Raw genomic sequence first — 279,942 nt, 5'->3', positions numbered from 1 at the left:
CTTAGCTTCCTGAAACCTCTGGGGGAACCTGACTCCCACAGACAGAGGTGCCTCCTGGTGCCTGGCTATTTCACTCATGGAGGGGCTCACACCCTCCGGGGCAGGGCTGGCCAGCTAAGACCTCCTAAAGGACACAGTCCCCCTCCCACTCGCCTGCAGAGCCCAGCACTCAATGGGGCTTCTTGAGAAGGTCTTCCCAGCACGCTGGCTCTGCCCCGTCCACCCGCCCCCTCCCCAAAGGCAACGCCCAACACAGCAGCTCTGTACCATCCAGGGCTGGGACTGCCGTTCAGGCCTTGGGCTTTCCAGGGGAGACTGAGGTTTAGGGCTTTGCTTACAACGCTTGCATTAAACATCAACCATTTCGTATGTGGCTATGCACCGCCTTTCCCGAGCTCCTCTGTGATCTTTGTTCAAAACCACCCCCTGGCTCCCTGGGGCCTGTGCCATTTCCAAGTTCCTTCGCTCTAAGCAACAGCTCACCTGGCTCCAGCTTCATCCCCGGCCACCCCTAGCCTTGTCTGGCCATCCCAGGTTGTTCATGGGCCCCTAGACACAGCCTCTTACCTCTGTCTTCACTGGCTGGGCTGCCCCAGTGGGAACCCTCCCTCCCTCTCTTCCCTTTGCAAACTCAAGCATTTTTTACAAGCCTGCTCTTTCTTCCCATCCCCCTCAGTGCCCGGAGCAGATCCAGCCTTTCCTAGGCTGTGGCCTTTATATGCATCACTCTGTACGTGATGACATGGGACACACTGATTGTGTGGCTAGACTGTGAGCTCTCAGGGGACCACAGTTTAGTCCTAACAGTGGCTGGCACAGAGTAGGTGGCCAATAAATATCCACAGAAAACAACACTGGCCTTATAAAGAGCCCTATCGGGATCCTCACTTTGCAGCTAAGAACACCCCTTCTGAAAGTGAAGTCCCGGGGGTCCTGCACTAGCAGTGACTCAGCCCCTCCCACTGCACCAGGAAGTTTATATAACCCACCTCTCATGTCCTGTTGTCTCTGGAGTTCTGTGATCTACGGGAAAGAGAAGTTTCCTGGATGCTTCTGTGCATCTAAACATTCCCTTCTTTTCACAATGGACACCCAAAGGGCAGTCCTATCACTCGCTATTATCAGCGCATCAAGTGGAACCCGAGCGGGCAGCCAAGCGCTAAATTAGCATTGCTCTTCCCTGAGAGGTGCCGGGCTCTGAGCGGGCACGAGATGCCTGCGTAACTTTGAAGAAGAGATTTACACGCCCCTTTGTCTCCCACATAAATGGACTCGAGAGCGGCAGCCGTGCATAAATGATCCTTTCTTTCCACTGTTTATAGTTGAAAGCGGCCGTTTTCAGCTTCTCGCCGGTGATCACTCCACTAAAAATAGCTTTGATGCTGTCACATGCAAACTTGAGCAGAACCTGAAAGCGGTTCCCCTTTCAGTGCCGAGCCTGTTCAACTTTAAGAGAGAGGCAGCTGTTAACACACTCCAGCGTGTTTACATGATGCCGAAGGAGCTCGGCTCGTCGTTTTAAAGAAAGGCGCTGAAAGGGACAGAAACGGGTTTGCTGCCTCTGGTGACAATGCTTGCTGCTGAGCGGGAGCCCAGGGAAGAACAGTGAGCCTGGCAGGGAAAACCCAAAGGGGAAAGTGACAGTGAGCACAACTGTAGGGAAGGGGAGAGAGAGAGAGAGAGAGAGAGAGAGAGAGAGAGAGGAGGGGGAGGGGGGCCTCTCTTGTGGTGTAAGACTTCCCACTCTGCGAGTTAGGGGCAAGGGAGGTGGCAAACAACATGGTAATATAGAAAAGGGGATTTAGCAACATGGAGTACTGTTTTTTAACTTGTTCAAAACTATCTAGAGCTGTTTTTAGAAATCAAGGAAATGAAGAATGAAATATATTCAGCATCTTGGCCACTCCCTTGGTGCCTTCTATCGGTTCACTGGGCAGATGGAACCCTCGGGGTGTCTTCTGAAACCCAGACCTAATCCACTAAAATTGCAGAGCATGGGGCTTGGAAGACACAGGAAACTGCGACTTTCATCCCAGCTCCTTCTGGCCCAAGGGACCCGCCGTGTCTGTCTTGTGCACAAGGGATGAGGTTTCAGTGACAAAATGTATGCCCCAGTGCCTGATGGAGTGTTTGACCCCTTCCCGATCAACAACGCCCTTCAGAAACATGCAACCAGGAGGGAGAGAGCTGACAACGGTCTGGGCTCCGGTCTGGGATACAGTGTAGTTTCATTAAAAAAAAAAAAGTCAACCAAATAAACAGTGTTTTTTCTTCTTTCTTAACTCTGTGTGTCCAAAGGATGACTCACACCACGTTTGCTGACGAGGTGAGAATGAGTTTTATGAGGTTCTGTCCTAGAAAACTTGCATGGAGCCTGGCTGAGCAGGAGGTGGAGAGAGCCAGGAGGTGCTGTGGCCGCATGGGGACGCGTCACATGGCCTGGGAGCCCTCGGCCTCAGAGAGACGGACACTGAGGTCAGGATGGTGCTTCGGTGGCCCCAGCTCCGGACAGTTCTGAGAAAGGTCCGCAACCTGCAACTCAAAACCCTCTGTTTCTTTTTTGCAGACCTTGAGAAAAACAGTGCCTCAATGACATCACCGTCCCGTTCCATGGGCTGCGCTGCCGCGAACAGACGGCATGTGACTCACGCACAGGAACGCACGGGCTCTCTACAGCCCCTGTAAGTCCTAGCGGCACAGCGAGGTCATATTAGTGCAGGAATGTACCGCCTAAGTTATATCTATTTGAACAACAGAACAGATTTTATATACTGCGACATCTTTAACACTCATTTTTTTGTTAACAAGACAAAAGAATTTACAGTTACTGCCAAGGGCTTGCTGGCAGCTAATGCCGTGATTAGCCGTTGCCTGGCAACAGTCAAGCATGCTTCCTCCCAAATCAGGAAGAGCCACCGCTAAATCTAGACCAATTACAAAACGGGACAAATACTTAAAGCTTCATATTTATTAAGGATTTGGGGAGGGCATCCTAATAAGAATGACTCCTATTCAACCAATTTAGCTGAATACATAGCGTTACCTGCTGTCGTTTCATCGTCACACATTATGCAGATCATTTGAGGAATACTGGATGTTTGTGCAACTTTTGTCATTCCCTAAATCGTGTACCAAACAAAACCATGCACTTACATTTTGTAGAAGTATGTCTTTTGCCTACTTCTCTGGACTAAGGATGAAAAGGAGCACCAGAGATGCCTGAGCCTTTTAAAAGTTAGATATTTGCAAAGAAATCCTGAGACCATTGCAACCATTTTCACAACTCTTACAGAAAAGCTCAACTGCTAGCCGTGGGCAAACTACGACCCACGGGCCGGATTCGGCCCGTTTGAAATGACTAAAACTGAAAAAAAAAAAAAAAAGACCGTACCCTTTTATGTAATGATGTTTACTTTGAATTTATATTAGTTCACACAAACACTCCATCCATGCTTTTGTTCCGGCCCTCCGGTCCAGTTTAAGAACCCATTGTGGCCCTCGAGTCAAAAAGTTTGCCCACCCCTGTGCTAGACTCTCAAGCTTCTACCTTGTCTGCATTCCCTGTTGCCTCTATTTCAAGAGTCACTCAGAATCCACTGGGTGGAGAATGAGTCCAGAATTTTTCCAGCACCCATGAGCCTGACCTCCCTGCTACCAGGTGCTGGTGGTGACAGTCCTGAGCACTCGAAGTTCTAAAAGTCTGAGGCTCAGATGGGAGGCTGAAGGAGCAGGGGACAACAGGAACACACACACACACACACACACACACACACACACACAAACCCCTCCCACACACAGTTTGGCCCCTTTTCATATGCAAAGGTAGGAATATGCTCTCCCAAAAGACACTAACTATAAAGGTAGAGTAAGAACCTGGCCAAACTATACTAACCCAGTCAGAGATAAGAACTTTTACATTTTTAAATGGTTGAAATAAAAAAAAAAGTCAAAAGAAAGAGAATATTTCATGACATGTGAAAATTATAGAAAATCCAATCCCAGGGTACATAAATACAATCTTATTAGGATCCAAAAATGCTCCTTTGTTTATGGATATGTCTATTTCATGCTAAATATTTAGTACTAGTGGCCCGGTGCACAGATTCGTGCACATTGAAAGGAAACTAATTAGAAGAAATATTTTAATATCACTATTCCCCATTTCTCTATAATAGAAGTGTCAGAGATGAAAGAAAATCAGTAAAAGGTATATGAAAATAATATATAAATTGATTAATAAGTAACATGATATAACAATAAAGACATATGAAAAACGATATAAAAACAAAAGCATGATATAAAAACAAAAACATGATATAAAAACAATACTGATAAAAACAATAACTGATAAATTGATTAAACTTATTCTAATATCTCCCTGTATACCACATTAAGAGTAAAAACACATTCAGAGTGCTTGACTAATTTCCCTTGTGATGAAGTATTAACAACTTTAACTTTAATGTCACACACTCTTAGAACTCAAAAGCAACATATAACTGACCATGTCCGAAAATGGGTTCAGGTAGTATTGGCCAGCTGGACAGTTGGTCACTTAGCTTTATATATATATATATAGGTGTTGGCCCTTTACAACAAAAGTCTACAGATCTCTGGAGTGGAATAATGACCAGTGATGTTTTGGTTCTTGAAAAAGCAATCGATTTGGGATTAACTTTAAACATGGCCAAAACAAAAGGAGCCATTTCCCACCAAATGGCCTTGAGTCTGGGCTGTTTGGCGAACGCACTAGCAAAATTTCCAGAAAACAGTCCCCATGGGATGCTAATTTAATTGGTATTCAATTTAATAATCAGTACTTGGAATCTTCCGGATTTCAGCTAAACAATCCCCCCCCACCCCCACCCCCGCACACTCTCGTTCTCTCTCTCTCTCTCTCCTGGAAATGTTTCTCTTAGATTGTTTCTCCTCTATCCTGTCATTAGCAGAACAATCTGAGAAACCTATCTGACAACTCCGAAATCTGCACCATTTTCTAAGCGGAAGTAACTTTATTATTAAAAGCAAACATGAGTTTTGTTTTTAGGTCCGATAGCAACATGGAATCAATGACATTGTGTGTGTAAATAAGCCCACCCACCAGACATGCTGCCCATCCAGGAACTTTCTTACGAAAGGGCAGATCCAGAGGAACATCTGGACGTGCTCTCACTGAAGGCTGCACCAGCCTAGCGTCTCTGTCTTTGCTCCCCTTTCCCCAGGGTTGGTTCTCCATTTACCAAGCCTGGGTACTTCCTTGAAGCTCCCTGGCAGCCTGCCCGTCTGCTTATGCCTTGGAGACACGTTTGCACTGTTTCACAGCCCACCTTTTTGGCATAACCATGGTCCTCACCACCCTTCCCGGCTCCACTGACAAGTGCCATTTTTCAAGCCTTCCAGGACCACTTACAATGAGCCCTAACGCCATCTCCATTCATCAGACCTCAAGTGTGGCAGCTACAAGTACTAGTAACTTTTAGACACTCTGCACCTGCCACAAGACAGAGAACAGATCTTCGAGTTTCTTCAGTATTTAGGACTGTGGCAATTTTGGAAGAAGAGCAGTAAGAGTAATTGACATTACAATTTTTAATAAATGTATTTATCGCCTGGAACATGCTGGCTAGAATTACCTCTCCGAAAAGGACCTGAAATCTTCTGGAACTACCTCCTGTTGTCCTATATCGTTCTCCCCCGTAGGCCCACAGTCTTCTCTGGAAATGACCCGAGCATTTCAGGCTGAAGTGGGAAAAGCAGTACCTGGTGATCCAGGACACCTGATGAACTCAATACCTGATGACCGGCTGGTCTGCTGGTCCACAGGCTCCTCAGAAAAGTGCCCCCACAGCACGCTGAGGCGCAGTGGTCACGCTTCACACCACACGAGCCCACACCAGTGGCCACCACTGAATGGGCCAGAGCAGAACAGTGAACAAGGGTGGACCACAAGTCACTGGGCGCAGGGACTACTTGGTCTTGCTAAAGTGAGGAGCGGAGCCCTTCAGAGTCCTCAAGACGAATTATACAAACAAACAGCAAGGAAGTGGTCATGGAAGCAGGTGGTCACTGGGGCCTAAGCGGACTTCAAGGGCAGCTGGGTGGTGGTGGTGGGGGGGGCAGCGGAGCCTGGCTTGCAGAGAGGGATTCAGAGGCACCAACAGTAGAGGACTGAGGAGCCGGTACCTGAAACCCCTGAGAGCTCATCAGAGCCTGGGGTACTCTCTGTTCCAGGCACCAGTACCCTTAAAGCCTGCCACACTGGGGTCCCACGCATGAGGATGGGGTTTCCCTGATTGCTACAGAAACTTCGTATTTCTTATGATAGTCTAGGTGTGTGTGTGTGTGTGTGTACGTACACATACACTGTTTTCCTTAAGCCTGTTGATGAGATGTACCACATTGATTTTCAAATGTTGAAACAGCCTTGCATACCTGGGATAATTTCCACTTGGTCACCGTGTATTATTGTTTTTTATACATTTGTTAGATTCGGTGTGCTAATCTTTTGTTGAGGATTTTTGCATCTATGCTGATAAGTAATACTGGTCTGTAATTTTCTTGTAATGTCTAGCCCCCAAAAAGAATAGGCAAAAACTTTTTAATTAGCAGCTAATAGTGGTGAATATGATGTTCAAGTGAGTGAAGTCACCACTTCTCTTTCCAGCCCTGTCTGTAATACTTAAAGGTAGTAGGAGAGGTAACCTTGAGCTTATTAGTCTTTATATGAATTATCAGTCTATCAGTTAGCACTACATCTGCAATCTCAAGAAAATTAGACTCAGAATGGCTAAGATACGAACAAAATTTGTTTCGCTTTATCTACCTAGAACACCCAAGATTAGGTCTAACACAAGCAAAACTTGTTCCATGACTCAAACAAAGTCATTAGTTTCTACCTCCCCATCTATCGGGCATCTCTTTTCTTGGTTGGCTCCGTTCTTAGGCAAGCTTTCGCCTCATGGAGGCACAATGGCAGCCCATTCCAGCATGTGAGTCATTGAAGGTCAAGTCTAGTGGTAAAGAGAGGATCTCTTACCCCCAAATGTGAGCCTGACTTCCATTGGCATAAATGTGTCAAGTAACTCTGTGACTGTGGGCCTTTTGGACGTTGAGGCCGCCAGTGACCGACCTTTGGCAGAGGTTAGTGGGCTTCTCATCTATTTAATGAGTGAGGCGAGGTTTCAGCTGCCCTTTCAGTATTAAACCAAATGATTCCTCAGCATCACTATAGGACTCACTCTCCAGAGGGTGGAAAATGCCAAAATATGTGGAGATTAAACAGCACACACAAGGGGTGAGAAGAGACACTTGGATCTATATGTATATTTAAAATGTCTACCTCTTTGGCCCAGCTGTTTTGCTTCTAGGAGTTCATCATTAGGTTCTAAGTCTCCTGATAAAGAGTCTGGGATCCAGCACAGGGCCGGCCTGAGTCTGCCTTCCAGCTTCACCCACTGCATACGAGCTGTGAAACACCAGGAAAGCTACTTACCTTCTTTCAACGCCAGTTCTTCGCCTGTTAACTGGAGATGTACGAGCACCTAGACTGTTAACTGCATTAAGGTACTAAGCTTCATTACAGGCAGAGAGAAGGCACCACAGATGTTAGTATCACTAGTGATGATGTCCCACCCACAGCCTCAGTACCAGAGGCTGCACCGCCAGCTCACACCCAGCACATTCTCCAAAACTGCCCTTGACTGAGGTCCCTGGGAGGCTGACAGGCCCCCTTGACCCAAGGGGACCACCCTGCCAGTGTGATTTGCTCCAATAAGGCCAAGGCTAGACTTCAGAACCTCTCTGCTCAGCCTCTTCCCCATCCTGCCTCTCTCACACCTCTTCTCCTGAGAACACCCCCTCAACAAATCACTCACACCCAAATCCCTAGCTCAGGCTCAGCTTCTGCAGAATCCAACCTAAGACCCAAATATTATGGTTTTTATTACCAGGCAAGGGGACAAAGGTATGAGCCTCAGCATGTTGATTGTGGCCCAGTTACAAAACCCAGAAATGAAAAACAACCTAAATGTCCAACCACAAACAGATAAATCCATTCAAGGGCACATACATTAGGAACATAATAAGAAAGAGTGCTGATGTCAATATTAATTGACAAGAGGAGGTGTACCTGGCAGAGTGTTAAGTGAAAATGCACATTACAAAGCAGGACAGAGTATGATGCCATCTACACCAATAAAAGAGAAAGATGCAAATTGACCATACCTTTGCTACACTCACCAGCCAATCAGACATGAGTATGCACATTAACCCAACAAAGATGGCAGGTTAATTTGCATACCCAGGCACAGAGCGGCCAGGGCAGGACGCTTGTGTCATCACCATGGCGACAACATAGGCTGTCCGCACCGCCCCAGACTCTCTGGGCCTCTGGCAGCATGGGAAGGTGGAAAGGCAGCTGTGGGCTGGAACAAAGGCAGAAAGGCAGCTCCGGGCTGGAGTGAAGGCGGTGCCAGCAGCCAGGGGAAGGAAGGCCCATTCTTGCACGAATCTTCATGCGTCGGGCCTCTAGTTTATAAATAATGATGGTGTGAGTAAAAGGACGTGTTCAAAGATGTTCAACACCCACATCTACAGCAGCATTATTCACAAGAGCCAAGAAGTGGAAGCAACGTTGGTGGTTCACAGAAGAATAATCCTAATATATAAAAGGCCAGGGTTATAACGACCTATCACAACCAAAGGCTGACCAATCCGGAAGTCCTTCAGTCAGCGCTGGGTTGCCGTGCTGACCCAGCACTGACTGCCCAGGGGGCTGAGACCCAGGGAGAGAGACAGGGTCTGATCCGCAGCCTCAGTGGCAGCTGTTGATCAGTACTTGCCTCTCTCTTTCTCTTCCTCTTCCTTTCTGAGCTTTGCCAGCAGCCAGGCTTTTCCTTCTCTCCCAGCCTCCATGGGGGCTGCTGTTCAGCCCCACCTCTCTGATCAGGCCCAGAGATGCTAACTGGCATAGGAACCAACCAATCAGAACCAAATGTGGGTACTGTAGGAAGCCAATGGCTGCCTGGTGGGCGGAGCTTACGACACTGACTGGCATAGAAACCAACCAATCAGAACCAAATCTGGGTGCAGTGGGGAGCCAATGGCTTCCCAGGAGGTGGAGCTTTTGATGCTGACTGGCATAGAAACCGACCAATCAGAACCAAATTGGCCAGCAGGGGAGAGCAGTTGGGGCAACCAGGCCAGCAGGAGAGGGCAGTTAGGGGTGATCAGGCTGGCAGGCAGAGGCAGTTAGGGGCGATCAGACAGACAGGCAGGTGAGCAATTAGGAGCCAGTGGTCCCAGATTGTAAGAGGGATGTCCGACTGTAGGATCGGGCCTAAACAGGCAGTTGGACATCCCCCAACGGGTCCCCAATTGGAGAGGGTGCAGGCTGGGCGGAGGGAACCCCCCACCCCGCATGAATTTCGTGCACCGGGCCTCTAGTCTTATATAATAAAAGGGTAATAAGCAAATTGACTGCATGGCAGAACAACCAGTTGCTATGACATGCACTGACCACCAGGGGTGAGATGCTCAATGCAGCAGCTGCCCCCTGGTGGTCAGTGCACTTCCACAGGGGGAGTGCCGCTCAGCCACAAGCCGGGCTGACTGCTGGCGAGCATAGAGGTGGTGGCAGGAGCCTCTCCCACCTCCGTGGCAGCACTAAGGATGTCCAACTGCGGCTTAGGCATGGGGAGAGGGCCTAAGCCATCAGTCAGACATCCCCTGAGGGCTCCCAGACTGCTAAAGGGCACAGGCCGGGCTGAGGGAGACCCCCCCTCGCCCTCCAGTGCACGAATGTTGTGAATCAGGCCTCTAGTAGATACATAATAGGTATATATAATGGTGTATCATTTAGAAGAAAACTCTGACACATGCTACAACATGGGCAAAACTCGAAGGCATTCTCTCTCTCTCTCTCTCTCACACACACACACACACACACACACACACACACAATATGATTCTACTTATATGAGGCACCTAGAGGAGTCCAATTCATACAAACAGAAAGTAGAGGGAGGTTGTCAGGATCCGAGGGAGGATGAAACAGGTGCTGTTGAATGTGTCTACAGTGTCAATTTTGCAAGATGAAAAAGTTCTGAGGACTGATTGTACAACAATGTGAATGACTTACTGGCACTGAACTCTATACCTTAAAAACTGCTAAGACAGTAAATTCTACATTATAGGTATTTTACCACAATATAAAATATTTTTCATAAATGTTAACAGCCTGGAAATAAGGGTATTTTTATGGAATTCTTTATATTGACTTGTTCTTTGCCCATTCTATATACGTTATGTATTTACTCAATAATCAGGAAATACAATAAAGCTATTTTAATCCTAGAAACACAGAAATACACAGCAAAAAAAAATAGTGTGCTTCCTCCTACATTAAGCTGGTAATCTAAATAAGGTTTTGGGGTTTTCAGCAGCTCGTGTGTTTGTTTTTAATGGTGTCTGAATTTAACACTGGGCACTTGTTTTGTCAGCTTCCTTTCATTTCTTATCTCACTGCTACCAAAAGCACTGAAAAGACATCAACAGGCATTGTTCTGGGACTGATTAAAACATCCAGGGTTAATTCTGTAAAAATTACCAGGGAAAGATGCTTTTAAAAAAATCCCCTTCCAGCTTTTCTTGATTCGTTTATTCAAAAAATGTTGCTTAAGTGCTTAATAGGTGCCTGGCAACACGCAAAGCCTTGGAGACACAATGCTGGCCAGGGTGAGCTCAGTTCCTGGCTCCCCAGCTGAGACCATAAGTGGGAAGACAGATGTGAGGACACAGGTTGGTATGGTGCTCCACTTGTGTTTCCATACTAGGCTACGTGTGCACATGTGCGTGCGTGTGCACACACAGTCACTCAAGACATATCTCACATTCCAAGATAAAATTAGCCAACCTAGAACCTTCACAGTTCCCACCAGTGAGGGCAATGTCAATACAGTTGAATTTGTTCCGCCTGAGATACCATCACAATCTCAGACTAAAAGAACAGAAAATTCACTCTTGCTCCAATGAATTCTTTTTCCCTGTTTGCAGCAGAAGCCATCTACCCAGTAGTCATGCGTTAGAAGCCTCCTCATGTCCTTGGTAGATGTTCTTTGATACCTGACCAGCCCTATGCAGGCCTCAGCTGGCTCAGCCAAACCAGGAGAGAGGTGACTATGTTTTTCGTCCCAGGACCCAGTCTCATTCTAGAACCTGAAGAACATCCATCCTTCGTATCCCTCCCCGCCTCATTCCAGCTCTACATGAAAACACTGATCTCAAAATCCTTCCCTTGATTCTTGCCTCTGGGTGCATCACGAAGCAGTATTTTAATTATATTTACTTAATACAACCCCTAACACATCAGCATAACCCTAAAAAGATACACATCTTAAAATCAGGGTCGCCGGGCCAGCGTCGCTCAGTGACTGAATGTCAAACTATGAACCAGGACGTCATGGTTTGATTCCCAGTCAGGGCATATGTCCAGGCTGTGAGATCGATCCCCAGTGTGGGGCATGCAGGTGGCAGCCGATCAATGATTCCCATCATTGATGTTTCTATCTCTCCCTTCCTCTCGGAAATCAATAAAAATTTATTTTAAAAAAATCAGATTAGAACTGAGATGAAAGCAGATGCCATCTAGTCCCTCAAGCGCACCCTCCATGCACCCAAGAGCAGTCACCTAGCAGCAAACGCAGCTGAAGAATCCGTGCGTCCAGTGTCCCAGCCAAGTCTCTCCTTCTCCTGGCCCCAGGCTCTCCCCCATAGCTCTGCTGTCCTCAGTGCTGTCCGTGCACTGCCAGGCGCACAGACCGCGGCTGGTATTTCCCCAGAGATGCTCAAGAATGGAGGGAGGGCACAGCCCAGGTCAGGGCAGGCTGCGAACACTGCAGGGGATTTCAGATGTCATTTTGTCAGAACTATCGGCATGGGCTGTATCTGCTATCAGCTTGGAGTTCCTTTTGTAGCATTAACACCAGATTTGTGCTGATCCAGCCACACGCTCCTGGTGGGTCCTCTGGGATGGGGAGTGCCCATCAGTCTGTGAGCCAGATGGTGTAAGCCTTTGTAGAGTTGCTGGTCACAGAGAGAAGCAGAGCGAAGGAGGCCCACGTGGACTGGGGAGCAGAGGGTCTAATCCACGTGACTGTACCCGTCCCAGGCGACTGTCTGAAGGAGAAAGGCAGAGAGAGCCAGCAACACCGCTGCTTTCATTTCTGGCAAGATCAACTCCTTGACGAAGACGACTGTAGTTTACAGCCTCCAACAGTCCTGCACCCCTGTATCCACACCCTCAGTGGGGCCCTGCCAACAATGACTCTGGCTTGGCCTCCTCGTTTGCTGGGGCCAACGGGACATTAGGAAATATGACACAAGCAGAAACTGGAAAAGGGCTTGCACAATGAGGCTTGTTTTCTCTTGCTGCTGGAAACCTTCTGCCACCATGTGAATCAGCTTGGATTAGTTTCCTAGAGGATGTAAGACCCTCAAAGAAAGAGCTGCCCCAGCCCTCCCAGCTGAGACCCCCAGATACAGTGAACGCAGACACCACCACAAGCAACACAGGTGGCCACCACGCTGAGCCCAACCCAAACTGCCAACACACAGAATGTTGAGCAAAGAAATGATTATTCTTTTAGGCCACTGAGTTTGGGGCATCTGTTATGCAGCAGAAGCTAAATGATATGAAGCGCTACACAACAGAACCAGCTCAGCAAACAGTGATTCCAAGACTGCGACGTAGCTTCAAGACGTAGCTTCCTATGGTGACATTAGTGGTGCCTCCTGCACAAAACGTAAAGCAGGAACAGCAATTTTTTTTAAAATTTTTACCCGAGGATATTTTCCCCATTGATTTTTTAGAGAGAGTGGAAGGGAGGGGGAGAGGAGTGATTGAGAAAGAAACATCGATGTGAAAGAGACACATGGATTGGTTGCCTCCCGCTCATGCCCAGAAAGGGGCCGGGGCCCAGAAATTGAACCCGTGACCTTTCAGTCCTCGGTTCAACATCCCAACCACTGAGCCTAACTGGCCAGGGCAGGAACAGCAAATGTCAGTATCACTTTCTGCGGTCTGGCCGCCAGCAGTTCCTGAGCCAGCTCTCGGGACATTGGCTCCACATGGCACAGCTGTGGGACACTGCACAGCAACTGATGCACACCCCTCTTCCTCCCAGCTCAGGGATGCAGGGCCCGTGGCAGCCAGCCACGTCCTCAGACAGGCTCTGGGGGCCGGGGGCCAGGGGCCTGGGGCAGCGCTGGCAGGGACATACTTCCCTGTCTCCGCCACCTCAGAGAGCCCGGAGGAAACCAGACACCCTGGAGAGAAGTGCTCGGGGATATGATGCAGTGATTGCGCTCTTGGAAGTGAGCACACCCTGTAAGTAGCTCAAAATGTCACCCCAGAGAAAGACCAGCTTCAGCAGGGGTAGCGTCTAAGGGTCCCGCAGGAAGGTTGCGCTTTTATGAGTGTTTCTTCGAAGCACACCAAATCCGGCATTTATTTCTCTCTCTCTCTCTCTCTCTCTCTCTCTCTGTGGGACCCGAAATGGTGCCAAAGCATGAGTTTGGTAACTTGGCTTAAACAATTTGGTTTGCCTCCTTTCCCACCCCAGACAGACCCTTCCCTTCTCTGAATCCTTTATAAGGAGCAACACAAATTGACCCTATTCCTCTAGTACCATTAGCTCAATCTTTGATGCACCTTATATCCCCCAGCTAACTAATCAGCTTTTTGAGAGCACAGACCATGTCTTGGTTGTTGTTGTTAATCCTCACCTGAGGATATATATTTTTTCCATTTAAAGAGAGTGCAAGGGAGGGGGAGAGACACAGAGAGAAAAACATCAATGTGAGAGAGACACATCGATTGGTTGCCTCTTGCACCCGCCCCAACAGGGGCCAGGGATCTATTGCAACCGAGGTACATGCCCTAGACCAGAATCAAACCTGGGACCCTTCAGTCCATGGGCCGACGCTCTAAAACTGCTGAGCCAAACGGTTAGGACACAAACCATGTCTTAACCAACTTTTCCTTCCGCCTCCCTTTCTCATTCATTCATTCATCCACTCAGCAACTGATTATTAAAGAGCCATATTCATTCATTCATTCATTCATTCTTCATTCATCAATTGATTATTAAAGAGCCACAGCCAGGCACAATGTCAGTGGGCAGCTCACAGCCCGGAGGGGAGAATAAAATACCAAGAGATAATTATACAAAATAAGCACAGCTAATAGTTATTGAACAAACACCTTTTTTTGTGTCCAGCACTGTCCTAAGGATTTTAACCATGAACTCGTTTACCCCTTGACCCAATCCTATGAGACAGGATTGTTTTTATCCTCATGAACAGATAAGGATACTGCTGCACACAGAGGCTACACCCACCTGTGCAGAGCAGGTGAGTGTGGAGCTGACCACTCTGGCAGCCACAGCCATGAAGGGACCCAGGGCCCTGAAGGCCGACCTGAGGTATTTGTGTTTCATTTCCTGGGTAACAGCAGCTCAGCCTAGGTTTTGGAGTAAAGTGACTTAAAGACAGGCTAGTGTGGAGAATGAGGCAGAAAAGCAGGACGGGGAAGCTGCTGCGGGAAGGCCAGGCCAGGTGGTGAGCCCCAGGACCAGGACTGTGGCAAGAGCCAGAGGAAGGCTGGGATTAAGGTGCTTCCGTGGCAAAAACAGGATCTGATGGCGGAATCGGGGGGAAGAATCAAGATGATTCTGAGGTTTCTGACTATGGATAGATACAGTGTTAAAAGACCTGCCAAGAGAGAAAAGTCCAAGAGGCACAACAGGTTGGAAGGTGTTCCGAGGTCTGTGAGACAAGCCCCCGATGGGGTGATTCTCTCGAACTCACAGGCCTGAGCACAGAGCACAGATGTGCTCACGGCTACAATCGATTTCTGCAAGGACACGGTGCCCTCAGCAAACATGGGGCGAACCCAGGAGGAAAGCAGGCCCGGGCTTCCAGGAGTCCTCCCTGGGGGACGCACAGGACATGCCTCATTCCTCCAGCAGTGAGTCCTGATGCTACTCGAAGTGTTGTCGACAAGACTGCCACATAGCACCCTCCGCCTGGCGCATTCCCAAATTCCTGATTTCTCCCACAGATTGCCTCGTTTCTACAAGCGGTTCAGGCCCAGTGAGCCATTCTTGTCATCTGCTCTGAGAGTGGTGGGAACCCTCTCGAAACCCAAGTCTCCAGATCAGACTAGCCAGGGGCCATGCTTGCAAACAGGACTCTCTAAGGCGGCGGTCGCCAACCGTTGGTCCGTGAGGTTCCAAAGGTTGGCGACCGCTGCTCTAAGGAGAACAGTCTCACACCTGCTCTGCTGACTCTTCTCTGCACAGAAGGACAAGGACAGCGATGTTTTGTTTTGTTTTGTTTTTAAATCCTCACCTGAGTATATCTGAAAGGGAGGGAGGAGGAGAAAGAGAGGGGGAGAAAGAGAGAAACACATCAATTGGTTGCCTCCTGCACATGCCCTGACCGGGGCCTGGGCTCGAACCTGCAACCCAGGTCCGTGCCCTGGAAAATGAACCTGAGACCCTTGGGTGTGCGGGCCGGTACTCTAACCATTGTACCACACTGGCCAAGACGATGCAGTATTTTATATCTAACACACAAGGGTTCAAATGTTAGCCAGCAGCACCGTGCGTAAGTAAAGTTCAGATGACAACGTCTAAATTGGCACTTTTCTCAGCTATGAATATAACACCCAAAACAGACAGCAAATGCCAACTACCAGGCGAGGCTAGTGGGTTTTTGAGCCGCTTCTGCTCTGCCTGCTGCCCGGGAAGGCAGTGAGCTCCAGAGGGTGACACTTGCATTTCATCATTTAGGTAAATAAACATTAGGTCTGCTGTAGATTCAAACACAATTAAAACTTTAATTAACTGAAACCCAACTAGCCCTCATCTTCTAATAAAATACATTGGCAGGCGTCGGGGGGACCGGGGATGGAGGTGATTTCCCCGGTAAGGGGGCGAGTCAGCAGCTCCTACCCGGGATTTATGCAAAACCATCCCATCCTGCGGCCTCTCCGAGTAGATGCACATTTCACGTCAACACAATTACAGACGGAACACGCAAGGGCAAGACACCGTGTCCTCCTACACATCGCGTATTCGCTCAGAATGTCCTAACGGAAACAGGGCAGAAAGTGGTCTCGCAGATTCAGAATACATCCTTAACCAACTCAAACACAAGGTCTGGCAGTACATTCTGTAACCGGGGTACCAGGGCTCCCAAATGATGAAATGCACCCAGGTTCCGAAGAACCCCGCCAATGTTTTCTCCGGAATCACCCACCCATGGCTCCCCTAGGCCTCCGGGGTGCGTTTCAGACAACCTGGCATTCTTTCACATACCTCACACCTCAGTGAGTTAGCTAATCCCCTACCGCCACGCCAGGGTCGGACTCGGGTATCGGCAGCAGCCAGAAAGATCCCCCGTAGGCCTCCCTCATGGTACTCAGAGGACTAGGCAAGCTCACTCTCCTATTGGCAGAAAGCCACGTCCCATCCATAAAAACCTCAGATAAGGCAGGGAGGCCACCCGTGCCAGGAAGAGGACAAGAGGACGCTAACGAAGATTTAGGGTTCTAAGAGGCACCTGGGCCAGGAGCCAAACAAAACACACCTCCAGGAAGCATCAGATGCGAACAGGACTTGAAAGCATTAGGAGACGGATGACGGCTATAACCCTGCCTCCAGTGGCTGAGAGGACACCGGCTGGATCCTACTCAGCCCAAGCAAGCCTGCAGGGTGCTGATGAAGGGTTTCACGTGGAGGCAGCCGGGGTCCACGGGAAAAGGGGCTCTTCTGCTCTGGGGTCAAAATAAAGGAACTGCATTCTGATCACACTACCCATTCACTTTCGAGACGTGGGCTGGAAGGTGCACTGACTAAGGGAGGCCGTGTTTATACGCTCTTAATAGATCAGATCAAGGGTTCAATTTTATGTGTAAGAGAGCTTTCATGAGCTCTTCTTGTTTCTTTCCATTCCTGTCTGTCCTCTTCCATTTTTTTAAGCCCAATAAGTACAACTACAGATCAACTTATTTTTATTTTTTTTAAGTATTTTTACTGATTTCAAAGAAGGGAGAGATAGAAACATCAATGATGAGAGAGAAACATTGATCAGCTGCCTTCTGCACATCCCCCACTGGCGATGGAGCCCCAACAGGGAATTGAACCAGGACCTCCTGGTTCATAGGTTTATGCTCAACCACTGAGCCACACCGGCTGGGCTTAACTTAACTTTTTAAGTGTCTGAAGAGCCTCAGGACACTGATCCACCCACCACTCCCAGCTCGAAATTGGATTGTCGCTTTGAAGAAAAGTGGCACATTATTTCCTGGAAAAAAAGCAAGGAGCTTGTAGGTCCTATAATCTCATTTCAAAGCCTTTTATCTACTCCCTACTCTTTTGGCCCCAAGACTGCAATCCTCTTTGGGTAATCTGAGGGCTACTGGGTGCCAGGGCCGCGGCTGCCTCTGCGGTCGCTCCCTGCTCCAAGGCACTGCTCTCGGCTGGACTAGGGGCAGCCTGCCAGGGTCCAGGGCCCCATAGTGGCTCTGTTCTTACAGGGCAATGGCTAATAATTAGCAGGAAGCATTTTGTCTTTAAATCTCACAGTTTGAACAGTAAGACCTCACGGTGCCAAAGAAACACTTAATTCTGGAGAAGTGAGACTTTCTTCCAACTAATTCAGGGTAGATCTACCCACGTAATTCCGTAGCCTCATGCACCCTCCAACACATAGCTCTTAAGTACCTACTCTGTTTTGCCTGAAGGGGGAGGGAGAAGGGGAGTGAAGGGAGCAAGATAGAGACGGTTCGTGCCCTCACTAAACTCACAGTCGACTGAGGAAGAGATGGCTATGAAGTGTGAAAGCCAGGCAGACGAGGCTAGGGCCACATGAGGGGTCACGGAGCCTGGAAGGACAGAGAGAAGAGGTGTGGTGCGGCTGAGTCAGAAAGTGGAGGAGATTCTGGAAGGCTGAGGAGAAGGGGACTAAGAGGCAGTCAGGAGCCATAAAAACAAGAAGCTTCTGGAAGGAATGTCAGGGGCAGGAAGGAGGTGCAGAGGGATCCCTCAGGCCTCCGTGGGGAGCACCCCAGGCAAGAGGCAAGAAAGAGACCAAGTGGGAGGTGACAGCAGCTATCCAGGTTAGACTCATTCATTCATTCACTCATTCATTCATTGGTTCAGTCAAAAACATGTATCTAGTGCTTTTATGAGCTGGGCAGTGCTCTGGACCTGGCGGAGAGAGCAGTGAACAATACAGTCCCTCCTCTCAAGGGACATACAGACAGATACACATGTAAGATGCAGGTGATAATAAGGGCTAAAGAGAAAGCGAAAGAAGGGCAATGGGAACAGACAATGACACCAGTGTGTGTGTGTGTGAGTGTGTGAGTGTGTGTGTGTGTGTGCTCGCGCTATTCTCGATGGAGCAGCTGGGGAAGGCGACATCTGTGAAAAGTCCTGAAGGACAAGAGGGCCTGAAGCAATGGCAGTGACAGCCGGAAGGAGCGAGCACAGTGACTATCGAGCCTGCTCCTGGCGGAGAGCAGAGGCAGGTGGTGGTGCCAAATCACGCAGACTTGTGCACACCTGGAACTGAACTGCCAGGGGTCAGACCTCGGCTCCACCAGGCACTGGCCCTGTGACCTTGGGTTTGTTTGAGGGACGCACCAGAGGGCCCAGAACCTCAGTGCAGTGTCCCTTTTAGCATGCTGCCCCCGCACCCCCCGTTTCCTCACGGTGCCCTAGGCAGATCCCCGGATGTAGACCAAGAAGGTCTGCAACCCACTATAGCAACATCTGGTACAGAGACATCATCACAGGATGTCTGTGAGCCATGCAAGACTTAAAAGAGGACAAGATGAAAAGTCTCCATGAAAATAAACAGAGTCAAACCCCAGCTCTGGCTAACTAACCTCAGCAAGAACCACTCTGCATGAGCCAAGCGATCGGGCCAACGAGGTCAGAGAGATCGGTGAAGGTCTGTTGTTTCAACTGGTTAGAGATTTCTCATCACAGAGGAGAAATTATGAATATGTTCAGAGTGGTGGGAGAGATTTCTCTAATTTCACTTGCAGAGCAAATGCTATCTACCCTGTTGAAATATTTATCATTGGCCAGAGTGAGAGCATTAAGATAACCACAACCCGAACTACCGACGTGGTTAGAGACCTCTAAAAAGTGTGTGTGTGTGTGTGTGTGTGTGTGTGTGTGTGTGTGTGTGTTCGCGCATGCGCACATACCCACATCTTTACCAGTTTCAGGCAAAGGAGTAGGAAAGGAAAAACAAAGCTATAGTGGAAGGAATGGGACGAGAAAAGGAGAGCAACCTTTTGGGGAGAAAAACCTGGGAATAAAGACATGAAATTTCTGAGGAGGAATAAGCAAAATAGCATTTAATCCTGAGCCCAAAGCTACATAACTTGTTCTTTTTTTATTCCTTTTGTCTGTTTTTTATTTTCTTTTTTTACATAATTTGTTCTTTGCTGTCTTGTCCACAGGGATGCACAGAGACCCACACACGTGGTCCCTGGAAACCACAGCAGGAAGTGCGAGCAGCTGGACACCAGAGGCCTGCGCTCCCAGGTCCACGCCGCCAGCACCCCCTCTACACAAGGTCCACGGAGAGAACGGACTTGCACGGACGCCCACGCAGCGTTTCTCAATCCCCGTGTGCACACCAACCACCTGGGGGTCTTATTAAAAGGCAGGTCCAAGGCAGCAGGTTGGGGTGATGTCCGGGATCCTGCACATCTCACAGACCCCGGGGAATGTAGGCCACTACCGCCCTGGAGCCAGCCACGCTGTCCACAGCGCTAGTCGCTTACATTCAAAGGAAAAGTAAATGGAATTCAAATTCGGCTCCTCAGTCACACTGGCCACATCGCAAGTGCTCCATAGCCACAGGTGGGGAGTGGCCCTGGCTGGACAGCACAGATAGGGAGCATGATCCACTGTCACAGACAGTCCCACTGAACAGCACTGTCCCTGGAGCTCCGGTTCCCTATTCACCCTAGCACACATGCGCGCGCACGCGCGCACACACACACCCCAACACACACACACCAGCACACACAAGGAGTCCTTCCTGCACTCATGCTTTAGCCGCCAACTCAGCACCATGTCAAAGATTCCTAAAAGCTTAAAGCACCAAGGAACCAAAGCCACCGGGCCCTTTCTCCCAACTTCCCCATCTCACCCAAGAGTAAGAGGCAAACCATCCTGTACAGATGAGAGTGCAGAACCCCCACAGCCACAAAAGCGACACCACTAGAGGTAAAGGGACTGTAGGATACACTTACTGTACCTCAGCACACAGGACACTACCTGCCACTACGTCTAATTCATCCCACCCACTCTGGACAGCAGGTGTGACCTGCCCAGATTGATCTGATTGGTGACCCAGTGTCCCAGAGCCGGTGGCAGGTGGCTCTGCGCTGGGTGTGTGACACCCCCCCACACACACACACTGTCCTTGGGGGCTGCATGAACAGCACTGGCATCACCTGTGCTGTGCCTCTTGGGAACCTGGCCCAGCCCCGGCCCTGCCAAGTTGATATCGTGGCCGCAGCTCTTGAGGAAAAAATGCAGCAACGAGGAATGAGTAAGACAGGTGTACATTTCTAATCTCCAGAGTTGTACAGAACTGTATCTTTGCTGCCTATGCTGCTCTGAGGAAGACAAGGAGCAAATCAAACCTCCTCCTGCTTCAGCAGGATCCTCTCTCTATGCAAACACTCGCCCGTTTCACAACCCACCATCCTCCGACTGCCCAGACGTCACCAGGAGCGGTACGCACACTCACCGATGCACTGGGCTTTAGTCAAAAGTAATGAATTCTGTGATAAAAAATTGATCTCTCTTGTTCTCATAATGTAGGCTCTGTCGAGAGAGCAAACAAACAGGGCTGTAGTAATTAATTAAAAAGAAAGAGTCTAATTAAATTTTTATGTTAGTGTACATAATGGGCAGAAATAGTAAACACTGCTTTAAAAACACAGGCTCAGAGCCATCACACAGCTAAGAGCTCCATGGCACTCGAGTAACCAGCAAGCCCTTACGTTCCTTAGGGCACGCACACAATTCCATCTCATTTTCTAACTTGCAGTAAATGGCACTGAGTAGGAAGAGCAGAGGATTGTGAAATATTAAACACAATGTGGTCCGATTCTACAACTATTTATGGAGTGCTTCTCAGTGTCTGACACTGCGACCCAGCCATTCATTGCACCAGAATTTACTGGGTGCCTAACACGCAAGCACAGCCGGACCTGGGTCCCGGGGTCCTTCCAGGTGATTACATGCAATCACGGCTCCTGGGTGATTACAAAAAGCACGTGCTCACACAGGACCCACCCACTGTCAGGCAACAGCTGCCAAGTTTCATCCAGGTGATTCAGGAAATTCATTCTAAGGCACAGGGAGAGATCACGTGATGTTTTCCCGGAGAAGGTGAGATTTACCTGCAAGACTACAGCTGAAATGTTAACAAACAGGCTAAGTTTCTTGCAGAAAGAGAGAGGGATGCTCTGAATATTTCTCGCCCGTTACTATATGGCATCCGTATGACCGTAGATGGCATGCCAGACTGGGCACCCCTCGCCATGGGTGTGGCCACAGCCGTATCTGAGGGTTACCAGCCCCGGAACACTGCGGCGGAGCGCACAGGATCCAGAAGGGACAGGTGTCGCAAAGTTTAAACTGGACAGCAAACTTACCTTCAGCTTCAGGGGGAAGTTAATGGGTAACCCTGACCTAATGACTTTATATGATTCTGTAAATGGATGGAGAGACGCTGGTAAAAGACCTGTGGAAAGAAGCCCCCTGAGTTTGATGGGCCTGTTTAGAGGTGGTGACTTTCTTATGGAGATTCCGGGCAAGACATCTGGTTCAATCTTTCAGACTCCTGGTTTACCCCTAAAATGGGAACTCGAGGTCCTCTGACCTTACCAAAGCCAGCGAAGTCTCCCCACCAGGCACGAGTGAGCAGGGAACCCATTTAAAAACATACAATAAACCCATCCACTGTGGCTCACTGGTTGAATGTCGGCCTATGCACCAGGAGGTCACAGTTTGATTCCTGGTCAGGACACATGCCTGGTATGTGTCCCCAGTAGGGGGCGTGCAGGAGACAGTCAATCTATGATTCTCATCACTGATATTTCTATCTCTCCCTTCTCTGAAATCAATAAAATTATGTTTTTAAAAAGATGTATAATAAATCCTGTGTACAAAAGCTGGCTAGCCCTGGGGTTTCTAGCTCTACCCATATTTTGACAGTCTTAGATAATTAGAATATAATCTATACTAATAAAAGGGTAATATGCTAATTAGACCAGGTGGACTGGACATCTTCTGGATGTCCAACTTCCTTTCGGACAGTTAGGGAGTAACCAGGCCAGCGGGGGCGGGCGGGGGGGCGGGATTTAGGGGGCGATCAGGCCGGCAGGAGACCAGTTAGCGGGCAATCAGGTTGGCAAGCAGAGGCAGTTAGGGGCAATCAGGCAGGCAGGCAGGGGAGCATTTAGGGGGCAGCCAGGCTGGCAGGGGGCCAGTTAGGGGGCGACCAGGCCAGCAATTAGGGTGCAGCCAGGCCGGTAGGGGGGCAGTTAAGGGGCAACCAGGCCAGCAGGGGACCAGTTAGCAGGCGATCAAGCTGGCAAGCAGAGGCAGTTAGGGGCGATCAGGCAGGCAGGTAGAGTGATTAGGGGCTATCAGGCAGGCAAGCAGGCGAGAGGTTAGAAGCCAGCGGTCCTGGATTGTGAGAGGGATGTCCGGCTGCGAGCTTAGGCCCCATCCCCATGCCGCAGTCGGACATCCCCCGAAGGGTCCCAGATTGGAGAGGGTGCAGGCCGGGCTGAGAGACCCCCCTCCCCCGGTGCATGAATTTCATTCACCAGGCCTCTAGTTATTATAAAAAGACTGCAGGAGTCAGAGGGATTCAGAGATGATCTAGCCCACACAAACCTTTTTACAAACCTAGGAATGAGACCCAGGACGATGCAGTGACTTAGGCACACAGCTCATCAGGGCCAACGTCAACCTACGAGCCCAGGCTTGCAGACTCCCAGGACAGCATGCTAATATGCCTTCCAAACAGGCCACTGCCATCTCCTAGTGCTTCCGCATTTAAGGAGAGCTTCTAAACAGGGAGGAAGGTTAGACCGCAGCACTTTGTGAAGGTGACAGAAAACAATTCTGAGAGTATAACGTATAAAGCCATCTTTCCAACTAGAGTGTGGCAGGAAGCCGGCGTGGTCATCTAAATGTCCCAGGTGGCCTACATGAGGCCTGGCTCACACGAGTTCCAGCAACAGAGGAGGAATGAGGAAAGATACCTTCTGGTTAACCCAGGCCAGGGGAAGAAAATAGGTATTTTGCTTTTTAGAAACTGGAACTTGGGAATCCATCAGGAGCTCTAGAACAGGCAATCAAACCACAAGAATTCAATAGTCTCAAACCTCTGGCACCATTCCACGAGGTAAGCTCACCAGATAAACTGGCCACATCGTGGCCATCACCTCCTTCCTGCCCCCCACCCCCGCCCCCCCGCCCAGTGCCCATGAGTTCTTTCTTTTTTCCCCCCCTTTGTTGTACAGTTGCTCCATGCCCCTGCACCCCATCCTCCCAACACCGAGCTGTCAGCCTGCTCTCTGTCTATGAGTTTGTCTCCGTTTTGCTTGGTGGTTCAGTTTGTTCATTAGATTCCACACATGAGTGAAATCATACGGTACTTGTCTCTCCCTGACTGGCTTATTTCACTTAGGATAATGCTCTCCAGGTCCATCCATGTTGTCGCAAAGGGTAAAATTTTCTTCTTTTTTATGGCCGAGTAGTATTCCATTGTGTAAATGTACCACAGTTGTTTTATCCATTTATGTACTGACAGATAATAAAGATGAAGAACAGATCTCATCTTCCACTTATTTTATTTTTAAAATCTATTTGTATTGACTTCAGAGAGAGGAAGGGAGAGGGAATGGAGCCTGCAACCTGGACAGGTGCCCTGACGCGGAACTGAACCCTGGCCTCCTGGTTCATAGGTTGACGCTCAACCACTGAGCCGCACTGGCTGGGCCCATCCTCCATTTAGATGTGGATGAGAAAGATACAAGGAGAGGAATTAAATAACTTGCTCCCACCATTCTGCCATGTGACTGGCATCGACTGTGCGCAGGTGCTGCTGATGCAGGCTCCAAACGTTCAGCTTGCTGGCTCCTGTTCTCTCAAGAACCACACAGAACCCCAAGGTGGCATCTGGGAGAAGCAGCAGGGCAGAAGAAATGAAGAGGCCCCAGACCTTCACCATAACGCAGACCTCCAGCAGACACACTGCACCCAAATCCTACCCCAACACCCATCACAGAACCAGCCTATTACATTTGTAACAAAGTCATCGGACACCAGCTTGGGCATTCATCTTTCCCAGCCGATGACACTTGACACACACTTTAAAGATTTGAGTTTGTGCTAATAAAGCAGGACTCAACTCAAACAAACCAACTAAAAGTAAAACCCAAGCCTCTTCCCATTATTTCTGGAATAACTACTGACAAAGTCTTCAATGCCTAAAATTCAGAACACAACAGAAGGTATTTGGAGCTCGCCATTGTTCTCAGCCAGGGGTGATTTTGCCCCTTCATGAAACATCTGACAATATCTGTTGACATTTTTGGTCATCACTGGTTTGGGGGTGCTGTTGGCATGTGGTGGGTAGAGGCCAGGGATGTTGCTAAGCATCTTATAGGACAGAGCCCCCCCCCCCCCCCCCCCCCCCCCGCCAACATCGAAGAATTATCTGGTCTCAAATGTCAACAGTGCCTGACAAATTCACAAGGTTACACTAAAAATGTTGAGGTCCATGTTATGAGACGTTGCCCCAGTTCAGGAAGATTCTACCAGCTAACCTATCTCCCCTCATTCATGGCAAATTTCAATGTAACCTAAAAATAAACTATTTCTGAAGCACTCCCTTAGCTCCCAGTAGAAACCAAGTTAAATGTCTTTCCTGGTTGAGCTAGAGGCATTTTCTCCTAGTTTCCTTTCTTGCCAACTTGGAGCCCACAGAGATGCCAACAGGGAAGCTGCAGGCACAGACCTGCTGGGTGGCGGTACTTGTGGAGAGATGGGAAGCAAAAGGGTGCCCGCCTGCCAGCGAGAAACCTCCAGTCCTCAAACAGGGCCCATGGGCCACTCCCAGCGGCTGCAACCTTTATGGGCAGAAACTGCCTTGCACTGGGAGTTTAAAAAACTTCTGTCAGCTCCAAACACACCCCCATTTTCTGCCACCCAGCCACCCCTGCCCTCATTTCTGGTCACCAGATTCCTGACTCTCAGACTCAAACATGTGAAGCTAGGGCAGAGAATGGAGACAGAGGGAGCCACGCTAACCACCTTGTGGGTGGTAGCATTTCACTTAAATTGCTATTTACATCCAGCCGGCTGCCTGGTGAAGAAAGAGGGAGAGTCGAGCGAGAAAAGGCTATTTGTCTTCAGGTCAGGGCTAAGGACCAACTGATGAAAGGGCGAAACCAAGAGAAAAACCATGAAATATGTTTCTGCTTGGCCTTTCAAAAAAGCAAGTTGTTAGTTTATCCAAATGCTGCAAATGTTGGAAAATCGGAGCTATTAGCACAGAAAAGGTCATATGCTGAGTGTGACTCGCGGCGGTAAAACGCATCACCTGTGGCAATGCCAGCAGTCAGCGCCTGCCAGGGAGTCTGGAATTAAGGCCACACCATGGCTACGCTCTGCTCCAGGGATCCCTAACAGCAATGTTAGCCTCCGAATTCTCAGTGCCTGGGCCCAGCCCTCACAGGGGTAGGTCCAAAGAAATGAATGATGGTAGAATGTAAAACAAGGTCTAAAAGAAACAGTGTTATAAACACACACACACACATTTACATAAATACATATGAAGAAAACAATGTTATAAATAAATAGAAAAGAAACACTGTTGCTTTTATTAAAAATTATTTCTATTCTTCTGTGGCTGGATTTTTAAAAAATTATGTGATAAAATACACATAACCTAAATTTGCCATTTTGGCCTTTTGATGATGTTGTTAATCCTCACCTGAGGCTGTTTTTTCCATTGGTTTTTAGAGAGGGTGGGGGGGGGGGGGGGGGAGAGAGAGAAACATCAATGAAGAGAGACACATTGACTGGTTGCCTAGACCAGGGCTAGAAATGGAGCCTGCAACTGAAGTATGTGCCCTTGACCAGAATTAAACCTGGGACCCTTCAGTCCACAGGCTGATGCTCTATCCACTGAGCTAAACTGGTTAGGGCTTGGCCATTTTTTAAAGTGCACAGTTCAGTGGCATTGAGTGCATTCATATGTTGAACAACCCATCACCACTATCTATTTCCAGAACTTTTTCATCACTCCAAACAGAAACTCTGTACCCATTAAATAAACATGAACTTCCAGTTCTCTCTTCTCAGCCCCTGGTAACCTTTAGCCTACTTTCCTTCACTATGGGTTTGCCTATTCAAGGAACCTCATCTTATGTGGACTCATAGAATACCTGTCCCTTTTGGATCTGGCTTATGTCACTTGACATAATGTCTTCAAGGCTTATCCACATTGCAACCTGTATCAAAATTTATTATTCCACTAGAGGCCCAGTGCACAAATTCGTGCACCAGTGGGGTCCCTCGGCCTGGCCTGTGGGAATCGGGCCGAAACCGGCTCTCTGACATCACCCAAGGGGTCCCGGATTACAAGAGGGCACAGGCCAGGGGAGGCACGATCAGGGCCAGGGAGGGACACAGGAGGTTGGCCAGCCAGGGAGGGACAGAGCGAGGGCTCCAGGGCATGTTCGGCCTGTCTAGCACAGTCCCGATCGGCCAGAACCCAGCAGCAAGCTAACCTACCTGTCTGAGCGTCAGTCCCCTGGTGGTCAGTGCACGTCATAGCAAGCAGTTGACCAGCTTTAGCATATCATTATCATACTAGAAGCCCGTTGCACAAAGATTCGAGCAATAGGCCTTCCTTCCCCTGGCTGCCGGCACCAGGTTTCCTCCGGCACCAGGGACCTAGGCCTTTGGTCCAGCCGCAGCGGAGAAGCCAAGCCTCTTCAGTCTTCAGTCTTCACTCTGGCCAGAGCCTTCCGTCTTTGCTCTGTGCCTGTGTATGCAAAATTAACCATTGTCTTTGTTGGGTTAATTTGCATACTCATCCTGATTGGCTGGTGGGCGTAGCAGAGTGACACCAATTTGCATGTTTCTCTTTTATCAGTGTAGGTTACATTTTGATGGGTTGAATGGATGGCCGGACACTTAGCATATTAGGCTTTTATTATATAGGATTGCACACATAAACCAGATTGTGTTTATCCAATCATTGGTTTATTCATTGATTTTGTTTATTCATTGTTTCCACCGGTGCTGCTTTTTAACTACTAGGAAGATTTATGAATTGGGCTGAGCAATTGCAGAGGTGAAAACCAGTGTAGACTCAGATTCTAAAACTAACTCCCCATGTGATCCTGAGAACCATTTCAGTGTTCTTACTTATAAAACTGAGGGATGGAATTAGACAGACCAGAGTTCTCTAACATTTGGGGGGCCATCATCTAGAGTAAGAAATAGATTTTTCATTAGGACAGAGTTCATACAAGAGAAAAAAAAATGGCTGCAACCCCTAAGTTGATTTTACATCCTATTAGTGAGTGCAACTGAAGCTTTGAAATACCCTTATTTTAGATTACTTTCTCCCAAATTGGTCTTACTTTGAATACGTTAAGTGCCCCCCCCCCACATCACCCTCCCCCCAAAAAAAAGGTGTCTTTCATAAAGTGTGGGAAACATCTGATTTAGCTCACTACAAAGAAGTTAATGAGCTGCATATCCCAAAAGTTACTGACCATGGAAAACTTCACACATACTCACAAGCAATCTTAACATCTCTGGAAACTGCTCACTGTAGCACCCGTTTGGGGAACACTACACAGGGTGATTGTAGGCTCTTTTCGGCTCCAACATTCTATGTTATAAGACAGTAATTCTCAACACTACAGAGAGGAGCAAATACCCCCGCCACCCCCACCGCATGGCTGTGGCTCAACTGAGGCAGTGATTTAAACACTGTATCTGACTATATCTATGATAAATACATATATATGATTATATATTAAAAATTTAAAACTAATAAAAATTTAAAAGAAAAACGAGAGACTATTTTTAAGAACTGTTAAGTTCATAGCAACATGAATGGGAAGTATCCCCAATAGACACAGCCTCTTCCCCCATCAACATCCTTTATAATTGTTAAAAGCTCCTCAAAGTGATTCTGATACCCCACTCATTGTCCCCTTAATGCTGATCTAGAGACTGTTAAAAGCAAATTTTCCAAGACTAATTGCAAAATAGTTCAATGGTCTAGCATACCAATTTCAGCTGATTCTCTCAAAGTTAGTAATCATTCCTACACCTTTTTAGATGACAGCAAACATCCTCACGAGTTGCATTTTGCCACCCAAGTAGTCCATCCAACCAGGCACATACAGACCATTTCCTCTGACCTAAGTGTCACCAGAGCAAACATGCAATGTCAGAGCACCATTTTGCTAGTGATTAAGAGCTGAATTTATACACTCAGGTCAACCAGAATTAGGCATTTTCTGGACTCTTCGCGGCTTATTCCTCAACAAACATTTGTGTCTTTAATCCATTTTGTGACTTCAATGTCAAATAAAGGATGCTGATTACATTTATTCATTTCTAAGTCACAAATACTTACTGAGTGTGTGCATGTTGGAGGTTTCAGCCCATGGTTAGAAGGTTTTTTTTTAAAGAATATAAACAAAATATGTTACTTTAACAATGACCACAAAGCACACTCAAGCTTCAAAAGTTGGTAAAGCCCTTGTCAGTTTTCCCTGAAGACATATTAACAAATAAATAAAAACTACACATAGAAATGATTAGAAAGTATGTTGAAATATGACCACAGATTACCAAGAATGACAGAGTGTTCAAGCAGGCTGAGAAAAAACACCACCACCAACAAAACCACCAAAATCCTAATTAACTTTAAGAGTGAAATTCATGGACAAGGCAAGCTCTTTAATACTACAAAATTGGAATTTGTTTTTCTTATTAAACCGTCAGTATAAATAATCTCCAAAAGCATAAAACTCAAATTGAAAATTTGAGAAAATATGATATGATTCTCCTCACTCCATATTTGCTTTTCTATTTTGTCTAAAATAGAAGTGGGCCTTCTTTGTGCGTACACACACACACACACACACACACACACACACACGGCGTGCTCTGCAGTCATTTCCCTCACAGTGCCTTCCTCTATCCACACAAGTCAGACTCTCTCAGCTTCCTCTGCACCACGCCCCACCAAGTCCCAAGCCCGCCCTCCAATTGTCTTGGTTCCCTCAGCTCCATCGCTCCATCCCGTTTCATCTCCACCGGCTTGTCTATTGTGGAGCCCTCCTAAATGGTCTCACCTCCATGAGTCCCATCCTCATTACGCTACAAAACCTGCCTTTTAAAAAGTGATATGCCATTCTTCCTTTTCCACGCTCACCTCTTCAGCTATTAGATACCCGAGAATAAATATTTCCATAGAAGACAATGACCACAAGGTGCCAAATTACGGTGGGAAGAGCTCAGTTTCTGGAGTCAGAATAGTGAGACCACCTGGCTCAGGTCCCAGCTTAGCCATTTTCGAGCGACATGACCTGCCATTGCAGGCACGTGACGACCTCTCTTAGCCTCAGTTCTCTCAGATGTAAAACAGCGCTAAAATCAGTCTCATCAGACTCTTAATAAGAATTAAATCACTGCCTATACAATGTCTGTTAAACCAAGCCTAGCACAAAGTAGGTGTTCAATAAATGCGTGGCTTTCTGCCTCCCACCCCATAGCCAGCAGGGTTTAGGGTCCAAAGCAGGGGAAACTAAATTTAAAATTCTTTACAATCCTACAGTGCTAAAGAGCTTACACTCGTAGTTTATTTCTTAGAAGTCTAGAATATTGGGTAAAAAATGGATTTTTGTTTGACTCTGCATCAAAGAGTTATTTCACAGAAATACAGGTTGGTTTTCCTGTAAGCATGACTTCAACAATCCTGATGACAGAATATGCCACATCTAAGAGGTGAGGGTAGGAGGGGGTGGTGTCAGAAAGAGGGAACTTCAAAGGGCTTTAATCAGAATAAAATTCCACAGGAGTCACCCTATGTCCAATCCTTCCTTTCTCAACACAGCCCCTTAAAGAGCTGGGAGGAGGAGCTGCTGAGCTAGGGGTCCTCAGCTGGCCGGGCCTAGGCATTACCGCCGGAATACTTTTTGCAGAGCCCGGGGCCTGGGCACCGCCTGCTTGTGAGCTCTGCACACAGATTTTAATGTACAAAGAATCGAGATCTTCTTCTTTTAGCAGGTAGGGAAGGGTAACATTGGGTGACTTCCTTCTTCAGGGATGAAAGTGAGATGGTGGGATTTGGAACAGGGAGAGAGAGAAAGCAGCAAGCTGTAGAGCAGGGAGGAGATGGGCTTTGTTCTCCTCAAAGGAAAGAATGGGGGGGGGGGGGGGGCTAATGAGTGACTGCCAAGAGATTTAAACACGGATTATGTATCTGCTGGAGAAGGGGCACAATGGGCTGTGTGGCCAGCCCGCGGTGAAAACTTTTCCCATTCCCATCAGGGCAGGGAGAGCGAGCCTTACCTTTCAAGTGCCCTGCGGTGCAGGGAGTGTATAGAGGAGGCTTCTTTTCAAAGGAAGAGCAGTGAGACAAAGCGGAGCGGTCGGGCCAGCACCACCTTAAGCACATTAGCATTTCCTATGGCAGCTGCAAAATGTTTAGTCCTCTGACAATATCTGGTGCCTTGGAATCAACAGCCTGGAATTTATAACTTTTCCATCCAGAGTAGCGTGATGGGTCTCTGGGGCTTCAGGGATGACCCGGTCCAAATGTGTGGTGCCCAGAGGTACCGCAGGGCCTTGGCGGGCAGATGGGGAAGGAGCCGCAAGGCCAGAAGCACCAACACTGCAAAATCACTCAGGTACCTTCAGAGAGCAGAGCGTCTCCCTCCCCTCCCCCGCCCCTTGTCTTGGGACAGTGAAGGGAGGAGGGTGGCCAATTACTCTGGCATTCCTGAGCAAGTAGAAGGAAAAGTTTTTGCACTATTTTCATAACCTGTGCTCTAAGAGGAATCATTGATAAATATCACTTGTATGCAGGTTCTGTTTAAAGCAGCAGTCACCAACCTTTTGGACCTCACGGACAACCGGTTGGGGACCGCTGTCTTAAAGCACAGGGGCCGAGACCTCAGTCCTGGCTGTCACCGATCTTAAATCTCATAGAAACTATACAATATAAAGTATAAAAAGATACCTTATAATGCAAACCCATATACACAAAGGTCAACCAAGTCCCTCGGAGACAGTACAGGATAGAGCCCCTGTGCGACTGCAGGTCCACAGAAGGGCAAGACCTGACAGACAGGGAGGCTGGGGAGAGCTGGGGAAGCCAGGGCCACACTCTGAGTGCTTGGAGCTTCAGATCTTGTTTATTTTTCTGCATCCTTACCCCTTCCTCCTGAGGACTTCACAGCTGCTGTATGAACGTATCCATCTGCCCAGCTGGGTCCACTCCACAGCGAGTGCAGGTGGACATAAGGCTGGACAGGGGCCGGGGGCCTGAGGAACTCACCACAGGGCCAGAACACCCACCTCCAGCGGGCGCCTGTGCAGGAAAGTTTAAAGGGGGAAGGGCGATAACTCTATGTGCCTCCATTTCTCTATAAGCAAAAAAGGGTGTGTTCATTTTTAACTCAGAAGAATCCTAAGAAACTCTGCTCTCCTTATTGTTTTAAAATAAATTATTTCACTCAGAAGCCCCAGTTGCAGAGGGAAGAGGGAGAGAAGAGAAGGAGGTAGTGGAAGAGGAGGAGGAGGAGGAGGAGGGGGAGAGGGAAAAGGAAGGGGATAGAGAAAGCTGTAAAGTTCTTTCTTCAGTCTTTTCCTTTGAATGTGTTTTTTTTTTTCCCCCCATTCACTTTTATTTCTGTCAAACCAGATGGGGAGTGTGTGTGTGTGTGTGTGTGTGTGTGTGTCGGGTGAGGGGTACCAAGTCTCTTAGAGATATGGGTGGATTAAGCAAGCTGGTGAACAGACTTTGACCGAAACTTTCCATTGAAAAGTAGATAAACACACAGTGAACATGTCTCAACTTGGACTCTATTGTGATTAAGCAACTCAAACTAAAAAAATAAAGATTAAAAAAATGTGTCTCAATGGCTTATGGATGTTTTCCCCAGATGACTGAAGAATCAGAAGTTCGCAATTAATGTGGAATTTGAAGATTCTCACATGCTTTCTGCAAGTTTCACATACAGGGCAGGATCTCAAAGACGGTTTAAACAAATAATGCGACACGGACCTCATGCGAAAAACAACAAAAGGTTAAGAATGTGATCAAAGACTCTGGCCAGAAACGCGTGATTCCATAGAGCAAGGACACCAGTTTGGCTCTCCCACGGAGATTTACACAAAGGAGGGGGTGTTGCTCTCGCTAATTCAGTGGGTAAACAATAGGGGGAAGGTCTATGGTTTGATGGGCAGCTTTTGGAAATGATCTTCTGCTTGGCAAACCACTGCAGTGATAATTTTACTCACTCGGAGGAAATGCAAAGAAGTGTCACTAAAACAAGGGAGGTAATTACAGGCCATGAATCAAAAAGCTGGATGACACAGAGCGGGGAGTAACTAAATCAGTCCCATCTCGGTCTTGAAATCTGGACATAGCAATTCCAAGAGAAGAACCTGACCTTCCATTTCTGAGTAACGGAGCCATGCCTATTTCCCTTAATGTTCGTCTCCAGACTACACAGTGTGTGCTGAGAGAATGACAAACACCGTGTGCAGAGCGATACCCCATCATTCTACTGTCCTTGCAACTCAACAGACTTAAAACACTCAAGAGTTCGGAAGGCGTTAACTTGAAATTCTCCCTGCAAAAATGAAATCTCTTTGAAGGATCTTGGCAGCTGGTTGTCCTGCTTTGACCGGCATCCCCATGGGTACCCAGCTCCTGTTAGGTGCCTGGGACAGTTCTTGATGCTATTCCCTTAGATCTTTCTTGAAGATCCAACCTTTCGCCCAGCCGGTGCGGCTCAGTGGTTGAGCATCAGCCCATGAACCAAGAGGTCAAGGGTTCGATTCCTGGTCAGGGCACATACCTGGTTTTGGGCTCCATCACAAGTAGGGGGCCTGAAGGAGGCAGCCGATTGATGTTTCTCTCTCATCAATGTTTTTATCTCTCTATCCCTCTCCCTTCCTCTCTCTCTAAAATCAATTTTAAAAAACAAAGACCCAATCTTTCTTTCAATAATGTCTACCCATTAGACCTAAACCCCTCGTAGCTGATGGCACCAACCCCCTAGCCCGCTTCCTTCATTATCTCAAAGTGCTCCTCCCATCTGGATGGCAGCTCCCTGGTGAGGTCTGATCCTCACTGAAGTGGGAACTACTGGCCACCATATCAGCTTGTTCAAATACATATCATTTATTAATATCACCTAAGGCTGCCTTTGACCAATCGTATTCACTGCTGAGTAAACTAATCCTTCCCCCATTCTATCTCCCTCAAATCTTTTATGAAGGATGGATTCCACTGTCCAATCTTATTATATTACACCTCGATTTCTTACACCCCTCCCCCAAGCTATAAATCCAGACCCATTTAGTGTAATGAGAAGCTTACACACAGCAGTGATAGGTTTTTATGTTCTGTTGAGATGAAAAATTTGCCTCTTTTACACCACTGCCAAACAACACACTGCCCGGCTGTGTTCACACTGCACATCGTTGGTTTCGTGCATTTTTGACAGTTCTTCCACATTTCTAACATGGAGATCAATCCCCCTCCCACCTCCTACCCCCCACCTCTGGGAAGAATGCACATCAGCCCCACCTAGCAGACATTTCCTGCCTCTAACAATATCTAAGAGGTTCTGATCAGGAATCTGCCAGGTCCTTTGCTGGCTATTTGGAGAACCAACTAAACAGGAAACAAACTGGCAAAGACCCCAGACTCCTCCTGATCCTGATCGACACTTTAACTTTCTAACCAGGAAAATCAGGGACACAGAACCTCTATGTTATCCATCATCTCAGTAGCCAGCAACAGAAACTCACAGGTAGAAAATCTGAAGAGAACCTAATATTTCTGCTATTAGAGTTTGTACCAGGAGCCCTTAGAGTTCAGAGGATGAGGTCACTGCACGTGGCTCTCTCAGCCATGAGTTTTACTCAGCACCTGAGCAAAATACAGTAGGGCCTTGACTTACGAGTTTAATTTGTTCCGTGACGGAGCTCATAACTCAAATGTAGATAAAATCAGCCCAGCTGTTTACACATTCAACTTCCAAAGTGAGTATGAAAACAGAATAAACTTGGATGACTGGGCACAATATTCCTATGATATGCCTACTACATAACTGCTCAAAGATAGCAGGGACAGTTTTCCATTTAAATAAAATAGGATTAAATGAGAATGAAATATACAATGGACAGCACATTGAAGGCAAAACGCTGAGATCAAAACTACTCTGAAATCAAATCAGAAAATATAATGGAAGTCAATAGATAATCTATCATTTAAAAAAAAGGTAATATGCTAATTAGACCGGATGTCATTCAGGAAGTCCTTCCTGATAAAGCTGGGGCAGGAGGGAAGCCAGCCTGGGTCCCGGGTGCCTGTGGGCGGCCCTGGAGAAGCCAGCCTGAGTCCTGGGTGCTGGAGGGAAGCCGGGTGCCAGCAGCTAGGGGAAGAAAGGCCTACTCTTGCACAAATTTTCTTGCATTGGGCCTCTAGTATAATTTAAAATGCAAATAAAATTATAGCCAACAAATGGGTTTTTTAAGTTCACACTGTAAATGAGCATGGTTTGTTATATGAGTGACACCCCTCTAACAATTTTAAGCCTTTTCTATTATTTGTCTCCTCCAATTTTTTAACAAAATTAAATTTATATTTCCAAGTACTTATTAGAAAATCTTGGCATTCAATCCCACATCCATTTTACCACATTAATTTAGCACCTCCCTCTCCATATTGAGTGTAAAGCAGCTTCTTATGTTTTTTAAAAGTTAACATTCTTTTTAAAAAAATATATTTTATTGATTTTTTACAGAGAGGAAGGGAGAGGGATAGAGAGTTAGAAACATCCATCAGCTGCCTCCTGCACACCCACTACTAGGGATGTGCCCGCAACCAAGGTACATGCCCTTGACTGGCACCAAACCCAGGACCTTTCAGTCTGCAGGCTGACGCTCTATCCACTGAGCCAAACCAATTAGGGCAAAAAGTTAACATTCTTTAAAAAATTATTTGAAGCAAAATTATTCTAGCAGCTTAAGCATACTCATTCAAAATATCTAATACTTCACCATTTTAATAAATTAATTTATTTATTTTAAATACCGGAGGATATGTTTTATTGATTTTTGAGAAAGAGGAAGGGGAAGAGAAACATTGATCGGTTGCCTCCCCAGACCTTCCCTGACAGAGGATAGAGCCCCTCAACCTAGGCATGTGCTCTGACTGGGAATCGAACCTGCAACTTTTTGGTGTACAGGATGACACTCCAACCACTGAGCATCCTGCCAGGGCTGCCTCACCCTTTTTAATTAAACTTACACAAGTAAGTGTACTGAACACAAGACTCATTTAAAAAACTATTTATAGTTTCCATCACATCTGTTGCTTACAAGTAAATATACTAGTAAGTGGTGTGATAATGATGCAACTAGCCTAAATCCTCACAGTCCTTTATGCTTGACTGAATGAAAACTTGCAATGACAACAATCTAACAAACTCCTTCAATGCATGTGAACACCGACTTTCTTGCGGCTTTGCAGTTTTTCTGGCAACTATGAAATGCACGACACTTTGAATAACTGAAATGACAGATGTCTTAAAAGGTAAAAAAAAAAATTACTGGATGTTACCCAAGCAACGGATTACTTGCTGTGTGCAAATTCAGCATTTTAGTGGGGGGATTAACAAGCTTAACATTCTGAGGACTTTCTAATCGTCTAATTGTCTAAAAGGATGAGCTCCCCACACATCTCACCTTCCCTACCCCCTCCCATTCCCCGCCCCCCATCAGTTCACTCCTCAGGCCAAAGCTTAGTTACCTGCTGAGGAATCTGAAGATGTCATTAACTCAACTGTATACTGACCACTCTACAATTTCTACCTTCTTAGTGGTATTACTCTGCTACACAGGCATTGAAAGAGTTTTAAAGAATAAACTCACAGCACATGAACAGAAAGGCAAGCAGGATGAACTAGAATCTTTTGCTGAATCAGCACTAAAATCAGCCCTTTTCACAAAGGCCCTCAATATCTGAAAGGCTAAATCTTTGGAGAGGTGGTATTTACTTACTTACTTACTTACTTACTTCTTTCTTTATTTTTGCGGCCCATTAAATTGCTCAGAAGAAGTAAAGAGAGGCATAAAGAGCTAAATGATAAGTTTAAATGTCCAAAATTTCTTTGCCAAAAAATAAATAAATAAAAGTGAGAGCAACAGAAACTTTCTTGAAATGTTTTGATTCGGCAAACCTTGAAGTCATCCAAGAAATAAATTTTTAGATCTAGATGATCAAATAACAGTCTTATGGATTTCTCTAACTTCGTACATGTTAGGCCACTATACTTAACACAAACTATAAAATTGTCTGTCATTATTAGGGGGAAGATATTGAAACAACAAATGGAAGGTTCAATGGGGTGGGGGGGGGGGGGAGTCTCCTCAATCAGGGCTTATGTTCATCTACAGCCCAATCGTGGCCGACCCATCACACAGACCCACAGATCAGAGGCTTCTGAGATGCTGAGCTGTCTCCCAAATTAGATGGATTTCATTAAATTTCCCTTCTCTGAAAACTGACCATCCAGGAAACTACAAACCATGCTGTTTGATTAATTTGTAAAACCTGTTACCACCTGTGCTGAGAGATGATTAAAATGCTTTTTCAATAAACTGATTTTGGATCGGTGCCTATACCAGTGAAGGTATCACATACGATGCACATACATTCGTGCCTTTTTAAAGCAATCTGTTGTCATGAAAATTGGTATGAGGTATCTGCTAAGGGAGTTGATCTAATACTGTAAAGGTTAAGCTCTAACTCCTGGAATCGAGGAGTGCCTACCTAACTCGTCTGAATTTTTCTGTAGGGGAAATTTGTCTCTACAGCCAATCATTCAGTCATTTGTTTATAGTAGTGTGGACGCAGAGAGAGATATTTATTTCATACTAGTGGCCCAGTGCATGGATTCATGCACATTGAAAGGAAATTAATTAGAAGAAATATTTTTAAATTGCCAATGCACATCGGACATACAACCAGTCACTTAGCCTATTATATATATAGACTAGAGGCCCGGTACACGAAATTCATGCACGGGTAGGGTCCCTAGGGCCTGGCTGGCGATCAGGGCCGATTGGGGCCTATCTTGGTTCTGTGCCGCCTCCTGTGATCAGCGCACGTCATAGAGAGCGATCAAACTCCCAGTCTCCCGGTCAAACTCCCGAGTGGACACTTTGCATATTAGCCTTTTATTATAGAGGAGGATTTTGGGTTACAACCCAATGCTATGTTATTTGTTTTCTTGTCCCAGTTTTGGCCATTGGGAGCAATTTCAGGTTGGCTCTGGTATCCCTCCGACATGCCCCATCCTTTTGTTTTTGAACATTTCATTACTTTCTTCTCCTCCATGTTTTTTTATCAGCAAAAAATGCCTTACTTTAAAAAAGGGCTTTTATGGGTTGAATTGTGTCCCATCTCCCCCAGTTCACGTTCAAGTTCTGGCTACCAGCACCTGAGAATATGACCTGATTTGAAATGGAGTCACTGGAGATGTAATTACTAAAATGCGGTCATACTGGGGCAGGGGTGGGCCCCTCGTTCAATATGAACAGTGTCCTTACAAAAGGTGGGGATTTGGGCACCGACAGCACACCAGCAGAGCACCATGTGAATATCCGGGCGATGCTTCTTCGGGCCAACGAATGTCAAAAAGTGCCAGCAAAACAGCAGATGTGCCCTCAGAAGGCGTCAACCTTGCTGACATGTTGATCTTGACCTTCTAGCCTCCAGAAGGGAAAGAAAATGAATGCCTGTTGTTACTCAGCTGTTGCTTTGCCATGGCAGCCTTTGCAACCTAATAAGGAGCTAATGTCATTGAACTCTGCATTCCCATGAAAAACAATGCGTAAATGTGGTATCAAAAGCAGCAGGAACGTCCTAACAACCATCTAAGAGTACACTGGCAATGAGAGCACACACTTCGGACATGAACAGAGTGTGGGGGCAGCGTTTTCAGATCCCTCCTTTCCCCTGCAGAATGTTTGGCCACCTGCAGCTCGGCTCAGAGCGCTCCCTGCCAAGCACACCTGCGAGTACAAGCAATAACCACCCATCTAGCGTAATCACCATCTTCAACATGCTAAGTACCAGCTCCGTGAAAGCTGAGCATTTCCCAGGTGCCCCGCACAGCAAGCCTGCACGGAGCTGACACGGGAGACCCAGCCATGTCATGTCAGGTTGGCATTTCTGGTCGCTGTTTAATGACTCACGTTGCCCCATTTCCATCTTCCCTAAGTCATGTCAACAAGTGGCCAGAGGCTTAGAACGGAGCTGAATACCACCTCATTAGAAGTCATACAAATATCGTACAGTCATCCAGTACTTAGTACCCTAAGCTCTCCCACGAACGGCTTTCAGTCCCCAGGAAAGAGAAGTGACTTGCTCTTACAGAGTTAAGACCTGGAAGAGGCCGGCTAGAATCTGATCTGTCACCTCACACCACATCCAGTGACCTTCATGGAGGTGAAATTCAAGCCTCGGGGTGGGTAAATATGGGAACTTTTTTCTTTCTTCAGTCAACTGGGGGACAAGGTGCTGGCGGTGACAGTACAGGATCTGGAGTAATTGTTTGGAAATCATTTTCATTAACAAAGCTCTGGTTCGTCTGCATTTTCATGCCTACGTTAAAAATCTAATGAAGTCATTAGGCTCGGGCCAGCTCGGGAAGCCTCGCCTGAGTGTGCATCCCTCCTGCAACCCCCAGAGCTCTGCTATAATCCTTCAAATTATTAAATAATTACCATGTTTCCCTTGGGTCACGCTTGGCAACAAAACACTGGTCTAAATGAACCAACGATATGACCCAGTGAATAACACTTAATGTTCTTAACTTCCCCCAGCAGCCGAAGGATATGAAATACTTCCGAGGTCCAAGGTGGGGAATAGAGGAAGGAGTATTCTGTGAGGTCTGGAGGGTAGGGAGAGTAGAATGACAAAGGAACAAGAGAATCTGGGAAATATTCCAATAACTGGTGTCATCTCCTCCCCCACCAACCCTGTATGCCGGCAATTCACCACTCTGATCCTAGTTCCCTTCCAGATTTCAGGAGTGGCTACAGCCACCAGAAGAGAACCAGGCATATGGCTCTGTCCTTCTGGACGTTTCTACAACGTTGGCTGGGTTGCTCTGGAAAATCCCATTCTATCTCCGACAGCTCTGTGACCTCAAGTTGTCATTTCCAATCAAGTATGCTTCCACTGATTTTTATGAACATAGACAAAAGCTGCTACAACCATTTCTTCCCCTCCCAAATCTTTCAAACCTACTGTAGTTGCTATGTTAGGTTATTTGTTTCTAAGGCAACAGCGTATATCTAAGTACTAATGGCCTGTCCTTTTGCCAGGCAACAAACAGCCTTGTGATGCAACTGCACCTGTCTCGGCTACGCGTTACTATGGAGACGCTCTGGTTGCTATGGATACCATCACGCTAATCGCCTAGCAAAGGCAGACATACAGCAGTCTTCTCAGAGAGCCCAGCTGTTCCTCCCGTCTCTTGCTGAAGACTGATTGTCTACCCCTGTGATGGAATGCTCTCAACTGAGATGCGCAGGAACTTCATTAACGCCGTTTCCGAGCATCCCTCTGCTCCTTTCTGCAGAGCACAAGGCTAGAGAAAGCATCTGCAGAGCCGCGGACCACAAAACTGCTGAAATCTATGAAGTCACGCCATTTCTCATTGACATAAAATAAACCTGCAGTCCAAGGATAATTTCTCTCCGCTGGGTGGTCACAACAGAAACATTACTAGACATTAAAAATTATTCTTTTACCCTAGCTGGTTTGGCTCAGTGGATAGAGCATCAGCCTGTGGATTGAAGGGTCCCAGGTTCGATTCCAGTCAAGGGCACATACCTCAGTTGCAGGCTCCTCCCCGGCCCGGGCCCTGGTCGAGGCTCATGCGGAAGGCAACCAATCAGTGTGTTTCTCTCACATCAATGTTTCTCTGTCTTTCCCTCTCTCTTCCACTCTCTCTAAGTCAATCGAAAAATGTCCTCGGGTGAGGACAAAAATAAAAAAATTATTCTTTCTGTAGGATTGAGGGCTTTATTTCAAAGCCAAGCACTATGTAAGATAAAATCAATTTTAAAAGTTGGTTCTATGTGGCTTTAAAAAAACACACACTCTAATACTAATCACACTTCTTCGAAAAGGAACAAGCTACACATCCTCCCCTCCACTTATATCTTTATAAAAATGGCACCAGAGACCTCCTTGCCGCAACACAAATGGGCATGTGATGGGGAACAGACGTCTCGATGGTTCTCTGCGCTTGGCTTTGAAGAGGCAAACACCAAGTAACCACAACAAAACAGTCACTCGGGAGCCCGTCCACATGGCGACCAGAACGACAATAGTGGGGTGAGTCCTGCAGTGGACACTGTAGGCACTCCGGTCAGAGGACAGGAAGACAGACTCCCTTACGCGGCTCATTCTGTACTTTTATTCCAACAAACTGTGGCACGCTGAGAAGTCAGAGCTGTCAACTTTGCCTGGTACGTGTTTCTACCCTGGAAGGCAGTCTCTCACCCGCCCTGAAGCCTTCGGAAAACCCATTCCTCCAAAGCAGCAAAAGCGGTAAGGTTTGCAAGAAACACCACAGCAGAGGTACCTCCGATAAGACTTTCTCTCTTTCTCATTTGCCTATTTTTAAAAGCATGCAGTCTATTAAATTAGTTTCAGCGCCGGTCTCTGCCAATATAAGGCAACTTCAGTAGACAAAAAAACAAAAAAGTAAATCTGAATTGCTTACCTTTGATATGCCTGAGGAGAGGCGGGAGGTGTATTGAACACATGAGGGTGTGGGTGATAAGGTGTCTTTTTCAAAGCCTGAATTAGATTTTGTCTATACTCCGGGTCTATGCACCACAATGACCCTTTCCCAATACTCTGCAAAGAAAATGAAAATACAACAGTGATTAGTACAGAAAGTATTATTTTGCATGAAGTAGATGTGTAGCGATTATCATAGTTACTTAAGAAAATTAAAATACAAAAGTGAGTAGTACAGAAAATATTATTTTGCATGAAGTAGATTTATAGCTACTATTCACTTATTTTTTGAAAGCCTCTCTCACTTATTTGTCAACTGTTTGCCAGCCGTAAATACCATAAAATTATAATTATACTCGGACAACAGAAACCGGAACCTGCGCTTCAGTTTAACTCGTGTGAAGTCTGACAGACAAAATGAACATATTACCAGGTGAGGCTGAGACAATAATATTGTCGTGTTCATATCTTAACGGCCAAAAACACTTAGATTCCTTTACTATTTTCCAGTGTCAACTTTGAAGAACACGTATTCTCTTCTAAAAATGAATTTTAAATGTCAGATTTGAAACAGTGAAAGAAACCGTGGGCTAAGGACGCCTCTCCATCTCCGCTTTAGAAAAACAAGAATTGTTGTTGTTTTTAAACCCTGTTACATGGTACTGCTTTGCAAGCCAGAAAAGTAATCTGCTCCTTTTTTCCTACTAACTCGCAAAAGTATGACATTTAAGCTTGAAGTGGAATTCTGTAATTCTCCCCCGAGAAACAGAAGAACTGGGGCTGCGGTAAACCTAAGCCAGCCTGCATTTATCTTCCGATTCCTCTGTTCCCAGCGCTCTGCTCCAGGCCTAACGGGGTTGTCTTTAGAAGTCCAACTTTAAAATGCAAATTTTATAAAACTGGTTACATAGAATGAGAAAGACTTGCTGAGGCCCACTTTCTGTGGGAGGCTTTTGGTCTGTGGACGGCGTTTTATTTAAAAAAAGTCTCTCCCGCGAGGCCCATGGGACTGGCAGCTGGCCGATGGGCAGTCCCTGCTCCGACTGCTTTCAAGTGACCGAATGTACCCGGGCTGTTTGATAAGGTCATTTGTAAATATTTACTGATTTGGAGAGAAAAGAAGTCAAATTACATAAGCCCATGCCCACCCCATGTTTCCAGCCAACGGACTCTCTTATTTTCAGAACTATTGTACTCCAGGAAGATTTAGAGAGCAAACAAGAAAATTGCTTAACTATTACTAGGGAGTGGGTGGGGGAGCCCAAGAAAATCTCTGAGGAAAATAAGTGAGTCTGAAAATCTTTAAAGAAGCTTAAAAATATGTGTATTTCAGTCAGTTCACCAAGTCATTTACTTACAAACTTATTCACAGAATGCATTAGAATTCTTTACTAGCAGCACCATCAGCAAGCAGGGGAGCCACAATTAACTCTTGCCGGTGGGCTGAGGGCAGGGAACTGCTCAAGGCCAAGGTCCGAAGCGGGAGCCCGTCACCCCAGTCATCCGCTCCCAGGCGCAGCCCTGACCCCAAACACAGGTCTGTCAGACCCAAGTTCCCAGTTTAATCACTCTGCTGTGTAAAGATGCCAAAGATTTCAACTTGGGAAAATCCAGCATCCCTTTGTGGCCTTTTCTTTCATGTGTCCATTTCCAAGCCCAGAGCATGCATGTCAAACTCACGGCTGGCGGGCCACAAACTAGGTATGTGGCCCGTCGGCCACGGGTCTGACATGCTTGAGTGCAGGGAACTGAGGAGACTTTATGGTTAAAGCAGTTAGGCCACCAAATGATCTACTGTGGACCTTCTGTTCTTTTCTTTGGAAAAGACGCACTCAACTCGCTTTTTAGAAGAAAGCGAAAAGCTAAGGGATGTGGAGGAAGAGAGGGGGCAGGGTAGACCATAACTACCAAATGTGGATAATGTCAAGCAAAGCACAAAAGCCCCCAAGAGCCAGCAACTCCTGAGCAGTGGGGTCCTGCCCTGACCACATCCAAGACCCATGGGGGGCCCAGTGGGACCTGCCTTTCTGATCCACTTGAACACAAGGCCCCAAACCAGCTACCTGGAGGGCCCGGGCTCACATGCAGCCCAACCATTTCTGCAGAGAGGTGATCTGAGCCCTGGGAACCCAGTGGCTTTTGTTTTCATCAAGGCGGCTTTCAGGGTTAGGCCGTTAATCTTACAGGGAAAAAACATGACCAAGCAAGGAAGGACAATGGACCCTCCCAGGGAAATAACAATAGGCCAAGAATGTGGTTTCTCCTAATCCTGACCTAAGTCGCTTGTTGATTATACTACCACACTATTTACAAACCAAATGGGAAGACCACAGGATGGGGGTGGGCTGGGGTGGGGGTAACATTTCCCAAGGTAACTGACCTAGGTGCAAGAAGCGGGCGGAGTTACAATAAAAACAGAAATTCTGGAGCCCGACATTTCCTGTGTGGCCCTGAGCAAGCCATGGTCCCACAGAAAGTCTTGGCTTCCTCGTTGGCAAAATAAAGGCCCGAGAGACTGGTGGAGGCCAGCGATGGCTTGTAAAACACCTAGAACAGGGGCAGCACCTGCAGGTCCCAATAAATGGTGACGACGTCATGAACATCTCCTTTCTGACAGAAGGAAGAGAGCAGAGCTGGCTGTGCAATGCCTTTCAGTAAATCACATCCGATTCTCCCAAACCCATCCATCAGCAAGCTGGTGGCAGGAGAAGGTAAGAGTCTACTCATGGGTGCAGTTTAACAAATTCACTTGGAGGAGCTTTCCTACTCTCTCAGATCCTCGCCCCCCCACCAATTATTCCATCAGCCTTCTATGCACCCCTCACTCCATGTTTCCTCTACTGCACCTCTCCCTTGCTCAGGAAGCCAATTCTGGCTCACAGTAACCTAGCTGCTGGAAGTTTTCTTTGGCCCAATCTCTGTTCAGTGATCATCAAGCTGAGGTTAATTGCAGACTTGGTCAGCGCACAGTCACAGTTCATTCATTCACTGCAGCCATCTGCCTGGGCTTTGGATCATAACGGTGTCTACCTTGGTCAAGCCCTGCATTTTATAGTGAGAGGGGCCAGGAAACCTGATAGGTGTTTACAGACCGGTCACTAATGTCAGGATCTCAGAATTTCCAAAGAGCCAAAAATAAACAAAAGCAGCACCTCTTCAGGACACACCCAGGGCAACGTTAATCCTGCCAATGACCTGACAGCGGAGAGCAGAGAGCAGGAATGACTGGGTCTTATTTGCAAGCCTTCTCCTTGGTTTCATGCTAGGGTTCAAAATTGTAGGAAGGTTGACTTGGAAACATTTCAGATGGAAACATGCAGGAGAGAATGCTCATTTCTTAGGTCAGGAAAAATTACATTTAAAGGAGGGGAGAAGGCTATAATTTTATTACAGTTGTGCAGTATGTTTGAGAGTAAGAGCTTTCAGAGGTATCTGCATCTTATCTAAATAATATGGGTGGTTGTGGTGTTTGTTTGTTTTTACCATAACTGTGTGGGTTATGTTTCATTGAATGTTAAGGAATTCAAAATTATAAGGGAAGAAAGATCTTCATTCATAGATACACTTTCACATTATATACATATATAAATATAATTATATAAACATATATTATATAATATATAAACATATAAACATCAATATATATTTTACACACACATAGTTTGAAAAAAACTAATGTAAAAAGTAAAGGGGGGGAATGAGTAAAAAGATATGAAGGAGCCAACCTTTTTTGTTTTTGAATTAAAAAACACCTGGGGAACAGCAGACAACTTCCTGTTAGCAATAAAAACATCAGTACATAAGAGGGAAAACACACACACACATACAAGAGAAGCCTATATTGTGGAACTGATTAGTGAGAAATGGTTTAAAAAAGAGAGAGATAAGAACAACAACTAAATCAAACCCTCAATCTAACCTCTATAGCGACTTTTCATTTTTCCTGAGAGCGCTAGACCCAGGGCCGTCTCTGGCAGCTCATGGACCTGCACGGCAGCACCTGGCGGTTTGCCTGGCATCGTCTTCGTTCGGGGTCTGCCCCAGGTGGTGAGTTCTGACCGTGACTTAAACACTGTTCACAAACTGAGAACTATGACACATGAATGGGTCATGAAATCCATGTAATGGGTTAACAGCCAGCACTGTTTTAATGGAACAGAACAGAACAGAACCAAATAGACTAGACTAGAAAATGCCTGGAGCAAGTAGTATTTTGTGAAACGTATAAGTGTGCACACATGTACACTGGTGCACAGAGATCACAAGGTAACATACACTTCTAGGAATCTGGGTTCCAAAAGTGTGGTAAACACTGGCCGAGGACAATGGTTCCCATGTTTTTTCTTCTAGTCACTTGTGGGGGGATAAGGCCCACGTCCAGCAATAATGAAGGGCTCTCTCAAACGTGACACCCCATGCAGGGTGGGGCTGTGCTTGGGGAAGGGGGGAAGGGGACAGGACCCACATCAAAATGGAGCAGGGAGCTGGATACATGTTCTTGGTGAATTTGAAACCATCCTTTTTGATGTTTCTGATATGTCATACCTGAGGGTGTTTCCCACACCAACCACCTCATCCATCCCCTCATCCATAAGGTACCCAGGGTGTGCCAGGCAACGTGGGGACACATTAGTGAATGCAGAACAGGGCAAACAGGGTCCACTCTCCTGAAGCCTGGATTCTAGAGGGGGGAGAGGAGAGTAAAGAGAAAAAAAACTATGCAAGACCATGACAGACCGTAATGGCTTCTGTGAAGAAAATAAAGAGGGTGACCAGTTGAAAGACAGGAGCTGCTAGGAGCCGAGGCCTCCATCCAGCCATGGTGGCCGGGTCAGAGCAGTGGAGATGGAGAAGAGAGGACAGCTTCAGGGTGGGCTCTGGAGAACCAGCGGGAGCTGGTGATGGATTAGAAGTTAAAGAAAAAGTGGCAGGTAAAGAAAAAGAAAAGAGTAAGTCTTTGGTTTGAGCAACGCAGTGGATCAAAGATTGGGAAAGGGGAAAATTCAGGGCTCATTGGAACATACAAGCTTTGAGACGCTGATGTATTAAGAATGACTGATGGCCCTGGCCAGTTTGGCTCAGTGGATAGAGTGTCAGCCCACAGACTGAAGGATCTCAAGTTCAATTCTGGTCAAGGGCACGTACCTCCATTGCAGGTTAGATCCCCCTGCCCCATCGGGGCATGTGGTGGAGGCAACCAATCGATGTGTCTCTCTCACATCAATGTTTCTCTCTGTCTCTCCCTCTCCCTTCCACTCTCTCTTAAAAAAAAAAAAAAATCAATGGAGAAATATCAAGGGAGGATTAACAACAACAAAAAAGAATGATCCAGGAAATTGAAAGAACTTGCTGGACATCCGCCACCTCTTCCCCCTCTGCTGTGCCCTTGGCGATCCCAACCTTTACAGGAAAAGCTCCTGAACCTACAGAGGGAGGTCTGAGGCGGTCTGGCTTTAGAGGTTCAACATCAGCTGGTTGCTCTACAGTGGGAGTTGGTAAACTTTTTCTTAAAGGGTCAGAGTAAATACTTTAGATTTTGTGGTCCATATGGTCTCTGTCGCAACTACTCAGCTCTGCCCTGGAGCACAAAAGCAGCCACAAACGTAAACGAATAGACAAGGCTGTGCTTCCAGACACTGTATTTTCAAAACCACAGTCCAGCCTTCACTGCCCCTGTCCTCAGCTTCCACACGCGAACCCAGAGTTCAGACTCAGAGCTCCTGCAGTGCTGGGGCCCTAAAACCAGGTAAGGGGTCTGCAGGGGCTGGGAGAGCTGGGCTGGGTCCTGTGGGATTCGCAAGAGGATGCCAATGAGGATCTAAGTCAAGAGCTTGAAGGCAGGAAAGGGGGACCGCTGGGGGGTTGGGGGTACACAGGAGGTATAGACACAGAATGGAATGAGGGAGCCCACCGGTAATAAGAGTGGATCATGGGTTGAGCTACACCTCATGTCACTGCCTCCTGAAATCACGGTGTATGTGCAGTTCATCGACCTCTCTGGGTCGGTTTCCTCATCTATAAATTAGGTGATTAGACTAAATCATCCCATAGGCTCTTAACTCTATGCGCTGAGCATGTTCCAATAGGTTAATTGGTATTCATGAGCCTGCATTTCTCCAGCGCCCTCCGAGCTGCCTCACACTGCTGTTTTCCTGTTCTTGGCCAGTTCCACGCATCTGTAAGGGCAGTGAAGCAAATTACTGAGCTCTCCAGGGATAGCCCTTACTTGGTTGGCATGGACACTGGAGTCAGGGAGACCTGGGCCCAAACCTTGTTTCAATTTCCCAGCTGTGTGACCTTGGGCGAGTTACTTACCTGCTCTGAGCCCGTTTCCTCATCTGTACAAGGGCAGGGATATAACGATACCTGCCTCATAGGACTGTTGTGAGGATTAAATCAGATGATACTGTCTTCGGCACACACACGCCAGAAGCTCAACAAATACTGCTCTCTTTATGGTGAGGATAAAAATATGGAACAGCCAGCTTTCCTTGACACTGAGGTCCAGCCAGGCCGCCCTGCCCTGTAGCAGCAGTACTTGTCAAACTGTGAAATGATGCAGATTTCATCGGCGGGGGGGGGGGGGGAGAGAACCACGCACAACTTTTGTTTTCCATTGTCTGACGCTACTTTCCTTGGTCCAAAGGAAGCGTTCTGTTATGGGATACACTAAGATGGAGGTGAAAATGGAAGGATGAAAATAAAACAAAGCCACACCTGGTCCCTTGAGAGAAGCCAGGAGGGATGAGACTTTGAGGAAGCCATGCCTGGAGTCACTGCTGGCATCAAGGCCTCCTGGGTGCCCAGGGCCCTGTGGTCCCTGCCACCACCTCCCTAAGTGGAGAGGCTCGGCCTCCACAGCCCTGGGGCAGGGCGGGAGAAGAGCAAATTTAGAGCGTAGATGGCAGAGCTGGGTCAGGCAGAAGGAGCAGCCTTACAGAAGAAAGGGTCCTGGAGCGGGGAGGGCCGCCCTCTGAGGCCACTCTTCTGTTCCCTCTGGGATCCGTGGGCTCACGGGGAAACCGGAATATCGTCCAGTCACTCGCACCAGGACACTTGTAGCTGTGTAGGCAGGAGGCCCCGAGCTGCTGATTCTGCCGTTGCCTTTCTAGCCAAGACGCAGGTTTCCCAGGATCTGGAAGGCAGGCTAGGTCTCCTGGAAACAGCTGAGGTTTGTTCCGCTGTGGATACCTAGCTAGTCCCCAAGAGGCGCCCTGCTTCACCCCCACACCCGGTCCTGCCTAGTTCCTGCTCCCAAGACTGCCCCACCCCCTGCAGCTGGCTCCTCCTCTGCTGGGAACTGGCTCCTCAGGCCCAAGGTGGCAAACAGGAGAAAGAGAGGAAGAGAAGGAGGAATGGGGGAATGGAGGAGGGGTGGTCCAGGGCTGAGAGCTCAGGGCCCCAGGTTCTGCCATTCCCACAAAACTCAGAGTCAGCCCCCAGACAAGGCAAGAATCCAGACTTCAATGGGTCAAAAACCCATTCACACTTCCTTGGGCCCCACTCTGAAGCCAGTCATTTAACAATGCTTGTAGTAACACTTGTAGGGAGCTAAGGGAGTATGGGGCGCTGGGCAGGCCATCAGGACACAAAGGATGGGAGGGGGCAGAACCTCCAGAGGAAGACAAGCAATAAACAACTGCAGTGACTGCATGAGCTGGCCAAAAGGCCACAGGGAAACAGGAGGGAAGAGACGAGCCTGCGGGACAGACAGCAAGGTGTTAAGGCTATGCACGCATGCGCTCCCACACGCACCTCCTGTGGGTGCAAGCAATGCCCACACTCCCGTTCAGGGCACCCGCCAGCTCCCACCTGGGCATGCCCCACTGGAATACACAGTCTGCCAGAGATGTCCCCACTGCAGCTCCTCTTACCTTCCTACCAAACCCCATCTAGAGAGTCTCGTTCCTTTAGGCTCCTGTTCCCCGGGCCTCTCTAGATGGTGAGAGGCAAAGGTGCCCACGACAGAGGCCAGAAGCAGTGCCAGGGCTTTCCCAAGAATTCCAGAATGCGTCCCCGAATTCCAGTTTGCATCCCCACATGTGGCTCCCAAGAAACAAGGGGGCCAACCTGAATGGCCCTTGTCAACACAGCTGCCCGGCAGTTCCTTCACCTGTATGCTAGAGATCACACTACCATGTCCATGTCATGTTGGGCTTAAGTGTGATCATGTACAGAATGCATCTAGCACCATACCCAGCATCTGAAAGGTAGGTCAACAATTTAATTCTCCTCTCTGTCAAAAGAAGTCACATGAGAAGTTGGGTGACACTGAGGAGCGGGGGATATGAGGGAGGAGGAACCAACATAGAACAATAAAAATTTATTCTAATGGATGACCATGCATCATATAACTACAAAACACTTGGCAGGTGAGTGATTCCTAAAGGCCCTTTTTGTCCTAACATCCTGAAATTTATCGTCTATAAAGATATCAGGGGGAATTTTTAAATTTTAAAAATATTAAGAAAATGAGCTGAAGAATAGCCAAGTACGTGAAAGAGAAGAAAAAAATAAACTGATCACAAAGAATTTTTTTCTAGATACATCAATGTTCTTTTTCCAGAACAAAATAGACAGTTACTCCAAAAGGAAAGATTTCAAAAGAAGTCACTCCATACGGTTGGAAGTTCCTAACAACCATTTGCAGTGTTTTAAATAAATGTCCCACTCTGCTCTTATAGACACCCCCCACACACACACCACCCAAAAGTAGCAAGAGGGATGGAAAAGAGAAATCCTACCCCTGGTCCAGACAGGAATGTCTCTCGGACCCTGGCCCAGTGTCCTCAATCTACCACCAGCTATGTGTGTGTGTGTGTGTGGGGTGGGGGGGGGGGGGGGAGGGAGGTGGGAGATTTGGGGTGGGGGGTGGAGGGCTGTAAGCAGGAGGACAAGCCGCAGCTCGCTGGGTACGGAGCCCCTGATAACCAGCCGCTGAGGGTTTCCAGCTCACTCCCAATGGGTCCTCTGCACATCAGATACAGAAATCGCCTTCTCCTGAAACGGCCTTGCTATTCTTCTACGGCTGTGTTCTAACAGCGATAAAGATGGAAATCATGATGAGCGTGTCACTGGTACAATATTCAGGCACGTGAGCTCCGTGAAGACGTTACAGCACCATAGCGCTTTCAGAAGCGCACCCCGGCCGTCTCTGAACAGCTCTCCCTCCACTGAGGTCTGTGAATACGGGGCAAGGGAACGCAGGTGGGACAGTGGGGAAGGCACAGGAGTGTGGTAGCTGGACAGCTGTGTGTGTGTGGGGGGGAGGGGGGTTAATCAACGTGCAAAGAATCAATAATTTCCTTACATTAATACCTAAATAAAACCAAAGTAGCCCCAAGAGTTGCCTAAAACCAACTTGACCTCTGGGAGGAACCTGGCCTGGTGAGGTTGGAGGAGGGGAATGCGAGGGAAAACCAGTTCATTAGTGACTATCCTTCCCCCACTATTTGCCACAGCCTTGTTCTGTCTCTGCCCTCGGGTACCCAGGGATGTGATTTCCACGGGATTGGGGGTAAGGCCCCAAGTCTGAAGCATGTCAACTGGGGAGCTAGTAGGTGTTTTGTTTGGGTTGAAACGAGTTCTCTTATGTACTCTCTAGACCAGTCAGTGGTCGCCAACCTTTTGGACCTCACGGACCGGACCACCAGTGTCCGCGGACCACCACTTGGCCACCGCTGCTCTAGACTACTGTTCTCCAACTGCCAGAGGCGGTCAAGGGCTAGTGCGCTACCAACGATCAGTAATAAAATAATCAAACAACTAAAACATATTTACTTATGAATCTTGTCAAGCTCTACCCTCGTAAGTGCTAATAAAGCAACGGAACTCACACAGAGACGCACACGTGCCCTCATACACCAAGTCTGAAGGCCACAGAGTTGGCACTTCTAAAATCACTGCACTTGTCCAACCTGGATTCTCCCAATTTAGGTTCGCAAACCTGTCCTTTGGGGGGGCCTTTGGCAAGGAAAGGTCACTATTCTCCTCCGTCTGAAACCTCACCAGGATTACTGGGCAGGCCGAGAAAGAGTATAGATACAAAGACGTTTAAATTTTTCCCACTCAGAGCACACAGGAAGTGTGAGAAACTGGGCGCTTTTATGCACCTCTCCTACCAGCCATGGTCTGAGACTTGCATTTCTCAGATGAATTCAAGCTATGGCATGGCACGCACCCCACACACACACTCCCACAGGGCATATGGATAGAAAAATAAATCCTCCGTGACCATTTAAACTGCCAATAACTTTATTACAGAAACAAAGATATGCAAATTGAGGGTTTTATTTATCATCCATGAAAGAGGAATGTACATGATGTGATAAAGTTGTCTGAAATGTGGATATAATCCTTTTTTGAAATGTTTTAGTAACAGTCTTAAAGTTAAAATTGCATTAAGCAAATTTCAAGGACACACGGTAGAATTAAAGACATTATTAAATCGCCTCTTACGTGCTTTTTCTTTTTTTTTCTTCAAAAAGCAAACTGACTTAAACCTCCTAGACATGAGAGGAGATAAAATTCAACATTCATTACACTGTCAGAAACAAAAACTCAGTTATTTTAGAAGTTCAAGGCCCAGGAAAGGACTTTTATAAACACAGTAAAGGAAGCGAAGAGGGCAAGGGGACAGGCAGCTCAGGCTCTGGACTGAACCTGCCCTCTCCCAGCCCCTCCGCTTCCTTTAGGTTCAGATGCCTCCGTGATAATTAGCGCAATAACGTTTTATGGAGGGGTAATAAGCGCATGTGGTCTGAAGGCAGAGGCGGCCTTGGTAGGATTACCACTGGCCCACCGACTGCCACTTTATCTGCTGGTTGTCCGTAGTTACTCATCTATTTTTAAATGTCCCAATAGGATCTTATCTAAGTGGCACATATACTGTGATCACCTTATTTCCACAACTCAAAGTGGTTGGCCAGGCAAAAGTTACAGTTACAGGGTGTGAGCATACTGAGCCGGAGTTATGGCCATTTACTTATAAAAAAAAAAAAAAAATCACAAAGACCCTCTCTCCCAGTACAACATGCACACTGGATTGTCAACTTGCTTGCTCTGTAAGGAGGGATGACTGGCCATGGGACCAACCGTCACCCACTCCCCCTGCAGGCCCTGCCTGGTGTGGGACTCCCCCAGCCTCTGGCTGTAACCAGCGGGAGCCCCCTCGCAGGGAGAAATTGCCTTTATAGCACCCCCAAAGTCAGCACAAGTGTTCCAGCAGCAAAGGAGACCTTTCTACAAATGGGGTTTGAGCACCACCTGGACCCCGAAGCTGTGGCTTCTGTTACAAAGACAACCCTGAAACCATCCCTGATCCGAGCGGCGGAGGCGACATGCCCACACGGCATTGTAAGTGGGAAGGATTCCTCTTCAGTGCTGGCAGATGCTGGCCAAACTATGGACCGAGCCCATGGGAGCAGAGGGCGGGGCCGAATTTGTTGGGGGAGGGAGATGAGGGAAGAAAAAAATCCAGAACTCACCACAGGCTTCATCATGCTCCAGGCAAACAAAGAGAGAGAGAAGGGTGAGAGGAAAGGGAGGTGGAGTCCGAGGATGAACTAATCCTGTGACTAATGCTCAGGGGACCGAGGGAAAGTTCAAATGAACAGTCTACCCCAAAAGACTAGCTGACCCGAACCCGAGGACACGTGAGAGCAACCTCGGTGGAAGCCTGAGGACTCCAGCAGCTGCCTGCAGCCTTGGCACCATGGCGACTAAGCCCTCCCCTCCTGGCCCCACACTGACTCTCTTGGAGGCCCTTAAACACTCCTTTCAGAGTATTTAAGAGGCAATTCAGCCCTGGCCAGTGTGGGTCAGTGGTTGAGCACTGTCCCATGCCCGGGTTGTGGGCCTGATCCCTGGTAGGGGGCAAGCAGGAGGCAGCCAATTGATATTTCACTCTCACATCAATGTTTCTCTCCCTCTTCCTTCCTCTCTCTCTCTAAAAAAATTTTTTTTAAAAAATCAATAACAATTTTTAAAAAAGCAATTTAGATGAGTCCTCAATCTCATCATCACAAATGGTTTCTGTGTGGTCCTGCAAAAGGGGGGAGCTGCCAACCTCAGTAATTGCCCATCCATCCAGCAGATTGCTGAATGTGAGTGACAAGGTGATGTGTGTCACCTGGGAAGGCCAGTGCCACAACAGAGCACTGGTCACTATGGGGATTCGCCAGGGCCACAAGCCCAGTGACCTAGAAGATTGTTACTGGGCCACGGGGCACCTGAGACAACACATCTGTGACCGGACACTTCTCAGCTCACCTGAGAACTCCCTGCAACCTGAGGCGCAGAACACAAAGAACACTCCTCCAGGGAGTCAACCAGAAACTCATCAGGTTGATTAATAACTGACAATTACACACGGCGACACGACAGCAAACAAGAGGACTGCCAGAGCGAGAGTCCGCCAGGGGTTACGAGTTACCTGATTACACGGCATAGGGGGAAATCTCCAGCTTAACAACACTTTACACTGCACGTTTCGGCAAACGTGTAAAAGCACCCTGATCAGCATTTCATTAGCTCTGAACCAGATCTCGGTAAGAACTGCTGTAGCCGGTATTCCGATCTCCCCGGGGGAGGGACAGACAGGAAATTCGGGTGCATTGTCCAGGAACACACGGGGATACCTACCAACCACACCCGCAGAGACCCTGCCCCCATGATTAATTCAGGTTTCCAAACACAGCCAGCCCTTAATTACCCATGGAAATCTTACACACAAGACATCTCAACGCAGTATAGTGCTGAGTCACCTGGCCTAAAAGTCAGTCCAACTTGGAACTCAAGGTGCACACAGACATAGTAGCAGAGACGGTACAGAAGCAACAGCAATAACCATTAACATTAACTGAGGCCTGAGCCTGTGCCAGACACTAGCCTAGCCATCCTTTGTGCACTAATTCGTTTCATTCTCCCAACAAACCCACCAGGTAGGTAGTATTCTGACCCTACAGATAAGGCAGTTAACGTTCGGACAGGTTAAGGGACTTGCCTAAGATCAAATGCAACCAGTCTTGGCTCAGGAACCTCTAATCCTCACCATCAAAACAAGAGTCTGTGACAAACAACATTACCAGGTAGGCAGCCAACTGCACAAAACTGCACCACGCGGCTCTCCAAGTCAAATCACCACTGATTCCTGGATCACCTATACCAGTGGTCGGCAAACTCATTACTCAACAGAGCCAAATATCAACAGTACAACAATTGAAATTTCTTTTTTATTTATTTATTTATTTTTTGCTAAAAGTTGAAATTTCTTTTGAGAGCCAAATTTTTTAAACTTAAACTATATAGGTAGGTACATTGTTATTAACTTAATTAGGGTACTCCGAAGGCTTAGGAAGAGCCACACTCAAGGGGCCAAAGAGCTGCATGTGGCTCACGAGCCACAGTTTGCCGACCACGGACCTATACTAAGTAACGTACATCCTTACATGGGAGCATGCATACAAAGGCTTTCTTACACACACACACACACACACGAGCACGCATACAAATGTTTTCTCACTCACACACACACACACTGGAGCATGCATACAAATGCTTTCTTACACACACACACACACACACTTTCTTCAACCATTCATGTCCAATAAAAAACAAAGTCAAAAGTTACTATGATTATTATGAGTCTGTATTTGCGTTGCTGGCACGTGACCAACTGCAGACAAAACGTCACTTTTCCGTTTGCATAGCAAATTTCGAAGGGCGATCAAATACCTCAGGTGGCCCTGAACAACTCAGTGAAGGAATCTGAGAAGATTAAGTCCATTTATAGCCAAGAAAACAAGCTCCAAAATGATAGGGGCTTGCCCTAGATCATTATCAGCCAGAAGCCGAGTCAAGATTCGAACCTCAGTCTTCTGAGCTGCCTCCACCTTCCCACCAAACCACGCTGCTTCCAGCCTGCTGGAAATGTTTTTCACCCAAGTACATAATAAGGATTGAAAGTGCATATAAGATGCCAAAACCGGTTTGGCTCAGTGGATAGAGCGTCGGCCTGCGGACTGAAGGGTCCCGGGTTCGATTCCGGTCAAGGGCATGTGCCTGGGTTGCGGGCACATCCCCAGTAGGAGATGTGCAGGAGGCAGCTGATCGATGTTTCTCTCTCACCGATGTTTCTGGCTCTTTATCTCTCACCCTTCCTCTCTGTGAAAAATCAATAAAATATATTTAAAAAAAAAAAAAAAAGAAAGTGCATATAAGACAAGGTTATCCACCATTTAAAACAACAGAAAGAAGTGTTGGACTTTGGGGTGTTTCGACTGTGCGGCTGTTCCTCAAAACAACACAACAGTGCACGCATCGCAGTGGCGCGTACTTGTGGCGCGTACTTCCCCCGTGTGGCAGCCCCAAGGACAGCGTCCAGCCGGCGGGGCACTCAGGAATGGTAGCTCACCCTGCCCACTGAAGCCGAGGTGAATCTATGTGGAAACCCAGGTCACCTACACGTGCAGAAGAGCCTGCGGAGCGGCGTACTCCGTGCCCCCGGAGGCCGGCCCACCTTCCTCACTCCCGTTCTGCGGGGGAAGGAAGGCCCTTCTTTGGGAGAAATCCCCCCAGACTCTGTGCCATCGCCCAGGGGCGGGAATGTAACTGTCAAGTGCTTGAAAATGAAGACCATTAGAACCTAACTGAAGAGTGTGGGGTTAGGGTTAGGCCTTTTAAATTAAGGAAAGATCCTTAGATATTAAAAACCAAAACACCTCCCATCATGACCCACCTGCCCACCAGGAGCCCCACCCTCTCCCACTTGTACATGTGAGATGTTGGGGGGGGGGGGGGGTGCGCACCATTCTTGCTGGTTTCTTGTGTCCCTGCTCACTGCTGGGAGCCAACCCTTTATGAAGTGTTCCTCGGGTTTGAGTGTGCCATCTATCCTGCCACGACAGTGACTGGCAAAATAAACACCAAACTGATCACCCTAGAATTTCACTGTTGGACTCCACACGCCACAATATGTACATCGTAATTCCCTTGCAATTTCTCCAAGTCACAGAGGACAGCCAACAGATAGATGGGAGGTGGAGGGATATACCAGCGATACTCCCAAAACAATGTGCACTGCTGTATACTTTGTAAGAGAACTTGTCTTCTTAAAAGGAGAAGCAAGCTTTCAAAGGTGAATACTCAATTACAGTATTAGAAAGGTATAGTTACTAAAAATGTTCTCTGTAGAAGTCCTTTATAAGTGAACAATGATTACTATTATGTTTCAGACTCACAGTAACTGCATAAAAATCACAAACAGGACAAGTGTCAGTGAAGTTTCCAGTTTTAGAAGAGCTGACTCAAACAACCTCTTATTTCAAACACTTTATAGAGCAGATAATAGCAACGTGGCATGAATGCAATTACTCTAATAACACTGAATCAAATAAAGTTTCTAAGCATTTAAGATGTTAACAGTCAACCTCCTCATGAAGACAGGCCATTGGTGTTTTGTACCCAGTCACACTGACCTCCAGGAAATGAAAACATACACCAGTTTCAAATCTAAATAAAAACGATGAGCTGTCTCATGGGTGGAAGGGCGGTGGGAAATCTCCCAACAAATTCACTAGATGTAATTTTTAAAAAACTAAACACTGGTAACACAACATGCATCGACATTCTTTAATCACTGAGGAATGATTCAAATCTAGTGCATCCACAATGTTAAAAACAAAGTTTTAAAAAGGCAGTTAACACCATTACGTGCAAACCACATGTTGCCGATATAGTTTTAAAGACACTGAAAGCATGTTTCAACCAGGGCTGTGTGAGGAACAAGTCGATATCCAACTTCCTCTGAAGCCACATGGTCATGGGAAGGCTGATCATGGCATTTCCACAGACGGGGTTCCAACTGCAGGCTGCTGGTTACTCTCCCAGGCTCGAACCTGTCACTACAGGCCCCAGAGTAACAGCATTTTAGGAATTTTGCAATAAGTATTAAGAAAGGGAGCACGTAAGACGATTTACTTTTCTGGAGAACCCATGATGGAATACAGATACAACAGCCTTTGCACGCTCTTTACACAGCACATGGCGGAGTCATGATTTTACATTTACGTATGAGGTTGCTGGATTAATGTCTGTCTCCTCTCTCTCTAATATGTAAGCTCCATGAAGGTAGGAACTATTTCCATTTTGGTTCATGACCCAGTGACAACACGGAGCTCAACAGACTGGGCAGTCCTTGAAACCACACCTTTGATAGTGGGACTGAGAAAAATATGTTTAAAACCTCACTGACTATCCTTTTCCAAAGAATGTTGATTTGGGAACTAAGAAATCGTGCAATCAAAAGGAGAACAACACAATTAAAATCATGAGATGTGACCACACACCCACTGTAATGGCTAACGCTGAAACCACCGACAATACTAAATGCTGGTCAGGACAGGAAGCTACTGAAACACTCGCCCACAAATCCTTGGGAGGGATGGGAGCTACCACGACCGATTTGGAAAACAGCTTGGCATTTTCTTATAAGATGAAACATACATTTATCATGGGGCCCAGCAATCCCACTCCTAGAAGTCTACCTGAGAGAAATGAACTCAGCTCTGCACAAAGACTTGTGAGAGACTATTCAGAGCAGCTGTATTCATCCCTAAAAACAGCAAACAACCCACACTCTATCAGCTGGTGACAGGATAAACAAATTATGATTTCTCCACAAAATGGAATATTGCTCTGCAATAAAAGGGAATGCATTATTGATACACACAATATTTATGATTCTCAAAAACATTAAGTTGAGTAAAAGAAGCCAGAAATAAAAGTATGCTATTCTATGATTTCAGTCACATGAAATTTTAGGAAAGGTAAAATGACTCTACTGAGAGAGAAAATATATCAGTAGCTGCCTGAGGGTTTGGGTGGAGAGAGAGCGGAGACCCACTCAAAGGATCACAGAGCAACTTGTGGTGCTGAAATCATTCTGTTCTCCACTGTAGCTGTCGGTTACATAGGAATAGGCACATTAATCAAAACACTTTCAATGGTGCATCTATATATATAAAACCGTAAGCGACCGGTCGACCATTTGACCAGTCACTATGATGCACACTGACCACCGGGGGGCAGACACTCAACGCAGGGGCTGCCCCCTGGTGGTCAGTGCGCTTCCACAGGGGGAGCGCCGCTCAGATGACCGAAGGGTGCCAGACTCCGGGCTCAGGGATGGTGAGCGCAGCTGTGGCTGCTAGAGCCTCTCCTGCCTCCCCGGCAGTGCTACTCAGCAGCGGCGGCAGCAGCAAGAACAGCAGGGCCAGGATGAGCAGGAGCGGCACGGTGCCCAGCCGGGGCTCCTCCCTGGCCGCCTGACACTTCGCTCACTACTACATCCCTTGGGGGATGTCGGACTGCTGGTTTCGGCCCGATCCCCGCAGTACAATATCCCCCGAGGGGTCCCAGATTGCAAGAGGATGCAGGCCAGGTTGAGGGACCCCACCAGTGCTCGAATCCGTGCACTGGGCCTCTAGTTCATTATAAATGTATTAAACTATATCTCAATAAGGTTGTGTGTTTTGTTGTGTTTTTTTTTTAAAAAAAGAGCAAGCCATATAATTTAAAATTTAAAAAAAATGTAAGGCAAACAAAATAACCTAGCTAGAGGGTCACGTTGGCAGCCTAACCTCACAGAGAAAAGAATCCTTTCACATAGCTTTTGAACTCAATACTGACTCAACCTAGCGGGATGTCCATACAAAGGACAAAATGAACTACAAAAGAACGCTATGTTTTAATCAGAATTATTGTTAACAGTAACAGACAACAGAATTTTGAAACAATTTTACGTATCTTGCAGAGTAAAAGCGAACAGGGAATGTGTTGAGAGCATCCACAGAATCAGGAGCCAAGCAAAGAAGCTCTGAGAACGAAATCAAAGATGTAAAGGAATGCCCAGAGACGTTAAATGTGACGTGGAGAGATCAATAAACTCCCGAGTCTCCTTGTCCTCAGTTTTGTCGACTGCAAGCTCTGGAAAACGTTAGCACCCCGGCCACAACGAACACTCCACTCCGCGCACCCAGATTTGGTCTCTACATACCATTTTCCACTAAAAGGATTCGGGGATTTAAGGAGAAACAGATGCCTCCCACTCTGCAAATGGGAAGGCTAAGAGGAGCCTAGGAGATTTCTGTGCAAAAAAAAAAGCAAGAAAGTTCTCAGAGACTAAAAGGGGCATGTTCCAAGAACATGAAAAAACAGCTGAAAAGGGACATCCAAACAATGGCTACAACTGATTACGAAACACTGACTAAATAAAATCCTAGGCGTCCACAGAGATACTCACAGAAACTCAGTTGCCACCATTAGAGATGATGATTAATTACACCAATCATTTTCTCTACAATACAGCCATTACAGCTGCAACTGTAACCCAGAACTAATGATAAAATTTGAAGAAGAAAAAAATCACCATTTTGGAACCCCCCAGTGAAACAATTCAGGCAAGAATCATCAATGAATACGCAGGCAGTGCCAAAAGATCCCCCATAGATTATGGGCTAGTGGCAACAGGGAAAAAACGTATCCATTGGAGAGAAGTGGCAGCGCCACCTGAGGCCAGTGCCCGAACTTAGCATCACTGGCGGCGAGACACCCTGGTCAGTATCACCCAGCATCACCTGGCAACTGCTGAAACAAGCTTGAATCTGGGGTGACTTCCAGGGGACACAGAGACAAGTCGAACAACATCACTAGGAAATATTCAGCCAAACCCAGGATGTGAGGCATCCATCCCTAAACAACTGGCCTTGATTGTCTCAAAAAAATAAAAAGGATGGATGGGGGTTGGTATGATCATTCCAGACTGAAGAAACGAAAGATAAAAATCCAGTTGCAATGCCTGTACCTTCATTAGGTCCTAGTTTTAACAAAACACAAAATAGTTATAAAAGACTTGGAGGGACAACTGGAGAAATCTGAATAGAAACTACATATCTGATGCTGTAGGAATTATTTTAAATTTTCTTGGTGCGATAATGGTGTTGAGGTTACACAGGAGAATGTCTTCATTCCTAAGGGACTCGTGCTGACATTTTAAAGGGTGAAAGCCTACAACTTTCTTTTAATTGGTTCATATCTCTACATAAAGATGAAGCACATATAACATGTTAACAATTACTGACTCTGGGGAGTAGGGTAGATAGGTGGTTACTATACTCTTCTGGCACTTTTTGTATAGGTTTGAATGTTTTAATAACAAGAATATAAAAAGGAGGGAAAAGGAAGCAGCAGTGACCTTATCACCATGGGTAAAGTCTTATCCCAGAGAGAATCAGTACTCCACACATCCCTGTGGTGTATGGAGCTGAAGTGTGCCCCCACCCCAAAAATTCACATACCGACGCCCTAACCCCTGGCAGAAGGTGACTGTTATCTGGAGATGGGATCTTTACTGAAGTAATTAAGCTAAATGATGTCGTCGCTGTGGGCTCTGGTCTAATCTATGGTGGGTGTCCTTGTGAGAAAAGGAAATCTGGACAGGCACACACACAGGGAGAAGATGGCCGTCTACAAGCCAAGGACAGAGGCCTCAGAAGAAACCAACCCTGCCAACACCTCCATCTCAGACCTCCAGCCTCCAGCCTCCAGCGCTGTGAGACAGCACCTGTCTGTTGTGTAAGCCCCCAGGCTGTGCTCCTTGTTCCGGCAGCCCCAGCTGACTAACACAACAGGGAAGGTTTCCGGAGGACAAAGCTCTTGCTACTTGTGCATATTATCCAGTCACTGATACAGAAAATCAAGTGCTCCCAGGATACTGCGTGCATGTGCGTGTGTGTGTGTCTGCGTGCATGCGTGTGTAGAGAGGTGGGAGCTGCGAGAGCTCTTCAGGATGACTTCATGTCTGCCGCGTCGGCTGGGGAATACCCAGACACCCTGGAATGGCGGTGCCTGCACATTCCCAGGACACCTTCTCGCAGAGCCAGAGACGTCTGGGGAGATCCCTGCCGCCTGGGTGTATCCCGGGAGAGACTCTTAAACTGCACATGTCTGTCTGTTATCGAATGTTCATCACTGAGCAGAGGTGTGTCACACAGAGTCAAGCCCCATCTTTTTTAAATAAAAGGAACATTCTCGCCCTGGCTGATGTGGCTCAGGTGGTTGGAGTGTCATCCCATATACCCAAAGGTGGCTGGTTCGATTCCCCGTCAGGGCACATACCCAGGTTGCAGGGTCAATCCCTGGTCAGGGTACGTTTGGGAGACAACCAACTGATGTTTCTCTCTCACATCAATATCTCCCTCTCTCTGTCTACCTTCTTCCCTCTACAAAATCAATTTAAAAAAAATGTTTAAAAAGAAACATTCTCATGTTTAAAATGGTTCTTAAGTATTAAAATAAGAGGACATTTAAAATATGTATTTAATATTATGCAACTTTTACCTTTTTGGAAACAAAGGAATGCAAATAAAAACTATTAAGAAAGGCAAATTGAATCTCTTTTCCCACGTTATGGGAATCACGCCTGGGTTTTGAGGACAGAGGATCAGTTCTGGAATCTGGCCACAACATCAGGGGGCATGATCCCAACAGCCCTCCCTAACTAACTCCACACCCGAATCCCGGCCCTGCAGAGCGTCTGCCAAGTCCAGTGCCCCGCCAACATTTGCATAAATGAACGTAAAGCTGACCCCAGGCCTTTTGCTTGATCCTCTCAACTATCTCCAGAGCTTGGCATGGCCCGTGCACGGTCCACACATCTGGCTGAAGGCAGCCAATCCATGTGTTGCTCTCTCTCCCTCTAAAAGTCAATAAAAATATTTTTTTAAAAGAAAAAAAGGGTAGTATCTGAGGCAGGGAAAACAGGGGACAAAAGCTTACAGTGAAACATCTCCCCCTCCCAGAGGGAAGGGTCCAGCTGGGTAGAAGTGGGGGGCAGGCCCAGCCCAACACCATTCCCTCGACACCCTACTGCTCAGAGCACTCGAGCAGTTCTGTGTTTTGAACACGAGGGCTTGTTTTCCGCCCGTCTTTTTCTTTTTTGGCTACAGCCAGTACCATCTGTGAATTACACTGCAGAGGCCAGGTTTTCGGTAATCTGAATAAGACCTCAGGGAGTCTGAACTGAGCATATGTCCCACAAAAATATAAAGCAATTCATATGCTTTCACCTATTAACTGGGAAATGGGACTTTTATCAATGTCTACATCGTTATGAATAGTCAGAGAATGTCTGGTTCTTCCCACCACACACAACGTAACAAAAGACATCTCCCGACACACCGGCCTTCTCCAGACAGAGGTGAGGAGGGACATCCGAGTGTTAAAGGGAGCAAACACAGGGGATGGTCCTTACACAGAGCCACACACCTACCACAATCCCAGGAATGAGTCCTGGGAACACCTGGTCTAGCTGTAAGAGACAACATAAAAGCAGTAGGGAGGCAGAGAGATAAAGATATACGGACAGTATAATGGTTCCACTGAGGAGAGGGACTCAGCCGGCCTGGACAGAGAGCAGCATGGAAGACTTCTTGGAGGAGGTGACCCCTTTCAAAGTCTGAAGGATTTACAGGAAGTATCCAGGGGCAAAGAAGAGTAGGGTCATAACTAACAGCATGAGCAAAAAAAAAAGCCCTGATCACTTCTTACACTACAGTGAGGGTTCCTGTACCTGTTGTAAATTATGTGGTTTTATATCCCCCGGAGAAAGAGCCCCACAATGTATTCTTTTTAGAAACTAACACCTGAGAATTAGGACTCCCTCTGGAATTGGCATTTTACCAGAGAAACAGAATTATGTAATCTGCTCAGTTTCCATTTTCACCTTGGCTATCAGGTCACTCAACCACAGCAAATATATCAGCCTAAGAATTTGAAATATTGGCTTTCTCTCTCTCTACAGCAGGGATGGGGAACATCTGGCCCTGCCAAGGCATTAGGGGTGAGCCAATTAAATGTCTGACCAGATATAGGAGGCTAATTTTTAAGTTGATAATTTTGTATGGCCCGCAAATGATGTCATAAATATTCCAAATGGCCTGACAGAAAAAAGGTTCCCACCCCTGCTCTAAGGGGTTTGTTTATATTCGAATTTTACTTTAACAGCCTTCTTGTAACATGTCATATGTCTATGTAATCCTTACTAAAGGGAAGTGGGGTATAAATTAGAAATGTGCTGATAAGGAATATATGTCATTGTCTGTGCACAGGGTCCTGGTACAGCTATAACCCCAAGACTCTGAACCTGTTAGAGTTCATGTGGCTCATCTTTTCAGAAGCCCAAACTCATCAACTTTGGAGAAGAGAGGGATTCATTAATTACTAGCAAAGCCATCTGGATCCTGAGGAATGAAGCACATTTATTTCTGAATAATAAAGACTAAGGCAAAAAAAAGAAGAGAGAGAGAGTTGGTTGACCTTCCTTCCGATCTCTTAAGCTCATACAAGAGGGAGAAGAAAACAAAGGAGAAAGAAAACAAGACAAGAACCACTTATAGAACCAATGTGCAAAGTCGCATCCATGAGGGCCATTCTCACAGAAAGAATAAAGGAACAGAAGGTTCCAACTTAGCAAAGGTTTACTAGCAGCCACTGCAGACTTGACCCTCCCTTCCTCCTTGGCTCAGAAGTTCATGGTGGGCTCTCCACCTCAGTACTCGAATGCCCGAGCTGACAGCACACTGCTCAGGGCACGCACGGGGGACCTGGGGTAGGAGGAAAATCTTTCTTTTAAAAAAAATAATATATATATTTTTTATTGATTTTACAAAGAGGAAGGGAGAGGGATAGAGTTAGAAATATCAATGAGAGAGAAACATCGATCAGCTGTCTCCTGCAGGCCCTCTACTGGGGATCAAGACGCAACCAAGATACATGCCCTTGACTAGAATCAAACCTGGGACCCACCCTTCAGTCCGAGGGCCGATGCTCTAGGCACTGAGCCAAACTGGTTAAGGTAAAAATCTCACTCTTTTTCCCAGAAGTAGGAGATCTGTTGGGGGAAAATTAGCCTACTGAAAATTATTTTTTAATTGCTTCCTGTGCACGTAGCATTTCCTAAGTGCCCCTGGAGATATAATATAAGGCACTGCTCGACATCAAGGTACTCATCATCTGGAGTCGGAGACATGGCCTCCTGTCAGGGTCACCATGAAGGGTCACAGGGCACACACTGCACACCTCCAGGAGGCACCACCTCACAAAGGCCACACATGCAGTAGCTGGTCTAATCCTGGTGCTGGTAGGCCATGGGACCCTCAGCAAGCTACTTAACCAATCTGCCTAGGTGGTGATGAGCACTGAGAGATGAGACAGGTAAGGTTAAATGAGAAACTGCCTGATGCATAATAAGCGCTCAATTAACATCAGCTCAACAAATCGTTATCTCATTAGAGGGAAAGCCAACTGTATTAGTCAGCTCAAGCTGTTTTCTCAAAATACCATAGCCTGGGTGGCTTAAATAGCAGACGTTTATTTCTCACGGGTCCAGATTAAAATGCTGCCCGGTCCGGTCTGTTCCTGGTGAGGCCTCTCTTCCTGGCTTCGAGATGGCCACCATCGCGCTGCATCCTCGCAGGGCCTGTCCACAATGGGCCAGTGTGAAGAGAGAGAGAGATCTTGGTCTCTTCCTCCTCTTATAAAGCAACCAATCCTACTGGTTAGAACTACACACTTATGACCTCATTTAACCTGAATTACCTCCTAAAAACTGTATCTCCAGATACAGTTAGATATCACACTGGAGTTAGAACTTCAACATACAGGTTTTAGGGGGACACAACTCAGACCACAGCACCAACAGAGGGAAAATGACCATCAGTATAGTATTTACTGAGTGTTCTCGATATCCCAGGAGTTGTACCATCATCCTATCACTTGGTCTTTAAAAATCCATGAGAGGAACACATTCTTCTTCTCACATCACAGATGAGAACATGAAGCTTAGTAACAGCAATGATCTTGCTGAAGGACACACAGCTAGCCAATGGTGGGACAAGAATTCAGACCTAGGTCTCTGCGATTCCAGCCTCTTTGCTCCAGAAATCACCTGTGCTGCTCTGCATTTCACGAGATGGCAGACTGTTATCAACTTCACAGACAGACTACCCATGCCGAAGGCCTGAGAAGAATAGATTCCACTAAGGAGATGGGCTTTCAAAACTGAGCCCTTAGGAAAAAACTGGGTTGGGGTAGACGGAAGAGAGAAGGAAGAGGGGTCAAAGTGAAGATAGCACGAGCAGAGGCCCACGCCTGTGGGTTTTTGTAAAACAGTCAAGAACCTGCCTGTCTCCGGAGGTGGGCATGTGGGAGAACAATATAAAATTAAGAGTTAAATGGGTGAAGACTCTGAAGGGTCCAGAAAGTCAGGGAGAAGATGGGCACTTACTTCCATGGGTGGCAGGAAGGAACCAGGAAGGACACCTGAGCCAAGGATGCGGTGGTGACAACACTTGGGCCACAGGGGACAGAACCTGGAGACAGGAAAAGCTGCACCATCAACTCACCGATGGAGGGGTGGGGCCTCAGGCAAGGTGTGGAACCTGCTGGGCAAGGTCCAGAGGGCCAGGCGCTGGGCTCTGCTCTTTCTGGGTTCTCAGCAGACTGATGACCAAGGACAGAAAGAATCAAAGACAAGTGCCAGGTTCGGCACCAAGGGAACCGGAGGATGGGGGTGCCACTCACCCATTCAGCCGAACTTTAGGAGCTTCCTGTGCAAGGGACGGTCCTCCGTTTGGAGGATGCAGATGGTAAACAAGGAACAAATGAATGTCTAGATGCACCCGGCTAAGTGCTGGAGCGGGAAGCCCCCCCCTGCCCTCCCCCCCACGTGGAGCCCAGCAGGAGGGCTTAAGGAAGCCCTCTTGGAAGAGGCATCATTGAAGAGGGAAGGTGGCAGGTCAGGTGAGAAGCAGCATAACCAACACTGAGATGCCTAAGAGGCTACGGCAAAGCCTTGGAGCAGGAAGACAGGATGAAGCAGGGTGGGTTTCAGTCAGAAACAGGGCTCTCAGGGTGGCTCCGGGGCCACAGCGTGCTGGCCTGGGACTGCCCTGCGATGCCAGGGGGCACCCACAAAGGAGAGTCCAAAGTCAGGTGATCCACAACAAGAAAATCCAGGGAAGCTGGACATCAGAGGCACTGGGATGGGGATCAGGGTGCCTTGGGGCTGACCTCAAGCATGCTGAGAAACTTTATCAGGGAAGTTCCAGTGGGCAGGACAGCAGCAGAGGGGAGACCTACAGATCTGCTGGGTTCCCATCACAACCCTTTTCCCCATCTGTGGTGCTTTCCTCAAAATGGGTTTGCAAGTAAAATGGAGAAAAGTAAAAAACGTGTATGTTACAACATACACCTCACAAGCATAAAGGCGTGTTCCTTTGCAGAAGGCTTACAATAAAAATAAAGATTAAAAAAACAAGGTCAGGATGATTATGAAATCCCTAGAGACCTCCCCTTTCTGATTCCACAGCTCCTCCGAGGCATCTGACACACTCCCTTTAATATTCCTCTTTCCCTCCAGGACCCTGGACTCCCCAGTTACCCAATCAAGGCCCATGAGATACGCCCAAACATTCCCAGCTCTTTCTCAATGGGTGCGTTTAGGAGATTATGCTCTTCCTAACTCTTACTGTTAATCTTTTCAATTTTAGATTTTTATAAAACAAAGGCAAAGTACACAAACAATCCAAATGATTACACACACACACACACACACACACACAAACGTGCTACAGAGACAAAGATGACAAGCTGTTGAAACTGATATGTTGGCTGGCAGGCTGGGTGGGATGGCTGGGAGCATTCACTTGATGCACAGGAAGGGAAATTCGCATTCTGCCTTAACCGGTTTGGCTCAGTGGATAGAGCGTTCGCCTGCGGACTGAGGGGTCCCAGGTTTGATTCCGGTCAAGGGCATGGACCTGGGTTGCGGGCACATCCTCAGTAGGGGGTGTGCAGGAGGCAGCTGATCAATGTTTCTCTCTCGAGGGTTACAACTCTCTCTTTCTCTCCCTTCCTCTCTGTAAGAAAAAAAAAAAAAAAAATTAATAAAATATATATTTTTTAAAAATTCGCATTCAGAGGGTGGTCCGCAGGTGTCAGCACGTGATGTCAGCAAGCCCATCATGCCGGTCTCACAGAAATGACGGGGCTGGTCGTGGCGACACGGGGGACCCCTGCCCTTTGGCCCTTGGCACAGGGTGAGACCTAAGAAATAAAAGGTTCTTTCCAACTAGACAATTTTATGAAACACTTCTTTCAGTTTTGTAAACCATAACCAATTTTGCACTGGGAATGTTTCCAGACATATGTTTCAACAGCAAATATATATACACACGCAATGTTTTAAAAGTATTAAAAACAACAACAACAACAAAACCCCTGTTACTTTAAGAAAATGATAAAGCCGTGAAATCCACTAATATATTTTTCAATCAGGAGACTATGTCCAGGGATTTTCTCTAAGCTGCTTTTTTTTTTTTTTTTAAGAGGAAATCCCAACCCACACAGCAGACAATTTGCTTTTTCTTCAAACTGACAACACTATCATTTTGTATTGGATACTGGAGAATTCTTATTATTGAATGTGCCTTTATTCTAGGGGGGAAAAGCCTAGCAAAATAATATACACGGTATTACAGAAAATAAAAATGGCGCAAGGAAGTTCCAAAGTAACTGAATCCACGCGAATGACCCCAATCTCCGGAAACGCCCTGAAGTCCCCGCCATTCCCAGAGGTGCCCTGAGCATCACCGTCCCCAAAGTCCCCCGAAGTCCTTGCAGACGGAGGGATGACCGGCTCAAAGGCACAGCCCAGACTTACATTTAGTCCAGTTCCTCGCCAGAGTCCCTGCCCTGAGCAGTGTTTAGGACAGGGGGTCCCTGACAAAAGAAAAGCTCAAAGCTTCAGAATGGGCGAGATGACAGTGCCCCTAGGCAGTACCTGCAGGAAGTTCTCTCTGTGGCTGCTAAGCTTAACAGCAATCCATCCCTCCACAATCCAGAGGACTGGCGTGCAGGGAACTGCATTTACTTATTTATGTTTGGTCTCCTGGGGCCAATTAAGGAGGGTGAGGACTCTGGGGGCGAGAATCACCTTGAACCCGGGGAGCAGCCTGGCCGCCCACGGCCAGCCCAGACTGACCTTGGCTTTCAAGGGCGGCCGGCGAGTCCTCCTCCTGGAACAGCAGCCCAGCGAAAGGGCACGGCCGCTGCTCAGACATAAAATGCTGTCATAACAGACAAATGGAAGACACTCGACAAAAGTGCCCTCAGATGCTTAGAAAAACTGAGGTCATACAAACACCGAGTCCCTGGGAACGGAATAGCCGACGCATTAATAATTCTAAAGGGATCCAGCCAGCCCGTCCGCTTCTATACCAAGAACACATCTGACGTGAGCACTCGCAGTTGTACAGACTGAATCTCAGGATTTCAGGTTTCCATCAAAAGCTTAAGCACACATTATTCCAAACAAGAGTTCCTCCAGGGCCAAGGTTTAGATCAGCTCAGAGCAGCAATGTTGGGCAGGTAGGGACATAGCTGTGCCAATTCAAGCTGATCTCTAGGCGGTAAGAACCACCTTCAGGTTCAGTGCATCTAAGACCCTGCTGTGGGTACGAATGGCAAGTGAGTGGGCCCCTGAGACAGAGGCCTGGGGGACGACGCAGCCCCGGATGGTGAAGGACTAGGGAGATGACTGAGACAGGCGCGTAAACACCTCACACTCTAAGCAGGGAGCGTGAGCCAAGAAAGGCAATTCTGTCAGGAAGGGTTTTGAGAAGGTGAGATAAATGTCCTGAGTTTAAAACAGGATTTTCAAATAAACCTAAGAAGCTACACCTTCCTCCTGCTCCATCACCTATACACCTTCTCGAGATGCAATGAGAAGATCCTTTTATAAAATGCCTTCATTTAGAGAAAACAGGGGAGGTGAGAGAAAGGAAGAAAAAGAGCACCCTGGGACTTATTACACATCATTTCCAATAAGGAAAAGAAAGTTCAAGTGCATGACAAGTTAGCTACGGTCCCAGAATAACGACCCCCATGGGTTTGTGCCACTGTGCTCCCCGCCTGCAATTTGTATAGCAAATACACAACCAAAACCCTATAAAATCTCCCCATTTTGTCATCAAGATCCATGGTCTCATTCACCATCAACAATTGAAGAGGAGCCTGGACAGTGTGGCTCAGTGGTTGAGCATCAACCTATGAGCCAGGAGGTCACAGTTCGATTCCCGGTCAGGGCACATGCCCGGGTTGTGGGCTCGATCGTCAGTAGGGGGTGTGCAAGAGGCAGCCGATCAATGATTCTCTCTCATCATTGATGTTTCTATCTCCCTCTCCCTTCCTCTCTAAAATCAATATCAAAATATATATATTATTTATTTATATATATATATATATATATATGGATTTTTATTTTTATTTTTTAGAAAACTGAAGGGGAAAACCAGCTATTTGCCCCCTAACTTGATCAGGCTTCTCATGGACTGAAACAGGGGTGTTAGGAGTGGGGAAGGTCTAACCTCGGGAGGCGAGGGTGCTGGATCCTTATCCATCACCAGCCCCCCGTGCGGCCACAGTGCCTGTCCAGGCAGAGCTCAGGCCCCTCCTCGGCAGAAGGACACAGTCCCCCTGCACATCCCAAGTCCTTTTGGTCGGACTTGATCCTAAAGTCTTTTGTGGAGGCAGAAACTCATTGCTACTCCTTTCTGTGGCTATAACAGGGTCCTAGGGTTCTGGTAAAACAGTGCCAAAAACTGGACGGCTTCAAACAACAGACATTGATTCTCTCACAGTTCTGGCTGCAAGTCCAAATTCCAGATGTGCGCAGGGTCGGTTCCCTCTGGAAGTTCTGAAAGAGCAGGTGTTCCACGCCCTCTCCCAGCTCCGTGCTGCCAGCAGTCCTGGAGCTTCTTGGCTTGTCGACCATCCCAGGAACCTCTGCCTCCACCTTCCCATAGCGTTCTTCCTGTGTGTTTGTGTCTCTTTGGTGAGGACACCGCCTATGCCGGATCTAAGTGCCCAATCCAGTATACCTTCATCACAGCTTGATCACATCTACAAAGACCCTAACATCCACGGGACTTCCACATCTTTTGGGGAGACACAATTCAACCCGTAGCACGCACTTAGACAGGCGAACACAGGGCGCCATGAGGAATCCAACACTGACTCCGCGTGAATAAACTGCCATCGCTGAACAGATTTATCTGAAAACCTCCCTGGCTGTCTCTGACTCGCCGAGGTAACCGTGATACCTCAAGCAGCCATGGCCAGGTGACACGCGTGAACACCCACCTAAGCTGCACACCTCCGCACCGAGGTAAACAGACGGTGCCAAGTGTGCCAAGAACAGGAAAAAAAAAACCAGACCAACTAAGATTACATGTCATAAAACTCAACCACTGCTAAGAAAATAACCACCTGGCAATAAATCAAGTCTGCACAGACGGCAGGCTTGTCTAGAATGGTGGGGACAGAGGAGCAAAAGTGAAGAGAAAGCCCAGGTGTGGCCTGTCTGTGGGAGGAGCTCGGGGAGGAAATATGAGGAATATTGCACATGCCCTTGGTAGCCCCCACTTTGCTGGAAATGTTTTAAGTGCTTTCTGGTAAAGGAACAACATTGTTAAGAGAAATGTACAGAGAGAAAGAAACCAATAGCCTAATGTGGACAGGCCTTGCCTAAGCAATCCGGCCAGGTACACCTGTGTGCCAACAATGCCCGCACGGCCACGCACACACCTACAAACCCATTTCCACAGGGATAGGCTACTTGGCGCTGCTGTTCTCTAAACCCGGGGTCCCGTGAGCACTGAGAGAGTGCTCAGAAGAGCTGGGTCCCAACTGCTGACTACAGGACACAGGTGAGAACGAGAGACCCAAGATCCAATGTAGGCACAGCTAGTGAGTCCCTACCTATGCGACTTCATAGTTTCTTTTTTTAAAAAAATACGTTTTCATGGATTTTTTTCTCTTTTTTTGTTGTTTTCATTGGTTTTTAAAGAGAGAAGGAGGGAGGGGGATAGAGAGATAGAAACATCCATGAGAGAGAAACATAATTGATAAGCTGCCTCCTCCTACTGGGGATTAAGCCCACAACCTGGGCATGTGCCCTGACTGGGAATCAAACCTGTGACCTGTTGGTTCCTAGGTTGCTGCTCAACCACGGAGCCACACCAGCCTGGTTCATAGTTTTAATCACAGAGCAGGTCATTCCCAACACAGTCCCGTGGTTCCCAGATAGAAAGGGTCTTCTGTAGAGTTAGCGTTAGAGGATGGGGCTTCCTTCCCACTCCTGCCCAAAGCGTTTCACGAACCACACATTTATGCACAACACTGCTGTGTAAGCTGCCACATCCAGTCCTGTGCTTCGGGAAGAAATGTTCTCGGCACACCGGTGTCTGATGCCGATCTGGACCTAGACCTGTGATCATCCTATGTGTCTGACAAAAGCACAGAGTGAGGAGGATAATATCTCTGTGGTCAGGAGTTTGGGGACCGTGAATCTAGGCTAACTCTAGGCTAACTCAGCGTACAGATTAACGACTGAATAAACTCAGTGAATAGACACAATGGGCCCACACAGAAAGTTTACTGAACTGAGTGAAGAAATCTAAGGCTCAGAGAGATCCAGGAACTTGCCCAAGGTCACAGAGTTGGTTGGTGACCAGGTTAGCTCTAGAACCCAAATTCCCTAACATCAACTTCAGCCCGCTGTGCACCACCCCAGCTCTATTAACCTCTATGCAACAGATACCCTGTCAATCAACTCATACGAAAAACAAGAGTCAGTCACTTCTCCCCTCCCACAGCACCTTGCATAGATATTCTAAGTCATGTTGTATGTGTATTTAAGCCTCTCTCGCCTACTAGACTGGAATCATCCTTGTTTTCCTGTTGCCTAGCACAAAGTCTGCTTATAAGCATGAGATTAACCTGCTGGGTGAATGAATGAGTTATGAGAAAGCTTCAGGCACTGCACAGGAGTGGTATCGTTCCTTTATTACCTACTAATACTATGTCAGAGAAACAACCCCCCGCAATATAAACTGATCTCAAAGGATGGGGAAAAAGCTTTCAAACAAGTCAAAGAACCAGAAGTAATGAATGTAGGCTTACTCAAGACAGATACGTAAGCAAGGAATCTCACAACGGTCCTCCGATTATATTTGTCACCACTTCTGGGCAATCTGCATTCGCTACACATAATATCCATATCAACAAACAGAATCAGGGCCTTTGCTCGCCAGGAAGGAGCTGTGTGGAGGAGCATCAATGGTTACAGTCCTAATTAGCAGGTAACTCAAAATAGCATCCACAGACTCATTCAATGACTAAAATTCAAGAACATTGTGAGTACTTAATAAAACAAATATTTGATAGAGTTGAGCATATTTTCAAAGGTCACAAACAGAAATGATACATCGCTTATAAAAAAATGTACTACATTCAGTGGCTCACAATAAGACACATGAAGGAAAATAGATCCCATGTCAATGGCCACAGTCCACGTCTGTCTCCGATCAATCAGAGTCCTTAAGGAGTACGTGAAGCAGTGAGATGATACAGGGAAAAAGCAGCAGACAAGAGGCAGCAGGGTGGGCTCTCAGACTGGGTATATGGGATTTTATCAAGTCACGTGCACTATTTGGACCTCAGATGCCTCATCTATAAAGCCACAACATCTCCTAGGACCCCAGCGAAGAGATTTCTATACCCTGTCCACAAATGAACATCTGCTGAGTTCAAATTCCCGTTAACAAAGTGACAGAACTTTGGGTATTATCTACAATGAAGTATATTCCACAGGGCAGGGGTCAACTCTCCTGTTTCGCTTGAGACACCTTTTTCTCCAGCAACAGTAAGACATTCTTTGGTCAGCACACTGGGTACTAAGACTTGGATTTCCTCTCTTCCTTTTGTACTTCTTGACAAGAGGGTGGTAGTAATGGCAACATGGGAAGGAAAGAGGCAGCTGTTGGCCAGGCAAGGTCAGCAGAGGCAGGTATCTTGGCAAACCCAGAGTATTACTAGTATAGTGGAGTGAAAACAATTAGAGACCCGTGTCATCCTAACAAGAGAAAGCTCCTCGCCAAGACCGGTTTGGCTCAGTGGATAGAGCGTCGGCCTGCGGACTGAAAGGTCCCGGGTTCGATTCCGGTCAAGGGCATGTACCTGGGTTGCGGGCACACCCCCTGTGGGAGATGTGCAGGAGGCAGCTGGTCGATGTTTCTCTCCCATCGATGTTTCTAACTCTCTATCTCTCTCCCTTCCTCTCTGTAAAAAATCAATAAAATATATTTAAAAAAAAAAAAAAAAGAGAAAGCTCCTCAAAGAGGATAGGCAAACCTTATTAACAGTAAACACTCAAGTGTTCCCAAAAAGCTGGCCAAAGTTTACTATAAGATACTTGAATTGCTGGCTTATGGCCTATCCATTCTCTCATAAGGTATTTCAAGGGTACCTACTAAATGCCGAGCAACATGTTCATGCAAAAATTGACAAGATGTGCCCTGGCCAGTGTGGCTCAGTTTGTTGGAGCATCGTCCCATGCATCGAAGGATGGTGGGTTCGATTCCCAGTCAGAGCACATACTCAGGTTACAGGTTCGATCCCTAGTCAGGCAGGGTGTGGGAGGCAACCGATTGATATTTTTCTCTCACATCAATTTCTCTCTCTCCCTTATACATACTCTCTGTCTCTCTCTCTCTCTCTTTCTCTCTTCCTCCCTCCCTTTCAGTCTCTCTGAAGACCAATGGAAAAAAATATCCTCAGGTGAGGATTAACCAAAAAAAAAAGGGGGGTGGGGAGGGGGGGAGAGAGAGATACATTAATCGAATATGGACCTTCTGTGGATTCTCATTTGAACAAACCACTGCTAGATTTCTTTTTACCAGACAATCAGATAAAACAGACTAGATTTGGGGTGATAGTAAAGAATCACGGGGAATTTGATTTTAGAAGTGATAACGGATCTATAGTTGTGTGTGTATGCGTTCTTATGCAGCGGGGGTACATTAGGAAATATTTGTAGTTACAACCATAAAATCCCTGGGATTTGCTTGAAAATAATCCAGCAGAGGGGGCGACGAGGGGCATGAAGAGACGGCATGAAACAAGAGGGCCAGTGCTGATGTGGACGCCTAGGATGGCTGCCTTGTCCATGATGGCCCATGATGCCGCCGCAGAACTGAAATCTCCCACAATCAAACGTCTAAGAACGGCAAGCGTCATAAGTCCAGCGGAAGGGTTTGGACTTGATCCCTCTAAGCCTCGCATCTCAAATTTCACTGTTAAGAAGAATCATTTGGGGAACTTGCTTAAATGCAGATCCCCAGGCGGCACTACCAGAAATTCTCTTTCGGTAAGGCTGGGGTGAGGCCCAGAAGCCTGCATTTCTAACAAAGACTCAGAGCCACTCTTCGAAGCAAACCACTCCAGGTGAAAGGAATGACTGTTGGCTGTGACCAAACAGGCAGCACTGCGTTCGAAAGCATGGAGGGGAGGCGGCCAGTGGAGGGAGGAAAGGGCAGAGGAGGCCCCTGCAGCAGTGGACAAACAATGGAGACCAGTGCAGGGGGGTTAGGGAGGAAGGGACAGCCAGAGACATTCAGGAGGCAGAATCAGGGGCCTTGGCACCTGACTGGTTACGGGGTTAAAGAAGAAGGAAGCATCAGGGATGACACAAAGTGCTCCCCAAGGACCAGGTCTTACACCTCTTTGTGCCCACAAAGCACCTAGCCCAACGCCCTCCACACCCAAGAACTCAATGTGGCTGAATGAACAAAGGAATGAAATCACCTACCTGACCCTGTTTCCTACACAACTACAGGGTAATTATTACTGTGCTTAACTGTGATACCAAAGGGGGAGAGATGGCACCATCTGAAACAAGAAGAAGGAAAATTCTCCCCAACGCCAAAAAAAATGAGCAAAATCCAAAGGGCAGAGCCGAGGGGGCGAGTCACTCATTCCATTCCTATGAATTCCAGAACGGTCGAGACATTAACAGGAAGTAGTGATATCAACAAATAAAAGCAATGGTCTGTGGAAACAGGATCATTTAAATAAAAACAACTAACTTTCCAAATTTCTCTCTTTCTCCCTCAGGAACACTCTACTTCAACCAACAGGGTAAAGGTAAAACAAAGACGTCTCAGATCTTGATTCAACATCTGGCTGTGTCACCCTAGCAAGCCACGGAGTTTCTCTGAGCCTCAGTTTCCCCACCTGCAAAAAGAACACACTACCTGCTTTACCGTGGTTGGGAAGCGGTAAGATCACAGGTATAAACGCCTCACACAATTTCAAACGGTTCCCATTTTCACACTCAGTCTTCCCCCATATGCATCCCCACCCCCATGTCCAACCTAACCCCGATGACTCCGGTGACCTCCTCTCTCCTGTCACCAGCCCCCTCCTGGCCACAGCTAATGAAATTCTGTCTCCTCTCCAGGGTTCCCAATTTCTGCTAACCTTTAGGGGTCTTCTCCTTTGGAGTCCCAAACCATTAACAGAGCCAGGGGTCAATCCCCTGACAATTGACAAATGCCACTTTTAACCTGCCTGGTCTCTTTTTATCTTTGCCCCAACTACTCCAACCAGAGTTCTGTAATCTCTTTATATCTCCAGTTCCCAGCATAGAGTAACTACATTTTCCCCATGTTGACAATCACAATGCAGTGACCCGGGCTGGCACACCGTGGTTAACAAGAACCATTACCCAAATTCCTTGATCTTGAAAACCAGGACAGCTTGTATTGGATAGCTGGCATCTATGCCTGTCTACAACAGGGGGCTAGAGTTCATAATTTTTGGTAATCACTCAACCCTATGATTACAGGCAATTTGAGGGCAGCTTGCAGGAAGAAGTAGCCACCGAAGAAAAACTTTGCTAGTTTGGGAACCACCAGCCCCAAATTTATGGATACGGAATGCAAGGAAGAGGAAGTCATCACAGAGACGATAAAGAAGCAGGAAAGGGGGCTCAGGACAGTCCCAGAGTCCTCGGGTATATCATCTCTCCACCTGTGAGAGATTTCCTTCGGGGGGACACACAGAGAAACACTCAGAAGTTCCTTCTCATTTTTATTTTCATCATGAAAAAATGTGTTTGAAAGACCAAAGGCTTTCCAGGAAACACTTCAGTGCAGGCATGTTTCAAGTCCAAGCCCCATCCCAGACGAAGAGACAGTCCTAGGAGCTGTCTTGATCCCGGGGACCCTGGCCCCAGGGTGACCAGGGCTGAACACCCAACCCAGAAGTCGGCGTGTCTGTAACTATGACAAATGGTGAGGTCAACGTCGCTGGGCACTGGAGTCATCACATTGCAGGGGGTGGCACCAACACTCCATCACAGCCAGCCAAGGGCGTGAGGCAGCAGAAATGAAGAGCCACGCAGGGGAAGCCAGGCTGCAAAGAGGAGACTGGACCAGGTCCCCAGAGAAGGGCAGGGATGAGCATGCAGGTGGCCGCAGAGGGTGGAGGGAGCAGCTGCAATCACCGTGGACCCGTGATGCGCTTTGCTCCTCCTCACCACTGGCCCTGGGACTGTTTATGATGTGCTTGGGACAAGCACTCTTTTCCTTAAGCCCACGTGGGGGGGGGGGGGGGGGGGGGGGGGGGGGCTTTCTTTTCCTCGCAACCAAATATGTCCTGAAACTAAATAAATTCCACCAGGAGATCCGTCTTCTAATCTATTTCAACTGACAGCAGCTGCTTTTGTCTGATTTATTACCTCTGTAAGCCCTGCCTCCGGGAAAAGGGAGGGACTGCGATCTCCTTGAAAGCAGGGCTGATTTTACACAGGCAGGGCCAGGGTGTGCAGCCCTACATCACGGCGCCCTACGTGATGCATCTAAACTAGTTTGGTCAGCTTATCCATTCCCTGAAAGCAGGGAAGCCACCACATCAGCAACTCCGTTGCTAAGGCAACTGCTTACTTTCCATATCAACTGCAAGCTCGTTGCCATGGAGACACATATACAAGAAAAATTCCTCTCTCCAGCCAGGGACCAGATGGCAGGGAACTCGCAGAAGTCGTGGGTTAGGTAGGGGACTTTGCTAAACGGGATGTTTCCTGGAGTGCATTTCTCTCATCATTTCGGAGATGCTGCTGGCCCTGAGCACCTTTAGAAGTTACACCCTCATTACCAAAAGCAAAGGTTTGTTCTCTTCTGTTTGCAAAACACTACGGGCAGTAACTGCCATAACTACAGGTAAGTTATTTTTTCAATGATTCTGAATTTCTTCCTCTAAACATAAACCTCTTTTGTTTTTGTTTGCCATGTTAAACATACCCCAAAATAATTCTCTAGTCAAACACTAATGGAGATACAAAAGAACTGAAATAGAAGTTGGTTTTCACCTCTTTTCTAATGGAGGCTTAATCCAGAAATACTTTTTAGTTTTCACCCACTGAGCACCAATGTATTCCAGATTTAAACCTCTACTCTGACTTGTCTATTGAGCTTGAAACTCACATATCAAACTTCCAACTTGAACATTTAAGATGTTCAAAAGCCATCTCAGATTTAACATGGTCAAAAGGGAACGTTTGCCCTAACCTCTATCCCACTTCCCAATCCACTTCTACCCATACACCTTCATCTGCGAACCCCAATCCTGGTCAAAGCCAATGTCATTTCCATCACCTCTAGCCTACCACTGAAACTAGCCCCCAAACAGATGTTTTCCCCTTTCAGTGGTTCTCAACCTTCTGGCCCTTTAAATACAGTTCCTCATGTTGTGACCCAACCATAAAATTATTTTTGTTGCTACTTCATAACTGTAATGTTGCTACTGTTATGAATCGTAATGTAAGTATCTGATATGCAGGATGGTCTTAGGTGACCCCTGTGAAAGGGTCGTTCGACCGCCAAAGGGGTCGCGACCCACAGGTTGAGAACCGCTGCCTTATGTCCCTTTAAATGTCTCATTCTCCTGTCTGTAATTCACTTCCTATAGGCCTCCTTTCTGGTTCTTGGCCATTTCAAGCTATTGCCACCTCAGGGCCTTTGCATGTTTTCTCTGCCCAAGGTCTTTGCATGGCTTCATCCCTTTCATTAAAGACACAGCCAGTCACCTCCTCTGGGAAACCTCCCCCCACCCCAGCCCCACTCCTCTCTAGTACACTACCTTGTTTTACTTTCTTCATTCGTGTATCACTATCTGATACATATATGAACCTGCTGTTCTATATGTGCCTCCCCTCACCCACCCTGTGCCCCCAAGGATAGGAAAACAGCCAGGGAACTGTCACAGGTCAAAACTGCATCCCCAGCCCAGCATTCCGCAAACATGTGTGGCGAGAATGAACCACTGCTGAAAACGACAGCAGCGGCTTCGTACTGTACATGCAGAGTCTAGTTTTTACTTTGCAAAACTAAGCTTCTGCAGGGTCTCTCAGAATCATGGCTATGAACAGAGGTTCTTAGTTTACATAACTGCATCTATGGAAGATTCTGGAAGGAACTCAGCATTCCGTGATGTATTCCAGGAGCACTGAGTGTGACTCTGCACCCTAGCTCTGCCACACTGCCTGTGCTGGGTGTTCCTCCCCTCCACAACAGCCATGACCGCAGTCAGCGCGCACGTGACCTGGCCTACCCTATCCTTCTAAAAACAAAGCACGTGCGTGCTGCTAGCCGACGTTCTGTCTAATGACATTAGTTTTCTGTCTAATGACATTAGTTAAATCACCTGTTCGCCCTGCCCCTAGAGGAGGGCCTTCCGTCACAGCCTTCTGGGAGGCACTTCACAGAGCTCCAATAAACGGAAGGCAACACTGAACTCAACTCGACCCCACCAGGCCCAGAGGGGAACCCTACACACCACGCTGGGAGAAAAAAAATACAGAAGGTGGGTAACTGGAGAGCCCCTCCCCCTGAGAACAGCACAGTCACTCTGCCCTATTTACTGGTCTCCTGCTGGGTTCACAAGCAAAGGTACTCAAACAAGCGTGCCAGATCCACTCCCCCCCACCCCACCCCCGCAACCACCCCAGACTTCATTTTGTTCTTGGAACTGGGTAATCTCATACAGCAAACCACCAAGTTCTTATTAAAAGAACAACTTTACACCACTCTCTATCTTCAACCATATATTTCCTTGCTTTTCTTCTTATCATACTTGGCACAGAATACATCATCACCTCTATCAAGCTATTGCTTTTGGAGATTTTTAAATGCAATTTAACCAAAATATCTTGAAGCAAACCTTAACTGAAATGTGTTTGTTTTTTTTTTAAATGGGTCTGCTTTAGTTAAGTTACTAGAGCAATTTAAAGTTCTCCCCTTCCTATCTTAGTTCCCCTACCAACTCTGCATACTCACTATTTACATAACATCCCAGGCCACATATTTCTCACCTTCCCTTTTCTCTGATACTGTTCCAGCACATCCCTTGGGTCCAGAAACATTCATCTCCGAAGTACCTAATCCTCTGTGGCAGAAAATCCCATGCTTGCTTAGTAACAGAACCAACATTGTATATCTGGGATTGTTATGGGCCCAGTTAGAAGACTACCTTTCCCAGACTTCCTTGCAGCTAAGAGTCATGTGACCAAACTCTAGGCCAGTGACAGCAAACCTATGACACGCGTGTCAGAAGTGACGCGCGAACTCATTTTTTTGGTTGATTTTTCTTTGTTAAATGGCATTTAAATATATAAAATAAATATCAAAAATATAAATCTTTGTTTTACTATGGTTGCAAATATCAAAAAATTTCTATATGTGACACGGCACCAGAGTTAAGTTAGGGTTTTCAAAATGCTGACACACCGAGCTCAAAAGGTTCGCCATCACTGCTCTAGGCCAATGAGATAAGAGCAGATTGTGGGGTTTCTGGAAAAACTTACAACTGCAAAAATAAATAAATAAATAAATAAATAAATAAATAAATAAATAAATAAATAAATAAGACTTTTTTGTGTGTGTCTTTCCCTGCATTCTCTTTCTTGCTTCCTATAATGGGAACAAACTAGCTGATGCCATGTTGGACCATGAGAAGGCCTGAGAATGGAAACCAGCAATGAACGAAGAACAGCTGGGCAGAATGACAGATGGTGGGTCTCTGTTGACCAAGACCTCCTTTATGTGACGGAGCAATGCACTTCTATGTTTACTCACTACTATGTAGATTTTTCTACAACAGTCAAATTTCATCCTAGCTAATCCATTCTTGATCTCGAGCTCTTTCCCACAGCAGAAGAAATCTTTGTTAGCAATTTACTCACGTGCTCCCCCAAAAGGAATATTCAAAACCTGCTTCTTGCTGTCTTTCATCTCAGCTGCAGATGGCCCTCTTTGGGGAAGGGAAGCTTCCCTGACTAACCTCAAATGACACCCATCACTTACTGATCTGCTTCCTGTACTTGCGGTGGTTTGTGCTTTTTATTTTGTATCATGTCTCATTTCCCTGGAATGTAAGTTCCTAAAAGGTAAGAACCAGATCTCATGTTTTATTTTAACCTTGGACATCACCAACTAATTCTATTGAATAATAAGCAGAGGGTGCTCGCAGTCCCGGAAACTGTAAGTAATGAGATCCTGAAGGCCTACTAACATGGAAGCATTCCACAGGAACAACCTAAGTAGACCCCTACATCAGGAAACTTCGGGAAACTTCAAGCTGGTGCGGAAACAGATGTAGGTAAGGGATAAACTGTTACAGGGACAGTGAGGTGTACTCATTGGGAAGCAGCAAGTTAAGTGAAAAATGACAAGGGTGGGAATAAGAATAAAACACTTTAAGGGTGCCTGCAGCCAAAATCTGTAAAAACAAAAGGCCTGCCTGCCTAATAAGCACAGTACCATCAAAACAAATATCGTATTAGGCTTTAAAATATACATATCCATCGTCTGTGTCAAGTACCAAAAAATGTCCACTGGGAAGGCCGTGGAATTTTCTATAAAATCTAAAACCTGCCATCACCTTGCCAAGGTTTAAGAAGAGCATTAAGATGACGAAGGGCTCCGTGAGAGAGTATGGAATAATCCAAATAACCCATCACTATTTGTGAAAGCAGCAAAACTCATGACTTTCAAATAGGAGGTCAGTGTGCCAACTTCCTATGTTATTTACTGCAGAGAATTATCCTGCAGCTAAAGTGATTTCAAAGGGAAATCCCAAAGCCTCTTCAGTTCAACAGGGAGGTGCTGAGAACAGTTTCTTGTTGGTCAGATATGCAGGCAGTACATCCACGAAGAAGAACCTCATAGACTCACCCAGGTACCACAAAGCCCTGCCCAAGAGAATGCAACGTTTTCTGAACCGTTAATGTGGGGAGAGACTGGGTAGATACATCCATGAGGCCTGTGGACCCAGAAGAACCAGCCCAGGGAGGAAACAGGATCATCACCTGCCCCAGAGACCACTCTTACACACCTCATCCTGTTTTTGCATGTCCCACCATCCAACAGTACCCTGAGTTTTAGGAACCTGCTCATCAACATCAGACTAGTCTTTCTCTTTTAAAAGAAAAAATATTTTTATTGATTTCAGGAAGAAAGGGAGAGAGAGATAGAAATATCAATGATGAGAGAGAATCATTGATCGGCTGCCTCCTGCATGCCCCACACTGGGGATGGAGCCTGCAACCTGGGGATGTGCCTTGACCGGGAATTGAACCGTGATTTCCTGGTTCAAACATGTCAAACTTGCAGCCGGCAGACCGCAAGTTTGACATGCTTGTCCTCGTTCATAGGTCAACGCTGAACCACAGAGCCACACTGGCCGGGCAGATTGCACAGTCTTTCAAAGAGCAATGTGTGTGTATGTTTGTTAAAGTGTCAAGAGGGAAGTTGAGAAAAAGCACAGATAAAAACACACATACCTGAACCATTTATTATTCAGGTGATAAAAATAAATAACTGCCCTTTACTCTCATTTATAAGTAGTCAGAGAGTGTAGTACTTGCTAATCTTATAGTCCTAACTAAGGTCTTTTTTTAGGAGGTATAAGACTTAATCTCCAACTCTGAAACTCTACCTTGATTGATTCGGGCAAAGCTCCTCAATTCCATGGTTAAAAAATAAAAATAAAACTCTCAAGTTCCTTCAAGAGGTAAAACCAAAAAAAGGGAGAGACCGAGATAAAACGGAAGCAAAACCATTTATTCTCCCTGACTTGCTCATTCATGAGAGTATGTTCTTGATGAAATCTCAGCACTGGAAAGAACCCAAAAGCTTCTCGTTGAGGGATTCTCAAATCTGGCTACACGTCAGAAACACCCATGAAAACAGCTTACTAGGACCCCGAATTTCCCCAACCCACCTCACCCCCACTGAATGGGAATCTCCAGGGAGGGGCCGAGAGACGGCCCTGGATTTTAAGAGCCACAGGTGATTCCGATGCAGTCGTACGTTCCTGCCTGCCAACGCCCCAGCGACACACTTGTCCAGAAGGGTACATGTCCCAACCCTCGGGGCAAGGATCATACGGCATTCTGTGTTCTCACAGTTATGGCAAGTTTAAAACCGTGTTCTGCACTTTTAAATCTTTGAAAAAGCGCAATGCCTAAGTCTGTGAATACAATGTGCAAGGCCTCCAGGCTCCCCTATTTCCCACCAATATTCGGGTGCACTTAGTCACTGTCAGGTGCCGCAGCTGAACCTCAGTGTGGGAGCTGCCGCCAAGTAAAATCCCCTGGGGAAAACACAAGCTTACCTGGAAAGGTGAAGGAGGTTTTACTGGGCAAAGTGTCAGGGGGAATGCCTCCCGCTTTGCTCAGCTCGCCAGGGGACAGGAAGTCCCTGGCAGGCTAGGCGTCCCAGAGTGGCCCCCAGCTACCCCCAGGGCAACCCCAGGAAAGAGGAAAAAAAGGGAGAGAAAACCCATACTCCTTGTTTTGTTCTCAGAGCACCACAAACCCTGGGAACAAACTCTCAAGGCAAAACTGATGGCATCTGATCAGAAACATGTCAGTGCAGGTCAGCAGCGTGGCTAGGAAGCCAGAACTCAACATTTCGTAAGATTCACAATCTTAGGTCCTTCAAACCATTCCCTCTTAACAGGTGATATCTGCATTTATTCAGAACTGTCACCCCTGGAGGGTGCATCGGGGAGAGGGTTCTCCAGGACAGACCACCCTACACCCACGTGCCACCCTCACGGCCAGAGAGGGACCCAAGCAGGCTCTGCACGCTCTGGAGCAGCTCACTGAACATTTCAGTGTGTTTGCTGAATTGCGCGCACCAGCAGGACTGCAAACAGCGAGACCGGGGCACGTGGCGACTTGCACAATCATTTCTCACCAAACTAAAAGCCCTGTGCCCGACCTAAACAGTGACATGCGGCTTTGGGGGACCTGAATACCACTCTCTCCTCCACATTCTACCCTGAAATTGCTTTCTAGGACTTTCCCTTTCTCATCACCAGGACCCACCTACTTGGGAGCTTTTAATACCAGACATGGCCCTTTACATGAAAGCAGCGAATTTTCTCTAAGTTCAAAGAATGGTCTCAAAACACTCAACAGAGTGCCCGAGCTGGTTTGGGTCAGTGGATAGAGTGTCGGCCTGTGGCCTGAAGGGTCTCGGATTAGATTCTGGGCATATGCCCAGGTTGCAGGCTCAATCCCCAGTAGGGGGAGTGCAGAGGCAGCCAATCAATGATCTTCTCTCAATCACTGATGTTTCTCTCTCCCTCTCCCTTGATCTCTGAAATTAATAAAAAACCAAAAACACAAACAAAAAACCACTCAACAGAGCCAAGTTTAGAGGTTGGTCTCCAAATGCCCACTCTGAGATGGGGAGGGGAGGGAGGAGGAAGAAAAGTGGACACCTGGGGACAACGGCAGCACCCTACAATTGTTACAGGTAGTTACAGGTGTTCTGGCAAAGGACGGGCCCAGAACACAGGAATGCTCACATAAGAACACCGCACTGAGGCATCACCTGTACCAGGGACCAAAGGCAAGCTCCCAGGGTCCACATCTGCCCCTCCCAGGCATCGCCCCTCCTCACACCCTGCACGCTGCCCACTCCCCACCTTGAACATAAACTCTAGGTGAACAGCATTTGCAGACAAACGTGTCCAGCAGCAGCAAGGAGAAAAATGGCTCCACCACCTCCTTATTCGTAATCATCCATGCCATTGACAAATAGAATTTTCTCAGGCTCAAGATTCTAATGGAAACAGTAACATGTTTCTGGAGAGAAAGAGACGGTCCCAGCCCTGCACAGCAGCGGCTGACCCCATACAATAGCGGTCCTGTGTCTGAACCTGAACTTCAAAAAGAGGGAATGCAGACCATCAGCACTATTAATGAAAAACAAAGCTGGAAAACACAGCCGCATGGTCACTGTGGAGAGAGCGCTTTCTGGCCGCTTATTGTAACTGTGGCAGCATTACCTTTCAGAACGCCAAGGTAGATCACCATTTTCTGTTCCAACTCTCACAGTTGGCCTGCTTTCTATTGTACCTGCTATATCGTTATGAGAAAGGCAAAGCAGATTATTAAAGCTGTTTCCTTCTAGTGGACCATGGAGCTCAAAAGCTTTAAAACCAAACTTCAACCTTTCTTTAAGTCAGTCTCTGGTGGGAACTTTACCCTACGCTAATTTTTCCTATTCAGGGAGTTCCAAAGTTGCCAAACACTTAGGTAAACACCGGATTTCAAAAGTCACCTGGGCCCTAGCTGGTTTGGCTCAGTGGATAGAGCATCAGTCCTTGGTGCTCGGGTTCAATTCCGGTCAAGGACACACACCTTGATTGCAGGCTCGATCCCCGGCTCCACGTGCAGGAGGCAGCCAATCGATTTGAGAGACACATAGATGTTTCTCTCTGTGTGTCTCCTCCTCCCTTCCACTCTCTCTAAAAATATCCTCTGTTGAGAATTAACAAAACAAAACAAAAAGTCACCTGGGCAATTCATGCCTGCCTTTGTTTAGTGCATAATATGCTCAAGTATGACGCCTCCCAATGTCCATTGCTGTCCATGTGCTCCAGGGTCCCAGAGAGACTGCCCTTCTCCAAGTTCAAATTCAGAAAGAAAACTGATGCCATTTTCCCCTATCCCTTTCTGGCAATTTTCCTCAAAAATATATTCATACATCTCATGGTTAAAGGCTGCCCCTTTGTGCTGTAAACCCAAACTGACCCATCCACACTGAGGGAAGAAGCAGGCAGTGTGCACACCACTGTTTTGTGATTACGTTCAGATGCCACAGTGGGAAAACCTCAAGTCAGCACAAACACGAAAAACAGTATTTAATTAATATGCTTAAGGAAGAGGACGTTTACAAGTAAATGAATGAAATCAAAGTACCCATTTATAAATGCCCCTTCAGTGTGGGGACTTTACAGTCCTTAACAATTTGTTAATGGAGAGAAACTGAAAATTTTAGAAAGAAAAAGGAAACACTCGAGTTCCAGACACGGAGACTTACCTGACTCCTCTCTTTGTCCACCTTCTTAAAACACTTATTCAACGACAAATTGTGTCTCACTGAGTTTTTCCACCCAGTAGGTGCATTTGCAAAATACGGGAAATGTTCCAAGATCCAGTTGTAGATATCCTTTACTGGCAGGCGCTTGGTCGGAGAGTCCTCGATGGCCATAAATATGAGGCAGCTAAAGGAGTAGGGGGGCTTGCAGTTGGGGTTCTGCCTGGCATCGTAGGGCATGTCAGAGTGGGCGGGCGACGGGGGCGTGTCATCGTCCAGGTCCTGGACTGGGCTGACGCTCCGGAGCACCGACTCCCCGAAGCTCTTCAGCAAGTTCTTGCTCTCGTGCAGCCAGTTCAGGTTGGTCAGCTCCTCATCTTCCATGGCCCCCTCTTCTAATCGGATGTCGGGCAGAGAAAAGTCGAGGTCATCGTCTTCCTGAAGGGCCTTGGAGAAGCCGCTGCCCCGGTAACACTGACTCAGCCCACGGGAGACGCTAATTCCTGAGCTTTCTGGCTTCTTACTGGGAGGCATGACTGGACCCATTTAGGTGAAGGCTCCTGGGAAACACATTCCACAGAGAAGAAGAGTCAGTGAAACCCAAACCGGAAAGGCAGCCGAGTCCTCCTAGTGCTTTGGTCCCCACCCCCACCGCTGCCCCCTCTACGAACCCCCTTCCACACAGGAACACACCTCATGGCTCCTACCCCAAGGAATGCAAACCCACAATTCTACCACACAGAGATGCACAGGAAGTAAAATCGGTCTATCGTGCACACAGCGCAGTGACTGTCACCCCTCAACACATCAATACTGGAAATATCTCCAGCACCTTTAATGTGCAAACGCACCATAAAAAGAATGGGAAAGTCCACAATGCCTTCTCCCTGGATCTACGAACACTCTCACTAGGACTCTGGGAAAATCAGTTATTTCTTGCTGCCTCAGTTCATCTATTACACACGAACACATATACACAAGTAAAAATATTTCAAGCCTCGTGATTAAACTCTACCTAATAAGCTCAATGCGCAACCCCTCTCTGTGGTTTGGGGTCACAGGGCTCACTGTTAACCATTCTCAAAAAAAGAAAATGCCTCTAAGTTTAAGGCCAGTGTTTTCAGAGTTTCCATACAAGGCCCATCCATCACAACGACCCCCGAATTAAAACTGTGGCCGCAGTATGCATCAGTTTAATAAGTTTTATTTGATTTCCCCCCTCCCCTCCACAAGTCGTGATCAAACACTTAATTACATTTAACTTTAATTACATTTGAATTCTGGATTCGAACTAGAGCAATAAATGCATTTAATTTTATTGGGACACTACATTCTGAATGAAAAAGTGAGGAGTGCAGGCACCACACACACAAATGGGAATATGAAAGACAAGCCATTAACTGAAATTAGGATTGGTGAAAAAAGTAGGAGAGCAAAAGGGAAGTTCCAAGAAAGAAAGGCAAATTCAACAAAAATTGCTACAGAATTCTCTTCTGCTGCCGCCCCCATTTTTGTCAATGACCTAGAACAGGGAGTAAAATATCTGATGAGAAAAGAAACTGAAGAGGTGGCGAGTCCACAAATAGAATGACCCCGGCAGATACAAAGCTGCCCGACCCCCTGGCACTCAATGTAAGATGTAAAGAACAGCAAAGATAATGAAGACAGGTCTCCCACTCTCCGTCTGGAGCACTCAAACAATGTGTCTGTTCTATGTTTTCCCCCCACAAGTGAGAAGATCAAGCAATCTATCCAGAAAAAAAAAAAAAAAGAATGAATACATCAAAAGCAAAGAATATGATTACTCTACGGCTTGAAAAGTCCACTGACACTACGCCTAAAACAACTGCCAGTTCAGCTGGGGAAAATGGGATTCTAGAAAGCACAGTGTGGGAGCACTACCCAGCCAACCCCAGGTGCCCCAGAACCAACCCCGGGTGCACCCTCCCTCTTCCAAAAGGTGGACAAACAGAACCTGCTGACTGAAGGCCTTGGGGGAACTCTAGAACTGCTGTGAGATGACCAATTCCAAAGAAACTTCTATGGGCATCGAAGTCCCATGGAACAGGGCAGTTTGCATACCTCAGGTTCATCCGTGTTATTATTTCTGTCATGTACTAGTACTAACCTGAGTAGCACATGACACATTTTAAAGAATAAGCTAGTATCTTGAGGCTTGGGGGTTTACAGGGACCAGACTGATAACGCTTTTACCTTCTTTATAAAACAATCAAAACTAGGTTTGTCTCTCTCAAAGTTTCCTCAGATCCCAATAAAAAAACGAATTTTTGGATAACCAGGATTATCCACACAGTAGAGTACGTAAGAGAACTACTACCCAGCCACTGAAGTCAACTTTAGCTCTCGACGAAAGTTTTTCGCCTCCTGAGCTTCCAAACAGGAAAATTATATCATGGCTGACAGTAATTTAATTGCATTGTTGCTATGACAACATGCTGCTCTCTTTCTTTTTAGTTTGTCAGTAGCTTCCCAAAGGAACTAACATGCTATTCTCCATGTTTCCTTTTGTTTTAAACAAACATTGCCAGCAATATGGTTTTCTTAGAAAAACGGTTAAGAAAACAGGGTTACGGGGTTCAGTTCCCTTGGATCGTTTGCCTGTTTTTGTCCCTCCCCCGCCCATGCCCTCCAACTGTTAAGGCATCCCTATAAACCCGTATTCTATAGCCACAATATCAAGAGCTGCTGATCACTCCAGTTCCATTTTTAAAAAGTTTCCAGAAACCACAGCTGAGTTTTCCATTATTATACTCAAACTACATAATTCGCCAAATCTTTTTTCCCCCAATTTGGGGGGGTGGGGTGGGGTGGGGAGGGAATCTGGGATCATGTGAATCTGCAGTTAGACAAACATTTTGACTCTGCTGCCAAAAAGGTTGCTACATCATATACTCTAATAGTTATTCACTAGTGACCTCCTTACAACTTCTCAGTTTGCTATTGGTTGCAGTCCCACAACATTCTCTCTCATTCTCTCTCTCTCTCTCTCTCTCTCTCTCTCTCTCTGTTTTTTTAATGACTTGTGTTTCGTTATCTTTTTTGCTTTTCAACGGAGAAAAGGTAGCAGGAAAGCTAGTTTCTTGCCCGCTCTCAGAATGTCTCCAAATAACTGACAAAGCCATTACTGGCCCAGCTCTGAACAGATGTTCGAAGTGAACTTTAAAAAGTTGAGAAATCCTCCCCAAGCCTAACAGGGCAGCGAGTTGGGAGGGGGCTAAACAACACTCCCCCCCCCCCCCCCCGCCCCTTCTCCGACGCGCACGCGCGCACACGCACGCGCTCCACTAGCATCTACTGTACTTGTCAAAAACATTTCAAGGGGACCTGCGGGAGCGGCGATTGGCTGCGTCCTGTGTCAATCAGCGGCGTTGCCAAGCAACGGGGAAACTGCTCTTCTCCCTGCATACAGGGCAATTGGGAGCTCGCATACCTTCACTGCTGGTCAGATGTCATAAACCTTTTATTGGCTGCACCGCTGCGAACCTTAAGAGCACATCAATAAAAGCCCGCCGTCCCCCAACTTCTCCAGGACCCAAGGAGGGTTTCAAAGGGGGCCGGGGTGAGGAGGAGTCGGGCCTCGCGGGGGTCTCGGGAGACGCTCACTGCCAGTGCCAAGCCTGCACAGTTTGTGGGGGAGGGTATCTTTGTTAGGAGCCTGTTTCTCATCTTGGGGTGTCCCCTGGATCAGCACCCTCTCCCCCCCGCCCGGAACGGCGGGGATCCTGTCCTCCGTGGACAATACCAACTCTGTTCCTTTTGGGCGTCTTTTTGGAAACCGAGGCAGCGGGAAAGAGCCCACACGTCGGGGCAGGAAACTCTTCGGACCGGCAACTTCCCCGCTCGGGGGCTCCCGTCTCCCCACCCGGCCTGGCTCCCGCCCCGCGCTCTCCCCCAGGAACTGCGGAGTCCCTCGCCCGCCGAGAGCGGTACGGGCGCCTCCAGGACCGCCTTGGACGAGCGTCTCCACCCCGAGTCACCCAATGCCGCTTTGGCGCCGGCCCGAGCGCGGAGCTAACTCACCTGGCCGGAGCGGGGCGCGGGGGCTCGGGGGCGCCGCTGCCCTTTAGCGGGAGCCGACAAACTTTCGCGGGCGCCCAGTGGGCATCGCTTGGTGGCCCGGCTAAGGAAGCGCGGGCGCGGCGCGGCGAGCCCGGGGCAGCGGGCGGCGGGGGGCGGCCGCGGGTGCGGGCGGCAGGGGCGCGGGGGTCGCGGCGCGGCATGGGACCTGCGGCGTCCAGCCGGCGCGCAGCGCGTCCTCCCGCCGGCCCCGCCGCTCTCTCCGCCCCGTCCCGCCTCCCGCTCGCCTCCGCCGCGGCGCGTCGGGCCGGGGCGCGTCGAGCGGCGAGAAATTGTTTCCACTGCAAACAAAAAAAGGCGACACATGACCAGGCAGGAGGAGGGGAAGCGCGGGGAGGGAGGGGAGCGAAGGGGAGGGACGGAGCGCAGGGGGCGGAGGGAGCGGGAGAGAGGGAAAACGTGGGCCGGGCCGCGGGCGGCCTGGGGCGCAGGGTGCGGACCCGCCGGGACCAGCCCTGCCTGCTCCCCCCGCACAACGATCGGCCCCTCGGCTAGGCGCTCCCAGGTCGCAGCCGGGAACGAGGCCGGGCTGGGCCGCATGGATTCGTCTCCCGCGGCACCGCGGGGCATGGGTGGCCGGCTCAGGGTTCCACGACCTGGGGCAGCCCCGACCGTGGGCGGCGTGGCTGGTGGGGCCAGAGGCGCACGGCCTGTCTCTACCCCGGGCTCAGGCCACGCGGGCGGGCCGGCTTTGCGCCGCTGGCTACGTGTCTCCGGAACGCTACTACCCCATCCGCATACCTTACATGGCTCGAAAGTAAAAATAAAAAGAATTACGATTCGGGCGAGGCTGGCAAGGGGGAGAAGAGATTCCACTTCTCCCCAACTAAGGCGTCCTGGCAGGACTCCCAGGGCCTTCCCCAGAGCTCCCCCAGCGCCCACCTCGTGCCCCGAGAGAAAAGGCACAAAGGCACCGCAGTCTCAGGCCCAGGTGGCCGCTCCCCTGGTCGAGTGCAGACGCCTGTCTGCCAAGGGAGGGAGGGTGGCCATTACGGATTACAGCGCAAGAGCCCCATCCTAAAGGTCGCGCCAGTAGAGCCTCTCCAGTGGGTTGTGCCCAACGCCCGACCCACTTCTAAACCTCCAGCAAAAAGCTTCCTCTCCTTCATATTTTGAGTTCTCAAGAGCCCAACAATTCACAGGGGCCCCCAGCAAATAGCTCAGCAACCACTCCAAGTCTTTAGGTCCCTCCCTAAAGCATGGCCACCAGCTGCTAAAGTCACACCTAGTAGCAGCCGTGGAGAGGAGAGTCCTACAGGACACCCTGGTGGTGACATAAATAAAAATATGTTTGCACAACTCTCCCACGCAGCCAAATCAGCAGGTTGCAACACATAAGAGAAGTCCAGGTCACTCCTGACACCCCGACCTGAACCCGACCGGAGGGAGCGATCTGGAAACTGCAGAACCACCAGTAAGAAGGCCCCAGTGACCTCCCTCAGAAACCTCTCCAGCTTGCAGTACTTTATAACCTAGCTAAAGGGGGAGATAAGTCCCACAGGGTGTCGGAAGGTTTTTATTGTCGTTTTCTTATTTCAAAAAAGAAAGAACCCCCAGTTAATCTAAGAGTCATTCCCCTTAAGATGGTGGGTGGCAAGTCTTCAGCAAGGACTCTCACCACAGGCCTCCTTACTTACCAAGTACCATGGCAAATCTCAACCACAAGATGATTCAGAGGTGGAGGCCGAAGGGCAGCCGGAGTTCATCAGCCCCACCCCGTTCCTTACTGAGCACTGGATGTGACCTACCCTGAGCCAGGAAGCAAAGGTATGAGGTCAGAGAAACAAACTAGATCATCTCTGAAGTCAGAACTGGTAACAAAGCCAGGACAGGAGCTCAGCCTAGTGCAGGTCCCACCCCTCATCAGCATATCAGTGGAGAGCTGAATCTCCCATCAAAGGAGCCAAGGGGAGAGACCTTTGTCCTCACACCTTACCAGCCAGGACAGGCCCCCCAACGCCCAACCACACTCACACCATAGCTAGAAATCTCTTACATTAAGTAGAGGTGGCATGTTATTTCCACCCCAGCACGTTCCTTCTTTCTCAGAGTTCAGACTGAGAGGATGTGATCTGAAGGTTACTGCACGTGTCATTCTTTCCGTGCAAGCTGTTAGCCTCCAGTGACTGAACAAGCCATCCCAGGTGAACAAAAACTTAAAAGATGAGCAAGCCTTGGGCCAGGGGAAGCCATAAGCAGAGGGTGGAGTGTGGTGACGTAAGCTGCCTTTTATTAGCTCGCCTTCTTCTTCTGGGTGGTGTTTGTTTTTTGTTTTTGGTTTGTTTCTCCCATTCTCAAGCATATTTCTTAAGTTCTCTCTCTGCTATTACAAATGTGGCCTGAAGTGTGGACCAGCCAGGCCTGATTTGGAGGGCAGAGTACACATGTCTGTCTGCCTGCCTGCCTGCCAGTCTGTCTGTCTTAAATGGGGGATCGAGCCCTTTACTGAAAGCCAAAGGCAGGCGTAGTGTGACTTTTTTACCTTGTAATTCCATAGAATCCTGGCTCGGGGACATGCTCAATGACAAAAGGGTGCAGGGGCCAAATTCATTTAGGAACAACCTCCTTAACTCCCCTCTTGAACTTTCAAAAAGTACCCTTGTGCCTTAGATCCTTCGAAACCTCAAAGAAACAAGTGGAACTGTTTAAAAACACCTTTGACAGTAGAATTATATGTGTGCCCCAGAACTCGCTGTGGGCAACCCTTATTTCCTGACTGAGGACTGGATGGGACCATTCTGCAGCCCCATCTGGGGATGGGATGAAGAGTGAGCACCCAGACTCCAGCCGGGAGAGGAATTCCTCTCCCCCTCATGTTTTGTGCCTTCTTCTCCAACATGCTTCTCTGCCCTGGAACATTAAAGCCCCTCCCCCATCGCTGATTATGTGGCCAATATGATTATTTATGGAATGGTTCAGTGTAAAGCCCGGTGATCCTGCTCCAGGCAGTAACAACTGAATAGATGAGCAGTGAGAGCATTTGCTGCTGGTGGGAAGGCCTGAGGGACTTTCAAATATGAGGAGGAATCTGAGGCAGGCCTGGGAAGACGGGTAAGTAAGAGGAGACTTGGGTCAGCCCAGGGCAAGCAGCACAGCTGGGCTGTGCAGAACTGAAAAGTCATCATCAGGTAATTTTTGTCTCCATCTCTCTCTTTCCATATTATCTTTACTGCTTCCCTCTACAGAGCTGCTCCACACTCCTCCCTGCAGGCTGGCTTCCTCTGCTTGCTTACCAGAGGACCTTCTGACTTTAGAATCCACCACCTTCAGACTGCCTCAGTCTTCCACAAGAGCTCAAATTCTCAGAGAAATCATCTGATTGGCTTAGCCTGAGTCAGGTGACTAATCCCTTCTGTCCACCCCCTCCAAATAGCTGAGGCAGGGGGCATGGTGGAACTAGGGAGGGGAGGGAGATGACTTTGGAAAGAGGATATCTAGCTCTTTATTGTTCCGAACACTAGAAAAAATTATGTGACATGATAAAGGAGTTAGCTAAGCTATGATGGCAATCATATTGCAATATAAACATACCAAATCAATAGGCTATGCACCTTAAACTTACACACAGTGTCCTGTGTCAAGTATATGTCAATTTGAAGGAGGGGGATGGGAAAGAAAGTGGAAGGGACCATGGGCCCGGGACAAATTCTGGAGGAGGAAAGGAGAAAACAAAGACCCAAAACAGGCAGAACCACTCAGAAAGCACTGCAGAACCCATACAAAAGGGAATAAAGATTATTTATTTTTAACATATTTTTTTTAATTCGAGAAAATGCTAAAATATTAAAACAGTGGTTCCCTCTAAGTGGTAGAATTATGGGGTAAGATGTTTGCCTGCTTCGTTCATCCTTGTCTTGTTTCCAACTTTTCTACCATGAGCACCCATTACATTTATAATGTTTTCATAAAGAAAGGAGGGTGCATTCGAGAGCAGGGATTCTCAAACTTGAGTGTGCATCAGAATTACCTGTAGGGCAATTAAAATACAGCTTGCTGGTCCCCAACCCCAGCGTTTCTGATTCAGTAGGTCTGGGCTGGGCCCTGAGAATTCACATCCCTAACAAGCTCCCAGATGATGGCTGCCTCTGCTGGTCCAGGGACTATACCAGTGATGGCGAACCTATGACACACTTGTCAGAGGTGACGCGTGAACTCATTTTTTTGGTTGATTTTTCTTTGTTAAATGGCATTTAAATATATAAAATAAATATCAAAAATATAAGTCTTTGTTTTACTATGGTTGCAAATATCAAAAAATTTCTATATGTGACACAGCACCAGAGTTAAGTTAGGGTTTTTCAAAATGCTGACACACCGAGCTCAAAAGGTTCGCCATCACTGGACTATACTCTGAGACCCAATGAATTAGAGACTAGCCAGGGAGACTGGAAAAAATGAATGCACAAGAACATTCAAAGGAAGAACCAAGAGAATCTGTCCAATGCTTGAACATGAGAAGAAAGGGAGGGAGAGATGATGGTCAAAGATAACTCCATCGTGGGTTGACGAAGAGTCTCTGAGCTAACATGAGAATGCACTTTGTAATGATTAAAAAAGCTCCTGACTTCCTTCTCTTCAGTGCAGGAGAGACCCAGCACCACAGCTGGAAGCCCCTCCGCCTCCTGGCGAGTTCCAAGACTCGGCCAAGCATCACTTGGAGTTTCTGGTCCTCCTCTCTCGGGGTTTTCCTCTCGTGCATTCTTGGTGTTTGCGTGACAGGTCCTGAAGGGTGGCGCCTGGGAAAAGGCTTATTAGATTTCTCCAGCAGGGAATAGAGCCAGGAAGTTTATTTGAAGAGGGAAGGAGGGGTGTGTGGGAAGGGAAAGTACAGCTGAACCAGTGGAGTGAAGTGCATGAGCTCAGGTGCCCAGCCAAACCTGCGCTTATCAAGTCGCCTGCCGGAGGCAAAAGGGAAATATAGAACCTGTCAACTCCTCTTTGAGCATAAACACAAGTGCGAGCCGATGATCCAGAATCCAGATGAAGTCAATTCATTCCATCAACAAGTATTTATGAAATATCTAGGTACTCCCTGCCCAGTTAGTGCGTGGAGGGGACTCGGAAGGAACCAGGAGAAATAAAAGCCGTGGCACTTGCCCTGAAGGATTGGGGAGACTCAGTGAGCATTTACGAAGCAACTACAAACATACACACAGAGCCTAATGCCAACGGCCAGAGACGGCGTAGCATAGTGGCTAGCGTCAGGACCTGGACTAGGTTCACATTCTCTGCCACTGACTAGCTGGGTAACATTAGTCAAGGTACTTAACTTCTTTCTAACTAGTTTCTTCATCTTAAAAAAGGGGCAGGGGAGGGAGATTAAGAGCCATACCCATTTCATAGGGTTGTGATGAAGTTTAAATAATATTGGTAAAATACATACCACAATGCCCTGGCACTTAGCACTATTTTTGTTAAATAAGTAAATCGAAGGAAAAATTATTGACATATTTGGCTGCACAACAATTTAGAATGTGTCTGTAGTACCAGCAGTCCTAAGCCAGGTTAACCAAAAGTGAGGAAACAGTTGCCATGCCTATGAAAAGGGTGAATATTTTAAATTTATAACCTTTACAGCTCAACCGAGGGGAAAAAAATGATCCCCCTAACGATAAAAAGGCAAATCCACAAAAGGAGGAACAAAAATGGCAATACACCCATGAAAAGATGCTCAATTTAAGTCAAAACAAAAAGATGCAAATTGCAATTATGATCGCTCATTTCATCTATCAGATTGGCACAGACTTAAAAAGAAGAACCAAACACTGGTGTGGGTTGTCGGGAGCTCTGGGACTCGGTACAACCCTTCAACGGGGTCCTCTGACAAAATGAATCAAAACGTAAAAGCATAGCCATTGACACTACACTCCCAACTTCTAGGAATTCATTCCAGTTAACTTCCCCACCAGACTGCCTACCCCCACGAGGCAGCAAGCTCCACAAAAGCAGGACACACGCCTGTTCTATTCAGCAATGCATACAGCGCTTACCCCAGAGCCTGTGCTCAACATGTGCTGAATGAATGCCCTGAAAGGCGCAACAATGTATTTAGGAGGCTGTTGGCTGGGACATTGTTTAAGAGGGTGAAAACCTGGAAATCGCAGAAATAAGAGGCTAGAGGCATATTATTACATGGCCACCGTGCCCTAGCGTCCGTGTCCCCTTCTGTCGCATTTTCCAGCCGTTTAAGTGACGCTCTCCCTTTCCTGAATCACTTTCATATTCTCAAAGACTGTGCGTGTGACACAATTTGCAAACATTTCACAAAGTAAGCGTTTGGGGGGAAATAAATATGTTATCAAAGCCTTTTCACCAAATGGAAGCATTTGGTGATCTTTTCAATCTGAAGGGACAAAATGACCCCTTTCTGAAAAGGCTGGTGCTCCGAGCATACGGGAATTGCTAAGTATGGCCAATATTATACCCTGCGCGTGGGGTCTGTTGTCTGGTTGCAGGAAGGCTTTCGATTTATAGGTTCTGAGTATCAAACGTTCTCTACAAACTCGTCTATAGGTACAAGGGTGAGAGGAGATGCTCCTGAATTAAGAATTTGGGGGGAGGGGAGGGGGACATTTACTCTCTATTTCCAGATTGCTCTTCTGTAACAACGTATGCTTATAAGAGGTCAAGTATGGTTCCATTTTACCTTTTTTCAAATCTGATAGGAAAGTCTGTGCCCAGCTTGAGGCACTGCACGTGGCCAGAATGATTTCTTTTTTGTTGTTGTTAATCCTCACCCGAGGCTATTTTTCCATTGATTTTTAGGGAGAGTGGAAGAGAGAGGAAAAGACAGAGAAAATTCGATGTGAGAGAAACACATCGATTGGTTGTCTCCTGCACAGACCCTGGGCCCGGGCCAGGGAAGAGCATGCAACCAAGGTAAGTGCCCTTGACCGGAATTGAACCTGGGACCCTTTGGTCCACAGGCTGACGTTCTATCCATTAAGCCAAACCAGCTAGGGCTGGCCAGAACTATTTCTGCTCCTCCTGCCCTCCCTACCCCGCAAGAGGCTCCCACTCTGAGCTCTTGGACCCCATCATCTCCAGCCAAGTCTTGTTATTCGTGGTAGCTGTGTTCTAGGGCCTCTGTATACAATGAATTAGCCAGGACTGAGCCATGGCTCCTAGAGGAAATACAGGGTTAGGTTCCCGAGCAGCAGTCACATTTCCGTGAACTGATCAATACACAACTGTATTTTCTCTGTTTCCATTTAAAGACACCTTATTTAACACAAAATGTGGAGGCTTTAACACTGAACTTGCAGCCAGCAGCACTATTAACTCACACCCAAACAAAGCTCACCTAACTCATGTATTTCCCCACAAGGCCGTCCACCTGGGCATGCTTAGAACTCTGAACAACACTTTAGTGCTACGAGGGGGGGCAGGGAGGGGCCATTGTAAACAGTAACACCACCAACAAAACACGGACTAAACAGGCCACAGAAAGGACACCTGTTCCTGAAGCGGGGAGAGCTGGGTGGAGGGAGGGGTCACGGGGGGGAAAAGGGGGACATCTGTAATACTTTTAACAATAAAGATAAATAAAATAAAAAAAGGACACCAATTTACAGTGTGAGAGCTGAAACAAGAAGCCAGGTCATCGCTTTGCTCAACTTCAGCCGGGAATGTGTATGAATTGGGCAACTCAGATTTTTGTCACTCTACACATGTCCACATGACCATGAAAGCACCGCGAGCATTGATTTGGGGGTTGAAATAAATTTCAGCAAGTTTGCAAATTTGCGAACAGGGGATCTGTGACGAATGAGATCAACGGTTTTTAACGACACTTAAAGAGCAGTGCCAGTCAGTAGGCTAAGGCTTCACTCGTTTCAGCCTTGTGTTAACCGTGTGATGTATTATTACGCCCATGTTTTACGTGAGGAACCTGAGGGATTTAGCCCCCTGTCCACGGGCACACAGTTGGTAAGTGATGGGGCTGGGACTTGAATGCACACTGTCTGGGTTTGGAGCCGCATTCCAGGCAGTAACCAAGGGAAGTTCAGGTCAATCCAGAGCATCTGGCCTCTCAGAGAACTTCCTGGGGGCTCAAGGACATGAAGGACAGGAGCAGTGGAGCTCCAGGGAGGAAAAACCGTGACCAGGAAATAAAGAAGGAGGATGGAAAAGAGGACTTTTAAACTGAATGAAAGGGTCCTACTTGCAAAAACAAACCAAAACACAAAATTCAGCTTCTATGTCATAATCAATATGGTATAGTGTATCTTTCTAATAAAAAATAAATCATCCAGAGACTGAGTGTCAAACAGACTGTAAGTGCCTCGAGAGGCAAGGACCCTGTCTTGTATTTCTCTCTTGCTCATGGCATATGACACAGTAGTAATAAAAAATATGGATTTTGCCCTGGCTGGTGTGGCTCAGTCGATTGGGCATCGTCCTGCGCACCAAAAGGTTGCCAGTTCAATTCCCGGTCAGGGCATAGGCCCAGATTGTGAGCTCAATCCCTAGCACCGGGCTTGTAGGAGGCAGCCTATGGATGTTTCCTTATCACATTGATGTTTCTCTCTCTCTCTCCTTCTCCCTTCCTCTCTCTAAAAATCAATTTTAAGAAATATGGATCACTTAATGGGAAAATAAAATGCTTCTCTTCATCCCTCTCCCAATCTGGTCTCTAATAACTGTTCAGATTCAAAGAAAAGTGGCATGGTCAACCTTTCCCTCCTCTGGAGTTTGTCAGAGCTTTTACTGTTGTCCTCCCTTCAGTGAGTACACCAAGTACCACGGTCACATGGGTCTCAGCGGCCAGAGTCTTAGCCAGGCCACGGAATGACTTCCCTGCTCGTTCTTTTTCAGAGGGATCTGAAAGAAAACAATCAGTTCGCCTCTTTAAAAGAAAGTGAAAGCCCCCAATTTGATGAACTCTAGGAAACAGTACATAGATTAAAATATCACCCACCTATTTCCCTGCCGTACCAAATTCTTTTGGAGACATTAGCCACTTATTCAACTTCTTACAACAGCCAAACCTGAAGGGTTTTTCCTCTGTTGGGTAGTGACGTTCACCAACACTTGGTCTTGAAACCCCACTCCTCCCAAAACCAGCATCTCTTGTGCCTAAATTTAATGCTGTGACTCAGGTGCAGGCATGAGTGCATGTGAGCCCCCTGTCTCAGAGTGTGGGGGCTGGAAAGGAAGTAGCCAGGTGGATTGCTGTCTTTCTGTAGGTGCAAGCCACCACCTCATTTCTCTGTACCCAGACATGTGACTCTGACTGGCTTCAACGTTTTGGCCCCCAAACAACCAGGCGTCCTTTTTAAGTTGGCATGTTTTCCACGGAGGAATATTGAGCATCTTTTCTACATGCCTCACACAGTGCTAGGCCAGCTGTCTAACAATATGGATCCCGGAAGGGGGTGCTGCCCACGTTGGGGACAGCAGGCAGCCGCTAGTGCCTGTTGCTCACAGCAAACGTGAAAGAGCCCTCAGAACAGGGGGTCCAGGCGGTTGGCTGAGATGCCCCCGGCAAGCATCCATGCACCGGGAGTGCCAGCAGAGGCTGCCCAAGGGCCAAGGTGGGCATGCCTGCATCCTGCAGAGCGGATGTGAGAGCTCTCGGAGCTGCCCAGGCCCCGTTAAAAGGGAAGGATGAACCTCATGACATCAGTTCCAAAGATATGCCACCTGCTAGTGTCATGCCCAGGCTCGTCTTCCCACCTACCAGCCTCCCAGGCAAGTCTCCAAGGGCCTGGTGAGCAGGCAGCTGCAACATTTTGTTGCCTCTGATTGATTTGGACTGGGAAGACCTAGAGGGGGGAAAGAATGGCCATTCTCAATGATCTGGACCCCTGAGTCGGCTGGGGTCCTGAAAAATCATCTTGTCAACCCCTCTGTAGGTTTTCTTTGGCCAGGAAATCTATCCGGGCAGATTGGCTGGAGTAAATTTCTTCATCCACACACACTCACATTACATGGATGTCCAGGACAGTAACAATGCAAGTCCACTCCGACACAGACTTCTCCCTCCAAACCCCAATGCCATCCCCTTGTCTGAAATGCCTGCCACCATGTGAGAGCCTGGTTCAGCCCGCTCAGCCACACTCCCCAGCTCGCTGCTTTTGAGTAAGTTGAATATCAAACAAAGGGCATAATACCCAGCAGTTGCTGAAAAAGCTCACTCCGTCCACTTTATTCTCTCCGGCAGACGCAACTGAAAGATTTTTTTTTAATGCCCGAAAAACTTCTCATTTAAACATGGGGTGCAAAAGGCTTGTGCAATGTGAGCATCCCTGGACCCGCAGGGGGACAGAAAAGGGGGGGGGGGGACCTTCAATGAAATACAAAAGCCACGCAGACCTGGAGCGGAGCAGGCTGCCCACAACAAGGCAGCCAACTGCCAAACTGTCATTTTGCTCGGCGGCTGAACAGAAGGCTCGAGTAATGACAACCACAAAACTCATTTAAAGTCTGAAAAGGTGACTAATGAGCTCATTCATGCTGGCTATAAATTATTCACTACAACACTGATCCCACTCAAGACAAACAGTAAAGTAAACTTTAAACACAGACAACGGCGGCCTCCTCCAAAGAGGGACGAGTTATGTCTGTAAAACTTCTCACAATGAGAGGGATCCTTGTCTCTCCCCGGTCTATTGTCACACTCACTCTTCTGTTTACTTTTTTTTTACTGCCTTTAATCAAGTTTAAGCAGACACAGCTGTTACACATTTATTTCTCTGTGGAGGGTTTTTTTTTTTTTCCTTTTCCATTAGTTATTACGAGCAATCATGATGCTCTAAAAATAGCAGCAAATGATATTCTCTAGAAATTGAAGGCTGACCTTAACACGAAGCCCAGGTCTTCGGAAAGAATATTCAGACACACGTGTCGGCTGAGTGGCGGCGCCGGACAAAGGCGAAACAAAAGTGCAAGGCATTTTCCTCTCTCGGAGAGGTTTGCAATTTGCTTCCAAATTTCCTTTCGGTTCCAGTGGAAAACGTGTTGCTTCCAAACCTTGCAATACAGAACCTGCTTCCCCTGCTCATGTTTTCATTAAGATTTTCGTGAACACGCACGAGCGTTAACGGAATAAAAAGAGAAGTGTCTCCGTTGGGCTTGTCGGCACAGACGAGCCCAGCAGCAGGTTTGTTGAAAACCCACCACCATTTGCTGCCGACACTTGCCGTTTCCTGTTTAATATTAAATAAAGAAGCTTAGCTCTTCTGTTTCTATACACTGTGCTATTTGCTACGACTGCCACTCCTAAAAGCACTGGGACTGTAGGGAACAAGTCCCCTGTTTTTCAAACCTTTATTTTATCTGTTTCCAAGATACAGTGAGAATTAAGACTTTCAAATCTGATAGATTTTTTTTCTTCTTCTTAAAAATAGTTCCCGAATAAGTACTTACATTCGCTCTTGGTCAGATCGCTGAACATTGTGTCTTTTAAAACTGCTTTGAATGTTTTGAAAAGGAGCCACAGAAAAGCCGCAGAAAACACTCATGTTCAGAAACCGCCAGATGGAGGTTCTGAGTAACCAAAAGTGAAAGCAGAAAGGTCTCAGGCTGAGTTGTGCCCAGTACACACCTCGAGATTAGGGGGGTGGGGGTGGGGGTGGGAGGAGTTGGGGGGGGTGAGTGGTCTTGAGCCTGGGATTCTTGCCTAACATGAGAAATAAAGCATGGAGGGCTTTAACTTCAACATGAGACGGGCCAAGCGCTGGCTCCATTTAAGGAAAACCTTCCACGTTGCTCTCAGCGTCTCGCACACGAGGGAAAGACTTGTCCAGCTCTCTCTGTGTCTGAAATGCAAAGCAATTTTTCCTCTGAGCGGAGAAAGAGGAGTCCTGCAATATTTATAGCACAGTGCTTTGCCACCTACCAACAGCAATCTGGTTGGTCTTCACCTGTTTAGCATGGTTTTTTGTATTTTTTTAATATATTTTTGTTGATTTCAGAGAGAGGAAGGGATGGGGAGAGATAGAAACATCAATGATGAGAATCATTGAGCGGCTGCCTCCTGCACGCCCCCTAGTGGAGACTGAGCCTGCAACCTGGGCATGTGCCCCTGACCGGAATCGAACCCCGGATCCTTCATTCGCAGGCTGATGCTCTATCCACTGAGCAAACTAGCGAGGGCTAGCATGTTTTTTTAATACACATTTCTGTACCTAGTAAATAGCCATTCTTTCGGTTATCTGTGCAAGAGTGCTTATAGAGGTGTGTGTGTGTGTGTGTGTGTGTGTGGGAGATCAATCAACATGTAAAAACCAACACCAACCAAACGAAGGGTCAAGTCTAAAATGACATCCCATGTAAGTCTCAGCTGCTCGGCACTCCCACCAACCAGATCCCTGTCCCCTCTCTGTGGAGGGTGTGGACAAAATACTGCTTTGAGACCGAGCCACAAGGGGGTCCTTCCTGGTAACGTGCCTGACGGACAGAGTCCGCCTCTCCCTTCCTGGGAGGGGCACCCGGCTTGTCTTGAGATGGTCCTAATCCCATCCTTCTCCTCATTTTCTTGAGGAGATGATCAAAGGTAATGTCAGTTTGGCCTGAAGAGGTTCAGCCCAAGCAGTGATCACGGAGTACCCCATTTACTTCAATCCGAAGAATCACAAGGCATTCATAACAAAAGCTCTCCAAGGCTTCCTCCGTGCCGGGCACCATGCCAAGGGCTTTCCCTGCATTATTCATGTTATCCTCCAGGACACAGGTGCTGTCATCCTCTTTTACAGATGAGGACACTAAGGCTTAAGGAGATGAAGTCATTGCCAGTGGGTTGACAATTGGTGCTCGCCATGGTGAAATGAAAAGTTAAGACCCCACATCTTTCAGCCTGCAGAGCCCACCCTCTTAATCACTACACTCTCCTATTTACTAGAGGCTCGGTGCATGAATTCGTGCTCAGGTGGGGTCCCTCAGCCTGGCCAGTGATCAGGGCGATCAGGGCCGTCTTGCCCAGTCCTGATTGGAACTATGGGGGCCGGCTGGCCAGGAAGGGCTCCAGTGCATGTCCAGCCCTCTGGCCCAGTCCTGGTCAGCCAGACCCCAGCAGCAAGCTAACCTACCAGTCGGAGCATCTGCCCCCTGATGATCAGTGCATATCATAGCAACTGGTCGAGCGGTCACTGAACAGTCGACCGATGGGTCAAACACTTAGCATATTACGCTTTTATATATAGGATGCCCCCCAAGACTCATTTCCAAAATTGCAGATGAAATTTGCTGCTTACAATCTACCTCTTGGGCATCTTTGTCAGTTTTTTGGGTTTATTTGTGTATTGTTGTTTTTTACTTGATTTGAGAGAAAAGAGAGAGAGGGAGAAATTTGTTGTTCCACTTATATATGCATTCATTAGTTTATTCCTGCATGTGCCCTGGCTGGGAATCAAACCTGCAACCATGGTGTATCAGGACAACACTCTAACCAACTGAGCTACCCAGCCAGGACTATGTTCGGTTTTTACTTAGCATGTTTCAAATGGGCCAATAACTGTAGACACCCTCTCTACTCCCCCAGGCTCAGCTCCAAATGCTCACACAGAAATGGACACTATTCACTGAAGGGACAAACATATCTACAAAATACCCAAATACCCAGGGCAATGGGCACACACCAGCACTCTGTTTCTGTCTGAAATGTAAAACACAAAGATTTGGGGGGGTGAGGGGAACGCGTGACAGTTGGCAACTCCAGAGGCCAGGCCTGAACTCCAAGCCTGTCCCCACCACCTCCCATCTGGACAGACCCTCTGGAGGAACAGGCAGCTATGAAGGTGCCCACAGAACAATCTACTCTGTCTCCAATCCTCACCCCACTGTCCCCCAACCCAACAAAGAAACCCTTTCTCAATCCTACAGCCACAGGGACAAAGATCTATGGTTTCATTTCAAGTTAATGCCTTCAAAGCGCAAACATCGGACTAGAAAACAATTTCAAACTATTTCTTTCACACTTTGCCCACAGAGTTAGCTGGTTGTCTGCCAGTTCGGAAACACCACTGACCACCACACTAGAACTATTTTCCAAAAACTTTATTATAGAGAATTAGGTCAGGGCCCAGATCAACCTTGGTCAACTCGATAAATATGTTAAAAAATTTGCCACAGTGAAATATACCGACTACACTACTAGTGTGATTAACTTTTTCCCTAAATATAGTGGACAGGAGGAGAAAACTCCCCTATGAAGGCAGCCCAGTGCCCCAGGGGTGCTCCCGAGTCTTCCCACAGCCCGTGCGCTGGCCATGGAGAGGAGACAGGCCCCCCCAGCTCACCGCCACCTCCAATACCCATGTCATCTTCACGCCCATGGCACAACGAAACCCATGTGGGTACCAAGGCCAAGGAGTCCGTTCCCTCGTGACCCACCCTCCAAATGCTTCCTTGAAAGATTTCTTCGTCTCAAGACTAGCCAAAGGCTCCGTAAAAAGTGGACGAAGCAGAAAGCTGAGGTCTGTGGTTTCATTCCCGAGAAACCCTCAGCTGTCCACAGGGATCAGATTCCGCTGCCTTTCTGAGTCCCGCTCTGGCTTCTGCCCACACCAGCTCCCTGAGACACCACATCAAACCTCTCTTGGTGTCTTGGCGACACCAGCAGCATAGCAGAACCTCTAATGGTTATGATAAGAAAAATAAGCCCAGCTCAGACCTTCCGGCCACGTGCGCTGTCCGAGCGGGTTTTATTCGCCTGTCCGTGGCTCCTCCCTCACATCCTCCATTGCTCATTTTTCTAGATCAAAATCTACAACTCACGGGCAGGCAGAAAGGCACGCAGGCTGACTGCCCTGACATCATCTGATCTCAACAGAGCTATCTGTTCACCAATTCCATTCTTAGCTTGACAACACTGGCCAGCAAAGGTTTGTTTCTTCACTACAAAAACCAAATACTATAAAAAGGAAAAGAAAATCTGAAAGGTTACCCGTAGGAAGGACTTTACTGATGGTGTCGGACAAAGGCCTAATTTAATGAGGCGGGTGAGGCCCAGGGAAGTGACTTAGGACCCCATATCAGAATGTGTTGGTAGTTTCCTCTCCAGTGTCTACTCTTCTCCTCTCCCTTCCCAACACCCCCTCCACACACACACACACACACTCAGCATTTCTCAGCCTTGTGGTGTGGGTGGAAGTGACCCCATCGCCAGCTCCAGAGGCCCTGGACTGGTGTTGGTCCAGCTAGGATTTGGTGCACCCGCCGACACATTTCCTCTGTTGTTTAGACACTGGATTGGCTTTTCTGTCACTTGCAACCCGAAGCATCCCAACAGATGCCCACACAGAGTTACTGGCAGATCCAACTTCTTAACTGCCTACCCAGGGGAGTCTGCCAGAGCAGTCTTTAACAGTCCAAAACAGAGAAAACCATGTTTCAACAAATTTAATGGCTGGACTTGATAAGAATAAAAATATTTGGGTGAAAAATATGAAATTAAATATTATCATTGTGCACTTTAAAAGTGTGGCTTAATGTGTCAAGGTGGCTAGAGTAGCAGAATATTCTTGCCCTGGCAGGTGTGGCTCAGTTGGTTGGAGCACCATCCTGTACACCAAAAGGTGGCAGGTTCAATTCCCTGTCAGGGCACATTCCCAGGTTGCCGGTTTGATCCCTGTTTGGGGTGCATGTGGGAGGCAATTGATCAGTGTTTCTCTCTCACATTGATGTATCTATCTCTCTCTCCCTCAAGTCAATAAAAAAAAAAGAGAGTATTATTGATGAATGGGATTTAACTATAGAATCCAATGCTAATGGGTCTGTTTAGAACATGACTCACATGTAGGTCTCAGAGCTTGACCAGCAACTGGAGGAACAATGTCCCAGCTTTATGTCCCCAGGTGCTTCAGCCCCAGACAGGGTGGTGATAGGGGGTGAAGATGGTCATAATGGCCACGGTTACTGCCTGCACTGCCCGAGATAAAGATAAAGAAACAGGGCCCAGGAGGAGGTGCGTTGCCCCCAGGACAGCCCACCGAGACTGAATGAGAATCCAGCCCCTCCCAGGAATGTGACTAAACCAACCTGGACTTTCCTTATCACCACAAGTGAGGGAATCTGCCTGATAAGACCCCTGCCTGCTCCCAAAGGTGCCCTTGCCTAAAACAATCCTTCCTTTTCTTTTGCTAGTAACTTTCTGCCTATAAAAAATCTTCCACTTTGTACAGCTTCTGGGAGCTCCCTTCTGTTGCTAGATGGGGTGCTGCCCGATTCATGAATCGTTTAATAAAGCCAATGAGCCCTTCAAATGTACTCCACTGAGTTTTGTGTTTGTTTAGCAGTAGTTATTTCATGAAGACGCGGAGCTGTGTTTTATCTGCTTTATGTCCCCAAGTGCTTCCAAAGAGCCATGCGGGCTAGGTTTGACCAAAGTAGTTAACAAAGGATATTGAATGACCGACTTGCACAAATTTAACTAATTTAAGATGATATCTAGTGTCAATGAGAATACATTCTTTAGCAATTCTAAAAGTATAAAATTAAAAAGACGAGTGTCAATACATACAATAAAATATAGCCCAGTTAATGTTTATTGAGTACTCACGGGAAAACTTGCCATGCAATACTGAAGCGTAAACCTCAGCCCCCTCCCTCACACAGGCCCTTTCCACGGCCCTGGGAAGGACCCCAGAAATGTGTTGAATGAGCACCTTCAATACTTAGATTAGACACTGAACACACACAAAAAACACCTTAACATGCCCTGACCCTTATATGAAAGAAACTTGAGAAAGGCTTCCCCAAATTTGACAGTTCTAAAAATGCACATGACATTATCAATAACCAGTTATGAAGCTAAAGAATTTTTTCCTAAACTATCAGAAATAAAAAACAAATCCCAACCAATCATACTAGAAGAATAAGTGCATTATCTTGCTATTCTCTAGAGAGAAAATGGCATTCCACAATCACTGTCACATGAAGAAATGAGCAAAGAGTACACAGCCCAAAAAATGTAGGGGAATAGTAATGCAGACATACATGAAACAGCTGATTAATAATAATATTCGGTTATTTTGGGGGGGGATTTTGTGATGCTTGGGATGCCGGCTTTTTAATGACACACTGTTTTCTTTCATCATTTGAAACAAATGCTTACTGCTACACTTCATTTTCTATTTGCAATTTCTTTTCTTAAAAACTCCCTCCCCCAAACTAAATCAGCTTCAGGCCACACAAAGCTGGCACCCACCGCTGGTGTGCCAGACTCCTCGCTCTTCGTGGACTATCTGTCTGCCAACAGCAGTGTGAGGTGGGTACTACTGTCCCCATTGTACAGGTGAGGGATCTGGGCCTCAAGTGTTCTGAGACAACCTGCCAGAGGTGACCCTCCCAGCCAGGGTCCCATCCTGCCTTACCAGCCCTGCTTCTGGGCCTGCCCACAGCAGTAAAGGAAGGGCCACCCGCTCCCTGAGTGTGCCTTCCTGGTCTCCGGCTGCTACATCAGCTTCGGGGAAGGGCTGGGAGAAGGGGCATCTCAAACCCACCCACAGGGGAGGGGAGGGGGGCGAGCCCTGTCTCAGTTCCTGCAGAGCTGAGGGTTCCACCGAGGCTCACCTTTCAGGTTCACATGTCCAAGCCTCGGTGAGGAATGAACACTGGCTGCTTTAGGGAGGAACTCGGAGAGAGAGAGGACTGGGCACCAGTCTGACAGCAGAACAGGACTCCTTGAATTCAATGTGAGAGCACAGCTCTCTTCCCTCCGCAATCCAGTCCCACCCCAGGCTCAGCCATCCCTCCCCTCAATTCAGAACTACTGTGTCGTCCACTTGACGGCAGAAGGCTCCGTGTGAGGGAACTCTGTGGACTCAATTTTGTGTCTGATGAAGTGGGCCCCTCCTCCGGGGGCCCTCCTGAACCCTCTTCCATCCGTCCTCCCGGCACACAGGACTGGACCTGCTCTATTCTGGTGCCACACATTTTAGGTTGTAAACAACGAAATTGCAAGGTGATAGGTGACTTACCTTCCTGGAGCAGTGAGCAGCCCAGCCAAGAGGAGCCTAGGGAACCAGTGGGACCAAAGGCCTTTGACTTCACCGTGAACACAGTCCCGGGTGATTACCAGTGCTGCACGCTCTGAATCAACCCGCAGCCTCCGCTCTGCCCTAGGCGTCCCTCAGCCAAAGCAGAAAAGGCCTCCCATCCAGATGGGAGTATAGATATGCAAAGTTCCAGAGAGAGGCCGCCCAGTTCCCACTGAGTTGTGGACGGCGTTAACATATGTAAAGAACTAAAGCTTCCCCTTGAAGCAGGGGTGGGGGGGGTGGAGGTGGGCAGGGGCCAGGATGCTGGAGGCTCCTACAAATTCCACAAAGGTGAAACCTCTTCCAAGTGCTCTGGCAGCACTGACCTTGGCCTTGAGGCTGGGGTCTCAGCAACAATGGCATGTGTAACACAAAGGGTATGACCGGTTGACTTTTCCAATGGCACTCAACAGTCAAACCATCCAACCTTCCCTCCCCCACTCCAAGCTCACCAAACCACTTCCAGGCAGTAATATTCCTCATTGTAAATTAATGCCTGTACTTTCTGATTTGCTACACCTGTCCTGTGAGATTAGTTAACAAACAGGTGGACCCTAGGGAAACAGGTCTGCTCCTCTGAGCAGAAAGTGATGTCCCCCTGGGAGTTCTTCATCTCAATAATGCTGTTGGCTATCAAGACCCACTGGGACACCCCTATCTTCTGAGCAAACTAAACAGCAGAGTCCTGCCCAGCAGATGGTTAAGTGCTAGAAATCTTTGCCAAATAAGTAGATGAATGAGGGACCCATCGGTCTGCTATAAAAAACAATAAATGCATTAGAAAGAATACACTCACACTTTTGACTGCCACACCATCCATTGAAAAGATGAGAGGCTGGACGTCAGCATTGTTAGGCTCACAGGCTGTGTGCAGCCCTGGTCAAGCTGTGGGGGAAGGGCAAGTCATGTGACCTGTTGGTGCCTTGCTGTCCTCACCTGTAAAATGGGGGTGTAATCTACTTATTTCATAGGGCTGCTAGGAGGATTAATAACAAATTGGCCCATGTAGAGTACTACAGATTAAATGTTTACTATCCTATATAATGAAGAGGTAATATGCAAGTTAACCCTCACACTGTCACAAGATGGCTGCACCCAGAGCAGAGATGGGGTTCCTGTAACACAAGATGGCTGCACCCACAGCGGAGGCGGGGTTCCCGTAATAAGCCGTGACAAGTGATCAGCAGGGACCTGAGGCTGCGTGGCACCAGGCTGGAGGACCCGCCCGGCGGGGCTTGATGGTGGACCTCAGGCCGCACCCCCTGCCTGGCAGGGCTTGACAGGGGACCTCAGGCTGTGCCGCTGCCCCCCACCCCCCAGGGGACCTGAGGCCCCACCCTCCCCAACGGCACCCGGCCAGGGGACCTGAGGCTGCAACCCCTGCCCAGTGGGGCTTGACAGAGGTGTGGCCGGCTGGGTCTGGGTCTGGGTCTCATCCAATTTCAAGGCATGCGCGGATGGGGGGGAACTTGACTCTGGGCCCCGCGGTGTGCCCCAGACTCTGACAGGAGGAAGATTTTCATATACATTTTACTAATTTTCTTTCAGCCCTGACATTTCTATTATAGAGAAAGGGCAAATACTAATATTAAAATATTTCCTCTAATTAATTCCCTTTTGATGTGCATGAATTTTGTGCACTGGGCGACTAGTCATTATATAAAATCTAAAGAGATTTATAATAGAACAAGAGTTGAGAGCCAAATGAAAGAATTATGTACTCATTATTTACATTAATTTTGCCTATAACTGGTCTAATTTCTCCTAAGCAGAACAATTAAAGCTTTCCTTCTTTCTTTCTTTATTTAGCAGTTTAAACTATAATAAAACAAACAAACAAAAAACACTGAAATTCTTTCCTGGAATTAATTAGGATTTCTTGATAGTTTCCACAACTCCTTGAAGACCCTGAAAAATTTTTCTGGTCTTGATCCAGATCCCTACCCTGAGCTGTCTCTGTTGAAAGAGCAAACAGCTCTGGCTCTGGGAACGGGGAACTGGAATAAACTTGCCCGACCTTAATGACAAGACACTCAGATTCCAGCCCCGTTCTAGGAAACAGCCCTGAAAGAATGTGAACATTCCTGGCAGGAGTGGGGGTTGGAGGTCAAACACATGGATAATTTGTTTTTTGAGACATTTTGGTTTTCAAACCTACCTGTTCCCTGGGGGACAGGTATCGCCTCTCTTGTAACACGTCCCTAGGAAGCACCTCCATGCAGAGGAACCCCATCACTCCCAGCCCTCTGCATCCATGGAAATGCTCAGTGCTGCGGACAAGGACACCACCAGGGAGCTCGATGTAACGCATTTGTCACAATTCTGACTTTTCTGGAGGTCCACATTCAGATCTGAGAAATGGGACAGCCTGCGGATTGCAGGCAGACTTTGGCCGTGATGGAACATTCCAGCTGTGCGGGGGTGATGTTGCAACTCTGCCTCTCACCGGTAGAGGAGACACCAGGCTGGTTACTGCCTGAGTGCTCTGCAGCCTCCTTGGAGACCAATGCCCACATCCATGGGACGACGGCTGTCTACTGCAGATTCCGTACACAATTGCTTAAACATCCACAACCTCCCACATTCATCTTGAATAGCCACTCTTCCCAGACATGGATGTAATTGATGCATTAGCCTATATCCAACGGCAGGGTCTGCTCAAACTGAAAATTCCCATGGCTAACATGACTTTCCAACCCAACATCAGGAACAGAGAGAAAGAAACCTTCTAACATAGGGGATCAGCAAATTACAACCTGCAGGCCAAGTCCAGCCTGCTGCCTGCCTGTTTTATAAATAAAGTTTTATTGGAACATAGCCACACCCATTAGTTTATGAACTGCTCCTGGCTGCTTTCCCACTATAAAGGTAGAGATGAGCAGTTGCAAAGAAACCATCAAAGCCCGAAAAGTTTAAAATATCTACTATCTGGCTCTTCAGAGAAAAGAAGAGGATGAGAAAAGGCACCAGAATATTTACGGAAGTTCCTGATGGCCTCTGACTCCTCGTTTAATAGCAGAAGGAAATGGGTTCAAGGGCTGTTTCTACCAGTGGCTCGGCTCTGCAAAGTCAGGCCAGTATTGTCACCTCTCCGCTTCCATTTCCTTCATAAAACAGGATTAGTCATGGCTGGCGAATGCATGACAAATAATTAGCTAATACCCCATATGCATTTTGAACACAGGACAGGAAGAACTGGCTGTTTGTTTTCTGAGGGTAAGAGGTCCTCTCTCTGGTAGAGCAGTATTTCATGGCTGGAAAGAAGAAGCACTCCTCCCTAAGACAGCTGTACAGTAAATACTGTTTTCAGTTGGTGCTTACCGAGGAGCCCCTATGATAAGCAATGCACTGATCTTGTCATAGCCCCACATGACATGGGACTGCGATCGCATGTGATAAGGGAAATCCCAAACTGCCCTTTTCCAAGCGGACATTCTCCTACGAGAAGGCCTGTAGGCAGCCGCCATGGCGTCCAGCTGGAATGGCATGATCTTGAAGCCCCACTTCCTCAAGGACTGGCAGTGGTATTGTCACATGGTTTAGTCCTATTGTCACATGGTCTGTCTCTGTGGTCAGCAGACCCAAGGCTTTATTCCTAAGATTATTTGATGCTGACCAGAACCTCATTGTCCTGAGGGCTTAATGCTTAATGCACGAAGGATCTGCAGACACAAGGCCTGGCAAACCAAAGTGCCACATCACCGCACACCCTGCATCTGGACCCATCTTGGAGGAGTTAGGCGTGGCCAGCATCCAAAACAGTGGCCTAGGCCATTGGGACCTCAGTGGATGTGTTGGTAGTGATGTTAGACCTCGGTCCTTGAGTTCAGCTAAGAAAGAATTCAGAGCCAAGAACTCTAGTGAAAGAGGTTTATATAGCCCTTTTAGAAATAAAGTCACAGAGGCAGAGACATGAGCCAGCTGGGCGGCGTGAACTCAGGAAACAAGTTACTAAGGCCAAAGGAGATCCCTTGGAACTTGGGAGAAAGAAAGGAATATGCACTTCAGGAAAGGAGGGTTGAAAGGTGCAAGTGTGATCTAGAGAGAGAGCTCGCTGGGTCCCCTGCCTTAAGGGTTTTTAATCTGTTTTCTAAAGGTGGGAAGTTTAGGGGAGGTCTCGGCAGAGGATCTCAATAGGACATCCATCGGCTTTCCAGGTGTGTCCTTTCAGGGTCGTGGTCTCTACTGACTGGTCAGGTCAGCACTAGGGCAGTGGGTCATTAGTCATTGCATCTGGTCCTGATGTCAGCCATAGCATCACTCCCTCTGGTTTTGCTGCTTTTCTGGGCCTGGACCTGAGACACAACTGAGGCCTAGATGTTATCTCTAGTTTGAGCAAATGTCTGTCTCTGTGGTCAGCAGACCCAAGGCTTTATTCCTAAGATTATTTGATGCTGACCAGAATCTCATTGTCCTGAGAGCTTAATGCTTAAGGGAGTGGGGAGGGTGGTGCAAGGGCTTGTCTGAGTCCTATGAGGCTATTCTCCAGCCCCTTGTTCCTCCTCTCAGGGTGTCTAAACTGCATGACTAAGGACATGCTAGGGGAGGAAAGGTCGCCTGGGGGTGAGATCCTGTCCTATAATAGTTGTTTTCTCTAGTTTTTGCCATTGCCAGTCACTCAAGACTTTCTGCCCTGATGACATTCCATACCTGGCCTATCGTCCCTGCTCTGCTCATACCTGCCTAACTGCCTATTCTATCAGATCCGAGGAGGAGGAGCAAGTCCACCAAGTCCCTGAAGGCCAACATGCTGCGGCTGAGGAGTGATGCTCTCCCCGGAAGCCCTCCAGCGCCCAAGAAGGGAGAGAGCTCTGCTGAAGAACTCATGTTGGCCACCCCACTGACAGGACCAGTCATGCCCATACAGAATGTCTACAAGAAGGAGAAGGCCGGGTCACGGCAGAGGAGGAGGAGAACTTTGAGGCGTTCGCTACTCTTCGCATGGCTTTGGCCAATGCTCGGCTCTTTGGCATCCAAGCAGAAAGAGCCAATGAAGCTTCAGAACAGGATGTTGAAAAGAAAAAAGTGCTATTGGCGATTTGTGATCTTAAAAAAGGAGAAGAAAAGAAATCCCAAACTGAGATATGCCTGAAGGAAACATTCCCATTTGTTCTTTATTTCACAGAACAAATGCCCAGAGTGAGAAAAGTCAAGGACATATTCAAAGAGCCATGGTATAGACCAGTTCATTGGACGGAAGATGGAAAGGTAAAGTTGAAGCCAGATTAAGAAGGAATCTGAAATCCAAACCCACACGTTTAGATTTTATCCGAGACCAGTGGTCAGCAAACTCATTAGTCAACAGAGCCAAATATCAACAGTACTTCTTCAAAATAGACTCGCCCAGGCCGAAAACCAGCTTCTGCGCATGGACCATGAAGTTTCAATCACACTGTACGCGCGCCCACACGTGGTATTTTGTAGAAGAGCCACACTCAAGGGACCAAAGAGCCACATGTGGCTCTCGAGTTGCAGTTTGCCGACCACGATCCTAGACAATGGGGAGCCATTGGATATTCTAGGGAAGGTAGGTAGAAAGATTAATCTGGCCATAGTAACTAAGATAAATCAGAAGAAACTGAACTATAGAGGAAATGATCTTGAAACCCAGGAAACAGTATTTATCATATTGAGACAGTCTTTGGGTGGAGAAAAGAAACAATTCCTTGTCCTCATTTTAACTTCAATTTTCCTGTCTATGTGTCCCCGGTATCTCCTCTATGTTTTGTCGTCTTTCAATACCTGCTAAATAAGAAAAGCTGGAACCCAGCAAGGAAAGTATTTCAAGGAAAAAAGTCAAGTCTTGGTGTAAGCTATTACTCTTTGGGGAGCTATAGGTATGTAAGGTATAATAGTGGCCTTTGATTTGAAACCACCAGTAGGAGATAAGGTTATTATAATGAGCAAGAGGGTGGCTGCTCCCCACCCCCCACCACCAATTTCATCATTTAAACCTCCCAGGAAAGGTAGCTAAGAGTAGCTTTCTCTGCATCGGGTTTCATCAGAGATAAGATTCTGCCCATTCTAAGCTTCTGCATTCCTCAGGTTCTCAATGATCAGCCACTTGAGGCATTACTACACCCTCACACACACCCCTGGCTTGAGACATCTGTTTTATGGTTACAGTAGAGCTTGCCTTTTGAAGTGGGAGGCAGTACCAAGCAGAGGTGAAAATGTTGCTTCAGAGCAGACCAACTGGGGTGTGAATCCCAGCCTCCTCTACCCAGGGGGCCTGCTCAGGGTACCTGCCTTTGAGCTCAAGGTCCCCACCTGTAAAATGAGGTTGAAGAGTACCTACTTCAGGGGTGTCGTGAGCGTGACTCAGAGAATGTCTACAAAATGCTCTTTACACTGTACCTGGTGCCCAAATAAGGCTCAATCAATGGAGCTGCCCTCATTTGTTTTCTTGGGGTGCAGTGACACTGGGCTGAGTTAGTCCACCTTCTTTTTTTAGCCAGGTGAGAGGCACTCCCTTAATTTAATTTTCATATGCCTAACACAGAAACTCCTCTCCCCATTTGAGTACATCACCAGATTCCTAGAGGACCTGAGCCCCAGAGATCCAAAGTGCCCAGGGGTTGGGGCTTCATGTCCTGTCTCTGGAGACAGCTCGCAGCCTGCTAGCCCTGCAGCATACACACCCCCGCCCCCACCCCCACACCCCGGCGCCACACACACACACACACACACACACACACATCTGTGTCTTCAGAGGAGACAAGAAGTGGAGATCTCGACCTCAGAGTAGAGGCCTCCAATGCCTTGCCCTGCCATTTCGAGGAGATTCAGGATGGTTCTCTGACTCACTCAAAATCTCACCACCTGTTTAAAGAAGAGTTGGATCTAGAACCCAGATCTGCTCATTTCATTTTCTCTCTTTCCTCAAAGTCACATTTTTAAAAATTCTAAAAATCCTATGGTCTCCTGTGGGAAACTTGGAAAGAGGGAAAAGTAAAAAGGGGGAAAAGGCATGTATCTAACCCCCTTGCCCAAGGCTTCTACACCTCCATTAACACTTCAGACTGTCTTCCAGGGTTTCTTCATTCCTATAACGAAAACGAGGTCTCACACTGCAAACACACTTTGTACTTCCCAATGTAGGAGATCCGTTTCCACAACAAATTTTGACCTTCAGGGGGACTGAGACCATGTCAGCCTTGATATCACACCTACTATGTGCCAGGCACACAGTAGGTGCTCAAAAATAGTTGTGGAGTGAGTGAATGCCTGCATGACATTATGTGATATAGCCAATGACTTCGCCATCCTCATTCTGTTGGATATTTAAGTTGTCCTCAGCATTCTGCTAATACAAAAACAATGTTAGACAAACAGCCTTATTCATACATCTTGAATGTAGCTCTATGTCCTTATGATGAACTCTTAAAAGAGTAATAACTGGGTCAGAGCACTCACACTGTAAGGCCTTAAATTCCTGCTACCAAATTGCTCTCCAGAAAGGTAATTCTAGTTTACATCCTCCACCAGTGATGCAGGAGAGTGAAAAGCACAGGTTTTCTCCATGGAGTGAGTATGTGAGTTAAGGGGAAATTGTAGAATCTCTCAGTGGGTGTTGTAATGAAGAACTGAGGGCTGGACTTGAAGGGCACTCAGTATCTAGCAACCCCACAGCACAGAGTGTCTCTGCACATTCACCAGTGTCGTCTGACAGCCTCTCGATTGAACACTAACGCAGGGTACCTGACATTGCTACAAGAATTATCGATTCCCTACCATCCAAATAAATATGTGCCATCCTAGGAAACATACCCACTCCCCTAGGACGCAGCACAAAAAAGCCAACCTTTCCATATAAACAGTGGCCCACACCGCATGTGGGTCCCTGGCACCAAGTCTGGTTTGCTTGAACTTGTCTATAAATATCTGCAGTTCAAAGTAAATGTCCACAGTGGTTTCTAAATGTCCTCTTGCGTGCACGCATGCGTGAAAGACACCCTGTGAACCTCAAAAATGCATTTTTAATATTAGTTTCTTAGAAAAAGTTTAGTCCTTCCTCATGTAAAGTCAGCAAAATAAATTCCAAATGAATACATCTATCAATGGATTGTTCTCCCTCAAGGTCAAGGAGGTCATCTGTGAAAACGGAAAGAGCTAAGTAGGTCCTGATCCAGAAAGCCCCAAGCCCACACTCCCTGGGGCCAGTGGTCACTCAAAAGCATTTCATCAAGGAAGAGGCTCCAACATCCACCTGTGCCTTCCCTCCTTGTACCCGCGCGCCCACCCCCCCCCCCCCCGCCCCATACTGTGTACCAAGAAAGACACTCCTAATAGGACATGATGATGACCTTGATTCTCCAGCCCCACTGACCCTCCAGTCCTTCTCGTCTCTCTTCACACAGTGCTGAGTTGTCTGCTCAGGGTAAGCTCTAGCTTACCTCCCAAACCTTTTTGCGACAGAGCAAAAGATGAACAATTATCTCTGTTTTCTACATAAGAAAGCCTGGGTTCAAATCCCAACCCTGTCCCAGAATCGCTGCATCCACATTACCTTCTGTGTCTCCACTTCTCCACCTTCAAATGGGGTGATTTCTACATCTCTCTTGGGTGTTTCGCAAGAAATTTACAAGAAACTGCAGCATAGAAATCTTTCATGCGTTCTGAGAGGCAAAGCATCTCTCTAAATTCAATGTATTCCTTTGTTAGGACCTCTGCTTTCCTGACTAATCCAAAACACTGCTCTTCCACCCAAATCGTCCGCACACCATAATCTCCGATGGCAACGTTATCAGGATATCTCCTTGAAAAAAATCCATACACCTCTTCACAGCCAATTAACATTAGCTACTTTCCCCTTATAGCCTTTTCCTATAAGCACACACATACACACTCACACAATATGGACTCCAAAGTCTTTTCTTTGACTCAAACTACAAGGCTCCGGTCCTCCACAGACAAAAATCTCAGAGCCCGTGTTCACATTTATCCACGAAATAACTAGTTCAGCACGCCACACCGCAAGTCAATCAGAGGACTGAGAAGTAAACACCGAGTTCCGAATCCATGTTTCCAGTTTTCCTGTGATATGAACAAGAATGAATTTATTTGAGAAGAAAATGCCAAGGTGACATTTGGAACTGCCACGTCTGTGGGGGCAGGAGACCAACACAGAGGACATTTTGCATTCTCTTCTGCAGCAGTGGCCTTGCCAGGTCCGCAACCCCACAGGCACACGATTTAGCCAACTCACCCTTGGGGCCTGACATCCCTGCCCATGGATATCTGCTTCCTTCAGCAACTACAAGGGAATTTGCCATCAGGAGGCCTCTCAGGGAGGTGGGCTCATGGGGAGAGCCAGAAAGCCTGCCTCTAAAGCAGTGGTTCTCAACCTTCTGGCCCTTTAAATACAGTTCCTTATGTTGTGACCCAACCATAAAATTATTTTCATTGCTACTTCATAACTGTAATGTTGTTACAGTTATGAATCGTAATGTAAATATCTGATATGCAGGATGGTCTTAGGCGACCCCTGTGAAAGAGTCGTTCAACCGCCAGAGGGGTTGCGACCCACAGGTTGAGAACCCTGCAAAGAAACCCACTTGACTATAGAGTAAGATTTCTTGAGTTAAAGGGAAATAGACCAAGGGGGTCAGTGTGAAAGTGGGGGGGTAGAGGGGAGAGCAGAAGACCAACACTAGGGCACGCCTGCCACTAGAGCAGTGGTTCTCAACCTTCCTAATGCCTCGACCCTTTAATACAGTTCATGTTGTGGTGACCCCCAACCATAAAATTATTTTCGTTGCTACTTCATAACTGTAATTTTGCTACTGTTATGAATCATAATGTAAATATCTGATATGCAAGATGTATTTTGTTACAAATTGAACATAATTAAAGCATAGTGATTAATCACAACAACAATATGTAATTATATATGGGTTTTCCAATGGTCTTAGGTGACCCCTGTGAAAGGGTGGTTCGATCCCGAAGGGGTCGCGACCCACAGGTTGAGAACCGCTGCACTAGAGGCACACGGACCACATCCCCTTGTTCCTAAGCCACTGAAGTGCTACCTTCACAGGAGGGTCTGCTTGTGGCATGGGGCAAAGCCAACGGCTCCTGTCCACCCCATTTAAAAAAAGAATTTTTTAATTGATTTCAGAGAGGAAGGGAGAGGGAGAGAGACAGGAACATCAATGAAGAGAGAGAATCATTGATCGGCTGCCTCCTACATACCCCCTAATAGGGACTTAGCCTGCAACCCAGACATGTGCACCTGACTGGGAATCAAACCGTGACCTCCTGGTTCATAGGTCAATGCTCAACCATTGAGCCACACCAGCCAGGCTGTCCACCCCATTGTCTACCCTTTAAGGGCAATTGCTCTGGACCCAGAGCGGGGCAGAGGTGATATCAGATAACCTGCAGCTCCTGACACTCCCGACTCTTGCGTTACTGAGCCAGGGGATGGCAGGAAAGGGACCCTGTGCCTTTGACCACGCCCACCTATGGGAGCTCCCTGACAGACCAAACTCCCAGAAGTGTGTCCAGACCAGGACTTAATGAAACGTGTGCAGCAGGATGCATTATCTGACTGAGCTCCCAACACCACTGCTGCATGAGGAGCAGGCCAGGCTGAAAGCCTTATAGGTACTTATTGCTTCAGCATCTACCCGCTGAGCTGCAGACCTGTAAAGGCCTCCTGTGGTCCACAGCTGCCACATACACCTTCTCCCAGCTGCGTCAGAGCCCAGGGCCCCACTGAAAGGGTCCCTTCTCTTCTCTTTCCTCCAGGTCTTGGTCGGCACCCTTTGCTCAAACTTCCGCAATTCCCTGGATCCTGACCCACCCCACTATAAGTGAGCCTTGGAGCCCCCTCGAATGAGTCCTGGAACCACTCGGACTTCAGGGTCTTTATCCCATAACGAGGGACAAGACCAGCTCTTTTCCAAAGTTTCTTTCAGCTGAGAAAATGAATATTCTCTATTTATCTTCTTAAACCTCTGTCCCAGTGCCTTTGACAGAAATAACTCTGCAGGCTCGCCTGTTAGATGAATCTGGAACGGGGAGCATGCCAGGGAAGTCCCCCAGGGCAGCCTTTCCTCCCTGGCATCCCTGGGGCATTGTGTGGCGTGCTGGCAACATCCTCCCATCACTGGCTTAAAGGCTGAGTCTCCGCTTTCTCATTTGTAGTTGGTGGGGCAGACCCATGAATCCTAAGGCCCCGTTCAGAGTGAAGAGCCCAGGAATCTGTAAATAGAAATCTCAAGCAAACCCGCCCAGGCCAGGGCAGCAAGAGAGAAGATCAAGGGTTGACCGAACACCCCAAAGCAGGCTCAGACATCAGCTTCCTCTCATTTTGCTCCTGATGCCAGGATGTTGATGATGTCCATACAGGTAAAAGGTGAGCCAGCCAGTCCTCTGCCTTCCACCCAGCCCTGTAGGCATCTAATGGCGACCAGTTATAATCAGGGAAGGCAAAGATCACCCAGTCACAGGATGCTCTCCATGCCACGCCTGGTTGCCAGGATATGTAATTCTTCAAACCAGGGCCTGAGCCCTGAAAATGGCCACATACATACTACCCCTCCACCAACAGTCTGGACATGGGGCTCTGGCCCTTGTTATCACTTAACAAGGCTTTCCTTGGCTGGCCTTCAGATTGATATGTTTTCCGTTCTTCGTGTTACCTGTCAGTAACTTGTCACTATGTAGATGTCAGCCCCAGAACCGGCCAGGATGTATGGGACGCTGGCTGCCACGTCTCTGTTCGTTCTGCAGGACTCACCGTAGCCTGAGCATGACAGTCCTGCAGGTTAAATCTTCATCACTCCCGGCCTGCCTGTCTTAACACTTTACACTTTCCATTCGCTTTTTTTTTTTTTATCGTTGAGTATATTCACTCACTACCCGTTTGGAAAAAAATGTGACACCTCGTGTGTGTATATTATTATACAGTTTAAATAAAAAGAGCTTTTAAAAGACACAAAGGGTATTTCTGTGAGTCGTCACTCAAGCATGGGTGGCTGGGGACTGCGTAGCTTCCAGAATAGTTCAGATTCCAGAGGAGGACACTATTCCCCTGCCTCCGCCTCGTCTAAATATCTCCGCTCACTGAATCTACTTCACACTCGGGAGAGGATCATCTCGTTGGAGTAGTTTCAGAGAATGAGGAGGAGCCACACACACCTTAAAAAGCCCCTACAGGAAGCTCATTCCTCACCTCCTATTACCTAGTGTCTAAGATCCAGTACCCTTCATTCATACTAGCGTATAAATGACTGATACCAGGGTCACTTCCTAAGGCAGACTGGAGAGAAAGAGGGGGTCCCTGAACCCCAGGAGATGTAGAGGTATATTGTCAAGGTGTGTCCTAAGAGGCAGGGAGGACAAAAGACAGAAAGAACAGGCTGTGACACCCAGAAAACGAGCCCACGGCACTGTACTCCCAAGGAGAGGATCCTACCTCTTCCCAGTCTGGTTTTAAAAAGAGGAGCGTGTCATTATCCAAGGAAGGGTCATCGGTCCACTCTTGGCTTACCAGGTGCCTGAGCGGAGCTGGGGAAAGGCTCCCTGGCCACGCTCGCCTCCATCTCCCCAGCGTTCCTGGGGGAGGGCGGGAAGGAACGCAGCTGAGACCATCAGCTCCGTCACGGGGCAGCACTAATGCGGACACAGGAGGTGCCAGCTCACTGCCCCAGCCAGGTGTCCAGGCTGGCCAGGCCATCTGGGGTGGGAAGTGTGTGCTCTAGAGCCTGCTGGGGAAGCCGTTTTGAAGGAGAACTTAGCTTAAAAATCAGCCAGCTTCAAGAAGTTTCCTCAGCCCTGGTCCCCATGACAATGTGGGGCCTCAGAACTTGGCTCTTTCCCTCATGCAGCTCGGGGAAGACCGATGTGTCCATATCCAACAGCCAGTGGGCCGGGGTCCAGGAAACAAGTCAGCGCCAACAGGAAACGCTGGGGAAAATGCTGGGAAGGGACTAGACTACAGTTTCAGGTTTCCAAAACTCTGGCATGGAAACTTTTTTTATTTTTTAAATATACTTTTATTGATTTCAGAGAGAAAGGGAGAGGGAGGGAGAGATAGGAACATCAATGATGAGAGAGAATCATGGATCGGCTGCCTCCTGCATACCCCACACTGGGGATCGAGCCTGCAACCCAGACCGGGAATCGAACCGTGACCTCCTGGTAAATAAGTCAATGCTTAACCAGTGACCCAACAATTCTCCTTCTAGGCACTCACTGCCCAGAAATACACAACTGTGCAAAAAACCATACATGCATGAGGATTATTGCAGCATCATTTATAACAGTGGAAACCTGGAAAGAACGCCATGTCTATCCAAAAGGGATCAGTTAGCTAAATCCTGGTTCATCCATGTAATGGAAATTGGCAGCTTTTAAAAGAAAAAGGTAGAATGAGGCACCGGAGGAAAAAGGTGGTCAGAGAGAGGAGCATGCTTCGGAACACATGTCAAGTCTATTGTCTGCAGAATAGTATCAGATATGTTAATACATGTACACAAAGTCTTTGACGGGTGGGTCATTAGGGACTTGAAACTTTCCATGATTAAGCACTTCTAAATTGGTTAGGATTTTAATGTCTTATTTTTCACACTCAACAATAACTTGCAATCATAAAAGGGGAAAAAATGAATTCCTCCAGCTTCAGGCTGTTAAACCGTCCCTGCCCCATATCGTGTCCTGGCGGGGGAGTGAGGGCTGTGCTTGTATGTTGGAGAGAACACTGGCCGTGGGCTATGTATTTAATCCCAGCAACTCCACTGGATAAGAGGCTCCGAACTCCAGCTCCTCCAACACCTTCCCACTACAGACATTTTGTACTTGAGAAGTGGCCGGGGTGATGGGCGGACGGCAGGACTGTGACTCAGGAGGGTCCGCTTGGCAAGTTTCCTTCCCGTGTTCCAGTTTTCTCATCAGCAAGACTCAGTGCTTGCAGGGCTCATCTGATATTCTCTCATCGGAGGACCTGCACTTCCCTGACCACACCCTCACGGAAGGGGTGCCCAGGCGGCCTTTGCTGAGGTGCTGGAGGACAGAGGCGGGGCCTGAAGTCTCTCCCTCCCCCGTGCAAGCAGCTTTGGTGCAGTGTGAGCCCAGGGAAGAGGGCAGAAGGGTTTTAATGCAGGAAAAACACAAGCACATCTTTGAGGTTCTCAAATGAAGAACTGAATGCTTAGAGATGGTTTGGGTTGTCACAAAACAAGGAGAAAGAAGGCAGATGCTACCAGCATTTCGTGGGTGGGGCACAGGTGCTAACATTGCCACAAGGCGGCCAGGTCCACACCAGTTCCATCCGCGCAGCCCACGGAGTAACACTACGGGGCCCTGGCAAGACTAGCAGCCATCAGCTTCCTTACCTGACAAAGGGCTGGGCAGGGGCTGGGTGCTGGGCGGGTGGGAAGGAAAGCAAGGAGGCAAAATTGCAAACTGCCTGACCCCGAAATGCCCATTCTGGATCTTCCATGATAATTATCGTACTTTCCCTTTAACAAACACTGATCAATAATTAAACCTCATTAAAGGCCCCACATCACTAACGTTACTGATCAAGTCCTAACCACAAAAGGCCTTCATATGATGTCCTGGGCCCTGTTCTCCCACTTGCCTAGTTTGAGTGGGGGGTCCCAGGCCCTGACAGGCCACAGTTGTCTGTTGTGAACTCCCAGAAACAGAGACCCATCTACCATATCCCCCACGGAACCCCCGGCACTGGGAACAATGGCTGGTGCATAGTAGGTGTCAGTAAATATCTTTATGAATGAATCAGGTAACATAAAGGGCATAATCTACATCGGCAGTCAGAGCTGGGTTAACTGTAAGTTGTGTGGCCCTGGGCAGATCACTTAACCTCTGAGCCTTTGGTTCTTTATCCGAGAAGCAGAATCACAACAACCCCTTTCCAGGGCTCCGGGGAAGACGGGACTAACGTGTGGAAGATGGAGGATGAGCTGCCCAGTCCACAGCAGGTTCTCAGAAAACGGGGACTAGTACACCTGAAACCAGTACAAAATAAAATTGAAAGAAAAAAATAGGAGCTAATATTGTATCACATTTATTAATAACTCCAACTCACACCGCAGCCCAGGCATCTCCTGAAATCACAAGTATCACATAAAAGTTACACAATTCAGTCAACTTGCCCTTTGGGAGCTACTAGTTAATAACCAACACAGCAACAGCTCTTCTGCAAACACAGTGCTCCTCCTGTCTCCTGCAAAGCAGCTTACTCAGAACACTTCCAGGTGTTCCACGGTCTCCAGAACCTTCCCGAAGCGCCCAGAAAGGTGTGTGCGGCAGAGGCCACGCAGATCAGCAAGGAGAACCAGCAGGTCAGTGGGCAGGTCTGTGGGCAGTTCTAGTTCAGCCGAGGCCCAAACTGTTGAGGTTTCATTCTGATCTGGCATCCTGATACCTGAGCCTGTTCGTGTAGGAAAATCCAGTGCAGCAAGTGTAGAATCAGGAGCCAGGTACCCAGGTTCAAATCCTGGCTCCGCCGCCCTTAACTGTATGACCTTGGGCAAGTTATTAACCACTTGAAACCTCAGTTTTCTCATCTGAAAAATGAGGAACAACAACAGTGCCTACAAGGAGGAAGGGGTAAAGGAGGCAGAAGATTGTATTTTTCTTGGCTTTGTGGAAAATCATGGAAATCAATCAGCCCATCAGCAGAAACACTCCCAGAAGCAATCCCTTCCAGGGAGACTATCTCTCCTCTGTCTCTCATTTATGTTAATTCTACAATCATCCTGAGTCCTCTCTGAGGTGTGGGGGAAAGAATTTGCTGGTGAAGCAGTGGCTGCCTCTACAGGAACATAAGCAGAGTGACTGACACATTGAGGTCTTCAATAGATACCTGTTGAATAACCAACTGATTCCTAAGTCGAAAGACTCTGAGTCCATCACACCCATTGGACCCAACTAAGTGAAAACCAAGGCAAGTGAAGTTCTAAGGATTTCTGAAACCAGGGCCTTGAATCTATAGTAACAGAAATCTCTGTTATGACTACCTTTGTTTTTTTGTTTGTTTGTTTGTTTTTTCAGTTGGGACACTTCCCAACTGAAGAGTCTGGGCATTTAACTATGATTAGGTAACCCAGAGAAGGTATGAACCATTTATCCAGCTAGCAAATATATAGTGAGATCTCTTAGGTATAAGAATAAACAAGTCCATTGACCGCCATGAGGGCCGGAGCTCATTTGTCATGCTCACAGCCAGGTCTTCAAGGCCTATAGTGCCCAGAATATAGTAAGTGCTCAGTAAAAGCATGTTGAATAAAAGCATGCAGAAATGAATGGAGACATGGAGGGAATATTCAAAAGGTGGAGATGGTTGTTGCAGAGTCCAGACCTGGACCGAAATTTTCTGAAGCCCCATTCGGTGGCCTTCACTACTTCTCCAAACAACTTTTAGAAGAAGTGGGAGATGGCGAATACAAAGAACCCTGGGCGAGAAAGATTTGCAGAAATAAGAAGTGGATGCAGATGAGTTCATAAGAAAATGGGACGGTCATTTCAGGACATCTGTCTTGTCTGCACGAGCATCACTCTTGATGTCAAAGTGCCTAGGAGATTTGGAGGAAGGGGGTGGCATGGTGAAACAGCAGGTCAGAGATGACTATGGCTCCTACTGCTTCTGCAACCCGGGCTCTCAAGGCTTCTTCCCTTTAAGAAATGTCCACCATTCCCCGGCCAGTGTAGCTCTGTGGTTGAGCATCAACACTGGAACCAAGAGGTCACTGGTTGGATTCCCGGTCAGGGCACGTGCCTGGGTTGCGGGCTCGATCCCCAGTGGGGGATGTGCAGAAGGCAGCCAATTGATGGTGTTCCTCTCTCACTGATGTTTCCATCCCTTTCCCTTCCTCTCTCTCTAAAAAATCAATAAAAATCTATTTTAAAAAAATGTCCATCATTTCCTATGTCCTTTACCATCTGCATCTTTTCCCTTTGCGCTTTGGGCCTGCAGACTCAGCTCTACTTGTCCCGATACAGTGGGGCCTTGACTTACGAGTTTAATTCGTTCCGTGACGGAGCTCGTAACTCAAATTACTCGTATGTCAAATCAAAAAGTGAACGAGTGAGACACGTGATGCTGGGCTGATGTTGTGGCGTTCACTGTGACGTTCGCTGCGCCAGCTAGCGGTGGGGTATCTGAAGCTGGCTCATAACCCGAATTTTAGCTCGAAACTCAAAGCAAAAAACTGGCCGAGAGACGGCTCGTATCTCGAAAAACTCGTTAGTGGGGACACTCGTAAGTCAAGGCCCCACTGTATTTGAAACACACAAGGTGCATTTTTGGAGACAGGCTCTGTTGATGGACTTCCTTTCCTCCTGGGATCAGTGTACTGCTCTCCCCAAAAACTCAGTATGCAGGTCAACCACGCACACCAACGGCCTCTTTGATGCCCTTTTACAAAGTGTTTTCCCATGCGCTTCTCAGAAAATTACCCTATTTTTTCTGTACTCAGCAGGGAGATACAACATAACTGAGAGCTTGGCTATTATGCTCGTGAATAATTTGAGGTTCAAGTGCAGCCTTGGCATGCCTGAAAGTAAAATAATTACCAAAAAGTTTTCCAGTTGCCCCCCACAATCTGCCTGCTACTTAGTCTCGAGGGGGGGAACCCCTGCAGGGGCTCTGTCTGAGCCTCAGAGCACAGAACCAACCAGACCCCCTCTGGCTCCCAGTCAACAAGTACAGCATCAAGTTTTGGCCGATGCAGCCCTGGAGGAGATAAAGTTCTTAACTGGAGATTAGCCACGCTCATGCCAGCCCCCTCACAGCCAAGAGTCAAAGTCGGTATTTGCCGAGTGGAAAAGGACAAAAGGAAACCAATTCCATCTGCAAGCTCTCCAAACGGGCCGGAAAAAGTGATGATAGCCCATCCGTCTCCTCTCATAAGAAGGCTAAGGGAATAGGTGCTGACTTGGAGGGAATCTCAACATTTTGGTCCCTGAATCACAAACTCTCTGTATCGAGTTGTGCACGATGTGTCCTTTACAAAAGCAATAAAGCTATTTTTTAAAAAACCTATGGTCACTTAGAGAGACAATGACGCCGTGGCCACTTTAGATCAGCAAAGGCTTGGGAAACCTTAGCGAGGGGACTAACTCCTAAAAGGTCGCACTATTTCTTGACAATTACTGAGGAGCTGGGTTAAAAAAACAAAACAAACAAAAAAAGCGTTCTTTTAACAAGAACGAATTGAAATCTGCACCCAAACCATTAGCCTTTGGTGGACAATAACAGCATATTCATTTTGAAAGACATCTTAGGATTCTCTGGTGTGTAGCCGTCAATTTACAGATATGAAAAAGGGGGCAGGGGGGTCCAGCAAGGTTAAATGGCTAGACCTAGAACTCGCAGTGGTCGGGCTGTGCGGAGCCTGGACCGCACGAGTCACCCCATCCTCATGCCTCTCGCACCTGCTACGGCCGCGCTGTACACCACACCGTCCTGCCAGGCAGCAGTGGCCAGGGAGTGCTTTGGCTGATGGAAGTCACTTCTCACTCAAGCTCCTTATCAGGGCAGAGTGGAAGGTCCTGTGCCAGAGGGCAGCAGCAGCATGCCCATCCTCACTCATGTCACACGGCTCTCGCTGCCACGCCTGTCCCCGCAAGTGCCGGCTGGATTTGGAAGGCGGGTCCATCACCTGCATCGTGAAACCCAGAGCCCTTGCTAGGAAGGTAAATGCCCGCATGGTGTCAGATTCCTGCTCAGGGCTGCACTCCACCACCTGTGGCTGAGGGAACTGGGTGATGAGCAAGGGAGGCACACGTGTGCATGGGATGACGTCCGGCTCAAGGACGGTCAGCCCGACAGCTGGAGGGGAAGACGCTGTAAACTCCGCGCCAGCTGCTAAGTAACACAGAGACCACCGGGCAGCCCGGTCCCAGCTGAAATTCTCCCGGGAGCCCACGCACGCTTATCTGGGATCCACGACTCACCTTCCTTTCCTGGACAACCAAGCGACTTCCCCTTGGGGTAATGGGGCGAGGGAGGGGGCTTCTTTTTCTTGCATTTTGCTCGAAAAGACAGGGACATCCTCCTTACATCGTTTTGCTCAGCGTTCCAGTTCAGCCCTGCAGGCCATCTAACAGGCTGCCGCCCCGAAATGACACATTCGAAAGGTCAGCTAAATGCCAAGTGCTTCGATTAAACGGGAACACTCCTTTTTTTGGTGGATGTAGTCATTGTATATAGAGGATTTGTGTAATCTGCGTGGATCCAGTAGTTGACAGGTGTCTCTCTCCCTCCTCAGAAACATCTACCTGGCACCCGACACCTAGTTTCCTCGTGTACAACACATGTCAATGATATGCACACACGGGCGCTGCGCCGGGGAACACTGGTGTGTCGGAGTGGATGGTGAACCCACACTCGGCCTGGAGGAGGGACCTTGTCAGGCTGCATTCAGGCGTCCCTCCCAGATCAGATCTGCACACAGTAGGCATTGCCTTTATTGCTCAAACGGACGGATCAGCGAGAACATATATATATATTCAGTAGTTTTCAGGCGATCGCAGTCATGCTCTGAGTCCCTAACTTGGCTAGCTACTGAGGAATCTGCAAAGAAGCACCGCGTCCCGAACCCCCAGCCTGGCACTCAGCCCCTTGCATGCTAAACCTGCTCACCTGTCCTGGCCGACCCCACCCCCCTCTCTCCTTGACATTTCCAGGATGGGCCCACTTTCCTCACACCCAGACCTCTCACCAGGCTGCCCCAACACCGCTCCTGCACAGCTTTCTCGGACCACACCAAGCCCCCGACACCCTCTGCCTGCATCTCAAGTACCCGACACACACTGATACGTAGTAAGTGTTCATTTAATGTTTATTAAATAAATAAGTCAGACATTTCTGAAACACTGAGCAAATATGTTTACAAGAGCTGAAAATGTACGCGTTAAAAATGTACCACACACACAGACACAAATCCTCTATATACAATGAATACATATAAACATTACTGAAGCCCTAGCCGGTTTGGCTCAGTGGATAGAGCGTTGGCCTGGGCTTCATTCCCGTAGGGAGCAAGTACCTGGGTTGCAGGCTCCTCCCCCACCTGGGCCCTGGTCAGGGCTCCTGCAGGAGGCAACCAATCGATGTGTTTCTCTCATATCGATACTTCTGTCTGTCTTTCCCTCTTTCTTCCACTCTCCCTAAAAAAATCAATGGAAGAATATCCTCAGGTGAGGATTAAAAATAAATAAGTAAATTAAACAAACAAATAAATAACTATTGAAGTCTTCTAATAAGGTCTGGAGTCTAGTTAACAGTATTGCACCAATGCCAATGTCCTGGTAAGATATCATTGCGGGGGAAGCTGGAGGAAGAACGAGTGGGGTCTTATCTACACTCTTTGTTTTTTGTTTGTTCTTGCGATTTCTGAGTGTATGATCATTTCAAAATAAAGAGTCGCCAACAAATACACCACACACAAAAGGCACCAAATCAGTAGCTGAGGAGGGACCAGGGACATCCCAGTTCCCCCTGCAGGGCCCCATCATGTGGGCACACCTGCCACCCTCCCAGGTGAGGAACGCGTCCCACCCTTTCTCTCCTGCTCGCTCCTTTCCCTCAGGTCTCGGCTGAAATTTCCTTCTTTCCGAGACATCTCCCCAGACACCAGCACCCCAAGCCCTTCCCCACACGGCTTATCTACTTCCTGCAGGAGGCCATGAGAACAGTGCGTTGCCCCACTGTTCCCCGGGGCCAGGCCATCTCCTGGCCCACAATACTTAAGGAATAGCTTGTGAATGAATAATACATATATTAATGACAAAAGTGTATCAGAAACAGATGCTGAGAGTGGTATTGTTGGCCTTAAAGCCTTACTAATTAAAGATAGCAATAAAAACCAAACCCTTTACAAATCACAGCCCTTTCACCAGGATTCACAGGAAAGGACTTGGGAGCACACTCTTGATGTCTGGAGTCAGTGCCAGGAGAAAGCAGATGCCCGAGGGCCAGTGCCACCAGCACAGGCCTCCGGCCGGGGCTGCTGCAGAGAAAGAGAGACAGGCCCTACCCACAGGGGCCTCTACTCTGGATCATCAGCCTTCTGTCTAGTGAGATAACCCTGTCAACATCGAAGTTTCCATTCATGAATGCTTCCTGACACATCAGGGAGCTTGGGGCCTGCGCCTCCATACTTCTGAGTTCTCGCTGGCTGGAGGAATGCCAGGGGCTACTTAACTTGGGGAAGCAGCGACCCTTGGCCCTTCCAGGCAAACCTCTCCACTGCAGGTGGGCCACTTTGGTGAGCTCTCCTGACATGCAGACAGTTCCTCCTTTTCTCCCTTACGGGGACCCCAATACTGGAAAAAGCATCCAAGGTAGAATGCATTAGACTGGGATGTTAATGAATATGGCTAATGCCGCCAAAAGCTATCTCAAGGTCCTGGCCAGCGTGGTCCACCACCTGTGAACCAGGAGGTCACGGTTCGATTCCCGGTCAGGGCACGTGCCCAGGTTTCAGGCTCGATCCCCAGCAGGGGGTGTGCATGAGGCAGCCAATCAACGATTCTCTGCCATCACTGATGTTTCTATCTGTCTCTCCCTTCCTCTCTCTGAAATCAATAAAAACATTTTTAAACGCCATCTCACGAGGCACCCTTGCTCCAGGGCCAGAAGAAGTGGGGGCTCCCCTGATGGTTTGCCGGTGGACCCTGTAGTGAAGATGAAACAGATCCCAGTCTTCTCCAGGTTCCATCAGCGGAGAGGACACGGGGCCACCAACACATGAGGAAGTGCCATGGATGGGAGGCACAGAGATGCCTCTGTCTTCCTCCTGCTTCCCAGCCTGCCCCTCGACCCAGACCTGGGTGTTCCTGCACTACCTTCAGCTGAGAGGCAGCTCAGGTGTCTATTCACACAGCCTTCCTCAGAACTCTGGCCCAGAGGTGCCATCCTCCCCGCCGACAAGGAAGCAATCCTGGCGTCATAAACACAGGGCCAGAGTGTCTAGCACAAACTTATGCGTGATCCCTCTTCCCAGAAACCTTCGCTGAGAAAGCTCCCGTAACAGTCTCTGAAGTGGCTCCACCCCTACGTATCAGTGTGTGTTGGGTACTTGAGATGCAGGCAGAGGGTGTCGGGGGCTTGGTGTGGTCCGAGAAAGCTGTGCAGGAGCGGTGTTGGGGCAGCCTGGTGAGAGGTCTGGGTGTGAGGAAAGTGGGCCCATCCTGGAAATGTCAAGGAGAGAGGGGGGTGGGGTCGGCCAGGACAGGTGAGCAGGTTTAGCATGCAAGGGGCTGAGTGCCAGGCTGGGGGTTCGGGACGCGGTGCTTCTTTGCAGATTCCTCAGTAGCTAGCCAAGTTAGGGACTCAGAGCATGACGGCGAGAGCCGTGTGACATGAGTGAGGATGGGCGTGCTGCTGCTGCCCTCTGGCACAGGACCTTCCACTCTGCCCTGATAAGGAGCTTGAGTGAGAAGTGGCTTCCATCACTGGATCCACGCAGATTAAACAGTCTCTGGCTCAACTCTTCAGCAGCACCTGGCAGGAAGTTTTCAGAGGCCCACACAAGCTGGGTTCACACCACTGGCCAGATGCAAAGGGGTTCGCCGGGCCTCACAGATCCAAGTGTTCCCAGGAATGTGAAGAGGGATCCAACCCGAGTCGTTCATCACCTCAGGGACTGCGAGGCCACTTCCGTCCTTTCTGGCAGATGAAGGCTGGCTGGTTGGTGCCCTCACCTGGGGAATTTTTCCCATTGAAATCTCTGGAGCTGCCCACATGCCGTAGGCTTAGGAAGTCATGCTGGGTCGTATCGGAAAGAAATGCTTATTCTAGGTTTTAGGTTTTTGTGTTCTTTTTACGAGGCAGATTATTCGGGGAGGACACTGGGGTGGTCCCCATTGCATTAGCGTTATTTCTTTTTATAAACTATGTGCCCCCCCGCCCCCCCCCCCCCCCCCCCCCCGCCACCACCACACACACACAGTTTTACCAACTGCCTCCAAATAAGTCCCAGTGTGAACATGGCTGAGCACAGGTGCAGGGAGAAGTCAGCCACAAACGCCCGGCCCGTCTCTCCAGGAGCCCCTGGTGCTCCAGCCTCCGGGGGCTCCCCAGTGCCTCTGGTCCACCACTTCCCCTTATTTTCCCTCCTTCTCATCTCTTTTCCTCTCACGCCTGCCCCTTCCTAAATCACAACTCAGCCACCGAGGCGCACAAGGTACTCTGCTTAAAGCCAACTGAGATGGAAGTGCATTCACTGCCCCTCACGCCTGCCACGTCGGGGCAGCTATTTTGCTACCAAATATGACTTTGCCAAACTAAAACAAAAACAACTCCACTTACTTCTCTTTTTCACCTCTCTTCCAATTGACAGCCAGCGTAGGGGACACCTGCTTTGTATCACTTGCTAGTACCCCCTGACTGTGCAGACAACTGTTTTGCCCACAAGCACGAACCCTGCCTGTGTTGGAAAGGTTCTTGGAGTCCTAATTAAGAGCCATTTCCAGGCACAGCGAGATGTGGCTCAGTGAGATGAATCAAGACCTTGCCCACCAGGACTCCACAGCCCAGTGAAGGGCACACTCATGCAGCAGTTTCTACAGTGTGGTAAGTGCTGTAATGAAGGTAGGAACCAACTATCATGACGGTTTGCAAGGCACATGGCCTCTGTAGTTAAAGCAAACCCTTTAACATGAGCAAGAAAATTCAGGGGCTTGGGCAGCTGAGCAAGAACCTGGACCAGTCTGAGTTTTTCCCTTCTCTGGGGCTTCCCCCAGTTCAATGACTGTTCCAATCACCACTCGGATCCCCTGCATACAGCCTAGTAGGGAGCACAGTGTTTCATGATGGGAAAAGAGAAGGCAGCAGCAAGGGGCACGCCTGAATCTTCATCTAGAGAACGTGGAGAAAACCAGGAATGACAACGCTCACTCAGAAAGAGATGGCCACAGCCCCTGGCACTGAACATGTGCTATTTCTTGCTGCTGGTACCCTGCCACGGGTGGTGCTGATAATCAGGAATCCAGCCTAGGCTGGGACCTGCCCGGGGCCGCTAAGTACAGACACTGCACAACACTGGCCCCTTCTCTCCATGGCTCTTACCTTCCCAGACTCAGACACAACCCTCTGCTGGGGAAGGAAATGAGTCCTGGCCCAGCAAGACCAGCCAGCCTCTAACGGAGAAGGGTGTGATCCGGGCACTTTACGTACCAGCTCAGGTGTGTTTACTGCATCCATCATCACCTGCTCCAGTCCTAAGTGCCTTGTGGGCAGAGAGCATGGTTTCATTACATGCTACAGAGAGACAGGGCTGGGCACATGCTTAACAAATACAGTCAGGAAATGTCTCATCTGGAAGGGGCTCTCAAAGAGGGTTACATCCCAGCTTTTCATTCAAAAAATGCAATCATTCACTAAATAATTTTGAAATACAGAAAAAACTGTTTAATCTAAATGGTCAATAATCTCACCAGCTAAACATATTAGTCCTATGTAAACATTAAAAAAACATAACAACACTGATAGATGCACCCTTGTTGGTTGTGGGGCTTTTTTTGTTTCTGTTTTTTTTTTAAGAGAAAATGTAATGTGCAAAAAGTTGCCTTCCCTCCTACCTGGAACCCTCTGCCCTCCCTACTTTTTTCTTGTGTGTCCTGCCAAAAACAGTTATGAAAATCTGAGCACATAAATGCATGTGTGTGTATATATATATAGACACATTATATATGATTTAATTTTTTTACATACATAGGACCCTACTTTCCTGCAACTTGTTTTGTTTTTTCACATAAGGAGGTGTATGGTCTGCATGCTTGTGTCCCCCCCAAATTCATATGCTGATATCCTACCCCCCAATGTGACGGTATGGGGAGGTGGGGCTGTGGGAGGGAATTACGTCCTAGGGGCAGAGCCCTCACGCATGGGATTAGTGCCCTTATCAAAGTGATCCCACAGAGCTCCCGGCCCCTTCCTCCATGTGAGGACATGGGAGGTCTATAACCTGCAAGAGATTCCCTCAGTGAGCCCCACTGGTACCTTGCCCTTGGACTTCCAGCCTCCAGAGCTGTGACAAATATATTTCTGCTGCTGCTAAGCCACCCAGCTTGGGGCATTATGCTATAGCTGCCCAAACGGACTAAGACAGAAGGCAACAAAATCCCAAAATCAGAATGCTTGCTCTGTACTCCTGCGCCATTACACACAACATTCACCAGTTTCTGCTGCCTCGGTTAGTAGGTCCACAGCAGGCATTTCTCAGGATGAACTTGTGGAGTCATATAACTTTTTTAAAAAATACCTTTATTGGTTTCAGAAAGGAAGGGAGAGAGAGATAGAAACATGAATGATGAAAAAGAATCATTGATTGGCTGCCTTCTGCACACCCCACACTGGGGATCGAGCCCACAACCCGAACAGCATGTCCCCTGACCAGGAATCGAACCATGACCTCCAGGTTCATAGGTCAATGTTCAACCACTGAGCCACACTGGCCGGGCATATAACTTTTGATAGATACTGCCAATGCCCTCCCAGACGCTCCATCAGTGCACCCTGCCATGTAGACTGAGTGGGGGTGTTTGTCTCACAACCTCTTTCCAGAACTGGATATTCTCAAATTTCTTCAGATTTGCCATGCAGACAAGTGACAAATGGCATCTTCTTGTTTTGATTTGAGCCTTTTTAAAATTATGAGTGAGGAGGTTTAAGTTACAGATGAGAAAAAGAAAGACCTAGTAGCTCCTAACTGGCTAAAAGTCTACCCTGAGCTATTTCTAGAGATGAACCGGGACCAGATATACGATTTAGAACCGCCCGAAGGATGCCCTGACCCCCAGCACCAGGAGAGTCTGATGGCCAGCAGCCAATCTGCTTCCTGCTTCCCGTTCAGGGCACACCTGGGCCAGGGAGGCCCGGGGGAGGTGAGCGCCCCTCGGACCGGCCATCCCGAGGCCTGTTTCCTCTGCCAGACGGGGGAGTCTAGGCCCTGTCCCTGGCCCAGGAAGGCTGCTGCTTGCAGCCAGCAGATAAAGGAAGCATGGCCTCCACACTGCCTGAGGTGCCAGGGTTTTGCCTCCTGCTCACGTCCTCGCAAACCTCTCTTGTGCCTGAGAGCGAAGTGGTTCGTGTTGTGGCTGGTCCTTAGCATTCCTCTCTCCCTGTGGCACTGGGCTTCTCTGCCCTGGGAAAGAAAGCTGGTCGGAGCAGGGAAGGGATCTCCTTCGATTCCCCTCTGGGGCCCTCCCCAAGCAGGGACAGAGCAGGTGTTCCCCACGTGCCGTGGGGGTGCGGGCACCTGATGGGGGGGGAGGTGGCGTGGCTCGAAACCTGCTTCTCGCTGGCCCTGTGGCCTGGGGTGCCCTCCTCTAAGCCTGGCTGTCCTCACCTGAAGGGTGGAAATGACACCGACGTCTGCTTTGCCAAGCACACGGGACTGTGTTGGGCAGAGGACACCGTGTGCGTGCCGGGGCTTTGAAACCAAAGCGCCCACAGATGGAGGCTCTCAGGGAGTGTCCAGAGCTGGTGGCTGCTGCTCCGACGGGAAGGCTCAGTGAGGAGCAGTCCCCAGACGGCCCTGCCCCTGCTCTGAGGTCCTCCTGCAGCCTCCACCACCCACCCGAGCGTGCCAGGGCCACGCTGCTCCTCATGACACAGGCTGCGTCAAGGCTTCATCTCGATTGTGCAAAGATCTCTTTCATAAGCGTCTATTTATAACCAGCCAAACGAGATGTTCAGCAACGAGAACTCCAGGAACTTCATATTCGCTGGCAGGACCGGGGAGCACAGCTCTGCTTACTGGATTTTCTCAGCCAACAAATACTCCTCGCGCCTTAGAATGAAAAAGTAAAGTGGCCATTTCAAAGGGAATCATCCTACAATTGTTACATATTTCTCTACTACGTTCTTTAAAAAAAAAGAGAGAGAGAGTTAAATACAGTTCCATCTTTTTCCTTATCTCTCTGCCACTGTCACAGACATCCGACTAAGTCTGGCATCATAAGAACCTGTTCTGCCACTTACCACACCGAGACTTTAGGCAAATCATTTAACCTCTTTGTACCTACGTTTTGTCACCTACAAAAGTAAAGAGAATCAGAACTAACAAACAAAATAGGGACAGACTCACAGATAGAGAGCAGGCAAGCAGCTCTGGTGGGGGTGGGGCTGGGGGGATTGAGCAAAAAAGACACTGGAACTCACAGACATGGACCACAGTGTGCTGACTGTGTGGACGAGGGGCGTGGGTGTAGGTGGAAGAGGATATGAGGAGATGGAAAAGATAAAATAAAACAAAAGGGGGAAAATAATTTTTTTTTAAAAAAAAGCAAAGAGAATCAGAAAACCAAGTTTATCAGGACTGTGGCTGCTTTGAGAAAACCACACCCACAAGGACCTATCTGCTTCAAGGTTAGTGCCTGGGTTTGGAGAAAGCCATCTTGTCCTCTGAGATATTTTTGGCTTCTTCCTAAATCTTGGCTATATGCCAGGTGGCCGAATTTGCTGGCTACGTGAGGCTCCCTGGTGTGGGCCTTATATAAATCCCTTGTGGGGGCCTTAAAGAACATAATTAAGGCCCCAGTGGAACTCATTACACCAACCACCCAAGCCCAGACCCAAGGGCTCTGTTCCAAGCAGGGAGCAAGCACCCCGCAGCTGGGCTGAGACTAAAAGCAGAGCAGAGATAATGGAGGTGAAGACAATGGAGCATCCCTGAGCCACCTGGCCAGTGAGGGCAACTTCCCTGCAGCCAGCTGGACACACAGACCAACACCCAACCAACCGGGCTTTGTCTCTCTAGAAAGAAACCTTCAGATGCTCACTTAAGAAAATGAAATCTAGCCCAGCTGGCATGGCTCAGTGGTTGAGAGCTGACCTATGAACCAGGAAGTCACGGTTCCATTCCCAATCAGGACACATGCCCGAGTTTCGGGCTCGATCCCCAGTGTGGAACATGCAGGAGGCAGCCAATCAATGATTCTCTTTCATGATGTTGCTATTTCTCTCTCTCTCTCTCCTCTCTCTCTTTCTCTCCTTCCCTCCCTCTCTGAAAACAATAAAAAAATCCTATATAATAAAAAGGTAATATGCAAATTGACCCTAACAGCAGAACAACCAGAATGAATGCTCAACCAGTCACTATAAGGTGCATTGACCACCTCTTGGTCTCTTCTCCTGGCTGACAGGTTCCGATCGCCCAATGGCGAACGGGGAACCAGCGGTGGGTGGCAGGGGATGCGGGCAGTGCCAGGCCAAGGAACTCCATTGCTTATTACAGGTGTAAACAGAATTTAAAATTTTTTTAAAACTGATCTTAAAGATAAGAAGGGAGGGGGAGAGAGAGAGAGAGGGAGGGAGAGGGTGAAAGATAAGAAGGGAGGGAGGGAGGGAAGGGGAGAGAGAGAGAGAGAGAGAAAGAGAAAGTGATATGAGAGAGAAACATCAACTGGTTGCCTCCCGCATGAGCCCGAATGGAGAAGGAACCTGCAACTGAGTATGTGCCCTGATCAGGAATCAAACCCGCCATCTTTTGGTGTACAGGATGATGCTCCAAACAGCCAGAGCCAGACACAATTTTTAAATACGAGAAACCAAATTCCTTTCCAAAAGGTAAATTTTAAAACAATGCTCTCGAACAGCCCCCACAACCCCCAGTTCCTGTCCTGAACCCAGTGAACCCATTTCCAGGTAAGGGCCTGACATTAACACCTGCTCCAAATATGCATCCACCAGTGGAGGAGGAGGCATTCATTTGAATAAACTCCAATTTCTGACGTGGAAGATTTCCTCCCGGACACTCCTGGTCGACACAGGCTCATCCTCCAGATGTCAGGCTGGTCTGCTCCAATGGGAGTCCTTTGTTGCCTTTATTTTCCCTGTTGAATCCAGAGTTTTAAAGTGCAGTGGTTTGAACATCACTATGGGCTGACGCCAAGTCAGGCTCAACCCCATTTGTTATGCCTCCAGAGGCATATTTCAATGCATCATTTTATTTACCATATACAATGTGAATGAGGACAAGAAGGCACTCTCCTACAAATCCACAAATTAAGTTCTTCTGTAGCAAGATGTATCAGAATGGATGTCATCCACAGTTGCAATGTGGTCTAGGAATGTTGCTAAGCTGTGACTGATAAAATCTGCCTTTTTCTTTTCTTTTAAATATGTTTTTATTGATTTTTAGAGAAAAAGGAAGGGAGAGTAACAGAGAGACAGAAACACCGATGAGAGAGAAACATCATCGATGGGCTGCCTTCTGCACCCCTTCACTGGGGATCGAGCCCGAAACCCAGGCATGTGCCCCAACTGGGAAATCAAACCAGCGACTTCTTGGTTCATGGGTCGATGAGCCACACCAGCCAGGCTAAATCCTCCCATTTCTAAAGAAGAGACACAGACACAGACTGGGTTTCCATGAAGCCACTGATGCAGCCCTCCTGGGTCAGATGTATTGTTTTAGCCATCGTTATCTTTTAACTCACACATTAGTTTCAACCTAGTCATTTTAGTGACCTGAATAACTAGACCATGATTGAGTTTCTTAGGTTGTTAAAGTGACTAGATCAGAGTTCCTGCTGATGAATCAACAAAATGTTTGGAAATAAATATGAGGGGAAATGGAGAGCCAACAAATTGGATGTCAAGGCCACAGCACCTGCCTGCCACCCAGATCCTCGACCCAAGCCTTACAATTTATACCTAAATTCTGGCTTCCCCAGGTGCCCAGGGCCAATCTCTAAGTACTGAGAGATGTGTGTCACAGAACCACTTGAATGTAATCATCAATTAAATTATTAATGAGAGAACTATACAAATAAAAGCATCATGCTCTTTTATGTGGTAATAATTATTATAATAAGCAATGCAAATTGAATAATAAGAATTATCGGGACAGTTCAGTGATAAGCTAACAATTTCCGGCAATCAGACCAAACATCCCTGCTGAAGCTGTTTAATAAAGTAAATAGCAGCTTGTTTACACTTTTGTTGAGTTCAGCACACATACATCCAGAGGCTATTTATGTGTCCTGGGTAGAAGAGCTAAAAAAAGAAGTGGAAAATGGGCAAAGGACCTGAATAGACACTTCTCCAAAAAGGACATGCAGATGGCCAATAGACAAATGAAAAGATGTTCAATGTCACTAATCACCAGAGAGATGCAAATTAAAACTGCAATGAGGTATCACCTCACATCTGCCAGAATGGCTACCACCAATAAATCAACAAACAGCAAGCACTGGTGAGGATGTGGAGAAAAGGGAACCCTAGTACACAACCGGTGGGAACTGATGGAGCCATTATGGAAAACAGCATGGAGTTTCCTCAAAAAATTAAATATGGAACTGCCTTTTGTCCCAGCAATCCCACTTCTGGGAATATATCCTAAGAATCCCAAAACACCAAACAGAAAGAATGTATGCACCCTACGTTCATAGCAGTGTTATTTACAATAGTCAAGATCTGGAAACAGCCCAAGTGCCCCTCCATAGATGAGTGGATAAAAAAACCCGTGGTACATTTACTCAACAGAATATTACGTGGCTGTAAAAAAGAAGGAACTCTTACCCTTTGATACAGCATGGATGGACCTGGAGAGCATTACACTAAGTGAAATAAGCCAGTCAGAGAAAGACAAATACCACATGATCTCACTAATATGTGAAATCTAAAGAACAAAATAAACTGACAAACAAAACAGAATCAGAGGCATGGAACAGACTGACAGATCTTAGAAGGGCGGGGGGACTAGATGAAAGAAGATGAGGAGATTAGCCAAGGAAAATATACACATAGCCCGTGAACAGACAACAGTGTGGTGAAAGCCATGGGTGGGGGTGGCAGGTGGCAGGGCCAGGTGGAGGAGGGCAAAGGAGGGAAAATAGGGGACATCTATAATAGTGTCAACAATAAAATATTAAAAAATAAAAGAAGTGAAAGCCAAGTAATAAAAAAGTGGAACTAGTTACACTGGGGGCAATTTAGATATTTCCCCATCTTAAGAAAACAATAAACCCTATCAATTGTCCTAGAATCAAATAACATAATTTATCCACACATACATATACACAGACACACATACCTACCTACACATATCATCTATAATAATAAAAGCGTAATATGCTAATTAGACCGGACAGCCGAACGACCTTCCGGATATCCTTCTGGATGACCGTCCAAATGAAGCCAGGGCTGTGAGGGCTGAGGGCCTTGCACGAATTTTGTGCATCAGGCCTCCAGTATATAGAGGACTGATGCATGAAATATGTGCACTGGGGGGGAGGGGGCGGAGGGAGGGCGCTCAGCCCAGCCTGTGCCCTCTCACAGTCCGGGAGCCCTCGGGGGATATCCGACTTCCGTGGAGGCAGGAGAGGCTCCTCCCACTGCTGCCACCGCCACTGCGCTTGCCAGCTGTGAGCCTAACTTCTGGCTGAGTGGCGCTCCCCCTGTGGGAGCGCACTGACCAGCAGGGGGCAGCTCCTGCTTTGAGCATCTGCCCTCTGGTGGTCAGTGCGTCACAGTGACCAGTGGTTTCACCGTGTTGATTTGCATATTAGCCTTTTATTATATAGGGTAACACTATAGATTCTTGTAACTACGGATAATGTTCCATTTGCATTCATGTGAGGGATAAAGTTAAATGCCATGGTAATAATAGGCCGTCACTATTTAGAAGCACTCATCAAGCACCTACCTACCTATCACTTAGCCACACAGGGCTCTGTAAACGAGGAGGCCATTTCCTTATTAATCTGCGAGGGCCCCGCTGGAACTCTCTGGAAATTATTATCTTCAGTCAGAGCTCAGCACTGCCCACTTCTCTACCCGTTCACCTAAGACTGATTCAGGAGAGGTATCCTTCACCGGATCAAACTAATCACAGGGACAGTCTGTTAACTCTCACTGGGAGCAATCGAGACCTTCCAGTAAAACCATTTCCTGCTTCCTTTTGTTCACCCGAAAAAATGTGTATTATGTGTGAGGTCATGACATCCTCTGGTACACAAGAAAAAAACATCGACGGTGGTGAGGCCTCCTCAGCTTCCAGCAAGAATAAAGGAATGGGGAAGAGGAGATGTAACGTACTTGCTGTCAGATGTGCTCAGCTCCCAAACAAACACACCTTCTATGTGGGTCTGGGTGTCAGGTACGAGCCCAGCTGTTCAGAGGCCACTGGACTGGGCTGGGTGATACCATGCCTTTGACATATTGACCAGGCCAGTTTGGATGCCATTCTCTCAAGGGGGACCAACTTCAACACAGCTCTTCCTCTCCCGTCTCCCTGGGAGGTGCCCCTGCTCCGAGTTCCAGTTGTTCCCTTGAGCCTAAATCTATGCCATTAAACAGAAAGTTCTTGTTTGTGCTGCGCGTGGTTGCCACCTCTCGCGGAGCTGCGAGCTTTGAGCACAGTCAAGACTCAGTCCCTGGTTAATGCCAAGATATCCATTTAAGAATTCCTCTGCCCACACCACATGCGAGAGTGAGAGTGAAATAAAGGTGGACACATAAATAGATGCACTCCAGGGAGAGCGTGGGCACAGGACAGCATCTTCCGTGGGGAGGAGCCGCTCCCTCGCTGCCCTGGGGGGCCGGGTCTGCCAGGTTTCTGCCCGGAGACCCATGTGTGACTGTGTATTCTTACCCAGAGTGCTGTGCACAGATGCCTGCTCATCTTTTCAAATGCTATTTCCCTTCTCCTTCAACCAGGAAAAAAGTCTTTAAAAGATTTTTTATATGTTTTGGTTGATTTTTTTTAGAGAGAGAGGAAGGGGGAGGGATAGAGAGATGGAAACATCAATTGGCTGCCTCCTGCATGCTCCCTACTGGGGACTGAGCCCACAACCAGGGAATCCAACCGTGACCTCTTGGTCTATGGGCCCTCAACCGCTGAGCCACAAGGCAGGGCAGGGAAAAAAGGCTTAATTGCTGGTAGGTCTTAACACTTGCTAATCTCCTTTCTAATAAGGAGGATAAGCCACAGGCTGCGGACCTCCAGCAAACAGTAGTAGGAGCCAGTGAGGAAGACAGAGAGGGAGGTGAGACTAACCCAGGAGAAGGGGTAAGAGAACCCACTCCAGCAAGCGCCCAGATGATTTTGCACGGCAATAAAATTTCAAAAATAGTTTCAGGGACAAGCATAGGTTGCCAACTTTTGGTTTTGCCAAGTAAGGATCCTGAACTCACGATCGCGTGCTTATTTTCCTCTTTGCCTTGGACTCGGGGAAAGGTCATGTTTGACCACTTGCTTGTGCGTATATGTCCGTTCCCCCCACCCGCACCCTCACCCCAACCTCAGCGTTACACTGTAAGCTCAAGCAGCCCATGTCAGAACTCCCTCTGCCCTCCACGCAGGAGGCCCCTTGAAACAGACCGGACTGGATCCAGAATCTGAGAGTTATTACTTATTTCCTCATTTCACTTGAGAACTTTTTGCACTTCCTTATCTTCCTTCAGAGAATTTCTGTGAAATGGCCTTTCTAAGATGACTTAACTACGAAGCCATCTCAAAAAAAAAACACACACCGAAAAACAAAACACACATCTAATACATTGGATTCATTTCAACCCTTGATAAGAAAGTAGTATAAATATATATGCTTCTTGTGGAAATGAATTCTAATGAAAGGGTGTATTCGCACTTTCAGCCTCGGGGCCTGACCTACAATGGCCAAGAACGCATGTGCAAAGAATGTGAATGCCTTCTTCTGCAGAAGCAAATGACCAGAGACTTTCCATCCATTCATCTTGACATAACCTATCCACAGCCAGCCAAGACGACTGCTCTGAAGGAAACCAATTTGCAGACCCTGGACCAGAACCAGGACTTGCAGCAACAACTAAGGATTTAGATGAGTTTAGTTTCTGAATTCTTGGGAGACAATGGCCATATCTATTAATGTGTCCTGCACAATGCCCATTTGCCATGTGCAGAAATCTCCCTTATCCCTTCACACCAGCACTCTCGATCCGGCCTCCTCATCCCTCACAAACAGCTTGCAAAGGGCCTTCTGGACAAACGAAGGAATTCACAGTCACCGTGTTATCTTTCAGGACACAGAGACTGACTCAAAAATGTTTCAGATGAATTCTCAATTAAATAAAAATGGGTTTTAATTTCACTTCCCATTATCGGGCAGGACCATACACTCTTAAGTAAGGACAATTATAGTCATTTTAAGAGCTACTCTAAACGGAGTGTTTTCTATCTGCCAAACACTCTGCCAAGTATTTTATGTGAATTATTTTATTTCGGCCAGGCCGGCATGGCTCAGTGGTTGAGCATCGACCTACGAACCTGGAGATCATGGTCCGATTCCCAGTTGGGGCACATGCCCAGGTTTGGGGCTCCATCCCCAGTAGGGGGCATGTGGGAGGCTGCCAATCAGTGATTCTCTCTCATCATTGATGTTTCTATCTCTTCCTCTCCCTTCCTTGCTGAAATCAATAAAAATATATTTTTAAAAAGAATTATTTTATTTAATTATCACACTGTCTCTATAAGGTAAACATCATTCTCCCCATTTTACAGATGGGGAAATGGAGGCACAGGCGCTTACCTTATTGCCTAGGAATCCACAGCTCAGAAATCACACCCAAAGTCACTCAGCTAAAAAGAAGAAGGACTGGAACCTGAAAGCAGGGCTTATATTCTCACCCTAATATCCACTGCCTCCCCCCAGGGACCCTGGGCCACTTCAAGAAAACCGGTCCTACCACAGGCCACAGCTCCTATGGTGTGTGCCCTTTGCATCTCTTTCTCTCTCTCTCTCTCTCTCTCTCTCTCTCTCTCTCTCTCTCTCTCTCTCTCTCTAGCAGGGGCTCTAACTTTGGCCCTGGGGTCTTAACGACCCCTGCAGCTAACCACCCAAAGTTATTCCATCCAATTAGACAAACCCATTTCTCTCAGGATAGTGGATGCCATTCCAAAATGGCTCATGATGGACCAAAACTCTGTACTTGTTTTACATAAACCGAGCTCTTCAGAACTCACACGTTTCTTTCATCTGCTTCAGTTTGTGAGGACAATGGACTACCGTCATCATGGGAGCTGCTCCCCGATTCTGTTGATGTCTCCTTTTGTCACTTCTGTGGCCCCCCGTCTCCCTGTATGTAGAATACCAACTCTCAGCCTGCCACATGAACAAAACTGCAGTGACCAAGTGAGATAATAAAAATACTTGGAGAAAAAACTGATGCCTTCCGCAATGAAGGTGTGAACACCACACCTTTTCCAAACAGCACAGGTTCCGGCAAATACGGGGCACCGACAAGGCCAAGCTTGGTTGGGTCCAGAAACTCTGTTACATATATGGGGATTTCCACTGAATTCAAACGCTTCCCAGAAACACCTAGAGCCCTTAGCAAAGGTTCTAACTGGGCAGCCAATCGGAAAAACCCCCGTGGGCCTATGAATCAGTCTTTGGGAGACTTTTTTGTTTTGTGTTTTAACATTTGGGTCCCATGGATGACTCAAGCATAACTTCCTTGGCGTTGAAGGAACTGGGAACTGAGATGAACTGCCCAGTTTTTAATTGCATTTGGCCTCTGTGTACCCCATGTTGTAAGTTCCCCATTTGTCGGGGCACCGTGAGAACGATGATCTGTCACTGGCTAGTCTGAAAGCCTGGCTGGTTAAGTGTCGACCTATGAAGCAGTAGGTCAAGGTTGGATTCCCAGTCAGGTCACATGCCACGGTTGTGGGCTCAATGTTTCTCTCTCCCTCTCCCGTCCTCTCTGAAATGAAATATATATATATATATATATATATATATATATATATATATATATATAAAATTTTTTTAAAAGAGCTTTGGTGTCTGAGAAGTTTAGGATTCCTAAGATAAAGGGTTCTAGCCTTCTAAGAATCTCAAACTCACTCTCTCTCTCTCTCCCTCTCCGCCCCCCCCCTCCCGTGTGTGTGTGTGTGTGTGTGTGTGTGTGTGTGTGTGGCTTTTAAAATGGCTTAAATAATGAGAGCATCACAGGAAAACATATGGAATTGTGTTTGTTGACTACTTACATACCCTCTACCCTGTCCAGCTGACTCTGCCTCTGGATGCATCAGACTCCATATTGAACATGGATTCCCCCCCGCCCCCCCCACCCCCCCGCCCCAGTTTCCTGGAGTCTCTCATTTTCTCCATTGCATTCATTCAGAGGACAAAAAAGACCTCGTAAATGTCATTTCATATTCCAAGCAATTTGCTATAGGCAACTACACCATTACATTGTACAAATAAATTTACATAAATCATTATTAGAATGCTTTATCTTAGCAACATTATTTGGTTCCCAGAGCACAAATTAAATGCATGCTTAAAGCAGAATATTTTAAAGTTATTCCTATATTGTTTATGAGATAGAATTAGAAATTTCCTTTTTCTTTCATAGTGGAATTGTTTTTGTTTTCTTTGTACATTTAGAAACCACATCTATAATTTTCTAGGGAGGGGATGAGTTCTTGAAGCAAGCAATGCAATCGATGAGTCTGCCACATTTGGTTCATTTTCAGAGACTGTTCCCTTTGATTCCATGGGTTTGGTTTTGAACACTGATTAGGAAGGTCAGGAACCAGGGAAATTAATACCAGCTTATGAGTCGATGGGTTTTTGTTTGATATTATTCTGCAAGCAAAAACTGGTCTTTGGTTGTGGTGCGGCTTTTTTTTTTTTTAAATAAACAAATTTGTACATAAACTTCCTGAAAACAGAGCCTGGTTTTTCCTAGCTGTTTGTGTTGGGAGGGTGCCTGTTTGGACCAACTGCATAGCACATGGCAAGTCTTCACTGGCTAGAGTTCGACTCCACCCTAGATTTCTAAATGCGGTCTTTTCTCCCTATGCAAAACGCATGCCGTCTTAAAGCCAGCTGCACCGTCAACAGCAGGGGAGTGGGGACGGAAAGGGACTGGCGGGAAGTCAGGAGACACCCTACAGCCCTGGTCCTGCTCCTTTTCGGTTTTGGAGATGCATGGGGTGATCTAGTATCTTCACTGCTTGTCTGGGTCCTAAGAGGCTGAACTCACCGCTCAGGGCTGCAACCTTCCACCAGCTTGTGGTCTGGGAATAGAGTCCCAAGCCTGTGTCAGGAAAGTGCGGGCCCCATGGGGCCAAGGGCTCAACCTCATGCCTACGAGCACAGTGTCAGGCCTGGAATCAGAACCAAGTGCTGTCCCTTGAGAGCCGTGTGATCATGAACAATTCAATTCTTTCTGCCTCTGTTACCTCATCCTATATAATAAAAGGCTAATATGCAAAGTGTCCCCTCGAGAGTTTGATGGAGAGACCGGTAGTTCGATCGCTTGCTATGACATGCGCTGACCACGAGGGGGCGGCGTGGACCATGGCGGTGACCAGTGGTGGTGGTGGCGGCAGGGCGCTGGGGGAGCGAGGGAAGGAGGAGGCAGGGAGGTGGGGAACCTGATCAGCCCTGATTGCAGGGCAGGCCTAGGGACCCTACCTGTGCAGGAATTCTGTGCACCGGGCCTCTAGTCTGAAAATAAAGAGATTACTCGTACCTACCTCACAAGTTTGGAGATTGAACGAAGCATCGGAGGCAAAAGCTTAGAACAGTGTCTGACGCTTAGAAAAAGCTTAGTAAATAGGAGGTAATCATCTCAAAAGATGACCAGTGGGGTCAAACTGGGGTGATCACATAATTTACAGGCTTCTACACCCAGATGTTTCTGGGTGTGAAAGGGAGGACTGTATGATAATTATGTTGGGTTAACTGACGAATGCTAGGACAGTCCTGGGCGTGTGTGACTACCCAGACGCCAGCCCATTGCCATTCAAGATGTGATAAAGAAAGTAAGTAACAATTGTATCTTAAGATATTTTACAACTCATACCTTTCAAAGCGCCTTCATACATCTTATTTGCACCTTTAATAAACTATGTAGCCCAGCCTGTATGGCTCAATGGTTGAGCATTGACCTAGGAACCAGAAGGTCATGGTTCCATTCCCAATGCCTGGGTTGTGGGCTCGATCCCCAGTCAGGAGCGTGCAGGAAGCAGGTGAACAATGATTCTCTCTCATCATTGATGTTTCTATCTCTCCCTCTCCCTTCCTCTCTGAAATAAAAAAATCTTTTTTAATAAAATAAACTATGTGAAAAAATTATAGGGCTGGGTTCCTGACCAAACACGTGGCAAGCATAGAAAAAGTAAGGGGTTTCCCCCAGTGACACAGTATTACAGGGACTGTGGGGGCCCCAAGCAATCCTCTGCTCTGCCCTACTTCCCAGCCTCGGGGAAGTGAGACAGGGTCATGTGACTAATTCTGGCCAATGGGCTGTGGATGTAAAGCTGGTTTGGGTCATTTCCAGGCTAAGGCAGTTAAGAATGAGTGTGTGTTCTCAACTTTTCCCCCCACACACATTGCAGCAGCCAGGAAGCCGTGTTTGAAGATGTAGGTGTCACAAGAGGGAGGAAGCTTGGAACCTCAGAACACTGGCTACAGGCAGGCACACTGGTGGCTGCCGATCCAGGCTCTGCCTCCAGGAAGGCCCAGGCTCCGGAGTCAGCTGGACTCAGCTGCAGGAGCACCTGAGCATGCGGGACAGTGGCCTGTGGCCTGACAGGAAGAGCAGGTGCCTCAGAAGACAACTCTCAGCACTACCTTCAAGACCCAGGCCAGCGAAAGCCGCCACTGCTTTATCCAAGAGCAACCCTGGAAAAGAGCCAGGCGTGGGCAGCATGTCCTTGGCCATCTCGGGGTTAATCAGGGCATGTGCTCCCCATCCCTGACTGTGGCCCCTCACGCGGCCCTGAGACTCCCCTGACTTCCGGCTTTCGGAACTCTCTAGATACGCTCTCGGCATCAACTTATAAACACGTGTCCTTGGCTTATGCTCCCTCCCTGTCAATTCCACTCCTCAGCCCAGAATAGCACCTTGTGAATCACCAGGTACTGACCTCACACGATCCCTGGTTCATCCCAAGACACCTGCCAGGCAGAGCTTGGAGGGAAGGGGTGCAGGTGTGTAAGAGAAGAGTCAATAATCAGGTAGACAGGCAGAGGCCGGGTGTGGACAAACCCAAAGAAGCAGAAAAGGCCAGCAAAGTGGCAGCCAAAGCCAGGGCTGGGGTGACAATTACCGCTGTCCCTGAAGGAAGCTGCCAGCCAAGGCCCCACCGTAACAGGGCAGGTGAGAATCAGGGTCCTAGTCCAGGCAGCCAGGGCCCCCGTTACCTGGGCTCACTGCGGGCTCATTCCCATCTTCCCACCCAGGCGCCAAGCTACTCCTCTCCCCGCCTCTGGCCTAATGATCCACAGTGATAAAGCCCAGCCCACGCCCTCCCTCTTCCATGGATTCTTCCCTAGTTATTTCAGTTCTAGTCCTAAAAGTCTCTCAATTCCCCGAACCAGAGAGCTACCATCATTGCCCAGCCCCAGCCCCAGCCCCACATGGCAACACCATCTGCCACCCTCTCATGAGTGGGTGGGCCCTGGGTCTGTGGCTAAGCTGTGAGCCCCACGTCTGTCCAGGAACACGTATTTTATCCCCATCTGACCCGAGAATACATAACCCATACTCAATAATACTTACGACCTCCATTAAAAGGTATAACATAAGAAAGAATAATTCGAGTAATACTAGTATGTGGTCAGATGAGAAAGAAAATGATTTAGAGGAACTACGGTAGAATCCAGTTTCCACACGAAAAATTCCCAGCGAGGTTCCCTTTGCTTTGTGTGCCTATGAAACGCACCCAAACTTCAAATGAAGATGTGATTCGATGTTTTCATTATCTTAATGCCTAAATTGGATTGACCACATTGCCAGTCTGATCAGCTGCATAAATTGATCATTAAGAAGATTGGGAGGAAGAGGGGCGGATACTAATTGATGGAGACGATCAATTTGGCATCTGCATTTACATATGGAATAGCGTTGGTATTTCATTTATTCAGTGCAGTCACTGTGAGGTGTAAGCGAGCTGGTGAAGACCGACTGTGGTTTACCTGAGTCAGAATGGGTCCAGGAAACCGAGGTCAGCATTGCTCCAGTCACGGGAAGGACAGAGAAGCCTCCATTGTCACCAGAACCGCGGTCTTCTGGGAGATGGTGCTTCTAGTGGCTGGTGGAGAGGAGCAGAAGGAAGATGGGGTTAGAGCAGAGGAGAGAGAGGACCCTCTCAGCCACAATGAATGCCATCTCTGGCCGGGCTCTAAAAGATGCCACACTTCAGTGACAGCGCCAATTGCAACAGCACCTCTTTGTTGCTTGGAAAGTTTATTGAAGCGCCGGGTCTTTCATGATGGAGTGTTCTTGAAACTGCCTCACAGGGCACAAAAGGACCCAGAGATGTGAAAACGCATGCCATAGACACTGGGAGACTATCTTCTGTTACTACAACTGCTATTGAGACATTTGTGAGATCACTTTATTTTACTATGGTTGCCGCTGAAACACTTGTGTAGATAAAGGAGAGACCTCAGAGCACCAACAAGCATTGTAGGCCAGTGCTGAACCACGTGGACCGGCCTTCATCCCCTGGGTAGGCCAGGTCCACAGGCGCAACCTCAAGGACTCTCTATCCTGCTGCTGTAAAAGAAAATTACTCTGGCTTTACTTCTGGGGGAAAAGGTCCCCTCTAGCTAAAGCTCACTAAATGGGCTGCAAGCTTTTGAGCCACAGTTAACCCATAATCTTGCAAAATAGGAAAGTTGGTACATGGGGTGGATTGCATCATAATTTGATGGAAGGTATTTTTCTTTTCTTTTTTTTTTTTTTTTGGCCTCCGCCTCAAGGAAGACAGATCAATAGACGGTCTACTAAAAACAATGGTATTACCCGATGAGGTTAGTGTGAGAATCCTAGGAAATAAATCCACTGAATCAGTGGTTCCCAAATGATAGTCCCTGGAATAGCAGCATGAGCATCCCCATGAGTTTGTTGGAAATGCAAATTCTCGGCCCCCACCCAAGACCACCTGAATCTGAATATTTGGAGGTGAGGCCCAGCGATCTGTTTTAACAAGCCCTTCAAGTGATTCTGATCTTTCATTTCTCCACCCACTCAAAGACATCCAATCTGTTGTTGTAAACCAAAATTATCCTACCCTGATGCATGTTACACTTCAATTAAGGGCAAAGTACTGAGCTGGGGATTTGAAGGAAGATGGAAGGGTCACAGACAGAAGATGATGGAATGGCCACCTTGGAGAAATGTATTGTCCACTGTGGGAGATAAGACATGTATGTAGGTAACTCAAATACAGACAGACTGTGTTATTTCCTGTAACGAACAGAAGGTTTCGGAGGAGACATTTGTTTCTGGTGGAGGTGAGGAGGGGGGCAGATAGGAGAAAGTATCAAGACAATAACAATACTAATGGGCCTTGAGATTTGAACAGAATTTTGACCAGGAGGACCAAGCAATAGCTTAAGCAAAGACCCAGAGAGGAGCAAGCATGAAGTCTATTCAGGGTGCATGGAGTAGCCAGGGCTGGCTGATACTGGAGACACGTGGAAGGTGATCCAGGTGAGACAAAAACACTTTCAAGTACAAACAGGTAAATGCTAGGTGCCTGTGGCATCTGTTGTGTATGTTTAGAAATTGGCATCTAATAAATTAGGGGACTCAAAGGTTTCTGAACCCAGCTTGCTTTTCTGTCCTTTCTGTACTGCATTTTCTAGAAGGGAGCTTAAAGGAGCAACTGTGGAAGGTTTGCCCAGGAGGAAGACACAAAAGAACATTTTAAAGTAGGCACAGGACTCTGGATGTCACTGTAGCCTCAGGCCATTCTGCAAAGGGGCAGAATCTTACCAGACCTAAGAAGCCCCTGAGGACATCTATGGTTTTAGCTTTATAAAACAACCCAAGGGAATAGTGGTGAGCCCTAGTCACAGGGAAAAGTTAAAGGATTGGAGAGGAGAAATGGATGAGGGTAGTCAAAAGGTACAGACTTCCATTATAAATAAGTCAAGGGGATGCAATGTACAGCATGATAACAACAATTAATAATATTCTATTGCATATTCGAAAGTTGCTAAGAGGGTAGATCTTAAAAGTTCTCAGCACATACAAAAATGTTGTAACTATGTAAGGTAATGAATGTTAACTAGACTTATTATGATCATCTCACAATATATACAAATATCAGATCATTATGTCATACACCAGAAACTAATATATGTCATATGTCAATTATACCTCAATTTAAAAATATTGAAATCATGTTAAAAATGTTAAACCGATACTCAAGATCTCCAAGTAGAGAAAAATAATTTTCATGATCCAGAAGGTATGGCTTGCCCAGCCGGCATGACTCAGTGGTTGAGCATTGACCTATGAACCAGGAGGTCATGGTTAAAATCCCATTCAGGGTTTCGGGCTCCATCCCTAGCGTGGGGCACGCAGGAGGCAGCCAATCGATGATTGTATCTCATCATTGATGTTTCTATCCCTCTCTCCCTCTCACTTCCTCTCTGAAATCAATAAAAACAAATTTTTTTTTTTAAAGAAGGTATGGTATTTGCTTCTAGAAAACTAACATAAATGGAATGCTTTCTTTCCTGATGCTGCCAAATGAATGATGGGATACTGAAAATGTGTGTGATGTCACACAAGGCTCTGATGGAAACAAAGCTGGATTCAGTATTGGTGATATCTGGTCGCTCATCCCAGCTCTGCCATTTGGCCACTGAGTCATTATGGGCAAGGCATTCAACCCCCTAAACCTCAGTGTTTCCTCAATCAAGAAACAGAGGCACTGGCCCTAACCAGTTTGGCTCAGTGGATAGAGTGTCGGCCTGTGGACTGAAGGGTCCCAGGTTCGATTCTGGTCAAGGGCATGTACCTTGGTTGTGGGCACATCCCCAGTGAGGGGGTGCAGGAGGCAGCTGATCGATGTTTCTAACTCTCTATCCCTCTCCCTTCCTCTCTGTAAAAAAATCAATAAAATATATTTTAAAAAAGAAAAGAACAGAGGCACTGGCTTGCCCCAACTTCTTTGAAATTTAAATAAGAAAATACACACGAAGTTGCTGTGAAAATGATAAAGTTGCAATACGGCACAGAAGTATAGAATTATCCTACTCCTTGGGACATTTGGGTACTAATTAACACTTGTTACTGTGTTTGGCCTTTGAAAATATAGAAATAAAATGTTTCTTATGCCCTTGAGACTCCTTTTAAATATTTGCAGATATAGCACTTCTAAGGAGCAAACTTGGCAGCAACCAAAGCACTCTCCCATGAAACGCTTCACGGCGATATTTTTACTTGTGATTTTGTTTTTAATTTCATTCCTGACCACGATGGGGGATCCAGTTATCTTTCAGCCGCGCCTGGGGAGCACAGCTCAGTCTTCAGCAACACAGACGTATACGATGGCGATAATTTATCATCTCTGCAGTAGTGTCGTCCCAGATGGACCATTTACTGATTTATTTCCATATGTAACTGGCAGAGAGATTAATCAGGCTTCCAACTTGGAAACCCGAATTGCGCTTTATTTCCTTAACTGGCTAACTCTGGACAAGAGGAAGTACACAATCATACAGAAAACCAAGAGTTCCCCTTCCAAAACCTGCTGACCTCCAATACCTTTAGACACAGACACACACACACACACACACACACACACACAGCTTATTCCTCCTGTCAACTCAGAGGGCTGGTTCTTTCCTTAGATACTCATGGGCTTCCCATAGGAGCTGAGTCTAGTAGAACTGCGGGCACCATGAGCCCAGAAACGTTAATGCCAATCAGGTCCAGTTGCAGCCACACTCCCCTCCCCATGTGCACGCTAAGGCTCATATTTCTGAGACTGAAGAGATCCCTTTGCCACGGCGCTGCACCCAGCTGGCCCCGCTGTGCAGTGCCCGGGCCCTGGAAAGTATGTGCTTTCTTTTTTCCACTCTTTTTAAGGGTCTGAACTTGACTGAATTCAGCAGCTGCCATAACGTCAGCCAGGCGATGGCTAATGACCTGCTAGCATTGCTCCCAGTCCACCCCCACCCCAGGTCAGCTCCCAGTCCACTTTTATTAATTCTACCCCCCTGATATTACCTTTTAGCAAAGAGTATTAATGGGATTGTTGTCACCGGACAGTGTTTACATACAGATAGCCAGCCAATCGCAACACAGGGCAGAAAGCACCAGCTGACTGTGACATCTCACGTGGAACCCAAGGCTTCGGGCAGGAAGGCTCAGTACACAGGGCCATGGAGATATTTTTTTTTAATCCTCACCCAAGGAGATGTTTTTATTGAATTATTTTTTCTTTATAGACAGAGCTAGGGAGAGAAACACCGGTTGACTGCCTCCCACACTGACCGGGAATCAAACCTGAAGTCTTTTGTTGTACGGGATGATGCACCAACCAACTGAGCCATCAGCCAGGGCAGAACCATGTAGAGCTATCACTGGCTCCCCACACACCTGGGTCACTCACCCCCGAGTGGTTTTGGAACAGTCACTTAGTTTGGGTTCACAATTCTCTTCTCTGTAGTTTGAGTGTACTCTATCAGGTTCCTCCTGGCTCTAAAATCTCGTGATACTATGAATATGGGGGCGGGGGGGAGGGGGAAATCAGCCATCCCCTTGGTTTCTGTGTTTAGATGATGTCAAACAGCCAGAAGTTTGGAAGCCTCTGGAAGTGGCTGAATCGGTCCAGCCACGGGAAGCTCAGTACCCAACAGACTCTCCTTCAGCAGAGAGCATGACCACTGGAAGGTTGCACAGCTTTACAAGTTTTTAAGAACTCGATGCAATACAACAGTTCGGAGTACTGTTCTAGGGATGGCAAAAGCTACAGGGTGCCGAAGTCATGGACCTTTCTCCTTAGTACACTGACATCTCAGTTAAGAAGAGACACAACTGATCTGAATACAGTGAAAGAAGTGCTATCATTGAAGACAAAGAAACTGTGATGGGAACATGGAAGTTGGAAAAATGCTCCTGACGAGGGGGCGAGGGGAAGAGCTGTAAGGTTGTATGGAAGACGTGGAATCTAAGCTGGGTCTTACAAAGCAAAGATGGGGGTGAAGGCGTTGGACGGATACACCAGCGAGAGCAAAGGCCTAGGGCTTCCTGGCCAGCCCAGGACATGGTATCTGGTGTCCTAGGGTAGCCACAGGATGCTCAAGGGGAAGAGGGCTAGTGGGAGGGAAGGCTGGGCTGGAGCCAGTGTGGAAAGCCCTGGACGCCAGCCTGCAGGCTCGCTCGTGCCCCGTGCCCCGTGTCCACTGAGAACCATCAGAAGTTCCTGAGCAGTCGAGACTCCAAATGAGCTACACCTCAGGAAGTTGATTCTGGCAATTCCGTTACCATTTAGGACTGGTAATAAGATCTGTCTGTACCTTCATTTTTCTCTTATTCATTCCATGCTGCCACTATTTGGGAATCCCTCACATTTATTTTTTTTCCAAATCAATTTCCTGGCCCTTCAAATGGAAGCAATTGAATTTCCTACGAGCACTGCCAGGATTTAAATTTGAATGACTGATTCGGCCTGGGGCTTGGCATTTAGGTGTATGTGGTTTTTCTATTCTTACAAAAGAGTTAAGTAACACGGCTCAGACTGGTGGACTTTTGTTTTGTTTTGTTTTTTTACACTGGAAAATATTTCTGGGTGGTGAAAAAATATATACCAATGTCCCGACTGTTGGAAGGGCCTGTCTGCTCTAATACTCCCAAACAGACAAACGTTGACCTAGTCATTCAAAGTAGCTCACTGAAGCCCTGGCGAGGTTGCTCAGTTGGTTAGAGCGTCATCCCCATGTGCCAAGGTTGTGGGTTCGATCCCTGGTTAGGACACATACAAGAATCAACCAATGAATGCATAAATAAGTGGAACAAAAAATCGATGTTTTTTTTGTCTCTCATCAATAAATGAAAAAAAAATTTAAGTAGTTCATTGAAACGTTACTGATTTCTGGTTTCGGAGCCCAAGATTTCCAGGGCCGCTCCAAGTACTAATAGCAGAATGTGATATAAACCCTCAAACCAATGGCATTTGGCACCTCTGTCCTGGGGGGCCAAGCACAGGTGGTTTCCTGCAGCTGTCACAGAGAGAAGCTGACCACCACAACACACAGGGCCCGAGCCAGGCAAGCCAGGGCACAGGGGAGCAGTCTGCAAGCCTGTCCTCCCCTGGTCCCCAAAGATGGGCTGGAGCCTCAAAACTCCACAGGGATGAGTGTGGGAGTAGGCAGGTGAGACTCTGAGAAAGGGGCTGCTCTTTGGTAAGAGCCACCATTGAAAAAAAATCCCCCTTAGAAGACACAAACTTCACTTCCCATCTCTGGGTGGCTCAGACTACCGACGGGCATAAATGGGAAGCTCAACATTAGTTTCCCTTTGGGTCACCTTATTTAGAAAGGCAAATCGTGTCTATCCACTGGGGCGTCAGATATTCTAGGGTTCAGGTCCCTGATTTATAATGAAAAATCTGTCCCATCCCTCCATATTACCAGGGAATTCGGGAAGCCCCAGACAACACACCCCTCCCCATGTTCTCTTAAAATCTAATCAAACAGTTAATGTGAGGGACAACATGTAGTTGACGCTGTAGGCAGTTCCCCGTGCACACAGAAAACAGTCTCACACACTACAAAAGAGTTGCGTGTCTCAGGTGCCACTTTTTGTAAAAGTCCACCTATGGTCAGAAAACGAATCCTCCTCACACGAACAGATTAGCTTAAATTACCATGCCATTTCACATTCTCTTCACTGAAACATGCCTAACAAAACTATAAGGTAAGTGCAGGCTTAAACTGAATAATGGGCATATAAGAATATTTTGACATTAAAAACTCAATCTAAATTGAACTACAACATACTTGAAAGCTCCTGCAATCATACCATGCACATTGAAATCTATTAACCTAATACCCTGCTATTCAAAAGCCGAGGTCTGGCATGTAAATAAATACCCATTTGAACACTTCTCCTAAATTACTTAACTGTACGATTTGATTGCAAAGTCACCCATTTACAAAGTCTATCATCTTTACTTGGTTGCTCTCAGCACTCAAGTCTCATCAGGTTACAATGTGGCAGCATAACATAAACACAGCGAGACCAGCATATGGTACCAAAAAGTAGCAGCCAATGTCAAAGACAAACCAGGGTCATCCCGGGGAAAGAGAGATATTTACATAAGCATTCTGAAAAGACAATGGAGCCCTAATTCCCCTCTAGCTGTTCACCCAATCAACCTCTCAGCGTCTCACCTGACCATTTTTACAGAAAAGCAATTTCTACAATGATACGTTCAAAGACCTTAGTTGCCATAAACTCAGAAGCAAAGATTCTGTTGCACATTAGAATTGCTTTAAGACTCGGCTGTCTTCAACCTGAGCTTTCATTCCTTACCCATTACTAACGCCCCCCACCCCTCTACAAAATGAGCTTCCCTGGCAATATCCTTCTTAAAGATGTCACCGGCCAAGGCCGTTTTCTTACCTTTGTTAACTCACATTGGTTTCCTCTGATGCTATTTACCCAAGCAAGGGCAATTGCTTGACTGGAATCTTGCAACTTTCAACTTTGTCCCGATTTTGCTGTCGTGGTGAGGAGGGGGGATGCCAAAGCCCCCCAGTGCATCTCTCAGCTGAATCCGAGCTGTATTTTAAGTTCTTTTACACTTACTTAATATAGTGTGTGCTGCCTGTCCACTGATGCGATATCAGAAACCTGCAAGCTACTATTTCTGCAACTGTGTCACTGTAGATAGTCTGAAACATGTACGTCGCTGTTGCCATGGAAACAAACACAGCTAGGGTAGAGTGCCACGCTGTGTTAATTCCTTCACCCATGAACCCCAGGGGAAGGCTAACATTCATCTTCTTTCTCCTTTAGTCTCACACTGCTTTAATATATTTTTTTTTTAGCATTATCAAATGATGTACTAAATGCACAGGGTACACCTGAAAATCCGGATGGCTGAAATGAGCCGTGTCCAACCTAGCGGGCTGGGGATCTGCTTCAGGTGGGGCCGCTAGGCAATAGATCCTTTCACCGACTTCTCCTGGGAGAGATGGAGAACTTTCCTGCTTTTAAAACAGTGCGGGCAGGACAAAAAAAAAAAAAGATGCGCATCTTGTCTCCTCTAAGGACAGTTATCGTGGAATCGCACCAGAATAAAGATGCTATCAGCATTGTGCCTTATCGGTCTGTGAAAGGCAGAGGGAGGTTTTGCAAACTTTCTGAAGTGGATCCCAGCTAAGAGTTCTTTGCCCTTCCACCGAGAGCTGCACGCGCAGGCTGCAAACCCAATAGTTTTAATTAGCCAAAAGCATGCACCCTCACAAGGGCTTCGCCTGTCCCCACCGGGTCTGTTTCTAAACTTACAGAAGAAGGTATTAGAATGAGTGACAAGATGGACATCTGACATCATTCAGAAAGAAATGTGATTTCTCCCGGAATCTGAAAATTCTCTCATTTGCTGCAAGCTCAACTCTTTGACCTTATCCAATGTTTGGACTGGTGCAGAAAAGTCAGACTCCCTCAGTACACCTAAAAGCCACAATGTGTAGATGCTGGTGCACTGGGCTGTCTTCCGATTATTCAAACCGGTACGCCACTTTAAATAATGGGGTTATTCAACACGGTAGACACAAGTAAGCTGTTCAAAATCTTAATTATATCCTATCCCTTGGGCTAGTTAATAATATTCAATCCAGATGAAAATGGCCACACTTTACATCTGCATGCTGATGTGCTTCAACTTGAATATAATTTTCGCACTAAACCATCAATTGTAGGCTTTGAAAGTGCAGATCTGAAGCTCTCAACTGGCATTTTTTTTTTTAAAAAAAGAAACCACTACTTTATTTGTGGGAATTATGGTGAAATTATCCCACCAAAGCTAAGCCAAATTTTCCCATTATTTTCTAAACTGGACCATGCTTGGATATATACTATGATAATAATAATGAACTCATCCCTAAAGAGAAAGCAAAACAGAAAAGAGATACACAAACCTTACTGGTAAAAGAGATCACTTATTTTTTTAAAGCAATTTCAAATGATGTGAGGATCCAGTAGCAAGCCTGGTCTTGGAGCAGTAGCAGGGCAGACAGAGATGACTCTTTAACTAATCGCGACCAATACTTACAAACTCAAGGAGCAGAACCGCAGCCAGAGATGCGATTGCACCATACACGCACTTTACATCTCTGCACCGGGCATTTTCACGTGGGCCATCCCATTTGATTATCACAGGTTATACTATGAATTCATGTGGCGAGTATCAACAGTCTCATCTCACGGTAGAGAGCACCGAGGTTCCGAGGATCAGTGACTGGCCCACGGTCACACGTGAAGCAGCAGAACCGTGTCCCTGTGGCCTGATCTAGTGCTCGGGCCGTGTGCCACGCTGTCTCTAGGTTCCTCACACATGCAGATGGTTGTAAAGGACTTAAAATAACTTCAAAAAATAACTTACAAAAACGGGACAGATATGCAGTACCAGATAAATTAGTGCAGATGTTAACTATGGCTGGTGGTTAAGCTCATGCTCCTCTCTGATCTCGTCCACCCACTTTCTTCTCCCAAGGTGGGGAGGAGAGGAACCAGACTATAGACTGAGTTCAGCACCGGCCCCAAAGCAGGTCATCTCAGCCTGCTCACAAAGCCCTGAACCCCTCCCTTCCTTCCCAGACACCCCAGCCCTGAGTGCCACTCCGCAGAGAGAGTCTCACAGGGAAAGATGGTTGGAGGTCCCTTGGGAGAAAGGAGGTGAAAGCAGGATTGGGAGCAACAAGCAGCAGCAGTAAAGTAGTTATCCTCCTGTGATAGTTAATTTCATGTGTATATATGCATTTATATGTATGTGTGTATTATGTTTGTATGCATGCATGTGTGTACATATGCACGTGTGTGTGTGTGTATGTATGCATGTGTGTATGCATGTATGTACATACATCCTACTAGTCATGCCTCTCCAGGAAATTCTAACACACTTCCCTGAGGAAGCGAGTATTCGGAAGTGGATTCCGTCGTGATCTGGGTTATGCACGACCTCTTCGTCTGGCTGAACGTCAGACTCATTTCGTTACCCTCGAAAGCAAGGATGAAATGGATTTGGTCATGCTGCATTTTGGGGAATGAGGATTTCCTAGAAGTAAATTTTTCCGGACTACTGACTTTATTCCAGGTGCTCCTGAGGCAGCAGGAGGCTTCCCGAGGTGCAGTGTTCTGGGGAGACCTCCCAGAGGGAGGGGGGAACAGGGTGCCTTCCTACAAATGCTCCAACTCCAGTCAGTGACTTGGTCCCTTTTGATAAAAACTTTCCACTCTAACCAGTTTGGCTCGGTGGATAGAGTGTTGGCCTGCGGACTGGGGGGTCCTGGGTTCGATTCCGGTCAAGGGCATATACCTTGGTTGCCGGCACATCCCTAGTAGGGGGTGTGCAGGAGGCAGCAGATCGATGTTTCTAACTCTCTATGCCTCCCCCTTCCTCTCTGTAAAAAATCAATACAATATATTTTAAAAAAAAAAACTTTCCAAAATGGACTGTGTAAGAAAACAATGAATCGGGCAAAGTACACAGCACGTGGTTTAGCCCAGTGGTCGGCAAACTCATTAGTCAACAGAGCCAAATATCAACAGTACAACGATTGAAATTTCTTTTGAGAGCCAAATTTTTTAAACTTAAACTATATAGGTAGGCACACTGTTATTAACTTAATTAGGGTACTCCTAAGGCTTAGGAAGAACCACACCCAAGGGGCCAAAGAGCCGCATGAGGCTCGAGAGCCGCAGTTTGCCAACCACGGGTTTAGCCTGTTCTAGTTTTCCTGGCTGGCATCACGCACATTATGATACCGAGTTCTCAGAAGCCATGCAGGCGTAGGCGGGAGGGGAGGAGGTCACCCACACAGGAGCAGGCCCCACACACTTGTGGTTTCCTAAGCCTCGTATTTACATTTTCATTTTCTCTGGCCTCTGCTTGCCCCTCCCTGGCTGTCGGGGTACCAGCTGGCCTTCCCACCACTCAAAGTGGCCTGGCTCTCGCTGTTCCCTCCCTATTTTGATTCACATCTAATATGCCAGGGGCTGGGAAACCAAATAAGAGAGTTGATTAGAATTTTGTCTGAAATAAGATGAAATAGGCCTCAGAAAGTGTCCCTGAGCATAAAAGTGTCAACTTTCAGATGTCATTGACTCCAGGTCAATTAGCCTAAAGCCAGGCACCTAATGAGCAATTTGCCTATAATTTAAAACCTTTTTCGAAGGTTTTTACATGGCAATGTCCTTTCCTCTTTTTTTCTTTTTTTCATCTCTTTGGCATCATAAGGTTCATAAATCAAGTCTTCTAAGGGAACACGCAGCTTGTTTTTAAATTTTAGTTTAGGTTTCATTTTTTTAATTCAATAATTTTTTGAGATACAATGAATGCAAAAACACTGGAAATGGAAATGAATTTCCGGTGAGCTGGACTCGGCACATCGATATGGGCACTGGCTTTACGGACACGCTTACTTCTACTTTTCCTTTTTCAGGATGCAAAGCCTGTCCGAGGCAGCTGATGTTCTGTCAGACAGGAATGCATGGTCTGACCTGCACGGCTGCCTGCACCGCTCTGTCTTCTTGCTGCACGGGACTCGGTGCAGCTGCGTTTCTGGCCTCAATGGAGGGAAGGAATCCGTATGGCTTGGCTTCGTTCCTTTCCACCGTGCGTTTAATGTATGGGCACTATTGAGCAAGCTCAGCTTGTTGAGTCTCACCCAAAGCAGTGCTCACCCTCCTGTTCATTCCAGGAGCACTCGTCGTGTGTTTTGGATGCTTGTATGTTGGCACAGGGAGCACACAAGGCACCTCTGATTTTCTGTATCAAGGCGATGCACAGGCTGCAGAAGCCTGAGAAGGACTCGCCTGACAACCCAATTCTTAATGTGAAGGGGGAAAAGCTCAAGGTCAACATGTGTCCAGCATGACTGGAACGGACAGCACCAGCCCTATTCCAAAGGAGAGGCCAGGTGCCTGGGAGCCCTGCTCCCAGTGCCCTTTACAGGGAAAGCGGACACCAGACCTGCCAGTAAGACCAGAAGCCAAGCTGACCTGTGAGATTAGGGACAAGCTCAGGGTGTGCTCCTAAGCAGGCAGAACTGGGGCTGCAATGTGGGACAGGGAAGAGCTGAGGATGGTCCCTGTGCACCCCGTGTCCCAATCATCCACTCTGGGCTCTGGCACAGACACTGCCCCTCTGGGTAGAGCCCTGAGCCGCTTAAGCACTCTGCAGAAAGCAAGCCTTCCAGCCAGCCTGGTCCCCTGGCATGGAGCCGCGAGGATGCCCGCCAGCCACCAGGGCAGCCTTTTCCCTGGAGCTGCTGTGCTGCTGCTTGTCTGGCAGGAGTGAGGGCCATGGGGCCAGCTGTTGGAGAAGAGAAAGAAACCAGGGAGGCCTCACGCTTGTGACGCTCACAGGGATGCTCAGTCAGGGCTGGAGAAGAAACTTCTGGGAATGGAAGCTTTACAGGCTGAAATGACCACTGTGAGGTCTGCTTTAAATGTCTCCAGGAGGGAGCTGTCCTTGGCATGTATGCACTTCCTGTATCTGTATATGGGCGATAACCAATGAGCTCAACTCATGTACCCTCAAAGGGTTCACTCCAGGACTGGACCATTGGGGAAGTTGTAAAAAAATTTCTGTTTGCTTTTCAATCCAAGCCTACAGCGAATTGCATTAATGTGTTTTGCCCTAACCTCCCCTACTTAATAAAAACGAAAGTTGTTAATAGAGTAAGTCACTAGTAATGCACATAATCAGACTGTACGCCACATGTATTAGAACATTTTGGGGCCTGTAACACTGACTTAAATAAAAAGATGGTTGTTAGTTTACTTCTCACATAACAGCCCACGACAGTAGACAGTCGGTGGCGGAGCAGGGGTGGGAGGTGGCTGGGCAGCTGGTACCCTGAAGACGGACACCCAGGACCCCTCTCTCTAGTTGCGCTGCTGTTTCCTAGCGTCCGTCCCACATCTGCATGGTTTTCAGTATCACGTGAACACCTTGTCCCCACCCTCGTCAGAAACACGGAAGAGAGAGAACATGAGGGCTCGCTCGTTCGTTCGTTCGTTTTAAAGGTGAAATCCACACATCATATCCATCCCTTCCATGGTCCTCCATCAGCCAGAAGGTAGTCACTTTGCCCCTGGAGTAGAAGGTGTCCAGTTAAAGCTCCAGGGATCTACTACTGAGAGTTAAGTTACTAAAGTTTACAAATATGCATGGGAATGATAAGCACCAAATTCAAGGTGGTGGTTACATGGGGCACAAGGAGGAGATGAGATCTTGGGACTGGGGAAGGGATACACCGGGGCCTGCAATTGTATCTTCCATGCCTTACTTTTTTCAAAATACAAGAGTGGCCAAAAGTAGGTTTACTGTGCCATTTTTTTTGCATTAACAAAGCTTTTTTTTTTTTGTTAATCCTCACCTAAGGACATTTTTTTAGAGTGGAATGAAAGGGAAGGGAGGGAGGGAGAGAGAGAGAGAGAGAGAGAGAGAGAGAGAGAGAGAAACATCGACGTGAGAGAGACAAATCAATTGGCTGCCTCACATACCCCAAAACCGAGGTTCGTGCCCTTAACCGGAATCAAACCGGACACCCTTCAGTCCGTGGGCCGATGCTCTATCCACCGAGCCAAGCTGGCCAGGGCCAACATAGCTATTGTAATAATCATAATCTGCATGTCTTTTTCCATACAAACAACTGTAAACCTACTTTTGCCCACCCCTGTATTTGAAGAAAATATGGCAAAATGTTGAGATCTGCCAAAGTTGGGTAATGGGCAAAAGTGTTTTAGCTTTTCCTATGTTAGAAATAAAACATCATAGGACCTACACAATTTAGCATTATCTCAATGACCCAAATGCAACTCAACTCATAATTTGAAGTGCATTTCACCAATTCTAAAATGCACATTTTTCTACATTTGAACCCTCTGAAATGAGTGCATCAAATCATATTAGGCAGCATTTTTCTTAGTGATACACAAAATAATGTTCCATTTTACAATGAATGATAATTTGAATGCGAAGATGTACAATGTATAAATTGTATTTCAAGTGGAACGTGGTGCATTTGACTATGTTGGTGAGTGGGGGGAGGCCTCCACGGGTGGGCATCCCAAACCTTACGAAGCCCTTAGAGCCCCAGACCTGGGCCCCTCTGTCGGGCAGTTTTCTGACCATCAGGGAGACGTTCTTTTCACTGATAGAGTCTCTGATTAAGATCATGCAAACACACACACACACACACACACACACACACATTGGGACTAATTTTCTCTGTGCCTAAGGAAAACCTAGCAGATAGAAGCCCTTCTTTATTGGTTCTCAGGTGCTTGAGAACTCTCACCTGGTAGGAGATGAAAGCAGAAATGGCACCTACAAACTAAACTCAACCAGAGGGGGAAGAAAATAGTCAGATAATCCCTGGGCCACACTGTGTGCAGGCTGAGCAGACAGAGCAGACACAGATGTGTGAGGACCAGGAAGGCTGTTCCATCTGCCCACAGCAGAGCGGACAGAGAGACTGTATAGTCCACTCTCCTTTGCTATCTGATATGTGCTACGATGGAACGATCTTACAGGAAATTAACTAAGGCCCAGCGGTGTGTCTCAGTGGTTGAACGTCAACTTATGGACTAGACAGTGATGGCGAACCTATGACACGCGTGTCAGAGGTGACACGCAAACTCATTTTTTTGGTTGATTTTTCTTTGTTAAATGGCATTTAAATATAGAAAATAAATATCAAAAATATAAGTCTTTGTTTTACTATGGTTGCAAATATCAAAAAATTTCTCTATGTGACATGGCACCAGAGTTAAGTTAGGGTTTTTCAAAATGCTGACACGCCGAGCTCAAAAGGTTCGCCATCACTGGACTAGTAGGTCGAGGTTCGAATTCTGTTCGGGGCACGTACCTGGGTTGTGGGCTTGATCCCCAGTGGGGAGCATGCAGGAGGCAGCCAATCAGTGATTCTCTCTCATCACTGATGTTTCTATCTCTCTCTCCTTCTCCCTTCCTCTCTGAAATCAATAAAAATATTTTTTTTAAAAAAAAAGAAAGTTAACTAAGAACACTGGTAACATAGTTCCCTCATTATTATCAAGATGTACATGAACCTAAGTGTGTGTGTGTGTGGGGGGATCCATACAGCTGGCTTATATGAATGCAGAAAAATTAATCACTACTACTTTTTAAGACCATTTATGAAAGTGTTCATTTCTCACATTCAGTGAGCATACAGTTGGCATTTTCAAAATTAAAACCTGATGTGAATTTGGAATTCAATGAAGCACATTGGAAGACATCTGAGTGAAAAAGTAAAAGTTCTAGCCATATGCTCCTAGTGCATGGATTTGAATATTTGAAAGGTAATCTAGAAATGAGAATGTTCCCAGTTCTCCTTACCAACAACAGTCCCTCCTAGCAACCACACGTTTTATGGATCGAGCCACTTCACCATCTGAGAGACAATAGTGGGACAGACAGAGTCGGGGCTGGGGGGCTGGTGCAGCCTGGCTAGTGATGGGCACGTGATTGTCACTGGGTCAGGACCACTTTCAAGCTCTGCTTGGCCACTGGCGAGGGCCTAAGAGTGAGTCCTGCTCCACGGGGCATATTAACACGTAAAGAAGTTCCTAAATCTTTCAATTTGATTAACAATTGGATGAAAACCAGGAGACGACTCACAATGGCTGCTCCCAAAAGACATATGCGACACCATGAAATAAGCTCTAGCATCCAGCCCATCGGATTTTCTCCCTTCGTTTTATTTACCTACACAGCCAGAAAGAAAATGACCCAGAGCCAAACCAACAGCAGGGACTCTCCCCCTCGCTCTCACACTTGTTTGCAGCCCTGGCTAGGATGGCAGGAGCCCCCGTGCCCCAGCTGGGAGGGCTCCCTAACAGTGCCCAGCTAGCCTGCCTCATCCTGTCCCGGGGCCAGGCCTCTAACTGGGTCATTTAAGAAAAGACCATGCAAGCCAAGTACATCACTAATCCACTCGGGAGCGTTCAGCGGATACCAACCCACAGAACACTGAAATCTGTGGCATCACTAGCTCACTCCCCAAAGCAAGTGTTGAGAATGCAACCCACGTGTTAGTAGCACGGCGACAATGCCATGAGGTGGCCCAAACAATGAGAGTTTTGATTCCTATGCATTTGGAAATGGGAAGTGGAGGGCAAGGCTTGTGACAGAAGTGAGCGCTCTTCTACCGACTTGCTGATATGCTGGGAGAACAAAATGATAGCATTCCTTCTGGGTCTGTCCTGGAATAAGCCCCAATGGGCTTACCCTTCCATCTGCCCCAGGTTATGAAGGCTGGTGCTCTTCTCAGGGGACTAGAGAAGGCAAGAGCGTGGAGAAGAGCCACGTGTCTGTGTGAGGGGAGCGTTGGGGTGTCCACAACAACCTGGCCCAGCACCAATGTCTCTACCCGGCTCCCCCACTGCCCCAAACCTTAACCCTAACCCAAGTCCCAGGTCTGGGGGAATGCTGAGGAGTGGGTTCACATTGCTTTGGAGAGACCTTCTTGGTATAAACCTTCTGTAAGATGACCCGTTACAATATTACTAGACTAACTCCCTCCAGAAGCCGCCACAGCCCACAGGATCGGTTGTTACACTTCCTCAATCCCAGTGAGCGCTTCAGACACTCGGCGCCCCGGGCGCTTGGCTCCAGTCCGCACTCGTGCCAGGAGCTTCTGGACCAGACCGGAACTTGTCGTGAACCACTTTCTCTCTCTTTTAACCCTCACCCTACGATATGTTTTTATTCAGGAAGGAAGGAAGGAAGGGAAGGGGGAGAGAGAGAGAGAGAGAGAGAGAGAAACATTGATGTGAGAGAGAAACATCAATAGGTTGCCTCCTGCAAACTCCCTGACTGGGAACTGAACCCACAACCTAGGTATGTCTCCTAACTGGGAATCGAACCCACAACCTTTTGGTGCACAGGATGACCCTCTAACCAACTGAGCAACCCAGTCAGCCAGGGCAGGAAGCCTTTTCTTCCTCACAGGCCTCTATGTATCCTGGAGGTCTAGGACAACCCTCATCTGTGCAGCGACACAGAAAGTCAGAAGGCACAGCAAAAGGCAGGAAAGCACGTGTGATCCGTGACTTAGCCCCTATGCGGTTTCCGCCTGACTAAGTTGCAATGGTTGAATCTTATCTCTGCAGCCTGAACTTGATCGGAGACACAGACGTGACCAGAGGCGCTTTGGTGGCGACTGTTAATGTTGTGTAGCTCGCTTGCTTGCTTTTAATCCGGTAGGTGGCCTAAACTCACACACTAATGGAACACCACCTTACTCAGCAGGGACAGCAGCTGATTAAGTAGTTGGTCAGTAAGCCCAGAAGGCCATCTCTCAGCACCTGGGCAGAAATCTGAACACACCCGACCCCAGCTAGCATTGGGCAGATCTGGACCAGGTGGTAAGGTAAGACCCAGGGCAATTGCCCTATCGAGTTGCCCCGCCAATGGAAAATGGCAGTGAAAAATGAAGACTGCTCTCAACTAGAGGCCTCAGCAGGACAAGAAACACTTGAGAAATTTGAGAATTCCACCACATCCAGAAATCAACGTTCAATAAAAACGCCCTAGCCGAGTAGTGCTTTGCGGAAAAGGCCGTTCTAGTTAATGGCAAGCCCTACATCAGATTGCCTTCACTTATGGTAAGGAGGAATCCAAAACACATTCTGAAAGATTTCCACCCAAACTTTATTTTAGGTCATCCTGCTGACACCCACAAATGATGGGAAGTGTGACTAATTCAGAAACAGCCAAGAAAGGTCAATGCCTAATTTGTTTCTTAACCCATAATAATCTGTGAGTAACATTAATAGGCATTCGCCACTATCTGCCGTCAACGCTGCAGTCATTAAATGATCAGAGGTAGGGGAAGGATTTCACACTCATTTTTAAAAAAAGGCTTGCTAGCGTGCGGTGACTCAAGCCTGGAAATCGCACGTTTAAGAACAGCTCTCAGCAGCATTTATAGAATGAAGCCTTCCATAACCTGCCTGTGAAGTCAAAATGATTATAACCTCATTTTATCAATAAGCAGCCTGGTGCCCAGATAGGGGAAGTGATTTGCCCAAAGTTCCTCAGACGTTCATAACAGTCGAACCAAAATGAGATCGCCACGATTCTAGGCCGTGTGCTCTGTCTCGGGAGGGTGGGTCGAGTACCTGAGGCCTGATGCTAGGATGGACCCACCCACACAATGAGCACTATGAACGCTTGCCAGGAGAAGCACCATTCCCAGGGACCCTCAAAGGCAACCAGCCCTTCCTGCATCTGGGACAGTTGGGACCAGCAAGGGACCTGGCAGAAGATGATGGGAACCTGGTCTACAGGTGAGCCACCACACTCCCTGCTGTTCATCCCGGTACAGACTGTGTACCTTTGGGACACTCTGCGAAGAGGAAAGAACATCTCTCAGCACATTGAAGAGACACCCCAGGAGACATGCACTGAGCAGACTTGCAGGCTCCTGATGCCCAGGGCCACAGGCACCTTTAGCTCAGTGCTTCTCCAACAGGAAGGTGCCCACGGATCACTCGCAGGCCCTGTCAGGTGCAGGGTCTGACGTCCGGGGCTGGGTGGGGTTGAGGTTCTGCATTTCAAAGCACTCAGGGGTTGCCCACGCTGCTGGCCCGTGGACCACACATTGAGTAGCAGAATCTGGACCACCACACAGGCTGTGATATTATGATTTTAGGCTTTTCCTCTGACCCAAACAAGAGGCTTTGCCCAAGGCAAATAAATAAAAAACTGCTATCAACTGGCCCTTTTAAAGCGCAGTGACCCTCGAACAACATGGGCTGGGATTGCGCAGGTCCACGTATATGCAGATTTCTTTCAGTAAATGCAGTGAAGGTATTTCCTCTTCCTCATGATTTTCCTAACATTTTCTTTTCTCTAGCTTACTTTATGGTAAGAATACAGTAGATAAAACATATAACATGGAAAATACTGTTGGTGTTACCAGTAAGACTTCCGGTCAACAGTAGGCTCTTAGTAGTTAAGCTCGGGGGGGAGTCAAAAGTTAAACTCAGGTTGTCGAGTGCAAGGTAGGTCGGCTCCCCTAACACTCGCCTCCCTCAAAACCTTCCCACCAGCTTTTACCATCTGACATCCACGCCCACCACCACCAACTGTCCAACTGAGCTCATCTCCTATGTATCTCCCTCACTCGGTCTGCTGCACCCACCCGTGGCCTCTTGCTATTCCTGGACCAGACCAGATCCCCTTTAGGACCTCACCTGCAGAATTCCTCCTCCAGACATCCACCTGCCGTGATCTCTCACCTCCTTCAGCGAGGAAACCTACCCTGGCCGTCTGGTTTAAAGTTACAGCCCCTACCCATGTTTCATCCTCGTCCACAGCATTTATTACATTTGCAAATTATACATATTATTTATTTTGATCCTTTTCCATCTCCCCACTAGCATATCAGTCTCAAGAGATTAGGTTATTTTTTTGTCTTTGTTTTTTGGTCTGTTTTGCTCACTGCTGTAGGACTCCCGTCTGTGGCATACAATAGGCCCTTAAATATTTGGGGAATGAAGAAAGACTTTAATTTTTAACGAAAATTTTAAAGTGCCAACAATCATCCTCAAGGACTTCGCTGATCGTGTGCTTAGGTCTAATACAAATGGTATTTTTCAATCTGAAAAAAAACTACTTCGCAATTTCAAAAGGACCAGTTGTTACAGATTGTAGTAGCTATTTTTATCTTGTCATGCAAATAGGAGCTTAGGATTTGCATTCCCGTTTCCAGCTCCCATTCACCACTGAGCGTGATTCCCTCCTCCTTCCCCCTCACAGGACCCACACAGACAAGCAGCAGAACAAAACTGGCAGGCAGACCTCCCCACGCGAGGGGACTCCCGCTCCCGCACACAAATGGGGGCCTGTGAGAAAAGCTAGAAGGCAGGGTGGGGAATTCCTCGTTTTGCACGTGAAGACCCTGAGGCTCACCGAAGCGGCTTGCACAGGTCTCACCGCCGTCTGGGACTCGAACCCATGCCTCCTAAGTCCCAACACGCTTTGCACTCGGCTTCTCTTGATAAACACAATCCGGGATCCAGTTGGAGAATGGCTTCAGCTCCACGACCCAGGACAGGGATCCTGAATAAGCCTCAGGGCATCCTCAGAGCCAGAGAAAGTCAAACGGTCCTGGGAGCTGGTCCTGCAGATGCACCGATGGCCGCCGCTGCTAAGCAGGTAGAGCTGTGTGTCCAGAGTAAGTCCGGGACACACGCTGCCCTCTGACTGGCTGAGCATCCCACCACGGCACATCTCCAACCATGTCCGAGACCTGTGTGTGTGGGGAAGGGGGGGCGGGGCAGCTGCACCTCAACTCCCAGACAACCCGTGATCGCAGTTACCGTCACATTCAGAATGGCAGGGTATTCCTGGAGATTGGGGACGGCAACTGTGAAGTCACAGATTTGAATGAATTACCAAGTTCACCACCATGCCTTTCCCAAAGGCTACTTCTGCTCCTGCTCCACCACCCTGAATGTGCACACCTGGTCAGGGCGGGCGTGGGGGCCATCGAGAGCGTCCAGCGGGTTCTTCAACTCACATTCAAATCATCCCGGGGGCAGGTTTTCAGAAGACCTGCTTGGTTTATATTTCACAGAGTCCATGTGACCTGAATCCCAGAGGTCATCCCCTCACGGCACGGGGCCTAAGCGGACCCAGGCTGCATGAGGTTTTGCAGGCTTGACATGAACAGCAGACCCTCCAGAGGAACAGTATGCCGCTTTCTCGGGATGGCACACCCGTTCTCGGCCATTAGCCTACAACACTGAACAAACAACTGTATCTGCATCCCTCCAGGGCCGGGCAGGAAGCCATACAGGGGGTCAGGGGGCTTGGGCAGCAGGGCCCGCTGCCTGGGAACTCTAGGGAAGCAAAGACTTGTCCTCTGTCCTCTTAGGTTCTGTACCTGGGGCCTGTGACTTGAACTGACAAAAGACAGTGTAACAGGAGAAAACACACATGAATCTTATTTGATACCGATATTTTCACATGGCACAGGGGGCTTCAGAGAAAGAAGTGAAACCCCCCCACCCCCCGCCCTGCCAAAGTGGTTAGACCTGAGTTTCATATACCAGCCTAACAAAGAGTGATAAACTGTGGAGACGTGACAAGACCAAGGAAGAGAGGGCTTGCTGGGAAGTGACTAGGAATATGTGAAGGAAACGGATGGAAGACAAGGGTTACTCTAGTGAGGTCTCTGTAGTCGGCTCTTCTCAGCTTCACCTCCCTGTCTCCCTGAAAGAATGTTGTCTTCCTGGTAGAGGGAAGGCATCTTTGTCGTAGGAAATGTATGCACTGCCTTTAGGCGGAGAGCGGGAAGGCAGACAGCTCTTCCTACATCTGCTCTTTCTCAAGTGCCTTCAGCTCAAAATGACCAATATGCCAAAGTGGCAGGCCTGGGGGCGGCATGTCCTGATCCCCTTCAGGACTGATGCAAGAGCTGTCAGGCAGGGCAGGGGGTGGGGGGGGGTGGGGGGCGCGCAGAAGGAAGGCACAGCAGACTTTCACATCTTGAGCAATAAGTGAAATGCAAGACAGAAACTAAGCAGCCACAGCTTCCCCAAACCCTACTTCCCAAGTGCAGCTTCCACGGTGTCCAATGCTGTTCCCAACACAACTATTTCTGAGTTTGTTTTTCTGTTCATGTCAAAACCCTAACCACTGCTTCACCAAATGGAACAGTCTCTTTCTCTCTCCGTCTCTCTTACACACATGCACACACCCTCTCCTACATCAGGGAACAGGTGGTAGCGCTTCCAGATGAGCTAGAAGGAAGGGGACATTGCCCTGTCTCTGTGTCTTCCAGGATGTAAGCTGCTGGTGGGGAAGGGCCGCTGGAGAACCAGCGCATGATGCTGATCACAGGAGACACCATAATAACCAGATAATCCAGAATAGAGGAGAAGATGCTAGAAAAAGAGGAAAGCAGTGAGTGAAGAAGAGGGTGGAGAAGGGAAAGAAACTGTCCTAACAGCTGGGTAAGAGAGCTCCCAGGCAGATGGGCGCTGGCTGAACTATGGAGCAACATTCTGCTGTCCCTCTGACGCTGGGCAGATCTCCCAGGGAGCAGGCTATTGTAAATGAACTTGCCCTGGGCCTCAGCATCAATCAGGCTTGAGACCTCAGCGTCTGTGATTATAAGCTCAGGGCTGTCCTCACCTCCTCCCTGGGGCCAAGCTGCGTAAATCACATGCCAAGACCACAGCAATGTTGCCTCAGTTAAGTACAATTAAATTGCCAAGGAATGTTCCTTATCACACGATCTTAGAGCCAGGCACTTAGAGATGGACATCATCGACTAAAACCAGACTTTATCAACAGAGGAACCGAGGCCCAAAGAGGTTGGTCAAGGTCACGAAAGTTAAGAACAAGCTTACGCTGTCAGGACAGCCCTCTTTCCACTGCTCACACTGCCTAGCACAACCAGATTTAATTTTAGTTCATCACACATTCCGCGTGCGCTTTCGAGGAATTTTATAGTCCCCACTCCATCTGTGCATCTTGCCATTCTACTAGCTTCACTTTATTCGGTGCTTCCCGTGGCTCTCTCTGCCACACTCGCCTTAAAAGAAGAGTTTACACTGATCATCATCTGTTTGTCATGTCCACAGCATAGAGATGGCGAAACATTCACACCAAGCATGTTCCACGTTCGCCCGAAGGGCCAGTGCTAGATTGACAATCCACTTTGGGCAAGGGCAGAAAAAACTTTCTTCCGAGATGTACAGCCACTAAGAATACAATTGCTATTGTCCGCTTATGGCACACACTGTCATTTAGAAAGGTTTTCGGTTTTGTTTTTCAGAAATGCTTCAAGTAGAGTGAAGACCACTTAGGAAGAAACCCACCAGTCAGTATGTATTCATGTGCATAACTGTGGATCTAGAGGGTATTATGCTCAGTAAAAGAAACCAGACAGAGAAAGGCAAATACCACAAGATATCATTCATATGTGGTAGAAAACTAAATAAATGAACAAACAAAATAGGAACAGATTTATGGACACAGAGAGCAAACTGATGGAGGCCAGAGGGGAGTGGTGTTGGGGGAAGGGCTAAAAAATGGTGATGGGATTAAGAAGTGCCAATCGGTAGTTTCAAAACAAGCACAGGTAAAGCACAGGGAACACAGTCAACAATACTACACTGGCTATGGTCCCAGGTGGGCACCTGAATCATCGGAGGGGACATTTTGTAGCCAACATAAACGTCTACCCGCTGTGCTGTACATCTGAAACGAACACAGGATCGTGTTGAATGCAAACGGTAATAGAAAAAAAAACCCTGGAATGTGTGATGAGAGTCCAAGGTGCACTGTTTAGACTGCTCAGTCATGAACCCCAAGGGTCCTGAGCTGCAGCAGGACCCCAAGGAGCCTTTCAGGGGCCATCACTGTGCCGGCGCGATTGCCCCAGGGACCCTGGAGCCGGTGTGCCCCTCATCTCCACCAGAACCTCAGGCCACAGCCACCCCACTTGAAATGGCTGCATTTAAGGTGTGAGAGGAGCCCCCAGCATTCAAGTTGTCCAAATAAAGCACCCAGAACCAAAGTTTTGTTCCACAACCAGGACATTTTCCCTCTGCAGGTTGTGCATCGTGGAGGAGCAGAGCTGTCAATACTACCATCAGTGAGGCACACAGAGGGCGTTTCATCTGTGCGCAGACTCTGGACGTAAGGAGATGGCTCTCTGTGCAGATAATGCTGCAGGGTCTTGAGAAAAACGGGATCCGGCTAAAGCATCTCCTCTTCTCTCTGTGCATCTGTGTTGTTTTAATCTTTCATATCCTTACACAGACCAGGTGGAAATGGATGCTTCCACTCTTCTAAGGTGCAGAAGTAAATAAGCAAACAAAATTCCAAGGATGAGCACACACTCAGTGTCCTACATGCAATAACGTATCCTTCTGCAGCCTAAGTTCTGACGTCCGGGATTCAAGTGCCACCTAGGATGCAGAAAAATACTATAAGGATACCTCGTGGCCTCCCAGTGCAACGAAGCTCTGTGCTAGGCACCAAGCGTCAGGCGCCCAGTAGCTTCATAACAGACACCTTGTAGAAAAGACAGTCTTGGCCACGTGTCACTGTTCTCAGCCTCAGTCCTGCGTTGCTGCCCTTGACCTGCCCACTGAGCTGGGCCTGCCCTCCTCCACACTCTCCCCAGCATGACTTTATCAACTGACTTCCTATTTGTGCTGCTTCTCCAGGATCAGTCACACTGGTTGTCTTCTTGGCCACCACAAGGCTTTCCTGAAACCTGGCTGCAGTTTCAGACTCTGCTCAGCCTTCTTACCTGAGGACCAGGTCCTCCCCCTGACATGCACCCCAACCAAGTGGGTCAGTGTTCCCCAGGCCCCAGGCAGGGCATGACTCCAACAACATGAAAGATTAAAGAAATAGATGCCATACTCCAGGCCTTCCAGAGGTTTACATTCTTGGTAGGAATACAAATGTAACCACATCAGATGCCATGTGTCAAAGCAATGATATAGAAGAGCCTAGAAGAGAAAATACTAAGACCAGCCCAGGAAAGCACCAGAAGGAGATTTTAGACATATGCCAGGCTTTTCAGATAGAAGGAGAGCATTCATTTCATTCATTCATTCATTCAACAAACATGGTTTCACATTTATGATGTGTAATAAGGTAAAGGGTACTTTAGTTAATACAGAGATAATACGCCAATGAGCTTACAGGAGCTGGCATGTACACCAACATCTAGAGGTCCCTACTTTCTTTAGAAACTGTCTCCTTTTCCTTTCAAATCCCCTCCCCACTACCAGAATCAACAGGGATAAGTCAGGGTGTTATATGAATGAGCCAAAGATGGCCCATGTATACTGGCCCCTACATTGTTTATTTCTTCACTTCAGCCTAAGAACTGTTAGCTCAAGGGCCTGTTTGGTATCAAGCTCAAATTTTTACATATCCAGTTGTTTTTAAAATAGCCCAAACAAGCAGATTTTTAGCCATTTAGAGCCTGCCTGTTTCACATACCCCACAAAACTACACTCAGCATCTGCTAGCCATTGATAAGATAGAGCCTTGTGGCCTTTCGAGGAGCTCTTTGACCTAAAGACTCCCCAACATGATGCTGGATGACATCACCTAGACCAGTGGTTCTCAACCTTCTGGCCCTTTAAATACAGCTCCTCATGTTGTGACCCAACCATAAAATTATTTTCGTTGCTACTTCATAACTGTAATGTTGCTACTGTTATGAATCGTAATGTAAATATCTGATATGCAGGATAAGTCTTAGGTGACCTCTGTGAAAGGGTCATTCGACCGCCAAAGGGGCCGCAACCCACAGGTTGAGAACCGCTGACCTAGACCCATATAAGCCTCCTTTCCAACGGCCCACTTCCACGGAGTTCCCTTACCCTCCTCCCTTCCTTGGTACCTATCGTCAACTCTCCCCCTATAGTCTCTGGACAGACTCCTATCCTGACTGGCTTCCCCTCAGTTCCGCGGGATGCAAACCTACCAAAGTATTGCCCAATAAAGCTTGTGTGTGCTACTGCCACCTTGTGGTCATATCTTTTCCTTTGACCAACCCAAAATCACTATAGCCACCTACATCAGTCTGCCATGTTTTTAATCATGTGACCTTGCTTTCCTGCCTTAGACTGATTGGAGGAGAGGAACATACCTGACCCAAGCCAGGCCAATCAGATCATCTTTCTCAGAAATATAAAATCACGATTTAGAGACCGTGAAACAGCATGTTAGATATCCAATTCTCCTTATAAAATATTCTCCTACACTCCAAGAAAAATTAAGTTTGCCTGAAGAGGTCTCTGTTACTTGTAATGAAATGTTAAATAATTTGAAAACAAAGAAAAGAGCTCAGCATAGGGAGAGATAACTTTCTGTCACTGGCAATCAGGGAAGACTTCATGTAACAAGAAAAATAGGAATTGGAATTTGGCTTTAAAGAACGAGTTCGTCACAAGCAGTCACCCACAGACAAGTGAATGAGGACAGTGTGCCTACTGAAAAGCAGGGTGGCCAAGGCAGAGGAAATGGTGAACTGGGAGAGGTGGAGGGACACTGAGGTCAGACAGGAAGGCTGAGCCCAACTGTGGAGACCTGCAGATGCTCAGGCTTACAAGCCAGAGAATGCCAATACAGCCGCAGGAAAACCATGATTGTTTGTTTTTTCACTTCTCTGAAGTTATAAGGTGTGACATAGCGAGAGTAAAGTCTTAAGAGTGGAGCTGAGATTACATGCTTTCATCCTTTCTGCCTCCCTTACCTTCAGGGAAGGTAGAAAGCTATGGAGAAAGGGCTGTAAAAAGAAATTCCAGGGCAGCTGGCTTCCAGAACTACTGATACATCATCATTTTTGAGTGAGGATAAGAGGATCTGCCCAGCCGGTGTGGCTCAGTGGTAGAGTGTCAACCTATGAACCAGGAGGTCATGGTTGATTCCCAGTCAGTGCACATGCTGGGTTGAGGAATCGATCCCCAGTAAGGGGACATGCAAGAGGCAGCCAATCAATTATTCTCTTTCATCATTGATGTTTCTATCTCTCTCTCCCTCTTCCCTTCCTCTCTGAAATCACTAAAAAACATATTTAAAAAAAATAATAACAGGATTCTTTACAAAACCCAGATTATAATCCAAAATGTCTAGACATATAAAGAAACAAGAAAATATAAGCTGTACTTGACAGAAAGTTCAAAAGCAATAAAAAGGATTGACCTCATGATGACCCAGATGTTAAAATTAAGAGCCTATTAAATTTTACAAGCCTATTAAAACTATGTTCAAAATGAATTACGAACCAAATGAAGAAAAAAAAATCTGATATTTAAAAAAATCTCTTAAATGGGTTCAAGAGCAGAATAGAGAGAAGAGAATTTATGAAGACAAAACAGACTTATGCAGTCTATAAAACAGAAATAAAGACTTAAAAATTAGAACTGTGGGGACCTATGAAACTGATCATCTCTCTATCTATCACAATTAAAGTCTGAGAAGGAGAGGGAAGGACAGGAGATAAAGACGGAGGCATAAATATTCTTTGAAAATATAACGCCCCAAATTTTCCAAATTTGATTAAGGACATAAATTTTCATTTTTAAAAAGATCAGTAAACACCAAGCAAAATACATACAAAGAAAATCATGCCTGAGCATATCATAGTCAAATTTTGGAGGGGAAATGATTTAAAAACCAAAATCAGAAGACATCATGAGTGCACCCAGAATGGGTGGGAAGTATATTAGGTACAGAAGACCAAAGATAAAGATGACAGTAGACTTCTCATCAGAAACAATGCAAGTCAGAAGACAGTGGAGCCTCACTGTTAAAATGCTGCAAGGGGGGGGGGGGGGGGGAACACCTGTCAAATTAGAATTTTATACCCAGTGAAAATAACTTCTAAAAACAAAGAGAAATACTTTTGCAGACATACAAAAGCTAAAAGAATTCATCACAAGCAGACCTGTACTATAAAAAAATGTTGAAATAGTCATTCAGGTAGAGGGTAAATGACAGCAGATAGAAATCTGGATATACACCAAAAAAATGAAAAGCACCAGAAATGATAACTAGGTAGGTTAATATAAAATACATTTTTCTTATTATTTAATCTCTTTAAAAGACAATTGACTGTTTAAAGCAAAAATAATAACAATGAATGGTAGGGTTTATAACAATCATATATAAAACATATAACAATAGAACAAAGGCTAGGAGAAAACAAATAGCAGTGTACTCTTTTATGGTTCTTACACCATATGTTAATTAGTATAATATCACTTGAAGGTAGTTAAAGATGTATGCTACACATACTAAAGCAATGACTAAAATAGTAAAGAAGTGTAGCTATTAAGTAAACAAAGGAGATAAAAAAAAGAATGTTCAATCCAAAAGAAGACAGAAAAGAAGAAAAGAATAAAGGACAGATGACTAGATATTCGAAAAGCAAATGACAAAGTGGTCAGCTTAAACAAACACAAGTCAATAATCACATTATATGTAAACAGTCTAAATATTCCAATTAAAAGACAGATTTTCAGATGAGAATAAATAAGACCCAATCACATGTTATTTATAAGATATCCACTTTAAATATAAAGTCACAAAGTAAAAGGATGGAAAAACATATACCACACTAACATTAATCTGAAGAGAGCTGCAATGGCTCTATTAATATAAGATAAAGTAGACTTTCAATCAAAGAATACTACCAAGGGAGTAATTTCATAATGATGGAGAAATAAAAAACAGACGATCACACATAGATGTGTACACAAATGTGCACAGCAGTTTTATTTCTGATAGCCACAAACTAGAAACAACTCAGATGTCCATCAAAAGGTGAATGGAAAAACAAATTGTGATATATTCATGCAATGGAATATTACTCAGCAGTAAAAAAGGTTAATAGATTCTGTATGTATGTATACATCTTACATACATGAATGAATCTGAAAAAAATAATTACACTGAATGACAGTACTTGCTTTGTTTTATGACAATTTGTACTTTTATGACGTTTTTTACATTAGTAGGGTATGTTTTTTTAAACCTCACCCCAAAATATGATTTTTTATTGATTGGAGAGAGAGAGGGAGAGATCGAACCCACACCTGGGTTTGTGCCCTGACTGGGAATTGAACCTGTGACCGTTCAATGTACGGGACAATGCTCCAAACAAATGAGCCACACTGGCGAGGGCTACATAAGTAGTTTTTAACAAATGTATGTCATCGTCTCTAAAATTATCTAAATAATTTAAAATTACTTTTTAGAATGGTATGGAATTGAACACGTCTAAGCAAGTTCAACTGTGGCCAGAATGACCTTAACTTGCCAGGGAAGATGATGTCACAGAGATTAAGTATCCAAGAGTTCTAATCTCTTGAGGACTTTCTCTTTCCCCCGCCTCCGTGCTTCTGAAATCTCTGTGCTACCATCAGAGCACATGTGATGTTGCAAGGAGCGTAAAGGAGGGCTCCTCGAACTTGGATGTGCACACACATCCCATGGACTCTTGTCAAAATGCCGATTTGGATGCGGGAGGTCTGGTCTGGAGTCCAAGATTCTATCGGTCTGACAAGCTCCCAGGGGATGCCTCAGCAAGGTACAGCACAGGATGGGACAAAAGTAGGTTTACAGTTGTTCATATAGAAAATACAACTATTAATAAATAATAATACAAGAATGAACTCTGTGTTTCACATACTCACAACTGTAAACCTATTTTTGCCCCACACTATGTAGACTGCTGGCTCTGGACTACACTTCACAAGGGCTTAAAATGCAGTGGTTCTGACCTGGCCCATGTAGCTCAGTGAATCAGTGTGGACCCATGAATCAAGACAACAACAGTTTGATTCCCAGTTGGGGCACCTGCCTGGGTTTCGGGCTTGAACACCAGTAGGAGGCGTGCAGGAGGCAGCCAACCGATGATGTTTCCCTCATTGATGTTTCTATGTCTCCATCCCTCTTCCTTCCTCTCTCTCCAAAAATTAGTAAGAAAACAAAATATTTTTTTAAATGCAGTGGTTCTGAAGCTGTGGTACCTGAACCAGCAGCGTCAGCATCACCCAGGAATATGGGAGAAATGCAAGTCCTCAGGCCCCACCCCAGACCTCCTAAATCAGAAACCCTGGTGGAGGAGGCCAGCAGGCTGTGAGCTAATAAGCCTCCCCGGTGATTCTGATGCAGGCTGATATTTGAGAACCACTGGCGCAGAGAATGAGGAATAACTGACTGCAGATCGTAAAAAACAGCTCAATTTCAGAAGGTCTGCAGTTCTAAGAGAAAGCCATGGAAACTTCAAGAAGAAGCCTGGTTATAAAGGACTATTTTAAGCCACAATATGTTTAAGTCTTCCCGGAGACATCATCAGTTCTAATTTTTTTTTTTAAAGAAGAAAATAACACATTAAATATACAAACATAAAAGCTTTCTTGTTGACAAGGTAATATATATATATATATATATATATATATATATATATATTTTACCAGCATAATCATGGGCTCTGTTTCCACATGTTTATAATAAACATGTCACAACCATATTTTTCAAAACCCTCTTCCCTTTCCAAACTCTATGTTTAAATTAGAACACATGAAACTACCTCTATTCTTAAACTTTACAAACCTTAAATAATGTGTGAGAACATTACAAAACGATCAGGAAAGCACAACACAGCTATTTTACGGTGGCAAAACAAAAACCTATCCGTTGGGGAAACAATACAATGAGGTCTTATTTATGATTATGTGGGCAGGTTGATTTTTACCCCCAGGTCTCCACTGATAACCCACTGAGGATGAGGTCAACCAGATGCTTATTTTGCCACTCACCTAGAGATTTTTTTAAACATTCATTATTGCAGGCACCATATCAAAGAGAGCTACCTATCCATGTAAATAACAAAGACTGGAGAGCTATATAAGAAGGAATCACAGAGAAAGGTAGGAGGCTGACATGCCAGAATTCAATAAAAATGGGAAAATATTAATGGAGGAAAACGAAATTGTTATACTCAGGCTCCCCTGAAGTAGAGAATGGAAATGGAAAATGTGGAGAATGGAAAGTATATAAAAATGCGTATCTATAAAAAGGGCAGTAGAGAACATAAATAGGCATTGATCACACCAAGTGGCTTGGGGCCACAGGAACTCAAAGCCAAAACATTACTGTTGTGTTTGTGCTTCATTCATCTCATGCACGGAGGGCAGCTGCACACACACCAGCCTTCTCGGGCCACGGCTCACTCCCTTCCAGCTGCCCTAAGAAAGCATTCACACCAGCAGACTCTGGCCTGCCCTGCCCCTCAGCGTGCAACCAGGGATTCAATGAAATTCCGCTGAATCAGAGTCTGTAATTTTTAAAATGTTTTTCTTGATGTTTTAGAGAGAGAGGGAGGGAAGGGGGATGGGAGGGAGGGAGGGAGAGAGAGAGGGAGAGAGAGAGAGAGAGAGAGAGAGAGAGAGAGAGAGAGAGAGAGAGAGAGAAACATCAATGATGAGATAAATGTCACTGATCGGCTGCCTCCTACACACCCCCTACTGAGGATCAAGCCTTCGACCTGAGCATGTGCCCAGACCGGGAATCCAACCGGTGACTTCTTGGTTCATGGGTCAACACTCAACCAACCGAGCTACACCAGCTGGGCGAGAGTCTGTATTTTACCATCTCTAGGAGATTGTGGGCACGTTCTGTTTGAAGCCCTCCTCGAGCTTGCTTCCAGTCTCCTGGATCCACCTGGACACCACCTGTGACTCCCTGACTTTCCGATAGGTGTTGAGGTAAATAGATCTATTCTCATCACCCCAAGATAACGAATCGTCGAGGGAGAGCATTCCTTGTAAGGAATCGCAGGTCCTTCATCAAACTGGGTCTAATTTTGGAATGGAAGATAGAAGAGACCGTATTACTCCTGTTTTATAGACTGAGAACACCTAGGCTCACAAAAGTTAAGTGAGTTACTGGAGGTCAATGCTGATCATTAGCAAAGTACTCCGAAGAGCCACGTGTGTCCTTACTTATGTCACACCATGCTGAGAGTCCCTGGAAATCCCACAAAGGAAAGAGAAAAGCTCCCACTTATGTTGGGATATGTGGTTCTGACCATCTGACCCATATTCAGGAATGTAGCTCTACTCCTTTGCTTTTTAACAGCAGCAAATTAGGGTCAAGACGCACTTGCCCGGTCACCCTGGTCCCTGTCACCTCGCTTATCCTCCCATGACTTGGAATTCCACCTGCAGGTGCATGCGGTTCTCTTCCCCCTTTGTTCCTATCACAGGGATCAGAGAGAACATACTTATGTTTTCTCTGTGACGGTGAAAAAAATCTCAGGACTGGTTTTCAAAGGAACACTAGAATTTTACATTTTTAGCCCTTAAAGAGAGGCATCTATCACACTGAAGACTTGACCCAGTGCTCTCTGCATCTGGCTGTGAAGACTTCGCTCCAGAGTTACGAAGGAGGCTTCTAAGCTAAGTCCCTACCGAAAACTGATCTAACACAGGAAGGGAAAACAACCAGTCATCTTCCAGGCCAGTGGCTCTCAAACTGCTGTCCATAGAATCTTCTGGGAGCTTCAGACCAATGAAGTCAGAAACCCTGAGCGTGGAACCAGGCATCCAATGCGCATCCAAGTTTAAGAACCAAGGAGCAAGGGAACGACACCCACTCCCTCACACAGACCTCATCGTGAGGTCAGTTCCATCCATGGCTCTGCACAGCCTCCGGTTACTCCAGTCTTCCTCCGGGCCAGGCCACAGAGTCTTAAGGTCTTGGGGAGAATACTTTTACCCACATTCCAGAGTCTGCTGTCCTAAAACAGCTGCTTCGACGGGGGCTCTCTATATATTCGGAATGCTCTTCTATTTAATAAAGAGATTCCATCTCATTCCCTCAATAGCCCTTCCCATTAAAGCATAACCTACAAACAGCAGATGAATTACACGTACGCAGTTAGTATAAAGGACAGCTGTGTTATCTCGATAGAGCATTTCCTTTTTATGACTCCATTGTTTCACGCTGGCAAGACATGCCTGATGTTTAAAGTAAGGCACAGCCTTTTCTCTTTTTTTTTAAGTTGAGGTGAAATTTCAGCTGGAAAATCTACTCTACAAGATCTTCAAGAAACAGTCCGTATAAGAATACGGCAGTATTTATTTTTTATGAGCAGCTGAAGGCTGATCAAAACGTTCCTCCTAAGCCACAAAATGTGTAATCCTGGCATTTTTCGGGGCTATTTTGGGGCACACTGAACACAGGTCACGACATGGAGCAACATTTTGTTTGAATTCTTCTTCTTGAACCTCCTGAATCTTCAAGCAGCAATTCCTAAAGACACCCATTCAGGGTCAGCAGGTAATGCAGCCTTTCACCCCCAGTGACCTAGTGCAGAGGAAATACAGTAAATAAACTTTATACCAAAGAGGTGCTGTTAGCTTGTCCTTGGATTTGCAGCTACTTGTGTGTGAACTTCTAGAATATCATCTAGAGCAGCGGTTCTCAACCTGTGGGTCGAGACTCCTTTGGCGGTGGAACGACCCTTTCACAGGGGTCGCCTAAAACCATCCTGCATATCAGACATTTACATTACGATTCATAAGAGTATCAACATTACAGTTATGAAGTAGCAACGAAAATAATTTTATGGTTTGGTCACAACATGAGGAACTGTATTTAAAGGGCCAGAAGGTTGAGAACCACTGGTCTACACCATCTTTTCAACAAGCAGAGCTCGCTGAATTTGCCAAACCTTACCTTTGTCTATTCTGCTCTTTGACAACTCCTCTTGACGGGCCTACCCTATTCAGGGTCTTTTCCTTGCTCTAATCTATCTCATTACATCCTCTTCAATTTTGCTTTTACTAGTACCTATTCATAATATGAATCTTCAAAGGAACTCCCCAAAAGGATAGAGTCAGAGTCACAATTGATTTTCTGTTAACACTGGAAGGAAGATTTATGTGTGTGCCCGCAGAAACATACACTGTTTGTGTATTATCCAGTTAGTACAAAAGAATTAAAGTCACATATTCTACTCCATAAATTTGGTTCTATTTATAATAAAAGACAAAGATTAAATAGTTGTAAGTAAAGGCACATTTGCTTGGTGTTGATCTTGAGTCTTTCCAATACATCAATACTTTTGCTAAGGTCAACGGAGACAAAATATAGCCACCAGCCAAGATGTTTCAGGTGAGAAATGAGGGGTAGAGGAAAGACTTGCCAGCGACTCAACAGCATTGCACAGTGACAAGGGGAATGGAGCTCCAGAACCTGGCAGATCGGGGTTCAAATCCTGGCTGTGCCTAGTACTAGCGTGTGCTCCTGGGTCAGGTATTCGGCCTGTGACCATCCATCACCATCTCTAAAATAATAGCAACAATGACCTTCAAAGGGTTGTTGTGGAAATTATCGTGCTTAGAAAGTAGTTAAATGCAATCCTAACAAACTCATGAGGTAAGAAGAGTAGGTATTATTTGTGTCCATCTTACAGATGAGAAAAGTGAGGCTCAAGGAGATTAAGTAAATTCATGGCTGTGCCAACTCCCTGGTTAAAGCTCTTCAGTAAAATATGATATATATTCCCCGCCCCACCTCCCAAACTATAGATATAGTCCCCGCAAATGCAAACCAAAGTCATTTCTGTCACAAAGCCTTTCTGTGGAGCCACAGATATTACTGCCCCTCCCTCCTCTGGGCTCTACCTGGACACATGTCTAGTGAAGCACCTATGGCACTTTTCTGAGCACACTGGCTTAGGTGGCTGAGTTCCCACGCTAAACAGGAAGTTCCTTAAGAACAAAGACAATGTCTTATTCGTCTTTGTAATCCTAGCCTCTAGCCTGGCACCGGATAGCTGGTAGACAGTCCATAAAGTGTCTGATGATAAATGAATGAATGAATGAATGAATGAACTGTCCAAAGCCATCTATCTACCAGGGAAATGGCAGAGCCAAAGCAGACCCCATATCGTCTGACTTCCCGGGGCCTCGCTGCCTTTGCCGATGTGTGGTGACATCTCGGAAAAGACTTGCAGCTCAACCTCTGTACTCAGAACAGACTTGCCATATAACTTTAGGGCATGTTTTTTAAAAATTACAACAAAATTATGTGCATCGATTTACATACCTGTAAAAGAGGGGCTCATACCTAATCCCGAACTTTAGCGTACATGGGAGGTGGGGGATGAACAGAGAAAAACCAACTAGATTACATGGACAAGTTCTTTCTTGAAAAGTGCCTTAATCTGAAACTGTCACAATAGCAAATGTAGTCAGGTAACAATAATAATACCAAATACCACAGATTCTTGCAGTCCTTTCTTCTGAGGCTTTCATTGGAACTAAAAACACAATTACTAATTAAATTAGACAACAGGGGGTATCATTTTCCAAATGGAACCCTAGTGATATAAATGAATTACTGCAGCTTCTCAAATTTCTCGCTGTCACCCAAAGAGTCGAAGCAGAGGAACGGGTCCATGTCCTGCCCTGGCTCTTTTATTCCAAATGCAGGTGCTCTGCGTGCTCCCTCAGCAGTGACTGAGCCACGAAGAGACCGAAGGTGTTACAGCGGAGTTCCTCCCCTCAAGGAGCTTAGCATCCAGGGTGGGTGCGCAGTACACAAACGGCGAGAAGCCTCGCCATGACTCAGCAGACAGAGTCTGAGGGCAGGAGGTAAAAATCGAGCGGCTCTCGTGTCCTGTCTTGCAGGAATCCGGGTGAAAAATAAAGGCACACTTTTAAAGTGGAACTCGGTGAAGCAGGAGGCTCGATCTTTAGGGGGCCTGACAACACCCTTGTTTTCTTTTCTTTTCTGTTAAATTCAATCGTACAGTGGAATGCACCAACCTCCAGGCTTGTCTTTTAATTGAAAGACTGTGCTTTTAAAGGCATTGGGGAGTGAGGGGTGGGTGGGAGGTTCTGTGGTCAAGTGGAAATTTGGGAAAATTCAATAAAATAAAAAATTTTAATTTCAAAATAAAAATACTTTTTTTTCTTTTGGCTGAAGGACACCTCAGACCTTTAAATATGCAAAGGTGAATTCAGACTCTCCTGGAAGAGTATATAATGTGCAGTTTTGACCACATAAATTTAACCCAAGACTCTTTATTTGTTTTTTAGAAGCATCTTGCTGGCTAATATTGTGAAAAACACATAGAAAATACTGGTCTAGTGAAAATGATACGTACATCATCTCCCCTTCTTATTATAAGGACTCTGGAACAGTTAAAAAATAATTAAAAAAAGAAAAAGGTGGTGCATATAACAGAGAAATAAAGGGGGCATTATAGCAAGTGCTCATAGCAGTAGATGGACTTTAAAATGATATAAATGCAACTCGGGGTCCTGCTCACCGCTTACACGGTGTGACCTTGGCCTAAATTTTCTCAGCCTCAGTTTCCACATCAGTCAAATGGGATCATGACATCACTGCACCCTAGGGTGACTGGGAGTATTTGAGTCAAACCATCCAGCTGTGGCTAGCACAGAGCAAACCTTCATGGTTGGAAACCATCCCGTGAGATACCCAGGGGTGCCGGAGAGAGGCCCCGGAGAACGTGGTCAGCCCACTGTGCTGTCTTTTTATGCTAAAACGAAAAGCCACTCAACGTGAATACGAGCGGAAGGCTCCACAGGCCACATGGAAACAGAAAAAGAAACACGCCCTCTGGAGCCAAATCTTCAAGGAAATGAATTTAATATGAAATTACAAAAACAGTGCCCTCAGCTGTTTCTCCTTTTCTATGAAATCTGATGTCCAGATAGCACAATGTTTCAGGAGAACAAAGTAAACGCAAAGAACAGCAAGATAAATACCTTTCATTGTTTCCTCTCTCCATTCCTTCCCATGGGTGCCTGCAGCATGGTGGAGGAAGGAAATGCCACAACCATCCATGGCAAATTACATCAGCTTTCAGGATCCAGGATATTCCTGAGCGAATACACAGAGGTAGGGGCAAAGCCAACACCAAGCCACCATGTGGAACATGATAAGATCAAGACTTGGAAAACAGACGCTTCACTTGGCCAAGTCAATTAGCGTTTCCCACTGCCCTCGAAGGGACCTGCCTAATACAGGCCTAAAACTGAAGCAATCCTCACACTAGAGTTTCATAGTACATGCTTAAAAAAAAGAATCTTGCATGTAGAGTTGCCTGGGGCACAAAACAACCAGTGAGAAAGTAAAACAATGGGCTGTATGACTTCAAAACTCAAATTTCATTACGATAAAATGCCCACAGACTGCTGCGAACAGAAGTTTGTGTAGACTATTCCCCAATATACGTGTGTCAAACTGAGTCTTGGAAACATGTCTGCTGAGCAGAGATTTCAACAGTGAGCTGGAAATGTCTAATAAGAGTTTGCAACATGAAGGAAATGAATGAATGGGTGAACAAATGAACATACGAAGTGGCTGAGTCACAGGATCTATGGGTTGGAAGAGTTCCAAGGTACGCACCGATTTAGATTTTTGGTTTGTGCACCGTGTCATGGGAAGCTCACTGCCTAACCAGGCAGACCTCTCCATGTGACACAACATAATGTGTGACCATGAGTCACTTCCAGAGGCTCCCATTTATCCGATGTATTTTCTGTTAGCAGGTATTCCCAAAGAGTTCAATACTTTAGTAGACAACACTTTATCATCTCATTGTCACCAACAGTCCTGCGTTCACTTTGTATCATAGCTAAGTGCTTATCACAACCTGTCATTTTCTTACTTGTTTTATTGCTAACGATGGGGTTCTCCCACCTCTAAACATAACTTCAGGAAGTGAAAGACCTTGCCTTTCCCCAGCACCTAAGCCCAGTCCCTACACACCCAGGGCGGGTGTGCATTACACATTTGCTGGGTATCTGGCTGGAATCGGAGCCGTGCTTTTCCTTCCTCGTCGCATTTCAAACACATCATCTGGGTGGTACTGTCATTGAATCAACTGGCCAGGATCATGGTCCCTGCTTTGCCACTCTCTGCATAGCTTTGCATGTCTGAGTTAACGTTTATGCCTCTCTGGTTTCTTTCTTTGTACAACTGGGTGCTTGAACCATGCTCTTGAAGGTCCCTTGCGTCAGTAATAACCTAAGATTACTTGGGAAAACATAAGCCCAAATACCTGAGTTATCGTATAGAGCTTGGAATAATCAGAACAAAGAAATGCCGTCAGATATTGTTTTATTGAGTTCGTCCTGGTTCTTTTCAAGATGGCTCACTTCACTGCCCTTGGAAGGAGTGGGACTGATGAGGTGGATGATGTCCGCTCCCTGAAAAAGGAGCCACCCTTCCTCTCCTCCCCAGAGCATTCCTGCAGCCTCGCTGCCTGATTTCTAATTTGAGATGCAAGTGCCATTTAATTAAGTTTTTCTTGGCCATTTGGATTTTTCCTGACACCAACGGATTCATGCAAGGAGATCTTCCTTTGTTTTACAAAGGGGCAAGAAAACACATGGGGCTGATACAGCCCATTATTAAAATTATATTTCAGCAGAGGCAAATAACTCCAGCCACCTGGGCTTAGCCATCGTCTTCCCGTGCAACAACCCAAAGCTATTACATTAAAAGCATAAGCAAAACAATGGAGCTCACAGTAACGCACGCTCCCTGGTAGATGGGAACCATCAATCCTGTTGGTGAAGTATTTAGCTACAAAAGGAGGAAAGACATTTTTTTGATTGAAGGATAAGAGGGAGGAATACACGGGCGCTTTTCAGTCAGAGCTAGACCATCTATACTTGAAGAAATAACAGCTTCGACCGCCAGATGTACATTTGCCTCCAGAAAGTACGAGCCTACAAGTGCCCCTGGTGAGGAGTTAGAAAAGTTTGAAGGCAAATGAAGTCATTCAATGTGGATGCCCGTGGTCCCCACCCATTCCCTGGGTGGTCATTTCTACAGAAATTAAACAATGAGCTTCCTTAGGAGCCCGGCAGGCACAAAACCGACCTCCTTAGCACCTGCAGTGTCAAGTAATATTCATAAGCTCTAAGTCTTTATGTAGAAGTCAATGAAATTAGCAGTCGCATTTAGAAGCCAGAAACACGGTGCTGGGTTAGTCAAAAACAAAAAACTCTGACCATTCTCTTCAGCTAAATTCTGGCTCCGGTTGTCTGGGCTCAAATGGTAGTAGTAATAGATTCCACCTCAACGAAGAAGGGAGCCAGTGGCAGAAAATCTATTCCTCCCGCAAGGTTGCTGGGCAACCAGCAAGCTTTTGGCATGTGGCTGACGTCTCCAGGCAGCCTGGACTACACAAAGTAAGCTCTTCCATCACTTATAACTAACTTGATTTTGATGGATTAAACCCAAATCAAAATGTACTGTAACACAGTGGCTTCCAAATTCAGGAATCAGGGAGAGAGAAAATATCCCCACACACACCAAAAGACTAACTTGTCAGAAAAAGTAGAACTTGCCAAAGTTCATTCTACTGGTTGACCAATCTCTTGCGCCTTCTAGTATCCACATGATTTTGTTTTAACAAGAATACTCCAACGCAATGGGGAAAAAATAGCATTCAAAAATATTTGAGAAAAATATTAGTGTTATAAAATGGAGCCTCAAGATAATGAGGAGTTCTAAATGATTCAAATCCATCTTTATGTCTGGAGTTGGTGAAGGTGTTTGTAGCTTCTCTTGCAAACATCTGAGCACTTTAGCCAATAATCAGCAAGGACCCTGGCTGGTGTGGCTCAGTTGGTTGGGTGCCATCCAGTGCACCAAAAGGTTGCCAGTTCGATTCCAGGTCAGGGCATATGCACAGGTTGCAGGCTCCATCCCCAGTAAGGGGCATGCAGGAGGCAGCCAATCAATGTTTCTCACATACATGTTTCTCTCTCTCCCTCTTCCTTCCTTCCTCTCAAAAAAAAAAAAAAAATGCTACTAGAGTAGAAACAGATCTTAGTTAAAAAATTAATACCAACCAGCAAGGACACACTAAGGGCTCCGAGATTCCATTCCTGTGCTGTAGGTGTGATAAAGAAATGAAAATCTTTGTCCAGGCCTTATTTAGAATACATTTACTATTAGGACATGAGGTAAAATGGTTTCATTGATGAAACCACCTCTAAGATATACTGACCGAGGTGACTGGGCTCCCCAAATGGTTGAGGCCATGCCTGTCTGTTCCCAGGGTTCTGGTGTGAAGCAGGCCCACCTGTCAGGGCTCTCAATGCCATAAAATACACTCACACTTGATCGCCAACTTTTCCTTAGGAAAAGATTCCCCACGGCATTCATAATGTATCAGCTCCTCCGATAATAGCCTCTTCAGAAAGCTGCGCACCCTGGCACCGACAGAGTGCTTCCCTCCTCATGCAATCCCCAACCTGTGATCCCGCCACAGGACACACGGAAGGAGGCTGCGCCCAGGCACACAGGCCAGCAGTGCTGCCCACACATCTCCTAGGAGTCTCGGGTGAAATCAAATGTGCCCGTCTGCTCCTTCTGATGCAGAGAATGCATATGACTTCAAGCAATGCGCTTTCCTGCAGCAGCCACGGACGGCACTGCCCTTTTGTGGCCTCGCCAGCTCCTCGTCCATTATGGATCCATTATGCCTTTAGTCAGTTTCCATGTTTCTTGCAACACATTAAAATGCACTGCAGGAGCTAAGAGCAGCCTCCTCCATAACCATTATGATGATAAAATGCAACTTGATGGAAATTGGTATATTAGTATTACTCCCTAACGAGACATATGCCCTCAGGAAACAAAGAGTTGTTAGTTTTAATATGAAAAAGAGGCTTAATGGCTATACCCGTGAGCTGGTAGAGGCGGCTAGGCAGGTGCATGGCACTACCACTCTCCACAAGTCCAACATTTGCCCACACTTTAAGATCTAGTCTCAATGCCACCCCAGGAATCCTCTGCTGAGTCCCCCTTCCCCAACTAATCTCTCCCTCTGTCACCTGTAGCTTTGTCCCTGCGCCCCATCTTTTCTACGTTATATCCACCCTCTGCATGTAACTATCCTCTCTCCTCCCAGGTGTATGTTCCCCAAGTGCAAGCTGGGGGCCTTATTCAGAGTAGATGTTCAATTAATGTGAGATGATTGTCGTTTTCATTGGAAGAAGACAAAATGGCGTGTCAATACAACCCCCCAAATTTAACAATTATATTGTTTAGTTTATGGCTAACCTGGGCTACCTGGACAAACCACCAGAGCTGTGTCATGAAGAGTCTGCTATGCGGCCAGTCAGCCAACCGGCTCTTCCCTTCCTACTGGCATGCACTTTGCTCCCTGTAAGCAATCCAGCGAGTGGTGGCTTTGCAGAGGAGTCACTCGGGAAATAAAGGCCATGAGAAATCTAGGAGTTAATGATGTTTTCCCCTAATGGTTTTCTTTCTTAAAATATTTTTTTGTTAATCCTCACCCAAGGATATCTTTTAAAAATATAGTTTTATTGATTTCAGAGAGAAAGGGGGAGAGAAACGGAATGAGAGAGAGAAACATCAATGATGAGAGAGAATCATCGATTGTCTGCCTCCTGCACACCCCACACTGGGGATCGAGCCCGCAATCTGGGCATGTGCCCTGACCAGGAATTGAACTGTGACCTCCAGGTTCCTACGTTGACGCTCAACAACTGAGCCATGTCGGGAGGGCCCAACAATACTTCTTCCATTGATTTTTACAAAGAGTGGAAGGGAGGGAGGAAAAGGAGAGAGAGAGAGAGAAACATCAATGTGAGAGAGGCACATCAATTGGTTGGCTCCTGCACATGCCCCCACCAGAGCCAGGGATTGAACCTGCAACCCAGGTAGGTGCCCTTGACCGGGAATTGAACCTTCCGTGCGAGGGCCAACGCTCTAACCATTTAGCAACACCAGCCAGGGCTAAATTAATTCTTTTATGTTATAAAAGCAGTACAAATGTATTTTTATCTTTTTCATATGTACACACACACATTATCAATTGTCAAATTTCTCTTTACCTGATGAGTTTGCAAGTTTGTTTCTTTCAAGTTTATTGATACTAGTACCCCATTTGCTCCCTATCCAGAACTCATCACCACTTGTACCTAATTTTCTGTTTCCTAGTTTGTCTCTCTCCGCAACGGTCTGTAAGCTCTCCAAGATTAGAAACTATCTTATCGTGAGCCAGGTCCATTAGTATGTATCCCCGCTGCCCAGCCCCAACCTAAACCTGACTAGAGGAGGCACCCAGTAAATGTGTGTTGAATGACCAAAGCCCGATTTAATGAATCTACTGATTAACTAAAGCCTAACTGAAGTTCTAGCTTGGTTGAGGGTCTTCAAAATAAGACCTGCCGATTTAGCAACGAGGCTGCTGGTCTGGCGACAGATTGTGCTTCAGAGGAACTCTTGCAGAGAGAAGAGCGAAGCTCCCTCCCTCCTTTAGCACACCTTGGGGAGCCTGTGATCCTGGGAGAGCGAGCAGGGGCAGGAAAGAGAAGTGGCAACGGGAAAGCACTGTGTTGCCCTGCTTAGACAACGTTCAGAACCAGACACACCTATACTCAGATGCTCCATGAGACACCAGTTGAAGTGAAAACACATATCTGTTTTTAAATATAAGTTTGGGATGAGAAACACCCCTATTCACTTAGAGCAAAAACCCTTTCTTTCACTTGTAGCTGTTTTCTTCGGTCCTCCTTCTCTTCTCTTCCCCTCCCTTCCCCTCCCCTCCTCTTTTCTTCTCTCTCTCTCTCTCTCTCTCTCTCTCTCTCTCTCTTCTCTCTCCCCTCCCCTACCCTTAATTCCTGCCCCACATATTCCTCAGATTCCCTCACACTGTATTTCAGGTAATTACAGTATTCCCCACATGTATATTTTTGCTTGTCAGAATATGTATTTTAATTTTTATTCAGAAAAAGCCATCATAAATATATGCATGTGCACAAGTAGGCTGTACATATGGCTATAAAGATGTGTGCATATCATCGCAGTATTATGTTTATTTGCTCTTCCTAATATAGCAGGGTAAGAGCGACGTGGAAAAATCAAAGCAGTAGATGACTGAAAAAATTATTCATACTTGACTCTAGGACACTAACAGTTTAAACACTAGACTTCCCTTCTATTCTTAATTCTATTTAGCTTAAGCTATTAAGACTAATTTATGTTGCAAAGGCATACGCTAACTGAGCATATGGGATAATATATGTGAAAGTACTCTGTAATTAAAAGTCTAAAGTAAATGTAAGTTATTACCATAATCATTAGGATTTTTCTTTCCAATTTATGTATCTGTGTCTAATATACTACAGAATGCATGTGGCTAACACAATAGTTTCCAAATACCTTTTCACACATCAGCACTGGTCAGTGACAAAGTTTTCACTGGTCAGGGGCACAATGACAAAAATCATTGCAATGGATTGAGGTGGTCTTTTTCAAAATAATGCTAAATGTATTATATTTAAAATACTGTTCTTACTCTGAAATTAAATTCTTACTGATTTTGGGGGTTTCTTAACGGTCCATTGTCCCATGAAATTATCATGATAAGAAATGATGATCTTTAAAGCCCTTACTTGCAAAAAAATAAATCAGAAAATTTTCTTGTGAAATTGTATTAATCCGTGGAATCTAAAAGTTTGGCGGGGGGGGGGGGGGGGGGGGCTGATCCAAGCAACAAAAACACCAGCATTTCTATAGTCTGTTTGAGGAAATAAAGTAGGTTTCGTTTTACTATAGCTTTAGTTCCTCCAAGTCGTTCCCATCACAGTAACTTCTGGAACATCCCCAGAGATCTAGCCTGTGAGCCGAGTGCGTCCCGCTCCTGCCCCGCTCCCCACACTTCAGCCCTACTTGGCGTGTGGGGGCACACTCATGTTTCCCAGATGCCCCAACAAGAGGCGCCACTTTAGAAGAAAGCACCAGGCTTCAACTAGTCAAGGCTGGGGGGTAACGGGGCACTGAATCCCACTTATAATAGGCAAAGAGACTTCAAAGTCTCCATCTGATGGCTCAAACATCCATAACAGAATTGGTATTTCTTCTCGGACTCAAGAGGTGGCCAAGCCACACAGGCTGTCTTCCAGGGTCCATTTCCCTCCTGGCGGCCTCAACCCAGGAAGGCTCTCCACCCTTTGATCTGGTTGGAACCCGAGTGTTACAAATATGCTTGTATTAAGCTATCTCCAGTCTGCCTGAGGGCATCAGTCTGGAATTCAAGAAAGAGGGCTTGGGCCTGTGAGGTTCCCAAGTCTCATTTATGTTACATTTTTCTGGCAGGCTGGCGAATGCTCCCTCCACGGAAGGCAGCAGGTGGTGCCCATGATGGACAGCACTGCACGATGGTGTGGTAGGGCAGGGCTAAGGAGTTTTGTCTTTATCCTCAGAGCCAGGAATTCAGGTAAAGGAAGCACCAAAACCCTAAATTATACTTCCATTGCGCCCCCCACAGGCATTTACTGAGCACCTGGGAGCTCTAAAGACACAAAGGGAGGCCCGGGTTACGAGGCGCAGTGGCTGAGTGTCGACCTATGAATGATTCCCAGTCAAGGCACATGCCCAGGTTGTGGGCTTGATCCCCAGTATGGTATGTGTAGGAGGTAGCCAATCAGTGATTCTCTCTCATCATTGATATCTCTCTCTCTTTCTCTCTCTTTCTCTCTCTCTCTCTCTCTCTCTCTTTCCCTTCCTCTGGAAAATCAATAAAAATATTTTTTAAAAATAAAATGAAATAGAGACGCAAAGGAGGCGCCACCCTCTCTGGCCAGTAAAGCACCATGCTCCAATGCCCACATCTGGGGTAATGAATCATTCCAAGGACTCCATTCCCTCCATCCCGAAGCTTGTCCTCCTAGACCTGATAGCACGGAAAGCAGGCCTTCGTTTTCACACTCAGACTGTATTAAAAACTCGTTATAGCTGGGAGACATTCTATGTGAAAGAAGGTGCAGGCAACAGTAAACATTTCCAGCAGCCAGCAAGTACTTCCCTGCTTCCTAGACAATTTACTGCAAATCCTCCGTCCCTTCTTCCGCAGGTTAAGGGTGTCTGCTGTGCCAAATTGTCTGCTCGTGACAGAGAGAAACCAATATATTCTGCATCGCCCCGGGATAAAATGGAAAAAAAGAGACAGAGAGCAGTGTCCTTGACAAACAGTAGAACTAAACCTGTGGGACTGCCACCAAGAGACTTCACATGGTGGATGATCAGAGATGGTGAGAAAGCAGCTTGCTTATTTTTCACCAGCTTATACCACACCAGTCATAATCCAAAAAATCAAAACCAAAAACAAGACCCCCGTCCTGGCCGGATGGCTCAGTTGGCTGGAGCAGCCTCATGTGCACCAAAAAGGTTGCAAGTTCGATTCCCGGCCAGGGAACATACCTATGTTTTGGGTTTGATTTCCATTCGGGAAGGTATGGGAGGCAACCAATGATGTCTCTCTCACATGAATGTTTTTCTCTCACATTGATGTTTCTCTCTCTTCTTTCTCTCTGTCTCTCTCTCTCTCTCTCTCTCTGTCTCTCTCTCTTTCTCTCTCTTAAGGCAATAAAAACATATCCTTGGGTGAGGATTAAAAAGAAAACAAAAACAAGATTCCCCAAGTCCGTGGGCAGCTGCTTCATGCAAACATGGAAATGGTGCAACAGAGACCACAGTTTCTCTGACTCCTCCAGACAGAGAAGGTCCTGCTTTTAATATCATGCTCACTGGGCATCCATCATCCAAAGCACAAAGCAATCATTGTGGGGCAGACAGAGAGAGAATATATTCTGTGGGGCAGAGGCATGCAAGCGAGAGCCTCCACAGACGAGCAGTAAAGAAACATTCTGCTTCTCGCTGGAATAATGGTGGGACGTGCCCACGAACGTTTCTGGCTAGACTTGAAAGAAAGAAACTCTTTCAGAGAGCAGCGACCTTAAGCATCTTATCAGCCTTTGAAGTTATGCACAATGACATCCTTTGGTTCCTTGCCTGGGGCAGAAGTTTAAGCTTCAAGTCTCCATTTACTTACCAAGAATGGTGGAAATATTTTCACTGCAGCACAAGGCAAAAGAGCCAATTTTTTAAACAGCAAATGAAAGGATGGTGAGGTGGGGGAAAACACCCTTTTCCTGGGCACTCCCCTGCGCTAAGGGGATCAAGAGCTGCAGGTCTAACTGTCTGGGGTTCAGCTCCTTTAGCTTTAGTCTTCTGCAACTACTCAGATCAGTTCTGTGGGATTCAAGTCAAAGTCATAAAGCAGAAATAGGTCCCGATGCTTCCACCTTCCCAGGTCCTACCAACACCTGTCCTTCCTACCAACACCACTGTACCTCATCTTACCCGCCTCCAAAGAGGGCACCCCAGCTCCCTCCAGTGTGACTCTCAAGTGAGAATCCAAGGTGTTAATATTGAGGATCTTGTTCCCACTACTTCCTCCCACAGTTCTCCAGGGTGTCTAGACTGGTGTCTATTCCTTACGATGGGTCCTGTCTATCTAATCAACCACTCCGTCCCTGCCCATTGTGTGCCCAGATGGCACAGTACTGAGTAGACAAGGTGGGGGGAACGCAGGTTGACAGTTGAGTACTCAAAGCACAGTTTATTCTCGTATTCTTTTTTTATTATTATATTATTTTCCATACGAACAGCTGTCAACCTACCTTTGTCCCACCCTGTAGAGTGAGTACTCATGACATGCTTATAAAACAAAGACCTGGTTACCCCCACTTCCGGCGTTTTCCTTCCTTTCTGCTGGATAACTGCCTATCTGGGGGTACACTCTGCTTTTATGGCCTCACCCAGGACTCAGTCTTGGACATCAGAACCCCCTCTGGCCAGAGCAGTTTCATTTACTTGTTTCTGTTGTAATCTCATGGCGTGACCAAAGTTCTTAGGCAAGACCCCCAAAAGCTGGGAACCCAGAGATTCTGGGAACCTAGTAAGAGTCACCTCAGAAAAAGGAATACATAATATAATATGCCATCATCTTCATGATGAGGTGATCTCTGTAAAATTAATTACTGATCTGGAGCCAAACACTTGAAGGGAGACAGGGGATCTGTTGCCTCGAGATTTATCTTCCTCCTTCCAAGAACTTAAGAGTGGCTGCTCCAGGGCACGAGGTTGGGACCGGCTGCGGGCCAATCGTTGCCAAGGCCGTCTGAAAAATCGCTCGAACTGTGAGCACTGTTTTTAGTGAGGGACACAACTATTCGTTTGCTCAAGCGAGGCTTAAGGACGGCTGGAAAATATCAGCTACACTCAAGTCCCTCCCAGCAAATCTGAGTCTGCAGTTCACCACCACACACTTTACCTCTGACTTACAGGTGTGAGTGGCGTACAAACAAGCCGAACCCCATCAAACAAACAAGTGGCTTTCGTTCACAACAGGAGAGTAAGCATGGCCTTGGTAGAAGTTGGCCTTCACCTCCACAGTGTCTCTGTCCACAAGGAAACAGCTCTGTACCGAGGCCTGAGGTTGTCTCCACGTGGGCTGTGGTGCATCCTCCCAATGGAAGGTGACGGAAGGCCAACGTGGAGGGGCTGTTTCAAACACCTCATGCGGCTCCCGTGCATGGAAGGCCTCTTTTTTAAAAAATCTTTAAGAGACCCTGTCTGATGAGGGGCAGGGATCCATGTGGATTTCATAGCTCAAGAGGCCACGTGGTTCCCATAATTACACAAAGAGGACAATTCGGTACAGAAGAACTATAAAGTAGTAACAAGACAAACCTAACTCCAGGAGCACTCTGCTTAAACAATAGGAAAGCTTAAAAAGAGTAAAATTAAAGAATGCAAATCTTGGGAAGCATTATCCCCACATACACAACTTGTGATTTCTTTTCTTTTTAAAATGTATTTTTATTGATTTCAGAGAGGAAAGGAGAGGTTTAAAAAGACAGAAACATCATCAACAATGAGAGAGAATCATTGATTGGCTGCCACCTGCACGCCCCACGCTGGGGATCAAGCCCACAACCCGGGCATGTGCCCTGACGGGGAATAGAACCGTGACCTCCTGGTTCATAGGTTGACGTTCAACCACTGAGCCAAACTGGCCAGGCTACACCTGTAATTTCTAATAAAGCAGGAAGGCAGAACTTGAGTCACTTAACAAAATGTCCAATACCAGTCAGAATCCACAGCCCCAGCCAGCTACCTAATTACTGCGGAGATGAATTCCCAGGGCGGGCGCAGGCCCCGGGGGTCCTCTCCAGCCAACTCCACTGCTCCCTGGGGAGTCGGGGAGAGGTCTCTAGGTTAGGTGTGATGCTCACAGCTGTCCCAGGGTTACTGGGACCTCAAAAGTAAAGATTGGCAGACCAAGGGAAAAGCACAGACATGACTATTTGGCTCATTAGAACAGTGAAAATAAAATCACTTTTTGTAGTTGTAAGGCGCGACTTCGTTTCCCAAACAGGAAAAGGAAAATATTCTAACTTTACTCTAACAAAGAAAAAGGCATATGAAAATCAAGCATGATAAAGGGCAGAAAGAAAAAAACACTGAATAATTCGCCGTACGTGACTTTCTTCCTTATTTCATTTTGTTTTGTTTTAGCAAGAGGACAGGAGGAGAGGGGGAGCTTTCTCCATATTTTCGTTATTGTTCACTTTTTGGTTTTCTTTTGTTTTGTTTCAATTTTTTTTTAATTGGCAATATTTGCATATGGTACAAAATCCAAAAAGACATGCAGTGAGAAGTAATCTTATCACCCCTGACACCAGCCACCCAATTCCACTCCTCAGCTGGAAAAATTTTTTAAAAGCAATAGGAAAAAGGAAATAAACAAAATAATACAACAAAAGAAAGAAAAAAAACTGAAACAATTATCTAAATCCGGCCATATCCTTTCAGATATAATCTATGCAAATGCTAGCATTTCTTTCTTTTGTGGGAAAAACACACAAACACAATGGTTTGCATGAACTGTTCCGCACTTTGCACTTTCACTTCACGTATCTCTGAGAGCACCCTGTATCAGCACATCCGTGGGATACATTTTAAGAAACACCATGGCCTTCCCAGAGATATATGCATTTTCTACTTCAATTACTATTACCAATGTGCTTTTTCTAGAAACTGTGTCAGTTTAAACTCCCATCAGTCTCTGCTTCTACTCGCCTTGGCTAACGCAGAGTATTATCAACTATTTTGAACGTCATTAATCTGACAGGTAAAAATGATCTCTTAAAGTTTTAGTTTATATTTTTCTTATTAGCACTGAGAATAAGCATTTTTTCATACATTTAAGAGCCACTTATTTCTTTCGCTGTCAACTGCAACTTCATATCCCAGGTGACATTCTACCAATTCCTTTTCTTTATTGAAAGCAATCTTTCTAACAAATAATATCCAAACTGGTCTTTTGTATAGTGCATTACAGTTTTTTAAGCCGATTCACATATTATTCAACTTAATGATTACAATAAGATAGCCAGGAGACATAAAAATACTCCTCTTTTATAACACCGAAAACCAAGGTTTAGCAAGAGGAAAGCAGATTTGACCAAAGAGCTCACTGAATGTTTGTGATCAGGACTAAAACTCATGTAATTTACCTCCTAGTCTAATGGTGTGTGTGTGTGTGTGTGTGTGTGTGTACACTCTATCACCATTCAATTCATGGTCAGGGCATATGCCTGGGTCTTGGGCTCAATCCCCAGTGTGGGACATGCAGGAGGCAGCCAATCAATGATTCTCTCTCATCATTGATATTTCTATCTCTCTCCCTCTCCCTTCCTCTCTGAAATCAATAAAACTGTATACTTTTTCAAAAATAATAAAGAAAAGAAAAATCAGTGAGTGGTTAACCTTACACTATATGGGAGGGGGTGGATTTTTAAAAAACAAGAAAGAAACTAAAGCCAGAATAGAAGGTAATAAGCGTGGACAAAATTACTATGAAATTAAAAACTGCTTTAAAATGGAATGATCTTATAAACACAAAAATCCACAATGTGCATTGTGAGTATTGAAGATGTGCTTTTGCTTCACCAGACGATCTCTCTATCATCTATCTATCTATCCATCTATCTTTGCCCGGAGCATGTGGTTAAAATCGGCATGAAGTATCTCCACTGAATACAAAGGGCAGGGCAGTAAAGAAACAAGTGTTAGTGCAGGGAAAAGGTTGTATGAAGTCAGAACACAGAATGTCATGGCAGTAAGACCAGAAAAGTAGCAGGGCAAACCTCAGAGCAGATGAGCAGGCAGTCCGTGTTGGGCTGGTGTTAAGAGGCAGGCTCTACTGTGTGGACAGGGCAAGGCTGAGCACAGGCCTTCATTCCTGGGTTCTCAACCAGCAAAACAAGACAGGAAGTTTGGGCTCAGAAACAGGGTAGGGACCTGGGGACCAGTCTGGGGAACCAATGAAAAGAACCAAAACTGAAGGTCAAGGTTGGACAAGGCAAGAGGAATTCCAGGATCAAGCTCCCTAAACACTGCCTCAGGTCAAGATTTATCCTAGGTCTTGGGCAAGCCCCATCGTTCAAGGAAGGCTGAGCTGGCCTTGGCTGAGCAGTGAGGAAAGATGGCCAGGTCTAGAGCCCAGATGGCCAGGTCTAGAGCCCAGATGGCCAGGTCTAGAACCCAGATGGCCAGGTCTGGAGCCCAGATGGCCAGGTCTGGAGCCCAGATGGCCAGGTCTAGAGCCCAGATGGCCAGGTCTAGAACCCAGATGGCCAGGTCTGGAGCCCAGATGGCCAGGTCTAGAGCCCAGATGGCCAGGTCTGGAGCCCAGATGGCCAGGTGTAGAACCCAGATGGCCAGGTCTAGAGCCCAGATGGCCAGGTCTAGAGCCCAGATGGCCAGGTCTGGAGCCCAGATGGCCAAGTCTGGAGCCCAGATGGCCAGGTCTGGAGCCCAGGGCAGGGCAAGAAAGAAAGCAGTCAGGTGCAATGGTTCCAGCAGTTCCTGGAAAGCCAGCTGTGAAGCAGGGGCAACCACGGGTCAAGGTGCACTGCAGCTTGGTTTTCATTATCTGGCTGAGACTCAAAGGATCTGGTGCAACCTATTCACATTAGAACAGGCTAAGGCCTCTCTTAGCACCAACCTTATCACTTCAGATTCTCGCTCGCCCTCTCCGGAAGACACTGTGCTACAGAAGTAATAAGGAAAGTGTGATTACAAAGTCACAGAACTCCTTTTTTCTTTTCTTTTTTTAAAACACAATGCATCCGAACTTCTATTGGACAGAGGGGAAGGGGTTGGGACCTGGTAAAGTTATTCTCTTCAGCTCTGTGACCCGGCAGCAACAGCTGAGAACAGAGGCCGTTGAACTAGCTCAGAAACATACTTTGGGGGGGGAGGGTCCTTTCAAAAACAGCGACGGTCGATCAGGCTAGTCTTCCCGGAACAAACAGATGAGTACAGGCAAGGGGCTGGCCAGGCTGTGGTGCCATGGAGCCCCTGGATCACCGGTGACAGGATGGGGAGAGAAAATGGGGACCACCCCCTCCTCACGCAGCCTGTCCTGGCTGGTTGCATGGACAGGGAAAACCATGCCCTGCCCCTGAGTTACCTGTACAACTCACTCGTGGTACAGAGCTTTGGACAATGAAAATCTAGCCCTGGAATATGCCGGCTTTATGGACAGTAGTGTACCTTGTCACTGATGGTAGAAGTCACTCCAGAGCCCATTTACAAGCCTAAGTCTCATTACTTCATAATGACCTATCGTTATGAACCAAAAATTACATTACCCAGCAAGTATTACCTGCTTTCAAGGGATTTACTTGTTGGTATCTAAGGAGATTCAAAAGGACAATAAAACCAGCCATCCCACTATGCATGCTGTGTGCCAGCGACCAAGACAAGCACGTGACTTACACCCTTTCGGCTCTCAGAGGACACACAGCCCACCGGTGGACAAGCTGACATTGGAAGCTGGGTCTCCCACTGGACTCTGCTCTGCGGCCTCCAGACATACCCTCATTTCAGAAACTTCCAGCAGAAAAGCTCGAGATTTAAGACACGGCACCACGCCTCGGCCAATGGGAAGGATGCTGGCAGGCCATGACAGGTAAAGGAGTCCAGGTAAGTGCCTTCCCACTGAAATCAGCCCCGAGGATAACTTCCAGAGCACAGGAGGCCCAGTCTCAACGGAGAGGAGTGGGGTGTAGAATGGCCCCCTGGTCTTGAGCAGAAGGTGGGGGCCCATGAGGAAGAGGAAGGAAGAGAAGATGTCATGGTTGGTGGGCATCGCCAAGAGGTGGCTTCCATGATGAGGGGTGAGGCTTCACAGTGGCCTGGAGTAACTAACCTCGATGGCTTTGCAATACCTTCGAAGGCAACGCCTCGTTTCACAGGCATCGGGGAAACATGGTAGCAAAGGAGGGGGTGCTCCAAAAATATCTGAAGGAGAGAGTTGTCCGTGTAATTGTGAACAGTGGTAAATATGAGCAAGGCTCTGGTGTGAGGAGTGAGTGTGTGTGTGTGTGTGTGTGTGTGTGTGTGTACAGGGGTTTGGGTGTGATTGTTATATTAATCCACTATCACATCAAACAACAAGACCCTCTTTTGCTCCTTTGCCTCCTCCCGGGGCCCTCTCAGTAGCAGCATCTACTTCTCTTCCTCGACCTGCATCTATGAAGTAGGTTTGGAATATTTTCTCATTCAACTTCTTACAGGAAAACGACTCCTAAATAAAATCACTCATTTTGCTGTCACACCATCAATTCTTGGTAAAATTACCCAAATCGTATGTCCTAAGAAGAGAGCCAATTGTCCAGATTTTGAGTATTAGTGCCATTCAGGGCATCCTACTGGAGTATGGACAGAAAAGAAATACACTCGCATTAGCCCCCAAAGGGATCTCTATCTTTCTTTTTTCTTTTTAATATATTTTATTGATTTTTTTACAGAGAGGAAGGGAGAGGGATAGAGAGTTAGAAACATCGATGAGAGAGAAACATCGATCAGCTGCCTCCTGTACACCCCCTACTGGGGATGTGCCGGCAACCAGGGTACATGCCCTTGACAGGAATCGAACCTGGGACCTTTCAGTCCCCAGGCCAACGCTCTATCCACTGAGCCAAACCGGTTATGACAGGATCTCTCTCTTTCTACCCATGCAAAAAATAGGGGTGAGTGCACTTGGACTTGGTGAGGCAAGAGTATTGGTAAGACAAGGCAAGGGTTGGAGGTGTGAAAGGAATGTGAAATCTGTATCAATAGCTAAAAGCATGTCATTGACAAGTTTTTGTATGTGGTAAGCAGATTATGACAGGTATTTTTAAGCAACATTTTAAAATTTTACTTCCAGGTAGTCATCTGGAAGGTTTTCCTGCTTCTTCTCATTCCCTGTCACTTAACCAGCTACCATACACACACGTGGAACAGAAATTCTCTGTCCCCCTGCCCCCCGTTTGTAAAACAATTCTGCTCACACACACCTTCAAAGGGTTACTACGAGGACATCACACACACCTTGACGCTGTCAAAACTACGCTCAATTACACTAATAGAGGATGCTCCGTTTCAAAACATGCCCGTGCTACATCCTGATGAGGAGGCATCAAAAGAAAATGAATCGGGACCACTTTCAGAGGATGACTCCAGCACCACCCCAGCCATTTACCTATCAAACTAATTTGGGTTTAGAGCCAAAATCAACACTGCTGTCAGAGAGTTGATTTCTATTCATTTGAAAATTTCCAGGCCAAAGAGTGATCAGTGGGAATTTTAATGTCTAAGAAGATGGGGGTGGAAATGGAGAATGTAAGTACTGCACGCAGCAAAAGAATGGAACTCTCAATTTAGCCAATCAGTGTATACCGAGCAGTCAGTATAAGGTTCTCCTACGCATGGAGGAGATCCCACAGTCTCTTTCCTAAAAGCATATACAACCTATCTGCCCAGATATGAAGAGGCGGAGGATAATGATGACAGCAGCTCATTGGTATTGAAATGACTCACAATACGCCAGGTACTATCCTCTGTGCTTTATAAGTTAATCCTCACTAGGCACTATTAAAATAGGTCCATTTCACAGGTGAGTAAATTGAGGCACATTCTGTAGGAAATCTTTGAATAGTACTTCTCATAGATGAGTTTAAAATAATTTTAATGTTCCACCTCACTCGATCCTCACAGCACCCCGGTGAGGCAGCAGTATGGGAAGTGTCCCACAGTCACACAAGAGGGAGGTCCTGTGATTGCTAATCCACCTCCATAAGGAGGTGGCATGGAAAGGCCGTCCCGTGGGGGCCAAAGGAGGAACTGACAAGACCTTCCCTCAGGGTAAGATCACTTCCTGTTTGGGCAGGATCCATGAAGGATGGATGATGGATGCAAGCCCCTGAGGACAGGTTGTATTCAGACAGGCAGGAGGGGACACTAGGGGACACTAGGAGACAGAGCAAAGTAAGGCACACGGTATATTTGGAGATCGGACAGTAAATCCGTTTGGTTACAGGGAGGCTCCGTGGGGCAACTGCAAGGAGATAAGGAAGGCAGGAAATGGGGCCACTGTGGGTTACGTGCAGAGTGTGAGAGGCTCAAAGACATGAAAAGGGCCAAGCTTTCCAGAAGGTGAACTGAGAGTGAGGGCGAGTGACACAATAATAGCTAAGGGGAAAGGATAACTGATTGCTGAGTAAATTTCAGAATATATATTATAGAATAAATTATCGCACATTCTAAATTATAAAGAAACATAGAACAAAAATACAATTAAGTAGAACCAACTCTCCAAATGGAAGGGCTTTCCCGCAGACTGAAAAAGAACCGGGAGAAATCTCTGAAAAAAAGTCTACAACTCAAATCCAGTCTCTGAATTGTTTCTAACTGTATCCTTTTTTTATGGCTAATCCTCGGTTGCCTCACATGCTCTCACTCCCTGCTGAAAAGTGAAAGCTACACAGCATCACCATGAATAATAAATGGCAAGGACTCAGGTTGCCGCACTCGACAGGAAAAGCACACGACAGAGCACGCTCTCAAGGTGCCTCGGAAGGTGATACTGATTCATCGCAGGGAAACGTCCCCCAGACCCACGTGAACACCTTCCCCGACCTCACCTGCTACACGGTGAACTCTGCCCCCTAAAAGGATATATCGCACACCTGAAACTAACCCAAAATAATAATGAATGTAGACTGTAACACAATGAGACACTCTAGATGTAGCAAAAAAAAAAAAAATTAAAGTGAAAAGTAAAACCGTAAAACTACTGGGGGGAAAAGATATGTTGATGTCCTAACACCTGGAACCTCAGAAGCTGACCTGATTTGGAAATAGGATCTTACAGATGAGATGAGTTGAGATGAGGTTGTACTGGAGTAAGGTGGGCCCTCGATCCAATACGACCGGTGTCCTCCTAAGAAAAGAAGAGATGCTGATAGAGACACAGGCAGAGAAGGTACCATGAGATGCTGGAGCGGAGACTGGAGCTATGGCAACCACAGCCAGGGAATGCCAAGGACTGCCAGCAACAGCAGATGCTGGGAGAAAGGAAGGCACAGGACAGAGTCTCCCGCTCAGCACACAGTCGGTGTGGCCCTGCCAATGCCTAGAGTTTGGATTTTTTCTTCTTCTTCTTCTTCCTTTTTTTTTTTTTGGTTAATCCTCACCTGATGATTTTTTTTCCCCCATTGACTTTTAGAGAGAGTTGAAGGCCGGGGGAGAAACAGAGAGAAAGAAACATCGATGTGAGAGAGACACATCGACTAGACTCCCAAACGCACCCCAACCGGGGCAGGGAGCAAACCCGCAATTGAGGTACATGCCCTTGACCGGAATCGAACCTGGGACTCTTCAGTACGAGGGCCGACACTCTATCCACTGAGCCAAACCAGCTAGGGCTCGATTCTGGATTTCAAACCTCCAGAACATAAAAGAGGAGACATTTATGTTGCTTTACAGACACCCAGTTGGTAGTGTTCTGCTCCAGCAGCCCTAGGACACTCACTTCACCTCAGCTTTGGGAGGTGGGACAGCGAAGGAAAGCCACAGGCTCCTCTGAAGCCTGGGAGACCTGGGTTCCAGGCTCCGCTCTGCAAATCCTCCGGGTGAAGTATTTGAGCTGGAGGAGCCCTAGTCCTCTCAGGTTTAAAACTGATTCTATCACCTCATAGCCAAGAAAGTCACTTGCTCTCCTATCTGCTGAAGGTGAGAGTAAAATGGGGTTGAAAAAAAGAAAACACTTCCAAATTCACGAAACCCTCGAAGACCCGCAGAAGTCAAGGAGAAAGGGGAAAGCAAGAGTAATTAGCGGCGGTTGCTGCATTTACCATATGCCACCCAATCACTCCATCTTCACGTCAAATCTGGCCTGCAGCCCTCATGCCATAGCGAGTTAATACAAAGAGACGCCAGGAGCTGCCAGACGCAGAAAATTAATACGTGGGATGCGAGGAGGATCCCTGCAACCTACCCTTCACTTCCCAGACCTGCTTGTGTCAAGGTCGTTTAACCCCAGAAAAACGAAACTGATTGCAGGGAGAAGAAGAAAAAAAGAAAGAAAAGAAAGGCTGGCATTGAAATTGTCCCCCAACCCTCACGCCAAGGAGACCGTGTACCTTCCACCCCACACGCTTCCTGGCTGGTGTGCTCCTCGGGATGGCTTAGAAACTAATGATTAGTAAAACAAGCCCCACTAGTAAAGACTAGCAAGGAATTCCTGTAAAAACCTCACGCGTCCACTCTCTTCTATTTTACCTTTTTTTCAAGAGTAAATTGCGGCTGTCAGATTGCACCCTTTCATTACTGTCACGGACGCTTTTAGGAAGGGCTAATCAGAAAAGCCTACAGAGGCATTTAATCAGATTTTTCCCTTCAAATGACCTAATGTTTCGGTATGAAACTGCTGCCAGCTCATGCTGGGTAGAAACTTAGCACTGTCAGCATTTAATTATTATTTTTACCACGGATTTCTTTACCTTCCTACGGGGGAGAAATAACTTGAATTTTTTTTCCCAAATGCAACAAATGCTTCATTTTTCAAATCACAAGACATTGCCATCATTATTTGGCTTTGTCAGAAATGACGAGTTCGGGACACGGGACATGGGACATATCCCAGAGATGCACTTTTCAGTTAATAAGTGGTATCACTCTAACCGGCTTCCATCCTCCCAAACACGGAGACCATGGTGTGGAAATGGTGCTCACTGTGCTGGGTTTTGGGAGATGAAATTATTCACGATGCATTCATATTTGTGTGTGACAGCAGCTACTACGTATTTCAAACCATGTCCCCTGCCCCTATGACATCCCACGTGGCTTTGCTCTCCTACTCCACCCCATTACCTTGCTTCTCCCCGCCGCGCCCCCCCCCCCCCCCCCCCCCGCCAAGGTGGGAATAAGAGAGCAGGGCAGTCCAGCTGGTGTGGTTCAGTGGTTGAGTGTCGACCTATGAACCAGGAGGTCACGGTTCAATTCCCAGTCAGGGCACATGCCTGGATTGTGAGCTCAATCCCCAGTGTGGGGTGTGTAGGAGGCAGCTGATTGATGATTCTCTTTCATCATTGATGTTTCTCTCTCTCTCTCCCTCTCCCTTCCTCTCTGAAATCAATAAAAAATAACATACACACACACACACACACACACACACACACACATACATATATATATGAAGAGAGCAGGGCAGAGAGAGGATAAATGGAAAGGAAAAAAGAAGACAGGTGTGTTTATGTGACCCTGACTCCACCTGATATTGGACCCAAGGTTACAAGTACAGAGGTCAAGAAAGGTGGCACAAGGGCCAGACATCTAGGTGTGTTCCCTAAAACTATCCTCTCTTTCATTTCTTCCTCTCAATCATCTAGAGCAGGAGTGGGGAACCTTTTTCCTGCCAAATTTGGGTATTGATAACATCATTTACTTACTATAATTCACTTAATATAAATTAATGTTGCTATGAAAACAGCCCCTAGATTTATTGAAGTTCGAGTCCCACCTGCGGTTGCCTTGGGAGGGCCAGACCAAATGATTTCTCGGGCTTTATTTGGCCCGCGGGCCAGACATGCCCCACCCCGATCTAAAGTTTCTTTTTAGAAATGTAGCCATTTCACCCTCAACACCACACACACAAAATAAACCCTCTGCATTCGCCTCTCTCCCCTCTTAACCACAGTTCCTTTTTGCTGCTTTGGAGTTGAGCTCTTCAAACAAGTTGGGGATGCTCGGTGCTCAACAATGATTTATGGAGCATCTACTGTAAGCCAGTGGTTAATGTTAGCTCCTGTGAGTGCCACACGATACAAACCTAGGTAACAAAGTGATACCCAGGGAACATGCACTTATAAGAACAAACTCTGTTGCCCTACCCAGTTTGGCTCAGTGGATAGAGCATGGGCCTGTGGACCAAAGGGTCCTGGGTTCGATTCCAGCCAAGGGCAAATATCTTGGTTGCAGACTCCTCCCTGCCGCAGGCCACCATCAGGGCTCATGCAGGAGGCAACCGATAGATGTGTTTCTCTCACATGGATGTTTCTCTCTGTCTTTCCCTCTCTCTTCCGCTCTCCCTAAAAATCATTGGAAAAATATCCTCGGGTGAGGATTAACAGAGAAAAAAAGAACAAAACCTGTTGTTTATCAGAGTGACAATTCTTGAGTGGCAAGGACAGGAAAGGGGAACCAGCTCCAAAGGGTGCGTTGGACTTTCTACTTTCCCCAAAAACCTGTCCTCCCACCAGCGCCCCCAATTTCTCCTATTTTAATAAATGCCACCTCTTGGATCCCAGGACCTCCTTGTCCCTCCCCACTTCCATTCTAATGAACTAGAAAGTTCTCTTCCTGACTTTATCTGCACCAGGGACTTCTCTGTCTGGTCGCCAGGACTGCACTCATGGTCCCCTCAGAACCATTCTATGACAACACCAAAAGGGATGCTCGAAATAGAAACCTCTCCATGCCATTCTCATGCCTGAAACTTCCCACAGCAGCTAGAATAAAGCCAGCCTCTTCCACCAACCTGCCCCTTACTGCCTCCTGGGCCTCCACCCCGGCCACACTCTCCCAGGCGTTCACGCTGCTCCAATCCCACAAACAAGCAGGTTCCCTACATCAGCCTCAGGGTCTTTGCACATGCTGTTCCCTCAGCCAGGAAGCTCTCTTTCCCACATCTGCATGGGGAGCTCTTAGAGTTTTTTTTAAATGTGTGTGGTTTTTTTGTTTTGTTTTGTATTTTTAGAGAGGGAGATAGGAGGGATAGAGCGATAGAAATATCAATGAGAGAGAAACATCATTGATTGGCTGCCTCCTACATACCCCCAACTGGGGATTGAGCCCACAACCCAGGCATGTGCCCTGACTGGGAATGAAACCAGTGACCTCTTGGTTTATGGGTTAACCAACACACAACCACTGAGCCACGTCAGCCAGGCAGGAGCTCCCAGATTTTTAAGATTCTGCACATGTCACCTCCTCAGAGCTGGCCCCTAACATTTATGTCCTTCATTGCTTCACATCACAAGTTTCAATGGTTTCACTTGTTCGTTTACTTGTTAATTACATATCAATTCCTTGCTGGTAAGGGCCTCCTCTGTCCTTTTTACTACTGTTACCACAACAACTAACATACTGCCTGACACAAATCAGATTCAATATTTTTTAAAAAGAATGAATCTAGTGTTTGTCATTCATGTCCCAAGATCGTGTATGTCTTTATATGTGGTTTGGATAAAAAATGATTTGGCTCTTTCTTGTTTAAATTGAGGTATAATTGACATATAACATTATATGAGTTTCATGTGCACAACATAATGATGTGATATTTGTACATATTGCTACATGATCACCACAGTAAGTCTAGTTAATATCCGTCAACATACATAGTTACAAAAGTTTTTCTTGATGAAAACTTTTAAGATATATTCCCTTAGTCACTTTCAATGCAATGCAGGACTGTTACCTGTAGTCACCATGCTGTACAGTCTGGCCCTTTCTTAGACAAGCTTCAAGTGGAGTTGTATGTTAGCCTTGTTGTCGGTTCCCACCATCTGACCTACATGACCCACCGACAGCAGGGGAGCAAAAGAAATGAGGTGAGAAGTGGGGGCCAGCCTCAGGGTCACAGAGGGGAAGGAGGTGGTGGAAAGCCGCGGTGACCATGGGTGAGCAGCAGGCTCAGGCGAGATTTCCCACTAAGATTTTAGCCCCGCTCCACTGTAGCCGCAGGGGTTGCCTGCCTTCTATTTCTACATCCTAAAGGAAGGGCCACTCCCCCTCCATGAGGTGGCTGTGTTTCCCCACTGAGCACTGGACGGGGAACAAATTTAAAATAGATGACTACTACAGAGGTCTACCTAGACACAGAGTTAACAGAGAAACCTCAAAGAAACCTGTATGCCGCCAGAAAACATTGGTCCTGACAAATCAATTCAACATGTATTTGTTGAAGCCAGACGTTGTTCTAGTCGATGGAGATTTGGAACTAAAATTAAAAAACAGTTCCTGCCTTGAAGGAACTTATAGGCCAGAGAGGGAGGCAGTCATCTACACCACATCTAGACATAACTCGCGTCTCAGATCCATGCCCACAAAACAGCACCATCATCTGTAACAGATAGGAACTGGGGGTGATGCTGTTAAGACAAGGGTCCCATGAATGTCTGCAACTTGCCCCTCACCCTAACTCCTCCCCTTACCTCCCAGGAGCTGAACACAGGCACAGGGCCTAACAGGAATCCAAGTCTGACTTTACCATGAGCTGAGTCAATGCAGGGTTCCGGCAAGACTTACTTACCTGGCCACACAGAGGAGAGGAAATGGTGGAGTCACCTGGTAAGTGTGAAGGCACCGTGATCTTGCCCACCATGGCTTGTGACCCATTTTATTTTCTCGAATTTGGCATAGCAGTTTCACATCTGCTGCATCCAGGTGATGGGGAGGGCAGCTGAAGCGCGGAGCTGAAACCTGATATCCCTTGCAGCACACTCTATGATGACTTTAGTGTCCTTCCCATTTTACAGAAGAAACAGGCTAGGGGGAGTAAGGGGACGGCCTCGGGTCATACAGACCTGGGCAGCTGAGAGGATCTAAATCTCAAGGTCAGTGTGCTCCAGTGCATCGGGCCCAACCCGAGAGCCACACCACAGGTATGAAGTGGCAGGAAGCAGATTTTATGGCAAATCCGTAACCACAGTCAACGAAATAAAAGCAACCATTTCTAGAAATTTCACATAATGGTGAGGCTTCAGCTACATAGAATAACTACTCAGAAACCCAAATGAGAAAGAAGGACCTCGAGGCAGCTAAAAAAGCCCCTGCACTCGGCACTGTGGTCAAAGACTGTCCCCTCCAACTTCTGCTCAGGACCTACTGACCTTCCCTTTGAACTTCATTCTAATGAGCTGTGTTGTCTGGTTCTTTAGCCTCTAGTCAGGTAGATGTGGTACATTAAAACGGGTTCCTGGAAAAGTGGCAGACTGAGAGTGAAGAAAATAAACAAATGAAAATACAGCAGAGTTGGTAAACTTTTCCTGTAAAGATAAAGAGACCAGATGGTGATTATCTTAGGCATTCTGACTCGCACCTTCTCTAAGGAACTGACTACTCCACTCAGCCACCTTTGCTCTAAAGCAGCCAGCAACATTATGCAAACAATGAGTGGGCCTGCATTTCAATAAAACTTTACTCACAAAAACAGGTGGTGGGTTGAATTTGGCCCAGAGATCATAGTGTGCAACCCATGATATAGAGAAAAACTTCAATGCCAACACAATATCTAGAAAATCTGAACAACCTGGGGCCATATCATAAAGAAACAATCCTAGCCTTCAAAGCCTTCAGGACAGCTGGCATTGCAGAGCAGCATGGCCCTTCATCCTATATAATAAATCCTATATAATAAATCGATAATATGCAAATTGACCATCACTCCAACACACAATATGGCCACACCCATGTGGTCACAAGATGGCTGGCAGGAGAGGGCAGTTAGGGGTGACCGGGCAAGCAGAGGAGGGCAGTTGGGGGCAACCAGGCCTGCAGGGGAGGGCAGCTGGGAGGGACCAGGCCTGCAGGGGAGGGCAGTCGGGGGCAACCAGGCCTGCAGGGGAGGGCAGTTAGGGGTGACCAGGCCTGCAGGGGAGGGCAGTTAGGGGCAATCGGGCTGGCAGGGGAGGGCAGTTAGGGGTGATCAGGCTGGCAAGGGAGGAAAGTTAGGGGTGACCGGGCCAGCAGGGGAGGGCAGTTGGGGGTGATCAGGCCGGCAGGGGAGGGCAGTTAAGGGCAATCAGGCCAGCAGGGGAGCAGTTAGGCGTCGATCAGGCTGGCAAGAGAGTGGTTAGGGGCTGATGAGGCTGGCAGGCAGAAGCGGTTGCAGTGGTTCTCAACCTTCCTAATGCCGCAACCCTTTAATACAGTTCCTCATGTTGTGGTGACCCCCAACCATAAAATTATTTTCATTGCTACTTCATAAGTAATTGTGCTACTGTTATGAATCATAATGTAAATATCTGATATGCTGTATGTGTTTTCCAATGGTCACGACCCACAGGTTGAGAACCACTGGTTAGGGGCAATCAGGCAGGCAGGCAGGCGAGCGGTTGGGAGCCAGCAGTCCTGGATTGTGAGAGGGATCCCAGATTGGAGAGGGTGCACACGGGGCTGAGGGACACCCCCCCCCCCCCCATGCACAAATTTCGTGCAGCAAGCCTCTAATAAAATGTAAGCCATCTAAACAACCTGGGGAACATTATAGTCCAATCCTCCAGTTTTATAGACAAAGAAATAAATTCTCAGAGAGGTTAAGAGACTTGCTGAAGGGCAAACAGCTAATTAACGATGAAACTGAAATGAGAACCAGAGTTTTTACTCCAAATTTAGAACTCTTTCCATTATTTCATGCCTATTATTTTAGCATTCTTGGTAACAATGGGATGGAGGAAATGCTCATTTAATTAAAACACTACACCCTGAGTCTGTTAAGATTCTGCAATCATGAAAGTGCACAGCTCCAGATATTTATAAAGATGATTTTGAATCATCAAGACAAAGGTTAAATTAGGTTTAATGTACTCAGAGAATTAATTTAAGTAGTGCTAAAAAGAATACATTTTAAATAATTTAAAAAAATAATAACATATGTGGAAATTCTTATTCTCCTTGGTGGCTGGGAAAATGAGGTATCACTGTCCATTAGTATAAGAAGAAAAGCTTGCCTTCACATTTGATCAATGTAGCCTTGTTCATAAATTCTGACCAGTTCCAGGACAGCCCAAGAATCACCAAGGGATTGGCAGGTCCCGGGTAATTTCTCAACGTGTGGGCACCCGTATTCATTCAATTACCTCATGTAACTGAACAACAAAAGCCATCCTCAGTCCTACCTGTGCCCCTCCTCTCTTTTCTATCATTAGCAGTGTCTTCTCCTTTTCTGAATTAATTAGGAAACAAAAATAGAAACCTGGATGTGTTTATAAAGATTCGGAGTGCTGGTTAAACATGAAAGAGCGAAGGTTGAGAACACAGAGGTGACAAATTTTATTTCTGCGATGACACATTAGAGTGGTCCTGCCAGCTGGCCCTGGCAGCAGCCAGAAGCACACACCTGTCTGCTTCGAAGTCTAAGAGGAAGGGGGAGCCGAAAAGGGCTCAAGGGCCAAGCGGCCTTCCATGCCATGCAATTGAGCTCTAATGGCTCAGGGTCACGGAGCCCTGCTCTTCCAGGAAAGGTGCCTGACATAGGGAAAGGCAGGAGGCCACTTCCGTTTTTCGGACCCTAAAGCAAAGCCCAGCCCGGCTCTGGTTTGGCGAGTTCCTATCTTCCAACCATCAGCTCTACAGGAAAAGGGCAAAGGGGGCGGGTCCCTATGGCTCCAGACTGCACACTTCCCAGTTTGACAGACCTGCCAAAGGAAATGAGAAGCGATAAGTGATTGGGCCCCGATTAGATCAGCCACCTTGGGAAAGGTGCTGAGACAGAGATATTTCACTGAAATAAGGAGAAACCTGGGAATAGATTTCTGGCAAGCAATCCCCACAGTAGATATGGTCTGAATTGGAAATGGATTTCATGGGCAGATAAAGTCTAATAAATGGCAGGTCACTCGAAGATCATATATCATCAAGTCTCAGACAGTGTCTGTGAAATTCGTTATCAATAATTGAACACCAGGAGAACCTAGCCCTTAGCAAATATTTAATTTCAAAACATACCTGCTGATTTACTCAGAGACAGCATCCATAGTATATTAAAAGTATATTACAAGAAGCCAGATGCCAATAAAGCTGCATTTAGGGAAAACCAGCTGCACTTGTTGCTCTCCGAATATTTCGTTAAAGAAGCGACTGGGCCCTCCATCCAGTCCACTGGCAGTTTCTAAATTGCACCGGAGAAGAAAGGGAGGGAGCCCCCCCTCACACAGCACGGATATATCCACACACCATTCCTGGGCCAAGCAATGAGACCGATGCCATGTGGACAGGTACTGGGGGGCAAGAACTACAGGCCCGTCTGACACGCTCTCCATGCTGGGGCAAGGCTACAGGAAGTGGGGGCATCTGTATAAAGCAAGGTCTTAAGTAGCAAAGAGGAGTTGTTCTTAAGGGGACACGAGGCAGAGGGAAGTATCTCCATGGTTACTCATAGCAATTGCTGTTGATCTGAGCCACTCTCCCTGCAGCCCCCACCCAATCATTCACTCCCCTCCAGAGAAGACCCTCTTCCTGGCTGAAAAGTGTCACCCCTTACTGTGGTCTGAGTGTTTGTGTCCCCTTCAAAATTCACACATTGGAATCCTAACCCCCAATGTGATGGTGTTAGGAGGTGGGGCCTCTGCAAGGTGATTAGGTCACAAGGATGGAGCCCTCATGAATGGGATTAGTGCCCTTATGAAGGAGACCCCTTTCCGCCAGGTGAGGATTCAACAAGAGGTCTGTGGCCTGGAAGAGGGCCCTCAGCCCACCATGCTGGCACCTTGATCTCAGGACTTCCGTCTCCACGCAGTGAGAAATAAACTCCTGCTGTTTCTAAGCCACCCAGTCTGTGGTATTATTACAGCAGCCTGAATGGACTAAGACCCCATGGGCAGCTGGAGGCAGCAGCAAAAATTCCAGAAAAATGGGATGTATCTAAGGTAATGGTCGTTCATTTAACCAAGTTTAAAATGGAGGCATGGCCTCAACAAGGACAGATTAGTCCCATGGTAAACACCTCCCTAGTAAGGTTTTAGGTCTTCTTTGGGGTTGATAAAGACCTGGAATGGATACGTTTAGTGGCTGGCAGGGAGAGATGAGAGAGATGAGATGAGAGAGATGAGAGAGATAGAGATAGAGACAGAGATAGAGATAGAGATAGAGATAGAGATAGAGAGGAAGGAAGGAAGAAAGGAAGAAAGGAAGGAAGGAAGGAAGGAAGGAAGGAAGGAAGGAAGGAAGGAAGGAAGGCAGGAGGGAGGGAGGGAGGGAGGGAGGGAGGGAGGAAGGGAGGGAGGGAGGGAGGGAGGGATAGAGAGAGAGAAAAAGGGAAAGAGGGAAAGAGGGAAAGAGGGAAAGAGGGAAAGAGGGAAAGAGGGAAAGAGGGAAAGAGGGAAAGAGGGAAAGAGGGAAAGAGGGAAAGAGGGAAAGAGGGAAAGAGAGAAAGAGAGAAAGAGAGAAAGAGAGAAAGAGAGAAAGAGAGAAAGAGAGAAAGAGAGAAAGAGAGAAAGAAAGAAAGAAAGAAAGAAAGAAAGAAAGAAAGAAAGAAAGAAAGAGAGAAATCCATAAGTGCCTGTAATCACCTTCTACCCAGAAAGCCTCGAGGGGATAATGAACTCAGGGCTGGAGGGACCTAGCTGCAGTCCCAGCTCTGCCATCCTGGGCCTATGGCCCGGGTGTGATTCCACAGTCTTGAAGATCCCTTCCATTCTAGGGTGCTGGAACATGACTCTTATCAGCTCTCGGCAAAGGCATTCCTACCCCCTTGCACGATCAGAACCTCGCTGGGCTTATCTATATGTGCAAAGATGGCCCAGACCTTCAGGGCCTCTCCCACTCTCAAAATCTCTTCCCTCTGAAATCCAGAACTGCCCTGACAGCCAGAAAACTATGAATTTCTTAGTTCTACCTGTAGTGCCTTTAAGGGGGCTGAAAGGATATACCAGCACTCTGATATAAAACACCCCCTCCCACACATACACCACCACCACCATCACCACCACCACCAGAGATTATTCTGTGCACAAATGCACCTCGAAAGGCCAGCCAGAGCTTACACAGAGGAGACAAGTAAGAAAATCACAACATCCTCAAAGCCAAACTGAGGTGCGGAGAGCAAAGTTGTCTAAGCTGATGCTGATGACGAGGCCAACCCAGACACACAGTTTCTCCTTCGTAAACTACAAGCGTCCTCCACCTCATCTTCCCTGGTAACACTCCTAACTCTCAGAGACATGCAGTGGCCGCCCACCCAGGGGACCCGAGGAGATCGAGACTCCAGAGGGTCCCCGTTAAAATCCCTCTAGTGGGGACCGTGGAGGGACCTTGCCATCTGGACAGGCTCGCAGGCCTGCTGGTCACCAACCATTTGACCCTTCAGAGCCACCATGAAGACAGCATGGAGGGAACTGAAATGTTTGTTTGGGATCATGCCCTGGCAGAGCTGGGAGGCCATGGTGGAGAAGGGTGAATGCTGGAATGCCAAAGGCCGGTCTTCTCTAATGCTCATGAGCTCTCTGAAAAAAAAAAAAAAAAAATCCCAGTCTGCAATTCATCCTTATAGCCAAGCACAAAGCACAGCTCGAGAAGACACAAACCACAAAATATGTGACAGTCAGCATTCCGGAACCAAAACTGCCACGTTCAGGCCTTGGATCCTGCTTAGGGGCAGCTCCTTTTTTCTCTGGTGGCACCCACCGATTCAAAATTCAACCTAGACACCGAGCTCAGAGGACAGCAATGTTCTCTCACAGTTGTTCCCTGCTCAGGGCTAATGACCCCAGACCACCCTCTGTCTCCTTTTGGAAGCGCTAAGCAATGCCTTGGCCACGTGATCAACCGGTCAGAGAAGTAATGCAGTTCACGATGCTCGGAAGGGGCTCCCAACTGCCCTCCCACTTCCAAGGCAGCTTCGTGAAACTCTTCATTCAGCAGAACTGGGAACCAACGGGACGCTGCGTGCATAACCGATCAACTCCTGGCTCTGAAGTCACTGCAAGCGGGAGAGGGATCAGGGCTGACTTTTGCACCAGGTCTCACATTAGTGACTGCCACTCCTGACACCACAGCGACCCATCCTTGGTCCCTTTCGCTCGCCTCTGATGGCTCCCAAGTTAAATTTCCAGACACCATTTTAAGTCAACTCTGGGAGCCCTGGAGGAAAAAAAAAAAGTTACAAATATCAAAATGGCCATGTGTGCCAGCATTTAGCACTTTGTAGCACAATTTGGATTTCGTGCTTTAAGACCACTTTCTATCAACTAATTTAGAAAATTTCCCTTTAGCAGACTTAGCTGGCTGCCTTTCACTGCCAAACTAAATACTCCACTCTAAAATACACCCCTGCGTACACATGTGATTTCTCCTTTTAGGCTAGGAATGTAATGTTGACATAAATGTCAAATAAAATTAATGAGAGAATGGGCTCTCAAACGGTACTCCTGTGAAGGGAATTTGTTAAGATTGGGACCTTTGAGCCTATATATATATATATATATAATTACATAACACTCAAATGAGGAGAGTCTGAATGTTAAGCTTTAGCGAATTTATCACCTTTGTCAGAAATGCTGTTACCTACCAAAAAAAAAAAAGCAGGTTGCAAGTACATTAAGATGAAAATACCATCAGATTAGAAGTGCATAGTCTGCCACAGCAAGCTTCCCTAGCATTAGCGGGGCGGCCCATCTGCTGGGTATCAAATCCTCCCCTTATCTATACAGAACGCAGATCCGATGTCTGCTGCTCTGCCTGAACACTTCCGCGATTGACTTTGCAAATGGACTTCCTCCCGCCCAACCCAGCTCCTTCCCCCACCCCTCATCCCCAACTGGCCACTCAGGAAGAGTAAAAATGGCAGCGAGAGCAATAACAGGTATTTTCACTCAACAGGCAAGGCACTGCATACTAGCAGAGCGGCTGCCTCCATCCATACACTGATATAACCACTTTGTCTTTTATTTGTAGTCTCCAAAATCTTCCCCAAGTATGGGCAGAATCACGGAAAATCACTCTAATCATCACAAAGAGCCCTGCTCCCAGTAAAGCAGCAAGTCTCTTGTCAAAGTAAAAGGCACGGAGTAAAAGGTCCTATAATACAGCAGAAATCTACATTTCCCCCTAGGCCAAGGGAAGTGGCGAGCAGGACCCACCTGCAGGTACAACAGTCACAATTATGCAGAAAACCTGCCAATGTCTGGGGTGAGCGGATGCCTTAACGGGAGGAGTTTCACAGAAAACAGTCAGTGTTTTAGTTTTCACACTTGAGATTGAATTTTAAGGACTAGATACCACCCATCCCATTCCTTCTTCCTATACTGATCTCAAAATTTTGAAAATCCATGATGGTTTCCCTAAATAAAATTAGAAGGAACAGCCCGGCCTGTGTGGCTCCGTGGCTGAGCATCGACCTATGAACCAGGAGATAAAGGTTCGATTCCCAGTCAGGGCACATGCCTGGGTTTGAGGGCTCGATCCCCAGTGCGGGGTGTGCAGGAGGCAGCCGATCAATGATTCTCTTTCATCACTGATGTTTCTGTTTCTTTCTCCCTCTCCCTTCCTCTCTGAAATCAATAAAAAATATATTTTTAAAAATTAGAAGGAATTATTTCTTCCAGTTACTTGGATACCTCCGTCTCCTGGAAAACTCCCAAAACAACAGCACACCAACCATGAAGGTCCTAGGTGGGATTCCTCCGATGGCAGGAATCATAGACAACCTACAAATTTCTTCTGAGGCTCGCACCTCTTCAAACAGTTCACAAAATCCACATATTCGGGGCGGTGCTAGAGCATCTCTAACTTACAGAGAGAGCACTTCACTATCAGCCTGGAACAGCTCACACTTCTGTTTACTATGAGCTAAGCCTCACCCTGGGTAATTTGAAATGTCTGCAGAGGACCCATGGAACAGTCTCCATTTTCATTCTTCTCGGGGCAATCAGTTCACAACGAACAAATATGGAAATTTTTCTGAGTAGGAAATCCAACTGCCAAAAATAACTCCTTCATAATTCATACGTGCAATCACAATGGCGATTAATAAAAACCTGAAACAGGTCCGAAAAGCCTAAAGCATTAATTACTCTGTTAGATGTCAGGCCTCTACGAAAACCTATGACGGCAGCAGGTTACTCAGACAAATTAAATCATGTGAACTTAGGGCAGAAAAAGAGAAATCTTTACTTGGAGGATCTGCAGGCTGGTGGAGAGACCAGCCCAGGACTCTCAGGGCCCCGTATTTCAGCCTTGAAAGACATTATGAAACAGGCAAAAAAAAATGCCATTGCAATTAAATCTATGCTGGGACAAAAAGTAAAATTACATCCCTTAAAAGACCTACAATCAATGAACGATACTGTTTACATTACGGGAAAACTGACTCTCCCTGAGTGTGTACTGTGGGGCCATCGTTAGCTGATCAATGAGATTCTTTTGGCTTCTGTGACACCACATGCCCAAATCTCCTTTAACGTCAATGAAATCTCCTTCTCAGTGATTTTTCCCAGGCATGTTTTCTTGGTCCAGCCTCTATATTTTAGTGCTCAGGGCTCTCACTTGGGCCCTCTTCTCTGCCCTCTCTGTCTGAATAATCTTACCCACTGACACCTGTAGACACCATCTTCGTGCCAATGACTCTTCACTCACGCCCAACTCTAGATGTAAATAACCCAGCTGCCTCCTGACATCCCAACAGGCATTTCAGTCAGGCTCTCCAAACACAGCTCCTGATCGCCACCTCCCCGCTCCACGTCTTTCCAATCTCAGGAAATGACACTGCCTTCTAAAATCCTAAAATAATTCTCCGTTGCTCCTTTCCCCCTCACCCTACACTTTCTATACATCAGCTTTACTTCTAAAGTACATCCTAAATCCTTCTATTCCCACCACTCCATTTTACCACTCTAGCCAAGCCCCTTCTCTCCCACACTCATACCGTTCAACTGGTCTGTCTGCTTCCGTTCTCCACATAGTAGCCAGAATGCTCTTTTTTAAAAGTGTATCGCAAACAAATAAAACAAAACAGAAACAAACAAAACATATATATATATACAGAACAAACTGATGGTTGCCAGAGGGATGGGCAGAAAAGCGAAAGGATTAAGAAGTACAAACTTCCAGTTGTTTGTTTGTTTTTAAATGTTTTTTTAATTGATTTCAGAGAGAGGAAGAGGGATAGAAACAGCAATGATGAGAGAGAATCCTTGATCAGTTGCCTCCCGCACGCCCCACACTCGGGACTAAGGGCATGTGCCCTGACTGGGAATCGAACTGTGACCTTCTGGTTCATAGATGGGACGCTCAACCACGGAACCACACCGGCTGGGCTGGAAATGAGTTCCTTAATCTCTCTTTCTCTCTCTTTCTCTCTCTCCCTACTTCCCTCCCTTCTTCCATCTCTCCCTCACTCCTCTCTCTAAATGAATGGAGAACATAGCCTCGGGTGAGGATTAAAAAACTATATATATTCCAGAGTTTAAAACATGCATCATTGACTTATAAATAGCTAATACAAATTAGTTTATTAGATCCTAGACAATTTAAGGACTTTAGAACAATTTCACTTCATTAATCTCTCCAGATTAAGTTCCAGTTTGAACATATACTCTATTCGCTATATATATTTTAAAGTCCATAGGAGATAATTATTTTATACAGTCAATATTTACTTATATTTAACTATATAATTATTATTTCTATTGCTCTTCATGCCTTCCTACATCTCTGAGTTTTGATCTGGAATACTTTTTCTTCTGTACAAATGATGCCCTTAAGTATTTCCTTTAGTACAAATCTGCTCATGATAATAAAAAGTGTTTACCTTTCTTCATTTTTGAGGAATCTTTTAGGCAGAGATAGAATTCATAGTTAACAGTTGTTTTCTTTTAGCAATTTGAAGATATTGTTCCATCTCCTTCGGAAGTCTGCTATTTGAGTTGAAGAGTAAGTTGTCAATCTTATTGTTGCTCCTTTGAAGGCCAAACGTACCCACTCCTCCAGGCTTGACTGCTTTTCAGCTTTTCTCTTTGTTTTTGTTTTCAGAAAACTTACTATCCTGTTTACAGGTGAAGTTTCTTTGTATTGACCTGCTTGGTGTCATAGGACTTCTTAATTCTGTGGCTTTGGTCATTTGTTAGTTTTTGAAAATTCTCAGCCATTTTTCCCAATTGTTTTTTCTGTTCCATTTTTCTCCTCTCCTACTGAAACTCATGACATTTATATTAAGAGTTTCCACCATACTTTACATGTCTTTCAAAATCCTGTATTTATTTTCTATTATTTTGCCTCTCCATGCTTTATTTTGGGTATTTTCTTCTGTCCTATGTTCTAGTTCATTAACTCTTCAACTGCATCTACTCCATTTAACTCACAGCTTTATTAAAGTATAATTTCCACACCATAAAATTCACCTACTATAAATACACTCAATGGTTTCAGTATATTAATTCAATTGTGCATTCTTAGATAATTTCCATCACCCTAAAAAGTTAATCTGTATTTTTCCAACCTAGTTCTTGCTTATAATTTTCAGTTCTATGGCAAATTTTTAAATCTTATCTTCTAATTCTTTGAATATATTCGTCACAGTTATTTTAGAGACCATATATGATTAAATCCACCATCTGAATCCTTATAAGGTGTATCTCATTTGTCAATATTTTTCTTTGTTTTTACTCATCTCTCGTCATTTTCATTGGGTGACAGATATAGTACGTGAAAACCTCTAGTGATAACAAGATGTGTTTTTCTCCCAAGAGGCTTTTGGCAGGCACTTCAGCTGGGGACACTAATCTGAAAATATTTGATTTTTGGCTTCAGTCCCTCTGAGAATTTTTCTATTTCTGGTTCATCTTGACTTAGGGTTCCAAATGGAAGTCTCAGTTGTTTATTAGGGCTTCTGCTTTTTGGCAGGTCCTGAATACAATTACCATGCTGCCAATACCATGAGTTTGTTGAAACTTCTGCTAAGTTTCTTAGCCACCACTTTCAGAATTGACAGTTATCTCAAGAATAAGATCCAGAAGCCAGGCTCTCCAGTTAGGCCTTTCCTCCTCTCAAATCTTGGTTCTGCAACTCCTCATTGCCTTGATGCCTCGCCAATGCTTCCAAACTGACGTTTTATTTTCATTTTCACTGTATGCAGCTATTCTCAGCAACAGTTGGTCTGAACAAAGCTGATCTACTCTGGATAGACACATTGACTACCACTGTAAGCGCGGTGATGACAATCACACACACCAGGACACTTTTGAAAAATTAAAGGAGGCACTCACTGTGAATAACAACAGTGGAGCGGTGGGCATAAACCAAAACTATCACAAGTCAGGATATATGGTCTCCCCAATAATAATGCAGGGAATACTTTGCTTAAAAAATACAAATTAACTTCAAAATCACATTGGCCACATCAAGAACATGGAAGTCTTGTCTCTTCCCCTTGTGGTGACTGAATATTTGGCATTTAGGGTAGAATGAGCCCTGGCTCAATGGGGGAAGAAACCATTCAGTAGTTCACTGTATCGATAGAGGGAGTTAACTCTTCCAAGCAACCTGCTAGTTCCTGGACTCTGTATCTCATTAAAGTCCTAGGCTGAGACTTGGTACCTCCAAAAGAGTAACTTTGGAAACGTTTCTAAACAAGAGAAAAATGTTTCTTAAAAGGTAAGAGAGACGCCTTCATGTTGAGAAGAAAGTTAATATAATTTCCAGAAAGAGCACTGTGTACTGTTCCTCCTGAACTTGATCTATTTTATTAGAAATGCTGTACCCTACTCTCATCTGTCAGAAATCCTATGCCCTGTTCCATGAAGGAAACAACATAACAAGTGGAGAGCTTTTCTGTCTTGGCTCTTGAGGAGCTAGACTGGCCACCTGAGTCGTCATCTGGAGCGGCAATTTTCAACCAGCACAAGAATTCCCAAAACATGCAATCCCTGACTAAATAGAGGGCACTGACCTCTTTTCCCTTAGATTGTCATATTGAAAAATGACAGTCCTAGCTAGTTTGGCTCAGTAGATAGAGCGTCAGTCTGTTGACCGAAGGGCCCCGGGTTTGATTCTGGTCAAGGGCACATACCTCAGTTGCAGGCTCCTTCCCGGCCCCAGCCCTGGTTGGGGCTCATGCAGGAGGCAATCAATCGATGTGTTTCTCTCACATTGATGTTTCTCTCTGTCTTTCCCTCTCTCTCAAAATCAATGGAAAAATGTTCCCGGGTGAGGATTAAAAATAAAAAATGACAACAGCCAACACACAGTAGCTGTCCCCTGTGAATGAATCAAAATTATACCTATTTTTGTTAGATCAGCAAAAAGCGTTTTGGTGTGCCACAGAATTTTAGTAATTAATCTATGTGTGCCCTGAGATGAAAGAGGTCGGAAAATGCTGATCTAGAGTGAAAGCCTCGGGCTGGAGAGCTATTCTCTGACCAATGCCAGAGCTAAGCCCAAGGAGATGCGCAAACAAAACATGGTCGATACCTAAATATAGACTCACCACATCTTGTACTTTGTAGCCTGACCATTTCTGGAATTTTGATGATCCTATCCAAGATACAACTCCCTGTGATTCATCTGCATATTTTAGATGGCTTGGTTCAAAACAATGTTTTGTATATAAACAGCACAACATTTTTCCAAAACATGGGCTTTATCGGCATATAAAGTAATTTTCCACATGTACTGTGTTTGCATCTGAGCAGGTGGATAATAGATTAGCTACTAAGACGTTAGTAATCTATTATGGGATTTTTCCCATCCACAACACAGTGTAGTCGAGAAAGAAAACCACTCAATGAAAAGAAAACAAACCATGATGCCAACAATTTAACTCAGTTCCATATGTCATTCTCATTTACTAAGCCCAAAAGCAACATAAATTAAAAATGAAACATTGTGCCCTGGCTGGTGTGGTTCCGTTGGTTGGATGGAGCATTGTTCTATACACCAAAAGGTGGCAGTTTCAATTTCTAGTCAGGGCACATACCCAGGTTGCAGGTTCAATCCCCAGTCAGGGTACGTACAGGAGGCAACTAATCAACCTCGAACATCAATGTTTCTCTCTCTCTCTCTTTCTCTCTCTCTCTCTGTCTACCTCCTCTATCTGCGCCTTCCCTCCCTCCCTTCTACTCTTTCTAAAAGTCAATGGAAAAAATATCCTCGGGTGAGGATTAACAATAAATAAATAGATAAATTGCAAACAGGCTTAAACAGAGTAGATACAGGAAATGAAGAAGACAAAAAAATTACCTAGACTATAGCACATAAAGATATAGAGACAGAAAACATGAAAATGAGATTAAAACATAAAAAAGAGAACTAAAATCTAACATATACCTCATCTGAAATTCAAAAGTAAAAGAGAAGTGTACAGAACAGGGACAAATTCTGAGAATTTTCCAAAAGTAGTGAAAAAAGCAATCCACAAAATCACACACACACACACACACACATCCCAAGGCAAAAATAATAATAATAATAAAGAAATTCATGCCCTGGATGTGTGGCTTGGTGGGAGCACTGCCCTGTACACAAAAAGGTCACATCGATGTGAGAGAGTCACATTGATTGGTTGCCTCCCACACACACCCTGACCTAGGCCGAGATATCAAACTTACAACTAAGGTACATGCCCATGACTGGGAACTGAACCCACGACCCTTTGGTCCATCGGCCCACACTCTAACCACTGAGCCAAACCAGGCCAGGGTGAGATCACAGGTTTGATTCCCAGTCAGAGCACATACCTAAGTTGCTGGTTCTATACCCTGTTGGGGGTGTACAGGAGGCAAGCGGTTGATGTTTCTCTCTCACATCAATGTTTCTCTAGCTCTCTATCTTTATTTCTCTTCTTCCTCTCTACAAAAATCAATAAAAACATATCCTTGGTGAGAATAAAAAAATTCATATCTAGAAAATTTACAATATACCAAAGACAAAAAGCAACCATGAAGAATCTTGAAAAAAGAATACCTTCAGTGTCAAATAACAATTAGACTTAACATTGGATTCTCAGCAGAAGCCAGAAAACAGTGGAACATCTTTAATGTGCTGAGAGAAAATAACTAGAATTTTATACCTAACAAAAATATTTTTATACCTAGCAAAACTATATTTTAAGAAAATAGGAAAAAATAAAAATTTCCACCAAGCCGAAACCAGTTTGGCTCAGTGGATAGAGTGTCGGCCTGCGGACTGAAAGGTCCCAGGTTCGATTCCGGTCAAGGGCATGTACCTGGGTTGCGGGCACATTCCCAGTAGGAGATGTGCAGGAGGCAGCTGATCAATGTTTCTCTCTCATCGATGTTTCTAACTCTCTATCTCTCTCCCTTACTCTCTGTAAAATATCAATAAAATGTATTTTAAAAAAAATTTCCACCAAACAATAACCGAAATCGTTTTCCCTCAATTGATACTCACTAAATGAAATGTAAAAAGAAAAGTAATCTGAGGAGTAGGGATGTGGGAAGGTATTTTAAGGAAAGAAAGTAGTAAATATGTGGGTAAATCTGAATAAACATTTCTATTTTACAATGAGAATGTCTAACATGTGGGGCCTTAATTGTGGAGTGGGGGTCTCAGCTGGTTGGAGCATCGTCCCATTCACAGGGACGATGATTCGAAAGGTCAAAGATTCGTTTCCCAGTCAGGGCACATACCTAGGTTGTGGGTTTAATCCCTGGTCAGGGCACTTATGGGAGACAACCAATCGATGTTTCTCTCTCACATAGATATTTCTCTCCCTCTTTATCTCTCCCTCTCTCTCAAATCAATAAACATATCCTTGGGTAGGGATTAAAAAATAATAGAATAGAAGCGATCAAAGTGCTTCCCAGTGTAGCAATAATAATAATATATTGTGAAAGTTATGTTTCCGTTTTTACATGTTACTTAGTAAAAACTTTGTATGGCCTGTCCATGTCTACATATATCCTATGTGCTTACTAGAATCTCATGACAACGTCTGTGTATCTTACTATGGGTCTTTGAAAACCACTAGACTAGACTATGTGATATAGGAGCCACAGCCTTCAACTGCTGGTACAGTAAGTCTTCAATATCAATAGGTTCTGTGACTTTAAGGGGAAAATGTTATAACAAAACCCTGTTTACCATAGGCTAATTGATATAAACAAGAGTTAAGTTCCTAGGGCAGCTCATCAACATTAAATATGTTATCATGTTACAACAAAACGACTTTGAACAAAATGGTGTTATCCAAGAACCTGCTGTATAGAATAAGCAGTACCAATGGGCCAGAGACCTACTAGTAGCTCCTGAGAGCAGAGGCTAGCCGACCTAAGGAGCCTGAGTTTGCTCATCCTCCATAAGAAATAAAAGGGAGATGTGTGCTCGCCACCCCTTCCCACACACGCCACCACAGGCAAATAAGAGGACACCATGAAGGAAGGAATGGACATCGTTTTCCTAAGACACAATTATCTTAAGCAACTGTTTGGATTATCAAACTAAGTTTTAAAATGGATGGGATCAAAAGTGATGATTCTTTTCTCTGATAACCAATGGGTGTTTGCTGGGGAAGAAGATCTGCTGGAGACAAAATGAACAAATTGCATATTCCCTGCACAGGGAGTTGCAGAGTGGCTGAAACAGGTGACTCCACAATGCGTGAAGAGAGGAAGACGAAGGCTATGGTCAGGGGATGAGATGAACAAAGGCAGGAGCTGGAAGGAGTGAGGCCAGTTCAGAGACTCAGAGACAAATAAACCCTGACCAGCTCTGGGGGCATTCCCTGAGCACTAGTGGGTAGGGCCAGATTAGGGAAGGTCTTGAATGTTAGACAGAGGAGGACAGAGTTGGTAAGGTGAGCAACAGGGAGCTACCGTAAGTCCCAAGTAGAGGCATGACACCAACAGCATACAAACGTAGCTGAAAACAATATAAGCTGTAACTACATGCCAGGCTCTGTGCCAAGGGCCTATCAGGGGCTTTCTGATTAGCCTTCGCAATAATCCCTTCAGGACTTCCACATTACTGAGTCTTAGGTTATGGTGAAATGCAAAACAAGTGGGTGCCCAAGTTTTCCAACCTGGGAAACAAGAACAATGGTTCAAACAAAGGAAAACAAACAGAACGAAATGAATGCCCCCATCGAAAACTGCTGCCTGAATGTTTAGACTCTGAACTTACATCAATTTCTCTTATTCCCATTTTTCACACTGAAAAACCACTGTCCCAGGATCTTCCTTCACTGTGAAGTTTGGAGGACCAGTAAAAACAATTTTTCTCCTAACATGTCTACAGTTCTGAGACTGTGGGGGGAGATGAAGAGCAGAGACTGATGGTAGGAGATGCTGAGGCCCTGTCGTGCCTATGAGGCCTTCCTATCTTCGTGCACACCCGCCCGGCCTTCAACGGCAACCCACAGCATCAACAAGCCCCTGAGAACCTTCTCGGCCAAAGCCCCCTCTGCCAACTTGCCCACCACCCTTGAGTGCTGGGAATCCAGGCCCCCTGAGAGCAGCCATCAGCCGGTGACTGAAAGCGACATGTGGTCTGTTGGACACAAGCTCTCAGCCAGCTGCAGGACGCCCGAGCTCCCCTGCACAGTGGGAAGTGGCGAGTCACAGCACTATTGGATGCCTCTTTCTCATCTCTCACAGATGCCCCCTACTGGTGTCTTCCTGGGATTGTCTCCCAAGTAAACTACCTGCCCTGGAGACCTCACAAGGTCAGCTTATAAACAAAAACAAGAGGCGTACACTCAGGGAGGAGCTCAGGGAAGGAGTGACTTCCCTCCCTCTACATCAGCTTAGAATGTGAACTTCAAAAGAAGGATATTTAGGGGGAAATGGGGAAATCTGTAATAGTGTCAACAATAAAAATAAAAATATTTTTAAAAGAACGATATATACAGTCTAAGAAGCCAATCAGAGCTACGGAGCAGATAGGATGTCTGGGAGTGATCTCTTCACCCTTATGTTCCGTTCACAGAGCACAGCTCCTAGTATGCCACAGGTGCTCAATAACTGTTCACTAAATAAGTGGCTGGATGGTTTGTCTCCCCTAATGTGAAGATGTATCTTTGGCACGTCCCTAGTTCAACTCTTTAAAATGATTGCATGCATGTGAAATCTGTGACAGCATGTATGTGAAATATGAATTAGTTCCATCAGATTCTGACCATTCTCACCTGAAGTCTTTAAGAGAATGACAAAGTGCTAGCACCGGCTTCACCAAAAATGTCTACCCTGTTCCCACTGCAGTTCCAGCTGAACACACGTATTCTAGGCACAGTGGGTCCCCCACTCGAGCACAAAAGCAGAGCTCCCTGCTTAGATGAGGAAGTCAAACTGACCTGCTCCACTGGTACTGTATAAATCCATTTGGGGAACCATTTTTCTGCCAAGGGCCATTTGGATATTTATAACATCATTCACGGGCCATACAAAAGTATCAGCTTAAAAATTAGTCTGTTCTATTTGGTCAAACATTTGATTAACTCATCCCTAATGCCTTGGCAGGGCCAGACCAAATGATATGAGGCCTGTAGGCTGAACGTTCCCCACCACTGATTTAGGAGTAAGGGAGACCCAAGAAGGGGATACTGAGTATCCTGCTAATCTGACAAACTAAGCCCATTTTTTCATTCAGAAAGAAATAAAAGAGATGTCATTGTATCTGCACCCCTGAATTTGTTGGGCAGTTCATACGAAGTATAAAACTCAATGTGGTGGAGGAAACCCGTTTCTGTGGATGCCACCAACAGAAAAACTACAAGTAATATCTGGGCAACTCAGGAAAGTCAGATCCCTATGTGGTAAGGGCCTTTCATTGACCAAACAGGTGAATGTGCTCAGAGGTAGAGGAAGGGAAATGCAGAAGATGAAGATGATTTAAGGGAGATAATCACTAATGAGGGAACTAAAAAGTCCCTCCCATCACTAATGGTCAGATGGGAACACATAATGACGAGAAGCATAATCCTATTTCTTACCAGAATCACAACAAATTTTCCCCACCCAACACTGCCATTTTTCCCAGGAAGAGACTCCATTTTTAGCTTGGAAGGGGGAGTCATGGACCCCGGAACAGAAACAGAGGAATGGCTATGAGAGTTAGTAGGGTGGAAAATGCCTGGAATTTGGAGTCAGGGTGAGAACTACTTGGAACCAAAGAGTGTGGCTCTGACAACATAGTTGCCTCCGTTTTTCATCTGTAAAATGGGATACTAATGTATATTATCATTACTTAGTAGTGGTGGTATATTAATACTAGGTTATTATAAGAAACAATTGAAATAATGTAGGAGCAGCACCAGACAGAGGAAAGCCCCTTACCAGTGTGATGTGATTTTTCTAGATCACCCAACATTGCCAAACTTACCCAGAGTAATTTTTTTCTGTTTCAAGAGACCATTCTAAATACTCAATCTAGTCCTAATATGACTGTCCTAATTTGGGCATGTATTCACTAGTCAGTAAGTGGTCATTGTTTTCATTTTAAAGGCTGCAAAAAAAGTTAAGTTCACCTCATCAGAAAATCTCAGAGTACGGAGAAATATCTGAGGTTATCTAACATCTAACCTTGTGTAACATACTAAAATTCCTTCTCCAAGTAGGACTTGTTACTATCGGAATCTTAAGAAAATAACATCTGTGAAGGTACCAGAAAATAACTCCGTAAAACATCTGGAATCCTGCAAGAATCGGCAACTTCAGCAATGTCCCGGTAACTGGAATGCATGAGTTCCAAAACAAAAGTCCCTAAGAACATCAGAGTATAAACGCTCACTCAAGAAGAGCCACGGGTCTATTATCATGAATATACCTTGGGACAGCTCTGTTGGTTTTCTATTTCAGGTGGGAGGAGGAATAAGATAGCTTCCAACAGCCTAAACAGGAAAACCTTATTCAACACAATTCAACAAATAAAAGTTAATCACAATCATTTTCATCCACTACCACAAGCAACTATTTTGTGCTTGTATTAGTTTCATCTTTGCAGAGGAAAGATTTTCTTAAAAAAAAGAAAAAGTCCCCTCACAAGTTGTTGGAAGACTTCCTGGGACATTGCTGATTTTAATCACCATCTCTAACCCCACGCAGGTAACAGAAACAAGGCAAAGGCAGTGGAAATAACAGGAGAATGGAGTGAAGGGTCTGTATGTTCTCCTACAAACGCCCCAACTGCACAGATTCCAGGAAACAACGCAGGGAGGTGGGAACGAGAAGCACAATGCTACTCCAGTTTGCCTGCCATCCCTACGGACTTCTCCTCCCCTCCGTAACAGTGCGTGGCTCAATGGTTGAGCAGCCCACCCATGAACCAGGAGGTCATGGTTCAATTCCCAGGTCCAGGCACATGCCTGAGTTGTGGGCTGGATCCCTAGAGTGGTGCGTGCAGGAGGCAGTCGATCAATGATTCTCTCTCATCGCTGATGTTTCTATCTCTCTCCCTCTCCTTTCCCGTCTGAAATCAATAAAAATATATATTTTTTTAAATCAAGAGTAGAAGTAGAGGGGATTCCTCTGTCTGCCACCCCTAGAAATCTTAATACTTGTAGTTTCTGGGATGTAAAATAGGAGGACCAAGCCCAATCCCGATACTGCCATTTTAGTCAATCTCATAATACTAGTAGAGGAGATAATTTGAATATCTGTATATATAAAAGCCTAAGCAACCATCTGACTGTTCGATCGTTTGCCTGGTAGCTATGGCGCACAATGACCACCAGGGGGGCAGATGCTCTGACCAATAGAGGAGGGAGTCCAATTCCTTGCTGAATCAGCTGTGAGTTAGGTTGCTGCTGGGGCACTGTTGGCCCCAAATCTGCTTCACCCACACCCCAGACCCAGAGAGAAGGGAGCCCAATTCTGGGGTGCGTCACCCGAGAACTGCCCTCTCGCAACCCGGGACCCTTGGGAGATGCCGGAGAGCCAGTTTCGGCCTGATCCCTGCAGGCCAGGCCGAGAGACCCCACCGGTGCACAAATCCATGCACCGGGCCTCTAGTATTTGACAATATGCAAATAACAACTGTGTGTTATCATTTTACTCAACACTCAAAACACCAGTGAGTCTGCCAGGCAGATTATATGGTTTGGCAAACTTTCATGAATGACATTTAATATGAAATAACTTTCACTGACAGATAGGATAACAGGGATATAACATATCCTGAGGTGGTAAGAGAACAGATCCGTGCATTTGAGTACAATCATAATCAACGGATCTCGAACCCCTCCGTGCTATGTTTCTTCGACTTGTAAGGAAAGGAGGCCCTGGTTTGTACGTAACCCCATAAGACATTCTTTATCCTTCCCTACTTATAGACTAGACCAGGGGCTTTTTTCATGCTTCTGTCCGGTCCAATCTTTCACTATCTACCTGCTGGCTTATTTTAACACATTGTATTGCATACCATTTTCCTGCTCACTCTGAAAACAAGCACCCTCTTAAATTGTCAAGACAAAAGTTCTCTCTGCAGCTAAGATGTTCCAGGACTCTGCAAGCCACTCCCTCCGGCCTTCTTTAGAGGATATTTTGGGCACTTTAAAAGCTTTTTGACTTGTGTCCAAAGCAGTCCTAGGGTATGTCCCAGGCACAGGGGGTGAAAGCAGGCTCTTGGTTCCCTCAAAGAAACTGTTTTCATTCCACTCATATATTAGAGTCTCACATCAGATTTCATTTGGTGCTAAATATCAATAAAAAAATGATGCCTTCAAAAGGGCGTAAACACCATAGCAACGACAAATGGTTCTCTCTCTCAGGTGCTCCTAACGCCCTCCCCAGGCTGCCCCTTCGGATGGAGGTTATGTCCTTTTTTCCTTTAGAGAAGCTCACCTTACTTCCAAAATTTGAAACATATATGAATTAAAACAAATATATTTATATTTACAATATCCAAAAATAAGCCAGACTGTGGCACAATAAATCTTTTCAAAGTTAAGATTTGTTTCCTTATATGGACGCAAAACCCCACCCCAACCCCCAATTTCCAACCCTCCCCCAACATCAAGTTTTTGTCATCAGAAAAGAAGGCATATACCTGACAGGTAGTCTTTATGCATTTTTTTCCCCTTACACTCAAAAAGAATGAAGCTGCCTCTCTCCCTTCACCTCTCCAGGTTAACCCAAAATCAAGACTGGCAATGTGGTTGGTATTTCAGACTAATTATTAGAAATTGGGCATCGCTATCAAAAGATGCCTGCTACCGTGCGTACGTGTGCGTCTGACAACTGAAAATGAGTTGGAACTTGAGTATCTTGTTAACTTGTGTTGGTAAAAGACGTTGTACATGGTAGCATAATGATCAGTTTTTCAGGTCCCAAAGTAAATAAATAAGTAAACAGACACGCCAAAGGTTTGAAGGGACTTAATGGAGCTCCGCAAAGTCCCTTTAGAAATGAAGTGTTCTGAGCAAACTGTCTGACAGACCATGGAGAATGAAGGGAGATTCTAGAAACCAACAAATCCCATTCATTTCCTTCTGTTTGTAAAAACAAGCAACTGACAAGTTTCCTGCCAATGAACACAGTCACAGATAAGAAAGCTCCCTACAGGAAATCCTTTGCTCAAAGAGAACAGTTGTGCCATGAAACTTAACCTTTTCACCAAACCCATTAACTATAGGACATGGGATCGTGAAATATACCTAAATCACCCCAGCAATGTTAGGGTCCTCTCCACCTTCTCTCTCCCCCAATGCAATTAGTTGATGAAAACAAAGCAAATTTGCTGCTTTTTTAAAAGATCAGTGTTAATGAAATTCGATTTAAAACTGACCATTTTCAATTAAGATAAAGCAATACAAGGCTCTAAATCATCATGATTGGAAGCTATTACTGAATGAAGACACAGAACTTAACATGTGAAGGCTACCATTGGAAAGATGAGAGGAATACAGGAAACGCGTTGGCTCTATATTTAGAAGGTTCAGTGTTCATCCCCAAAGTCAACATTCTGGAGAGGGCCTCTTTGGTATGTCACTTAGCAAAGTGAAATGGGGGGGAAGGGGTGTCTCCAAACTTTCCTTTCCTCCCCTCACTGCAACCAGTACCAACCAAGACATTGAAAATATTTACAACCTTGATCTGGGAGCACCTCTCAATTACCCTAAGAACTAAAGCATTCTTCTCTATTCACAAAAGAACAGGAAACTTTTCTAAGTTCACCAAATAATCATAGTTTCAGTTTTGAAACCGTTCTTATTTCAATTTCGGTTTCCCCTTCCTGCATTGAAAACACCTTCCTTGTCCTTCCCAAAGCCCCAGGCATGGTCTCCATTTACCCCTGCAGGAGGCAGCCTTGGGGCCCGGTTCCAAAATGCCCAGGTTCTTGGAATTCAATTGTGAGAGTTCAACTCCGAACCCTCTTGCAAAGGGAAGGTCTTCATTACACGTCCCCCAGGCGACTCTTCCTCCACAGGTGTGTTACTGGTCTTCACAGCTCTAAAAAGAGTTTGGTTCTAGCAGGAGACAGACAAATCAATCTGATGTCACAATTAAGCGCTCCAATACCTTCCTGGCCTTTCCTTGCATAACTCAGAAGCAGCAAAATGCCAAGTAAGCACGTGTGTTCATCCTTGCTTTCAGGTTTTCCCCCCCCTCACATATTTTCAATAAAATAGTTATGAAATCTAGGAGACTGCATTTTTGATTGTTGTTGTAAAATGACCTTGATTTGACAGGCACAGTCTCAGGTTTCAACAGATGCTGTGGGAAAGCTTACAGAGGCCAACATGTTCTCCAGGCATCTGTGATGACATGCAGGATTTTTTTTTTTAAGTGGTGGTTATGGGAGTGTATGTATGGAGGGGGGGGGTACTCTTCTCAGTTTCCATGACAACCATGTCTCCACTCACGGTTATTAGATACCATCCACTTCCTGTGTCTAAATTTTTAAGCCAATCAGAAAAGTGTTTATACATTTAACAACTTATGGGACGCTGCTCCTTTAATTGAGGTGGTTTAAGGCTCAAATGGAGATATCTGCACCGGCCTTATATTTTTCCTCTTGTGGATATAATATTCCATGGTATTTACTAACCCGTATTCTTAGAAGGTAAAGAGTGACCTTTTTTTCTTGGACTTGAAATGCATTCTCCTCAAACCAGATGTCACAATTCCTTATAATAGTGTGCAAGCCGATTTTGCCTGTTTGCTCTTCGTTGCCTTTATGTTTCACTGTTGCGGACGGAAACTTAGTGCCTGCTCCATGCCAGTGCACAGACACATTACCAAAGTCAAGATACAGTTAAGCATCCATCCGCGGATGGTGCTATTTCAATATTCAGATTTTAAAAAAATGCGTAGGAAAAATTATCCTAAGTTGAATAACTTGGCATTCTACAACTCCTGAGAAGAAAAAACCATCTAGAAGGGACTGTAAAGTGATACGTCTCTACATGTAGGCTAGTCGCTGACATCTGCAAAGAAATTTGCCACCAAAATGGCCTACTTTAATCTGCATAGAAATAAAGGCAAAAAAAAATTAAACTTAAAGGCACCTCGAGCAAACGGCACCCGACTTAACAATCAATCTGGCAGAAATCTGTGCACAAGGAGGCTCATCTGAATTTACAGGGTGGTTGTAAAAGAAGGTTTGGGGGTGGCTGTTTTCCCAAGTCTGGGTCTCCCGCAACCAATCAGTGTGAGAGTTCAAGTGAGCCCTAGTCATCGGTGCAGGCTCCCCAGCTCTGCACTCTCCGGGCTGCACTCCCCTCTGGAAGGCAGAGCTGGCGATCAATGAGAAACAGGGAACAAAAGGCACAACACAGGCTCTCTTCCTCAGCTCGGGAAACGATGCCCTCTTACCTCAAGGAGCCAGTCGCACCCTGCCCGCCACAGCTCCACGCGGGAGCTCCCGGCTTGCAGAGGAGGCACATTTTACACTGGCAATCATGTGTCCCAACTGCTGGGGAACTCGTCACCTTAAGCACATCCTGTGACAGAGGGGCTCCGCGTTCCCCACCAGGGAAACTAATCCAGGAAATCAATGAACAATCCTCACCATTAGAAGCTGCCCAGGAAGAACGTGTGCACCCTTCCCCAAATGTCATCCCGGGAGCATACACAAAGCCTGAGACATAGTCTCTCCAGCCTCCCCCCGCCAGGCATCATGGTTTTCTCCTCAAAACAATGTTTCTCCAAAAGGAGAAACAGTCTGACTGCCCTCCAAGGAAACTCTCCATCCGGAGGTGTCACAGCAGCATAACCAGTTACAGCCTCGGAGGAGAGCCGGGACTGCCCACAGATTGGAGACTGTGTATAATTGATGGCAACACAGTTGCGACAGCAATGCTGGAAACTGCCCGAGCCCAACTCCACATTCACCTCGGCGGTTCCTTGAAAATAAAAGTAGCGCCCGGGGAGCCCACAAAAGTAAAGCCCGAGGAAGTAATTAACAGAATTACACCAATTACTTGAATTATTAAAATGATCCATTTGTCTATTATTTTAAAATTTTTTTCTTTAAAAAACGACTAGCCACAAATTCCTGAGAAACTTTTTTTTTTTAAATGAACTTACTTTTGAGACAAAACTAATGAAAATATGCAACTTGCCATCCCTGGATCGTTCCCCCATGGGCTGCGTGCTATCCATCAACCAAGCCAGGTGGAAATACGGGGCGGACACCTTAAAAAAATCAAAGGGTGCCCCCAAATGCAGCAGCCTGAGCAGCGAGGGCTGCTCGTGACAATGCTGAACCCGAGCAGAAGAGCAGGCGGCAGGAAATGAGCCCCATTGTCGTTACCTTCGATCGCCGGCCCCCCCGCGGCTTCTCGCGGCTGCATTGGGGGGCTGCGGCGGATGGACTCGCGGGTGGCCCACTGCCGGGTCGTGCCGTCTCCCGGCGGAGCTGCAGCCCAACGCGGCCGGAACCCCGGCTCCAGCCCCGGCGCCCGCCCGGGGTCGGCGGCGGCTCCTACCCGGCCCGGAGCCCCGCTGGGTCCTAGTGCGCGCCGGCCGGGGGCCGGGTCTGTGCCCGCCTGTAAGGCAAGCAGGCTGCTCAGGAGAGCCGTGAATCCCCGCGAAAACCGAAACACCCGCCTGTCTGCCCCTTTCGAAACCAAACTCCGTCCGTGCGGGTGAGCCGGAGCTCACTGTCAAACCCTGGTGTGAGACGGGAAAGAAAAGCGTTGGCTGCAGCTGGACTCAGGGAAGGCGGCTGTGCCTATCTGCAGCCCCAGTGTAAACCTAGGGTTTCCATATGTTTGCCCGGTGCACGTGTGATCGTATACTACTATATTCACAGACGGTAAGAGGCAGTGCGGGTTCAACAAAGACAGGTTTCAAAAATACCACGCTAAAAAAGAAAAAAGGCTAACGATGTTGACAATCGTTGTTCCAATTATTTTTTTTTTTCCTAACAGGTTCCTTTGCATTTTTGCCTTCTCTTATTTACATCATATGCTATTTTAAATAACAAAGGCCCATATGGCTAAACACGTAGACATCTGATTTTCAAAAGACCTCAAAAATTGCATCAAAGCATGCACTCGTGTGTCTCCTAAGAAATCAACAAGAAAGAATTAATGGTGGCATATGGTGTGCCTCGTAGAGAAAACTTAATTACAAGTTAAAACAATTGCAAAAATTTACAAATTCTGTAAACTGAACGTAAATTATGATCCTAGATGTATACCCAAAGCAGTGTGTGTACAATGAGGACACGTGCAAGTTCTAAATTTCTTTTGACTGTGGGAAGGGTGTTACGTGAACCCCCTATAACAGATTACCCACACTGTTCCCCAAAAGGGCTTTCAGTGACCTCTCAGGACGTTCATTCACTGCAGCCCACCTGGAAAGGCAACTTTTAAACTCGCAAGTGCTCATTTAAGGGAACAATTCTATTAGCCCTTAATTCAAAACAAAAGCGCTTTCATTTCAAAAGCCTGTTTGAAAGGCTTTAAGACTGGGCAAGCTTTCTTGTCTATCTTTGATATTTCCAAGGGTGAAGGTCACGATTCTGTAAAACTGCTAATAACAATGGTACGTGGTTTGACACCAAAAGGGAAATCAAATATGTGTTTTCTGAGTCCTATTTTTGGAGCAGAAAAGGTCCCTTTGAAATCACTCTTGCCTTCCTCCTTCCCAATTATAGCTAAATAAATGTAATGGAAGATTTCTAGTATTAATTAAACATCAAAAGCATCTTTTCTGCTGCCTTATGTCCATGCAAAGGACTAGTCGTACTATGTTACACTTGTCGATCTTCAAAGTACGGTACTTGCACATACATCTCATGTGACCTTTATCACATTCCTTGTGATAAGACAGACATGTAATTCCCAATTTGTAAGTGAGAAAGTGGAGGTATCGAAGGGTAAAGTGACTTGTCCAAAAATCACATGTCCAACAGATCCCTGCTTTTTCAAGTGCACCGCTAGCTTCCAAACTATCATTTCTCCATAACGACTGTGGAAAATGAAGTTTCCAAAACAAAAAATGCAGGGAGGTTTCTGTAGTCATCCTTTTTTTTACCTGTATTAGGGCTGCAATTTACCTGGTTGAAAATATCTTAGTCTCTGCTCATCAAGATGGCAGGTGAGGCCCAGGCTGGTCAGGTTTCTATCCTGCGGCTGGTCACAGGGCACCCCGGCAGAGAGAAACCTTCAGACTCTAGGGCTGAGCAATGCGCCTGTCGCCTAGGCAGCTTTCTGCTCTTTATCAGACACTCATCATGGACTCCACTTTACATGCAGAGGAGTGACGTTTTCTCAAGTGGAACTTGGTTTTCTAGGTGCCATTCCAGCACTGAAGGCCCTAGAAAACCCTAGAACCTCAGACGTTTCAGAGACCTGGTGGCCTATTCGTGATGTCCGGGGTGTCCCTGCTTAGACCCGGTAACTACCGGGGTGCCACCTCCCGGTTCTCCTGCACCCATGGGAAAGTCACCAGCCATTTCTGCTTGTGGCAGTCCACCTCCGCCTCCCCTCTGCCGAAAGGAAATGTAACTTCTCTGATGATGTGTCCCAACCTAAATGCCAGCCAGGTGAGGGATGGGTGACATTTAGCTGTAAAGACAGAAACATTTTTATTCTTAAAAATGAGTCATTCCATTGTTTTGTGCAGCTCATAAGGAAGAAGCTAGGCATGGCAGCATTGCTGGAAGATATGGATGACCTTCCTTAGGAATCACTTGGAGGATTGATGCATGACTTCATTCCTTTGTTGAAAACTGGTCTAGCCCTGACCTGTGTGGCATGGTTGGTTGGGCATCATCCTGCGCACCAGAAGGTTGACTGTTTGATTCCCGGGGGGGGGGGGGGGGGGGCGACGGCGACGACACATGCAGGAGGCAGCCTAGCAATGTGCTCGCGCTCTCTCTCTCTCTCTCTCTCTCTCTCTCAAATTCAATTTTAAAATCTTAAAAAAAAAAAAAAAAAAAGAAGCCTTGTCTACTTGCTTTACAGTGACACCATCCATGTGGCTTTCAAATGTTGCAAATGCTAGGCTCAAAGTAACCTTAGCACCAATACGAGGTGATGAAGCTGAAAAGAAATGCTGGTGTTGAGCATTACTCAAAGCTAGAGCTAGTCAAAATAAACCACTCATTCATTCATTTGATTGTGTATATTTCAAACATTGAAAACCTACTATGAGCAAGGGCTATGACTATAAAAAAAAAAAAAAATACTGCCCTCAAAGCACTAGTCATCATTTGGGGCCTATGGGCAGGCAAACAGTTGAACTGCAGAGCAGTGGGGTAAGTGCTGCAATAAAACCATGTCACAGGTGCTGTGTGTTCAATGCCAACGATCCCAGTGCTGGGCCAGTTCGTCTTTAGAGCCATTCTCAGCCAGGCCCCCTGCTCTGTATTGCTAGGAGCAGCCTCTTACAGACCGACTGGAGGTGAGAGGAAAGTAAAAGCTAAAGAAATTCTCCCCTGCCCTCTTGACTTTGACGGCATTTCCAGCACTGGCTGCAAGTGGCCGAGTGACCCCAGCCCCCGGCTTAGGTAACACTGCCACTTCCTGTTAATACTCCCGCTTAGGATGTTAAAGGCTTCCTGCTGAAAAGCTTTCTGGGTAACTTCACCTTCTCCCGTTTGCATCTCAGATCCTCCGTCACCCATATGAGCAATCCCCTGCATTAAATCCCTCTGTGCACATCAGTAAATTCCAGTGGAAGAGCATCTTACAAAATACCTCAGCAGTACTCCTCAAAACTATCAAGGTCACCAAAAACAAGGATATGCTGAGAAACTGTGACAGCAAAGAGGAGCTTTAAGAAGACATGCCAATTAAATGTGTTGGGGTATGCAGGGTGGGATCCTAGCACAGGAAAAGGATATCAGGTTATAAACTAAGGAACACAGAATTAGGATGGGCTTACCTAGTAATAATGTATCAATATGGGTTTATTGAGTGTAACAAAATATCACACAGTAACAAGTAAGATGTTAATAATAGGGGAAACTGTGAGATATGTGGGAATCCTTGTAGTATCTTCTCGGTTTTTCTGTAAATATAAAACTTATAAAAAATAAAGTCTATTTTTAAAAATTCCTTCTACGGTAAACATTTGAAGTGGTTTTGTTTCCCGCCTGCAAAAACCCTGTTGCCTCCCTTCCCAAGCGGGGGCAGACCTGACCCAGCAGGTCCCGAGCTTTTTTACAGGGAGATAAGCAGGAAGTTTAACAGTCAGGATATCAAGAAACATCCCAGCAAGGGATCAGGCTGCTCTGGGAAACCAGGAAAAAGCCTGGATCTGAAGCCAGAATGTGGTCAGGAACAAGGATGATGGGACAGGGGAGAGGGATGTGAGTGAGGAAGCCACGGCAGCCGGCCAAGGTGTGGAGCCAGGACCTAGGGTCCATGCCTGAGAAGGGAGACTTGAGCCTGCTTTCAACCGGAAGTCAGAATGACCTGGGGTGAGTGAGGGGCTGGCCCTGGGCTCTCTGGGAGCATAGACAGAAGAGGAAGAGGGGAGAAAGGGCATGGGGTGCAGGAGGGGAAGAGGAAGAACAAGAATCATAGCAGCTAACAGTCACTGAGTCATTTTACCTGCATTTTCTCATTTCAAGTTCCTCATAAGCAAGGCACTATTTTTATTCCCATTTGACAACTGAACTTACCCAAAATTGCATCGATATTTAGGGGCAGAATTACAGCTCAAATCCAAGTCTGTTGGACGCCAAAAGAGGCTCAAGAAAACACCCTGCCAGGCAGTCTTGGTAGAAGCTATGAAATTGATCTTCAAGGACAGTAGGGGTAGGATGTAAACAAGAGTGGGGAGAAGAGGGTCCCCATGGAGGGGACATCCCAGGATAGGGAAAGGCATGGAGGGATGAAAATGGGAGGCAGGATGGAGAGCAGTGTGGCCAGAACGGAGGTTTCAAATGAGGAAGTGCCTGTGAATCCCGCTGGAGATGAGGCTGGGCCAGTGTCCACCAGGTTTGAACTTTATCTTGCTTTCCACATGGCAAACCCTTCATCTCCCTTAAACCTTTGCTCAAATGTCCCCTGCTCCGTTTCTCTTGATCCTCCCAATCCTGCTCTATTTATTTTTTCCTTTTTCTCTTGCACTTATCACCTTCTAATACATTACTAATTATTCATTGTTTCTCTCCCTCTCCCCTACTTCACACATGAATAAAAGTTCCACAGGCTAGGAATCCTTGTTTTGTTCAGTGATCATTTCCAAACACAGTTTCTGGCCCGTTAAGTTAGTAGGTGCTCACTTTTTTTTTTTTAACTGAATGAATGAAGTTAGTAAGTAAGAAGGTGTTTTTATCAATTGGGGTTCTCCAGAGAAATAGAACCAATTGATTATGGAAGCTGCCAAGTTCTAAGATCGGCAGTCAGCAAGATGAGGACCCAGAGCCGATGCTGTGGTTCCAGTCCAAACACCAGCAGAAAGAAGACCCAGGAAGCAGGAGAGAACTGATGTCCCAGCTCAAGGCAGTCAGGCAGGATGACTCACCCTCACTCAACCTTTCCGTCCTGTTCAGGCTCTCACCTGATTAGATGAGGCCCACCCACACTAGAGAGGGCAATCTGCTTTATTCAGTCCACAGATTCAAATGTTTATCTCATCCAAAACACCATCACAGACATACCAGCAAAATGTCTGACCAAATATCTGGGCACCCCGTGGCCCAGTCATGTTAACACATAAAATATTCACCATCTGAGGATTGAAGGGGCTCTGTGTTTTACAAGGATCCTCCTAGGACCTATGTGGAAGATAATTAGAGGCAGCAAGCTTAGTTCAGGCAAGAACGGATGCAGATCTGAAGGAAGCCATCACCTGCAGTTTCAGATAACCCCTCAGTGACCTCTGGGTGCCACATGACGTCAAATGCGCCAAAGGTACATGCGCAGACACAGCTTCAAGAGGGATCATCAGAGTGCAGCGTCCAGAAGAGAACAGACTAGAGGATGTGTCCTCTGGCCTCTCTGTTCAGTTGGAGCAGACACGAGTGGGGGTGTCTGTCTGCCTGGCTCTCCTTGGGGGATTTTTCCATTTCACATGATGGCCCTGGTATTGAATGGGAGCAGACTTCTTATGGGAAGACCCTCTCTCGCTGACCATATGATTGGCTCTGAGTGGGCCCTTGGCCCCAGGCCAGGCCTCTCCGAGTCCTCTGGAATTTTCTAACTGAAGCTGGGGACGGGGGCCCTTTTCCAGCCTGGTTGCCAAGCTGTAGGGGGCTTCCAGCAGCCACATCCTCAGTTTGTGGGCTCAGGAGAAGGCTAACAATCCACCTATTAGGCCAAGCAGGATATAAAACCAGGATGAAAGCCTAATATAAACGCTGGATTACCCAAATAAACCTTTTCCCCTCCATTGTCGTAAACAGTTTAGATTAGGCTGTATACATAGCCACCGGGTATACACAGAGGCACAGAAATCCTCCCTCTGTTGGAGAGAACCCGGCAATGCTAACTTTCTAGATCCAGGCAGTATCAGGTTAGATGAAAAGAGAGATTTTTCCACTTGCTTCTTTGTAGGCTTTCCACCGCAATAAAATGCCACCCGCCTTCAACCTATGGAGTCGCAAGCTTTCACCTTCTCCGTGAAACCCACAGGCCTGCCCTTTCGGGAGCACACACTCAGGAGACGGTGAAACAGCACGTGACCCAGACTTCATTACTTTCACCCACCACTTTACAGGGGATTTATTGCCTCCCCCAGGTGACAGTCCTCAGTCACTGTTATGACTCCCTGCTTGTCAAGAGGAATGAACAAAGCTCGCTTAGCTTCGTTCCTCTCTTTGATATTTATCACACTGACTCCTTCATTGACCCAAGCCAGTACTTCGGGGACGGAGCTGCCTGGGCAATGCTGGGAGATGGGCGACCTCCCAGGGCCTTCTCCACACAGCCAGTTAGAGGACTGGCTGCCACGTGTGTCCTCAGACCCGTTTTCCTCGGCTCCGGTTCAGCCCTTTAGGAATTATTTATCCTGAGGTCCGACTCCTGAGCAGAGCTGCAATGTAGGCCCTGAGAGGGAAGCGTGGGGCAGAAGCTGCCAGAAGCAGTCTGCTCTGGCTCAGGGCCAACCAGCTGGCTGCTAAGCCGAAGGCCCCTGTGTCTCCCCAGACCCCCTTTGTCTCCCTGGGCCTCCCTTTCTCAGCTGCCTCGCCCCAGGTAATCATCGCTGGCACTCTGCAGTTCCCCAGCTCCTTTTATTTCTGCATTTCAGATCACTTTACACACGTTAATTAAGCCTCGAAACACTCAGGAAAGAAAAGCAAGAGGCACGTGGGGACATTCGGGCCCTGCTCCTCTCAGCTGCTCTGGCAGGCAGCACGAACTCACCCGCCGAGGAAGGGGCCAGGGAGGGTTTCCGGTGCCCGCCTGCAAGGTCAGGGCGTCAGGGATTAAAACGATTCCACACATCACACTTTCACTTTGAGTCACATGTCATCGGTACAGGTCAACCCACCTGGGGTCACAGTGCATCCAGACTGGGCAACACCGCTGACCGACAGGGGGTACCTGTACCACACCTGTGATAGAGCCTCAGTCTGCACTGCAGTGCTGACGGGCACAGGTGTGGGCTTGGGGATCAGAGAGGTTTCAGTCTACATCCTGGCTCTGCGCCTCCCCGGCCGAGCTGTCTTGCAAACATGGCTTGGAATCCGAAATCCTGCCGTCTTAGCTGTGAAGTGGATCTGACAGTATCCGCCCTCACCCCGTTGGTTTCTGGGAGGAGGATGAAGTCAGCTCACGCATGCAAAATATTTGGGGCCAAAATTTAAAATATATTTATGTTTGGCACATAAGACGATTTTTTAGTCTTTCTGAGCCATCTCTCCAGCGAATCCCAGTCCTTCTGAATTAATATTGTTCTACTATAGCAAGCTGGACCCTCCAGCTCACATTAGGACTGAAGACACTGACAAGAAATGGAGGTGGGGGGGGATCCAAATGAGGTCTGCAGTTTAGTTGACAGCTGTCTCCATGTCAATTCCTTGGTTTTGAGAAATGTATCACAGTTATTTGCCATATTAATGTTATGGCAAATAACTGTGAGTGAGTGGTATGCAGGAAGTATTCTATTCTATCTTGGCAACAAATGCTCATCTAACAATAGCAATAATCTTATTAAAATGCATCCAAATCAGTAAGGCCTCCACAGTAGGTCTAACAGTTCACCTGTACTCTTAGTATACTATATTAAAATACCCCCTCAGGGTCCAAAAAGGTAGCAAGTTTTTGTTACCAAAATAAGAGGCAATTTATGTTATCTCTAGTTGTTATCACCTCCAAGAAAAAAAAAGTCATTGAGTTTCCAGTGTCTGCAAGGCACCATATTGTACGTGAAAATAGCAAACATTACTGTCAGGGGAAAAAAATGTTGCCCGTGTGGAAGTCATTTTCAGGTAGCTGTTTGGATGTAGAGATTTGATAACCTTACCATTTAAGCCCCCGGTGCTTTCCCTGTTTCACAGGAAATGGATGGCTGGCCAGTCCATCAGCTCCTCACTTTCCGTTTTGGTGGGCAGTAACTAGCAAGAACAATCTTGTCAAATAACACCGTGGATTATACTGCTCGCCGCCCTGAGTACAGGTTTTGAGATGTTCATCTGGAAATGCCAAGGGTATCTTTTCTCTCTCCAACTTAATAGAGACCAGAAGATTTAAATACTTGTATTTCCTTATTTCTTACTAGTGGCCCAGTGCACGAAATTTGTGCATGGGGGGGGGGGGTTCCCCTCAGCCCAGCCTGCACCCTCTCCAATCGGGGACCCCTTGGGGGATGTCCGACTGCTGGTTTAGGTCCAATCCCTGTAAACCAGCAGTCGGACATCCCTCTCGCAATCTGGGACCACTGGCTCCTAAACACTCACCTGCCTGCCTGCCTGACTGCCCGTGACCCCCTCTGCCTGCCTGCCTAATTGCCCCTAACCTCTCTGCCTGCCTGCCTGATTGCCCCTAACTGCCTCTGCCTGCCTGATCACCCCTAACTGCCCTCCCCTGCTGGCCTGATCTCGCCCCCAATGGCTCTCCCCTGCTGGCCTGATCTCGCCCCTAACTGCTCTCCCCTGCCAGCCTATCATCCCTAACTGCCTCTGCCTGCCTGATTGCCCCTAACTGCCCTCCCCTGCTGGCCTGATCTCACCCCCAACTGCCCTCCCTGCTCGCCTGGTTGCCCCCAAGTGTCCTCCCTTGCAGGCCTGATCTCACCCCCAATTGCCCCCTGCCAGCCCGGTTGCCCCCAACTGCCCTCCCCTGCCAGCCTGATCGCCTCTAACTGCCTCTGCCTCAGCCCCCTCCACCATGGCTTTGTCCAGAAGGAAGTAGGATGTCTGGAAGATGGCCGGTCAACCGGGTCTAATTAGCATGTTAGCCTTTTATTAGTATAGATATCATGCAAACTGTGATGTACTGGGGGAGGGGCAGAAGGAGATTTTCACTGAGTGGAGGTTGAGAATTGTTAATGGCTTTGGCACAGATCCCATCAAAGAACGTGAGTATAAAATGGCCACATTACAACAGGTTCAGCAACAGGTTCAGCAAAACAGCTATAACTTTAAAAAGTAAAGATAGCCCTGGCCTGTGTTGGTCAGTGGTTAGAACAGTGGTTAGAACGCGCCAAAGGGTTGCGCGTTCAATTCCTGGTCAAGGGCAAGTATCTAGGTTGCAGGTTTGATCCCCGGGGCAGGTTGGGGTGCATGTGGGGGGCAACCAATTGATGTGTCTCTTTCACATAGATTTCTCTCTCTCTCTCTTTCCTCTCTCTCTCTCTCTCTGTCTCAGTCTCTTTCTCTCTCTCCTCCTCCCTCCCTTTCTCTAAAAATCAATGGGAAAAATATCCTCGGATGAGGATTAACAACAATAACCAAACAAAAAGCAAAGACTACCGATGTCTTCAAATTGGTGGCTCTCTAGTCTATTAACAATCTGTGAGATGTAACTCACTCCTGAACGTCTGTAGCCAGAGCATTCATAACTGAAAGTTTTGCTGGCACCTGCTATGTTCCGGGCCTTGTGCTGGGTTCTGGGTCCATCAGGAAGGTGAAGATATATTTCTAGTTCTCAAGCACAAGAATGACATTTGTCACTCTTTTTGGTTGCCAAGGGTGTGACCTCCTTCCTGTGCCTGGGGAATCCCCAACCTGAGGAGGCAAAGCCACTTCCCCATTAAAGACTGGAAGAGAGAGCCTGAGACTATCTTCCCAGCCTTCCTGGCAGCAGTGGGGGAGGGGCATAACCAAGGCTCCCCTGCAGCAGGTGGCAGGAAGGAGGGGGACAGCGCCAGATTAAGCAGCCACAGGGGCAGCCGCCGCTCCCCGGGGCAGGGAGCAGCAGTGTAGGGAGCATTGCAGGGTCATCACCAGATCGGTCTGTGCCATTGGCTTGGCCTTGATCCAGGCTGCATCACCTCGTGGCTGGTGCTCCAGCCCTCCTGAGAGTCCTTGTGGGCCACCCCCATGCTGTACAGAAGTGCCCTTTCTACGCAGATCAACCAGAGTCAGCCCCCATCAGCTGACATCAGGGTCCTGCCCCAGAGGCTCCCTCTCGGATACCAACCGGCCATTGCTTTCTGAGCAGTAGCCCTGAGTCTGCATGGATCCCCACCTCTCTCTGGACTTCTCTTGTCATCACCACACACACTTAGGTGTAGGGCTGCCTGTGGTCACAGAATTAGCCAGTAGCTCTCATGGGGGATTTAATGAGTTACCCTTGGCTGCTGGTACTCAGTGGATCAATCAGAAATGTAAGCAAATGTAATCGCAGGTACACGTTTGCATGGGTAGAATGGGGAGTGTGCTATACACAGTAGTTCCCTCCTTATCCATGGTCTTGCTTTCCACAGTCTCATGTACCCATGGTTACTTGCAGTCAACTGTGGTCCAAACAGATTAAATAGAAAAATTCCAGAAATAAATAATTCATAGATTTTAAATTGCATACAGCTCTGAGTAGCGTCGTGAAATCTTGAGCCATCCTGCTCCAATCCACTCAGATGTGAATCATCCCTTTGCCCAAAGTATCCACCCTGTACACGAAACCCACCCATTAGACACTTAGTAGCCATCTCAGTTATCAGATTGACAGGAGTGGTACGTTCAAATAACCCTCATTTTACTTAATAATGGCCCCAAAGCACAAGAGTGATGCTGGCAATTAAAATATGTCCAAGAGAAGCCATAGTGAAAAGGTGTGTTTGCATAGGGAAAAACGTAGCATATAAAGGGCTCGGTACTACCTGTGGTTTCAGGTATCCACTGCAGGTTTTAGGTATCCACTGAGGGTCTTAGAATGCATCCCCATAGAAAAGGAGGGATTCCCTGTACATGTTTCTGATACCACAGGCAAAGTAGAGTCTTTTTATGAAACTAAAGAATGTAATACATGACAGTTTTGGCCAAAAAGTAAAACAAACCAAAACAAACCCCCCCTGTGGTAGAGAAAACACAATTTTTGCTGGTTTGGTTTTTTCTTTAATAGAGAAGAAACAGTTTCGATATTCAGTTCTTTATTCAGGCTTCCCTCTTTGTTCTGTAGAAATCACCCTGTGGTGAATACTTATAATCCATCTACTGACTCTTCTTGATGACATTGGAGTTGACGATCAGAAACTTTCAACATGAGACGGACCATTTTGTCTCAAGGAGCCAAGAACTGATTCTTTAAGACAGGGGTCCTCAAACTTTTTAAACAGGGGGCCAGTTCACTTCCCTCAGACCGTTGGAGGGCCAGACTATAGTTTAAAAAAAAAAAAAACTATGAACAAATTCCTGTGCACACTGCACATATCTTATTTTGAAGTAAAAAAACAAAACGGGAACAAATACAATATTTGTATTTGCATGTGGCCCGCGGGCCGTAGTTTGAGGACCCCTGCTTTAAGAGATTCAGAAGATACGACCTTTCATTGATGAAAACCAGGAAGGCAAGTTTTCATATTATTCTCCCAGCATGTTAAAAGCGGAAGTGAAATAATTTCTTGCAAAAATATCATTAAGGCTTTCACTTACACTACCGCTAGCAGCCACGAACAAGACCAGACACCAATGCTCAGGGTCTTAGATGAAAGCGGGGTAGATGGGAGAGAACCAAGGAGAAGGTCTCAAGGAAAGTCATCGTCCTCTGCCTCATGTTGAATTCCTTTGCGCTCAGTGGTCCAGAGACTGATACTCGGCGAGGAAGGTGAGCATCCTCCACATGCTGCAAAGATGGGGCCAGGGTTTCCACCTCCGTTCTCCTACACCTCCTACTGAAACCACTCTCACTACCACACTAATGAATCCCCTACGGCTTATCCACCTGGCTGCGCCGTGTAAGGCTGCTACTTTCATTTTCTGAAACTCTTGCTAGCCTTGAGCTCTGCTTCCTTCTGCCTTTCTGGCTGGTCCTTCCCAGATGCTGTCACTGGCTCCTCTTCCCACCCCCCTTCTTCTAAGGCTGGAGTTCTATCATTGCCTCATTTTCTTTTTTAAAAAAAAATGCTTTTTATTGATTTTATTGACTTCAGAGAGGAAGGGAGAGAGATAGAAACATCAATGATGAGAGAGAATCATTGATCAGCTGCCTCCTGCATGCCCCACGCTGGGGATCGAGCCCACAACTCAGGCACATGCCCTGACTGGGAATGGGACCATGACCTCCTGGTTCATAGGTCAACGCTCAACCGCTAAGCCACACCGGCCGGGCTCACTGCCTCTTTTTCTTTCCACATGCTCTCTCTGGGTGATCGCATCCATTTCTGTGCCTTTGAATGATCACCACTAACCATTAACCAGCACCCACCTCCCTCCTGAATTTCAAATCTCTGTCTCCAATAAGCTTCTGGACTCCTCCACCTGGAAATTTTGCTGTCGCTCCAAATTTAATATGTCTGAAATGGAATTAGTTATCCTCTTGCTCTAAACTTCTCCTTTCTGTGTCCCTACGTTCAGTGCCCAGAAACCTCAAAATGATCTGTAACACTTGCCCTTCCCTCTGGGTCCATAGATTCTGCCTTGGAAACTGTTCTTAAACCAGGCCCCTCCTCTCCATCCCTGTAGCCTCTGCCTTGGTTCAGCCCCCGTCCATCTCTTGACCTCTGCCACTGCCCCCCCACACCCCCACCCCGTGAACTCCACACTGCTTCCCAGTTATTCTCAGACCAAATGACATGTGCTGCTTGGGTAGCCAAGGGAGAAAAGCCCATCAGACCTGGGCCTCCAAGCAGATGGGAGCTAGAAAAAGAACAGCCTTCTCGGAGGGTCAGGACCCTGGACAATTCTGATGCTTGATAGAGTTATGAGATCTCAGCAAGTCCTGCCTCTACTCGCAGCTACACCAATCCCTTGCTACTCCCAGGGTCTGTACATGACCACCTGCCTCCACTCGCTTCCTGCCTCCACTAGCCTCCTACTTAGTTGTGGCCATATGCTGAGTTGCCCTAAACACCACTTTAGTTCCAGCACTTTCTGGCCCCCGAGCTTTGGTGACTCCCCGTCATCCACAGAGTACACAGCAGACAGTTTAGATCCCCTCCGAGCAACCCAGGACCCCCATAATCTCTCACGGCTTTTCTCTCCCATGTATCTCCACTCACTCGCCTAAATTAATCTTTCTCCTTTGCCACTCTTAACTATTGACCTTGGTTTTCCAGTCACTGAAATTGTGCCTATGCCTTTTCTCCTCCTGAAATCCTGTCCTGTAATTCCTCAAACCAGTTTGTTTAGATCACACAGGATTATTCATTTGTTGAACTAACATTGATTGAGAGCCAACCACGGAACAACTCAGCTCCAGCGAAGAAGACAAATATGTCCCCTCGAGGAGTTCCTAATCCACTGGGGAAGATGGATGGAGAAGGAAAAGGAAGTTACAATATAGTGCAATCCCGCTTACAATGGTACTACCAAATGATGTCCTGAGAGCGTCCTTCAGGGAATCTAAGAAAAGGTCCTCAACCTCAGCCCAGAGGCTAGGGAGCCTTTGTCACCCAATGGGGTATCTTCAGATTGCTGAGTCTCTATTGTCTGGGTGAGCCAAGGAAGAGGCCTCGAGGAAGCTGGGCCACATGTGGTCTGAGTTTGAGGGAGGGGATGGAAGGAGGACAGGAAGGGCTGTCTAGTTTCCTCCATGGAGCATGATGAGTGCTCTGCTTCCCTGGATAATGCAGATAGATAGATAGATAGATAGATAGATAGATAGATAGATAGATATATATATAGATAGATAGATGATAGATAGATAGATAGATAGATAGATCGGCCCTGTTTCTGATCCTCATTATGAGATGCAGAGAGGTGAACAGTGCCCCATCCTAGGGCTGAACTAGAATGTAGGGAGGGTAAACCAGGCAGCTCTGGATACTCTCCTGGCTCCAAAGGCTGAAACATATAACGTGTCTTTACTATGAAAATGGCACCCGTTCTTATGTTGCATGCCCTGGTTCATGCAATCTGAAAATTGGAATCGATCACCATGGGTGTCTCTTCGGAACGGGGAAATGAGGTTAGAAACACAGTGAGTAACACAAAAAGAGCCCTAAATTCATTCTCTCAGTTAATGTTTCCTTTTCATGGGAACTTCATGGAGATGAGGACCTTTAGAAGCACCGATTAAAGCACTGGTATTAGCTATAGAGCCTAGCATTTTAACTTCTAGGATAGAATTCCAAGGGCAGGTCTACTGGTGTTGCCAAGAAAAATTAAAAAATTAAAAGCTCATCATTTCTGGCAGTTATGAGTTTAAACCCCAGGATGTGCTTATATTTTTTATTGGCAGGACACCATATAGCCTAGATCACGTGGTGGGATTTGCTTTTGTTAATGTCAAAAAAAGAGACGTTAACTCCCTTGAGTGGATATGCTTGAACATTGCTCCAAAAATTACTGCTGGGCCACCACACTAGAATGTATGTCACTAGAAAGTCCCAGTCTCAACTCTTATTGGTGGATTACTCTATTGTCACACGGCTCATGGATTTAGGAACATGTGCCCCCCTACCTTCCCACTTTCCAATTCAGCTCACCCTACTTTATATAAGCTGCTTACTTCCCCCATCCCTCCCCTTCTCAATGCCAATGGAGGGTTTCTGGTCACTCCTCCTCCTGCTGTAGCTTTGAAATGATGTCAACGTGGTTTTTCATTCACATTTCCTTTAAGATGTTTGTTTGTGTTCAAGAACTCATACAGAGATAGTTTTGCCTCCCAGGGGATTAGCATTTTAGTAAGAGCAGAATAATAAAACCGGATTGTAAAAGCCTGTCAGAAATGTAGTGGTGCGTGTCTTCCCATAATTGGTGCAGAATGATTAGGATTGAACTTTGTTGTTGTTGCTGCCCACAGTGAAAACAGGCACTTTTTCTCTGCTTGGATGCAAGAATGGGCATCAAGGGGGAAATGACCTGTGATGCCTTATAAAATGTAAATGATAATTTTCTCGATAAAAAGGAAGATGTGGAGCAAAGTAAGACGGGACATTAATGAGTGGGCCACCAGGTCCATTCTGAATCTCTTAAAGGTTTGCGGATTTCACACTTTTTTGAGAATTTGAGGTAACCATATACATACACAAAGACATACTAGAATCCCAAATGCACAACTATAAAACGCAGCAACTATTTCAGGGGAACTGTGGAGTTCAAAGCCCTCAGGTTAAAAAGATCCTGTGAAATCATTCAACTGTTCTCCCCTTCCTCCGGTTTCAACCTTAATCCAGAAGTTAGAATTAGTGGATGAAACTTTGGTGGCTACTCTACATTGGATGGCTAGGGAAGGATTCTTCGGGGGAAGGTGACTCTCAAGGTGATCACTGACAAGAAGGAATCAGCCATGTGATGATGGGGAAAGCATCTGAGGAAGTAGCGAGGACTAGCACAAGGATCCCAGGTAAGGAATTAGGATGGCATGTGTGATGGTTAAATCTCTCTGTCAAGCTGACTGGGTCATGGTATACTGGTTGCCCAAATATTTGGTTAAGACATTATTTCTGGGTGGTGTGTCTGTGAGGGTGTTAGCATTTGAGTCAGTAGATTGAATAATGCACATTGCCTTCCCCAGTGTGGGTGGGCATCACCCAATCCATTGAGGGCCTCGCCTATTGAGCTGGGACATTCGTCTTCTCTTTCCCTCAGACTGGGATTTATACCATCAGCTCTGCTGGTTCTCAGGCCTGCAGATTCAGACAGCTATCCCCACATTGGCTCTCCTCGTCTCCAGCTTATGGATGGCAGACTGTGGGACTTCTCCCCCTCCATAAGCATGTGAGCCAATTGCTTATACTAAATCTCTTTCTGGATATACATATAAATATACTATTGATCCTCTCTGGAGAACCCTGTTGAATACAGGCATGTTAAAGGGAAGGAAAGAAGGTCAGCATCACTGGAGTGAAGTGGGGGAATGTGAAGGAAGTGAGGCAGTGAACATGACAGCAACCAGATCATCTGGAGTGTTAAAGTCAGGGTGAGGAGCTCGGCGGTATCCCTAGTGTGATAAGATGCCACTGAAGAGTTTCAGCAGGAGAGGAGCAGGGTCTGATTCGTACTTTTAAAAGCTCACTTTAGCTTTTGTGTGGAAAGCAGCTTGCAGAGAGGCAAGATGAGAAGGTAAAGAACAAGTTGGGCTGTAATTGTAGTGGTCCAGGAGAGGGACGATGAGGGCTTGGATGAGGGTAATGAAAGTAGAAAGGCTGAGGATAACTTCTGAAGTTATAGCTGGATGTTAGTGGGGAAAGAGAGAAATTGAGGACAACCCCTAGATTTATGGCTTAAGCGAGTAGGTGGACAGTAAAACCATCCCACTGATTTGGGAACATTAAAGCAAAGCTACGTTGGAGGCCAGTAGGGTGAACTGAAAATTCTGCTTGGCCACGTTAAATGCCTACCGTCCCAGTGGAGATCACAAATACATACTTTGGTGCATGCATCCAGCATTCCAGAGAGAGACGAGGCTTCAGACAGAGATCTGGAAATCGCTAACGTATGGATGCCATTTGAAGCCTTTGGACTAGACAGGATTGGCCTTCATGGTCATATGGTTCATCAAAATCTTCAATTTCCCTACTTGGTTCAGCCCGTTTTTGTTTACCTTCTGCTTCTAAAATAGCACCACTTAACTCCAAAGTCATGGCAAATATTTATTGAACAAGATAATTACATTCTGTGCAATATTGGATTTTAAATGATCAAACAAGTTAAAAAGAGAAAAGAAGTCACCAATATATCGCTTTAAAATATTTCACAACCAATATGAATTCAAATAAAGAAGCAGCTTGTTGGCAGCCTGGTTGGCTCAGTGAAAAATGAATTTAGCAGAAACATTTTTATCCAGAATTTATTGTGGCTGATGCAACCTCCTTTGTAAGGGAAGGCTGTAAATTAAAAGACTAATCATTTCTTCCTCATATAGAAGAAGAAGAAAGAAAAGCTTGTAATGTAAAATCCTCTTTGCTGAGTTGTTAAACGGGGCAGTAAAATTCCTTAGACCACTGGGCTTTCCATGCGCACACATGCACGCACACGCAGGTACAGTTCTATTAGCTAAGCAGCGAGTGCGTGTCTTGCTGCTAATGGAAAGTGGTCTAGAAGGAAGCTGTGAGATTTGAAGGAACAACTCTGTGCATTTCGTGGTGGCCCACCTCCAGTGAAGTGAAGGAGGCTAAGGTTGAAGTGGATGTTAACCCCTAGCAAATTTAACAGAAAATAAAGCTAATCTAGGTACTGCAAATAAAACGAGGTGGCAACGACGGATCAACCATCCCCGAGAGGAAAGTACCTCTGTCTCGTTTACGAAACTCTCAAGAGCTACTATGATAGCCCAGATATCGTGCTCTAGCTGTTCTGCCCAAAAGTCTTTTCTGAGAAAGATGCAACAGCTGTGCCTTCCACAGAGCCTGTCTGTGGCCAGTAAACCCTCCGCTACCAACACAAGAGACAGCCAGAGAGCATCAGGTAACCTCTTGGGGCTTCAATTCCTGATCAGTAACATGCAGCCTGAGAACCCCCTCGGTCTCTGAAATCATAATTCTGAGACTTGCCAAGGCAAAAATCAATAAAAAGAAGAAAATAGGTGCTCTAAGATAATGTGAGGCTAACTACTTTTTTTCTATGCTTGCACAAAGCTATGACCAACCACTTGGAAAACCATCCCAAGGACTTTGACCCCCTTTCTTCATGCCCCAAATTCAAGTACCTTTTCTTTGGTAGTCTATGGAGTTTTTGAAAATAAAGTCATCTTCTCTAGTAACTACAACATATAAACCCATCTTTCAAACATGATCTCAGGTGAATGCTTAGATGAAAATGTAAATGATGGAATTATTATTTTTTTGCATTGTTGAGATTATTAAGGTATGGTAGAAGACTGGCTCTAATGTTAGGTTGCTAAACAAGAGACCACTCATCAAAACCAGGGGTTGTACCCTTTCAGTAAAAAGGATTTCTCTCCTGCAGATGGAACACCAATCTGTGAGGTCTTTGCAGGGGTTAGTGCCACACCAGTAGAACCCTACAGCAGATGAGTGGTAGAGAAGTATTTTGCTTGCTGATTGCCTACTCAAGACCAAGTCCTCTCTTCCCATATCCTCCTAAGTTCACGAATTATTTGTATCTGGGAAACATTCAACTCAACATCAACCCTGATTTCCTCTGTCACGACCCAATTTAACGTCAACTCAAATTTGACACGTGCCCGGTATTACAGTGGGGAGTTTCCATATTTTTCAGGATTTTAGTAGTGGTAAAGTAGGAAACACTCCAGTTGTTGTTGTTGTTGTTAACATTATTTAAACAACTATAGTTACTCTACTATTGCATACCAAGAAAGTAGCACAGTACCTGGTATGTAGTAGGCACATTAAACTTATTAAACACGGAGTGAATACATGAATAAAAAGACATCCTTATAGTGTGGTGAAGAAATTTATGTGATTTGAGGGTGGAGAAAGGAACTGCATTTCACTTAAAAATTTCACAAACTGGCTCACATCATATCACATCAAAACACCAACGAGATAACATTACACACCTATTAGAATGGCCAAAGTCTAAAACACTGACAGCGGCAAATGCTGGTGAGGCTGTGTAACCACAGGAATTCTCATTCACTGTTGGTGAGAATGCAAAACGGTTCAGACACTTGGGAAGATAGCTTGGCAGTTTCTTACAAAACTAAACATGCTCTTACCATACGATCCAGCAATTGCACTCCTTGGTATTTACCCAACGGAGTTAAAAACTTATGTCCACACAAAAGAAAAAAAAAAACTGCACATGAATATCTGTAGCAGCTTTATTCATAATTACCCAAAATTGGAAATAACCAAGATGTCCTTCAGTGCGTAAATGGAAAAATAAACTGTGGTACATGCAGACAAAGGATATTCAGTGCTCAGAAGAAGTGAGCTATGAAGCCACTAAAAGACATGAAGAAACTTAAATGTGTATTACTAAGTGAAAGAAGCCAGTCTGAAGAGGCTACATACTGTGTGAGTCTAAGTATATGACACTCTGGAAAAGGCAGTAAAGAGATCAGTGGTTGCCAGGGGATGGGGGAGGGGGGGGGGGGAGGGAAGACTAGGTGGAGCACAGAGGATTTTTAGGGCAGTGAAACTACCCTGTAGGATACATAATGACAGACGCCTGTCATTCATTATACACTTGTCCAAACCAAAGAATGTACAGCACCAAGAACGAAGCCTAACGTAAAGTATGGACTGTGAGTGATAATGATGTGTTGATGTAGGTCCGTCCACTGCAGCAAGTGGACAGCTCTGGTAGGGATGGTGCTACTGGGGGAGGCTGTGCAGGTGTGGAGGCAGAGGGTAGATGGGAAATCTCTGCACCTTCCTCTCCATTTCGCTGTGAACTTTAAACTGCTCTCAAAAAAAGAAAATTTAAAAATATATATATTTTAAAATAATACTCAGGAAAGAGAAATGAGGTGAAATGCTTCCTGAACTCCCTTTTCCCAACTTAAATACAGAGTCCAATGCAGGCACCCAGTGTCTCCACACCATGTACAGACCTCAATTGTTTTAAAAAATTTCCCAGACTAGCTAGTGTCCTTAGTAGTTCCCTCCCCATCCACAAGGTAGGTTGGAGGAGCCCCTCTTCCTTCTCTTGTGTACTGTGGCCTTTAAAAATCTTGCCCTAACCAGTTTGGCTCAGTGGATAGAGCATCGGCCTGAGGACTGAAGGGTCCCAGGTTCAAATCCCGTAAAGGGCATGTACCTTGGTTGCGGGCATATCCCCAGTAGGGGGTGTGCAGGAGGCAGCTGATCAATGTTTCTCTCTCATAGATGTTTCTAACTCTCTATCCTTCCCCCTTCCTCTCTGTAAAAAAACAATAAAATATATTCTAAAAAATCTTCCCATAGCTTAACTCACCCCCCCCACCACCACCATTTGATCTTACCTTTCCTTTGTCACACCCTTTCCATTTGATTCTGTTATTTTCTCTCTACTTCTGCCTTTAGACTTGAGACTTTAAACGGGGGGATTCCAGCACCCACCTTTATTCAGGCAGGTACTTTATCAATATTATCTCCTTGATTATTTCCTCTATTTTATAGACAAAGAAAATGAGACTAAGAGATGTCGGGTTCCACAGGAAGTAGAAAAGGGCAGGAAGCCAGGACATCTTTTTTGTTCCAGTCTGTCCTCTTTCCTTTTTATCACATTACCTCCACCATCCAGGAGTCTCCTGAAGTAAATCACACACCCACCTCTTCTTAAACAGAAAGTATTGATCACGAAACAGACTCAACAACTCAAGGACAGAGTTAGGAACGTGATTTCCAGTGTCGTGGAGATGACTACAGAATGGAGGACTACCTGACAAACATATAAGGGCTCCTGGTTGCTGTAAGTTTTGAATCCTTGAGTCTGGTTCCTTTTCTATCTTCTCCTTTGTCACCAGCCACGATGTTGATTTTTAGATGTCTCTGATCTCCTTCTAACTAGTTGTTTCTCATCTTCTATGGGCTAAGAAACTGGGTAACCAGGTTTGTTACGACTGTGTGTAAAATGGGAAAAGACAGTTGCTGAATGACAGAGTAAGAAGGTGAAAATAAAATGAATGAGATCTGTGGCATTCATTTCAACTTCTCAGAGGCCTTTTTCTCTGAGCTGTGTTCTCTATGACTGACATTATTAGAAAAATGACCTCTGGGTAGATGAGTTACTGCTGTAAAAAGGCATTGTTTCCTTTAAAAGGAATAAGAATGGCAGCTAATACTGTATTCTGTCTTCTTTGTAGAATGGATTCTTTGTTTAAAAATAAGAGAACAAAAAAGCCCAACAATAAAAGATTTTTTAAAAGGTGGAGCAATATACTCTAGGAAAGAAGACCTAAAGTGAATCACATTATATGAATAGCTCAGTTGATAGGAAAATAAATGTTGTTTTGCTCATAACACTGAAAAGTCAATAAACAGTAAATGAACTTCATAGTAGCAGGGCCAATATTAATTTAGATGTCCTTTGTAATTAAAAAACAAGAACCAAGCAAAACAAAGCAATAGCAGTAAGCACAATGCCTAGAAGGGTTACATATACAGAGAACAAATTGGTGTATAAATAGATTTGTCAAACTTATTCATGAGACATCAAGTGCTCTTGAATGGAGAGGATGGGGGAAGAGATGACTTTATTCAGAATAGATTCCATTATTTAAAAATTCTGTAGTTTCAAGTATAGTAAGAAATTTGAAAATCTGGTAAAATGTTTAGAACAGGAAAATGGGAAGAAAACTCCTAAAAGCTCAGATGTTTATCTTCTTGCTAATTGTTCAATAAATATTTAATTTAAAAAAATGTGTGCCCTGGTTGGTGTTGCTCCGTCGTTAGAGTGTCAGCCGCACACCGAAGGGTTATGGTTCGACTCCAGGCCAAGGATATGTACCTGGGTTGCAGGTTCAATCCCTGGCCCTGGTCAGGATATGTGCCGGAGGCAACTAATCAATGTGTCTCTCTTACATGGATGTTTCTCTCTCTCTTTCTCCCTCCCTCCTTCCCTTCCACTACCTCCAAAAATCAATGGAAAAAATATCCTCAGGTGAGGATTAGCAAAACAAAAACAAACAAGAAAAATTTTGTAAATGATTTAATGGCCTTAATCTGGTTTTAATGCTGCCCATTGTTTACCTGCCCCAGAACAAAACATCTTCTTTACTCCCCCCGCCCCCCGCCTCCCCACCCTTCAGAACTTCTTAATGCTATCTTTAGGTGGCCATAAGGGATATTTTATGGTAGAATATGAGCAGCTTCTTATCTTTTAATAACTGTCTCCAATGCTAAACCCTACTTTGTGTACCAGCGATGGTAAGCAGGTCTTCTCTTTATGCCAACTCCTATCATTCGACAGTGCCTTCCTGGAGTGTTACATTTAGAAAGTTTCTGAGCTCACATGTGTGCTCAGCAGGAAGGAATGTAGTCGTTGATTAATGATATCCTTCATGGGCAAGAGAGAGGTAATGGAAATATGCATGCCAGAAAAATCACCATCCGACTCCTGCTTCTTGCCTGCAGTAGGCCAAGAGAGGCCTGGTTCATGCTCAACTTCTCTCTCTGGCCCTGGGCTCGCTGTCTATTAGAAAGACTAGCCACCTCTATCCAATACCTGCCTGGATATGCAAGTATTTTGTGTCTTTATTTGAAGAGGATGGTGTTTCTTGGCCACTTGGTGGGTGGATTATATAAAATATGGACATAATTTAAGATGACTAAGGAATTTAACACAAATATACTTTTAATGCCACACACAAATACAGAAAACAAAATGTATGTTTCAATGAAAGCTTTCTCCATTTCTTAACCCAGCTCCTGATAGAGCCAGAGTCTCTCTTTTCTGAACAGTTTTTAAAAATGTAAATCAAAGAGAGCCATTTTTCAACCAGATTATAAGAAAAGGGAAAGACTGACAAAACTGATCAACAGAACACATCATGATTCAAAGCATAGTCACTAATTATCTACATAACTCCATATACTTGAAGGTACATTTGATTGAAATGAAATGGAAGGGAGACAGCTCTTTAGAAGAAATCAGAGGAGGAAAGAAAGAGAAGAAGAAATGTTATACAGTCATCTGCCGCTTAGTGATAGGGGTAATGTTCTGAGAAATGCATCATTAGGAGATTTCGTTGTTATGAGAACATCATAGAGTGTATTTCCAGAAACCAAATGGTATAGCCTGTTACAGACTAGGCTCTATGGTATACCACTGTCTTATATGCGGTCACTTGTTGACGAAAACGTCTTTATGTGGCCCACAACTATATTTAAATATCCAGGAATGTGGGGCTCCTGAGTTTAGATGGGAGCATCCGTGTACCTGGGCCATCCTAGGAGAACTATCAGCTAGTGGCTGCTGCCTTTTTTTCTGGTTTAAAAGAAAAAAATAAGCATGTGCAAGGTGTTTTGAGATAGAAATCTCTTCCTGTCCTCTTCTTTAATAGTCCTGGTCATGCTCTTGTTACGCTCCGGTAGGTGACAGTCCCTCCAGAAATTTAGCAGGATTTTCCTAATGGCCACCATCATTGCAACTTTTGATACTCAGAAAAGTGCAAAATAACTACATAAGCATATACATATTTAAGTAAGAATTAAAGTCTTTCAGAACAGGGTCTGTCTTTACCTTTGTAAGACTTAAGTAGTTTTTAAAGTTGAAGGAAAGGTGAATAAACAAATGAAAACAAAAAGAACGTAACGGCCATCTGCTTTTCCTTGCTTACAGGCCTGCACTGTTCTACAGTAGCCACTACCGCTGCACGGCTAACAGCACTTGAAATGCGGTGGACACAGGTGTGCTGAAAGTATAAAACGTATACTGGATTATGAAGGCTAAGAACAACATGAAATGAAAAATAGGCCATTACTAATTTTTGTTTATTGATTACATGTTGAAATGACACAGCTTTGAATATATTGGGTAAAATAAAATTATATTCCTAAAATTAATTTTACCTGTTTCTTTTTACCTTTTTAGTGTGGCTACTAGAAAATTTAAAATTGCCTAAGTGGGAGCATAATGATAGAGAACAGCATTGCTCTGGGCAATTCTTTCCTTGGCACATTCCATATGGATGAAGGGATAGTTTCTTTTTGATGATTCATAGAAAGAGAGGGAAGTAGTCTATACCAGACGTCGCCAACCTTTCGGACCTCACGGACCACTAGTGGTCCATGGATCACTGGTTAGAGACCACTGGTCTATATTATTTCATCCTTGGAGTCCATAAAATCCCCTCTATCTGTCAAAAAGACAAAAATGTTAGTGCCTACAGCAGGGGGTCACAAACTCTTCTCTACAAACATAGATAGTCCATATTAGAGGTTTTGAGAGTGAAATGTTCTCTGGCACAACTGTTCTATTCTGTTTTTATACCACAGAAACAGCCAAGACCAAAGAGAATGTGTGCGCTATGTTACGATAAAACTTTATTTATAGAAGCAGGTGGCCATGCCATGAGTCACTAGGAATTACTAAGTATACAATAACAGCATGACAAACATACCCCCATAAGATGAGAAAATTCAGCACAAGTGGTCAAGTTGTTCTTGTTCAAAAACAAACATTGCCTAATTTTATAATTATTGGCCAAATTTGGCACAGGGAGCACCGTAGGTCTAAAATCATAAAAAGTCTGCATTAAAGATGATATATTTTAACTTAAAATAATTTTTCAAATACACGTATGCTACATTTAGAACTGACCCACACAACAGGAATTTGTTATAAAGCTGCTTATCTCTGAAATTTCATATTCATAATTTTAAAAAGAAGATACGTATTTCCATATGCAATCCATCAGAGCCTATTACAGTGTCTGTTTTCTTCATGCTCCAAGGAGAGGACGTGATAGGCTGTGCTGTGTGCTCCTGTCCAATGAGCATGACTGGACTATAAAGTATATACACAGTTGACCTTTGAACTATATGGGTTTGAACTCCAGAGTCCACTTATGTGCAGATTTTTTTCAATAAATATTTAAATGTATTTTCTCTTCCTTATGATTTTCTTACTAACATTTTGTTTTCTCTAGTTTACTTCATTGTAAGAATACAGTATATAATATATACCCAAAATATGCGTTAATCAACTATGTTATCAGTAAGGCTTCTAGTCAACAGTTGGCTATTAGTTAAGTTTGGGGGGAGTCAAAAGTTATATGCAGATTTTTTTTAAATATATTTTTTTATTGATTTTTTACAGAGAGGAAGGGAGAGGGATAGAGAGTTAGAAACATCAACCAGCTGCCTCCTGCACACCCCCTACTAGGGATGTGCCCACAACCAAGGGACATGCCCTTGACCGGAATCGAACCTGGAACCCTTGAGTCCGCAGGCCAACGCTCTATCCACTGAACCAAACCGGTTAGGGCTATGCAGATTTTTGACTGCACCAGGGTTGGTGCCCCAATGTCTATTGTTCACGGGTCTACTCTCCTCTCAACCAATCAGCTTTTAGCTGTGCTACTTAAATGGGTTTTGTAAAGTGGGGTTTGGTTTGTGATGACCTCTCTTTTCCACACTTATTTATGGTTCTGGTTAATAGTTCTGACCCATTAAAGACTGGCAAAGGTGTACATGTGGTAAGACTGGACCTGATTTCAAAGGAACAGTATCATGAGGGATCTTAAATGTCAGTTTTATAATAACCTGAGGCACCTTCCTGGAAATAGTCGAGGAAACATGGGAAGATCAGAAGGTGACTGGATTTGGTGGGAAACCTCTGATGCTATGGAGGGCATCATCAACATCACTACAGTCCAGGGTGGGGAGAAACCACAGAGGGGGGCTTGTCCCTTCCAGGGGATTTGGAAAGAACACACACAGGGTTGGCCGCAGGGCAATAGGCAATGCTGGGCACACACTGCATAGGGTCGGAGCTTCAACAGTCTCCTCCAGAACTGGTTTGAGTAGCAGTCCCATTTCTAGAAAAGCAACCCCCATGATAAATAAGTTTATGAGCAATATACTAATTCAGAGTAGATTTACAAAGTTTTTTTCCAGTTTGTTTTAAAAAATAAGACATCTTTGGACCTGCTTTAATAAATCTGTTTTTAAGTATGGTGTAACTTACATAATTCATTAATTAAATATTCAATCACTTTGAAAAGTGTTTTTTCTAAAGTGGGTTTAATATTTCTCTCAGAAATATTTTTAAACCATTCATTTCCATGCCAAACCTTATGATATAAGAATAATCTCTGAGCCGATCTCTGACCAAATCATGACATTTTAAATCAGAAGCATCTAAATTAGTACACCCACCAGCTAAACAATGGTGTCAGTCATTAATCTCTTTTTAAAGACAGTTATTTTTCTGTTTAAAAGAGATAGCAAAATTGTGTTCTTATAAGTTAGGGTTTAAAATTGGAAAGGGATATATGATCCCTTTAAAGAAGATAGTCTGCTTCTGAAAGCACTTTGTATTCCATTCGGGTTAGAGATGGTTACCAAGGAGACAGCTCAACTTCATCAGTAGGCTTCTAGGATTGGGAATCTAGAGGGCTCTCAGGAAATATTTGTGGAAAGAAAAAGAAGGAGTGAAAGAAGGAAGGAAAGGAGGAGGGGGTGGAAGGAAGGACAGGTTTTTTTTTCCCTATTAAGAAAGAACATTATGATGGTTAATAGTATGTGTCAACTTGGCTAGGCCACCATAACCAGATGTTTGGTGAAACATTATTCTAGCTATTTCTGTGAAGATATTTTGCAGACAAGATTAATATTTAAATCAGTAGACTTTGAGTAAAGCAGATTACTCTTCGTAATGTGGATAGGTCTCGTCAAATCAGCTGAAGGCATTAATTGAAAAGACTGTCCCATAACGAGAGAGAATTCTGCCAGAAGACTGCCTTTGGAGTCAAACTTCAGCAACTCTTCCCTGGGCTCCCACCTCTGCCATGCCACCTTCGCTCTCCCAGCCTGTACCTCAGGCCTCCTGGGGGTTCCTCAGGATCACTTGGAGGAAGAGAAAACCCGGGCCTTGTTTACAATGGTTCGGCATCCAAGCAGATTGCACCCTAGTAATTCTGAGAGCCAAGAACTTTGGGAAAAGCTACAGAGCAGCCAGAGGCTTTCTTTTTTAAATATATTTTTTAATTTATTGATTTTTAAGGAAGAGAGAGAGAGAGGGAGGGAGGGAGGGAGAAAGAGAGAGAGAGTGAGAGAGAGAGAGACTTGTTGTTCCACTTATTTATGCATTCATTGGTTGCTTCTTGTATGTGGCTTGGCTAGAGATAGAACCCGCAACCTTGGAACAATGGAGCTACCCAGCCAGGAACAGCCAAAGGCTTCGGCTGGAAGCATAAAGACTCCCATGACTAAAAAAGAAATGTTGTATAAAGCTTTCAGAATAAAACAAAGATTAGCAGTGATTGAGAGGAATTAAGAATGGGTGAGAAATGTAGCAAATATAGTTAGTTATATATTTTTTAGTAATTGACTCTGTGGGGCTATCTTTGTTGCTCTTTAATTGCTATCTGTTTTAATAAAGAGATTTCTTCTTTGTAAAAAGAAGTTACAATTAGATTATAAAACAAATTAATCTCTCCACTAATCATACCTTTGGGAGACGTGGGTTTTTAGACTGTGAAGTTCGAATGTAAGAATCGTCACTTAGGTTGCAGTAGGTACCCTAATCATCTACAAAGCACTAAGAGGAATGAAGCAATCTTTTGAGTGCCGAGCTTACAAACTCAACCCCACAAAGAAAAAGAAATATCCATCGCTGTGTGAACATCAAATGCTGTATCAGGTCTTTATTACTGATACTTATAACCAAGTGGCATTCAGGACCCATATCTAGGGTTGGGGACTCTTATGAGTATGGGGACTCCCTATAATATTTCTAAAATCCCCAGATCCCTTATAGAATGGTAGCCATATTTTAGTGTAAAACATGGATGTAAAACATACATAATGACAAAGTTACTAAGAATTTGGAATTTATTTTAAATGAAGGTGCATATTATTACTCATAAACAACTGTATTCTTGGAAACAGTAGCAGCCCTGTGTGTGCGCTCCATGACTGATTTAGTCTAGGTGGGTACCTGGGTTTACAAGCTCCTTGGAGTAATTCTTCCATGGCCGCAGGGCTCCTCTGCTACTTTTCATGAATGGAGTGTGAGGCCTCCCAATGACCTGGTCTTTAAAGTCTCTGCCTTAAAGGTCTCTGCATTTTAATCTGAGCAAATGCAAGGTCCTCTCTCTGGATCCCCAATTACGTATCACGGCCACCACTGATGTTCTCCACAGCTTCCTAACTGGTCTCACGGTCTCCATTCACCTTTACTTCCTGTCCCAGTTCTAACGTACCCTCTACATCCTGGCCAGGGAAACCTTTTGGCAAGTCTAGAGCTGATCCAGCCACTAACATATTCATGGCCCCTCATCGCCAAGAGCAGTGGTTCTCACACCAGAGCACGCATCAGGCTCACTTGAAAGTCTCGTTAAAGCACGAATGATGGAGCTCCAATCCCAGTGTTTCTGTCTCAGGAAGTCTGAGGTGGGGGCCAAAGGATCTGCATTTCTAACAAGTTTCCAGGTGAGGGCGCTGGTGCTGGTCTGGGGACCACACTTGGAGAACCTCTGTCCTAGAGTGGAGAGCCCAGACTTCTTCTAAAGACCCCTGACATCTCTCAGATTTTGTATGTGCTCTGACCAGAGATGGTCTGGACCCTGACATCTCTCAGATTTTTGTCTCCTGCCTTGTTTGCCTTTTACCCACTTGCCAAATTCCCACTCATCCTAAGCCCAAGCATCACCTCCCTCTCAGAGTGCTCTCCAGGTAAAGTGAATCAGTTCATCTTGCACGTACCCATCAACTTTGTACACATTCTTTGGAGTCATTTGTTTACACACATATGCCTCACACACTAGATTATGCACCCTATGAAGATGGGGTCGGGTCATCCATCTTAGTGTTTCCAGCATAAGATAGTAGGTGCTCAATAAGTATTTCTGCATGCTTTCACATGTTATAAATAGCAAATCCAAGCCAGGAAGGAAGAAGTAAAACTGTCATTTTTGCAGTTGATAATATAGAGAGAGAACCCTGAAGATTCTACCAAAATAGAACTATTAGAACTAATAAATGAATTTAGTAAAGTAGCAGAAATATTCAGAAATCAGTTGCATTTTGCATTTTTATACACCTACTAACATCATTAAATGGCCATACTACCCAAAGTAATCCCTACCAAAATACCAATGGCATTTTTCACAGAACTAGAACAAATAATCCTAAAATTTATATGGAACCATAAAAGACCCTGAATAGCCAAGGCAATCTTGAGAAAGAAGAACAAAGTTGGAGGTATCACGCTACCTGATATCAAACTATACTGCAAGACGATACTAATCAAAACAGCATGGCACTGGCATAAAAACAGACATACAGATCAATGGAACAGAATAGAGAGCCCAGAAATAAACTCATGCCTATAGGATCAATTAATCTATGATGAAGGAGGCAAGAATATATAGTGGGGTAAAGACGGTCTCTTCAAATAATGGTGTAGGGAAAACTGGACAGATCCATGGGAACGAATGAAACCAGATCCCTTTCTTACACCATATGCAAATGTACAACTTTCAAAAGACACTATCTTTAAGGCAGTTAGAAACCCTGCACCCTACTGGCTCGCATCACTATGATTAGATTGTTGGCCGTGATTCAGAGTTCAAGATGCTGCTTTCAGCAAAGAAAGCAATGTCATTAACACCCTGTAGCTATTTGTGATTCTGATGAAAAAAGGACATGTTTACACCATGCATGCAAGTAAAATGAAGAAATATATGAAATCTTTACTGGAACCTAAGACTGACTAGATGAACTTCAAACAAAATTTGTGTTGTGTTTGAAATTCTGTATGGTTCAGTGAAAATCAGAGATGGTTCCACATTCATCCCAGCAACGCAGCATCGAAGCAAGGGCAGCTATATTTCAGTGATCCTTTCCATATGCCTTTTATGAATTTCCCCCAAAAAACCAGAATAACTCTCAAGTAACACTGCTGAGAACATTGCTGAGTATTCCCTGCCCTGGCTGGTGTGGCTCCGTTGGTTGGAGTGTTGTCCTGTACACTGAAAGGTTCGATCCTCAGTCAGAGCGCAAATAAGAGGCAGCCGGTTGATGTTTCTTTGTCACATCAATGTTTCTCTCTCTCTCCCTTCCTCTCTCTAAAATCAATTAAAAAATAATTGAGTATGGTAATAAGGGATGGAGGGATTTTATAAATTTTAGTGATTCTATTAGAACATCTGATATGGTTGTAAGTAAAAAGTAGAATTTATGGGTCTTAGAACTATTTGTCCTAAGTTGCCTCTGGAAAGACACCTGCACAATTGAAAAGCAGCATCTTCACATGCAAACCAGACAATATATACAGCTTCTATCATTCTATTATTGGTTCCTATGTGAGGCATATTCTGGTTGATTGATTACTCATTGACTATTGTAGGATTTTTGTATTATAGTTCCAAGGATAGCTATACCTAGTCTGTGATTGCTAATACCTGTCAATTCTTCCTCCCTCCTTCCCTCCCGCCCTCCCTTCCTTCCTCTCTTCCGATTTTCTTGCCTTTATATATACAGACATACACACACACTGTCCTATTTTTCAATTACTTTCCTTGACATTCATAAATCAGCTTGTTAAATGATGTCTCTTCATGCTCTGATAATAGCTACCAAATTTTGCTCAAACTTTATCTATTCTCAGATCCTGCTTATCAGAACATATTTGCCTTTTAAAATGTTCTTTAGATACTTTGTTTATTCATTTATTCAATAAATAATTGAGTGTCATAGTTTCTGGTGACACAGAAGTGAATAAAATAAATGTGGTTTTCTGAACTCATTGTGCTTACTCAGCATTATGGGAGAGATTATCAGTAAACAAATACTCTCATAAATAAATGTACAATTACCAAATACAAGTGCCTTGAAAGAAAAACCTTTCCTATGAGATATTAAGAATGAAGGATCCAGTTTAAATGAAAAAAATATGAAAGATTACCATCACTGACCCCAATCCTTCACTCTTCCTGTATCTAAGCCCTTTTCCATAGGACTGTTGCAGTTCCTCCCACAAAAGGAGCAGAATACACTTCTCACCCTTAAACTCCGGCTTTGGCCTGGTGACAGTTTGACCGATAGAACGAGGCAAAGTGATGTTGTATCAGTCTTGAGCCTACGCCTCCAGTCCCTGTGACATGTAATTGCCTGTTTTACTTCTGCCAGTGCCATGAGATGAATGTGCCCAGCCTAGCCTCCTGGCCCAGGAGGAAGAGTGACCTGACCCTGCTGATGTGCTCTAGTCCAGCGGTCACCAAATGTGTGGGCCGCGGACCACTGGTAGTCCGTGAAGTCCAAAAGGTTGGCGACCGCTGACCTAATCAATACCAGTTTAAAGCAGAGCCTCCAGCTCACAAGTGCGAGACCAGTTTATATCAGATGACTCAGATGACCCATCGGTGCATGAACTATAGTAAAAAATGATTTCTGGAGCCATTGAATTTTGGCATAGTTTGTTACACAGCAACAGCTGACAGATGCAGGGCATCAGGGAATTCTCTAAGATAGTGACATCTGGACTGAGACCCAAATATTAAGTCAGTGTTACACAGATGAAGAACGAAGGGAAGAGTGTCTGGATAGGGGGAAGCCCTCCGTGGAGAAAGAACTTGATACAAGAAGCCCTGTGGTTTGGAGAAGGGAATGAGCTGGAGCTAGATCATGCATGGCTTCTCATATGGTCTTTATAGAGAATCTGTTTAAGATTAAATTTCAAAAATGAAACTCAGAGGAAGAGCTATTTGTAATCAAGAACACTAAAATCAAAGGATTGTTGTCTTCCTTATTATTAATCTAGAAATGCACTGTTCAATAGGGTAGCCATTAGCCACATATGGCTATTCAAGTTTAAATTCGTTAACATAAAATAAAATAAAAATTCAGTTCCTCAGTTGCACGAGCCTCATGTAGCTAGTGCTCAATTGCCCCGTGTGGTTAGTGGCTACCATATTGGCAACTTGAACACAGGACGTTTTCGTTGTGATGGGAAGTTGCACAGTGTATTTGTTTCTTATTACCACAGAAGAAATTACCACAAACTTAGTGGCTAAAACAAGACAAACGTTATTTCATAGCTTCCGTAGATCAGGAGCCCACGCACACTTAGTTGGGTCGTCTGCTCAGGGTCTCCCCAGGCTGACATCAAGGTACGAGCTGGGGTCTCTGCTGAAGCTTGGGGTATTTGTCCAAGCTCACGATTGGTAGCAGAATTTTGTTGTATCTGTATGGCCAAGGGAGTGTTCACCTCTCCTACCAGCCACCTTGAGGTCCTTACCACGTGTCCCCTTCCTCTCACAACATGGCTCTTTGCTGTTGTTGTTTTCCTGGAATTCCTCAGGTTATAATCTCTCTGATGCTTCACCTTCTTTCAAAGGGTTGCCTGATTAGGTCAGGCCCACCCAGGATAATTACCCTTTTAACTAACTCAGTACACTGATGCCCAACCTAATAAAACAGCAGTTCTCAACCTGTGGGTCACGACCCCTTTGGGGGTCAAATAACCCTTTCACAAGGGTCACCTAAGACCAGGGGTCCTCAAACTATGGCCTGCGGGCCACATGCAAATACAAATATTGTATTTGTTCCCGTTTTGTTTTTTTACTTCAAAATAAGATATGTGCAGTGTGCATAGGAATTTGTTCATAGTTTTTTTTTAAACTATAGTCCGGCCCTCCAATGGTCTGAGGGACAGTGAACTGGCCCGCTGTTTAAAAAGTTTGAGGCCCCCTGCCTAAGACCATTGGAAAATACATATATAATTACATATTGTTTTTGTGATTAATCACTATGCTTTAATTATGTTCAATTTGTAACAATGAAAATACATCCTGCATATCAGATATTTACATTATGATTCATAACAGTAGCAAAATTATGAAGTAGCAACGAAAATAATTTTATGGTTGGGGGTCACCACAACATGAGGAACTGTATTAAAGGGTCGAGCATTAGGAAGGTTGAGAACCACTGTAATAGAAGGCGTGATATCCTATTCTACTCACCAGTCCATCCATACTCAAGGAGGGGATTTTAGGAAGCTTGGGGGCCATCTTAAAATTCTGTCTACCACAGACAGAAAGTAGAAAAAGGTTAAATAAATTAATAAATAGAGAAGGCAAGTGGTGGGAGAATTTGGAATGATTAGCACAGGCTTACAGCACAGGCATCATTGCTATTTAAATAATCTCGACAGCACGAGGTCTGCAACAGCTTCCTTGTAACTACAGGCTGGCTATAGCCAGGATCCAGGTTTATCCATCGTAGTTTCACTCCAGAGTAGCGGTAACAACTACTCTGCATGCAACCGTGGAGGAGTATAAACAAGACTCGTGAAAGCAAACACAAATAGACGGTAGCTTAAGGGCTGGCATTCCTATTCTATTTCCTCGCAGTTACTAACCTCCCAGAGTTTCTGACCTTCTGCTCGTCTTGATCTCCAAAACCCAATTGCTCCTTCTCAGATTAACTGATTTACTGGCTCGACACACTCTGGTTTTGGCTTGAACTCCCTGGCTTCCAGGCCCTCGGCTCTCCCGCCTGCAAACAACTGTGGATCCTCCGTCCTTGTCTCTCGAACCTGAGAATGACCAGATGTCTTTGGCACAGACCCAGTCTCTCACAGTCCCTGTCTGGCCGCCGCTTGACCTCCAAGGAGACTTGGGTTCAGGGGATGAGAGGACTTTAAATATTGATTTTCAGGGAGAGGTGAGCTGACAGAGAAAAGCATTTACACCATTTAACTTGGGTGCCCTGAATGTAAACTTCAACCACTATGTGAGGCTAATTATTCATTTTCAAGAAGTTCTCATTAAAAATCATGTCAGGAATATATTTATCATTTTGATAAAATTATAGCTACATGATTTTAAATTTCTAAAAGTAACGGCTTTTTAAATATTGCACTTCGTTATTTTAAGAAATTCTATTTCAAAGCTATACCTGATTCTGAAATGGCCTCTACGGTAGCACTTCCTTAAAAAAAAATTTTTTTTCTCACAAGTGAAGAATAAGTGTTTGCATTCTAACTCCAATCAGTGTTTCAACAGAGTGGAGATATTTTAGTGCCTTCGGTGGCCATTTATCTTCTTGCCATCAGCACAATAGAACAAAAATGTACCCATATTAGCATTAATAATAAAACCAAGTCCATTATGCAGACTTTCTTGTCAGTTAAATTTGTTGCAGGCTCAGATTTGGATTCAATTTCATACATTTGGAAGTACTTTTGCTGTCAAGCAAATTTTTGTTTTATCATTTTAATTTCCGAGGGTTCTTTTTTCTCCCTCCTGTGCCTGAATTACCTTTTTTAGAGGTTGGGAAATGGCTCTTCCCCACTGATATAGGAAAGATTTGATTTGGCAAACTTAGATATTTTTTCTCTGTGATGTGAATAGAGTTAATTTTAACGGAGCTGTTTCATTTTAACAACCTCAACTCACTGTATGGCCTGCCAAACAGCTTTGTGTATGATCGTCGACTGATGTCAGCACAGTTCTAGAAATAGTATTTGATAGTTAACAGCTGCCACAGAGAGTCAGGAGGGGAACACGAGACATTGTGTTTCAGGGGGGTTTAAAAAACTAGTAGCTATTGTTTCAATTAATTAATTTAATTTTTGACAGCAGAAGAGTTTAAAATGCCAAGTCTAGGCTTTTGAAGAAGACCCGTGCCTAAGTAGGTCCAAGGCAACTTAGGACCTTGTCGCTGTAGATAATGTAAATACTGTGCTCTGAAATAACAGTTGATTAATTTAATGTAGGTTTTACTCACTTTGCAATTCTGTATATGGTCAGCAGGTATAGAACAAAGGTTTTTCTTTACGTCGGGAGTTGGTAAACCTTTTCTTTAAAGAGCCAGAGAGTAAATATTTTAGGCTTTTTGGACCATCCAATTTCTGCTGCAACTACTCAGCTCTGCTGTTACAGGGTTCAAGGAGCCACAGACAATATATAAATGAATAGGTGTGACTGTGCTCCAGTAAAACTTTATTTACAAAATCAGCTATGGGGTGGATTTGGCCATGGGCTATATAGTGTTCAGACCCTTGCTTTGCATAGTACATGGGGATATGCCACACAGTTTCATGGAGCATTCCATAAAGGTTAAAGATACCCACTCTCTCACACAAGCTTATGAATCAAGTTCCACATGTACTCCTTGCGGAAGCACATGCAGCCCTTTTATAGCCACAGAGGGGTACTTAATTATAAACATATATGTGCTCTACAACCACTCTCATAATGGACTGAGAGTAACTGAGCTACAGATAAGCTTTTATGAACTGAGAGGATAAAGATCATGATCTCTGGTGTACAATGAACCTGATTTTTCTTCCCTCTCTTATTTCGTTTAAGTTAATATCACCCTTAAAGTTTGAATTATCCTGCAAGAATGTAGGTTCATTAACTCCAGTTCAGCTTGTGCATCATCTTAATGGGAAATAGTTTGTAATGATTTGAATCCGAAATAGTTTTGTGCTCCAAATGACCTAAATGTTTCATTGAAGTCATTACAAGCCGTGCATACTAGTCAGAAAAAGGGTTTTATTACTTAAAGGTAACTTGTGTGTGTGTGTGGAGGGGGGGGGGGGGGAGCAGATTCCTAGGAAGAAAAGATTAAAGCTTGGTCTAAAAAAAAAGTCAAAGAATATGCTGGTTGTAAAATGTTATTGCAAAAGGCTTTATATGCCATCCCTGTGTCCACTCTCAACCATGAACTTATTACCATAAAAATGGCCCATTTGACTGTATACAAAAACAGGGGGGAAATGTCACAATGACTTACACTTTATACTTTTCTGCATTCATGAGCCACATTTGTCAGGTTAGCCCTTGGCTCCTCCAAGGCAAAATGATGGTCTCAAGCCTGAGTATGTCCACATGAGTAGGATCCCATGCACTAGCAACTTCCTAACAAGTGATCGCTTTTTCCAGACGTGTCTCATGCTCTAAGACTGTATTTTCTTTTAACAACAGCTTTTCAAAACCTTTCCTCTCAATGTCCTCATAGTCTCTTTGTTGTCTTGTCCTTTCTTGGTTTTCCTATTTGTTCCTTTCTAAAGATGGAAATGTCATCCATGTGTCCAATAGAATTCAGAATGATTTTTAATACTGTTGCTCCTCTTTTTAGCTTGGTCTGTTACTTGCCTTCAATACACAGAGGTGGGGTAAAAGTAGGTTTACAGTTGTGAGTACACAAAACGCAGAGCTCATTCTTATATTATTATGCATTAATTATTGTATTTATTATTATTATTATTATTATTATTATTGGCCTACTTTTGCTCTCCCCTTTATATGTCATGTAATACCATAGCGGCCACACTATATAAAGCCAAATGCTAATATGCATCTTTTTCTTTAAGGGGTTATTTTTATAGCAATTTAAGTCAAACTAGTAAATCACTATACTCCGAGTTATTCTTATCCATGTACATTAAAACCTATGCCTTGTGAAGATGTTACTCATTTCCTAATTTGGTTAGGGCCATCTGTAGATCTCTTTGGCTCTAAGTTATCTGAAGGATGCCGTGTTGTCAGCAACCATTTTTCAATTTACTCTCACACTGTCATGAATAAACATCACTGGCCTCAATATTGATTGCTGGAATATCTCAGCCATAACTTCATCATCACACTCTTCAAATGGCACAGGAGTGTTTTTTTGGGCACTCGTCTCTCTCCCAAGCCCTCCATGTCATCCTTTGGAACCTCTGCTAAATGCTAAGCGAATTTTCTAACATAATGCATCATGTCACAAAATATTCCCTCCACTTCCCAATTATCACTGAAATCTGCTCTCTTTTGAGGACATGGGTGTTCTTTATAGGAATCTCAAGCAGAAGTTGTTTATTTTCAGAAGACAGATGTGTGGTGGGGCAGGGAGGTGGAGGTGGAGGTGGGTGAGGGCCAGAGGGCTTGGCATTCTCTAAGCTTTTCAAGTCATCACTTCTCTACCTTCACGTGGTCTTCTCTTCCTCTTTGAACCTCATGCCATCCAACTATGTGGCTTCTTACCACTCCTCATGTCTGTCATTTACTGGTACAGAGACTAGCATAGCAGAGGCACTTCATAAATAGAGAAGTTCGTGACATAATCAATATAATTCCTATTGATCTCCATATTCATAAAATAAAATTCAGTCTCCATCCCAGGTCCTAGAGTCATTTCAGGGGTTCTCGATTTCCAAGTGGGTAACCTGTCTAAATCCTAACCTCACTCTTTTTACCCCACACAAGCTCCAATGGCTTCTACCTGCACACTCATGATTATATTACACTTTATAACCATCTAGAGCAGCTGTGGGCAAACTACAGCCCACGGGCCGGATCTGGCCCGTTTGAAATGAATAAAACTAAAAAAAAAGACCGTACCCTTTTATGTAATGATGTTTACTTTGAATTTATATTAGTTCACACAAACACTCCATCCATGCTTTTGTTCCGGCCCTCCGGTCCAGTTTAAGAACCCATTGTGGCCCTCGAGTCAAAAAGTTTGCCCATCCCTGATCTAGAGCATTATACTAACTTAAAAAAAATAAAATTCTTGAAGTTTGTTTCAAATCGGTTCATGATGGTCTTTACTTTTCTCCCTAGCAGGCCATCTACTATGTGTTTCCCTGAAGCTGGAAAACTGCAAACAAGTTTGTGGTCATTTAGAACACATGTGGATATTCAATTGTAGGTAAAATTTTAAAATAGATTAATCAAAATTTCTAGCAGCGACTAATGAGGTGTTTTATACTAATGTTCCTTATGAGAAAAATTAGAAAACCTAAAGAGAATATTAAAACACACATATTTCAAAAAAATCTGAAGATACTATCCTATCTAATAAAAGAGTAATATGCAAATTGACCATAACCCCAACACACAAAGATGGCTGCCCCCATGTGGTCAAAGATGGCCAGCAGGGGAGGGCAGTTGGGAGGGACCAGGCCTGCAAGGGAAGGCAGTTAGGGATGACCAAACTGGCAAAGGAGGGCAGTTGGGGGGGACCAGCCCTGCAGGGGAGGGCAGTTAGGGGTGACCAGGCTGGCAGGGGAGGGCAGTTAGGGGCAATTGGGCTTGCAGGGGAGCAGTTAGGCATTGATCAGGCTGGCAGGGTAGTGGTTAGGGGCAATCAGGCAGGGAGGCAGGCGAGTGGTTGGAAGCCAGCTGTCCTGGATTGTGAGAGGAATGTCTGACTGCCCAGTGGGATCGGGTCTAAACGGGCAGTCGGACATCCCTCGAGGGTTTCCAGATTGGAGAGGGTGCAGGCTGGGCTGAGGGACACACACACACAAACACCCCAGCACTAATTTCGTACACTGGGCCTCTAGTATAAATATAAAAGCAGAGATAATCTGAATGATCAGTATATGAATAAGAGAAAATCCAAGAGAGGTAAGCCTGGTATTTGGAGTAGAGTGTGGCTGTGAGAATGAGAAGGTAAGCAGAGATGTTAGTGGTCTCATAGATTCAAAAAGTGCTACAAGCACCCAAGCATAATGCATATATATGCATATGCTTAATAGTAAAGCAACTAAAAATCAAAGACAAAGATGTAGCCCTGGTCATGTTGTTCAGTGGTTAGAGAATTTTCCCAGTGTGCCAAGGTTGTGGGTTTAATACTCAGTCAGGGCACATAAAAGAATCAACCTATGAATGCATGAGTAGGTGTGAAGCAACAAATTAATGTTTTTCTCTCTGTTTCTCTCTCTCTTTTTAAAATCCTCACCTGAGGATATTTTCCACTGAATTTTTTAGAGAGAGTGGAAGAGAGAGGGAAAGACAGAGAGAAATATCAATGTGAGAGAAACACATCGATTGGTTGCTTCTTGCATGCACCCTGACCAGGGCCCGGGAGCCTGCAACTGAGGTACATGCTCTTGACCAGAATTGAACCCTTCGGTCCACAGGCCAATGCTCTATCCACTGAGACAAACCAGCTATGGCGCTCGTTCTCTCCCCCCCCGCCCCTCTCTCTCAAGTCAATAAAGGTAAGTAAAAAAAAAAAAAAAAAAAGTCAAAGTTTTCATCTTAAAGCACCCAGAATAAAAATAGCATATTAGCCAAAACCTGTTTGGCTCAGTGGATAGAGCATCAGACTGTGGACTGAAAGGTCCCAGGTTCGATTCCGGTCAAGGGCATGTACCTGGTTGCGGGCACATCCCCAGTGGGAGATGTGCAGGAGGCAGCTGATCAATGTTTCTCTCCCATCGATGTTTCTGACTATCTATCTCTCTCCCTTCCTCTCTGTGAAAAATCAATAAAATATATTAAAAAAAATAAATAAAAAAAAATAAAAATAGCATATTAGCTTCAAAGAAGCAATACTCTATAAGATTTACATCTGACTTTTCAACAAAAACAAACAATGGAATCCACAAGATGGTGGACTTATGTCTTCCAAGTGCTTAAAGAGCTGCCAATCTAGAATTCTATGCCCAGAAAAAGAATTCCTCAAAAATGAAAGTAAAATGAAAACACTTTCAGACAAACAAAAACTGAGATTTTTTTTTTTTAGTAGCATATGTTCTACTGAGAATATGAAAGAAAGATTTTTAGGAAAAAGAAATATGATCCTTGCCCTTGCCCAGTGTGGCTCAGTTGGCTGGAGCATCATCTCTTGCAGCAAAGGGTTGCAGGTTTGATTCCAGGTCTCTGGCCACTGGCTAGGGCAAGGCCACTATTTTCCTATCTATGATAAAAGGGGGTTTGGCCAGGCAACCTCCATGGTGTTTTCCAACTCTCAATTTCAGAAGTTCTACGTGAAGGGCTGCATAACCTTCCTAAGGTCAGCATCCATGCCTTACTCATCGCAAGTCCCCAGCACTCAGCCCAGGGGTTGGCACCCAGCAGGAACTCAAAGCACCACACCACCGTGGAGTGTCTATGTATAAGCCCAGCTCTGCCAAATGCTGGCTGGGCAAACCTAGACAATTACCTTAGCCCCTCAGAGTCTCAGTCTCCTTTGAAAAGTGGGGATAATGATGGAATTCAACCCGTGGTAAGCTGTCACGGAATGTGGGGGAATGTAGGAGCCAGTGAATCTGAGATTCTAGACAAATTGCCCAGGTTAAATAGCAAGCTATGCATTATGTTTTCAGTATCATGTTCTCTAAAATACTGAGTGATTAACAACTGCTTCTACTCTCTAGTTTAAAATCAGTTCCTTGTATTTATGCTAAAACATAGAATATTGCTAAAATGCATGGTTAGTAATTACATAGGTATTGCTAATGCATTTACAATAGAGGGTCTACATTAAATTTGTTTATGTTATTGTTTTAGTATAAACATATACATAAACTGATTATTGTACATCTAAATGAACAATTGAATAAACATTTCCTAAAATTTTTTTTGTGGCCAAGAGTTTTCTATTTTTAATAAAAGAACTACTTGATTGTCATACTGTTACCTAATAATTCACATGTGAAACAGAGTCTGAACTTTTATTGGGTTAAATCATAACCCAATACAAACCAACTTTCTATCTCAAATAAGAGAATGTGTAAAAACAAATGTAATAATCAAATGTGGCTTTTTCTGCCAATTTTTTTCTTCAACTGTTTATGCTGTCAGTTTGGCCCATCTGGTTTTCATTTGAGACTAGAAATCACTAATCCCACAAACCATCCACTGATTCTTAATCCTAAAAAAGACTGGTATTACGTTAGCAGCATAATATGTTTTTCTTTCCTCCTGTGGAAATAAATGTGCAGCTTCGTGGTGGATTCAAAAAGACAATTGAGAAATTTCCTATTACAAACATGTATGGTATCTTAATTTCCTAGTATAACAGCAGGCAGACTAACATAATTAATTATATTTTAAATGCAAATTGTTGACAACGGTTCATCTGGTTGAAATTATTTAAGCTACATCAACTCTAAAGTAAGTCCTGCTTTCTAATTCCTATTGTTTTAATAAAAATAATTTCATAGTTCTCTCATGCCCAGCAATCACTTAACATTTCACATGATATTTACTGCACCATCACTGCAACCCCCATAGAGACAACTAGGCAAATATAAGTGATTTATATGCAGATTTCAACCTATTTACGGAGCTTAATAATAAGAGACAAAATATTATATGCAAAATGCGTACATTTAAATTTTTGATCGGATTTTTCTGCTGCTTAATGGAGCAAGAAAGTTATATTGGTATAGGAGCAAATACATTTAAGCCCAGAAGTCTCAAGCCATGTCTATCTGTAATGAGAGACCTGGACAGCAGTATGGCTTGATGATCCACTAGTTTCACTCAACTCCTTGATTGACAAGTGTCACTGCAATGTGAATCAATCCTGAATTTTCACAGGAGGCACCAAACTGGCTGACATTATGTATGACAGCTTTCAAACCAATAACTCTGTGGACCCAGAGAGATCACCTCATCTGTAGGATGCTAGCCCCATGCGGTAAACAATTTTAGGAAGTACACACACATTGGTTAAATTTACGGTTATGTTTGTATATCCCTGTGTATCTAAAAAAACACAACTAGCATATTAGAGCTATGATTTCATAAATGTCTTACTTAAGAAAAGGCACAGTACTTAAGTAAAAGGAGATGAGTTGATTAAAGAAAAATATTGAGAAAATAATAGTGCAGGTGACATATAAAAATGACAAAGATAGCCCTGGCTGGGTTGCTCAGTGGTTGGAGCCACCTACGCACCAAAAGGATGCAGGTTTGATTCCCGGTCAGGGAACATAATTAGGTTGTAGGTTCAGTCCCTGGAGGCAACCGATCAATGTTTCTTTCTTGGATAGAAGTCTCTCTCTCCCTCCCTTCCTCTCTCTAAAATCAATAAAAGGTATCCTCAGGTGAGGATTTTTAAAAATGAGTAAAATATTAAGAGTTATATATAAGAATGAGTAAATTTTGGAAAACATTGAGTTAATCCAGCCCCTAATTTATAGATGAGGAAAATCAGGCCCTATGTAGTTTTAAAGGTTTACCCATGATCTCATGGCTTGTCAGAGGTAGTCAGGACTCTGATTTATAGTCTCACATTTAAGACTAACTATCTTGCCTTCACATCATTTATTTCAGCCCCACAAAGCTCACACTTTTTTTTCCTGGAAGAATGGATCAGTGAGAAATTCAGATGAATTCTCAAGCTATTTATGTATTTAATGTTTCTTTTTATGGAACAACGGATGGTAGAGTGGTCATCTGACCAGAATAAAAAAGTGCTAATGAAAGCTGATCTTACTTTCAACTACCTTTTTTTAAAATTGAACAAATGTGACAATGTGTTAGTGTTAGGTACAGTTATCTACTGTGAAATGATTGCTGACGGGGTGGTATTTATCATATTACATAATGATAGTACAGTATTATTATCTCTTCATTGTACTGTGCAGTAGATCTCTATGGCTTAGTTACTCCTCATTCCAAGTTATCCTTGACCCACCCCACCCCCTGGTAGCCACCACTTCATTCTCTGTTTTTTTAGATTCCACATATAAATGGTATCATACAGTAGTTGCCCTTCTCTGTCTGATTTATCTCATTTTTCACAGCCACACTTAAACAGAGTAAATTGATTAGATCTGTACTGTTAAGAGTACTAGTATAGACATGGAATATAAGCATGATAAATATATACTGTGCTATATATTCTGTTAAGCTAACTTGTGAGCCTCCTTACTAAATTCAACTATGCTTAAAATCCCTCTTACCCAATACATGGAGCCCTTGGGACACTTTTGCTTTGTATGTGAAGGATGTTCTATAGGTTCCTAAAGATGGGGAGGGGCACATATACTTCCCTATTCTCTAGTGATGTGTTGGCAACATATCCTACTATATTGTGGGCATCTCTGCCCACCTCAGTGCTCAGGGACGTCACGTTGGTAGCTTGAAAGCATTGGCCATAGTGGGAGTATTTACTCCACAGAAGCTGGCAAATGCTACAAGTCAGGACTTCGTTCTCAGAGTGAAGTATAAAACACTTATAAGCACACTGCTTCTCTGAGCACTTCTGAAGGTGGATGAAAGATGGACCTCTTTAGAATGAGACTTGGAAGCTTTCAGGAATGACCTGTAAATTCACTTTTACACCAATGAGAAGTTTCCTGAGGGAGTAACATTGAGGCTGCATCAGGCAGGCGAGAGCATTTGACTGCTTTTCTTTGCTTTTAGGGGACGATAGTATAGTTTGAGCCCTGAGGAAAAGCAGGTCCAAATAGTCAGAAATGGGCTTTCTTGTTATTCTGCTGACTAGAAAGATACTGCCTACGGCTCTTTAGAAAGTGAAGATGACAGGTGATACCTTCTTCAGAGAGCAAATTTCTAGATAAAAATCCTCATGAATGGGCTAGATATGCCCTGTCAAATAGAACCTCTGCAAGGATGGAAATATTCTATATCTATGCTGTCCAATAAGGTACCACTAGCCACCCGCAGCTGTCCCACCCCTGAAATGTCTGAATCGAGATGTGCCATAAGGGTAAAATACACACTGGATTTCCAAAACTTGTGTAAAAAAGAGAATGGAAAATTCATTCAAATGTATATGTTGATTACATGTTGAAATGATAATGTTTTGGATATATTATTAAATGTTATATATTATTAAAATTTATTTCACCTGTTACTTTTACTGTTTTAAAGATGGTTACTAGAAAATTTCAAATGACCTATGTGGCACACATTTGACAAAAGATAAATTCTGAGATGTCGTCAATTAGGTTACAGTGGGCCAGAGAGTAGGAGAGAGACAAGCGAGGTTAATCAGTTAACAGAGCCAAGGGCTCTAACTAAGAAGACTGCTCACATTCCTGACTGCATGTGGAAACTGTGAATCAATGTCCAAGTGGCTATTTCAGCTCTTATCTAGAGAGAATATGGCTGACAGACGCCGCCATATCTTGCTTATGCATAAACTTTGGGGACCATTGGCTACAACCAATCCCAAAGCAGTAAATACTTCTTCCTTATGAACTACACACCTATTCCAGAGCTCACCCAACCTCACCATCTTCCACCTCCTTTATCTATAGCCAACGCAAATTCTTTTCAAATAACTTATATCTTTCTTCCCCAAACACATTACCTAAATGAGGCCCCTCAGCCCCAGGACGGCCTTGGCTATCTAGCCTTGCGGCTGGTGGTTTAGATGGCATGCCCCGGGATCTGGTCACTTTTCTGGCTAGCATAAGGCTCTTTAGACATTTCCTTTCAGAAAACCTATCAGTCTTGAAGGTTTTTAACATATTATATTTTTACTAGTATCCCAGTGCACGGATTTGTGCACATTGAAAGGAAATTAATTAGAAGAAATGTTTTAATATCACTATTTGCCATTTCTCTATAATAGAAGTGTCAAGCAAATTCACAATCGACAATGACAGATCGAAACACATGTGTGCAATTGGCACCAGCAAGAGCTTTATATGTATCATGCATGCACGAGTCAACTTAGCCTTTTATATATACAGAATAAATTTGCTTAATTAGACCTGCTTTCTGACTTAGCTGAACTTTTTCAAGCCCAGTGAAGCACCCCAACTTCTCTTTCAGGTAATTATCGGCAACACAGCAGTAAATATCAATATGAAGCAGATTATTATTGTATTAGTAGATCACGCAGGGAGAACAAAGGGTAAAATATTTAACTGCATCAGTGTTTGACTATATTCTGCACAGTGAGAAAACCTGAAGTCATTTTCAAGGCCCACCATTTCTTTCTTTTTTTCAGTTGGGTCAAGTTTCTAAACTTTCTAAATCTGTTTTCTGGCTAATGAAAAGAAAATAGGATTCTACTGAGTCTCCTATCTACCTATTCCAGAACTTCTGTGAGGATCAAATGAGATGAGGGATGGGAAAGTGCTTCACAGACATTAGGTTAAAGTGTAAAAAGTTTGCACCTGGCTATAAAGCAAGTTGTGTTCCTGGGCTGAAGAAACTCCAAGGAGGCTAGTTGCTAGGGAGAGGAAACTGGGCATTGCTAGATGACGTCATTACCTGGCGCTCACAGCAACCGTTTCTGGGCTGGGCTGGGCTGTGGGCCACATTTTGCGCCATGGGGTCTTGGCAGCGTTGGCTGCGCTTTGGTGGGGTGTTGCGGGGCCTTTGTCCCACTTGAGGGAAGCCGAGTGTTGGTTTGTCGGCACCACATGCCATTCATTTTTAAATGGCCAGTGAGCGTCATGGCCGCTCCTACATTGAGCATCTGCCCCCTGGTGGTCAGTGTGCATCCTAGCGACCCCGTCGGACAGACACTTAGCTTTTTTTAATATATATTTCCATTGATTTCAGAGAGGAAGGGAGAGGGAGAGAGAGAGAGAAACATCAATGATGAAAGAGAATCATTGATTGGCTGCCTCCTGCACAGCCTCCACCAGGGATCAAGCCCGCAACCCGAGCATGTGCCCTTGACAGGAATCGAACTCTTCAGTCCACAGGCCAATGCTCTATCCACTGAGCCAAACCAGTTAGGGCTTAGCCTTTTATATATATAGATTAGTCACCACTGGGCTAGATCATGAAATTCTGAGAAAGAAAAAGAGTACAGAGGCTTAAAAGGGAGTGGCAAGTGCAAAGTGAGCCCAGCTGTGTAGACCGCATAAGACAAATTCTGTAACGCAACCTCCTCTTCCACACCGAGGGTTAGAGGGTCAGGAAAATGCACAACGAATTGCCAGCATGTTGCATAAGTGGAAACAGCGACACACCCAAATAGTTGAAACCACGAGCAATAAACCTGAATCTCAAGGATAATCTATATTTCCTCTAACCTTCCTCCTTTGGTGGATTGGCTCATGACACTGAGAAGGTACTATGGGGTTCTGTGAAAAATGAGGGCCCTGCTTCCAATATATATGTCCTATTTCCAACCCAGCAAGAGAAAGAACTTTACTGTGCTGGAGACTATATGTCAGATCACACCTACCTTGGAATCCAGCACTTTTCTTTCATAGGGGAACCATAAGGCATAGACCAAAGTGTAAGCACCCTCAATCAATCAGGAGCCAGATTTCAGTAAAAATAGTGACATTTTAAAATTTCAGGTCTTCCATTTCTCAAGGTTTAAGAAACACAGCACAGTAATTCAAAAACACTTGATGTCAAAGACTTACCGTTTGTCCATTTTTCAGAAGAAGGCTTGCTTCTGAATCTGGCATTAAAAGTATTTCAATCGAGGGCAAATGCTTCAGCCAGTGGAGGGAGTTTAATTTCAACATTCAAAAGAAAATGAGGGGTGGAGAGGATACATTTATTTTGTATATACTGTACAGAAATCCAAGCCCTCGGCTATAAAGAATGCCCACGTTAATGAGCCAAAGATGTTGTTCTAATGAGAAAACTTAGATTAAGTTAAATAAGTTCCCACCACCCACGTCACCTGCAAAACTATGAAGAAGGAAGCAAACCGTGAAGCCTGAGTGGGAGCGTGGCTGGTACATAAATCGGTACTTTCTCTGCACGCTCCTCCTGGGACTGTACCGTTCACCACAGAGAGGGGAAACTGTAAAAATAGACTGTGTGTTTCTGAAGAAGTGAAAGACTCATTGCATAATGGTGGTAAACTGTCTACTAGAACAGAACAACTGTGCACGCAAACGTAGAACTCTGAAAAACAGCTACCGTGCTAGACAAATGTATTTTTAAAAAATATTCGACCTAAAGGGAAATGGATGGGTACATTAGTAGAGTAAAAGCCTTGTTACCTGATGTTGGGGAAATGGACGGATGTCGGCTCGTCCAGAAATCTGGCCAACAGGTCTGGTTAATTCACGTGGACCTCTCCCCAGCCATACATCTCAGGTTATTTGTCTTCTCTTTACTTCCTTTTCTCTTTGCAAGACCTGTATGTAAATGGAACGAAAATAATTTGTAAACAGAAAGTATTGATTTTCCCAGAGCCCTGTAAGGCACAGATCTATAGATTCCTTCCTCCCGTTTCATCGTGGGGAACAAGAGGAAGGAGGGAAACATTCCGACATAGACACGACTGCCAGGCCGGAGAGGCATCTCATCTCCGAGAGTGCCCCTTTGCTCGCCACCCTCCCCTTTTCCTCCGAGATTTCATGCGGACTCTGCTGAGCCTGTTCTAACCTTGATAACTGCTCAGGTGTTGACTCACCAATCCATGCAACAAATATTTACTAAGCAACTAATATATGCAAGACCTGGGCTAGGTGCTGGGGGAGGAGATTGTGGCAAAGGGGAGAGAGAGAGAGAGATGAGAGAGAAGAGAGAAGAGAGAGGTGCAAAGACAAGATACAGTAAGTTTCTTAAAGGAACTTAAAATCTAGGGAAGATGGATATGATGATTGCAGGAAAATACTGAGAGGATCCAGGGCTATGGTTGTGTGGCAGTGAACTGGAAAATGCCCTCAGAGAGGGTTTGTCTCAGAGTGTCTAGAAGTCCC

The 279,942-nt window shown here is 46.0% G+C and overlaps 1 protein-coding gene and 2 long non-coding RNA genes across 16 annotated transcripts; 2 read left to right on the top strand and 1 right to left on the bottom strand.

Annotated features, from left to right (window-relative positions):
- Positions 1–40,797: 40,797 nt before the first annotated feature.
- On the top strand, positions 40,798–51,666 carry LOC139009768 (uncharacterized). Of its 11 annotated transcripts, none has more exons than XR_011471446.1 (6): positions 40,798–41,025; positions 41,548–41,653; positions 41,731–42,757; positions 43,838–43,931; positions 45,169–50,028; positions 50,202–51,666. It is a non-coding gene; the product is annotated as an uncharacterized lncRNA (long non-coding RNA). The 11 variants fall into 11 exon arrangements; XR_011471445.1 differs by having other exon boundaries at positions 45,148–50,028; XR_011471448.1 differs by having other exon boundaries at positions 43,838–45,267; positions 47,573–50,028.
- Positions 41,067–278,826, bottom strand: LOC139009746 (forkhead box protein N3). Of its 4 annotated transcripts, none has more exons than XM_070413857.1 (4): positions 278,647–278,826; positions 147,557–147,672; positions 85,575–86,131; positions 41,067–41,337 (listed from the first exon to the last, which is right to left on the bottom strand). In XM_070413857.1, exons 3-4 carry the CDS (start codon positions 86,115–86,117, stop codon positions 41,197–41,199), a joined length of 684 nt encoding a protein of 227 aa, XP_070269958.1. In that variant the 5' UTR covers positions 86,118–86,131; positions 147,557–147,672; positions 278,647–278,826; the 3' UTR covers positions 41,067–41,196. The 4 variants fall into 4 exon arrangements, with proteins under 4 accessions (XP_070269958.1, XP_070269950.1, XP_070269974.1 ...); XM_070413849.1 differs by lacking the exon at positions 278,647–278,826 and adding an exon at positions 232,831–232,980; XM_070413873.1 differs by lacking the exons at positions 147,557–147,672; positions 278,647–278,826 and adding an exon at positions 101,040–101,090.
- On the top strand, positions 247,910–256,345 carry LOC139001730 (uncharacterized). Its single transcript, XR_011470096.1, has 3 exons — positions 247,910–248,368; positions 253,220–253,344; positions 256,216–256,345. It is a non-coding gene; the product is annotated as an uncharacterized lncRNA (long non-coding RNA).
- Positions 278,827–279,942: the final 1,116 nt, after the last annotated feature.

The sequence above is a fragment of the Myotis yumanensis genome, unplaced genomic scaffold (genome assembly GCF_028538775.1).
Source record: "Myotis yumanensis isolate MYYU_CA2020_CCGP unplaced genomic scaffold, mMyoYum1.0.hap1 SCAF_1, whole genome shotgun sequence".
Lineage (NCBI taxonomy): Eukaryota > Metazoa > Chordata > Mammalia > Chiroptera > Vespertilionidae > Myotis > Myotis yumanensis.
This window is presented reverse-complemented; position numbering and strand designations above follow the sequence as displayed.

Excerpts from the sequence above, each read along its gene's own strand:
- LOC139009746 (XM_070413857.1), bottom strand. The coding sequence starts at position 86,117 with ATGGGTCCAGTCATGCCTCCCAGTAAGAAGCCAGAAAGCTCAGGAATT. Across the intron at positions 41,338-85,574 it reads TGGACAAAGAGAGGAGTCAG|AGTATTGGGAAAGGGTCATT; the intron begins GTAAGTCTCCGT and ends TTTTCTTTGCAG.